The sequence below is a fragment of the Mytilus californianus genome, unplaced genomic scaffold, assembly GCF_021869535.1.
Source record: "Mytilus californianus isolate M0D057914Y unplaced genomic scaffold, xbMytCali1.0.p SCAF_35, whole genome shotgun sequence".
In the NCBI taxonomy this organism is placed as follows: Eukaryota; Metazoa; Mollusca; class Bivalvia; order Mytilida; family Mytilidae; genus Mytilus; species Mytilus californianus.
In genome coordinates, this window is record NW_026262685.1 from 1,897,816 (window position 1) to 2,178,347 (window position 280,532).

General features: G+C 31.8%; 7 protein-coding genes and 4 long non-coding RNA genes across 19 annotated transcripts; 8 read left to right on the plus strand and 3 right to left on the minus strand.

Annotated features, from left to right (window-relative positions):
• Nucleotides 1-7,242: 7,242 nt before the first annotated feature.
• On the plus strand, nt 7,243-22,409 carry LOC127736703 (ubiquitin carboxyl-terminal hydrolase 46-like). 4 transcript variants are annotated; one of them, XM_052247287.1, is made up of 9 exons: nt 7,243-7,316; nt 11,211-11,291; nt 12,675-12,894; nt 14,069-14,149; nt 14,653-14,783; nt 16,392-16,552; nt 17,277-17,409; nt 18,562-18,705; nt 19,261-22,409. In XM_052247287.1, the coding sequence occupies exons 1-9, from the start codon at nt 7,308-7,310 to the stop codon at nt 19,360-19,362; spliced, it is 1,062 nt and encodes a 353-aa protein (XP_052103247.1). In that variant the 5' UTR covers nt 7,243-7,307; the 3' UTR covers nt 19,363-22,409. The 4 variants fall into 4 exon arrangements, with proteins under 4 accessions (XP_052103247.1, XP_052103248.1, XP_052103250.1 ...); XM_052247288.1 differs by having other exon boundaries at nt 14,656-14,783; XM_052247290.1 differs by lacking the exons at nt 7,243-7,316; nt 11,211-11,291 and adding an exon at nt 11,298-11,361.
• An 8,183-nt stretch (nt 22,410-30,592) lies between these two features.
• On the minus strand, nt 30,593-84,963 carry LOC127736698 (ribosomal RNA-processing protein 8-like). Of its 5 annotated transcripts, XM_052247282.1 has the most exons (10): nt 84,851-84,957; nt 84,566-84,696; nt 70,451-70,637; nt 70,058-70,174; nt 66,906-68,128; nt 65,383-65,544; nt 64,640-64,769; nt 60,501-60,607; nt 57,487-57,583; nt 30,593-31,356 (listed from the first exon to the last, which is right to left on the minus strand). In XM_052247282.1, exons 4-10 carry the CDS (start codon nt 70,163-70,165, stop codon nt 31,249-31,251), a joined length of 1,935 nt encoding a protein of 644 aa, XP_052103242.1. In that variant the 5' UTR covers nt 70,166-70,174; nt 70,451-70,637; nt 84,566-84,696; nt 84,851-84,957; the 3' UTR covers nt 30,593-31,248. The 5 variants fall into 5 exon arrangements, with proteins under 5 accessions (XP_052103242.1, XP_052103238.1, XP_052103240.1 ...); XM_052247278.1 differs by lacking the exon at nt 30,593-31,356 and having other exon boundaries at nt 57,086-57,583; XM_052247280.1 differs by lacking the exon at nt 30,593-31,356 and having other exon boundaries at nt 57,086-57,583; nt 70,447-70,637.
• Nucleotides 33,214-54,913, plus strand: LOC127736700 (uncharacterized). The gene is made up of 5 exons (XM_052247283.1): nt 33,214-33,283; nt 35,209-35,839; nt 43,862-44,005; nt 52,385-52,451; nt 53,590-54,913. Exons 2-5 carry the CDS (start codon nt 35,210-35,212, stop codon nt 54,381-54,383), a joined length of 1,635 nt encoding a protein of 544 aa, XP_052103243.1. The 5' UTR covers nt 33,214-33,283; nt 35,209; the 3' UTR covers nt 54,384-54,913.
• A 5,843-nt stretch (nt 84,964-90,806) lies between the features above and the next one.
• LOC127736709 (uncharacterized) lies at nt 90,807-94,326 on the plus strand. Its single transcript, XM_052247295.1, has 4 exons — nt 90,807-90,966; nt 91,869-92,035; nt 92,715-92,929; nt 94,005-94,326. Exons 1-4 carry the CDS (start codon nt 90,837-90,839, stop codon nt 94,153-94,155), a joined length of 663 nt encoding a protein of 220 aa, XP_052103255.1. The 5' UTR covers nt 90,807-90,836; the 3' UTR covers nt 94,156-94,326.
• A 12,899-nt stretch (nt 94,327-107,225) lies between these two features.
• On the plus strand, nt 107,226-140,417 carry LOC127736710 (uncharacterized). The gene is made up of 22 exons (XM_052247296.1): nt 107,226-107,416; nt 112,846-113,841; nt 114,538-114,686; nt 114,907-115,014; nt 116,133-116,269; nt 117,020-117,091; nt 118,783-118,881; nt 119,502-119,592; nt 120,635-120,718; nt 123,008-123,214; nt 124,119-124,289; nt 124,641-124,799; nt 125,195-125,328; nt 126,242-128,330; nt 129,394-129,585; nt 129,990-130,109; nt 130,689-130,776; nt 132,049-132,208; nt 134,297-134,354; nt 135,198-135,281; nt 136,853-136,942; nt 138,623-140,417. Exons 2-22 carry the CDS (start codon nt 113,247-113,249, stop codon nt 138,770-138,772), a joined length of 5,037 nt encoding a protein of 1,678 aa, XP_052103256.1. The 5' UTR covers nt 107,226-107,416; nt 112,846-113,246; the 3' UTR covers nt 138,773-140,417.
• Nucleotides 140,418-147,721: 7,304 nt separating this feature from the next.
• LOC127736711 (uncharacterized) lies at nt 147,722-150,941 on the plus strand. Its single transcript, XR_007999139.1, has 4 exons — nt 147,722-147,900; nt 148,141-148,279; nt 149,360-149,425; nt 150,097-150,941. It is a non-coding gene; the product is annotated as an uncharacterized LOC127736711 (long non-coding RNA).
• Nucleotides 150,942-181,177: 30,236 nt separating this feature from the next.
• Nucleotides 181,178-188,828, minus strand: LOC127736656 (uncharacterized). The gene is made up of 6 exons (XM_052247214.1): nt 188,821-188,828; nt 186,690-186,751; nt 185,979-186,087; nt 184,744-184,802; nt 183,496-183,597; nt 181,178-182,483 (listed from the first exon to the last, which is right to left on the minus strand). The coding sequence occupies exons 1-6, from the start codon at nt 188,826-188,828 to the stop codon at nt 181,918-181,920; spliced, it is 906 nt and encodes a 301-aa protein (XP_052103174.1). The 3' UTR covers nt 181,178-181,917.
• A 7,605-nt stretch (nt 188,829-196,433) lies between these two features.
• On the minus strand, nt 196,434-202,823 carry LOC127736712 (uncharacterized). 2 transcript variants are annotated; one of them, XR_007999141.1, is made up of 3 exons: nt 202,504-202,823; nt 198,067-198,153; nt 196,434-196,592 (listed from the first exon to the last, which is right to left on the minus strand). It is a non-coding gene; the product is annotated as an uncharacterized LOC127736712 (long non-coding RNA). The 2 variants fall into 2 exon arrangements; XR_007999140.1 differs by lacking the exon at nt 202,504-202,823 and having other exon boundaries at nt 198,067-199,940.
• Nucleotides 202,824-206,915: 4,092 nt separating this feature from the next.
• On the plus strand, nt 206,916-214,409 carry LOC127736714 (uncharacterized). Its single transcript, XR_007999142.1, has 3 exons — nt 206,916-208,322; nt 209,447-209,640; nt 214,010-214,409. It is a non-coding gene; the product is annotated as an uncharacterized LOC127736714 (long non-coding RNA).
• Nucleotides 214,410-220,053: 5,644 nt separating this feature from the next.
• LOC127736715 (uncharacterized) lies at nt 220,054-227,981 on the plus strand. The gene is made up of 3 exons (XR_007999143.1): nt 220,054-220,325; nt 226,327-226,520; nt 227,933-227,981. It is a non-coding gene; the product is annotated as an uncharacterized LOC127736715 (long non-coding RNA).
• Nucleotides 227,982-238,366: 10,385 nt separating this feature from the next.
• LOC127736657 (uncharacterized) lies at nt 238,367-274,112 on the plus strand. Its single transcript, XM_052247215.1, has 12 exons — nt 238,367-238,554; nt 239,436-239,738; nt 240,979-241,045; nt 241,319-241,356; nt 242,021-242,098; nt 266,048-266,089; nt 267,198-267,497; nt 268,239-268,520; nt 269,298-269,345; nt 271,071-271,412; nt 273,110-273,415; nt 273,772-274,112. The coding sequence occupies exons 2-12, from the start codon at nt 239,549-239,551 to the stop codon at nt 274,110-274,112; spliced, it is 2,034 nt and encodes a 677-aa protein (XP_052103175.1). The 5' UTR covers nt 238,367-238,554; nt 239,436-239,548.
• The last annotated feature ends 6,420 nt before the right edge of the window (nt 274,113-280,532 follow it).

A 280,532-nucleotide genomic window follows, 5' to 3' on the forward strand; every position in this document is an offset into this window, starting at 1 on the left:
CTCCCGTCTTTTTATGGTTGAAAATAGAAAATTCTTTAATTTGTCATGGAATAGAGAATTTTACACGCTTGGATACGAAGTCATCGGCAAACACTTATACTTTTATGAATCAGTATGATTATATCCTTTAAGACTTTGATAAACAATATAATTGTGAATGTATACATGTTTACTCTACATGTGACATTAAACATGTTAAAGTAGCAATACTTGCAATACACAAGGTATATGGTTTTTTTTTTGTGTTTTCCACTTTTCAATCATGAGAGAGGATAAAGTATACAATGGAATCATTATGTTGAAAAGTGAACTTCCAACAATTAACAATCTTGATATATTTTTCATTATTATGACAAAAATAAATTTGCTAAAAGCTACAAACATTGACAAAGAAAAACTTTGACAAAATACACACGTATTATTATTAGGTTAGACTGGTGTTATTGTAGCGGATGCATGTGGAAATTAAAATCCTTCGGATTTATGACATAAAAGAAGAATCTTCATCGTTATTCCATATATCGTGACCATATAAAACATCAATTGGATTAGGTTCTTTGGTTGCACCAGCTATATTTTTTTAACAGAACAAATGACATGATTTTTTTTAATTATTAAAATTTCAATACTAGTAATTATTATTCCATAATTTTTCCATAACCGTAAGCTAACTAACAATAATATCTTCCCTGAAAAAACACATAAACTTCCCAATACTATGATAAAGTTTAAAATATGTTTTTAACAAAAATATTTACGAATTAACTTTTTACGACTACATGTACTGCATAAACCTACACACCCCGGGATACCAACATTGATTTGTGTGATTCAAGTAGCTAATTAAGATTGTTCTCCACAGGGAGTGATGCGTGTAATGTGACCGTGTGTATATTATTAATTTCTCACACTTTTCTTATCATTTCAAGTTGAAATCTTTCAGAGTTTTATCTTTGACGAGTTTTTGATTTGGCTAAGTTAGCTACATGTATTTGGAAAATACCCCGTGTTTACTTATACTTTGTCATAGTTCACGGAGATCCGTTGCATATATTCCTTTAGAAATAAACATAATTATAAAATGATTAATTAAAACGAATATGAAAATAAATAAAAAATACTCGAAACTGTAACATATTTTGAAAAGTTTTAATTCTAAAAAAATCGCATAATGGATTGTTACTTGATTACACAACGACCGAAATCATTAAGTCTCGCAGCATGCATGGAGGTTTACATCTACTGTGTCAAATAAAAGATACACACACGTATTCCTCATTATTAACTTAAAGACAAAGTAGACTTATAATTCCATCTTTTTTTAAGAGGCCATAGTAAAAACAAATGTCTTGCTTTAGGAACGGACAAATCATATTTTAAAAAAACTCTTTAATTCGACATAAACGTTGAAACTGTGAAACTGACATGATGTTTGATTTTATTTTATTGACCAAATGTTTTTTATTTTTATGTTAGGTTGATGTTTTATTTTCAACTGAGACCATATGCAATCCCATCAGAAATAATTATGGTTCTCTTTTCACCGACATGTCCCTTTTTTTAACCAAGCTAATGTTTAAAGCTATTGATTTAAAGTACATTGGAAAATTCCATTATTGTATGACAAATATTCTACAAATCATGATTTTGCATGAACAAGACTTTTGTGCCAGTGTGTGGCTAGTTAATTTATCATATCCAGTATAAAAGTTTTCCCAAGCAATGGAGTATAACATATATGGCAATCTATTGACTTCTTCCATCTGGCAGTAAATGGGTATTCTTTATAGCTTGCTGTTCGGTGTAAACCAAGGCTCCGTGTTGAAGGCCGTACTTTGACCTATAATTTTTTATTTTACAAATTAAATACAAGAGTTGTCTCATTGGCACTCATACCACATCTTCTTATATCTATTCGCTTCATTGTGCTGGATGTATAAACACGCAGCCACGTCCGATGCCACATCTCCTTTGCGTTAGCATATATATATACCTTTGCAACAACTCTTCCAGGGGTTTGATGGCAAAAAAATCATTTTCGAGTTGCATTCGAAATTTCTGTTCTTCATCGTGTTCTTCCTAGTCATTCCACTTATTGAATTATTGTTGATTTGTTCTCGTTCCGAATATGCATGAACTATTTGTCACTCGACGCCAAGCAAATCCGTCAATCATATCCGCGCATGATATAAAATTAATCTTTTGCACCTTTAGATGCCGAAAACTTTGCAGTAGAATGTAAAAAATTTCTCATTTGTATTTCAAGGTGCATTCACACTAAAATTGTTCATTCTTTTTTATGTCTCAACCCTTCATGGGAAGCTTGTATTAATTCAATGGACAACCGACTGAATAAATCAATAACAACACTAAACTGTTCTATCACGCTTAACATGATCTTTCAAAGAATGTGCGATGGGTGCGCTGAAAGTTAGAAAAAGAGTTGAATTCAAACGGTATTGAATAAAGATCACGAGCTAGTGTTTGTCATACAATATGGACATACTGAGTGTTTTAAATCAAGAAAATAGTTAAAGGACACGGTGGTACTATCTGGATGCACAAACGGAAAAAGTTACCCGAGATGTTGAGATATTGAAATTTAAGCGAAAAAAGGTTAAGTTCCGCTTAACTTCTATAAAGGAATTTAGCCTAACTAAAAAAAGAGTGTTTAAACAATCTCTGCAATTGTTTAGTCATGACACATGCAGTCTTTCGAGTCAACTTGTACTTATTATATCTGCTAAAATGTAAAATGAAATTAGAGAAAAAAAAACTTTTCCAAATGAAAAACTTTGGGATTCATGTCTAACATTGACAATATCACTTAATGATTTAATGCGTCCAAAGCGCTTTTCTGTATTTACCTTTATTTTGATATCCAAAGTTATAACACACCATACAATTAATTGGTTAAAGTAAATGTGTCTTCTTAAAACTAAGGAATATAAGTATGAGTATGATGGCCATAAAATCAGTAGGACATCATCGTTTTTGACGCAATAACATAAAGGTGTTAATTCTGTTTATTTATGTTTACCTTACTACCTTTACACTATATAAAGATCATAAACTTGAAATAGATATTTAACCAAATTTGATTACATAATACTTTTTATTTATTATTAGTGGCTAAAGTTATGTATACCACATGTATTGAAGAAGTGAAATCAATTTTGTTTTAAATCGTTCTCTATTTTAAACTTGCAAAATTTGTTAGATTTCTTAGATGCATTTCGCCATCTTGCAGTTCAAAGATGAAAAAAGAAGCAAACATTTCACTAAGTTCGTTAATAGTTAAATTGAGTTAATATGAGTTTATAATTTTTCTCTGTACAGATGTAATGCATTGTCTGTATGAGAATCAAAATATATATAGTCATTCAACCAGACATGGCAAAATTCAATATTTTAGGTTGGCAGATTTCTTTTTTTTTCTTTTCTCTGTTTTTGTCTTATAAAATCAAATACTTCTATTTTTCTAAACAGAATTTGCATGTTTAGAAAAATGTTCAAAGATTAAGAAAGAATTTTTTACAATAGATACGCATCTCGTATTATAAAAACTATTTATAATATATAAACCGTAATAATTCCAATTTGATTCTAAACTCGGTTTCCTATTAAGATTACAAATTATTATACTATTGGAATTAAGCGTGGATATCGATCATCAAACATTCAAAACCTTTTGTGATCCGATATTTAATTATTTATGTACACAAGTTGGCGTGCAAAAATCAACATGTTCCTCGGAAATACTGATAAACTCGTTTCCCTTATAAGAAAATTGAGTTACCTCCCTTTTTTGAGTACGAGTTGTCTTTCTTGACCGAACTAATAGTTCAGTATGATAGTAACAGCCACCAATATGCACATCTCTGAGTCTGCGCTAAGTATAGAAATATCGAGAATTTTATCACGGTGTTGTTTACAAAGCGAAAGAAGCACGTCATATTAGAATGAATAATTAACAATAGGAAATGAAAAATCATCTCTTTTATCGTAAATTTTGGTATTAATTAAGCTTCCCGTTAAAGATATAGATATCAAGATCCAGGAAAGGGCAGTGTTGATTGTTAGTATTAGCTTTATTTAAAGTCAGTTCAGCAGGATAAATCTTCAGTGTACATACCGAAGTCGTCATTATTGAGAGCCAATATATCATCCGAATATCTAAAAGTGTTATTAAATTTTTGTATCAGATGTTGTTTCGATGGGTCTTTGCTAGTTTTAGTCATACATTGTAACTCATAACAATACATGAAACAGGTCCGCAATAAGTGGTGCACAGTTAGTCCCCATTGGAATTCAGATAACTTGACGATATACGGAATCTCCATAGCGAAGAAAAATGTTATCTAGTAAAAATGCAAGTGCAGTTATCGTATCAAGGCAGGTTCAATTGACATAGTTCTTTTGTTTGTTGTTACTAAAAAATGACCTAAAAGAGTTTGAACATATATATTTGCATTTTGGCTTTTTAAATACTCATTTAATTAGGTGTGTGAATTTTTTCTTAATGAGAATATGAGGCAAAGTGGTATATAGGGTAGAAAAATCAAATCTTTGAACAGATTCGAAATCAACAATATAAGCATGCAATTTATCAAGTACTTCCAACGAATTTTTGACACTCCAAAAGTAATTAATTTCACTATTTTCAAAGGCCTTATTTGAACAATTTATTACCAGGTTTTTGATTGTACCAAGTGTACTAGTAAGAAGAATAGACAGTTTAATAGTGGAAAAACAATGGCTTGATGACGAAATAAATCTATATTTGTAAGGTGTTTTGTGCAGCTTCGGAAGCCAGTACATAGTTAGAACTTTCATTGTATTTGGTTCTGCTTGTAAAAGTTTATGTTTGTTACAGATGTCATTTTCCGAAAATGGAGTCAGTTGCAATGTTGGTGAATTCGTGATTTCCTTTTGCAAAACCTCAATGTAAAATTTACGTCAAACAATAATGATATTCTTGGCAGCCTTAACAGCCGGGAAAAAAACATTTATTTGGAGAGTTCTTTTAGCTTATGTTTGATACGAGAAATAGGGCTATTATGGGTGTTGTTAGGAGTAAAATAGTCTATGTTCATTACTGAATTAAAGAAAGAATCTAAGGATTTTTTGTCATCTTTTTCTCGTTTTATCCATTTTGTGCAGTAAGTACGGAGTGAGTCGTTGATGATGTTACGACACTCATTCCAATTAATGATTGACGGGGGACAACATTTAGGTCCTTTACTGAGGAATGATTCAGATAGTCTAGTAGTTAGTCAGTGTCTATCATTTGCAATAAAAAACAATCCAAAAAGTGAAGAGGGCGTTGGCAAAAACTATAGTTCCTTGTCATCCCCGGTCGGCTCCTATTCCTCTGAAAAAAAGATAACTAATAGTTTGTTCTTATGTTGTGCTGTTACAGATTCACATGGTACCAAATTTCACGAAAGCGAGTCCAATTTTAAGGGGTGTTCAATCAGAGACATCCGTTAGGATTATTCGTCATGTTTAAGGTTCACTGTGATTCAGAGATACTGAAATATATTGATACCGTATATTATTTCTTTTTCATTATTTTGATGAACGAGTGTGAATCTTTATAATGATGTGAAACTCCTGGGAAGAGGATAACGCCAATATAGTAATCGAAACTCTAAGTAGAACGTTATAACATACAGATGTTATTCAACGTGTCGAAACTCACCAAAAAGAGGTACATAAACGTAGAATTAGAACTATAGTAACCTGAAAAATGATTACGAACGCATGCTAAAATATAAACAAACGTTGGATTTCTCGTTTGAATTGTTTTACGTTTTTCATTTCGTGGCCATTTATAGCTGACTATTCGGTATAGGTTTTGCTCATTGTTGAAGGCCGTACGATGACCTATAGTTGTTAATTTCTGTGTTATTTGGTCTCTTGTGGATAGTTGTCTCATTGGCAATCATATACCACATCTTCTTATTTTATAAAAAGGAAAACTGTATAACGGACAATGAAGAGGGACATATATAAGCGAGGGTTGGTTGTTTTTACAACTTAAAGTTAACGCTGTTCCAATTTTAATGGATGTGCAATCAGAGTATTAAGACGGTTATCACAATTAAGTTTAATGGAAGTGGGACGTTAAACTGGTCTAGATATTCTTCTTCTATTTATCATGGTAAAGAATAACATTGTCCTGATGAATTATTGTCTCCCAAGACAATCTCCCAAGACAATATTTCATGATTTTGTATCATGATATTTTGTCTCCACCTATGAAATAATGTCCAGAGAAGAACAAATTTCTATATGAAGTTTTGTCCATGTACAGACAATATTTTATTACAGATGGATAGTATGAAATTTTGTCTCGTTAAAGGGCGATTATTCAAGGTAATATATTATGTAAACTGAGACAATATTTCATAGATCTATGGATTGTCATAAAATTTTGTCCCATAAAAGGGATGATATAACCATTTAATATGCTGTATCATTAAAGTGTTTTATTTGATTGATGATAACAATCATACCTGCATAATTAATGTATGCAGCAATTTATGGTTAAACAAACACTTTTCATGACTTGAAAATTTCAAAAAAATAGTTTAATACCGATATGCCCACAATGTCATGGCAAATGATTTCTCAGGGAAGACATAATTGATCATGATTCAACAGTTTAATTAAAATTAACGATTATTTTAATGGACAGTAATTCACAGTGAAATATTGCAATGGACATTGTCATGGACAGCATTTCCTGGGACTATTAAACTAACAATATATTATGTCCCAGGAATTTCATAGTGAAATATACGGTCCAAAAGGAGGTGACAAAATTTCATGGACAAGGACACTATTTTATAATGAATTATTTTTAATGAAATGTTGTCAGTCCAACGGACAATATTTCATGTGGAACCGTGATTATTTTATGTTACATATACAGACCAAAGACCCACAGGCACTTGTCTCTGAAAAAAAATCATATATATACCGGATATTTTTTTTCAGATGCAAAGACCGGGAAAATTTAATAAAAGGAGAAATAGGTTATACAACACTGAGACAACACACAACACAATTAAACATGATCTTGTGTAACCATAAGGCCATCAATATCAATAATGTTTAATATGCAGCGATGGGCCGACTAGAACCGAAAAACAAATGGCCGAAACTAGTATATGAAATTCCGAAATATATGTTAATTTCCGATCCGACTTTTGGTTTAAAATTAGAATATTTAGATTTCAAAATGGACGTCAGATTTATTGACTTGAGCCTGCAAGTTTAAATTTTATGATTTTTCCCGAATGAAGATGGTAAATTGAAATTATAAAATTTTAAATTCATTAACAGTAATGTATTTTTGACGTAGAAGGATGGTGTTCAGGAAAAATTAAAATAAAAAAGCCGTACAAGACGTCATAACTGTCAACTGATGATCTGTGCAAGTCTTCTGACTTAACAGGTTGGGGAAGATCCTTATAAATTGGTTTTATACCCCAAAATAGGTATCAATGTTCAGTGAGTAAAATATAAACTTTGGATTTCAAGACATTTGCTATCATAGCACAAACATTCATTTCCAAATTATCCTGATCCTAAGGCTAAGCCTAAGGTCAAAATTGGCACAACTTGTATCTCTCAGTCTCTGTACTATTTTGTATTAATCCCTTTTAGGATTCTGAGTCCAGAGTGATTTTCCAAAATTGATCTGGACTCAGAATCCCAATAGGGATAAATTTTGTATATATGTAAATGACAACATTTTGCCAAAAGATTAAATATGTTAAAATTGTAATTTGTATCAGTAAGGCTCTTATATCTTATATGATTCCACATCACTCGTTCCAGTAAAAACATAGATTGAAGCTGTTCATAAACAATATGGTGTAACCAAAAATCTATAACTATATCTATTAATTATACATTTATGTACAAAAAACTAGAATATACACACTGGCTCTTTGCCGATATAAAGCAACAACGAACCATTTCATGTATGTATATACAAATATGATACAACCTTAAGCTTACAGCATGTCCTCTGAGTGGGACAGTCTGTCACTAGCCACTGGACGTTAAGCAACCAACAATCAATCAATAAGTCTGTCACTATAAGACAGTGTGGGCTGGAACAGTCTGTCCTTACGAGTGGGACAGTCTATCACTACTAGACAATGAGGGCTATTACAGCCTGCTCTGTCAAATTTGCTTAAATTAGATCAACTTATAATACATTTACTTTATACCCACTAACCCAGTACAAAGTGTCCTCACAATATTATAGCTCTGCTAGCATTTGATATAACCTTACTCTCTGTTGATCTGCTAGTCTTCTTTACAAGAACATCAACAGCACATTGACAGCCCTGAGTGGCATTTCTCATCTGCTTACATGTATATCATGCATATACCCATGGTCAAATACATTATTTCCTGGATAGGGGTAAACCCTAAATGTTCCCCTTACTGAACCTATAGAATCCCTTACAAACACCCCTATAACTTCAGCATGACCACTCACCTTCCCTCCAAATGTCTGACTCACAGAACGCTTTCTCAAGCATGAAACATGAATTCTTGTAAGGATATTCTTCTAATCTGTAACATAATGAGCAATAAACATTACAGAACAATATTATGATAAAAGTTCAAAGCCTTCAACAAGTAGGATTTTTGGAGGCTGTTATCTTTGTATTCAGTTCTCATTTAAACTATGTTTCTAAAGGGGAAAATGTTGCCATTTATGAATATTTGCGCCATCACAGTCATTATAATAAATACAAATTTCAATTATTTATCACTGTAAATTGATACCCAATTTTGCATAATTGGGGATAGTACCCATTTATGGGGATCTTCCTCAAATGGGTTATAATATCTTGTTTGAGATATAATACCCAAATGGGATATAAATTTCCTGTGCAAAAATTTTTTTTTTTTAAATTTAACATAAGGGAAAATATTAAAAAGTGCAAATGATTACATGAAAGGCAACAACTTTTGGTTAGTATCTTTTCTTAATACTAAGTTGTTTACGAGTTTGATCCCTTGGAAGATTCTGTTTTTCAGAGGGATCAATTTACAGTCAGGGGACTTATTTAAATGAGTGATTTTCTAAATCACTGATTCAAGTAACATTATGTCCATAAAGGTTGGAAGTAAGAGTTGTCTTTCTTTAATAATCACCTATTTAAGTAGTACAAATTAATCACTAAACTAAGTGATTTAATTTTATTGTAGCTTTAGATATAGAATACTAATGACCCAGGGACTAATTATGTTGCTAAAATTATCAGAACCAACATCTGTGTTGATAGGATGACCGGGTCATGTCAGGTGATGACCTTGTACTGAATCTAGGATAATGACATTAAAATCACTTGTTTAAGTATCATACCTCAATTTCCTTCCAAAAAATCACTTCTTTAAGTATCATTATTTTAATAACCCCCACTAATTTCAACACCCCCGAACAGTGAAATTTTGATCGCAAACAGTAGAATTTTATTCCATAATCTGTAAGATGAAACCTTGAATTTTACAGGAAAAATACTCCCACTGCTGGGAAAAATCTGTTAAGAAAGTATCAGTTCATTATGTACAGCCATTATTATAGCATTTTTTCAACTAAAATAGAATTTGCAGCTAAATGATTTCATCAAAGGCATAAACCTTGCTACCTAAAAGAAGCAAAAAGTTCATTTTTTCAATTTTACTAATGAAAAGATATTATCTAAACCTATGTGGTTTAAAATTTTGGTAAAACTACAAAATCACAATTTGTGACAAAACTTCGAATTTGCTACATGTACTTAAATAAGTGATTTAAAAATCACTTATTTCAATAAGTCCTCTGACTGATTTATCAACTTATTTTCTCGAAAAATTTAACCAAAAGTTGCTACTTTTGACCTACATGTACATGTGTACAAATGCACTTTTCAATATTTTTGCTAAATTCAAAAATTAGGATTTTTGCTCTGAAAAATGTTATTATGACCTTTTTGGTGAATGTCCCCAACCTGTTAAAATATTGTACTTTATATAATTTATATGTAACTGCATACTGTTTCCATCAGTCCATGTTTCAAAGTTGAACAAACATAAAATATAAGCATTGATCATGTTGACCTCACTTGCCCTCAATTGCAAACATCAGTTTGTTTTTGACAGTTTTAAAGGTTAATCACAACAATTAAACAAAATATTACTCTTTGAGTGCAGACAAACCTAGACCTACAGTTGTATGCAGCTGGAAAAGGTTTAAGGCCTAGCAGACTTTGAATTAGATATATAAAAGTTACATGCATTTTGCGCAGTTGTAATGGATTACTTTTATCAATCATGCAGGCCAGGAACAATCACTCTAATGAGATATACATGTATAATGTACAGTGAGTTAAAGAAGTAGTGTGTTGCAGACCCTTTTGGGTCAATCTGTGCTCCCTCTGCACTTTCTGTGGTGTCGCCTTGATATTCTAAAGGGAAATCCTATGCTCCTTAAATACAAATTTGCTGGAAATGATCTGCTCCTCAAATACAAATTTGCTGGAAATCAAGGGGCACAGCTCCCCTCTGCCTTTTTGCATTTTTGTTTCTGAAGGAAAATAAATACTTTTCAATCCAAATGAATAATTTTAACACCTTGAAAAAGCTTTTTATAACCCTAAAATACTCTAAATCCATCAAAACACATTAATTTATTCCATTTTGTTAATCTGTTAACATGATCAAGCTAAACATGCTAAATGTGTCTGTTTGCAAATGAGAAACCACTTTTTTTTAGCACATTAATTGTGAATGTCATTTGTTTTCTTTGTGGCCTCTTTATAATTATTTAACATAGCATTATATATCATCAGTGTTCTGTTCTTTGGGTTTTACCAATATTCAATAATCAATCACAATTTTATTTTAATCAATTTCGTGAATTGATCAGCACAAGTAAACATCAATGAAAATGTTGCATAAAAAAACTCTGAAACAATCAACACCTCCTTTTTAGACATCAACATATATAGGAATAATAAGAACATGAAGAAGGTATGGATGCAGGAAAGCTTCAGGATTTGCAATGTATGCAATGTTAGGAAATACAAGACTAAATGTACAAATTTACTATTTTTCATGTAAGGATATTTTAAAATTTCAGTGCAGTAATGCACATGTATTGACTTGTACATGTCCCCATTATTTTCTGTTTGCAGGGGAATAATCCATCACAGCTGGAGAAAGAAATAGGTACAGAGCAGTTACCAGCCAATGAACATTACTTTGGTCTTGTCAATGTAAGTAATAAATATAGAAATAGGTACAGAGCAGTTACCAGCCAATGAACATTACTTTGGTCTTGTCAATGTAAGTAATAAATATAGAAATAGGTACAGAGCAGTTACCAGCCAATGAACATTACTTTGGTCTTGTCAATGTAAGTAATAAACATTTCAGAAATTACCAAGAAATATAGGTAAATGTCAATATATTACAATGTACATGTAACGTGTAATATTTCATGAATTTTAACAATGTATAACTATCACTTAAAAAATATTTTCAATATTTATAAGTTTCATAACAAGTGAGAATTGGATATCGCTTGTTGTTAACTGGAGTTATTTAATTTCAATATAATAATAAACGAGCCTTCAGCGAGTTTATTTTTACTACTAGAATTAAAAACGAGTTGATATCAAGCGATATACAATTCTCAAGAGTTGTTAAACCTATTTCTTTTATGGTCAACGCTCTCATTGTGTTAAATTGAAAATTCTACGAATCAATGATCTAGTATTTTTCAGATTCCAGCATGACGTCATATGTCTTGTTCTGGTGTCAAACTTTAACATCAAACTTTATAAAACTTTTTGTACGCTTTTAATGTAATATAATTTGACTAAAAGAAGAAATTCAGGTGAAAACTGTGAGTGTTTTGTATAACCATGATAACTGTATAATTCAAGAAATCACATTTGTCTGGTGCCATGGAAAAAATGTAGATTGTCGTAACCTTTGAAAGTCATCACTGACCTAATGAATAGCCAATGGAAATGTCTTAATATTGTTTCATGATGCTGGATAAGCCAATCAAATTAACAGAGTTTTCGTATCACACTCCGTGCAGTGTGGGAAGAGAAATATCTCTCCATGTAAGAAATAGATAACAGGTTACAACCATAAGAGAAACACATTTATATGTGTATTACACTTTGTCTTCAAACTTGTGCAGACCCTTGAGAAACCACTCTACCTTGTTGACACATTGTAGACAAAATGCATATTTTATTCATGACTTTATGTTGAAATACACTAAAAAATCAACATAATGCACACTTATTCATAAATCATTTTGGTATTGTTTTCATAAAATTTATTATACATGTACATGTATGAAAAGACCAACTAGAAAAACAGAAGAAGGATAATACAGAACTTCGTAGTCAAGAGGATGAAGGTCATGATAATATTTAAAAACAGCAAATTAAATCAATTGGTATTTCAAGGGAATGTTCCACTTCCAAATATTATTTGTAAATATATATATATATGTCAACAAGCTTAAAATCGTCTAATGTTCAAACATGTACATTTTTAATTCATCCATTAATATTATGACCATACCGAATGTTCCAAGGAAATTTTATTTACCTTCTTGCTTATTTTTTTGTTTGCAGTTTGGTAACACATGTTATGGTAACTCTGTGCTGCAAGCTTTGTTCTTTTGTCGACCATTCCGAGAGAAAGTTTTACAATTTAAACAACACCAGAAGAATAATAAGAAAGAGACATTATTGACTTGCCTGGCTGATCTTTTCTATAGTATAGCTACACAGAAGAAAAAAGTGGGAACTATCGCACCAAAGAAATTTATCACCAGATTGAGAAAAGAGTATGGTATGTGCAAACACATAATATTCATATGGCTAAGGATGTGAGAACTATTATTAAAAAATGTCTTTTTAATTGTGTGTACCTCTTTTTTATTCTATTCTGCAACTATATCAAGCACAACTTTTAGGTTAATTACTTAAAGGGGGAGGAATAGAAACAAATAAAGATAAATGAAATAACATTCACATTTAAAAAATCACAAAAAGAATAAATGAAGGGGCAATCAAATTTAAGTTGAAGAAGAACAGGCAACAGTGAAAGAAAAAAGAAGTAATTACGACTAACATTTCACTAAACACTACGTAAAAAATTTAATTTTATGCAAACTTTAAAAAGGAACCAAACATATCAGCTGCAAGAAGTTTGAATGTATATTAAATCTTGGTTCCTTGATATTTTTACAAGAAATTCTATTTCTTTAGTTTGTCCTGAACATGACTATGTGAGTAATAATTGCCACAAGTCATTAAGCAAGCAACAATCAATCAATCAATCATTTGCTGTCGTCATCTTTCTAGTAAATGATTACAACAAATAAACAAACAAGAATGTGTCCATAGTACATGGATGCCCCACTCGCACTATCATTTTCTATGTTCATTTGACCGTGAAACTGGGGTCAAAACTCTAATTTGGCATTAAAATTAGAAAGATCATATCATAGGGAACATGTGTACTAAGTTTCAAGTTGATTGGACTTCAACTTCATCAAAAACTACCTTGACTAAAAACTTTAATCTGAAGTGGGACAGACGGACGCACAGACCGAAAAACATAATGCCCTAGGTGGGGCATAAAAACATATTTTCATTTGTTAAAAAGCTGTTAATACCAGGTATATCAGAAGTACATGTATATACCTTAAAAATTTGAAAATCAACTCATTCTACCCAGTATTTTTAAGTATTTTTAGAATGATTTTAACCATTATCTTTTAGTGACATATCCACAAATTTTAAAATTAGATAATTTCATTTAAAAAAAATCAATTTATGATGATCCTGGTCATATGGACATCTATTGACTCATTTATGTGTTATTTTTCCTATGCAAAATGAATTATCACCCAGCTTCTAAAATGAATATACAATTAGTTACAATAACGATACTGTTAGTCAGTAGTTTAATTCAATTACTTTGGTTAATTTTATGGTCAATACTCATTCTTTTTTTTCAGAATTATTTGATAATTATATGCAGCAGGATGCACATGAATTCTTGAATTACTTGTTAAACAGAGTATCAGAGCTGCTTCAAGGTAAACTATATTATTGGGGACTACATGATTTATCTTGTATGACTTCTTTCATGAGAAAACTTTGGTTTCATCTTAGAATGAGGCAGATATGAAAGATCATGGTAGGAAATGTGTTTACGCTGGATGTTTAAGTTGTAAAAAAAGTCAATTTTCTATAGATTATTATGTTTATACATGTACACTTTATTACTCTAGTCTATACTATACCAAAATGCACTAGAAGTTTCCTGCTGTTGCAGATAAGTTATACAGCAGAAAAATGAATATTTACAAATTTGTATATAAATCACCTCTGTAACCTAAAACCATACACCATAACACACATTTTTGTAGCATTTGAATTTTTTTTATTGTACCTTCAATGGAAAAGACACAAATATTTGTTCTGCAAATAACTTACAATTGTTTGCTTTAATTGAAAAATCAAGAAACAAATTAAAAAACATTTGTGTAAATTGTGATTTATGTAGAATCAATTTCCTTTTATCTCTTTATGTTATTAGCAGAAAAACAGGGCAACAAACCAAAGTCAGTGAATAACCCAGAGATCCAGAGTAAACCAGAACCTACATGGGTAGAGGAATTATTCCAGGGTACCTTTACAAACGAGACGAGATGTCTTAATTGTGAAACAGTAAGTTAATACTATAGAGGAATTATTCCAGGGTACCTTTACAAACGAGACTAGATGTCTTAACTGTGAAACAGTAAGTTAATACTATAGAGGAATTATTCCAGGACACCTTTACAAACGAGACGAGATGTCTTAATTGTGAAACAGTAAGTTAATACTATAGAGGAATTATTCCAGGGTACCTTTACAAACGAGACGAGATGTCTTAATTGTGAAACAGTAAGTTACTACTATAGAGGAATTATTCCAGGGCACCTTTACAAACGAGATTAGATGTCTTAACTGTGAAACAGTAAGTTATTACTATAGAGGAATTATTCCAGGGCACCTTTACAAACAAAACTAGATGTCTTAATTGTGAAACAGTAAGTTATTACTATAGAGGAATTATTCCAGGACACCTTTACAAACGAAAACTAGATGTCTTAACTGTGAAACAGTAAGTTATTACTATAGAGGAATTATTCCAGGGTACCTTTACAAACGAGACGATATGTCTTAATTGTGAAACAGTAAGTTAATACTATAGAGGAATTATTCCAGGGTACCTTTACAAACGAGACTAGATGTCTTAATTGTGAAACAGTAAGTTACTACTATAGAGGACTTATTCCAGAGCACCTTTACAAACGAGACTAGATGTCTTAACTGTGAAACAGTAAGTTATTACTATAGAGGAATTATTCCAGGGTACCTTTACAAACGAGACGAGATGTCTTAACTGTGAAACAGTAAGTTATTACTATTGAGGAATTATTCCAGGGTACCTTTACAAACGAGACAAGATGTCTTAATTGTGAAACAGTAAGTTACTACTATAGAGGAATTATTCCAGGGCACCTTTACAAACAAGACTAGATGTCTTAATTGTGAAACAGTAAGTTATTACTATAGAGGAATTATTCCAGGGCACCTTTACAAACGAAACTAGATGTCTTAACTGTGAAACAGTAAGTTATTACTATAGAGGAATTATTCCAGGGTACCTTTACAAACGAGACGAGATGTCTTAACTGTGAAACAGTAAGTTAATACTATAGAGGAATTATTCCAGGGTACCTTTACAAACGAGACGATATGTCTTAATTGTGAAACAGTAAGTTAATACTATAGAGGAATTATTCCAGGGTACTGTTACAAACAAGAATAGATGTCTTAATTGTGAAACAGTAAGTTAATACTATAGAGGAATTATTCCAGGGTACCTTTACAAACGAGACTAGATGTCTTAATTGTGAAACAGTAAGTTATTACTATAGAGGAATTATTCCAGGGCACCTTTACAAACGAGACGAGATGTCTTAATTGTGTAACAGTAAGTTACTACTATAGAGGAATTATTCCAGGGCACCTTTATAAACGAAACTAGATGTCTTAATTGTGAAACAGTAAGTTATTTTCTACTAGATTTATAATATTTTGTGACGTAGATTAATTATAAGTATAATTTGTGATAGATTTATTATAAGTATAATAGATTAATTATAAGTATGGTTTGTGATAGATGTACTTTAAGTATAATAGATTAATTATTAGTATAATATGTGATAGATGTATTATAAGTAGAAAAGATTAATTATAAGTATAATTTCTTTGCTTTTTTTACAGGTTAGCAGCAAAGATGAAGACTTTTTAGATCTTTCTGTAGATGTAGAACAAAATACCTCAATTACACATTGTCTTAGAGGATTCAGTAGTACTGAGACACTGTGTGCTGAACAGAAGTATTACTGTGAAGTATGCTGTAGTAAACAGGAAGCCCAGAAAAGGTCAGTAAAAACATTTTCTGAGATATGAAGTAACACATAGATGTGTTAAAGTCAAACAAGCAGACTTAATTGATTTAATGCATCTGTTCTTGCTAAAAAGATTGAATTCATTTGTATCAATAGCATTTTGGCGAGTGTCATTTTTTGTTTCCTCTCTAGTTTCTAGAACTACATGCCAGTAAGTACAACAATTTTATTGATTAATATTCAATTGGATTTAAATTTGCATCTTCAAATGATTCTTGGCATAGATATAATTTCCTTAATTATGCAGATATTGTTAACTATTGGTTTCTAGTCAACACAATTTAATATATAGAGATAAATAATGAATTTTATCACTATTTTGTGCATTTTTCCTTTGCTCTTTTCTTGTAATAATTTTTCATATCATGCTGCTCACTTGAGATAGTAAATCATCGTCAGAAACTAAGACCTCAAGTGCGGTTGTCAATGTAAACATTAATGACGTCATAGTCAAAAAAGCTATAAACAGATTACCAATGGTCTTAGCTATCGCCCTTTGATGAGATTGTAGCTGTGAAACAACCTCTCGTTTGGAAAAAAACCATCGATAATCTATAAATAATGTGTCAATAGTAACGAAACAAACAGTCAAAAGAAACTGAAACATTCCATATTCACAAAACAATTGCTGACATTTTGTTGATAATACACAGCACTTGATACTGAAACCTAAGAAAGTAAACTAATGTATTTTCAGAATGAGGGTAAAAAAACTGCCACAGATATTAGCCTTACATTTAAAACGCTTTAAATACATGGAACAGATGAACAGATTTACAAAACTTTCATACAGAGTTGTCTTTCCTTTAGAATTGCGATTATTTAATACAGTAAGTACAAATGTTTATAAATCATGATGCAACAGTCCTTGTATGAAAAACTACAGAAATTATGTACCAATGATTTCTTTGTTTAATGAAGCTTTTAAGCTGATTTCTAAACATTCAAGTTCATGTTGGTCAATGTATATCAGGAAGAAGACATGATAAACACTGACCTTCACCAAATTTATATTTGTACTCTGAGGTATATATTGTTTTATGTTGAATATATATACGGACCACTAGACCTTCTAGAACCTGTGTGCCTGGGTCCAAGCTCAGTTACTGGGAAACAGGATAGCCCAATAATATAATTATCTCAAATGGAAATCCTGTTAAGTGAGACTAACATTGTCATCCATTACAAATGTCTGCTTCAATCATATTACCTGTAAAAACTGATAACATACTTGTACTAGTATTTCTTTGTTTATTTTAAAGTACTAATGTATGTTCCAGATTTAAACGCATTGGGAAATGGGAGACACTCAAATAAATAAATTGTGGGTGTTTGCATTTTCTTAAAATTTTAAAAGAATTATAACTAAAATGAAAATTTTATATTGTGGGTGGTTGGGGTCTTTAAATAGTGCCTCCCATCCACCCTTGGATTTAAATCTGGAACAGCCCTAAGTTGATACATATGATACATATCCAATCAAAATAACTAAGTTATCTATAGTGTGCCTTTTACGAAATTAATGTATTTGATGGACAAGAAGTATAGCTACAACTAAAAATCTATTCAGTTAACGCACTCCGCTTGAAATAACTGAAGTAAACTAACTCGAAGAACAAAGGAAAATTACCATTCATGTTACAATGATCAGATGTAGCAAGAAATTTTTATTTATAAGTTTTTAGTTAGATACTTACTGTGTGATACATATAAATTGGTCATTATTAAGAGAGTAAGACATTAATGAAATGGATTTACTTCCAACTATCTATTTATGTAAAACAATTGAACTTGATATTAGCCGTCAGTTGGAGATTCTTTTGTTGTTTTGAGGAAACTAAGATACCACTTTTCTATCCCTAAAAATGGTTGTGAAAACTGATCCCTTAAAACAATTTACATATTTAATCTCAATTGATAGGTCTCAAACCAGCATGAACTTATGTATTTCAAATAATAAATTCCTTATTCTGTTCTTTCAGTCAGATGATGCTTTCAACCCTGATAGAATGTATGACCTTGTTGCCGTGGTGATACACATAGGTAGCAGTTTAAACAGAGGTCATTATATCAGTATTGTTAAAAGTGATGGTTTCTGGTTATTGTTTGACGATGATATTGTTGATGTAAGTATTGGTTACCATAGAGACTTCATACAATCAAATATGTATTGAGTTATTCTCTAATATAACTTTATAGAAACAATATGTATTAAAGATGGATTTGTTGATTTAGGATTGTTAACCAACATTTACTGGCCTCTTTTAGTTCAATTACATACATGTACAAGGTATTTTAGCTCTGCATGAGAATTATTTCAATAAATTTTGTATATACTTAACCATTTTCAAAATTGCAAGTAATAAGATAGTAGCAATCAGGATTTCAAAATTCTTAGAAACGAAACATAGTCATTTTTCATTAGAATCAGTATCTTGCTGCAAGCATACTATATGGCATGCAATATTCGAAAACTGTTCAATAATCACAGAAAAATACATATTTGAATTTTGAGCATCTGCTTTTCTTTTTTTTTAAATCACAATTTTGCATTTATTCTGTAGCATATTCACTAAAATTGGTCGAAATGCAGCAATACAACTATATTCTCAATCCACTTAGATGCACAGGTTTCCTGTGTTTAAATAAAATTCTTAATTCAAAATTTGTTTTCATTACAGAAAATTGACCCATCTACAATAGAAGATTTTTATGGACTGCCGTCAGATCTACAGAAAAATTCAGAGACGGGATATATTTTATTTTATCAATCCAGAGAATGAAGTCAACAAATCAATACATTCTTGTACAGATTCTGAGAATTTTTTATAAAGGAAACGATCTGTGTTTAGGAGTCAGCTGTGAATCCTATATTGCAATTAGAAATAATTATTCGGAAAAAAAATACTTTTCAAACACAGTGAAAAATGTGACAGTATTCCTGTTAGTAGGAGCATTCGAGATTTATTTCTTGCAATGATTTTAAAATTGCAATAAATTATTAACAAAACAACAACTATTTATTTCACTTTAACTCTCATTGTCCAATAAATATAATATTATATGAAACACACTCCAATTTCTTTTTCTCTGAGATTTTCCACTTTCTATTTATGTGATGTAAATACAACTATAAAATCTCATTCAATTGAAATTTGTAAAATAGAAAAAAAAATTATCCTTTAAAGATAGAGTTTAATCATGATATAATCTGGACACAATTGTGTTAGCCACTGTGATGTCATAGATATTGGACCAAAATAAACATATTTCATTTTGTTTGTGCATGTGTTAAGGTGAAATATAAAAAAAATGTTTGACTGACATCAGCATCATCTTGTGTCTACAAATCTGTTTTGAGTGTTGTTGTTTCTCATATTCAAATATAAAAAATATCTAAAGAAAATATGACCCTGAAATATGACAGGGATGGCAGTTACTCCTAACATGTAGGAAGTTTATATGTTAGAACAATTCAGCTAGGATATCATGGAGATACTGTACTGTAAATTCAGAAATCATTCCATGTATTTTTTTATTGTGGTTAATGAACAATGAATAAATACCAGAGATTTATTATTGTGATTAATGAACAATGAAGTCAGATTTATTATTGGTTTTCCAGGAAATGCTGCATTCAAAAAATGTCTTCAAAATTTAAAATGCAGATTTTTTTTTTTTTCTAAAGCTATCAGATCTGGAATTCCAAAATAATAAAAAACATCTCATAAATTCTGAATTTACAGTAACTGATATCCTACAGACTTCCATTCTGTCTTGTATATTTCTGAAGGTATTGTTTTATAGATTGCAATTCTTTTGAGACTTGAATTCAAATTGCTATATCATGCCTCCCCTTTTGTTGCAAAAAATATTAAATATGTCAAACCTAATAAACTTTAAATTTCCTGTGCAAAACGTTAAGTTGCAATCCCTAAATATGATTACTACAATATAATTTTAATTCATACTGCATTCCAATAAGAATTTCTGATAGGACCACCAGAAATATACAAGGAAATGTATTTTTTAGACTGTAGCATCCATGTAATAAGGACTATTTCAAAATTAATTGTAAGGGGGGGGGGGGGGGCTGGAAGAGTTGGATATACATAATATTAATAATTTAGCGGTAGTGGGGTTCAAAACAACTTTTCCCACTATAATGCATTACATTTCTAATTTAGTTTGTATGGGTGGGGGTCTTCAGAGAAAATGTCTTTCAACCCATCCCCCATCCATTTAATTTTGAAAAAGCTCCAACCCTAAACCAGAATCTGTACACTCTTAAGTCTTTCATTCCTGTAAGATATTTTGTTAAGAACTTTATTTATTATTATTGTAGATAATTAGCATAAAACCAGAATTCACTTAGATAAACATTAAACAGATTATTTTTACTTAAAAACATGGAAAAAAATATTATGATACCCAGGCATTTTGAAGATCTGGATATTGCAGCAGATATTTCCCCTTTACCACTCATTGATATATTTTGCAATACTTGTGGGTTTTTTTCCCAGTATATTGTCATTTTATTTGTATTTTTGAACTTATATGTTTAAATTGTTACTGCAATAATCATGATGATATATTTAACATCTCCAAATATAATTTTTTAGTGTTTCCTGGACACTGTAGGATCAGCACATTTTCCCATTCAGCCAACTTTTTGTCTGGTAATATAAGACTTAATTATTCAGAACTACCTTCACATAAAACTGAAAATTAAGCATGGTGCCTTCAATTTCTGATATTTTTTTGGATTTTTTATGATTAAATATGTATCAAATATATGTACTAAATATGATATTTTTTTCATTTCTTTGTTTATGTATTGAAGAATGATATATCAAATCCTTGTGGTTCAAGGGAAATGCTCCACAATTATTTATTTAAAGAGTCACTTAAAATATTGTATATGAAATAATGTTATTTGAAAATATCTTTCCATTTTGGGAATTATTTTTTCTTCTATATATTTATATGCTGTTACGGAGAATAATCACATTTGAGATTAAAATACATTAAATTTCTTTTCAAAACAGACTTTAAAATTATTATTTGATGGTTTCCTGCCAAGCCTGCAGCATTTAGAGTGATAGCAAAAACTGATTGGGTCCTGTTAGGTTAACGTTGCTTCCTGTGTAATAACTTCTTTGTAGAAAAATTTGGATTAGCATGATGTCTAATACAAAGCATGGTAAATTCATATTCATTAACTTGTAAGCGTCCTTAATATGCACATGCTTAATAGTTGTCGCTGGGCATAAGACAAGCACCATTCAATCTCCGTTACAGCTAATATTAGACAAGCCGATAAACTGAAATCAAGTAATTTTATTTTTTTTTAAATTTTGAAATAGCAGCCTATTAACAGAGGCCTTCCTTTTTCATGCCATACATTTGATAAGGAATGCTATTAATTTTAAATACAATGTTACTTGAAGTTGATACTTTTCTGTGTTAACTGTTTTGGCATTTTTTTTATCAACGCATTACATAAGCAGCATTTGAATTGCATTACATCTTATAATGTAAACTGCTATGTTTTTTTTTTCAATTGAGACATCATCTCATCATTATGAAATATTTTAATGTAATGTAATTTTTTAACTTAGTACCTTTTGGGATCTGAATATATAAGCAGACTTGTAACATATTTTAGTATTTTACAATCTATTGAAAACATTGTATAAAGGATAAACCTATTTTTGGTAAAAAACATACTTTTATATTGTTATTTTTATTGAACAGTCATGTACAAATTAATGCATAAAAAGGATAACAGGAATTGCCAAAAGATTTGAAGTAAAACAGACCACACCCCCCATCAAAAACAGACCACACCACCCATCAAAAACAGACAGCTCTATAGATATACATGTACAAACAAGACCTACAATACATGAACAACACATAAAGCTTTAGAAATATGTCATGTACCGTAATTGGAAGTAAAACAAACCACACCACCCATCAAAAACAGACAAATCTATAGATATACAAACAAGACCTACAATAATGAACACCACATAAAGCTTCAGAAATATTGTTATGTAAGACACATTTTTAATTGGATCTAACTACAAAATATTTCTTGATGTTGTTGAGCATGTTAGATACAACATGTATTTACATGTGAACTAAAAAGGTATGAAATACCTATTGAGCATTTAAAAAATGGAAATCAAGGTATATCTTAATATTATTCTCACAATATCTAGTTGTTATGGTTTAAGAAAAAAAAATGATATGATGAAAAGAACTTTATATTCACATTTTCACAAGTGTGAAAATTTCTTTAATTTATCTCATTTTCCGAGCAACAATAGTGAATGTATACATGTATTGCCCTATATATATATATGATACTGTCTATTTTCAAATGTAACATTACAATGTTGAGTACCATTTGAAAATATAACTGAAGTGGTTTGTCATATCTGTTGTTTTTGTTATTTGTTTACATTTGTGTAAATATGAAGTCATCATTTTTAAGAATAAAATAAATTTCAGTACAAACAAAGTATACTGTTGTGCTATTTACTTCTTGTGTTATTTTCTCTCACAAGTCAGAACATAGATATGCATTTAACTGTTTTTTCTTGTGTTTTATTTAATTTTTGTAGTTCTCTCCTGTAATTTTTGTTTAATATTCTATGCAATGCGGCATTTACACTACCCATGCAGGTGTGATGAGATTGATATGTGATAAAAGAGTCCTTTTGTGTAAACTTCAACTGCCGGACATAGGGATTACCAGTACTTACACGTTTGTTATAATCTTTATATTTTAGATGCCAGATGTTACTGAGTCCATGATCCTTAACCTCATTTTCATGATTAAAAGAAACTGCCAGAAAAAAATTGCATTTTTTTTTTGTCATGGGAAATGCTCACATATTATGAGTAAAAAGATAACTATATTTGGTATATGGGATCCTTGCAAGGCAGGATTCAACAGACTTCATCTCATGTTATGGATCAGTCATCAAGGTTAATTTTTCCTGGTCAAGTCCGCATCTCAGAAACTATAAGCAACAGGTCAACTATATATAGTGCACAGAATGATTATAAGGTGTACTTGTCTGATTGACAGATTTCATTTGACCATTGCCTTATATACATTGTTCACTGGTCACTTATTTTTTTGTGATTTGGTCTATTTCTCAGATGTATACCCCATCAAACACAGTTCTGTAGGGTATAATGTTGTTGACCCGTCTGTCAGTCCTGTTTTGTCATTGCAACTCCTCTAAAACCACACTACAGAATTTGAACTTTGTAGATAACAAGCATTCTGATAAATATCATGTCAATATCTTCAAGCATGACTAAAAACAGTGTGGAAAACTGATTATATGAGTGAATTTTTCAAGTCCAAGGACCATAACTCTGCACAAAATTATTAGACCGAAACAAAAATTTGAACTTGATCTGTAACTTGTCATGATAAAACTATATACCAATTATCAATCAATATCTTATAAGCATGATGAAAAAAACATTAGATATGATTAATAGTTCTCTAAAACTAGATATGATGTAATACAGTGTATATCTATTTTCAAATTATAATCAAATATAATTAATAGTTCCAAATATTTTTTCTTTCATTTGTCACAAACTAATATAGATTTGTAACTTATCTATAAAATGTCAACAACTTTTATCTACACAATGTAATGTATTGAAATATATACATTAATAAAAAAAAGATTACTATCTAATTAAAATTTTTCTCTTTATAATTTTTTTTTAAATATATAGCATTCAGATAGTTAGTTTATACTAAATAACCAACAAACCTGCCAAAAAATTCTTCACTTAATTTAACAAAGAATGTCTTTTAAAAAATGAGTTATCTCCCTTTGTACAGAAATATGGTTTAACATAGTACTCTTAACATTAGATATGGTCCAGAGTTATGGTCCATAACTCTGGACTAAATCATCAGACCGGAACAAAATTCGAACTTGATCTATAACTTGTCATGATAAAACTATATACCAAATATCAAATCAATATCTTCAAGAACGAAGAAAAAAAGTGTGGAAAACTGATTTGCCGGACTGACGGATGGACAGACCGACAGACGGACGGAGTGCAAACCTAAAGTCCTCTTCGACTTCGTCGGTAGGGGAATAATAAGGACATACTGTTTAGATGTGCATATCGACAAGAAATTATTATTCAATTTTTGTTGAGCCTTCGACTTTTGTCGAAAAAGCGAGACATAGCGATCCTACATTCCGTCGGCGTTGTCGTCGGCGGCGTCCACAAATATTCACTCTGTGGTTAAAGTTTTTGAAATTTTAATAACTTTCTTGAACTATCCGGGATTTCTACCAAACTTGGACAGAAGCTTGTTTATGATCATAAGATAGTATCCAGAAGTAAATTTTGTAAAAAAAAATTCCATTTTTTCCGTATTTTACTTATAAATGGACTTAGTTTTTCCGCCAGTTAACATTACATTCACTCTGGTTAAAGTTTTTAAAATTTTAATAACTTTCTTAAAATATCCTGGATTTCTACCAAACTAGGACAGAAGCTTGTTTATGATCAAAAGCTAGTATCTAGAAGGAAATTTTGTTAAAATTTTATTCCATTTTTTACGTATTTTACTTATAAATGGACTTTAGTTTTTCTTCCAGTCAACATTACATACAGTCTGCAGTTTTAAGTTTTTAAAACATTTATTAGATTCATAAACTATCCTGGATTTTTACCAAACTTGGACAGAAGCTACTTACAATCAAAAGATAGTATAGAGAGGAATATTTTTATTAAATTTTTTTCCTCATTTTTGTTGAGCCTGGGATTAACAGCAAAAGTAGGCGAGACACTGGGTTCCACGGAACCCTTACGAATTTTTTTTCTAGGAGTTATGCCTAATAGAAATTTTGGCTTGAATATACTACTGCAAGTTTGTCATCCCAAATCCTATGAATTCACACAACAGAACTTCGTGAAACTTTGTAGTTAAAATGGACATACTTTTGTTTAGTGGACAATTATCATCACCATTGTATCTGTTACATGTTGTTAACTTGTTGTATTACCGTTAACTTTTTTTAAAGCTTAACATTTTAAAAACCTTTAATATATATAAGGCTGATGATTGTTCCGTGTAACCAATGTTCCATGTAACCAAACTGGTTTGCATTGCTAAAACTAAACACACCCGCGACATCGTGGGTCCGTGACTGAAGTATCTAATTTTGTATTAGCCTTATTTTTAGTCTGGATTTTGAGTGTTGGCATTGTCATATAATAAAGTCATGTTGATTATAATAGGCACGGTTTTCTCTGATTTCAAAATCTTTCTGATTGAACCTGTCGACCTGGAACTTATCAATTTTTTGTTATATTATTTAGAAAACAAAAGAGTCTGGAGTGGTGTAATTTGTAATCAACACTGAGCATTATCCTATATAAGTTATATATAAAGTTGAATGTATTGTTACTTATAAAGTCAAACTGATTAACATACTACAACCGGAAACAATGTGGCAATGATTGAATTTAGTAGTGTCAACCCTATTTAATGATGAACTTCAGGTGTGATTATGACCCGTGTATATAGCAAATCAAATATAAATCCGTTTGGTGGTGCACCTGACAGGGCAGTAAGTCGACTGAGCATATAAGACACGGATCGATAACGGTCTCCCAATTTGGATATTTTCCCAAAAATTGGTATTTTCTGTGGAAAAAAGATTGTTTCAAAGACAAATTTAGGAAGTACAAAACACTACATTTATACGCCATATCACAAATATTTCCGACTTTGTATGGTTTCAGAGGAGTTGGGGTGCAATGAAATCGGTCTCTTCCTTAAGTAGTATAGATAAATCATAGAACATTAGAGGGTAAAAACAGCAAAAAACTTTTTGAAAATCACTGTTTATGTTAAACCCAAACTTCATGGTTTTCAAAGATGCACATAACACAAGGCTTACACATAACTAAACATGATTTTTCATTCACCTATCATAAAATGATCTCACAACCTATTTATTTATCCTTTCATACTTTGTAGGATTGTTTGCCAACATGACTACTTCACCATATTGATATGCAATTTTGATTTACAATTTTTATGGGAGTTATGGGACTTTAACGATTTTGTTTAGTATAGCAAAATTGGTACCTTGTGAACCCAACTTCTCTAAATTTTTGACAGAACTGTCATATTAGTAGGATAGTTTGCCATCATATGTAATTGGCAATATTGTACCACCATTTTGATTTGACCCTTTTTACTGGAAAGTCTCATACTCAGTTCATGATTATTTGCCATCATGTTTAGAGGACCATGTTAAACTGTCATTTTGATTTGACCAATTTTGCTGGAGTTTTGCTTTCATCATACCAATTTATTTATTACTTATACAGTGGTGAGGTACATTTCTCTACAGGGTAGCAATCATGTTTGGCATTGCACAAGGTCGTGTTTTTTCTCAGAACAGCTTTGACATCTTTATACTTTGTCAGATGGAGGTGTATGTAAGGATAGTTTAGTCTTCTTTTGTCTTTTTATTATATCAGGGGTGGATCTGGGATTTTTAAAAGGGACCTTATTTCAAAAATTAAAATTTGTTTAATATTACAAAAAAAAAATGGCAAATCAAAGACAGAGGTGAGCACTCACAGGCATGTCCCCGCCACATTTTCTAAGTTCCTGTCCTAAGCCAGACACCTGTAATCATGTGGTTGTTGTTGGATTTCTGCTGATTTTGTTTGTGCATAGTTGAAATTTATATCAGGCCATTAATTGGAAATCTATTTTGAATTGTTTCCAAGTTTGTCATACTGGGGCTTTGTATAGCTTACTATCAGTATGAGTGTTGCTCGTTGTTTAAAGCCACATGGTGATCAGTGATTGTTCACTCATTGGCAATCAGACTTAAAATTCTATAAAAATATTTTTCCATCACATATTTCTCAAATACTGCTAAACAGAATTATGTCAAGCTTATATCAGTAGCTAGGCAGAAATTGGTTTTTGCAAGTAAGGCATTTCGGATCTGCCAACACACTTGCTTCCTGTTTTCAGCTTCTTTGAATTATGTATGTGGTAATGTTTAACACAATAATGCCTGCTTCTATATTGTTCTGTGCTATGTACATAGCACTTAACAACTGATTTGACAGTTTGTTGTTTTTCTTTGTTGTTACAACACCCTTCCATTGGAGGCAAGGGATTGAGTACTCGACGACATTCTGTACATATTTCTCTAAAGCCAAGAGCCTATTATCCAATGGTTGTTATTTATTCCTGTCTGTCATTATTGTTTTTCATTATTTGTTGAAGAATATATATGTTTTTTTTTTCAAATAAAATGAAAATAAGTATGTTTAGCTTTCTGTAGCCTACATAGAAAGTAGACCTCAGTACTCACGTGACCCACAAGCGTGCCTTGATCTGATAGAAACTGTTCTAGGCTTGGCAGTATATAAAGAAGACCATTTGAACCAAAAATCCAGACTAGCTTTTCTAAATGCTGCAATGAGAGTTAGTCGTTCGTGCATCATACATGTTTAAACCAAAACACACAGTCAGTAGATATATATCCACTGATTTAAAATGTTGATGTGAAGTTCTAGACATTTGTACTCAGTAGGCTAGACCAAGAAGGGAACCATGCCTCTTCAAAATTGTCAGTTTTCCCTTATTAATTTTCAAAATTGAATTCGGGGTCAAACTGCACATCAAGCAGAAGGGACATAACCATAATCTTAGATTGATGGAACATGTATACATTTTGAAATCAATATCAAACATCCAACCTTTAAAAGTATGGAGAGCCATTGGAGTTAAAAACAAGATTTTGAGTAGATGTTGTAATATAACAAGGAATGGGTTACATGGGAAAAGTATGGACACATTAAGTAAATAACTTTATGCAGTACATCAAATTCCTGAAAACTATAATGAAAAAAATAATAAACACAGCCACTATAATTTAGGGCTATTGTAGCTGCAGTAATCTTGTAAAATGTAGATATCTTAAGGAAAAGCGTTAGTAGTGATGATGAAACATGTCGGTTTTCTTTGACAAGGCAAACTAGAAAAATAAATAAAAATAAAGTATTGGACTAATAAAAAATAAAAATCTTCTTAATAATTGAGATGAAAAATTTTGTCTTTTGCATAACTACAGCTGTCATATTTTTACACAAGGAACTAGCATACTTGAAACAAATGATCAGATTAATGAAACAAAAAACATTTTTCTAATGTTAAATATGAATGAAGTGGACAAAAATTTGTAAGGGTTCCGCGGAACCCAGTGTCTCGCCTACTTTTGCTGTTAGTCGCAGGCTCAACAAAAATGGGGAAAAAATTATTAAAAATTTTCCTCTAGATACTATCTTTTGATTGTAAGAAGTTCTGTTCAAGTTTGGTAAAAATCCAGAATGGTTTATGAATCTAATAAATGTTTTAAAAACTTTAACTACAGACTGTATGTAATGTTAACTGGATGAAAAACTAAGTCCATTTATAAGTTATATACAGAAAAACAGGAAATAAATTTTTACAAAATTTCCTTCTAGATACTAGCTTTTGATCATAAACAAGCTTCTGTCCAAGTTTGGTACAAATCCAGGATAGTTTAAGAAAGTTATTAAAATTTTGAAAGCTTTAACCACAGAGTGAATGTAATGTTAGCTGGCAGAAAAACTAAGGCCATTTATAAGTAAAATACGGATAAACAGGATTTTTTTTAACAAAATTTACTTTTGAATACTATCTTATAATCACAAACAAGCTTCTGTCCCAGTGTGGTAAATATCCAGGATAGTTTAAGAAAGTTATTAAAATTTGAAAAACTTTAACCAGAGTGAATGTTATGTTAACTGGCAGAAAAACTAAGTCCATATATGTGTAAAATACGGATAAACAGGATTTTTTTTTTTTACAAAATTTTCTTCTGGATACTATCTCATGATTATAAACAAGCTTCTGTCCAAGTTTGGTACAAATCTAGGATAGTTTAAGAAAGTAAATAAAATTTGAAAAATTTTAACCAGAGTGAATGTAATGTTAACTTGCAGAAAAACTAAGTCCATTTATGAGTAAAATACGGATAAACAGGATTTATTTTTTTACAAAGTTTACTTCTGGACACAATCTTATGATCATAAACAAGCTTCTCTCCAAGTTTGGTTGAAATACAGGATAGTTTAAGAAAGTTATTAAAATTTCAAAAACTTTAACCACAGAGTGAATATTTATGGACGCCGCCGACGGAATGTAGGATCGCTATGTCTCGCTTTTGCAACAACAGTCGCAGGCTCGACAAAAATGATACATGACCCTATCAAATAATAGTCTTTATTGACAATTTATCTTGCTTTTGCACTATAAATTTAAGATTTCGATACCTTATTAGGGACTTCGGTAATTTGGGGTATAAAGTACAGGTATTTAATGTACCCAACTTTACATCAGGCTGGATTATGTTATAAGCTATAGGAAAGTATTTCTAAATATAATTTGTTGTTATTTTGTATCCTTAAAGGAAATATGGATGGAAAATGTAAAAAAACATCATTCCTTCATTTTCATGAAATATGTGCATATTGTGATGTCACAACAATGCAAACCTTGTAAAATCATTTTCTAGGGACAAAAAGGACCTTCTTTCCTCTTCAGAGCTTTATTTCCTACCTTTGTAATTTGAAAAAACAGAAAAATATACCCAAGTGTTTTTATACTCATTTACATAAGACATTATCCACTAGACAGGCTAGACCTGCTTATATCATTACTGAGAATACATTTTTTGATAGGAAAATAACTTAATTAGTGTTCTTGTAATTTGCTAGCTCTTTAAAAAAAACTTACGAGTACCTTTGAAGGTAATGTTCCATAAATATGGGTCGGTCACTTGTGTCATTATCCATGTTCTAACAGTTTGTTTACCATTAAATATGTACACATAAATTCAGCAGCATCAAAATAAAAATATAAAAATAAGGATGACAAAAACACATGGATTAAAACTTTAATTTTATTTCAACAAAAGCACTTATTGTAAATAATAGTATTGCATAAACATTTAGTAAGATTCCATATTTTTAAAATGAAGCATTAATACACAACATTAATACATGCAAATAATTATAGGTTAAAATCTTCTTTCAAATTCCTTTTTTTTTTGGTGGACAGCTGATATGATTACAGCATTCTACAAAATCATGAACATATGCAACTATTAACCTAAGTAAATTACTAACCTTAATAAAACCAATTGCAGCTCATTCAGCACAACATTACCCAATTAGAAATAAGATACATTGCACTGGTAAAGGACTGAAATAAGACCAGTAGGTTCCATACACCATATAACAAAATTATAGTGTTGTTTAGAAAATTGTATACAATACTTATCATACAAATTTGGCAGAAAAATATTTTGAAATAAAACCAAACTAGGTTTCAATTTGAGTGCATAATTTGGAGCAGCTTAAAGAATGACCTTGGTGTTAAGTCTCCAAAATGTAGTGCATCAACATCGTTCATATCAATAACATTATTAACAGGATTCCTTAAAAAATCATAGCCCAGCTGGCTTTTTTTATAAGATCTCTTTAGTCTTATCATCATAACATTTATTTCATATTTATTGTCTTGTTATAACAAATATGTGACATTATCTTTTCTTGTATACACATGGGTCTAACTGTATGTTAGGCGTTAGTTCTCCTGGTGAACCAATCTTCTTAAAGTCAGCCAGTATAAACATTGCATTACTTGTGTCCTAAAACAAACAAAAATATCACATCAATTAATTAATCATTATAGTTTGTCTTTATTAGTCTATCAATTGAGATTTTATGTGTTTTTCTGAAAAGTTTCTTACAAAAATGAGTGCAAAGAAAAAATACTAGGATATTCTGCTGATTACGTTATCTTGTCTTTCTTTAATTTTCATATGAAAATGCTATTGCAACAATATCTTATTTCGTTTTCTTAAGATACACCTTAAGAGGGTTGCTGCTCACAAGAAAGCTAATAAACCAAGAACTCCAAGTGGTGAAGTGGAAATCATCCCTTCGTAAATTTTAAGGATGTTATCACGAGTTGGTTGACCGTTATGGAATATCCGTTTCAAAGATGATACCGGATATGTTCCAAATGTTGTAACTACAATCCCATCCCATTTACCCTGAATGTGACCTACTGAATTAGACTTATTACTAGGTTTGTACTAACATTAACAACACGAAGGGTGCCATATGTGGAGCAGGATCTGCATACCCTCGAGATCACCCCCAATTTTTGATGGGGTTTCCTGTTGCTCAGTTTTCTGTGTTGTGTTTTGCGTACTATTGTTTGTCGTTTTCCTTATTTAGCCATGGCGTTGTCATTTTAGTTTTGACTTATGAGTTTGAATGTCCCTTTGGTATCTTTCACCTCTCTTTTAAAACCACAAGAAAATATTTAGAAGATACCTGTTATGAAAACTGACTTGGGAAAGGTATTATTTCATAATGTTGCTCTGGTTTATATCAAAACTGAAGCACTGGGTATATTGATATTTATCAAAAAAGGAAAAGATTCACTTTAGGCTAAATATTGCCTTGACTTTCAACTTTTTCATGTTAAAATTTTAAAATGGCAATAATTTTGTTCTTAAGATATATTTTAAAGGCTACTAGGTTAAACAAATCTCTTCATTAGAGTACATTCTAGGTTGCGAAGTCAGCACATTTAAATATACATGTATTGTCAAAAAACCATGCTTTTTTTGCTTGCATTTATCTGACTTGAAAGCTTGAGCATGTTGAGGAAACCTTAGGCCTCAGCCCAGGATCTTAAATGTTCTGTAACCAAAATTTGCCAATGATAATATTGAATCCCTAGACACAGGGATCAGTAAATTATGTTAAAAACAAATTATTGAAAATTTTACCAAAACTAAGGTTTCAACAAAAATAATGCCTAATTGAGGGGTCATTTCTTTATAATTTTTAATGTGATAAATTCAAAAAAGAGTTATTTTGTATTAATTAGTTATATCACAACTATTTCTTTTTGAAATTTGTATAATTTTGGCGGGATTAAATAAATCTAAATTTTAAGGCCAATTAAAACCCTCTGTAAGCTAAGTCCTTTGAACATGCAATATATAGCATAAAGATTTATCTCAATTTGACACATTTACAAATTGAAAATTTCAGTTAATAATTATTTTCCATTTGAAATAAATTTGGTAGTTATTTATCAAACACAAATTATCCAGACTGATACATACTGTGAGTTGCCTTTAATATATGAATATATGATAACCCTTAATTGGGTACAATCTCTATTTCTGACTTGTATATTCTGTACTGGTTTGTACTTTTATGAAGTGTAATATCAATAAGAGTTGTCTTTCTTTATATATATATTTGTTAGGTATGTAGAAGAAGAAGAAGATGTTTATTTCCATCAAATGGGCTCACAAGGAGAATAATACAATATCATTATAATATTATTTTTACAAATATAATAAACAATACAGTATATATAGTTACAAACACATATAAGAAACAACAGTTTTCACATATTCGTATACATATAGGAGTATATATAAAACCTTATGTATGTAATGTTACTTTTTATAGAAAAGGGGATTTCCATTAAATTGCATTGTTAAGATTTACTGCTCAAAGAAATAACTGGATAAACTTAATAATCAGGTAAAGGAAACATGATTTCAATATATAAAATTCATCTTTTAAGCCTTAGTGTCTTCATATAGTTAAATGATTACATAACATTCCTTAAAATTTTCAATGAAAGATTTACTTTCACTTTCATACAAATAAGGTAAACACATTTTTTGGCAAATTAACTGTAAAGTAATTCTGAATGACTTAAATCTTCAAATGTGACGATGATGTGTGGTATTAATCTTTAAAAAGTTTATAACTTTTTGTAACCCTGTATTTCTTCTTTTGATTATACACATATATATATATATATATCTATCTTCCAAAATGGTGGTTCACAATAATTTGTCTATTTAAAGAAATCATTTTGATCAAAATCTTTTATCCCTTTTCATGTAATCATATGTTTACTGAGAAGACTACAGAAGATTAAGTATCATTAATAGGTCTGTATCAAATATGCATGGTATTACAATGATCAATGATCATTGATTATGTTTGATAAGGATACAAACATCAATAATACTTGATAAAAATAAAAACAAAACAAAGAGATGCTGAGGGGCCAGTAAAAATCATAGCAAGCAATTTTAAGACCACAAGAAACACAATGTCAAAAGGGATAAATTTATACAAAACACTAATGTTTTAGCAACCAAAATTAAGTATTAGAAATGAAGCTAAAATGCCTTTTCAAAACACGTTAGGGAATACCAGGTATGTCACTGCCCGCTGTATAAATAAATTAATCTAGTTTTTCCACCAATATATATTCCAGAAATAATAATACATGTTATATCATTATTTATTAGAATTGATAAGATGTTTGATCTGGCTGTTTTAAAGCTAGAACCATGTTTACAAATTGTGTTTATAAGATTAAATGTCGACACAATTTTTTATGAACTGTCTTGTTTTATCCCCCTTTGGTACATAAGTGATAATTCCGCTTTTTGTGAGACTGGCATTTCAAACAGATTGTATCCATAGTTGATTGACCATATAAAAAATAACCTTAAACTATACTTCAATTGTATTGGAAATATTTCTAAATATAGGCGAACATTGATGAAAATTTTTAAGGGTTTTCTTTTTCGTATCCATCAATTTTTCTTATTTCATATGATGAGCCTTTCCTTTGCCCTTGCCTAGTTTGTTTCCGATAAGGATTGTGACAAATTTATTTAAACTCGGGTTTACAAATACAACTAATTGGGAAAGATTGGTCTATGTATAGCTGCGCCATGAGCGCATGATACGCCCGTCTTCTTGTGTGTGAATTTCTATGCAATAATCATAAATAGTTTCTGACATACGGCACGACATGCGAAAACCCCCCTTTTTTTTTACAAAAAATTCAATATCTCTAAAATAAAATTTTGAATCAAAACCAAAAAGTATACAGATCTTTAGATTAATATAACTAAGAAGTGTGTAAAATTTTAAGCAATAATCATAAATTGTTTTTGAGATACGGCGCGACATGTGAAAACCCCCCTTTTAAAAAAAAAAAAAATCAATATCTCTAAAATAAGATTTTGAATCAAAACCAAAAAGTATACAGATCTTTAGATAAATATAACTAAGAAGTGTGTAAAATTTTAAGCAATAATCATAAATGGTTTTTGAGATATGGCGCGACATGTGAAAAAAAACACACACCTGTTTTAGTTACTAAGTCCAGTAACTCAAAAAGTTTTAATCTTATTTTCACCAAAAAGTATACAGATCGTTTGACCATCATAAGAAACAACTATGTTAAGTTTCATGAAATTTGGATAAGTCGTTCTCAAGTTACGGTGCGACATGTTTACGCCGGACAGACGACATTTGAATACCATAATACGTCCCGTCAAAATTTTGACGGGCGTATAAAAATACTATTAAAAATCTATTAAAACAAGAAATAACTTATACATGTTATTCTGATGACAATTAAAACACATTTTCAGAATGGATAGAGAAGACCGTAGACGTTACTTTGTGGTGGGATCTGTCATCATAGAAGTAGTCACACCATTACTACAACAACGTATACAGGATGACCAAACATTCCGTGCGTTTGGCACTTTACAAGACTACCTCAATAACCGTCAGATCAAACATATTCTATTTCATCTAAGACATAATAATATTTGGTGTTGTAGCGATTCCAATAACTGTGTACATAGTGGATCCCTTCCACTGAACTACAGGCAGTGGAGTATCCTGTACAGTAAGACAGGGGGGCCATGTCGCCACAACTGTCATTGTAAATACACAGCTAATGCTGTTCAGCTTGTTGATCCTGACATCAGCTTGTCCTGTATAATCTTACTTAACTGTTGTAACCTTACATCAAAAGAATATAACACAATTCACAACTTACGACAGTTAAAAAATAACTTTCTGAGTCACAACACTGAAGGTGCAATTACAGCAGATGAGTACAAATCAGTATGGACAGACCTGACATCTTATGTTCTACAGCTTGATAAAACCAAGGAGGACAACTTAAAAAGGATAAAGAGCAGACCACTGGATGAAGCACTCTGTCATAAATATAATGCTATACTACTAGATATTCACCAAAAACTTGATGAGGTAGGTTTTAAAAACATTTGCTCAATGAAAGTCTAAGGTATCTTTTACGGTCATCATCTTCTATTATTAAATCCTCTTATTTTAAAAATGTGTCTTGTCATAGAAATTAGAATGATACATATATATATACAGATAAAACAACGAATTCATGACCAAATTTTACAGGAACAGAATTCATATATTACGGAATCATCAAAATTATAATTTTTTCGACACTATTGTTTTTCAAATAAACGTGCACACTATGTTGATCATTTGAATATGTTGAAAGATAGGGCACCTTTGGCAAAACTTAGGCTAAGTGCACACAATCTTGAAATTGAAAGAGGCAGGTACCTGCCAGTTAACAGAGAAGAAAGGTTGTGCAAATTATGTCATAAAAATAATATAGAAGACGAAAAACATTTTATCTTGCACTGCACAAAATATGAATCACAAAGAAATGTACTTATATCAAAATTGTCCAATTTTAAAAATTATGACAAACAATCCAAAACTGAGGATGAATATATCAAACTACTACTTTTAAAATAGCAAGTGTAGAAAAACACTTAGATTAATATCATCTTTTATTAATCAATCATTTGAATTATGGAAAAATGTCCTGACAAATGAGTAATATGAACATTATGAAGCTATAACATACAATGTATGTATGTCAGTAGCCTATTCTACATTAACCTATGTATATTAATATATATATAACTGCAAATTTCATTGTTCCAAATGTGCCTATTAATATGTTATGTAGTATTGTTTAATTGCTGCATCATAACCACTTGTATACTAGTTGTATGGGCCGTTGCCAATTATTGTAATTGAGTTTGTGCCAATAAAATATTTGTTCGTTGTTGTTACATAGATATCATACATTTATTATTTTCTAATTTATTCATATAACTCTATGTTTTGTATTTATAGTAAACACTGACAGAGTCTTTAGATATAAATATCACAACTGAATCATCAATTAATCAATCATTTTAAGAGAATTTATATAAATTTTCAGAACATTCTATGGATAAATGACTAACTAAATCATGCCAGAAACTTTTGCAATTATTGTTAAGAAAGTTATATTTACACACACATGACAGGTATCCTGAGTTTTGTTATGGAATTATGATGTGCTACTGACTACTTAGCCCTCCTTTTTAATTCAGGATTTGACAAAACTCTATGAATCAAATGAAAACCAGGAACCACACAACATTCCCCATGACAATGTTCTGTGTATTATGGAGGATGTGATATTGGATTTTTGATAGAGCAGATGGTTACCCCTCGAAAAGACATTGTCAACCTTGGCTTCGCCTCAGTTGACAATGTTTTCTCGGGGTAACAATCTGCTCTATCACCCTCTCAGCTATGTGTTATTTATATAATATTATTACACACATATGCACATTCATGGTACTACAATCTGTAGATACCTATATTTAGCCTTGCACAAGGTCATGTTTTTCTCTAACTATTAATGACATCTTTACACTAAAACCATTGGAAGTTGAATGTGTACTGATTGATATTTTGGTCTTAGACACATGATTTTTTATTAATTGTCATTGGCTTTGAACTAGCTGTCAGTAACTGCAAGTACTCTTTGATCTGTACTTTGTGTTTTTTTGTTGTTGTGGGGGATGTATAAATTCCCTGCCACGTCCATTTTGTCAGTTGTTTTTCTGCTTTGTATTGATCAGATGGCCCTTTACAACTGATTTTTTCATAGTTATGCCCCCGCCGTAAAGTTTTACCCTTTTACCCTTGTCCGTCTGTACGTACGTACGTACGTACGTCCGTCCGTACGACCCGAAATTAGTTTCCGTTCTCTAACTTGAGTTTGAGTTATGAAACTTATACACAATGCTTATAACCACAAAACACAGATCAAGTTTGAATTTTGGTGGCGTCACTTTAACCGATCTAGAGTTATGCCCCTTTATAAAAGGAAATATTGCAAAATTTTTAGTTTCCGTTCTCTAACTTAAGTTTGCCTCATCCAAATGTTATGAATCTTATACACAATGCTTATTACCACAAAACACAGATCAAGTTTGAATTTTGGTGGTGTCACTTTAGCCGATCTAGAGTTATGCCCCTTTATAAAAGGAAAAAATTGCAAAATTTTTATTTTCTTCTAAATATCAAGTTTATATAATATATTTTAAAATTGGAGTTATCTTCCTTTGACCATGATTATAGTTGAATCAACTACAATCAATGCTTTATACAATGCAATGTTTAATTTTGACTTCCACTGATAAAACACAGATCAAGTTGAATTTGGGTAGTGTCACTTTAACCATTATTGAGTTATGCCCCTTTATAAATAGAAAGATTGCAAAATTTTTTAGTTTCCATTCTGTAACTGAAGTTTTCCCCAGCCAAACATTATGAAACCTATACACAATATTCATTACCACAAAACTCAGTAAGGATCAAGTACAATTTTTTTGTTTCAGTTCTCTAACTTGAGTTTGCCTCAACCAAATGTTATGAAACTTATACACAATGCTTATTACTACATAATACAGATTAAGTACCAAATTAAATGGCAACACTTTTACCATTCTAGAGTTATGTCCCTTTATAAACATAAAAATTGCTGAATTTTTTAGTTTGTCTCAACCAAATGTTGTAAAACTTATACACAACAGTTCTAGAGTTATGCGTGTTTACAAATAGAAAAATTGCTGAATTTTTAGTTTCTGTTCTCTACTGAAGTTAGCCTCAACCAAATGTTATGAGACTTACACACAATGCTTATTACCACAAAACTCAGATCAAGTTCAAATTTGGGTAGCGTCACCTTTACCGTTCTTCAGTTATGTCCCTTTATAACTATATGATATGCAAGCGGGGGCATCATCTGTGTCCACATGTGGACACTATCCACATTTATTTGTTCTTATGTTGTAGTATTAATCCATTGTCCCATGTTAGGATGAGGGTTTGGCGTCAGCAAACATGTTTAACCAGGCCACATTCTTTACTTGCCTGTCCCAAGCCAGGAGCTTGTAGCTCAGTGGTTGTCCTTGGTTTATGTCCGTCATATTTGCTTTTCATAAATTGTATTGTTATAAATTAAGCCGTTAGTTTTCTCAATTGAATTGTATCACATTTTTTTGTAGGGGCATTTTATATGGGTTTTCTCATTGTTGAATGCCTTATGGTTGCCTATAATTGATTACATCCACTTCATGTGAACTTTGGTGGATAGTTGTCTCATTGCAATCATACCACATCTCCTTATTTTCATATATACTGTTTAAATTGACCAAGTCACTGAGAGCAATAACTCTTATTAGACTCATTCAATAATGTTGGTACAAATAAAGCGCAGGCAGTTATTTATTTGGTTTTCAAGATATAAGACAATTACCCGCATGTTACCCTTATGTTTGATTATTTAGCCAGGGCAGCCATGTTTGTTGAGGAATAAAATTCAAAATATTTAATGTAAGTTATATGGATATTGGTTCAGTTAATTAACATGAAAGATCCTTTAACAACATGTATGTATGATGGACACCAAGTGATAGCAAACAATCATGCTTTCCTTTTGCCAATTGAACTAATTAACCATTCCTATATTTCATCTGATAGACTAATCAAAGTGCTGGATAGCACCTGTGGAAAGTTTGCAACGGTAGATTTGTATTATTTCAAATAGGTTGTAGATGTGTATAATTTCAAAAAGGTTGTAGATGTGTATTATTTCAAATAGGTTGTAGATGTATATTACTTCAAATAGGTTGTAGATGTATATTACTTCAAATAGGTTGTAGATGTATATTACTTCAAATAGGTTGTAGATATGTATTATTTCAAATAGGTTGTAGATGTGTATTATTTCAAAAAGGTTGTAGATGTGTATTATTTCAAAAAGGTTGTAGATGTGTATTATTTCAAATAGGTTGTAGTCTGTAGATTTGTATTATTTCAAATAGGTTGTAGATGTGTATTATTTCAAATAGGTTGTAGATGTGTATTATTTCAAATAGGTTGTAGATGTGTATTATTTCAAATAGGCTGTAGATGTATATTATTTCAAATAGGTTGTAGATTTGTATTATTTCAAATAGGTTGTAGATGTATATTACTTCAAATAGGTTGTAGATGTATATTATTTCAAATAGGTTGTAGATGTATATTACTTCAAATAGGTTGTAGATGTGTATTATTTCAAATAGGTTGTAGATGTGTATTATTTCAAAAAGGTTGTAGATGTGTATTATTTCAAATAGGTTGTAGATGTATATTACTTCAAATAGGTTGTAGATGTATATTACTTCAAATAGGTTGTAGATTTGTATTATTTCAAATAGGTTGTAGATGTGTATTATTTCAAAAAGGTTGTAGATGTGTATTATTTCAAATAGGTTGTAGATGTATATTATTTCAAATAGGTTGTAGATGTATATTACTTCAAATAGGTTGTAGATGTATATTACTTCAAATAGGTTGTAGATTTGTATTATTTCAAATAGGTTGTAGATGTGTATTATTTCAAAAAGGTTGTAGATGTGTATTATTTCAAAAAGGTTGTAGATGTGTATTATTTCAAATAGGTTGTAGTCTGTAGATTTGTATTATTTCAAATAGGTTGTAGATGTGTATTATTTCAAATAGGTTGTAGATGTGTATTATTTCAAATAGGTTGTAGATGTGTATTATTTCAAATAGGCTGTAGATGTATATTATTTCAAATAGGTTGTAGATTTGTATTATTCCAAATAGGTTGTAGATGTATATTACTTCAAATAGGTTGTAGATGTATATTATTTCAAATAGGTTGTAGATGTATATTACTTCAAATAGGTTGTAGATGTGTATTATTTCAAATAGGTTGTAGATGTGTATTATTTCAAAAAGGTTGTAGATGTGTATTATTTCAAATAGGTTGTAGATGTATATTACTTCAAATAGGTTGTAGATGTATATTACTTCAAATAGGTTGTAGATTTGTATTATTTCAAATAGGTTGTAGATGTGTATTATTTCAAATAGGTTGTAGATGTGTATTATTTCAAATAGGCTGTAGATGTGTATTATTTCAAATAGGTTGTAGATTTGTATTATTTCAAATAGGTTGTAGATGTATATTACTTCAAATAGGTTGTAGATGTATATTATTTCAAATAGGTTGTAGATGTATATTACTTCAAATAGGTTGTAGATGTGTATTATTTCAAATAGGTTGTAGATGTGTATTATTTCAAATAGGTTGTAGATTTGTATTATTTCAAATAGGTTGTAGATGTATATTACTTCAAATAGGTTGTAGATGTATATTATTTCAAATAGGTTGTAGATGTGTATTATTTCAAATAGGTTGTAGATGTGTATTATTTCAAATAGGTTGTAGATGTGTATTATTTCAAATAGGTTGTAGATGTGTATTATTTCAAATAGGTTGTAGATGTATATTATTTCAAACAGGTTGTAGATTTGTATTATTTCAAATAGGTTGTAGATGTATATTACTTCAAATAGGTTGTAGATGTATATTATTTCAAATAGGTTGTAGATGTATATTACTTCAAATAGGTTGTAGATGTGTATTATTTCAAATAGGTTGTAGATGTGTATTATTTCAAATATGTATTTAATCACAGCTTTGGTGTTTTTCCCTAAACCATTGTCTCATCAGCAATTATCAAATATCACTTTTTTCATATGTTTGTCATGTAAAATTTTGATAATTTCTATTGCAACCTTAAACTGTAGATTTAAAATAATCAAATATACAGAAAGCTCTGTTAATTTCTTTCTGTGCCCATCCAATGTAAAGAGCCTGTGATTAAGTATTTTTATTAATTAAGATCCTTCATATTTGTTTGTAGTAAATTGTATTATTACTAATTAAGCAGTTAGTTTTCTTGTTTGAATTGTTATATATTGAACAAACTCAGACTACGGACTACGATTAGTAGATTGTGTGGTTAACGGTTTTTTCCGACTTCTAAAATGTTTTACTTAATACAAGAAATAATTGTAACAGGATGCTGTTACGAAGTCTCCCAAACAATGCTCCCATCATTAGTCATTCCCATGGTCGCCTGACATTGGGCAAAGTCCAGTACAAATTGGTTTGGTCTAGTAAAGTGATATGCATAAGTGACGCCTTTGGATTAACCCTGTATGTTATTCAAATCTTCTTGAAATCATGAACAGGAATATATATGGTTTAGGGGTGGGGATCTTGACCATTTACAAGTTCTCCAAAAAGGAGGGGGGGGGGGGGGTTTGATTCTCAGGAGACTCTTATTTCATTTGATTTGTTTTATTGTCCCGTTCAAGAATGTATATGGTTTTGGGGTGGGGTTCTCAACCGTTTACAAGTTCTCAAACAGGATGGGGTGGGGATGACCCCCACAGACTCCCCCTATATTTCATTTGATTTGTTTTATTGTCCCGTACAAGAATATATATGGTTTTGAGGTGAGGATCTCGACTGTTTACAAGTTTTCAAAAAGAAGGGGGGTGGGGGTGATCCCCGTTAACTTCCCCTATATTTCAATTGATTTGTTTTATTGTTCCATACAAGAATATAATGAGTATATGGTTTAGGGGTGTGGATTTCAACCGTTTACAAGTTCTCAAACAGGATGGGGTGGGGGTGACCCCCTGGGACTCCCCTAAATTTCATTTGATTTGTTTTATTATCCCATACAAGAATATATATGGTTTAGGAGTGGGGATCTCGACCGTTTACAAGTTCTCAAACAGGAGGGGGTGGGGGTGACCCCCAGGGACTCCCCCTATATTTCATTCGATTTGTTTTATTGTCCCATACAAGAATATATATGGTTTCAAGGTGGGGATCTCGACTGTTTACAAGTTCTCAAACAGGAGGGGGTGGGGGTGACCCCCAGGGACTCCCCCTATATTTCATTCGATTTGTTTTATTGTCCCATACAAGAATATATATGGTTTCAAGGTGGGGATCTCGACTGTTTACAAGTTCTCAAACAGGAGGGGGTGGGAGTGACCCAGAGGGACTCCCACTATATTTCATTTGATTTGTTTTATTATCCCATACATGAATATATATGGTTAGGTGTGGGGATCTTGACTGTTTACAAGATAAAAGCCCTTTCTCAAATTGAAGGGGTGACCCCAGCGACTCAACCTATATTTCATTTGATTTGTTTTATTGTTCTGTGATTATTACTGAAGACCGCGTGTGTTTATCACTTACTGTTCTCAAGTTATAGTCATTTGAAAATTAGAAAAAATGAAATCCCATAGGGTTCTTTAGTAAATCCCTCCCTTCTGTAGGCCCCTCAAAATACCCATAAAGACCCCAAGAAGAAAAATAATAAGAACTGAGCAAAAACAATAAGTTTAACTTTGTTTGTGAGACTTAATAACAAATAGTATATACGAACTTTGTTATAGTCCGATTTTGTAATAGGCCGAGTTTGTTATGGGCCGCGATGAGATACCAGGTTACGTTCAATACACTCGGGCTTTTACGTCTTTAATAAACATTTGTAATAATCGTAGTAAAAATAGCGTCGGAAAATGTTCATTCATGAAATATTTTAAACACGGTATTTATTTTCTCTTCAACCGGAGAACGAGAGGAAACCCCTGAAACTGGGATTATTGTACTCCCATTGGGAGGTACTTATATATGGATCTCACGCATGTCTGGGGAATACCGATAAAAGCATAACGTAGAAACTGCTGTCTCGTGTAGATGTGTATTGATTTTAATTTCCGCGAAGTAGTGTTTGTGATAGCCATTTTCAAAATGAAGTTGAATTCATTATTATCGATGAACATTCAGTACATTTTAATTCAAGCTGTAAGCTAATCAAAATAGAAGTAACTCAAAATTTCAAAAGCATCTTCCTAGAATTAGTATTCAAACACTAGTACTACATTATCTAGGAATAGAACACTTGCGATAGTCTGTCCAACTTCCGGTTTGAGGCCGATGCCACAGGAAAGTATATTGCTATAGCAAGCTATAGCAAACTTTCCAAAAATGTCACATTTAACTAATTTCAGATTGGTGCATCAATCCAAGGAGTTGATGAAACCATTCAAAGAATTGACACCACCACCAATGAAATAGATAGAAGAGTTCAGAGAATAGACCAGACAGTCACTGGAACCAATACAGCAGTAATGGGACTACAGGCTACCATGGAGGTAAATTATTAAAGAAAAATCATTTCATCATCTTTGTCATCTGATTACCTACTTCATGACAAACTTTTGTTTTTATATTCTATACTCTGCATATTAATTATCCTTCATAAAATACTCATTGGTGTAAAAAAAAAAAATGGTAACAATGAAGTTCAGTGCTTCTCTTACAACAACTCACATTTTTAAAACTTTATCAATTGCTTTTCACTATCATAGTTTTGTACAATTGAAAAGAAAAAAAAAGATTATTACAGATACTTTTCTTATCTTATTCCTGCCAATATAAAGATGAGAAGAGGTAGTATGAATGCAAATGAGAGAACTTTTGAAAAGAGATATAATGAGGTAGAAGTTGGCAACTTTGGGTCACTGTATGACCTTTAGTAATGACCAATACCCACAAATATGATATACAGCAACAAACTACAATCATTGACCTACAAGATCACGACTTAGCACAGTCACATACAGATTTTTTTTTGGGGGGGGGGGGGGGGGATAAACACAATTGAGGTCAGCACACCCACCCACCCATAACAATGGACAGTGGTGTAACAGCAAAACATAAGAACTATTAAAATCAGTCAACAGTATAACTTTTGCACAAAAAATGTCCAATGATAGATTGAAAATCGAAATTGACCTGTATTTTGTGGTCTATAACCTTGTGTTTATTTTTTAAAATTTACATCCTGTTAATAATAATCAAGTTTAAAAACTTTTAAATTAATAAAACCCAAAACACATATGCTCACTTTTAAAGCTATCTGATCTTGATGACTCTGGTTCATTCAGTATTCAAGATGCGTTTGTTTGTAGAAAAAAATTGATTACTGTAAATGAAGACTACTTTAAAATATAATTTACATAATTGTATTGGAAAACTATACATCAAACTTGATAAACGAAACAGGACTGTTATTCCTATTGTAATGCACAACAAAAGGAAATTAAAGAACCTTAGTGAGTGGACCCCAACTTGGACCAACTTGAAAACTGGGCCCATAATCAAAAATCTAAAGGTGTAATACCACCAAATCATAGTACGTCACATCCGGTTGCATACGAAAATAGGTCGAAAAAAAATATTCCCTTGAATTTGACAGTTGTAGATAATTGATCCTACATTTCATTGCAGTAAAACATTTCTGGGTCATAAACATATATCTTGGGTATTTCAAAGCACCATTTTTTTTTTATTTGGGGTTTCTATAGAATATTTTGGAAACTTGAGGTTACATGGTTACTAAAGCTTGTACACAGGTTAAAAAAGGGGGAAAATTTGATTGGTTAACTTCCAGTGATGGTTATTTTCTTATATGCAATGAAATGTTACGTGAAATTTTTTCTATAGTACTGGACAGGATCAAACTTTACTCATGCCAAGTATTTCTTTATTTGAAACAAAGATAAATTCTGCACAATTTTTTGAAAAGTGCAAATTTAACAAAGACTAATAGGGGAAAATCAATGGTGGTATTACACCTAATATGGGAAGCTGTACATGCACCTTTTGACCTTGTGAGTACTCTCATGTGTTAAAATTTCTTGCTATTTAAGTGAAATATTACTAATAATGAAATATTCTGAGTGGATTGAGTCTCCAAAACACATTTTATGAGAAAATTTCCTTGAAATAGGACTTTACCATGAATATTAGTTGACAGAATAAGCCATACTTAGAGTTTTGGGGAGCTTTTTCTCCTTTTTTCTTATATTCTGCTATACTAGAAAATTTTTCCTAAGAAATACTTTAATAAATATATAGTTTTAAGTAAATGAAATTATTTTTAAAGCAGTAACAACAAATTATTCACCAAAAGAGAAGCTTTTTATGTCCCTCTCTGGAACGCGGCGTAAATTTAAGTTTTACGTAAGGACTTATGGAAACCTCCTTGGAAACAGTAAACTTTTATACGGATAGTTCATTCAGCTTGAATACTTCAATTAATCATTTATTATAACATTTCTATCATAAATGAGTGAAAGTTACCCCAAAATTTTTATTTTTTGGCCTATAAAGTAGAAATTTTGAGGAAATGAGAGGTATAAATGGACCAAAAGAGACCTTATAAAGAAGACAAAGAGGTCCATTAGTAGTATTTATCATCCTAAAGTCATCTTTTGTATCATATTCAACTGTTTGTAGGCAGATGAGATAAATATTTGATCATTTATTGGTCCACACTATATTCTATCATGATGCGGCTTGGTTTGGATTTTTCGAAGAAATTTAGCTCGAATCGCTGTAGATGTCGTCTTACATTATACTAGATTTTTCTCAAACTATTGAACTGATTATGACAAAACTTGACAGGAATGCTTGAAATAACCAGTATTACAAAGGAAAAAAGTCACATTCAGTTTATTTAACAAAAAAGTCTTCTTTAGGTGTAATACCACCAAATCATAGTACGTCACATCCGGTTGCATACGAAAATAGGTCGAAAAAAAATATTCCCTTGAATTTGACAGTTGTAGATAATTGATCCTACATTTCATTGCAGTAAAACATTTCTGGGTCATAAACATATATCTTGGGTATTTCAAAGCACCATTTTTTTTTTATTTGGGGTTTCTATAGAATATTTTGGAAACTTGAGGTTACATGGTTACTAAAGCTTGTACACAGGTTAAAAAAGGGGGAAAATTTGATTGGTTAACTTCCAGTGATGGTTATTTTCTTATATGCAATGAAATGTTACGTGAAATTTTTTCTATAGTACTGGACAGGATCAAACTTTACTCATGCCAAGTATTTCTTTATTTGAAACAAAGATAAATTCTGCACAATTTTTTGAAAAGTGCAAATTTAACAAAGACTAATAGGGGAAAATCAATGGTGGTATTACACCTAAACACATGTTTAGATTCAGCATATCAAAGAACCCCAAGAATTCAATTTTTGTTAAAATCAAACTAAGTTTAATTTTGGACCCTTTGGACCTTAATGTAGACCAATTTAAAAAACAGGACCCAAAATTAAAAATCTAAATACACGGATAGATTTGGCATATCAAAGAACCCCAATAATTCAATTTTTGATGAAATCAAACGAAGTTTAATTTTGGAACCTTTTGACCTCAATATGAACCAATTTGATAGCGGGGTCCACAAATAAAAAATCTAAATACATGGTTAGATTCAACATATCAAAGAACCCCATATATTCAACTTTTGTTGAAATTAAACAAAGTTTAATTTAGGACCCCAATTTGGACCAACTTGAAAACTGGGCCAAAAATCAAAAATCTAAATACATGTTTAGATTCAGCATATCAAAGAACCCCATATATTCAATTTTTGTTGAAATAAAAAAAAGTTTAATTTTGGACCCCAACTTGGACCAACTTGAAAACTGGGCCCATAATCAAAAATCTAAACACATGTTTAGATTCAGCATATCAAAGAACCTCAAGAATTCAATTTTTGTTAAAATCAAACTTAGTTTAATTTTGGACCCTTTGGACCTTAATGTAGACCAATTTAAAAAACAGGACCCAAAATTAAAAATCTAAATACACGGTTAGATTTGGCATATCAAAGAACCCCAATAATACAATTTTTGTTGAAATCAAACAAAGTTTAATTTTGGACCCCAATTTGGACCAACTTAAAAACTGGGCCAAAAATCTAAAATCTCAATACATGTTTAGATTCAGCATATCAAAGAACCCCATATATTCAATTTTTGTTGAAATCAAAAAAAAGTTTAATTTTGGACCCCAATTTGGACCAACTTGAAAACTGGGCCCATAATAAAAAATCTAAACACATGTTTAGATTCAGCATATCAAAGAACCCCAAGAATTCAATTTTTGTTAAAATCAAACTAAGTTTAATTTTGGACCCTTTGGACCTTAATGTAGACCAATTTAAAAAACAGGACCCAAAATTAAAAATCTAAATACACGGTTAGATTTGGCATATCAAAGAACCCCAATAATTCAATTTTTGATGAAATCAAACGAAGTTTAATTTTGGACCCTTTTGACCTCAATATGAACCAATTTGATAGCGGGGTCCACAAATAAAAAATCTAAATACATGGTTAGATTCAGCATATCAAAGAACCCCATATATTCAATTTTTGTTGAAATCAAACAAAGTTTAATTTTGGACCCCAATTTGGTCCAACTTGAAAACTGTTCCCCAAAATCAAAAATCTAAATACACGTTTAGATTCAGCATATCAAAGAACCCCCATATATTCAATTCTTGTTAAAATCAAACTAAGTTTAATTTTGGACCCTTTAGACCAATTTGAAAACTGGACCCAAAATTAAAAATCTAAATACACGGTCAGATTTGGCGTAACAACTAAATAAATGTGGTCAAAGATTTTACAAATCTAATGCGCCATACTGTGCAATTAAAGATTACTTCTTGAAATTTGAAAAAAAAATAATATTTGAAGAAAAATTCTTTTTAATCTCTGAAATCTGAAGTGAGAAAAAATTGACCCCACATAATTTCTTTTTACCCCCCCCCCCCCCCCCCCCCCTTTTTCCCCAAAAAAATTCTTTCCCTCAAGATATGGTCATAATCTCAATTCAAATTTCCAATGGAATTTGCAACCATAATTACCCATTTAAATTTACCATAGTACTAACTTAATATATTTTATAATAGAATTTAAAATATGGTGTCAAAACTTTCATATGGATTTTTTTGTAAAAAAAAAAAAATGCAACATTTGCAGATATTTTTACTGGTATTCCTTTATAGATATGCATTTCTTTAAACATAATTTAAAAGCAGTGTAAGGGAAGTAATCAAAACGTTGTATTTGGATTACCTCCCTTACAGTTTTAAATTGTCTTAATTATTCATTAACCATTACTTTGTGGTTACAAGAGCGCAATTATTCGTAATGCATTTTCCATAGGGTACCAGTGGTGTTCCGTATTTTTTTTCTCGAAGACTACACAAACTAGGGAAAAACGGGTAGCAGTTCCTGTTACTAGAAATGCCAGTGTTGCATTACAACCAAAAAAAATATATATGGTCAAGCGGCAAAATTGACTTAAAATGCAGTTGAAAAAGATCGTCTATTTTTTTTCGCTTAATGAAAAAGGCATATTTTTAATGGCCCCAACGTGCAGAAATGGAAGATATCTTTTTATACTTTGCAAAATGTGAATTCGATTTTCTGGATTTTTTAAACCTAATTGGATAAGCTTTCGATTAAAAGTAATTCCAATTCTGTATCATCCAATCAGAAGCCGTACAGGATTCTATTCTGAGTACCATCTTGGGGTAAAAAACTTGCCAGTAAAATGTAAACAAATAATTGCGCTCTTGTAACCTATACAGTAATGCAAAAAATTTTCAAAAATTAAGCGCCCGCGCCAAATGAAGTGCTAGCGTCTATCTAGCTCATATCACATCTTCAAAACATTATCTGATCACTCTCTGAATTTGGAGAATTATTTATTGCCTGTCGATCAGGCCAAAAATTTGAACAGATTTTTTGACCAAATACGGTAGTTCAAAAAGACATGAAGATAATGTTTATTTACTGCCCTAATTTTTCAAATGTCATCCAGCACTGATCATATTGCCGACAAAACCGTTCTGATACGGAAAAGCTACATAGAATTTTGAAGAATGGCTTTAAATGAAATCATTTCTTGAAAAAATATGTTTTTGAAACAGACTATAGTTTTTCCAAATTTCGAATATATGATAATATTACTTCTTTGGCAAGAAAAACTGTTCTTGAACTACAATATTCAATGCCAAGAATAATTTTTCTACTTTGCAATTTAACTAAATCGTTGGTGTATGCTTAGGGGCACTTTTTGCCAATTTTCACCAAATTTGCTTTTTGCTAGAATAGCAACTGAGTCACGATCATTATGTTTAAAAACCAAAATGTATCTCCAAATTCAAGATATTTACATGTTTTTCCCAATAAAAACAGTAGATATCACAAAAACGTTCTATTCTCTTTATACTGTGTCGACATTCGAGCCCACCCTAGTTTCAAATATGGAAATCTATACAAATAGGAAACAGACTATAGCTTGAATGCACGTTGATAAAAAGTCCATTTGACCCCATTAATTACCGTTTCACATTTTTTCCAAGCAAAATGACTATTTTTAACATTTTTCAAAGCCTTATTAAAAAAAATATGTCATTTTCCTATAGGTTACAAGAGCGCAATTATTCGTAATGCATTTTCCATAGGTCCAGTGATGTTCCGTATTTTTTTTCTCGAAGACTACACAAACTAGGGAAAAATGGGTAGCAGTTCCTGTTACTAGAAATGCCAGTGTTGCATTACAACCAAAAAAATATATATGGTCATGCGGCAAAAAATGACTTAAAATGCAGTTGAAAAAGATCGTCTATTTTTTTCGCTTAATGAAAAAGGCATATTTTTAATGGCCCCGACGTGCAGAAATGGAAGATATTTTCTATACTTTGCAAAATGTGAATTTGATTTTCTGGATTTTTTAAACCTAATTGGATAAGCTTTCGATTAAAAGTAGTTCCAATTCTGTATCATCCAATCAGAAGCCGTACAGGATTCTATTCTGAGTACCATCTTGGGGTAAAAAACTTGCCGGTAAAATGTAAACAAATAATTGCGCTCTTGTAACCTATATACATAATTTAAAAGCAGTGTAAGGGAGGTAATTCAAATGGTATATTTGATTTATCTCCCTTACACTGCTTTAAATTATGTTTTGTACTAAAGAATTTGTCCATTAACCAGGATAACCTTGTTTTTCCCCCTTTTTTTCCCCTAATTCCTAAACGGTTTGAGCCATAACCCCCTAAAGCAAATCCTAACCATCCCTTTGTGGTATGTAAACTTGTGGTATAATTTCAGAGAGATCCATACACCGTTCCACAAGTTATTGTCTGGAAACTAGAAATGCTTATTTTTGGCCCCTTTTCGGCCCCTAATTCCTTAACTGTTGGTACCATAACCCCCAAAATCAATCCAAACCTTCCTTTTGTGGTATTTAACCTTATGGTAAAATTTCATAGAGATCCATTCGCTTAAACTAAAGTTATAGTGCGAAAACCAATGTGTCTTTGGAGGACGACGACGACAAGGCCAGACGACGATGCCAACATCATACCAATATACGACGGTCGTATAAAAATTGAATCGTAATTTCCTGTCGATATGCACATCTACGTAGTATGTCCTTATTATCTGAATAGGTTTCATGAAATTCTGTTGTGTGGTTTGAGAGGAGTTGCGATGACAAAAGGTTGCAGTAGTATATTGGGCAAATAAGTTCAAAGGGGCGTAACTCCTGGAAAAAAAATTGAATCGTAATTTCCTGTCGATATGCACATCTACGTAGTATGTCCTTATTATCTGAAAAGGTTTCATGAAATTCTGTTGTGTGGTTTGAGAGGAGTTGCGATGACAAACTGTTGCAGTAGTACAATAAAGTAAATAAGTTCAAAGGGGCGTAACTCCTAGAAAAAAAATTGAATCGCAATTTCCTGTCGATATGCACAACTACATAGTATGTCCTTATTATCTAAAAAGGTTTCGTGAAATTCTGTTGGGTGGTTTGAGAGGAGTTGCGATGACAAGAAACAGGACAGACGGACTGACGGACGGACGGGTCAAAAACATTATACTCTCCGCAACCAGTTGCGTGGGGTATAATAATGCATTAGGACTCGAAAAAAGTAAAAATAATTCTGTTATATTGCATGGTTGATATTTTCAAATTATCGTCATGACATCATACAAAGGAAAATGCCCAAGTTGAAGATTATTCCATTACTTGTATGTTTGAAATAAGTACAATATCTTTTTAAAAAGGACTATTTTGAGGTAGACGCTTTCAATCTTATTACATCAATCAAACATTTATCAATTTAAGGAAGTCAATATAGTGGCTGACTTCTAAGTAACGATGTGTCAACTGTGGATTTGACAGTAAATAAGAAGGCAATGAAAAAAAATTTGAAATTTGCAAAAGATTGTGCTGAGCATATTATGTTTAGGATTAAACAAATTTTTTAAAGGAATATTAATGGAAACTGATCAGTGACTCACATACTAAATGTCCCATTTCAAACATCAACAAGCATTCTGAGAGTATTGCATGCACAAAATCATCAGACTGGAACAAAAGTTTGCAAAAGAAAAAAGTGTGGAAAACTGATTTGCCGAACAAACAGACGGACGGACGGACAGACAGACAGACAGACTTCAAGTCTTCGACTTCATCAGTAGGGGACTAATAACCTCTAGAAAAAACTGTGTTTAATTCTATAATCACCATAGCCTCCTCTAATGAATTTCTATTTCTTGCAATTATTTCTATGTTAAGTGCAGTGAACTCTTCCTTATTAGTATTTATTCACTCTCTTTTCCATTGTTACTTTTTACAGGAATTCTTATATATTGCAAAGAGAGGAATAACATGTCAATGTTCTACAGACAAGTGCCAACAACAAGGTATTGATTTCTAATAGTTTCTGTGTTCTATGGACAATTATCTCCCATGAATATGAAATATAGATGCGAGAATAAGCTGGATGGAGGGGTCCTTAATTTGTTTTCTTTATCTTTAAAAATAACATTTATTCATTAAAATTCTTGTGAAAATGATTTTACTAATAATTTTTTCTGTACATTGTTCATTTCTGTAATCAGTATTATACCAACTTATTCTTTTTTTTTCCTCAGTTATTTTTATACGTTTAAACCACATTATTCTCTATTTTTTATTTGCTCATTTATCTCTATTCATTATTTTTGGGGCCATTATTTTCTATTCTGTAAACCCCATCTATACCCTCAGATATGGATAAACTTAAATAACATAGCAACCCAACAACAATAATAAAGTATCTTACTATGAAAATATTTTAATTTTTGTTTCAAGTGAGTGGCATAGGTTTGTGTGTATTAATGTGTATTTATTCACATAGTTTGGTTGCCAATTGGATCATGAAATCAAAATTGCATCTGTTTATCGCCTATTGTAAGAGAAAGCTGTTAATACATGTAATAATAACCAGTTAAATCAAGGAATATATACTGTTAAATTGGGATATTTTGGTTGTAATCATAATTTGATGCAAGGGCGCCTAAAATGAACATACCAAAATAATACACACTAAAATAAGAAGTTCATCAAAAAAAGAAATTAAAAAATATTTATATTAATGTTTATACAGTACAAGCAATTGTTATGATCAAGCTACAAAATTGACCCTCATGTAATTTATTTCCATTCAAAAAACAGTTATGCTAGTTTTATTATTAAAAGGGTAAAAGAAAAAATTGTTCTTTCTGTTTATTATAAAAAAAGTGATTCACCTAAAAAAATAACCAAGAAAATATTAACAAAATACACAATCAAAAAGTTTAACTGAAAGTACAAAGCATCTTATTCTTTTCAATTTAAAATCATAATTACATTTAATAAAAATTAATTCATGTTTTGTTTTTAATAATATCAAATTTTATGTAAGGTCCATGCGAATGGTACACAACTGATTCAGGATCTACCATTTGTGTCAAAGTTATTAATTTGTAAAAACGCCTTGAAATTGTTTCTATTACTTATATCATCATACCTATATTACAGTCAAAAAATTCAAAGAGAGCATACAACCCTACAAACTAGGACAGTCTATTTTCACACTACATCATCAGACAGTCCTGACATCGGTAGTTGGTGGTAGTTTTACAGAAGTAACAGATATAGTGATGATGGATGATGGTAGACTAGTGATATGTTTACCTCACCAGAGCAGACTACTGATCTGTAATACAGATGGATCACAGGTAGACAGTATACATGTACAGGGTTTACCATGGTATGTTACAGCAGTCAACAAATCTACAGTAGCTGTTACACTGTGGGATAGTGACTGTATAGAGATGTATGATATAAACAATAAACTCAAACTTAAATCAATATCACCACCTGGAATGTGGTGGTTTGAGAGTGGCATTACAACTATAAACAACAAGTTAGTTGTAGGTGGTGACAACAGACTACTGATCGTAGATCATCAGACAGGAGAGATGGTACAAACAATACAGACTAAATGTCAACCTTACAGGTTACATGGTTCTGGTGACAGAATATTCTACATCAACAACAACAAGCTGTACTGGTATAGTTATACTGATGACAGACATCATACCCTAACATTACCATCACGACCCAGGAGTATGACTACACTACAAGATGGCAGTCTGTATGTGAGGTGTAAGGATGGATCAGAACAACATGTGTCATCTGATGGTAAACAGTATAAACCAGTGAAGACACTTCAATCCAGTCGAGAGTCTGGTGTGATTCATTATAATCTCAAACAAAGAAAACTGGTGATCATACAAAATAATCTTATAAAAGTCTTCAATGAACTGTAATCAAATATATCAATAATTTCATTCTGATATTTGTAGTATTTGTTAAACTATATGATTATTATCATTATATTGATATTGTTAATTTTGTAACATATATTTTTGGAAAGGGAATGTGATGTGGTGATGTGTAGCTTGGTTCTGTTGATAGGTTATGTTTATATGATGTCTTCAGTGACATAGTAATACTGATGACATGACACCTTGACATTACCAATGGACCATCAACACATGTAAAGCTGATTACATAACAAGATGGCAGTATGTATGTTGTATGTAGAAGATCAATCAGTTCTGAGGGAAAGTAATATGAGCAAGAATGTGTCCATAGTACATGGATGCTCATTCACACTATCTTTTTCTATGTTTAGTGGACCCTAATATTGGGGTAAAAACTCTAATTTGGCATTAAACTTAGAAAGATCATATCATAGGAAACATATAGAAAGTCAACTTTTCAATTACATGTTTATACAATTCCAATAAAAATGCTTTTTCCTCAAGCCATCTGTAAAAAAGGCATATTTTGGTAATCATGTAGACAAAATATTTAAAGGGTAAATGAGATTCAACTCATTACAGAAATAATCAACATAAAAACCATACAGTACTTTAACAAGAGTGCACACACTGAAATGTCTCGCCTTTTTTACTAACCATTGATTTTATGTTGATAGTCCTAAATACAAAGCTTTACTACAAGTAACACATAAACTTAACATGATCCAAGAAAATGAGGTCAAGGTCAGATAAACCAAACGAGAAATACATGTACACCTTACAATCATTCAATAAACCAAACATAGTTGACCTATTGCTTATAGTTTCTAAGAAACAGTCTTAACCAAGAAAACTTAACATTGACCAATGAACCATGAAAATGAGGTCAAGGTCAGATGAACCATGCCAGACAGACATGTACACCTTACAATCAATTTAGGTATAAAATATAGTTGACCTATTGCTTATAGTATCTAAGAAACAAACATGACCATTGACCAATGAACCATGAAAATGAGGTCAAGGTCAGATGATACCTGCCAGACAGACATATACACCTTACAATCCTTCCATACATCAAATATAGTTGATCTATTGCTTATAGTTGAAGAAAAACAGACCAAAACACAAAAACTTAACACTGAGAAATGAACCGTGAAAATGAGGTCAAGGTCAAATAAAACCTGTGAGACTGACATGTACATCATAAAATATTTCCATACACCATTTATAGTTGACCTATTGCATATAGTATTAGAAAAAAAGACCAAAACTCAAAAACTTAACTTTGGCCACTGAACCATGAAAATGAGGTCAAGGTCAGATGACACCTACCAGTTGGACATGTACACCTTACAATCATTCCATATACCAAATATAGTAGACCTACTGCTTATAGTATCTGGTATATGGACTTGACCACGAAAACTTAACCTTGTTCACTGATCCATGAAATGAGGTCGAGGTCAAATGAAAATTGTCTGACGGGCATGAGGACCTTGCAAGGTACGCACATACTAAATATAGTTATCCTATTACTCATTATAAGAAAGAAATTAACATTACAAAAAATGTTGACTTTTTTTTCAAGTAGTCACTAAACCATGAAAATGAGGTCAAGGACAATGGACATATGACAGAAGGAAACTTCGTAACATAAGGCATCTATATACACAGTATGAAGCATCCAGGTCTTCTAGCTTCTAAACTATAAAGCTTTTAAGAATTTAGCTAACTCTGCAGCCGCCGGATCACTATTACTATGTCGAGCTTTCTGTGACAAAAGTCGCAGGCTTGACAAAAATGGCATTGACAATTATTCACTTAACAAATGAATCACTTTCATTCAAATTGGGTCAACCAAATTAAAGGGTGTGACTAAAAGGATGATGGATAGGGGCAGACATTTTGGCTTGTAACAGGTTATTTACTGACCCCCCTCAAAAGTTGTTAGAAATATTTTTTTTGTCCCGTGCGCAATGAGTTGCGGGGGACATAGAAATACTGAGTGTGCGTCCGTCAGTCTGTCTTGTCTTGTTAGCCCCCGCTGACGGAATGTAGGATCGCTATGTCTCGCTTTTGCAACAAAAGTCACAGGCTCAACAAAAATCCAAGCATTATCATTTTGTTTATGTATTGTGGCAGCTATTTCAAAATGGTGACAGGCAGATAATTTTTGACACTCAAAACAAATTTTAAACACTATATATAATCATGATAATCAAACTATTTATCATTTTTCATTGAAATCTTTGCCAAAAAATTTCTTTTGTCCTACCAGTTCTTACAGATTTTCTCAAGTTTTGTGAGATCTTTTTACAGAAAACCTAAATTTATATATATATTTTATTCCAACTTTAAAAAAAAAGACATTCTATATATACATGTATGCCAGTCCCAAGTCAGCGGCCTGTAATTCAGAGGTTATCTTTTGTTGTTCTATTTTATATTCTTTTTTTTTTATGATTTTGTACATAAATCAGGCCATATGTTTTCTCGTTTGTATTGTTTGACTCTTTGTCATGTTTTAAAGCTTTTATAGCTTGCAATCGGGTATTGGTTTTTCTCGTTGTTAAAGGTTGAACAATGACCTTAATGATTCTTATATATAGATCTACATATAATGCATAACAACTGTGGAAAATTCATCCCAGTCCTACCTTTATTTCTTTCATTTTTTGCATTTTGTTTGCAAGACAGACAGACAAACATATGGACAGGAGGACAGACAACAGACAGGCTGATGGACAGATTGATTGATTGTTGGTTGCTTAACATTCAGTGGCAAATACTTCATGCATGTTCAGAGTGAGAACAAATTAACACTCTTTTTACACAAAGCATCAGATTTAAACTCCCCATTCTGACAGGCCAGGCTGCATACATTGTACTTGTGCATCCCGCATAGCCAGACGGCTGCCCCTCTCTGGCAAGGGTTTCACTGTAGGTTGGGAAAACACCAAAAAGCCCATATATCTATTCCCCAATCACCTTTGGGTGTAGACAGACAAAGAAAGTAAACACTAGAGTTATTGCATCCTTGAAGTGCAGCTCTATTATGATACGGTAAATAAAATATCCATTTAAAATGCCTTACTGACATTACCTTGCTGCTAAACTGGAAACCCATCTTTTCAATGTTCCTGATAAATTTTCCGGTTTTCTGTATTCTACTTGTTACCTCTGCTATCATCAATGTTCCACTGTAAATAAATAACATACAAATAAACACCACCAAAACCTCATATATAATCAGAATAAACACCACCAAAACCTCATATATAATCAGAATAAACACCACCATAACCTCATATATAATCAGAATAAACACCACCATAACCTCATATATAATCAGAATAAACACCACCATAAACTCATATATAATCAGAATAAACACCACCATAAACTCATATATAATCAGAATAAACACCACCATAACCTCATATATAATCAGAATAAACACCACCATAACCTCATATATAATCAGAATAAACACCACCATAAACTCATATATAATCAGAATAAACACCACCATAACCTCATATATAATCAGAATAAACACCACAATAACCTCATATATCAGAAAATGTAATGCCATAATCAGTTACTTGATTTATGAATTTGTATTTACAATGCCATATGTATATTTGTCTCATGTGTATATTTAAAAAAAAAGAATTATAACAATTTTTTTAATCAAAATTGTGAGGATTGTTTATATCAGTTTAAAACAAAATCATATCACTGCTCTTTCAATGTTAACTTTTTTTCTCCAAAAATATTATGTTTTCTCTTTAAGGAAGTTAAGATAGTGTCATTCATTTGTTCTTTATTTTATGTCTATAAATCATGCAGTGTGGTAAGATGTGCATTTTTTGAAACATTAAAAGCTGTAACACAACTGTCATGTTTAAATAGATTCTGATTAAACAGATGCTAAAGACTAAGTAATTTTGTATTGTTCTTGTATTGTCACATTTTCACAAATATTTTTTTTAGTACTGGTTGCATTCTGATTTTTAAAATAAATCATAACGAGAATATGTGCCCATAGGACACCATACCCTATTCACAAATCACATTTTCATGTTCTGCAAACCAGAAAATCTGGGTCAAAAGCCTAACTTGGCATATATTATTTAAAAAATAATCATTATGTACAATTGTCCGAAGTTTCAATTTGATGGGACCAAAACTTCATAGTTAACAAAAATGTTAGCATTTAAAATAAAATACTAGAAGATAGCACTTATAAAATGCTTTATGAAAATCCAAAGAAAAAAGTTATCTCCCCTTTATATGTAAAAATAAAATGCTTCGCCGAGCGCAGCCTGATACAACCGCAGAGGTCGAACCCTGAAAAGTTGGTGCAAGTTTGGACACAATATTCTAGCTTGATTCTGTCTGAATTTGGATTTTGATCAAATTTTCGACATAATATAGGTTTTTGACACAAAATAAATGTGGTGAAAGATCTTAAAAATTTGAAATAGGTTGAAATATTGGTAATAATTTTCAATTGAAGATTTCTTGCTATTGCGCAATACTGTTCAATTGGATATTTCTTGCTATTGCGCAAAACTATGCAATTGAAGATTTCTGGCTATTGGACACTATTGTGCTATTGCGCAATACTGTGCAATTGGATATTTCTTGCTATTGCGCAATACTGTGTATTGGGCAATACTGTGCAATTGATGATTTCTTGCTATTGCACTATACTGTGCAATTGAAGATTTCTTGCTATTGTGCAATACTGTGCAATTGAAGATTTCTAGCTATTGTGCAATATTGTGCAATTGAAGATTTCTTGCTATTGCGCAATACTATGCAATTGAAGATTTCCTGCTATTGCACAATACTGTGCTATTGCACAATACTTCATATAATAATTTACACGTCATGTTTGGTGTGTATCTCCTGCCATATCAGTATTTTTTGCTTTTATATATAAATCAGAAATAATCAATGCAAAAATGGAAAAAATTATGAAAAAAAAAATCACCCTCCCCCCCCCCCCCCCCAAAAATTTTTTTTTTTTAACATCCGTTTTAGTAATTACCCACAAACTCATTTCAGCTTTCCCTTTGTGGTATGGTACCTTGCAGTACAATTTCAGAGAGATCCATACAGTTAAACACAAGTTATAATCATGAAACTAGAAAAATGCTTGTTTTTTTACCCCTTTTGGCCCCTAATTCCTAAGCGTTTAGAGCAATTACCCCCAAACTCAATCCCAGCCTTCTATTTGTGGTATGGTACCTTGCATTACAATTTCAGAGAGATCCATACACTTAAACACAAGTTATTGTCATGAAACTAGAAAAATGCTTGTTTTTTTACCCTTTTTTGGCCCCTAATTCCTGAAAGTTTGGAGCAATTACCCCCAAACTCAATCCCAGCCTTCTATTTGTGGTATGGTACCTTGCATTACAATTCCATAGAGATCCATTTACTTAAAACACAAGTTATTGTCTGGAAACTAGAAAAATGCTTGTTTTTTTACCCCTTTTTGGCCCCTAATTCCTGAACATTTGATGCAATTACCCCCAACTCAATCACAGCCTTCCTTTAGTGATATGGATCCTTGTGGTACAATTTCAGAAAGATCCATACACTTACACACAAGTTATTATCTGGAAACAACAAAAATGCTTGTTTTTGGCCCCTTTTTGGCCCTTAATTTCTAAACTGTTGGTACCATAACCCCCGATGTATCCCAACCTTCCTTTTGTGGTATTGAACCTTCCAGTAAAATTTCATAGAGATCCAATTACTTAAACTAAAGTTATTGTCTGGAAACCAAATGTGTCTTCGGACGACGACGACGACATCATACCATGACGCAAAAAAATTTTTTTGCTGTTGTATAATAAAACAATTGGAAATCAAGCAAAATATATTCTACTTTTGTAAATATATTAGTAATTTTAAGATAAAATCACATTTATTATAAATTTGTACATTTAAATGAGAGCTCTTATCAGTAAATTGCATTTGTGTATTAAAATATGCAAAAAAATAGACCCATTGTGTTCTGCTAATCTACAATACAGAATGTTACACCATTTAAGATTATTCAGTATTTGGATATTGATGTCTACATTAAATCAAATATACCCTTTCTTCAACACTCTGTTAGCTTCCGTCAAATAGTCTACCAAATTTGTCCCCATTAAAGACAAACAAAACACAGCAATATCTAATGAGCTGCCTGTCAATGGAATCTGGAAAAGATAAAGTAGCTTGGGTTGATATATATGTAGAATCTTAATTCAAATACATAAGGGACCTTTCCCTAGATGCTGGACTAGTGAAGTAAATTGTTAACAGCAGTAGTGCAATATGTTGTTGAATAAAAAAAAAAATAATATCTTTACATATGTTTTTATGTATCTTTCTATTCTTAACAATAAGCATCTAATTATAACAAGTACAATGTATTACATAAAAATGTATAACAGGATAGTAGAATATATGTTTTTAAGTATGTATCTTTGTTTTCTTATTTTTTAACATTTTTAAACAGGTAAAAATATCTTGACTAACTAATGATGGAAATTGTACATTTGTTTAACCCCGCTGCATTTTGCTGCCTGTCGCAGGTCAGACACCTCTGGCCTTTGTAAGTCTAATGGATTTTTGAATTTTAGTTCATTTATTGTTTTGGAGTTAAGTGTGACGTCCATTTTCACTGAACTAGTACACATTTTTGTTTAGGGGCCAGCTGAAGCCCTCCTCCAGGTGCGGGATTTTCTCGCTGTGTTGAAAACCCATTGGTAGCCTAGGGATGTTTTCTACTCTTTTGGTCAGGTTGTTGTCTCTTTGACACATTCCCCATTTACATTTATAAGGTTACTTAATTTGTTTTCAAAATAGCAACAACATATAGGTTTTTATTGAGTTTTTTCTGTAATTCTATTTTTTTTTTTATTTCCTGAGTTTATATGTATATTATCAGAAGTCCATTACTAGACGAAGTGTGCAACCCGCTATATAGTAAGGCGATCAAGTTGTCGCCGTACTTCCAACTGTGATTGAAACGGGATTTGAGCGAGATTGCTATTAATAGTAACAAAAATCAATGGCCAAACTTTTTGTGATGCATTCTGGGTAGAGATAATTTATGCAAAACACCCTGTAACTTAATTAGCACACAGTTGAAAGTAATGTTTGATTATCGACGTGTTAATGAATAGCAGATCCTATCAATGCCATATCATATCAGTGTCATGAGACATTATGATGGTTTTAATGTTAAACGATAAAAATGTTTGTATAATTACTTCCATGGTATAATTTATCAACTTATGTAGAAAAATTGTCAAACGGAATGAAAAAAAAAAGCTCCGTGACTTCTTAGTACATAAACGTTTGGTTTTAGAATTAATTGTGAACAAATTGCCATTAAAAAATTGGCAAGGAAATTTAGGTCGGAAAATTGTGTATCCATATGCAGTACAAGTAACACTGGAGTATTAGGAATGAGTTTAATAGGAATAAACTTTATAATTTATATTTATTTTAAGAATATGTTACGGTTTACAAATTTCAAGAAATAAGATTTTTTTCTAAAGTTACAAGGGATTTCTGTAGATATAACCATTTTTAGCAAAATTAACAAATTGTACCCTCAATTTTGAAAAGAGAAGGGAAAATAATAGTATGCCCTTTCTTCAATTTCGAATATCTTCGATCCTGCGTAACTGAGATCTTGACAGTAATACTACCTCGGTGATGGTGTGGACGAACAAAGGTTATCATTTCAGTCAGATATTGTTACATTAATGACTTATCCGTCAAAATACATGTAAAAATGCTGTTCACAACACGTGCTTTCGACATATAGATTTTATAGGTTAAAATTGTAAGAAAAGTTGCGATCACGATCTTTGTTAACAAATGAGTAATAAATATAGATTCTTTATGTATTACTAAGTATACTTCATACTGAAATATGACGAAGTCCTACTTCAAAAACCTAGCTGTAGGACAATTTGATTTAATTTGTTCAAATACTAAATCAATCTCAAGGGTTAAGTTGTGCCGTAAAGAAATAAAATATTCCCTGGAATTGTCCGGTTCCAGCAGTAAAACCCTTTCTTACAAGTTTGGGATATATACATTAATAACAGCCGCATCAGGTCGGAGAAGGGAATTTAAATCTAGCCTGGCATCCTGACCCAATCTAATACTTCGTCGAGCAGTTAGCCAGGATCCCAGGCTACTTTAAATCCACTACCACGCGTTTTCAGAATGAATGTTACGTTCTCTGATGCTAAATAACACTTGCGACAACTCTTTGATTGGATATGCATAATATATTTGCCACTGAACGCCGAGCTAGCAACACATGATAAAATTTTTTTTTAATTCCGCATGATCTACGGATGTCTTCATTCTTGTGAGTATAAAACAACAAAAAGGACTTTGCAACACTGACTCACGTATACATCTTAATGATGGCGAAACATAATTCGTCAACACAACGTTTATTAAAAAAAAGAGGAAACTATGACTATATTTTGACAAAAACAACTATATCTATTAGATAGACGATACATTTTTAGTCCGACACGGCAGATTTTATAGTTTCTCATTTGCCTTTGCGCGATGAAAAATGGTACCAATGAATTTGTTTATAAAATTTTATATCATTTTCTTAATGTTGACTGAATTAAAATGAAGAAGTTAAATAACACTAAGTCGGCTCACTTTATTTACAACAAACTGATAATTAATCAAACGCTCAAGGAGACTAATTAACAGCTATCTGTTCGATGATAATATTTTTACCCATGATTCCATAGTTATAAAACGAGATTTGGGGGGACCACCAATGGCGCTTTCCACTGATAAAGGGACATCGTGATCGCCTTACTATATAGCACAGGTTGCACACTTCGTCTAGTAATGGACTTCTGATATTATGCATGTATATATTTCTTTATGTTTGTCAATATGAATAAATGAATGAACATGAGACAAACATTCATGAAACAGGAACCAACAAATACTTGTAAGATTAACATTGGTACCAAACATAGATCTTTCATTTCAACTGTTTGTATATGCCATTCAAATCCTTTCTTTAAAATGATATTCTATTATTGTTTGTTTGTTTAAAAAATAGAGTGCAGAACAACAGCATGCATTAAGATCCCAAATTAGATATCAGTTTATTTATTTATTATACCTTGCATTCAATAGCAGAATAAGAATCACAACAGCATCAATAGTCATAGAACTTGTAGTCACATTATTCCCAATAATGTAAAAAAAAGTCTATTTAAACATGATAAATGACAAAAAACCTCCCTCTGTATGAATAATTTCAGACTTGATCTTTATAGGAAAGCATTGATCATAACATGTACAAGAGGCTTGAAATTGGTCAAAAGTCCCCTTACTCAATCAGAATGTTTGTCAAATCAACCTTGTTTATTGATTTTACACTATCAAATCGATTAACATTTTTCATGTCAGGACATATGATTGCTTGCTAAGCAGCACAACTGAAAACTTAATGTGTCTCATTGGCAATTGTACCACATCTTTCTGTTTTTATATGGCAATTTAGAGGAGTCAAACATACACGATGGCAAAGTATCCAACAAGTTAGTTTGTTACAGTTCAAATGGTTTATGCTACATAGGTCCTTAATCCTTGTAAAAAAGTTTCAAAAATTAAATGGAAGTAATGTATGATCAGTCGCACATATTGACAAACATTCTTAAGTATTCCAGCATTATGAGATAAATGGTCTTGGAGGTATAGCAGTATGGTATAGTTTGATTCTAGTTGTGAACCTCAATAAAGCTATTGGTAGTTAATACATTATCTGACAAATATTGAAACAGACCAAGCTCTAGTTTTGGAAGTCTATAATCTGATTAAAATACAGATCCAGAGTTCAAGCTTTGCTTAATACAAGGATCTGACAACACTCTGCTTTACTTTCTGTTCTGGTAATTATTACATCAGCCAATGATGTTTCAGCCTTCAGATTTTTAAAGGTGCAAATTAATCTAATAAAACCAGAGGATCCCGAAAGGTCATTAAAACAGGAAGTAGAATAGAGCATTTTCAGATCCTTGTATTAAGCAAAGCTTGAACAGAGAATCTGTATTTTAATCAGGTTGGGAAGGTTAGAAATGCATAGGAAATATTGCACTAAATAAGGATTGGATTTGGGTCAGGTGTCCAAATCCCCAGTATTATTTTTGACTGGGTTTCTTGACAATTAACTAATCTGGTACCTTTTCAATATTACACACTGTCACATGCTCATTTAAAGCCACAAGATCGAATGAGTGAACTTTGTTAGGGACACTTCTGGCTATCTTAGCATCACCACATCCAAAATCTCCTATAACAGCTGTACTGGCACTGAAAAAGAAGAAAGGATACATGTCTGTTCAATCTTTTCTTACCAAAATATGTGGTCTGTCCTGGATTTCTGGCCATAGGGGAAAATTACTCTTCTTTTACATTTGTAAGGACATATCGATAATTGTTTCAGGTATGGTTAAAAACATACCCATCATTTTGTTACTTGGATATATTGTTTTGTGCCTCATAGTAATGAAAAACTTAGCTATTATTCAAGTCAGGAGCCTGTAATTCAGTGGTTGTCGTTTGGCACTCCAGCTTCCACAAACCAAAAAAAATAATAACCACCACAATATTGCCAATAGGTTTGAAAGTGATGTTAAACACCAACAATCAATCATCAAACAACCATAAAAAATGAGAAAAGTATAGCTTTAATAGAATGATAGAAAGGGGTGTCATCCTGAATTCCTGAAAAAACTTAACACTCTTTCCCGGATCCTAAAAAATTAATCATTAATTCCAGAGTCCTTATTTAGTGTAAATAAAAAATTACCACAAAAAAAAGGCCCAATCCTGAATTTCCCCTCCTAATACAAAACTTATATATATATATATGTGCAATACATGTATTCAGTATTTACAACAAGAAAAAAGAGTAAACACTGACCCTGCTTTGATTTGTTTGATGATGAGATCTACTGGATTAGTTGGCCATTTGTTCACCTGGTTCTGAAAACCTTCATGGTAACAATGGAATGCTTCTGTATCACCCTTGAACAACTGTACTGCTTCAGAACCTGTCTGGGTATACAGCTGCTCATTAATATACCTAAAATAAAGAGTTATCTCCCATTGTAATAAATAATTACATGTGATTGCTTATGGTGTTTAAACCACTGTTCATCTAACATACATCTCCAATTTAATTCTCAAAATATTTTGGTTTTTCAAATTTCTCATAATTTTCTAGAATAAATTTTTGTTTTGTGTGTTGAGCAAAAAAAACTGTTTTGTCCATTGTTCTCCAATTTCTATGATGATAGGATTGTTGAACCAAAAACATAAACATATAGCTAGGTCTGACATAGTCGATTTCCTTTTTTGTTTTTTCAGTGAGTAGTCTTTCCTTTACTTAAAGAGAGCCCCAGTATTTCATCAAGTTTTATTTAAAATTTTAAGGAACTGGGATATATGAACCTATAGACTATTTTCATATTACCTATTTTTGACAGAGTTTATATTTTTCGACAGGTTACCTACTCTTTGGAAGGACATCCTGGTACTTGGTCAAGTGAGAGCAATGTAAAGAAGTGAAATCAAGCGGTACAATTTTGGGGGAAAATTAACTGTTTTATGTTTTCTATACATGTATGCTCTACATGACAAAATAATCGAAAAAACAGTAAACTTTCGCACTAAATTCCACGGATTATATGATTACTTCTACTTCTTTTGTTTGCTCTTACCTGTCTGAGTACCAGGATGTCCTACCTCAGATTAGGCAACCTGTCTAAAAACTATATAATCCGAGACCAAAAGTCGGTAATATAAACATAGTCTATTAACATGATTAACACAGTTGGTTTAAAATACAAGCCTTAAACTATAAATTGTGTAGAAACAATTATACCTAATGATTATCTCTATCATGCCTAAAAATATATTCATGGAGGACTGGGGTTGAGGTAGGAAGGCATTTTGTGATACATGTATATCTCTTTGTTAGGGTCGTAATGTGGGTACCTTCATGACGAATAACGGTAAAAATTCTTGACCAATGATGTTAACGGTAATTTTGGTGCATGACGATCAAATGTACACTCTTTTTTAGACGATACAAAAATCGACTGATTTTGACTAATCCTGGTAATTTTTTTCCAAAAATAACGGTAACGATAATTATATGAGACCTCTGACGAATCACAATAAGGATATTTTGACGAATCACGTAAAATGTTAACCAATTTGATGCTAAGGGTAGACGAAAATGGCCGTTTCACGCCTGACGGTAAAGGGCATTGATACCCTCCTTTATCACTCAAAGATAAGCGATACAAATAAATACACATGAAGTTCAGTTCAAACTTTCAGAATAGCTTTTGAATTCTGCTATTTTATAATCATTTTCGAAAAAGTTCAAATTAATTCAATACTAATCAGACTTATCTAAACATTGCCTACATAACTAACCTAAACCTAGCAGATTTCAGTTGGTCCATCATTCTTTCACGTAATGATATTGGAGGCTTATGTTTGTCTTTTTCTGGCGTATTTGCATCTTTCTCTGGGTTGTGTTCAGCTTTTTCTTTCTTGTCCACCTGGTTAACAGTAGACTTGGAACCAGTCTCTATTTTCCCTGTACTGCTAGAGTTATCCTTTGAACTGCTACTATCACCTAGAACTTTTTGTAGGGTTGATACCTTAAAAGGTAACTTTTTATTTGTTTTTGTTTGCATATCATCTCTGAAGTTATGCTTTTCAGTCTTATGAGCTTTAAACTTTTCAAAGTCACTTAATGATTTTTTTCCTTCTGAAACTATTTTCACAGGCTCCTCTGTCTTGCTTAATTCTTTAGCCTTTTTATTGCTTTGTTGAAGTTTTGACACATCATTTGATTTCTTCTGTGAACTATTTTCCTTATTTATACGTGTATGTGTTTTTACATCTTCAGAAAAAACACCTGTTGTTTGTTCAGATTGAACTATTTCATTATTTGACTTCTTCTTGGGACTTTTTCCCTTACTTTTTTTAATATGTTCAGAATGAACTATTTCATCATTTGACTTCTTCTGTGAACTTTTTCCCTTACAAGTTTTAATAGGTTTAGCAACAGTTGTTTGTTCAGCATGAACTATTCCATCATTTGTACTTAATGTTTTGGCTTTCCTCATTTCATCCAAATGTTTATATTTATTTTTCTTGCTTGAATTCTTTTTCTTTTTTCTTCTTTTCTTTTTTGCTTCTATTTCACAAGTTTCTGAATTTGAAATCTTTCCACCACTAGACTGTTTAACATCATTGTCATTTTCAATATTTTCCTTCTTCATTTTTTTCATCCTTTTCGTTTTACCTTTCTCAATTTTTTCATGACTTACTGCATCAATTTGATTTTCTGGATCATGTTTCCTTTTCAATGTTTTCATTGTTTCTCTTTGTTTCTTTTCTGCAAAAATCTTCTTATCACTTTTTATTTTGTTTTTTCTAATTTTTTCATCACTTTTCAATTGTTTCAGCTTTCCTTGTTTTGTTTCATTTTTCAACTTTTTAGTTATAACATCTGTAATGTCATTATCTGTTTTATGGTTATCCTCAGCAATCTTCCTTTGTTTTTTTGGTATATCTTCATTGACTTGTAATTTGCTTTGTCTTTTTTTCTTTTTTACCTTCACACCAGGTGAGGGAGTAAGTTGATGCTGTAAAATACACATTTGTCAAATGAAATTTACAATTTCATAAATAAAACCATGATATATAATTTTCTTAATGTTTATATACACCACTATGAAAAATTACTGTAAACAGAACAGTATCTATTGACAGTGTTTGAAGACACCATAAGAAGGTCATGCCATTGTTTAATCCCATGTATACAAGTTTTTACTTCCCCATCTCCAGAATAATACTACTTTTTGTAATCACTGAATACATCTATTGTCATCTGGAAAATGGGAAAGGAGCTTAAGATTTTTTCATATAAAAAAAAAATTGCTTAAACAAATCATTTTTCAGCATAAAATAAACATTGTTGTAGTGTGACATTGACTATTCGACAGTATATCAACAATTTTCTGAATTAAACTTTCTTACATAAAGCTTTCATAAAATCATTCTTCTATAATATAAATAATATGAGATAACTTTCAAAATCTAAATTGGATTGAAGACTCGAACTACCAGGTTGTACAGAATGGGCACATTGCATTTGCGCCAATTTTTACAAAATCCAATTTTTCATTTGCACCAAAAATTGAAAACTACATTTGTGCCATTTTACAAGTAACATATAACAGAAAATGTTATTCATTGCTACACTCTTGAATAACTAAGTAATTTCATACTCATTTCTAATACAAAACTGAGAGTCACTTAGGTTTAAATCTAAATGGAGTTCACATGATTGAGGTTTCAAGATTGACATTTTCAATTTTACATCAAACAGACCATTAGATTTTTCATGTCAGGGCTGTTTGTGTTTTTCTAACTTTTGAAGGCCGCACGGTGGCCTATAATTGCTTTCTTCCACTTAATATGAACTTTGGTTAAAGAATTGTGTTTTAACATTATTATGAAAAGTCTCTCATTCAGAACGTATCAGTGTATAGTTTATTCTACATTGGCTAGAGGTATAAGGAGAGGGTTGAGATCTGACAAAAGTGAAAACATAATTTACCACGCCACATTTTTGCGCCTGTCCCAAGTCAGGAGCCTCTTGCCTTTGTTAGTCTTGTATGTTTTTTTAATTTTAGTTCATTTATATGTTTTGGGGTTTAGTATGACGTCCATTTTCATTGAACTAGTACATATTTTTATTTAGGGGCCAGCTGAAGCCCACCGCTGGGTGCGGGATTTTCTCTCTGCGTTGAAGAACCATTGGTGGCCTTCCGCTGTTATCTGCTCTTTGGTCGGGTTGGTGTCTCTTTGACATATTCCTCATTTCCATTCTCAATTTTATAGTGCTTTCATTATGGTTATGATGACTGATTTCGGAGGAATATGTTTTATCATGCAATCAAGAACTGTTTTAAAGTTAGTATTAAAAGTCTCTTTTGTATAAAACTATTTTTTATATTATTCACATGTATTTACCTATATTAATGGCGCAAATGAAATGTTTCATTTTGGCGCAAATGAAATGTTTTATTTTGGCGCAAATGAAATGTTTTATTTTGGCGCAAATGAAATATGGTTTGTGGCGCAAATGAAAGATTATTTTGGCGCAAATGAAATGCCAATTGGCGCAAAAGCAAAGGACCGGTACAGAAGATGTCTTAAACGATTAAGAATGGTCTATAATGAACATTTAAATATATGATCAAACAAAATGTTAAAAGGGGCTTTATCAACTCAATAATGGTAGATGCACAACTTGAATAATTGATCCACATTCTGGGTTTATAACTGAAGATTTATTTACACATAATTGTTACAAAGGTACAAACTTAGAAATCATTCAGGTCATACATTAAACCAAGTCAAAGCAGTTCATCAGCATGATCAGAATTAAAATATTGATTATAATAAGAAAAGAAAGCAAAGCTTTCTCATTGAAGTATACCCATAACCTACTTTTTTCACATAAAATATATAAATGAAAAGACAGCATTTTTTACACTTTTCCCTACCTTTTGAAATAAGTCATTAATTAAGGGACCGCCTGCAGAATCAAATAATTGTTTATTTAACTGTACTGCACTGCTATCCACCGTCCACTCTGATAAGTCAAAGTCCATTCTGTAAATCTACGTTTAAAAAAACAATATATTTGTTAAGTAATACTGAAAATACATGTATCTATCTGGTGTGACATATTTTTTAAAGCTTTTAACTTTTGTCACTGAAGACCATCATAATGGTACTCTCTATTACCATGATTACATGTATTAAGTCTATATCTATATAAAGTTATTTTGATGGTGATTTTTTTTTCATGCAGAAAGTCTCATTTTACCCAGCCATGGACATGCATGACATGATGGAACCTTTTATAATAATATTTACAAAAAAATTCAACATACCTAACTTAAGTATTGATATACTGTAGTTGTACATCAGGTGTATAATTCTCTACCAAAAACTTAATTATGCTGGTAAAACTTCAGTCCTAACCATCTAATAAACATACAAATAACCAAGACAATCAGGGTACTAGGCAACAACATCAAATAATACCAAATATCTGTTTCCATGGTTACATTGTAAAGTCTGAAAATAAATGTACAAATGAAATAAACTGTTGACACAGAGATATGTCATGCCTGTCGGCGAAAAAAAATAACTGATCTATCACAAGTATTTCTTATCAAACTGACTTAAGCAGAAAACTTAAAAATTGAAAATTACTAATTAAGTCACTGGGCCATGTCCTAGGGGCAGGGCCTCAAAATTGTGGTCAAACTGATATGTACTGAAAGTAATGCGACTTCATACAAAATATCATTGATCTATCACAAGTAGATCCTATCAAACTAAATTAAGCAGAAAACTTAACAATTAATTCAGTCACTGAGCTATGATCTAGGGGGCAGGGCTTCAAAATAGTCGTCAAACTGATATATACTGATAGTAATGCAACTTTATATTAAATATCAATAATCTATCACAAAAAGTTCCTATCAAACTAACTTTAGCAGAAAACTTAACAATTGTTGACGCTGTCGTCGCCAAAGCCATCGCAGTCGCCAGAAAAGTAATCCCTCAGCCTGTCTCACATTTCCATGACTTTCATCGCAGGCAAGACAAAAACTATCAGGAGTACAAGGGAATTAGATTAAAAATAAATGGGGAATGTGTCGATGATGCCCCCACTTGCATATCATATAAAGTTATAAAGGGACATAACTGAAGAATGGTAAAAGTGACGCTACCCAAATTTGTACTTGATCTGAGTTTTGTGGTAAAAGGTACTGTCATGATTGTGATTAAAGCAAACTAAAGTTAGAGAACGGAAATAAAAACTCAGCAATTTTTCCATTTGCAAAAGGACATAATTCTAGAACGGTTAAAGTGATGCCACCAAAATTCAAACTTGATCTGTGTTTTGTGGTAATTAGCATTGTGTATAAGTTTCATAACATTTGGTTGAGGCACACTAAAGTTGAGAGAACGGAAACGAAAAATTCAGCAATCTTTCCATTTGTAAAGGGGCATAACACTAGAACAGTAAAAGTGATGCCACCAAAATTCACACTTGATCTGTGTTTTGTGATAATAAGCATTGTGTATAAGTTTCATTACATTTGGTTGAGGCAAACTAAAGTTAGAGAACGGAAACGAAAAATTCAGCAATTTTTCCATTTGTAAAGGGGCATAACTCTAGAACGGTAAAAGTGATGCCAACAAAATTCAAACTTGATCTGTTTTTTGTGGTAATAAGCATTATGTAAAAGTTTCATTTGGTTGAGGCAACTAAAGTTAGAGAACGGAAACCAACTTTGGGACGTACAGACAGACGTACGGACAGACGGATGTATGGACAGACATACGTACAGACCGACAAGGGTAAAACTTAATGCCCCCTCCACAACGGCGGGGGCATAAAAATACATTATAACTACTGTTTCTGTAGTTATATTGCAAGGTCTACAATCCATATTTCATAATAGCAAGGGCCTGAACTCTTTATACAATTAAAACACATTACAAATCCTGCATGACTGGAGCATTCTAAATTTGGGTGTTATTTATATATAAACTATTATATATATATATATATACCCATTTTCAAGAGTAAAGTTTATTTTTACTGTACTGAGTTTTATAGTATGTTCTTTTCTGTTTGTTTGTCCACTGATCAAGTTTTTAAAATGGAGAGAATTGAACTCATAAAAAACAAGTTTATTAACCAAGCCACATATTCATGTGCCTGCATCAAGTCACAAATCTCACCAGTGCTTGTCTGGTGCCATACATCTTAATGTTTTTTTTTTGTTATATAAAGAATGTAATGTTAATGGCAGATCTTTAACATGTTTCATACCTGTCCTAAGTCAGGAATCTGATGTACAGTAGTTGTGGTCTGTATATGTACCGGTAGTTCATACGTGTTTCTCATTTCTCGTTTTTTTATAGATTAGACCTTTGGTTTTCCCGTTTGAATGGTTTTACACTGTAATTTTTGGGGCCCTTTATTGCTTACTGTTTGGTGTGAGCCAATGCTCCGTGTTGAAGGCCGTACCTTGACCTATAATGGTTTACTTTTATAAATTGTTACTTGGATGGAGAGTTGTCTCATTGGCACTCATACCACATCTTCCTATATCATGTATATCTATTAATAGTTTCCATTCATTCACAACTGTGGTTATTGTTTTGTAAGTTTGTCATCTGATTGATTTTAACCAACATCTCTTTTTATTCATACAAAATCAACAAACTACTAGTATCAGGTTACTAGGCAACTGTGTGCAAGGTATTTACCAATTATCTGTTTGCTCCTATAGGTTGCACTTTGTAAATACAGCTGTTTCTCAAACCACACCTCTTTTGGGGAGATATATAATATTCATAGATATGTTAATTTGTTAATGTACTGGTTCCCATTTATGATCTCTTTGTTTCATCTCATAGAGACATCACTTGGGAATGTAACCAGTATAGAAAAACATGGTAGCGCCTAAATTTTAATTCTTAGGAGGTCCAAATATGAAGGTAAGGGTAGTATAGAATTTTAGTATAAGTTTAAACTCTTAGAAGTTCAGGGCATATAAATGTTGAAAATATGCCGCACAGCCCTATATTTTGATCTTTGAATAAAATAGTAGTGCATATAAACTTTCCGTTCTGGGATATTATTTTTCACGAAACTTCATAGTAAAAGTGTCACAGTTTTAGCCGCAAAGGGAGTTCCTATGGGAAATTGCATTGTCTATATTTACAGAATTGCAACCTATATAGGGTTAAAAAATAGAACATACAGAATTTCACAAAATCTGGTTTATCTCAGAGATTTTAAAGAATTTAACTCAAATATGAAGTTTTATAAATATTTCATGAAGATTGAGAAAATCCTGAGCCTTAACTATGATGACTCAGCATAAATTCACAGTTTACAGTATGCATGGTTTACTTAAAGCCCTGAATTCAAAAAAAATTCATAATATATGCCTATTTGTGATTTAAATTGTTCAGAAGTGCTTATATTTACTCTTCGCAGTCATTGCAACTCGTTGGTCCTTCCTAAATAATTTTGTTAGGTTATGTTTGTCCTGTCGATAACCCAAAAGTAAGCCGTAACACCTAAATGTGTTTTTTTGTGACCGCTGCATTAAAAAGTACAAGCTAGAATTACAAAAAGACCCCAATAAAACTTACAATAGTGTGTTCTTTCCTAAATATATACTAAATACTCCACATTGCTAGAAACAGGGAAAATATTTAGGAAATAAGAGGCCCAAGGGGACAAAAACAGAAAAAAATGCCTACCCGGGGTCATAAAACAGATAATTTAACTTGTCAATGCTATGATTTTATTATTTTCAAGGTCTTTTGTAAACAAAACAATAACTGTGCTGGAAAGTTATGCAAAAATAAGATGTAAGCAGTCATTTCTATCAAACTTTTAGTGAATTTATGCACCAGACTGATATCTTTTTAAATACAATTTTGCAAATATGGCTTTGTTTAGACACTTCTAGTTCATACATTAACTAAATTATGTTAGTTATATGGTTAGAGATGATATACTGTTGTGACAAGAATTCTTAACTGACCATTTGAGACATAAATTGTGAACTTTAATTGACAAATAGGCATACAGTAAGATGTGGAATGGAGACACAGGCAGGATTGGATACTTTGTATAATCTTGAATGTTGGAATGATTAACTACTAAACAATACATTTATAGTATTCTAAAATGCTTTCAATTTGTTATCAGAATAGTTTCAAACATGTTTTAGACATTTCATGTCAGAAAACATGCACATAGGGTAAGCTGGCAATGATTAAAGTCTTGTTTTCAAATTCTTTAAAAAACTGAAATAGGGGTAGGGGTATAAAATGTACTGTAAAAGGAAACTTAGAGTATATGCAGTGATTTCCTTAAGGCTATAATTCTGATAAACAAGTATTGTTGTGAGAAAAAGTGTTTTTAGAAGGTTTTCTATTTGAATAAATGTTTGTATAGGTTGCACTTTGTAAATACAGCTGTTTCTCAAACCACGCCTCTTTTGGGGAGATATATAATATTCATAGATATGTTAATTTGTTAATGTACTGGTTCCCATTTATGATCTCTTTGTTTCATCTCATAGAGACATCACTTGGGAATGTAACCAGTATAGAAAAACATGGTAGCGCCTAAATTTTAATTCTTAGGAGGTCCAAATATGAAGGTAAGGGTAGTATAGAATTTTAGTATAAGTTTAAACTCTTAGAAGTTCAGGGCATATAAATGTTGAAAATATGCCGCACAGCCCTATATTTTGACCTTTGAATAAAATAGTAGTGCATATAAACTTTCCGTTCTGGGATATTATTTTTCACGAAACTTCATAGTAAAAGTGTCACAGTTTTAGCCGCAAAGGGAGTTCCTATGGGAAATTGCATTGTCTATATTTACAGAATTGCAACCTTTAGCCTTTTAACATGTTTAATAAATATGAAAAATAAGCAGCTGCGCCAAAAATGCATGATTCTACTTATTGTACATATCAAAATTATTGCAACAATGTCCAAGAATAAAATGGTATATTTAGAAGTCATTTAATCAAAAGCAATACAATAATTCTAAATAAAAAAATGTATGAGGATACCCTTAGGCTATAAGAATTGTGTCAATTATGACAGTTAAAAGTCCAAATAACTGGAATGACAAACCAAAATATTTCAAATCCAAAAGCTAGCCTACATTCATCAATCCCAACAGCAGTATCAATGCATACTAGAGCTGGTGCATGACATTAAAAAATGCCTTTTAAATATATCTGACGGTTGAAGTTTCACAACTCTAGAATTACATATCAGAACTAGTTTTAAATCAAACTGTTAGCTATGTTTATTATCACCAATTCCAACAGTTGTGTAAATTTTCCAGTAAATCAATCCAAGCAAACTCAAGTTATGCTACAGCATAAAAAAAATTTACTTTAAATCGGACAATTAAAGTGCTGGAACTCTGAAACAACAAACCAGAAAAAAGAAAAAGAAAAAAAAATCTTTCTTTTAATGGAGAACTTTATCCTTTGAAGTGTTGAGGGAGGGACGCTGCCTTACTTTGGTATACCATAACATGTCCTGTCTTCAATGGCCTCATAAAACAGATAAAAATAGAAATCAAAAAGACCATAACTTATTCAAAGTAATAAGCAACAAAAAAAAATATTTTTTACTACGATCATTGATTAAAGTAAAAGTCAGCAACAAAAAATGTAAACCACCAATACAAGTAATGGGAAACATCATCAGCATTTGCAAAACATCTTATATCAACAAATTTGTTCAATAGAAATTGTAACATTAAAAAAAAAACATTTTCAAAGAGAGTAATCATAAATCTACAGTTCAGACTCATAAACACATTTGAAAATACATATGAAGCACTAAAGCTTGTTGTTGGGCAGGAATTAAATTTAAAGCAGATTAAAGCACTTTACAGTGAAATTATACTTCTATCATGTCTATTGGTAGACTTTCTTATAACAAATCAATTTTCTGAAGTGTTTTGCATGTAGTTTGACACCAAAATGGTCTATACTATTCATTAATAGTCAAAGGGAAATAACTCTATATTAAATGTCAAACTGCAAAGTTCCCACATAATGGTATAAGAAGGCCATTTAGAAACTTCTAGATACGTATATTAACTATATTGGATAGTCTTCTGTGTTTTTTTTTATGTTTACTGCATATTGCTGTTTAATTCATATGAAATACCCCCTTCATACAAAGATTTCTTATTATTGTTGCACCATTTTTCTTTATCATACTGCAATACCCTGAAAGCATTACTTGTTGGTTGTGTTCTTGGTAAAATAATGGTAAACAGCTGACCATTATAAAGAACACCCTTTTTGTCTGTGTTGCACACTTTATAGTTTTTTGTTTTTTTATTAGTCTGTTTCATCTTTTACTCTATGCCAAGTCTGATCCTCTTCAAAATTGAATGGTTTTGACTGTCCCATTGGTGTCTACTAGTACTACCCTTTTTTTCTTGATGCATATCTAGATCATGGTGCTTAGTACAAAGCCGGTATGGTTCACTTGATATCTATGCCTAAAACTGATTATATCCAAGGTTTTTGTGGAGTACCAGAAATAACAAGCATTCTGTGAGTAGTGCATGGCAATACATAGTCCCCTACAGGTTAAAAAATCATTGTTATGGAATGAAATTCTAACATGATCTATAACTTGTCATGGTGTAAACTACATCAAAATATCAAGTCAAAATCTTCAAGCATGACGAAAAAAACTTGAAAATTGATTATTTAAGTGAATTTTCTATGTCCAAAAACCATAACTCTGCACAAAATCATCAGACCGGAACAAAATTCCAACTTGATCTGTAAATTGTAATGATAAAACTATATACTAATTATCAAATCAATATCTTCAAGAATGACAAACAAACTTCCACTAAATTCTTCAAACAATTTACCAAAGACAAGGAAAACAATTCACAATGTCATTTTTTTAAAAAAAAAATTTTTTAAAATGAGTTATTTCCCTTTGAACAGAAATCTACTAAAAAAGTCTGGAAAACTGACTGACTGACAGACAGACAGCAAACCTGAAGTCCCCTTTGACTTCGTCGGTAGGGGACTAAAAATTAACATCTCAACTGACATTAATAATAATTCATTATACATACAGTAACCATGGTAACACCACAACACAAAAAAAAAAAACACAAAAAAGATACATTTTACATCATAACAAATTTAACACTTAGAACTTAACTTTTTATCCCACTCATTGTGTGACAGTCCATGTGACCACTAAATCTTGTTTTAAATAAGAGAAAGTGGTGTATAGCTTTCTTGGTACTAAATATTTGACAAAAATTAAATAGATAAAGATTGCATGTAGAAATGTACAACTATAAATATTGAACTTTAGATTTGATCATAAAAAAACACTTAACAGGGGGTGTAGTTTCCTTCTGTTGAAATATCTTGATAAGTTGCCAACCTATCAAGATATTTCAACAGAAGGAAACTACACCCCCATAAAAAACTTTGGTCAGAGCCTCAGAGGTTACTATTATGGTATAGAACCACTAATTCAGGCCTGGTCGGAAAAAACATACAAGAAAGTAGTACATATTTTAAACAAAATAGTTCCTACACATAGCTGTATCTTTGTCAATAGGTGAAATATTTGGGTAGTTTTTGGTATCAAATGAAAGCTTGGGGACTTGGGATCACTGTAAAACCCTTGTTGAATGTTTCTTTTGAATAATAATGAGCATATGAAATTTTAATAGGAGGGCACATTTGCCCTGTTGTTCAGATCAGAAGTACCTGTTTTTGTACTATCAAACTTCCAGGAACCAGTACGCTCTAATATGCAATTAAAAGTATGTTGAATTTTTCACCACAAGTCAGGATAAGGCATAGTTTTGACATAAAATAACTGCTATTTTATTGAACATGAGACGAAGTAGCCATTAATGCTTGAAATTGCAGAATTTAACATAGAAAGGAATGGGGCTATGAATTAGTGGTCTTATACCTTATACTGATTTCACCAAAATCATTGCATTTTTACTAACATCTTTATTTTTTGTGACCCTTGATGGTTTGACCTTGTGTCCACTAAAAATATCCTTTAGAAATGAGGAAAACTTACTTGTCATTGAAAACTCTGGGTTAAAACTAAGTCACAGGTAAACTCTTAATTATGATTATTTATTTATGAAAAAACCTTATAAAGTCTACTTCAATATCAACAGATGTTTTTTTATGACATTTGTACATCTGTGGAATCAGAAATCTGACTTCTCCAAGTGTTTCCATTCCAACGTTCCATTTTTGAGCTTTCCTTTGTATAACTGTCCTTCTTGATGTTTTATGAAATGAATAAACTGAATTGTTTGCCATATTAAGTGCTATTTGCACAAATTTCATATCAATTCCTTCATTGCGTTTGGTTCCAAAAGGTGGATTCATTATAACTGTATCAAAACATTTATAAAATTTTCCCGAGATTGAACTGCAATCTTTCCCACTCTCACCAGAATCACTTTCTATGGTAGGACTGCTGTGTTCACTTGTTAAATTAGTAACATCTAACTGAAGTAAATCAATGTTCTCCAGGTCAAATGTCTCAATGTTTTCTCGACATAAGACTAATGCATCTTGATCTATATCTATTCCAAGGACATAACTGGCTCCTAAAAGTGCTGCTCCTATACCTAACACACCAACCCCACATCCTAGGTCAGCTATCATCTTGCCTTCAATGTCTCCATACTGTGATTGTATAAGATAAATTAATTCATGGGTTGTTGGAACATCTGTTGGGTATTGTTCTAATAGAATCTTAGGATTTCTGAATTCATTGTTGATGTGCGATAAAGCTTGGTGAAATTTACTAGGTTTCATACAAGGAATACTCATTCTAGTTAATAGTTTTAAACTCTTCTGTCCCTCTTCACAATTGAGTTTTAAAACCTGGAAAGAAAGATGCAAATATTATGTCTTATTTGTCCTTGTTTAATCTAACATGGTCAATGTTAATCTGTTTAATCTAACATGGTCAATGTTAATCTGATCATTTAAAATACCTTTTAAGAATTGCACCATTTTGATAAAAAAAACACAATATTTTGATTAGAAAAATTTTAAAAACGTCTTTTGGAATAAAAAAAAAATTAAATTGCATGCTATTGTATGGATATAAAATTTGGTATAGGATATTTTATGAAAACATAGTTTATGAATAGTGTATTAATCATTTGTTAATAGAATATTCCTCTAAAAAATATGACAAAAATCAATTGTGTAAATTTCCAGTAGTAGAAATAATACATATTATTTGCATCTTTCCACAAAAAAATGAAGACTAACAAAACATTTCCTCTCACACTGAGAATTTGAGGTTAAAGTGTGACTGTCATTCCTTTAATATATAGATACTTAGTTCTGACTCATCAAGATTCAACTTAATCATTTCTATAATTCTAAAACATCTTTGCTAATATAGCTATGAGTAAGAGCTCTGACATAAACATGTCAGAAACTTGGGAGACTAGCCAGGGGTTAAAAAAAATTGTTACAGCTCACTAACCCAGGACTTATTGGTAGCAGGATTTTACTAGCCCTGTTGGAAGAACTGCTACCCCATCAAAACTGACCTGCTAGCCCGAGTATGCCTTACAAATTCAGAGGTTGCTGCATAATACAATGAGTTCCAAAACTTGTTCATTTTCATCCGTTGTACTATGGGTTGTTAAATATTTATTGGCACAGAAAACATGTTCATTGGTCTTGTCATGTGAAACCAGTGGTTCAATTCATATATTTGTTGTTCCAACATACAAAGCAGACTTTTTATTAGCGTGATCGGGAAAATAACAGCAATATTCACAAAATATCGTCCCCGGTTTATCATCAGCAACAGCCAACCTTGCCCAGGCGAATCTTTCTGTCCATGACACTATAAATGTTCTTTCCTCTTTTCCCGGTCCTATTTGGCATTTTTTGGGATGAATTTTCAGTCTCATTACCCCCTTCATTTACCGTTTTTCGTTTTGAAACTGACCAAGTTCCTGGGGTGCCCGTACTGAAATATTTTGTTGCATGGTTTTGTGCTCAACAGCTGTCCGACAAGACAGGTCAATATTGATCAATGAATCATACCCCAGTACTGTTAAATTGAAAATCTCGGCATAAGCAATGTACAATTCTTCTGTAATAAGAAATACGTGAATTGCGATCAATACCTGATACCAGTCCACCCAGAGTTATTTGTTATATTTTTAAAACATGTACAAAATCAGTTCAAATTCTTGGAATCCCAGATGACGTAATTGAATTTGATTGGCTAAGATAAAATAGTGATGAAGGGATTTTCCACTTTCTATTTTGGAAAGGCCAAAAAAAATTTTGTTTCTAGTCCTTTGGGCATATTGGGTTACAAGTTTTGATTGCCCAAGGCGTAAATGCTCTAGTCCCAGGCGTCGGGCTAGTGGATTTTTTAACCCCTGCTAGCAGTGCTTGTGCAGGTCAGATTATGCATCCTTAAAATGGAAGTTATATCATTTACAGACTTCCTAAACATGCTGTAGTCAGAATTCTAATCTATGTTAGACTAATTCAGGTCAATAATAAGAAGAACTTGAAATGTTTTGAGTATTTTGAAATTTGTTACAAACCATATCAGTTAGAGCTCAGACAAAAATATACATGTGTATTTTTGGTTGGGTTTTTTACTGGAGATATCTGAATCTGTATATTTCATGAGTTGTTTCCCTTTATGTCCTAACAATATATGACTTCAACAATTCATTTAATGTTTAGCAAAATATATTTGGCCTTAATCAAAATGCTAAGAATATTGACTCGTTCAAGTCGATAAGTAACCAAAATTTACTAACTTCAAGACCCAAGAAATTGTGACAATAATGAAAGCAATATCTTGTTGTTTGAAGAAAAATATGAGTGAGATCTCGTCTAAGAAACAAAAAAACAATGTTTATTCACTTTCTAATTCTACCATTCATAACCACTGAAAATGAAAAAGAACTTAGATGAGAAAAAAATGTTTGGACATAGGTTTAAATTAAGGTCAGTTAGGAAACCTGAACCACTCATAAATTTTTATTTGGCTGCTATGTATGTATGTATGTACGAAGATTCCTCCGTGAATGGAGCACCACTCCATTGTTCTGAGGGTTTGGTGGAATCCGTGTACACTCCTTAACAGGATTAATCGACATGTGTCTTTAACTTATATACAACCCACCACCAGGAAAACCCCCACCAAACACAGAGGGAGTGTTAGGAGACACTGGGAAGTCTGTTATTGTGGTGGAGGAAGCCGAAGTACTCGTAGAGAACAACTGGGCTTCTCGGAGGGAACAGACAAACAAATCAGAAGTGATATCTATAGATTGACCTGCAGGTCAAAGTCAGGGGCCACATTGACTAACTGAGGCCCCAAAAATGCCCATTCTAGTTTAATCTCCGGTCGGGGACCAGACATGTGTGTGGGATGGTGAAAATCGCCATACTAACTGTACTGAAATTTCCAGCACCTTGAGTCTCAGTCAGAATTGAACCTGGGACCTTCAGCACTGTAACCATTGGTTTTAACCACTAGGCCTTGAACCAACACAATATATACCAACAGAACCATACTTCGTGAATACACATATAGTGGATTGTGACAACAACAAACTAGAGGCTCTAAAGAGCCTGTGTCGCTCACCTTGGTCTATGTGCATATTCAACAAAGGACACTCTCCAACATTTTAGACGAGAATAGAATTCATGACAAAAATCTCTTTTTTGTTAATCTTGTATTGCTGATCCTTTTGTCTGTTTAGTTTCTCTCTATCTTGTTTAGTTTTTGATCAAAACACATAAGATGGTAAAAAAATTTTAAGGGCAATCACCCCTCTAAAGAGTGACAGTCTACTTACTAATAAGGCCATAAAAAAGAATAGGTTGGTTTGCCCTAACCCGACCGACCCATAAAAAAGCACCCGAGTCAAAATCTTTTATTATTCAAAATTTGTGATGTTTTTTTTGCAGAGTTTTGTCGTATCCATATCCGTCTTGAGTTTGTTGCATAGAATAACCTGATCCCATCTGACTGTGCTTTATCACAGGACAACTGGGGTTATGTATTAAAGCCTCCCAATTGATACGGATGACAAACAACACATTACCGTCTAGTACAAATAAAGGTTGGATTAAAATCAAAATCCATAGTTTCCAACAAATTCTATCGTTTTGAAAACGTAAAAACATGGAAAGAGGTGTTTGATAAAGTGTGTGATGACAATTTCATGCTACGGAAAACTGATGAAATTTGTGTGACTGTCTCTGACCTATTGGGACACTCGTTTGAGCCCGACTTTGAGGAAGTTGTTCAGGAATTTGATTCAGCATAAAATTTGATTAAAATGATATTATTCTGACAGAAGTTCTGTCAACAGTGTTTTGTTCAAGTGCTTTGTATTTGAATTTTGTATTCAAATAAACTTCTTCTTCTTAGCATGAGCCTCCTTTAATTAGGAGTACCTCCAAATATATATGGAGTTTTTCCTCAACTTTGAATTTAAAATTTTAAAGAATAAAACAAAAACGTTTCTTCCAACATATGTACAGCACGTATAAATATAAAACAATAAAAGTATCATGCATGGCATATTTACAGGGACCTTTTTATTAATTCTTTAATTTCATTTTCATAGCTTTAAATATTTGTTCAGAGCTTCTTTACATTTCTTACAATTGTTATATGACAGACTCTGTGTCGGTATATATATGTCACTTATGATAATCACTATTTTCATTTGTTTGTCATTTCCTCCATTTTGAGATATATGTATATATATACGTATATGAAATATATATGTCTTGCTATTTGTTATCCATAATTTTCAATCTTTCTTTTTGCATTTGGAATAACATATTTCTGGTTTTGTTTTCAATATTTTCCTGGAATTTTTCACAGTTATACAACAGCTCCTTATATTTTGAACAGTCTATAAGCAATTGTACTATGGCAGTTTTGTTCGTGAAGGTGCAGTTCCATTTTGTTGGTGTGATTTTATCAGTGATCTCTTTTCTTATTTCAGGGAAATATTTTTCTCTCGTAGTACTGAGTATAAACTCATTTAAAATGTTTGTCTGTATTAACAATGTAAACATTCAGAAAAAAGTGTGAACATTGAGGTGGAATGCTGAAAAAAAACTGTTAATAGAAAAGATCTTTATAGTACATATAGATCCTGGCATATATGTGTCTGACAATTTATACAAAACTCTATAATAGTCTTTCATTTTAAAAGTTGTAATGTTTACAAGGTAAAATAATTTTTCTCTAAAAGTATAAAAAAAAAGAATTTCCCTACCTACCTACCCACACCCGAGACTGGTGGGTAGGGTTTGGACAAACAGAAATATTTTTAAGTCTGGCCTAATACCTGAATACATTATATCTGTAAAATTTGACTTGTTTGTAGATGTTGTCTTGCTGATCATTTTTGTTATTTAAAGATTCTATCTATCTATCTATAATATCAATATTCATTATGTAAGGCAAAAACACAAAAAAAATATAAAAATCGTCATTAAACATGTTAAAGGGCATTTATTCCAATAAGGAGTCGTCGGACATTTTCCTTCATATTGTCTTAATAGTAGTTCTTCTCTTGCTGATCCTGTTTGCCTATATAAGTTTCTATAGATCTATCTATTATAATTTGCAAGATAATAAGCAAAAATGAAAAAAATGGTAAAATTTGTCATTTAAGGGCAATAACTCTAATAATAACTCCTCCAACAAGTTTAACATTAATGGACAATTGGTAGAGCTCAACATTCTGAACATTTGTGCCCTTGTCATATTTTCTGTATTTATAACTGTTTTCAAAATAATAGACATTATTGAACTTGCATTTTACCCATATGTTTTAATTTTAGCCATGTCAGCCATCTTGGTTGGCAGGCGGGGTCATCCGACACATTTTTTTAAACTAGATACCCTAATGATGATTGTGGCCAAGTTCATTTAAATTTGGTCCAGTAGTTTCAGGGAAGATTTTTGTAAAAGTTCAAAGACAAAGACAGACAACTGACGCCAAGTGATGAGAAAAGCTGACTTGGCCCTGTGGACCAGGTGAGCTAAAAAGAAATCCTGACTAAGCTTCTATTAAACAATCATTGTTTAGGTCTTATCATTCTGATCTTTTTAAAAAAAATTGCAAATAGTACATTATCTTCAATGTTATGATTATATAACTGTACACCAGAACTTGGCAGAAGAAGAAGAAATAGAGGAACACCTTACCAATTAGGAAGTACAAAAGTAAGTCGTGAAGTCAGATTAGCTTTATGTATTCATCAAAAATACTGTGGGTAAGAGTTCCATATGACATCCCAACCATACTTAAAGTGATGACTGATGCCGTGATGGGTTGCTGACCTTTTCAAGTTATTAGGAAATTAATACAATACCATATTGCAGCTTATTCCATAGGATTGCCATATGAAATATTAACCCAATCCAAATTATGTGTTAGATTGTCTTAATAAATCCCTATTTGGTTTTGCAGGTGGAAGCTATTTTTCTTTTTATATTGAGTGCCCTAAAAAAGTAAAAGGCTAAAGCTAAAAACTAGTCTGATACTGCGTATAGCTAGACATACAGCTAATCCCAATAGTCATTATTCAGATATTATGACATGTTTACTTTGGATACACATGACATGCTATAAATTTACAAACAAATAGAATTCTTACTCAAATTCAAGTAGATTTTCGCACGTGTGATGTTTACAACTGGATACCAGTATCTAGTTTTAACGGTGAGGGATGTAGGATCAGAAATCACAAAAACCAGTTCATGGTCGGAGTAATTTTAGTTTAGTGACGGACAAAATTTTCCGGATTACACTTTTCAACTTAGAACTTTGAAAAACGACATCGCACATACAGCTGATTATGCTTCATATCGACGTACATTTAAAGATAAACAGTTAGGTTCGGTTGAAAACTGAACTTTACCACAAAAGAGATGATTTCTATTTACCAATGTGCATCAATATGTATCATCAGTGATAATTTTTTTCAGAGACAAGTGCCTTTGATGTGCATTTAACGATTTCTATTTCCAATAAAGGGCCCTACAGGACATAATCATTTGACATGACAATAACATCAATAATTCGAGATTAAAACATAAAGTTAAAACAACATTCAATAAAAAGAGTGATCATTTTTTGTTAAAGTTATTTTGTGATAGTTTAAACACTCAACTGAGATATTATAAAAGAGAGGAGGAATATACCAAAAGATTTTCAAACTCATAAGTCGATGACATAATTAATTACATTTCAAACGGTGTGGCTGTAAGTAGTTTTAATAAATATATATATATATATAAATAAATAATAGTCTATTTGCCAAATAACGATTTGATTCTGTTATTACACATGTTTAACACAAGTTGATTCCCTTTGTCAATTGTAAATTTTTTTTCTAAATTGGCCAAACTTGACCATGCTGACTTCTGCCCATGCAAAGCATACGAAGTTGAACGTGATTATCATGGGGCCAATATGTGTTTTCAAACCGGTCTTCCTCTAATATAGAGAAACAGGGACCCAGGTAGAACAAAAACATTTTATTGATATTTTTAAAATATATTGCAAAATATCACAACAATATCATTCAGAAATATTGTTTTGACGTGAAATGTATGGCTGTACTAATGTGAATAGCATATTTTCAGCTGATATTTGTTCTGAATGTTTAAAGAACATTTTTTTTTAAATATTTTGATTTTATATTTAAATAACATAATTTTGATATCATTCAGTGTCAATTGAAAATATCCAGACAACATATATATCAAACGTTATCCAAAAATATCCTTTTCATATCTAAAATATGTTTTATGGATGTCTACCAAATGTTTTTAAAATATCAGAGGCAAGTTTAGGTAGAAATATCTCTTGAAAATGTAAATTAAATATTTCAACAATGTTTTATGGATGTCTTCCCAATATTCTTAAAACATCTTAGTTAAATGTTTGTAAAAAACATTATATAAATATTAAAAAAACGTTTTATGTTCAGGCCAACTCTCAGCTTGCAAATATATCATGTATATTTAGACTAACATTTATCAGCTCTCCTCCAGGGCACATCTTTCTTGTTCTGTCATTATATGTAGTGTAATGTAGACTGTTTATTTTTTTATTTTGTTTTGCAATGCGATTGTTTTTCTCCGACTTGTGGAAATTTAAATTTTTGTTTGATATTTGTCAAACTCTTTCAAACAATTAAGAGCAGTCAAAGCATGACATTGTATACTGCCAACACAAAAGCATTGATAGAAAAGCTTAATTATATGACAGGACGACTGTCAATGAATATTGAATTTTCCTGAATAGCATTTTAACATTTTATTAATTATTCAGAGTCTGTATCTTCTACTGCGAGCCTCCTCTTCTTGTTAGCCTTCTGAAGAAGAAATAATACATAAATGTTTAAACTGAATTGAGATTTAAGCTTTTAAGCCGATATCAAGTCAAACATTATGAAAAAAAAATTGTATTATAATAATTAGATTACAGGTATGCCGTTATTTTGATTATGATATAGATTCAGGAAACAGAACTATGTAAAAAAACGTTCTAACTAAATCAAGAATTCAAGTGAAAAATACAAAGTCAAATCTAAATCAAAGTGACACTTAGCATTGACAGTAATATTAAACATTTTATGCATATATATCTGCGAATTTCAAATCCGATGTAGCATAAAGTAATTCATTCTGGGCTATCAAATGGTAGAATGCATTTTGTCCCATCTCCATTTCCATTGATTTTGAAGCCAGAATATTTTCAATGATTATTAAAATTCGTTTTGCACTCTGCTTTAATTTGTCTTCTGTAGTTCTTAAATACCAGATCTATAAATTTATATGAGAATGTAAAATTGTATATTAAAAAGAAACTCTACTTCAAGTAATTCATACACGAATCTGTCTGCAAATTTGTATAGACTTTTTTCGTATGATATTTTTTTTCACATTTTACCCCCTTTTTTCACATATACATGCCATTTCATTTTGTTTAAAATATATCTTTTTCACTTTTCCATGATATCCTAATGTTTAATTATAACACTGCATACATATAATTTAAAGAAGTAGCGTCTTCAACTTTTTGTGATATTAACTCCTACAAACTATTCAAATACAGATTTTGTTTTGCCAAAGTTTTGCCGAGGACAAAAAAAAAACAAGATTCAGTCGAGTCCGTATATCAATTGCGATTTTTTAAAATTACAACTTACATGTTTCTTTCTCTTTGAACTGTGATTTTCTCTTTTAGTTTTCTTTGTTTTCACTGCTTTCGGAAGTTACAAATAGACGACAGGAAATAACCTCAAAAATGACCATCCCATTACATTTAGATTTTCTATAATCTTAATTACCATAGCAACTATCTTTGAAATGTGTCCAACATCTGGTTAACCTTACCAGAATGTGTTTGATTAACAGAATGGTTGTATCAAATATCACTCTGTATATATTTGTTTATTATGTTTCATCAATTAAAGTTGAACGAAAAAAGTTATAATAATACGCAATTGAAATGTTCCTCAAAGGTTAAAATTATAAAGGAGATTATCTCATATAACCTCTTTGGAATTATTAAAGCTCTTCTATAAAAATGAGGAGTCATTCATGTTAATGTGATATCTAAAAAATATTTCTTTTTTCATATCTAACACTTGCTTCACTCAAATATTACTAACAAACATTTGACAAACATTTCTGTAATACATCTTACAAATATCTAGAAGAAATATTATGTTAAAATGTTTATAAAAGGGTCTTAACTAATATTTTCTAAATAAAATCGAAAAAATATTTTGTTAAGACGTTATTTAAATATTCATTAGATATTACCAGCTAATATATTTGATTAGGACAAGAAAATTATTTAGATGTTACATCAAAAAGATATTTTATTATACATCAAACCTATGCTTAACGCAGATATTAATCAAAAATGTTTTATAAACATTCCTTTTACACATCTTACAAATATATATTATAATTATAATATAAAAATGTTCATCAGATATTGTTTTAATATTGTAAAGAAATATTTCTTCGACATAAAACTGTTCTCATTTATAAAACTGTCTTTTAAACGTTTAAAAAACATCAGCAAAAAATATTTATTTATTTATTATAAAAAAATATTTACAAAAAATGTTTTTATATTTGCAATCAAACATTGGGATGAAATGTTATTAGTAAAATATCATTCACACCTAATTTCTGATGTAAACAAAATGTCTTTAAAATATTTTTGTGAAAATATTTCTGATAAACATATATACAACCAGTCAATAATATCATGAAAATATTTTGTGTTAGCTGGGGACAGTCTTTACTAACTTACTAGTTAGTATAGACTGTCCCTGAGAGAAGTAACGACATTTTAAGCTTTTTTGACGAGCTATCTGGCCTTATGTAGACTTGTCTGTTCTTAATTATGTAGAGAAGAAATAAGACAATTCTTTCTTACATTTTGATGCATCTAAAAAAGTTGTTTAACTTTAGACTAAAGATGACAAATTGGATCTTGTTATTTTGTGTGAATTTTTACCTGTTTTACATAATTATAATGAATAAAATATGTCAAAAATGACAGAAAACGCGGTATTCATTAAATAAAACTAATTGTAATCAGATTTATTATGTACTTAGTATTAAATACAAGTTAACTGAATGTGTAATACAATCAATGGCTGTATCAGACATCCGTGATGATATAGATATCAGTCACGGTTGCAAAGGCTTTAACATACCCCTAATTTGTATGACGTCACGTTATCGATATTACACCAAATCTCGTGAAAAAACCCCCATCTTAATGAATAGTACTTTGAGGTACCTAAAATATAATAAGATGTAAATGGTATGGCTTTTAACAATATCACACCTTTATCAACCAGAGACACCAATAATGCCAAGACCTTTGATTGCTGACGAGTACGAGGCGAGTCACGATATCGATAGATGTGACATCAATCAGATTTTACGAGTAAGTAAAAAAAAAAGAAAATAGAAATAAGAAGATGGGATATGAGTGCCAATGAGACAACTCTCCATCCAAGTCACAATGTGTAAAAAGTCAAAGGTCAAAGTACGGCCTTCAACACGGAGCTTTGGCTCACACCGAACAGCAAGCTATAAAGGGCCCCCAAAATGGCTAGTGTAAAACCATTCAAACAGGAAAACCAATTAACGGTCTAATCTATATAAAAAAACGAGAAACGAGAAACACGTCAACAAACGACAACCACTGAACAACAGGCTCCTGACTTAGGACAAGTGCAAACAAATGCAGCGGGTTTAAACGTTTTGACAGGCGCCAACCTTCATCCTAATCTGAAACAGTAGCGTAACATTACAACATAGAAAGACACACTATAAAATATTATTTGAAATAGCTTAACTTAATCAAAAAGACATATTAACAAAAACAAGTAAACATACACTGAACGAATATGTTTGATCTATGACACAATATAAATACAACATTAAATAAAAAAGGGGGAGATGTAAAACAATGTCAAAAAGACAACTATAACCTTTGACAAAATGGCGTTAAATAAAATAACGTACACAGGTAAATTTAAATATGATAATTTTGTTGTTAGGAGTACGAACATATTTTTTTCAAAATAAATAAATTTGTTGTTCATAGTACGAGAACAGAAGTGAAAATTTATCGTCATACTAAATACTTATCAAAGGTCTCTTATGAAAACTTGAATGGCAAAACAATTCAAAATAGAAAACCAGCGGTCAGGTTTGCTAAAACAATAAACGTAAAACAAATTTAGCAAACAACAACCAGCTATACAACCACATGAATTAAGAGGCACCTGACTTGGAACAAGCACATAAACAATATGGTTGAATTAAACAGGTTTGTGAGTGCTCAAAGTTCCCTCTTACCTGGAAAAGTGGTGTTAAAGAACTCCAGATGAACAAAACTATAAAGATAATTTGGAAAGGGCTTGAATTATTAGATTGGCACGAAGCACAAAAAAAATCACAAAAACAAAATGCCCACATTAGGATTATTTGGGGGTCATGAAAAATACACAGTCTAAGATCTCTGCAGGCGCTTTGAAATTGTCCAATGATTTTGTGAATTGCAAATATATTACAATTGAAAACCTGTAAATATACTATATATCTTGCAGTGTACCTATGTTTTAAACTTTATTTGTTGTCCCATATTTAAAACCAATCTGTATTGATAACAATATTTTTTTCCCTTTTCCATCTCCATCTTTTTCATTTTATTTAAGCAAAATAGAAATATACCCAACATACAATAAATGTTTCTTTTAAACTGGTGATTTATTTGTTCTATTTTAATCAATAAAATGTACATACATATTTGTGTAATAGTTATGAAACATTCTTTTTACTGCATAATTTACAATTTGCCAGAGGACACAAAGATAACAAACAACAATATGTCGATTGTCAATGTACCCAAATATATATCTGTCATTTGTTGTGATTGTAATTTTTTGTCTTTGTTTTCTATGAGATGACGAAGTAAATGTTAATTAATCACCAGATGCATGACATAAAACTGTCCGAAAAACAAATGATTCATTGACAGGATATAAAACTTTCCTCACATATGTATACTTTGTTCACTTCAAAAGAAATATCATCATGAAAGCTTTACTTTTACTTTGTTCTTGTTTTGCCTTTTCTAATGCTTCTCTTTGGGATTTACTCAACAAAATAACGGGAACCAATGGGCAATGCAGTACTGCTCCAAGCTTCAAAGATCCTCTGATAGGTAAGTATTGATTATTCACATGCACTTGAAATGTCGTAATGCTGAAAGTTTTATCTAAAATATAACTTGTCTCGGTGGGCTCTCGCTTAGAGTGCAGGACGACGTTGATATCTGGCCAGGTCAACCAACAGAAATGATAGAGCTTGCTGGTTAAATCCGTCTCTGTATCTGTGTAGTACAAAGATTGGTATTTCATATCTCATTTACGTGCTATCGTCATGAATATGCATGTAATATTTGTCAATGTAGACTGAACAGTAAAATATCAATCAATATAAAGTTGTACAAATAAAAGCTGTTCTCGGAATTTCCTTATTGTTGCTGAAACTATGTGTAAAATCAAATATTTTTTCGTTACAGACCCATGGCTAATGTTTGGTAATCCAAATATTTGTTCGTTGTACAGTAGCTACATACTCTATGTGTGATAATCGAAATGATTTTTTCATTGTAGCTACGGACCCTATGAGTGATAATCCAAATTGTTCTTGGTTGTAGCTACACATCCTTTGAGTGACCGTCCAAATTTGTCTTCGTTGTATCTACATATACCATATGTGTGATAATCCAAACTGTTCTTTGTTGTATCTACATACCGTATGCGTGATAATCCAAACTGTGCTTCAGGTTATCAACATACTGTATGTGTGATAATCCAAACTGTTCTTCGCTGTATCTACATACCGTATGTGTGATAATCCAAACTGTTCTTCGTTGTACCTACATACTGTATGAGTGATAATCCAAGCTGTTCTTCAGTTTATCAACATACCGTATGTGTGATAATCCAAACTGTTCTTCAGGTTATCAACATACCGTATGTGTGATAATCCAAACTGTTCTTCATTGTATCTACATACCGTATGTGTGATAATACAGTGTGGTTTTTTTTTATGTTGTAGCTACAGATCCTATGTGTGAGGCTAAAGCAGATTCGGGAGACTGTACTTTCTATGATTGTTTTGAAGACAGATATTCCTGTGGACTATGTGGCTTTCCTAAAACATATGACCTATACAACTGTGAAAAAATGCATATGCCTTTGTATATAGACAAATTTACTCCCCAGGTTAGTAATTCTACGTAAATAAGTTACAATATTAAAAATAAGGATACTGGGTGATGTAATATCAAACCAGGCTTAGGAAATGCATTGCATGTTTATTTTTTTTATTGTCGTTAGATTACTTATTTACCGTTATTTGAAATTTCCAGTTTTCTTTTTTTTTCATGGATAAACCTCGGAGTCTTTAAGTTATAGGGACCATTTTTCGCGTAGAAAATGATTATTCAGGGTTTTAAGCAATTTCATCGTCCGTATATCCCTTTTATTGGCAATTAAAAGTCCTTATTTTCAATTTGGTGTCGATTTTTGCCATCATTTTCCGTAAAAGAAATTTGACATCGTTGTTAAATAACTGTCTTTTCTGATTTCGTCCTTGTAAGATTTTTTTAATCATATGCACTCTCTTTGCAAGTAAATGTTTTTCATTGGATAATTGGATAACAGTTTTTTCATATTTATCATCTTTTACGATAGATTTCAAATCAAACTTTATATCGTTACTTTTTTTGGCTAGTATGTATTGTGCGATGGATCACTATGGTTACTGGGGTCTACATGTACTAAATGTATGCCAAAGTTTCCTTATAGTTCGTTTTATTTTTCTAATTTGGTTAAAAACGATAAAATAATATTAATTTGAAATTCTGTTGTAAAATTTGTAACATTAAAAGTTGTATTTTAGGGACAGAAGTTTATATTAGACGCTGGTAAATGTCTGACACTGTTTATGAAATCTTTATACCGATTGGACAGACTAAGTTGTGATGTGGTCAAACATCAAATGGAGGAAAAAGTCTCAGAATGTTTCATCAGCAGTGGCTTCTGTGATATTTTGATGGAAAACAGAAACGCATTGTGGTCTGTCTACAATGTTAAGAAAATCCTCAAAAATCCAAAGTAAGTATGCGTGCACGTGTCTTGTCGCGTGTTTTATGGAATTAATGTTGATTTGCCTACTTGCTGTTTCAACAATTACAAAATATTTCTAGTTATTTATAATTTACTGTATTGGAATTTTGTACAAAAGTTACTTTGGTCATGCACAAGATGTTTTTCTCCGGCACTGTTCGTGACATTAATGTATGAGATATGTTTTGAAGCACAGCGCAGGTGTGGATCTAGGATTTTGAAAAAAAGAGGGACTTGCAAGGCAACGTTAGGTGTGGGACTGGGATAAATTCTATGCATTTACCATATATGGAGCTCCATAAGGGGACGGTTCGACCCCTGCCCCTAAATGCGGCTTTACAGCGATTAACATTTGAGTATTGAAAAGGGACAAATTGCACGTATCGTTATTGAAGTAGTTTTCAGTAAGATGAACATATGTTCTGTTCGCCTCTCGTTTCAATTCTATAGTCGAGCAAGTTTCCATTGCCCGTGAATGATGGAAATATGTTCTGTTCACCTTTCGTTCCCATGCTATATGTAGTTGATGAAGTTCCCATGGTCCGTCAATGATTATCATATGTTCTTTTCGCCTTTCGTTCCAATGCTATAGTCGAGCAAGTTTTCATTGTCTGTGAATGGTGAACATATATTCTGTTCGCCTTTCATGCCAATGCTATAGTCCAGCAAATTTCCATTGTCTGTGAATGAGTTTTTGGTTAAATCTAACAAATTTTGCGTCGATGAATGTCTTTTGAAGTGTCTGTAAAATAAGCTCTCATTTACTTATTACTCGCGATAATTAATGTATATATTGTATAAAAGTTGACTATACTGGAGAAAAAAGGCGATGTAAGATACATCAATCCAATGAAAAAAAATAATGTAGTGTATGATTTTTTATCGTCATTAAAGACCTTTACTATGACTACTGGTGATTAATTAAAAATGGAATGCTTCTTTTTGTAGTTTTACTGGGATTCAAAACAAAACACATCACAACACAACACAACACAAGCTAGCAAATAAAACAATGTATTACTGATTGGATCTTATGATAATGATTTATTTTTTCTTTTACAAGAATTGTTGGAGAAGTCATGGACATTTCAAAGAACTGCAGTGAACAGATTGCCACATGGGCATTTGGACATGCACAAACTGATATTACCAAAACACAGACAAACATTAACTCTGGTTTATCTCAATTGATTAATGCATTTGGCAAGAAGTAATTATATTTTTTTTTAATTTCTCTTAAGGAACAGTTTCTTATTAGTATGATTGTTTTTTTTCATTTTTATTTAATAAAAACATAAAAGTAAAAAAACTTTCTTATCCTTGAAACATGGAATATGTCTACCAAATCACTCAGTTGTCTCAAATAAACTCATCATAGATACCAGGATTGAAGTTTGTGTTTGCGCCAGACGCGCGTTTCGTCTACAAAAGACTAATCAGTGACGCTCGAATCAAAAAAAGTTAAAAAGGCCAAATAAAGTACGAAGTTGAAGAGCATTGAGGACCAAAAAGTCCTAAAAGTTTTGCCAAATACAGCTAAGGTAGACTATTCCTGAGTTAGAAAAGCCTTAGTATTTCAAAAATTCAAAGTTTTGTAAACAGTTAATTTATAATTATGACAAAATTAATATCAATGATAATTCATTATGTCAACACAGAAGTGCTGACTACTAGGCTGGTGATATCCTCGGGGAATACAAACTCCACCAGCAGTGGCATCGACACAGTGGTTGTAAATACCAGGATTGAAGTTTGTATTTGCGCCAGACGCGCGTTTCGTCTACAAAAGACTCATCAGTGACGTTCGAATCAAAAAAACTTTAAAAGGTCAAATAAAGTACGAGAGTTGTTATGATGATGCAGGACTGTAAATACTAGTTTTATATCTTGTACCTAATCTCTAGAAACTTCCACGGAACGTAATCAATGATACGACGTCAACAAAATCATCATGGTTTTGAACAATTTTGCACTATTTCATGGATAACACCATCATATTGTAGCACCTTTGTCCTTAAATGTATAATATGCAATTAAAAAATAAGTTTTATTAAGTTTAAATGATGTCGATCAAGTCCTGTACTTTTATCGTTTCTGCATCTATATATAAATTGAGAATGAAAATGGGGAATGTGTCAAAGAGACAACAACCCGACCAAAGAGCAGAAACAGCTGACGGCCACCAATGGGTCTTCAACACAGCGAGAAAATCCCGCACCCGGAGGCGGCTTCAGCAGGCCCCTAAATAAAAATGTGTACTTGTTCAATGAAAATCAACGTCACACTAAACTCCAAAACATATAAATGAACTAAAATTTTAAAATAAATACAATATTAACAAAGGCCGGAGGCTCCTGACTTGGGACAGGCGCATAAATGCGGCGGGGTTAAACATGTTTTGTGAGATCTCAACCCTTCCCCTATACCTCTAGCCAATGTAGAATAAACAAACACATACGCACAGTAAAACTCAGTTTAAAAGAAGTCCGAGTTCGATGTCAGAATAGGTAACAAAAGAAACTAAATAAAATGACAATGATACATATATAAATTAACAAAGGACTACTAGCAGTTACTGACATGCCAGCTCCAGACCTCAATTAAACTCATTGAAAGATTATGTCTTCATCATATGAAAATCAAGCACAATCCCTCCCGTTAGGGTTTTAGTATCATACCATCATAAAATATATGAGAAGAACATAACCCGTATCATGCCAACAACTGGTTTTAGAATAAATGTGTTTATTTCCGATGCAAAGACCCTATGAGTGAATCAATATTAATACCAAAATATGCCATCTTTAATGACCTGACAACAGTATCGTAACTATATCCCTTCTGAATGAGTCTGTTTAAGGGTTTGGTTAGCTTTTGAGGTGAATGTCGACATTTTTGTGCTTTGTATAGAATATTACCATAAAAGATTGGATGTGAAATACCTGAACGTATAAGATGTCTGCATGTTGATTTATATTTACGAATGATGTTCTTGTACCGATGATAAAATTTAGTAAATGTTTTGACTAGTTTGTGATATCACAAACCCTGGTGTAATAATTTTTCAGTAATACATAGGTTTCTTTCGTTAAAATCAAATACGTTGTTACATACACGAGCTTATCGAACAAGTTGAGATATATAAACACCATAAGATGGTGACAAGGGAACGTCATCATCTAAAAATTGATAATTAACAATAGGTAATGAAACATCATCTCTTTTATCATAAATTTTGGTATTAAGCTTCCCGTTAAAGATATAGATATCAAGATCCAGGAAAGGGCAGTGTTCATTGTTAGAATTAGCTTTATTTAAAGTCAGTTCAGCAGGAAAAATCTCTTTAGTGTACATACTGAAGTCGTCATTATTGAGAGACAATATATCATCCAAATATCTAAAAGTGTTATTCAATTTTTGTATCAGATGTTGTTTCGATGGGTCTTTGCTGATTTTAGTCATAAATTGTTACTCATAACAATACAGAAACAGGTCCGCAATAAGTGGTGCACAGTTAGTCCCCATTGGAATTCCGATAACTTGACGATATACGGAATCTCCATAGCGAACAAAATTGTTATCTAGTAAAATTTCCAGGGCAGTTATCGTATCAAAGCAGGTCCAATTGACATACTTCTTTTGTCTGTTGTTACTAAAAAACGACCTAAAAGAGTTAGAACATAATTATATATTCGCATTCAGACTTTTTAAATGCCCATTTAATTAGGTGTGTGAATTTGTTCTTAATAAGATTATGAGGCAAAGTGGTATATAGGGTAGAAAAATCAAAACTTTGAACAGATTCGAAATCACCAAGATAAGCATGCAATTTATCAAGTATACTACCAACGAATTTTTGACATTCCAAAAGTAATTAATTCCACTATTTTCAAAGGCCTTATTTGAACAATTTATTACCAGGTTTTTGATTGTACCAAGTGTACTAGTAAGTAGAATAGACAGTTTAGTAGTGGAACAATGGCTTGAAGACGAAATAAATCTATATTTGTAAGGTGTTTTGTGCAGCTTCGGAAGCCAGTACATAGTTTGAACTTTCATTGTATTTGGTTCTACTTGTAAAGAGGTAGCTAAAAGTTTATGTTTGTTACAGATGTCATTTTCCGAAAATGGAGTCAGTTGGAATGTTGGTGAATTTGTGATTTCCTTTTGCAGAACCTCAATGTAAAATTTACATCAAACAATAAAGGATCATAAAGATGTTATATTAGCAGCCCTATCAGCCGGGACAAAAACAAATTCCTTGGCAAGTTCTTTTAGCTTATGTTTGATACGAGAAATAGGGCTATTATGGTTGTTGTTAGGAGTAAAATGTTCTTTAAAATGTTTAATGCTAATATCAACTATGTTCATTACTGAATTAAAAAAAGAATCTAAGGATTTTTTGTCAGCTTTTTCTCGTTTTATCCATTTCGAGCAGTAAGTACGGAGAGAGTCGTGGATGATGTTACAACACTCATTCCAATTAATAATTGACGTGGGACGATATTAAGGTCCTGTACTGAGGAATGATTTCAACTCTCGGTCATGAACGATGTTAAGGTCTCCTAGCTGTTATACGATGGGAACTGGGGCCATAAATGTATTCGGAATTACTGCAATTTCATGAAGTAGGTGTATTGTCACTGATATTAATATCTTTACACACTTCGCTATAATTAATCACATATTTCCGGGTAGATTTTTTGTAAACAGAACAAATAAGAGGGAGTTCAGTATTATCAAAATAGCCAGGAATTTGTTCTTTAACAGAATGATCATTAAAAATATCAAAACCTTTATTGACATATTTGATTTTAATAAAATGTTTTTATGATCTTCAAGGCGATCAATTTTGGGAAACAGTTTAGAATAACAAATTGAATATGCAATTATAATTTGGACGATTTCATACTTAGGACTGCAATATGGAATTGTGTTGCAATCCTCTAAAATTTGATGTAATTTGTTAACAGGTAAAGAACAGAGCTTGGTTAATAGATAATGTCTGCCGTTGTTTTTTGAAATAGTAATTAGGTCCGAAATATTTGTATTGTTGGTACGAAATTTTCTCTGATTGCGATTAATTCTACTCCCATGAGAACGGTTTTTACGAACAGTTTTAGAAACTATATCGAAAATGTTAACAGAATCGGTTCTTGATATATTACCTATTCCCATGATATTATCATTAAGACCGAGAGGATAGACTGTCTGTAATTTTTTAATCCAATTTAATTCAATTAATTTCCGTGATCGTACAAACTTTGAATGAGATTCCCTAGGCTGCTTAATTATTTACTACTTCTAAAGGTTTATATTTTATATATAAACAAAGTGTATGAAATTGATTTCAAAACAAACACTTACACAACTATCAGAATCATGTATTACCATCATCGAAACCTGTATTGAGAATGTCCATTCTTTCAAATTACTTGGAATTGACATTGATGAAAATTTAAGCTGTCGTATCTGTAAGATTATCTCATCTAAAATATCACTTAAAGAATATTTGCCTATACACATAATTAGATATAAGAAGATGTGGTAGGAGTGCCAATGAGACAACTCTCCATCCAAGTCACAATTTGTAAAAGTAAACCATTATAGGTCAAAGTACGGCCTTCAACACGGAGCCTTGACTCACACCGAACAGCAAGCTATAAAGGGCCCCAAAAATGACTAGTGTAGCTATAAAATGCCCCAAAAATGACTAGTGTAAAACCGTTCAAACAGGAAAACCAACGGTCTAATTTATATAAAAAACGAGAAACGAGAAACACTTGTGAACCACATCAACAAACGACAACCACTGAACATCGGCAATCATACCACATCTTCTCATTTTTTCCTTTAGAGCCTCTAGATACCAATTTTGGCGTTTTTGTCAAATATATGGAAATTATAATAGATAGATAGAAACTTAGATAAGCAAAAATGTTCTGCAAGACAAGATCTACAAATAATTCAACATAGCCAAAATCGTCAGGTATTTATTATTGGAGATCTTGCTTCATATTAATGACGATTTTTATCAATATTTTTCGTTTTATCCTATTATATTGAAAACTAAAAAAGATAGATAGACACTTTCGATAGAAAAAATGATCACGAAGACCAGATTTACAATATCAAAAGTTACCAGCAAGACAAGATCTAAGAACGAAAAACAAAAACAAAAAACAAGATCTGCAAATATAAGTTTCATTACTGAAATGGTCAGTCGATCTCTTATTGGGGTGATTGCCCTTTAAAGACGATTATTACCAATATTTTGCGTTTTTGCCTAACTTTTAAAAACTGTATAAATAGATAGATAGAAACTTTGAAAAGCAAAAATGATCAGCAAGACAAGATCTAAAAATAAGTCAATATAGTCGAAATCGTCAGGTATTTATCACTGGAGTTCTTGCTCATTAATGACGATTTTTACCAATATTTTTCATTTTGTCTATTATCTTGAAAACTATGAAAGATAGATAGACACTTTCAATAGCACAAATGAACAGCAAGACAAGATCTACAAAAAAGTCGGGGCCTCGGTGGCCGAGTGGTCTGAGTAGTTCAACTACTGTAATCATTAGCCAGTCAACACTGATGTTGTGAGTTCAAACCCCGCTCGTGCGAGTGCACTCGACTCCAATCTTATTTGACTAGGATTGTCAGTTTTCCTACCGAAGGTCGGTGGTTTTCTCCGGGCACTCCAGCTTCCTCCACCAATAAAAACTGACCACCATGAAATAGCACAACAGTGCTGAAAGTGCTGTTAAAAACTAATCAATCAATCAATCCATCTACAAATTAGTCAAATTATGCCGAAATCGTTAGTAGACTTTTTGTAGTAGTGATTGCCCTTAAATAACACTTAAGTCTTTTTTGTGTTTTTGGCAAAGATTAAAGACGATAGAGCGAAACTGTAAACAGGAAAAATGATCAGCAATCATACATGTGTAAAGCAAAATATTGTCCTATGAAATATTGTCCCCCAAGACAATATTTCATGACTTTGTATCTTGAAATTTTATACCTATCTAGGATTCAAGATTGTCCACAGAAGGACAAATTTCCATATAAAATTTTATTCAGACAATCTTTCATAGATGAATAGTATGTTGTCGTGTTAAAGGGAGGTTATCTAAAATATTGAGACAATATTTCATCAAGGGATTAATTGTCAAGAAATTTTGTCTCATGAAAGGGCGGTTATAGACATTTTATATTTTGGATAATGCTATCATTAAAGTGTTTTATTTGATTGATAATAACAAACAAACCTGCTGTATTAATTTATGCAGCAATTTACTGTTATACACATACTTTTCATGAATTTGAAAGAAAAAAAAATAATCCAGAAACGCTCGCAATTTCTTGGCAGATGAATCCTCAGGGAAGACATAATTAGATTAAGAAATATTTTCGTGGACAGTACTTCACAGTGAAATATTGTCATAGATAGAATTTCACAGTGAAATATTGGATAGAAGGAGGTGACAAAATTTCATGGAGAAGGACACTATTGCATAATGAAATATCGTCCTAGACAGTATTTCATTATGAAATAGTTTGCGCGGACAATATTTTATATGAAATTTTGTCGGATGGACAATATTTCATGAATGACATTATTTTATGTTACACAAGATCAACAAAAAAGCGATTGTTGTCATGGATTCTATTCTAGTCCACAATATTGGAGTGTCCATTGTTGATTATGCACATAAGTGAGCGACACAGGCTCTTTATAGGGCCTCTAGTTTTAATTGATGAACATTAGGCTGGAACCTCTCTTTGTCAGCCCTACACCTCTCCTTTCAGCAAATTTCTTTATCCACACATTGGGATAGTTTGGAAAATATCAGATCTCTGTTGTCATTGCTGAGCATTTCGGACAAACTACGTTTGACTGCAACCATACACATATTTTGTCAAAATATGAAAGCCACTAATAAACGTTTTGCACTGCATGCATTATGTTATGTTTGGAATTCTTTAGATTCTGTGAATTCAAGAGAATAAGAAGTTTCACCTTTAGTTACATAGTTTTTACATTGTTGCAAAGGAACGCTATTATTACTCTGGTGCTTGGTGGAAGATGCACCACTTGTAAATAAATCGAATCGTGCTACTAGCTGAATGTTAATGGTATGCAGTTTTTCATGGGAATTGCACCAAAAAAGAAAAATTCTGGTTCTATATACTGATAAGATATATTTTGTTTTTATTTGCAATAAATGTTGGAACAAGTTTAATGCATGATGACTCTAACAGCTACAGCAACGAAATAAGAAATTAACGTTAGACTTCAGTCTCTAACAGAACTGGGTTGAAGAAAACAGACAACCCGTTTCAACTGTTTTATACGTTTTTATAACGTTTTCGCGTTAGAATTGTTTTACAATTAGACGGTATGAGTTTTGCTCATTGTTGAAGACCGTACGTTGACCTATATAGTTGCCTGCATTTATGCACGTCATTGGTCTCTGGTGAGTAGTCGTCTCGTTGGAAATTTAATCATGCACATCTACTTATTTTTATAAAAAAGGCTATCATATCATAAGACAATAAATGTTCAGTATTACGGTTTGGTTTAGAGAAGGAATATCTGAAACAGGTATGACTTCTTATCCGTGTCATAAAAAGTCTAATTAAAATGTGAATATTAAGGAGTCTATGCTAAGTATAATGGTATGATCAAAATGTAAGTTAAGTGCTTTTATTTTTATTTATAAGAATAAAAGGAGGCATGCAGTATATGTCAATAAAGACAGCAACCCGACTTACACAATTTACATATATATATATATAATACAAAAATAAAAGGCAGATTGTTTTTACTAAGGAAAGGTATAATTAACCAGGTACATGTACACGGAATAAAAAATACAAAATCTTGACTATATCATGTACATGGTACTGAAGTAGAAGTTATGCATGACTACTGTAGATTTAACAATTTTCAAATTCTTTCTTACATTTAGATACATAAAAAACCTTACGGACCTCACACCCTATTATGGCCATCGGTATACTAAATGTTTTACTTAAGGGATTCCATACCATACAGAGCTTAACTAAACCCACCCAAATCCTAACCTATACCTTTCCCTAACAATAGCCCTAAATTTACAAAACGACTATAACCTACCATAAGTTACTACATCTGATGACTGATATCTAACCGTCTAAAACAAATATGACAGACATGAACCAACCATATGATAATACCGTGTGCATGCTGGATGAGAATTGCGAGGACAGGGAACGATCATAGCCGAAATGGGGGTTTGCTAATCAAAAAGCAGCATTGGAATTCAAATGACAAAAAATCAAGAGTAAACAGTACCTGATTTCGACACAGGTAGTACAGTATTCGACAATCGATGGAATAGACATTTGACAGAGGATCAACAATAATAATAATAATAATAAATTCTTTATTTAACGAAGGTAACTCATTTAGCATACAATTATTAATCTCACACGAGGCCTTCACACATTAAAATGAACAATTAAATACATATACTGACAATCAATGCATATAACACAGTAATCAAGATTGTCCTAAGAAAAAAAAAAGTTTGTCTACTCATTTTGTTTTGTTAACTCTAAAGCTTTCTATATGACTTGAATCCTTTATATCATTTGGCAAACTATTCTAAATAATTAGACCAGAATATTAAAAAGTCTTTTTGAAGTATTCAGACTTTGGCCTTGGTAAATGAAGATGTCCAGATGTTGTTGACCTAAGAGAATAACTATATATATATAGATCACTGCACGCAGTAAATTTACTAGTAAGATTATCTGGCGCTAGTCCATTCATACATTTAAACATTAAAATGGCTTGAAAATATTTTATCCGTGTAAAAATGGTCATCCAATTAAGTTCTTTAAACATTGATATTGATGGATAATCAAAAAGTTTATTCAAAATTAATCTTGCTGTGCGCTTTTGCAGCTTATGGATCTGTTCAATGTTGCAGTTTGCGGTAAAACTCCATATGGTGCAACAATAATCAATTATTGATAATATATAACTATTGTAAAAAAGGATAACACCTTTGCGAGGCAAGTATCGTTTTAATTTATTTAGCAGGTATAATCTGCTTGAAAAAATCTCACATACTTTATCTATGTGAATTGACCATGAAAGATTTTTATCAATATGGATACCAAGAAGTTTTTCTACTTCCACATTGTCAAATGAAGTCTGATTTTGCGATAATACACACAAGACATCATTACAATTCTCAAGTTTTCTCTCAGATCCCATAAGCATACATTTGGACTTCTTGTTATTTATTCATGTTATTATCATATTGTTTTCAGCACACCATTCAATTACGTTTTCAAAGTCTTTATTTAAACAAGAGTTTAAGTTTGAAATAGATTTGGACGATATATGCAAAGTTGTGTCATCAGCATATAATTCAGACTCTGTGTGTTTTAATGTAAACGGGAGTATTTATATAGATTAAGACTAATAAAGGTCCTATTATGTAACATTGTGTGACCCCGAATGTTACATTATTGTATCCTGATTCAGTTGTTCTAATTTTAACCTTTTGCAATCTGTTTGAAAGGTAGGACGAAAACCACTTAACAGAGTGATCATCACATTTATATAAATTAAGTTTCGATAATAAGATGTTATGGTTAACAGTATCAAATGCTTTTTTTAAATCTAGAAAGAAAACAGCAGTGAAATTGCCTTTGTCAAATTCTTCTAACCATTTGTCAATTATTTTGATAAGTGCTGTGTGGCATGAGTGTTTTTCTCTAAATCCAGATTGTTGTTGTACCAGTAGTTTGTATTTAGTTAAAAATGAATATAATTGTTTAAACACAGTCCTCTCAAAAATCTTGGACACTGTAGGTAAAATTGAGATAGGACGATAATTGTTAGGATCATCCTTATCAGCGGCTTTGAAAATTGGAGTTACGTTTGCATACTTTAGAATATTGTTGTGAAGGTTTTTATGGTCCTTTTTGTTGAATACTAGTACTTCACAGGGGGAACACTTGTTAAGGTGGGACTATGAATGTGCTTTAGGACTTCTATATTGATAAACATGATGGTGATTTCCCTTCTCTCGTATGTTAAGTTCTCCTATGGTTCTTGTAGGTAGAAAGATGTCTGGGCATCTGGGGACTACATGTCGTTGTTATGGACTGGCTTGGCAGCGAGAGTGGGACTCGCGCCTTCCGACCTTTTTAATGAAATAAATAAGACAACTCAATTTGCTGGTAGGAACAAGGATAGTACGGGCAGTAGACTTATATTTGCTTTTATAGTCACTATTGAATACCCAACATTCTTGTTCCCCAGCCGAAATTGAGCTTCTTTTTTGCAAACGATGGAATTTGCTGCCAAAACATTTATTACTTCATAGTATGCAAAATGCATTTATTTGTTTTTGAAAAGCATCAGAATTATGTTTTCTAAAATTAAAAAGAATAATATTTTTGGAAGAATTTTAATTTCTGATCTTAATAATAAAAGATAATTAAAAATTTGTAAAATTTTAATTATTATCTTGTATTCATCAATCTTCGTATCTCAGCTGTTTGATTGGTTATTAAAAACATTCTCGTGTGCCTTAATGTATTACTGAATATTCATGATTCTGAGAATATGGTTATAACCTTGGATGTAATAGCAATTCGACATACATCTGTCCGGCAACCTAATAACCTTCTTTACGCGTGTCAAATAACTTATTTAATGAGGTTCTTGACTTTGTACTATTACTGATTATCTTGCATCTAAAATAAAGTTCGTTATTCTTACGAATCTTGATCTATTTTACTCATGTATTTTCTTCTTATATATATCAACGAATTATTTGAAATTTATATTCCATTTTACTTTTCACTATCTTAATAAACTAGAAATATATTTGTTTGTTTAACTAATATCTCCTTGATCTTAATTTCTAATTATTTCGAATAACGTCCTAAATCCTTTCATAACAATATCAGGAAATATACATGTACATAAACTAAGGTTTATAATATGAGTAAGAGAATCTACAGTTATTGATTTTGATACTTTTGATATTCTTGGGCCAACTCCATTGGTCCCGGTTGATTTATTAATATCTAGATTTGTGAGATATTTAAAGACATCACCATTTGTGACAGTATACAGTGAAAACAACGTGTTATCATTAATTTTGGATTTCACATAATTGTTTATTTTCACTGATTCAAAGTAAGAATGGGGATATGGAATAAGTTTTTCTCCCACTGAACTAAAGTGATAATTTTACTCTTAAACGATCATTTTACTCTTAAACGATCATACCGATTGAATACGATTGATACGATCGCAGCTCTTGACAACCCTATGAGACAGTTGATTGAATACAATCGATACGCTCGTGAGTTTTGTAAACGAGTAGAGACAGCTAGTTGATTGAAGTTTAAACTCTTAAACAATCGTAACGACTGATACGATCATGACGCTTGAGACAGTTGATTTTTTATTAACTCTTGATCGTTCGTAACGATGAAATACGATCGATTCGATCGCGAGTCTATAAAACAAGAAGATACAGTTGATTATAATATAATTGTTTAAACACAGTCCTCTCAAAAATCTTGGACACTGTAGGTAAAATTGTGTGAAATCCAAAATTATTGATAACACGTTGTTTTCACAGTATACTGTCACAACCGTATTCAATCGGTATGATCGTTTAAGAGTAAAATTATCACTTTAGTTCAGTGGGAGAAAAACTTATTCCACATCCCCATTCTAACTTTGAATCAGAGAAAATAAACAATTATGTGAAATCCAAAATTAATGATAACACGTTGTTTTCACTGTATACTGTCACAAATGGTGATGTCTTTAAATATCTCACAAATCTAGATATTAATAAATCAACCGGGACCAATGGAGTTGGCCCAAGAATATTAAAAGTATCAAAATCAATAAACAACCCATTGTTGTAGAAAGTTTACTATTCCATATGTAATCAATTCTCTTAATCTTTTCAATCAACCCTTTATCCATAGAGTTGAATGAATTGCGATCGTTTAAATGATCAATTCAATCAACTGTATCTTCTTGTTTTATAGACTCGCGATCGAATCGATCGTATTCCATCGTTACGGACGATCAAGAGTTAATAAAACATCAACTGTCTCAAGCGTGTCATGATCGTATCAGTCGTTACGATCGTTTAAGAGTTTAAACTTCAATCAACTAGCTGTCTCTACTCGTTTACAAAACTCACGATCGTATCGATTGTATTCAATCAACTGTCTCATAGGGTTGTCAAGAGCTGCGATCGTATCAATCGTATTCAATCGGTATGATCGTTTAAGAGTAAAACTGTTGATCAATTAAATCATTTGTCTCATGTGGTTTTCATGGGTCGTATCAACCGTATTCAATTATTACGATCGTTTAAGAGGTGACCAATTCATTATCGTATCTATCGTATTCAATCTGTCTAATGTGGCTTTCAATGGTCACGATCGTATCAATCGTTGATATCGTTTAAAAAGTGACCAATTCAATCAAATGTCTCTGCTTGTGTTTAAGACTCACGTACGATCGTATCGATCGTATTCAATCGTTACAATCATTTAAGAGTTGATCAATTGAACGATAAATACTCTTGGTCAATTATATATATCGTAATGCTCTAGTGTGTGCAATCATTATTGGGTTGACTGAGTTGATATTTGGTTATCAATCGTGATTAATCGTATCTATCGAAACTATGGAGGGTTTGCACTTTTTACTGCCTTGATTGAGTTGATATTTGTTAATCAATCGCGATCAATCATATCTACCGTAACGATCGTGGGTTTGCAATTTAAATTGAGTTGATTTTGAGTAATATATCGTGACGATCATTTGTAATTTTTGATGAGCTGATCATTTAGTTGTGAGCAATCGTTACAATAGATGTATAACATGTATACTAACGTTTTATGGGGTTGATTGAGCTGAAATTTGTTGTGCAATCAATGTCAATGTAATCAGTCGTTACAATAGAGTATTTATAATTTTAAATGCAGTTGACAATTGATGTTCAATCATTATCAATCGATTCTATTGTTACGATCATTTTTTCAATCGATTGTCGAAGACCATACCTCAATGAATATTGCAAAGACATAATTTTACAGATATGATAATAACAATTGGCGCAAATGGACTATGAGATTTTCGGGTCGCCACTTAAAAAACGATTGACCAATTACAAATCTTGAATCTTCAATAAAACAATTGGTCCGAGTTGTCGTTGGTCCGAGTTGTCCTAATTCCACAAGTAACGACCTTGCAAAGATGGCAGCCTCCACAAAAGCATGAAAATAATAAAATTGATGCATTGATATGGACGGACAAGAAATAAAGCGATCAAATTATATGCGGGGAACAGCAGCTTATAGATTGCGAAACAGATTCGTATTCGGAGTTGTTGCTTTTGGCCTGGGATTAGGAGCTGTATTGAAGTAAGAAAATCGACCATAATTGGCATAAAAAATCGTCGGATCATGTTTTCGTACGTCATATGAATTCGTACTATGCTTGCTTTTATGCTTTTTCAGTTGTTTTTTCATTCGTTTGATGTGTTTGAGCTTTTGATTTTGCCATTTGATAAGGGACTTTCTTTTTGAATTTTCCTTGGAGTTCGGTATTTTTGTTATTACGTCACAGTGTATTCTAAATAGCAGGAAAACCCATAATACGCAGATATGTCCGTCCATACAATAATGCATTTTACACAACGGGGCCGTAGTAGTAATCCGAAGGTTCAACAGTCCAAAGATCCAATGATCCGACGTTTCGATAGTCCGATGGTTCAGACTTCAGTGGTTTTATAATGATCATACACCTTATCCTGGTATCGGGTCCGTTCGCCCTAATTACATGTTTGCCCTGGGTCCGTTCGCCCTGAGTCCGTTTGCCCATAGAGTCCGTTCGCCCTAATTTTTATAAAAAAAATAATATTAATGGTTTAATTTAAAGTTTTGTAATCTTATTCAGATATTTAAATGGTAAATATTAAAAATGTATATCTCCAAATTCATGAATAAACATTGAAATTAAAAAAAAAAGGTTTTTGTTTTGGAGCATTAATCAGGCTTATTGGCTTCATTGTTACATTTGTTTTTACTCAGAATTACTTGTAATGACTGTTGATTGTAAATAAACTCATCATAGATACCAAGATTGAAATTTTGTTCGCAAGACACACGTTTCGTCTACAAAAGACTCATCAGTGACACTCGAATCAAACAAGTTACATGCCAAATAAAGTGTACGAAGTTGAAGAGCATTGAGGACCCAAAATTCCTAAAAGTTTTGCCAAATACAGCTAAGGTAATATGTGGAAATGCCCTAGTATTCCGAAAATTCAAAGTTTTGTAATTTAGAATGCTGATTAGATATGATTACGATGTCTTTGATCTCACTGATTGTTGTAGTTATTGTTTTTGATGGATTAATAATGAAATTGTTTTTTTAAATAAACAAGTCAGCTTGGAATGAGTTAAAACAATGATGTAAGAATTGTAAGACATTAAAGTGAAATTGTTTTCGCCGCTTGGCTTCTTTGATCTCAAGGTGTTGAGTGAGTTGGATCTTGCTATACCTGTTTGGATTGTTTTGAAATTGTTACAAGGTTTCAAAAAAGACATAAATTCATACAGATAACTTGGTCTCCAGTTCCTGAACACTTCTTCTTTAAGTTTCTAGCGATCCTTCAATTATTGAAATTTTATAATTTACATTGTAGCAAGAAAAAATAAAAAGAAACAAAATCAAAAAATCAAAATAATGTATGCACATTTGAAAAATTTCATTTAGATAAAACTATATACATTTGATAACAAAATAGTTAGGGATAAAAAATGGGGATGAGAGCAGATTCTGAGATCATACTCTTGAATCCCTGTACTGTACTGCATGATACTATTTGTTGTGTCAGATGATTCCAATTTATAACTGCAGCTGTTCGTTGATAAAATGAGTATTTATAACTGTCTTTAGATGTTTGTATTTGCCTAAATGAGTGTGGATTGCTATGTCTAGTTCTATTGTCTAGTGGGATCAAAAGGTTATATGTAGGGACTGCAACAATTTCGTGTATAATTTTGTAAAAGAAGACAAGTCTGTATCGTAAACGCCTAATTTATTTTCTTCTTCTTCTTCTTCTTCTTCTTCTTCTTCTTCAAAATACTGTCCTCATTCAACATGATGAATATTCTGGCAAGAAAATTCAATGCAAATCAAAAGAAAAATAATTATCTGGTAGCAGCAATACAACATAAATATTTCGGCGGAATTTTCAACAAACTTCAACATAATTAATTCAAATAATTCATATTATACAAGACAACAAAATAAAATAAAAATCAGGGCGAACAGACTCAGTGCGAACAGGAATGAGGGCGAACGGACCCAGGGTGAACAGGTATTAGGGCGAACGCGAATCAGTGTGAACGGACCTGGATTCCCTTATCCTTACCTCTGTATCTTTAACCCCTTTTGAAGAGGAACCATACATTTGTATGTAGAACTTGTGATCTGCATTAATCTATGTACAGTGATGCCTCCACCAGTTATGAATATGTTGTAGTGCTCTATATCATGTATATATATATATATATATATATGCAGTCTTGTAAGCAACATACACTAGCCATTTGTTAATGAAGCCTGTGTATGGTGTTATTATTTAGTCATGTATAAATTGAATGATCATTTCGAAAAAGTTATAATTAAAAAATAGGAAGTTGCTCTGTTGTTTTACAAAGAAACTACCTTGGTGTTTATTTGGCGCTCATCTACATTTGTGAAGGACATCATGGACATTATTACAAAGAAACTCCCTTGGTGTTTATTTGGCGCTCATCTACATTTGTGAAGGACATCATGGACATTATTACAAAGAAACTCCCTTGGTGTTTATTTGGCGCTCATATACATTTGTGAAGGACATCATGGACATTATTACTAAGTACAAAATAAGTGACAATACCAACATTTAAACGCTACACATATTTTGCATTTTGTTTAAATATACCAGGGATATAAAAATCATTTTATGTCTCTGAATACACAGAATTGACTATGGCCGAAACGACATTGTTTGCCGATCTGGTTGTATGGCTGAAATGTCTCGAAAGCACAAATATACATAACTATATAGATGGTGTAAAAATCATATCAGTGTTACTCTTGCATGTCTTGCATTGTGTCACTTTGCTTAGCTCTTCATAAAATTGTATATCAGAGTTTTATTATGAATATGAATATGAATATACTGGGAGTTTATACTCGAGGCTTGAAAGTGATGCGAAGATCTTGTGATGTTTGTTTACATTCCGCCATGTTTGTTGTTGAAATTGTAGAGGAAGCCCTGTAAGACTTCTTGAATCACCTGAACTTGGTGACCACAATATTCGTATAATAGAATACATGTACTCCTTACCACTATTTATTCCAATCCAGATAATTTCTGAAGTTATACAACTTTTTCTTGACATCACAAACCAGTTGAAGCTATCTGGGGCCCTGTTTTAACAATGTATTGTGCATAAAACTTTAATTTGTGTTTCAAAAAATTATCATAATGTAACAAAATTTCAAAACTTTTTAAGTTTTACGCTTGTCCGTCTACATGTGTCCGTACATCCCTAAATTGGTTTTCTGTTCTCTAACTTTAGTTTGCCTCAACCAAATGTTATGAAACTTTCAACCAAATGTTATAAAACTTATACACAATGCTTATTACCTCAAAACACAGATCAAGATTAAATTTGGATGGCATCACTTTTACCTTTCTAGAGTTATGCCCGTTTACAAATGGAAAAATTGCTGAATTTTTCGTTCCGTTCTCTAAGTTTAACTTGAGTTTGCCTCAACCAAATTTTATGAAACTTATACACAATGCTTATTACCACAAAACTCAGACCAAGTAAGAATTTGGGTAGTGTCACTTTTACAGTTCTTGAGTTATGTCCCTTTATAATATTATATGAAAGCTGGGGCATCATCTGTGTCCCATGGACAAATTCCCCATTTATTTCCTCCCTCAGCTCTTTACTGAGGACTTCATTTTTGCAGAGGAAAGTTGTCTCTATAGTGACTTTTTTTTTGCAATTGAACGGAATAGCGATACAGTGTATTGAAAACAAAACACATAATATAAGGACAATACACACATGTAAAAAACATAAGATACTACACATGCATGGCTAAAATAAAATAGCATATTAATGCTGAAAGCAGATAAGGATAGCAAGCAACATACTTTCACAGAATTGAATGATAAGATCTGCACTAAACTTGATGTAATTATCAAGACAGCATATCATGAAAAATGATATTACAAAATTAAACATAAACTACATATTTACTATTAAGCATTGCATTGGTATGACATGTATGAGTTGTCATTCCATTTAGAAAATAATTTTGTAAACTGCTGGTTTGCATTTAATTTGGCAGCTCATCTATAAAAACTTAGAAGCCTATTATCTAAAATTGTTCTTTTCATTTTGTTTACATGTGTACATCAAAATTTGTAAGATCTGACAGTGGAACTACAATTGAAATATTTGCCTTTTTGCTTGACCTTTTAAAATATTGCAACAAAAATGTCAATTTTGAAAATCTGTGTCATCAAAACAAAAATTGTTTTTCAAACATTTTAATAAGAGGGTGGTAAGGGGGGGGGGGGGGGGGGGACCTGAACACGGAAACACGTGAAATAAAAATCGAAAAAACGTTGTATGGAAAATAAAAATCAGGAAAAACAAAACACAAGAAATTAAATCGTAAATATTAAGGAAAAACGTACTAGAAGTTATTACTCAGCCGTTCTTGGAGATCATGCAGTCATTATTAATAGACATGAAGACCCTGCGGTCACCTTTTAGCGTCCGCTAGTTGCATCTGATTTGAAAAAAAATATTATTCATAGTAATTTGATGGACTTTATTACATACCATACATATAATATAGAATTGTAAATATCCGAGGTGACTTGAAATTAGTCCCGGTTTCCTTTTTAATCAAACGCGGGACAAGCACGAGAAATTTAGAGTACCGACATGTAACACGGAAAATAAATAAGGGGAAACACGAAGCACGCACATCAAACCAAACACGAGAAAACGAGAAATAAAACGTCAAAACACGTGAAATAAAAAAGCCGAAAACGTTGCACAAAAATAACCCTTTACCACCCTCTTATAAGATTCACAAAAGGTTGACATACATAGTACAACAAACATGACCGAGGTAAAAATCCCCTAGTATGAAATGAATGTTTTATATATATCAAGTAAAAGTATAAAATATAGTTCCACTTAATGTTTTGAAGCTTATATAAAAATAGGGGATGTGGTAGGATTGCCAATGAGACAATTCTCCATTCAAACAGAAAGACAGAGATGTTAATGTAAATAATTACAGGTCACCATACTCGAGTGAGTGAAACCCATATCATACATGTCGTATATTTAGTTCTAACACAATAAAAGACTCTGGGATGACCAAATGTGAAACAATTTGAAGGGGTTAAATTAAACATGTTTATGATGTCATAGTGACATCACTAATGACCTTTCTGCACTAAAATATGTTCAGATTATATTAACCTGTTCATTTATGAATGAAATTAACTTTAAAGGCTTGAATAAGTTAACAATTTTTGATATACGATATATATTGGATAAAAAAACACTGAAGACATTCATTGTTTTTTTTTATACTTGAAATATCATATGGAGACTGAGAGATATTTAAAGGTATTCAAATATAACACACTTGGTGGGAAAACTACACACTACATTTTTCACAGGGTTATTGTCATATATCATTTCCTTTCTCGTCTCATAGAGAATGGTAATTATTTTTTTATCCATTTCAGTTATTTTGTTGATGTAGAAAAATCTAGGCTGTTCATTCAGATAAAGAAAAATCAGGAATGGAGAGATGAAACAATAAGAAGACAAAGAGAAATTAGTCAGCTAAAAACTATTGAGAAAGCTAGTATTAAACCAGTGAAATCTGTCTAAAATTATATCTATATTGTGTATAAAGGGAGATTGATCTGTAAACAAATTTGTTACTTACATTTGACTTTTATACTCATAGAGATTGTAATGGTTGATTTTATGAATTCTTTTTGTTTGTTTATATTTTGGAGTAGATGTGGGTGATGAGAAAAAAACATTGAAAATTGGTGTATCTTATTTTTCTTGATATGTGACATTTTGTTATTGTGTTATTTAAAAAAATAAAAATTAACACACCATCAATCTTTGAACAATGACTTCCTCTGGTGAAATTTCAAAAACCCAGAAAACAAAACTTTCTCTTCAGAGGAAGGTTATAAAACCGTGCACAGATCATGTAGATATTATAAAACATGCCTCTTTGAATGAAACCTGTGAATTCAGATCTGTAGAAAAGATGCAAAAATTCTTTAGCAGCAGTGAATCTCAAAGTAAGGAAGATGAAATGAAAAAAGGGAAGTCAACCAGGAGAAATTTAATCAATAAAAATTCTGCCAAAGCCCCCAAAAATGAAAAATCTAAAAAGAAAGTTCAGATCAAAACTGAAATGTTAAAGGATACTGAAAGCACAAATGCAGTGCTTTTAAATCAACCATCTTGTTCAACGATAAATAAAGTTACAGAGGATACAACAAAAATTGAAAATACTACTGATAAAACTAAAAACCAAAATGATACTGAGGCTGATCAGCACAATGTAATTGAGATAGATTGTGAAGATGATGACAAACCAGGAAGTAAAGGAAGATGTTTGGCATGTGGTAAAGACGACTTAGATTCACAAGACATGGCTACACATCTACGGACTTGTCTTAAATCAAGGTTTCAAAGAGGAAAAACTCAAGCAGGTACTTCATTTAAACTGAAGGTTCAACTTTGACCAATCATGCATGTGTATATATACATATAGTTTGACCAGTCACACAGGTACATATGTTATGTAAACACTGGGTTGGTGAGGTAGGGGAGGTCACTCACTAACATACACTAATACTAATAGTACTAGTAGTTTTGGTGTGTTTGGAAAGTTACTTGAACAGGAACAAATCTTCTTTTAAAGCAGTTTAAATGAGGCCACTTGTACACAAAAACACATTTATTTAGGAACTCATAAAGGAACTCAAGCATTTGAAAGAATGTAGAAGCACTGTATAAATAAATGACTAAACCAGCTGAGACTCAAAAATTTACACACACACTGAAGGGACTGGTTTTATTGCTGTTCTTCATCTACTCTGTTACTTATAGTATTCATCAATCCATTAAGGAGACCATATACTAGTAATGAGAAGATGTGTTTTTATGTGAAATGTGATTATTTATTGCAAAATAGAAAGTGAATCGAGTCACATTCACAACCCACTTTATAGAAACTATCTAGGATTTTAAACAATAGCTGTTACAGATTGTTTTGACATATATATAAATATTTTCAATTGAAAATATTTATTTACAGCAGAATTTATAGTTTTGTTATGTTGGTAATTCAGTGTTATTGGAAGGGCTATATAAAAGATATTAATTTATCTTATTTGTGTTTTAAGAATCAGAAGAGGTTGTTGGACAAGGAGTAAAATCAGCTTATCCAAAAGTAGAAAAAGTGGAATGTTTCTTTTGTCAGATATGTCAAAAAGACTTGTCAAAAATGAACTCTCAAAGACGCACACAACATCTAAATAGGTGTATTGACAAGGTAAGGTTTAACTACAGTCAGGGGCAGGTTTTTAACTTGTTAAAGGAGATCAATTGTAGGTCATAGAATATTTGACAGACAGCACAAATATATTAATAGTTAAAACAAAATTACAGTTAAACAGTTGAAGAAAATAATAATTGTAAAAAAAAGGTAAATTACTATTTCTACAGAAATACAGTCTTAATATTTGGGAAATTGTATTTATTTAATATTGTAGGATGAAGAGGAACAGAATATAAAAGATTTAGAGAAAAAAGCTTTAGAAAATGCTAAAACTGCAGTTCTGGATTGTCCCATGTGTGGTAAACCTTGTAAAACTGAAAATGTAAGTCTTCTGTAAGAATGAGTTAAGGAGATGTGGGGTTTACATATATAATGATGATGATGATGGATCTATGATTTCCAGTGACAAATATTACAAGCATATCAGGACAAGAACATGTATATGTGATTTCAATATGAACCATGCTTTGTTCTAGACCTGTTTGCTGAGAAAAATTTCAATATGCTAGTTCACAAGGTAATCTTCCCCAGCAACACATGTTACCCTACCCAGACGCATTTCTTCAAGCTGACCAGTATTTGCTCTTAATCCTAAATACTGCATGCATAGCAGAAAAGTAGCAAATGCAAATGTTCAAGTCTTTGGTTTGACCTGTCTCTCTTATTCGAAACCCCAACTTCCAACACTCAAGGCAAGGAGACAGCAACCACCAAATAAAATAATGAAATAAAATCTAAAGGGCAACAATGCACAGGTGTCTATATATAAATATGTCAAGCTCTAAATTGTCCTTAGTCTTTAAATTTTTTAAGTAAATTTGATTGATAACAGTTGTCAAATGCCATCAAAAATGTCATACATGTTAAATGCAAAATCCAGAAGAGGGTCAAAGTCAAAGATCTACCTTTTACCACCTATTTTCCAAATAATGAAAATGAAGATTGTCATATATCTACAACAACCACTGCAATTTTGGGGTTTCCAATTTTACCTTGTGTGAATACTCCAAATTCAAAGATTAGCAGATTTTTAATAGTATATAATTGAAAAAAACAATAGATGTGTTTCACACAATAGAAGTGACTTACAGAAACTATAAAACACTTCATGGACTGTCAAGACACTCAATACCAACAAGATTAAACAACTTCACAAACAAAACTTTGTCTTGATCATTTCTTTTGGAATGATTTAATTATCCATTTTGGATGTAGTAGTACACAAATCAACATGATCTGAAGATTCACCTCTGGTTTTAAATTTTCAATATTGGAGTGACAATTTCTGCATATGATGTCTGAAAAGACAATTTCATTTCTATAAAAAAAGTATCAAGGTGAACTGTAAGATACTTTTAAAAAAATACTATTTAAAGGGTTTTGCAGGATGTCATGATTAATTCTGTACATTTATCTCATGGTGAAGATATTTTTAATCAGGCCAGGAAAGTACATGTAAAGAAATGTGGCCAGCAACTGAAAGTAACAACAGATCAGATGTTAAAACTAATGAAGAAACAAGAAGAGGAACACCAGATGTTAATAGCAGCTGGTATACTGCCCAAATCTTCTCTGAGGTAACTGCTCTATGAGGTAGCTATTAATATGGACACCAGATGTTAATGGCAACTGGTATCCTGCCCAAATCTCATCAGAGGTAATTCTACTATGAGATAGTTATTAATGTGGACACCATGTGATAATATTAGCTGGCCATGGTGTACTACCTAATGTAAAAATATCAAGATTATGTATAATTGTGAATGAGACAATTATCTTATAGAGAACAAATGATTTAGATATAAGCAACTATAAGCCTTCAACATGAGCAGAACCCATACTCAATAGTTAGCTATAAAAGACCTGACATAACAAATTGTAAAACAAGTTAAAAACAAGAAAATCAATGGCCTAATGTATGTACAAAACAATAAACAAAAAATCAGATATGATAGACAGTGAACTATGACAACCAATGAATTTCAGACTCCTGACTTGAAGTTTACTCTGAAATAAATATTAAGATGAGTACCAGGCTGCACTGGATTTTTTTTCTCATGGAAACCCAACTGTTTGTGGATTGACCAAAAAATGTATTTTCATGAATTGTTGATTCCATGGTTGCAAACAAATTCTGCATACAATGAAAATTAAAGAAATAGACTTTTTTCACCACAAATTGTCAAATAATAATTAACTAGTACACGTGCTTAAATAAAAAAAACCATGTTCTATTAACTGATGTGGAATAACCATAAACTGTTTAAATGATGGCAAACTAGTATTTTAAGATATATTAGTAACACATTGAGTGTTGTGTATTCCAGTAAGCTGAAAGGTAAAGAAAGATCAAGTTCAGTTTCAACTAAAACTAAAAAAACTCCAAAAGAGCCTAAAAGGTAAGATTATCATATGATAAGCTTCATGAGGAAAATATTTAGTATTAGAAAGGGTTGTTACAGCATTGATTTATAGGGGTTGGTGGTCAGAATGCGCTTATATTGAAATTTGGTTGATGGTTGTAATTAAAGAAAGATAGCCTGAGCAGTTGTAAGGAACTATCAATCAAATGTTTTTGCATGACAAGGTAAAAAAATTTGTAAGGGTTCCACGGAACCCAGTGTCTCGCCTACTTTTGCTGTTAATCGCAGGCTCAACAAAAAAGAGGAAAAAAATTAATAAAAATATTCCTCTCTATACTATCTTTTGATTGTAAGTAGCTTCTGTCCAAGTTTGGTAAAAATCCAGGATAGTTTATGAATCTAATAAATGTTTTAAAAACTTAAACTGCAGACTGTATGTAATGTTAACTGGAAGAAAAACTAAGTCCATTTATAAGTAAAATACAGAAAAAATGGAATAAAATTTTAACAAAATTTCCTTCTGGATACTAGCTTTTAATCATAAACAAGCTTCTGTCCAAGTTTGGTACAAATCCAGGATAGTTTAAGAAAGTTGTTAAAATTTTAAAAACTTTAATCACAGAGTGAATGTAATGTTAACTGGCAGAAAAACTAAGTCCATTTATAAGTAAAATACGGAAAAAATGGATTTTTTTTTTTACAAAATTTACTTCTGGATACTATCTTATGATCATAAACAAGTTTCTTTCCAAGTTTGGTAGAAATCCAGGATAGTTTAAGAAAGTTATTAAAATTTCAAAAACTTTAACCACAGAGTGAATATTTGTGGACGCTGCCGCCGCCGACGACGCCGACGGAATGTAGGATCGCTATGTCTCGCTTTTTCGACCCCCATACATTTATTTCTGGAACAACACTTAGTGTCTGGAGCTGAATCCAAATGTAGTATTTTTTATATTGCCTAAGGTAGTGAAAAAAAATTGAGTTGTGATGTGTGCTTGTTTTTACATCCTATTGAGCAGATTTGACTATTTTAATGCAGATTTGGCATTGCACTTACAATTTTAAATTTGCATGAGGAAAACTAAATTTACATGCATATGGTATGTACTTTCTATTAGTTTATACATTTGCCCCTCTCCTGGATTTTGCATTTAACATTTATGACATTTTTAATGGCAATGGACAACTATTATCAATCAAATTTATATGTTTGATCTAGAACAAGTTATACCATACATATTTCTTAAAATGAAAATGCTTAACAAATCAGATGATTGAAAATTCAGAAATTAATGCATACATTTATTATTTCGAATCACTGATTACTGGTAAAAATGCTAGATCTACTGTAAATTCAGAAATTATTGCGTGCATTTATTTTTGCGATTTTTGAAGGATGGACTAAAATGCGAGATTAATTATTGCGATTTCAGGAAAATCTGCATACAGATATAAGTATAAGATATCAGAATGCGAGTTCTTATTATTGCGATCGTCATCCACTCGCATTATTCGCATTAATAAAAACCTCGCAATAATTTCTGAATTTACAGTATCTAATTCATGCGATTGCAACAATTTTGTGAAGGAGAACCACTACTTGATTTATGACTGCTAGTTTTTATTATTGGGAACCTGATACTGTCCCATTTTTGGCATTTATAAAAACATCACAATAATTTTTGAATTTACTGTATTTAAATTTTAACATTTTCTATTTTTAGCCAGTTTGATGCAGACTTACAAATGGCCATGGCTATATCAATATCAGAGAGTAAATCTGTTGACAAACCTGAAGCAAAGAAAGGCAAGAAAAAGAAAGGGTTGGTACATATATATTGTAAGGTACAAAGCTATAAGTACTTATGTGTTTAGAAATTTTGTAGACGTAAAGAACTGCAAGACTAGGAAATGTATCATTAAAAAAACTGTAAAATGAAATTCTGTAAATTATGAAATTTAGGCAATGTTCTTATTATTGTAAAAAATTAAGTATCACAGGAATGAAAACATGCATTTTAATAACCTAAATCATTTCCAGAAATTGTATCAATGCTATGTTGAGGGGTTGTAGGGTGGGGTCTTTGAAACATATTTCACATAATAGTGCAACAAATTTCTAATTAAAATTGTATGTGTATGGGATCTTGGGAAAAAGAGTGCTTTCAAACTCCCCCATTCATTTAATTAATACGGAATATGCCTTAATTTCACATCTTGCCTTTGACATTCAAAAGCCATAAAAAAATGCAGTCAATAATTTCTGAATATGAAATATGTATCAATATTAAAAAAAAATATGTGTAAATAGATATTACTATTCATATTTTATAATTGTAATAGTGTTCAAATTTGATTTGATATACTACTATAGGTAGAATATTTTGTAATTTCATTGGAATATATGTACAATTTACTTACATTTTTCAATGACCTTTTACAGACCAGGTGATCCACCCTTGTTAGTAGCTATGACCAACGAGGAGAAGAAAAGAAGATTGTCAATGAGAGTTACTAATATGTTAGTTCCTCAGGTACTTAAGTTAAAAACTTTTATAGTATACTGTATATTCAGATATTAATGAAAGCAATTATTACTGCGAATCCTTTTTCGCATTTATAAAAACATCACAATAATTTATGAATTTTCAGTATATATAGCAGTGTAAATGGGCTGTATCCAAACATATGGATTGGGGATCTAGCCTAGAAGTTATATTTATACTTATAAAAAGTGGGGGTATACTGTTTTACCTCTGTCTGTCCGTCCATCCGTCAGTCCATCCATCCATCCGTCAGTCCGTCCGTCCGTCCCATGAATATTTTTCATCGCATCTTTCTCAGGAACTACATTACAAGGATTTCTGAAATTTGGTTTCAGGGTTTATATGAGTCAGCTATACCGTGTGATGCTTTTGCAGACTCATCACTCAACAACTTCCTGTTTACCTTATACATTTAACGGGGCGGGGGCATCATTAGTGAGCAGTAGCTCACAGATTCACTTGTTTAGTTCTGATTTTTGTATTGTTATTTAAAATAGTCAGACACTGAGAAATTTTAATTATGCAGAGTTAATTTAATTTTATTTTGATCTATAGCACTTAGAGGCTAAAATCAGAAGAAAATGTTACAATTTTCAGTTTGATGAAGATGAATATTATGCATTAAATAAGTTTGCACTATCTATTAGAATGATTAGAAAGTGAAACTAGTGGAAGTTTAGAGTATTTATCAAATTCAGATTTTATGATGAAGATGTCTTGATAAATGTCTTCTGACCACATTCTAGTCAGTTATATTATCAGGAATGCCAAGTAAATGGGTTTGGTCACTCATGGCATACCTAAATAAATAGTAAATAATAAACCTTGAATAACTCTGGTACTCAAATAACCAGTTGGTTAAATAGCATGTCAGTGTAGTTTGGTTCTCCGGTATAGTCTAACCATTTGGGAGTTACAAGTGTTACGTCATATTTTTGGATATTCTCTGGTTGTTTGATGACTATTACACTAATGCTGTCACAATAATATATTTGTTTATGTCTTACACTGCATGTTTATCTGTATATAGGAAGAAGAGGAGAATGATACTGGTCTGACACCAGAGTTTGCCAGGAGTGGTATAGAAGATAAATATGTGTCACAGACATCACAGGTAGAAATACATTGTAGTATTCTTTTACTTAGAGGGGTCCCAAGTCATCTATATTAATCTAACCCTTACCATGCGCAACCTCACCTAAACCCAAAAGTAAACTGAACTCTTAAGACTAAGTTACAGGAACTCCCAAAGTAAAAGAGGGCAATACTAATAGCATTCCCTGTTTAGTCTTTGATTTAAAGAAATAGGCCACTAGTAATTTTTGGGGCCCTTTATAGCTTATACTGTTCGGTGTGAGCCGAGGCTCCGTGTTGAAGACCGTACTGTGACCTATAATGGTTTACTTTTATAAATTTTGACTTGTATGGAGATTTGTCTCATTGGCACTCATACCACATCTTCTTATATCTACAAACAATGTATACACTATTTAAGTTCAGTTTATAGTGATAAGTTTAAATTGAGTTGTAACTTATTGATCTTATTACCTGCATTGCCGAAGGCAGAAGCATGTCTAGTAAATGCTGGACTTTGGCCTCTCTATGAAAGGGATTGATTTAATATTTGGTCTGCAGCGATCTCCCGCACTCCAGGCGAACACGCTATCAAGAGACCACCAAGGAAAATTTTCGTCAAACTTTTCCTGGCTTCTTTTGAAGTGAATGATTTTTTAATATTTGGTCTGTGAATGATCAGTTATTGAACATGTTACCTCAATCAATTGAATGCAGTGATGCAGGTCCAGACCTGGTATTGGTCTTGTTTTCATTCAATCTTCTATTAATTTTGAATTGTGAATCAAATATGTGTTATCAGCTGTGTTTATAACAACAAACAATAAGATAGAATGAAGTATGTAGTCTTTGGATCTAAAAAAAATGGTTAACATAGAATATTCAATTGTCGCCCAAGTCCAATTGACATTGTATTTATAGCGCCTTGATTTGAATTTATCGAGATATAGATAATTAAGAAATGAGACAGCAACCCAAAAGACATCTTGTGGTCAACATACAGTATACAGCTTAGCAAGCTTTATATTGCCACAGTCTACAGAACTTATAAAAATATTTTACAGAGACTGTAAAAGATATGACAAACATAGAGATATGACCAAAGCATTTGATCAGGTTCTTTATTTTGGACAGACACAAGAATCAGGGCTTCCAAAAAATATTTGAGCCAGCCAGACATTTTATGTCTGATCCCGATTTTAATCCCTTAAGACTTAGTAACAAAAGGCAATTATAGTAATCAGTTGGCCATCATATAACCAATGATTGACATTAAAAAAAACGATATTAAACTTTACTTTGATATAAATTCGATGTTCTGACGTAAACTGTTAAATTGATAGTGCATCATTCAAAGTGTGCAACATCAGCGTACTAATATCTGCCTTAGACTCTTTATTTGTGCAAAATAACGTTGTCAAAAACTTTACTTTCGTTTTTAAAAAGCACATTTTCCTAATACCGGATGTTGACTTGACAATGGTAAAACATGGACCAGAGACGGATATGTAAAACCCATGTACATTTACAAAGCACGATTGAGTTTAAGTAGCTCTTTCTACGTTATTTCTTCAAGAAAATACTCGAAATGAACGTTTTATAAAGATATCAATGATAATTTTAACATTTTTGAAGAATTAGGATGCATAATTAAATTTCCCGCCTGCGCACATGCGCACACGTGTACTAGGCCTAGTTCAAACAATGTGGTTCTGACGATTTTTCGTTTAAAACCTTTTTAAATTTTTCATCAAATCATATTTTTAAACGTATTTCTGATAATTTCAATCTTTTTGACTAAATTAATTAGATGCAGACCGCTGAAATGTAAGAAAATAACTTTGAATAGACCGATTAATGTCCGGTATAAAATAGTTAACCTGTCGCCTGAACAAGTGAATTTCAGCTGTCTGACAACTAATCAACCTTGATTAAAATGAGAAGGTATTAAAGTAGGGTTTGTTTTGATAGTACTTATTCATCATGTCACTTTTATGATCGGAAATGTGTGGCTGTTTAAAGGCAAAAGGTCAGGTCAAAAAGATCGCATAAACTTTTAAAATTATGTTAAAATGTATTGACCGTCTCTTTAGAAAGCCTTAAAAACTAAAAGTAGATGTCTGTTTCATGCTTTTCCCAGACGGACAATGTCCGGTAAATTTATAAATGTCCTGAATATATGACCGTTTTGGAAGCCATGACAAGAATATATTGTTTTTTTCTAGGCTTAAATCCTCCTTAATAGTTTATAAAGCTAAAAGAAGTAAGCTGGCATCAATACTAAAGTAAGGCAACTTTGAGCTATATAATACCATTTTATTGATTCCAGATACCAAGCTTATGGAACAGATGTAGTTTACAATCAGAAAATAAAGAAAATTGGAAAAAAGAAACCTATTATGTTGATTGTTTAGTACCTCCTATAGAGGTCACCAATGTCAAAGCAGGATCAAAGATCAAAAGGATGTCTGAAATTCCAGGCAGGGATACTTCATTTATAAGACCAAAGACTCCAATAAAGACACCAGTCGCAAGGGTAAGTTAGTGAATGAATTTTATCAGTTGGGAAGATAATGAAATTAGCTATTTTCTGCATGAAAAAAACTTGCATTACTGTTAGTATACATAATACTAGTTTTCTCATTGGCAATCATACCACATCTCCTTATTTTTATATAAAAAAGGAAATATCGAAATGGAAGAAAACCTCCAAAAAACAGAGCCATCAAAGTTGAAAGCATTTATGGAGTAAAATGAAAATAAGACTTTATCATTTTGTGTATCCAGAAGGGCTTTACCTGATTTACCTTCATCTTTACCTGATTTACCTTCATCAGGAATGCTCTAACCCAAAAATTTGAAAGCCGTGGAAGTACCTATATGTTCAAGGGTTATGAGCTAGCTATATGGCCAAAATAGACCTGAAAAGAATAGCCAAATTGATCTAATAACAAATTTGCCTGAAGGAGTTGAAACCTAAGTTTCTTTGTAATTCCTATGTTATAAATCATGTTAGTACTTATGCACTGTCTACTGAAATGATAATACCATAAAGGACTAAGAGAAAAAAGAGTGTATTCATTAAATTGATGTCTTTTTGCTGAAGAAGCTACTTGGGACTATTTTGAACCTCCAGCATCTGTTTGTGTGTTCACATAGATTTCTCAGAAACCAATAACCATATAGTCATATAATTGGGTGTGCAGATGTATATTGCAGAGACTGAACATTTCCTGTAAAAACCATATTTCATGGTTCAGTAGCTTTTAAAATGTTTTTATCTTTATAAAACTTTACATCCATGTTCAGTTCTCAAATAAGAAAATTTGAATTATTTGTTGGAATGAAAGTCTGGTGTTGGAAGATATGTACTGATTAAATTTTTTTTGGTTACGTTTTTTGTACATATTGCCTTTAAATGCTGAATTTATCTTATTTAGATATCAAGAAACAACACTATATCAGAATCTGGGGATACCCAAGAGGAAATCTTAGTGGCATCTACACAAACAGCTGTAATTCTGGCAGAGCTAGCAGCTGATTCTTCTCAGTTATCTGTCCCTGATTTTGATTGTAGTGGGTTCTGTCCAGAACAGCCAATCAATATACAGGTAAATCAAGGACATTTTATTACTGCACCGTTGAATAACTATCAATATACTGACAATATCACTGATTTTACATGCATTCTATACAAATGTACATCGTTTTTTTTAGGATATCATAATTTCAGAAAATAAAAGTAATTGCAGATCATGCAAAATTTTTTCTAGATTTTTACTTTGAGGTAAATATATCCATGATATCAAAAAAGTTTTATGCCAAAAAATTGAAAATATGTGATTTATCCTGTGTATTTAAAATGCCGGTTTTGTTTTACCTAAATTACATTTTTATGTTCAGCCAATGAACAAACATTTAAGATAATATTAAATCAACACAATTACCTGTCTTGTTTCCAGCCTTTACAGAATACAGACTTGTTAGGAGGTTTACAGAAATCTATGTTGTCCTTAGTAAACAAATCTAGCCATGCTGATGTACAGATCCATACAATAGGTGGTGATATAGTATTTTGTCATAAAGTCATACTAAGCTGTAGATGTCACAGCATTCTACAGGTTTGTACTGTAAAAGTGGGATTACCAAATTTCCCTATTGACAATACATGACAGTTTTAACTTCAGCATTTATGAAAACATTTCATAGGTTATAAATATTTCAAGAAAACGTTCTCTGCAAAAATGTAAGATTTTGCTATATTTTATTTTTTTTAAAGCAGCATTTTAGAGGAATATTTGGTAACATTATGTTATAAAGGACAACTAGATAAATATTGAATGTTTGAGAACTCTAAAGAGAACCAATATATTCTGAGAGAATGAAAACTTGAATTATGTCAAATCTCTAACTATTTCTTGAAACACAACTTGAACCATTACTGCAATGACTGGATGAGTAGGCAATGTTTTAGTTATAAGTCTTGATTTATATTTACTTCTACATATAATTTCAGTATGAAGAAGGTGGTCATATTTACATGGAGGATATGGCAAGTGATGCTATGATCAGTATAATGAAATATATCTATGGTGGACTTGTATCAGTGACACAGAGCTGTTTGTCTGATGTTGTTAAACTAGCTGATAGGTAGGTCATCAATTTCACAAACATGATGACATACATTTATGTAGACTTTTGTTTCAGCTATACAAAATTCTATTGGTGAAGTCTCAGAAATAGGAGTTTTCTTACTAATGTAATGCAGTATATCTACAGGGAGATAGAGGTTTTCTCATGTAATACACAGTATATCTGTGGTGTTATGACTCCTTTGATTGAATAGAATTGTTTTGCTTATCTGTGGGGTACAAAAGGGGGAAATAGTCTTAATTTCTGAGTAGGAGCAAACGTTTCATTCAAACAGATAGCTTATATATAAAATATAGCTTATGCATGCAATATATAGCTTTAGTCTTAGTCTACTTGGATTTTTAGCATGAAATATTACATAAGACACTTTTCTATTGTTGAAGATTGTATGTTGACTTCTAACCCACATCTCCTTTAATCTAGGAAATAATATAGACATTGTATTGGGTCATATATATATGCTTCTTTGCTATAAATAAGATTTTATTTTGAAATATCTTGGATGAGCTGTTTCAAACATAAAAGGTATGCTATTGTCATAGACAAAGACCCATGGAGACGAACATGATAGTTATAAAGTAAAGTTCGAGTAGGTGACCAAACAATTGGAGAGTTTCTGTATCAAAGGTTGTAGGAAAATTGTTATGCTTTGGATATTGTGGGTCTAGAGGACCAAGTGATTTAAGAAGTTAATGTACAGTAATTACTGGCCTTTCAGTGCTTAGTTTGTCATAAGTTTGAACTTTACTCGTGACAAGGTGTATTTGTCTCCGATTTTAGCTGACAAAGATTGCTAGTTTAGACTTGCCCCAACTTTTCACTTTTAAAACTTTATTGAAATAACAAATTGGAAAAAAAAAGCCTTATCAAAACAGAAATAATGATAAAAATTATTTTATATAATTTACAGATTTAAGATTACAGAATTACAAGAAATCCTGAAAGAGTTACATTCCAGTCAACGGTCAACTGAGGCTAATAGTCCAATAAAATCAGAGACTGCATCACCAAATAAAACATCTGTGGAGAGTTTGCTTAAACAGCTGTGGAGTGATTCTGAAGAGGAGGAAGATGATGGTCAAGGTCAAAGGAAGTCAGGAGAGGATTCTGGGATGGAACAAGAACTTTTCTGCTCCCAGAGTTCTTATAGTGAAAATCAGAAATCCCCTGTAATGTCAGGTCAAATGTCAGATGGAATTAAAAATTCTCATTTGAATCAGAATTCTAGATATGAGAATAAAACAAATATTGAAAATCTGGATACTGAATCAGCACTAAATTCACCTTTGAAATATGTGCAGGAAAATTGTGATTATAGTCACAGTAAATCAGGAACTAAAACTGTAAAAAATACATCGTTGATATTTGAGAATGATGAATTAGAAGTTTATAGTAATGTCAGTTCTTCATTTGAGAAATCACCAGAGAAAAATCATCCAATAAAAAATTTGGAATTGGAAAGCGGAAATTCTAAAAATATCAGGCTCGAAAAAAGATCAATTAGTCCTCCAGTAATTGCAGACATTGATCATGCATATTCACCAGAAATCCCTATTATTCAGAGTTCTCAGATTATCACAGAAAAGTCAGATCAGGAGAAATCTCTTTCTGCAGTCCCTGATAATTGTCTTGTGACTAAACATATACAAAAGAATGATAAGGATTGTGCGAACTCTGAAGATTTACTAGATGATTTACCTCTATTAAAAAGTCCACGAAAATCAAGACTTTTAAGACAAACAAGAGAAAATACTTTTAAAAATATTGATTTAAATTTTCAAGGGAAAGATAGCAGGCAAGAATGGAAACATCAGAGTCAGACAATAGCTACAGAAGAAGAAAATGAAAATGAAATTTTAATGAATAAAAAACCAAGAAAAAATTGCAAGAAAAACGATGATGGTAATAATGGGATGGAAACTTTAAAAAAAAATAATAATGCTGTAACTGGAAAAGAAATTGACCTAAAATATGGAAACAAAATCCTTTTGCCTGATAAAAGTACAAATGTTAATAAAACTATGCATGATAGTTTTGATAACAGTAATGATAGTTTAATTGTTGTTGATCCAGAGGATAATAACCATAGTAACAATGATTTGAAAGTTGACCTGACCAATGAGGATATCAGGGATGTCACTCATGATCAAAGATACAAAGACAATGACACGGGTTTAAATTCTAGTTTAAATATGTCTGGTGGTGATTTGTTTGCAAGTCCTTCTCCGACTATCCAGAGAACAAAAACATGCCATAGTAGACTGACATTATCTCAGGATGTGATCGATGTTCGGGGTGAGACTAGTTCTGCAATTACAAATTCCAATTTGGAAACACTGAAGTCTCCTGCTTTTAGAAAATGCAAAAGAAAAACATCAGAAATGGAAACACCAACAAAGAAATCCCCATTAACCAAAAAGATAAGGACCAACATGGAGGCTAATGATATTTCAATTATTGGAGATAATTTTGATCAATTATCTTCTCAGGAATCAGAATCGCCAAAGTTTAAAGCAAGAGAGAAGAAATGGAAATTCAGTTCTAGGTCTAATTTTATGAAAAGTCAAGATATAACTTTTTCTGGTCCAGTCAAACTTAATGAAATCTCGGAACATTATGAGGAATTATCAGATAACCACGACTTGAATAGCAGTTCTTCAAAACAACATTCCAAAACAGTAGAAGTAACTAATGCTACCGATAATTTGAATGATAGTGGATTTGAAATGAATTTAACCCAATCTAATTTCCAAGGGGATATAGATGAAAAGCATAAATCCTCTGATGAGAATGAAGATGAAGTTAGTCTCATCACAGGTGGAGAATCAGACATTGAGAGGAAAGATACTAATGTAACCTTGGAATATGATATGAATGTTGCCATAGAAACAGATGATGTGTCATGTGACGATGTTTGGGAAGATTTTGATGACTGTGGTGGGGATGATTTTGATGGTATCATAGCTTGTAAAACTCCATGTAGACCTGTCACTGATCAGGTAAGGAGGGGAAAGGTCTTTGTTGGTATCATAGCATGTAAAACTCCATGTAGACCTGTCACTGATCAGGTAAGGAGGGGAAAGGTTTTTGTTGGTATCATAGCATGTAAAACTCCATGTAGACCTGTCACTGATCAGGTAAGGAGGGGAAAATTCTTTTTCATTAGTTATCTTATAAACATTCAATATTTTATAGTAAAAGGTTTTTATATATATATAAAAAAATCCCTGTATCTAACAACAGGATCGTTCTACCATAAATTGTTGTTTTCAAAACAGTAAGAGAGAATTTTTCAATCCAAAAATATACTGTAAAAGTAGAAATTTTTAAGATGTTTTTATTGTTGCTGAAATTGCGATGGGATAGGTTTTGTAAAAAAGAGTCGCATTTAAAGGTATTTTTTATGCCACTTTACATTTATTGAAATCACAATAATTAATCATGCATTTTAGTATATTGTAACAAAAAATTGGAATAATAAATGCACACAAACATTTCTGAATTTACAGTATATGGATTGTGGAATCAAATTAAAATAAGGTGATATGGTATTATTGCCAAACACAACTATCCATTAAAGACCAAACAATCATAACAAACAGAAACTAACAACTGGATAATAGACTTCTGGTTTAGGATAGGCACATAAAACATGTGGAAGGGTTAAACAGTGAGCAGTGAGCAATTTTAACTTTGTTATACATTGATCTTGCTGATTTTTCTGCAAAGTCAAAGTTTTTTATTACCTAAAATATCTGGATTAATGGCAATATGATATACCAAATCTAAAATGAAAAAAAAAACTTGGCCCTATGCCTTTCATTTTTCCACTTGGGTAAGAAATGTTCTGTCTTTTGATCTCATTCTTTTACATTTTACTTAGGAAAATAAATATTTCATAGCTCATGGAATTGCGAAAAGACCTTATTATTCTAGAAGTGTGTATGTGGGTTGTAGTTTAAAATTGCAACACAGTAGTCCCTTTTATTTCTTGTATCTGTATAACTACATTTATATTTGCTGACATAAAAATCCTAATGAAATCTTTTAATACAACGAAAGGAAATTCTGACAAGTGAGGATGCAAAAGGAAATGAAAGTTCTGCAAAGTCTGACAGAAACAAACATCAGGAAAACCATGATCAGAATAAACATTTTGAAGAGCCAGCTGATCAGATTGAAGAGTCAGAAAACCTGACTTTTTGTGATGAAAGTTTTGCAATTGATGAAAAACCATCCACATCTACAGATCAGGTACACAGTTATTGTTATTGGTATGCTACCTGTTAAATGTTATTTCTTCTTAACATGAGTATGCTGGATTGAAGGGTACCTGAAAACTATTTAGATTGTTGATGCTAAAGACATCACACAAAAAATAATTGTGTATGTATATTTGAAATAGATTATGTACATTATGTAATTGATGCGGAACTTCCAGATTAAAAACAAACAATGAATGAACTCAAGAACACTTTCCTTTCTATAAAGGGATATAATGTCTATGTAATTAATTGATTTGATTATACCCATATTTTTAATTTTTGATTATCAAGTTTAATATACATGATATATTAATGGTAATATAGATATGGTTATATTTAATTTCTGAAATTATGTGATTTTGATTTCTGAAAAATCCTAAGGTTAAATTTCAGTATTCTTTCAAGACCCCAGTTATGAGTAAAGAAAGACAGAAAACAAAACAAACATGGAAGGAGCCTTCACCATTTACTCCTATGCCAAATTATGATTCCATGGCAACTCCACAAATTAAGGTAAGCTATTTTTACTCCTATTTCTAGTTTTGTTTGGACTTTTATTGCTTTTACATTTCCTCAATTCAGTTTTCTTAAATGGTTATATAGATAAATATTATATTGAAAATTTGAAAACTACTTCTGTTGCTCTTTTAGTGTAAATTTAGTTTTTATATTGTAACAAATTGATTTAGCTTGTAAATCTCTAGCCAAACTTTATGCTAGGCTTCACAGATTGCCTCAATGATTGAGATTTAGATGCAATATTTCCAATATAACAATAATTTTAGTTGTAAGTATATAGAGTCAAAAACTTAAAAGAATTTGCTTCAAGATAAAACAGATGACAAATATCTGACTTGTAAAGCACTAGGTCAGCAACTTGAAAAAGCATTCTGTAATGACAGCATGTAATCTTTATATAGTTGAAATGGTAATGAACTGTTGTACAAAGCTACATTATTGTCAGATTTGTAAATAGCTTAGTACAAGATGTTGGGGATTAAAATCCTTATTTATGTATTGCTTATGAAAGTTAAGGTCTGGTTCTATGGAAAATAAAGCTATTAGTATATCAATGTTGTTTTGTTGGTATAGAGAAAAGTACAAAACTATGGAGTAAAACCTGTTGGCAAGAAGAGAATGATCAAGTTACTGAAGGATATCTACAACAAAACTCATCAATGTAAGTATACTGTTAAAATAAAAGATATCTACCACAAAACCCATCAATGTAAGTAAACTGGTTACAATAAAGGATATCTACCACAAAACACATCAATGTAAGTTTACTGTTAAAATAAAGGATATCTACCACAAAACCCATCAATGTAAGTATACTGTTAAAATAAAGGATATCTACCATTAAACACACCAATGAAGGTGTACTGTTAAAATAAAGGATATCTACCACAAAACACACCAATGTAGATATACTGTTAAAATTAAGGATATCTACCACTAAAACACATCAATGTAGATATACTGTTAAAATTAAGGATATCTACCACAAAACACACCAATGTAGATATACTGTTAAAATAAAGGATATCTACCACAAAACACACCAATGTAGATATACTGTTAAAATTAAGGATATCTACCACAAAACACACCAATGTAGTTATTCTGTTAAGATAAAAGATATCTACCACAAAACGCCAATGTAAGTGTACTTATAAAATAAAGGATATCTACCACAAAACACATCAATGTAGCTATACTGCTAAAATAAAGGATATCTACCACAAAACACACCAATGTAGATATACTGTTAAGATAAGGATATCTACCACAAAACACACCAATATAGATATACTGTTAAGATAAGGATATCTACCACTAAAACACACCAATGTAGATATACTGTTAAGATAAGGATATCTACCACAAAACACACAAATATAGATATACTGTTAGAATAAAGGATATATACCACTAAAACACATCAATGTAGATATACTGTTAAAATAAAGGATATCTACCACTAAAACACACCAATGTAGATATACTGTTAAGATAAGGATATCTACCACTAAAACACACCAATGTAGATATACTGTTAAGATAAGGATATCTACCACAAAACACACCAATATAGATATACTGTTAGAATAAAGGATATATACCACTAAAACACATCAATGTAGATATACTGTTAAAATAAAGGATATCTACCACAAAACACCAATGTTAGTATACTTCTAAAATAAAGGATATCTACCACAAAACACATCAATATAGATATAATGCTAAAAAAGGATATCTACCACAATTGTATACATCATATATATATATTGAGAATTTACATTTATATGACACAATTTTTATCTAAAAATCAAATCATTCAAAGTTCTCCTTGCACATTATATAGGGACAGCACAATAGCGTGATTAGAAATATCAAAACTATTTTAATTTAGCTAGCTCTCAATTTATAAAGTTTTGTTATAAATTAGATGAAACAGACAGTGAATTTGAAGATGAGGTTGATGAAAAATGCAATGAAAATACAGATGTTAGAAAGGATGACACTGATAATAATGTAGATGATAATGATGATGACGAGGAGGATGAATTAGAGGACAGTTTGAATGACAGCCAGGAATCACAAAACAGGTACTGTAAATTCAGAAATTATTGCGATGTTTTTATTATTGCGAAAAATGCGACAGGGTTATAATCGCAATAATTTGAACTCGCATTTTGAAATTTTTCATATGAATTAAACAGGATTTTTCTCAATATCGCAAAAATTAAAATCGTATTTTAGTCTAAAATGACAAAATCGCAATAATAAATGCACGCAATAATTTCTGTTTTAATCTATATTGATATTAATTTCTGATATACTCTGGTCTTTATGACTATATTTATGCCCCCCGTCGTAGAGGAAGAGGCATTAAGTTTTACCCTTGTTCGTCTGTCCATCCGTACGTACGTCCCAAAATTGGTTTCCATTCTCTAACTTGCTAAATTGCTGAGTTTTTCCTTTCCGTTCACTTACTTTAGTTTGCCTCTACCAAATGTTATGAATCTTATACACAACGCTAATTACCACAAAACACAGATCAAGTCTGAATTTTGGTGGCGTCACTTTTAGCGTTCTAGAGTTATGCCCATTTACAAATGGAAAAATTGCTGAATTTTTTGTTTCCGTTCTCTAACTTTAGTTTGCCTCAATCAAATGTTATGAAACTTATGCACAATCACAATGCTTATTACCACAAAACACAGATCAAGTTTAAATTTTGGTGGCGTCACTTTTACCATTCTATGGTTATGCCCCTTTACAAATGGGTCTGTCCATTAAGCCATGACATAAAATGGGACATCATAGTTATATTTTAGAATGTGACACAGGTTGAAAAAGAAATTGATTCAGAAAGAGGATATACCAAAGCATCCAGAAAAATACAACAGAAGACAGTTTGACCATTATAAAATTAATTCTTTTACCAATCCACATTTGTAACACATGTGACATGTCAAATATCCATTTCAAAAAAAATTAGTTATGAAATCTTCTTCACTTTGAAAGCAGTCTCAACAATGCTAAAAAACAAAAGTAAATGTCATTTGAATTAAAACAATTAACCAAATGAAGATTGGGCAATGTTTTTTAAAAAAAAAATTTTTATAGCATATGTGACCGATATTTTGACAATTGATTTATTATTTGTAAAAAAATCCTCCAAAAAGTATTGCCATAAAGTGACAATTTATGTTTTACAAATGTAATGGAAATTATATTTGTAACACAGGTTTAATGAAATTATGAAGGAAAAAGGGAAAAAAAAAGCATTTTTTTTCCAACATACATGACATATGTGACTTGATATTTTGACATCTGGTATAACATATGTGACTTTTTACAACATTTATATTTATCATATGATTTTCTAGATTCAATTTAATTGTAAATGCTAATTAATTAAGTGTGGATATTTATCCTAGGATTTATAGTTTCTTCAATTCAATACTAAATGCATATTTATTTTAATCTAGTATTTAATATCACAGTGAGACAATATTTATGATGTTTCACTTCCATTCTGCAGTATTATAAGAGGCCCAATTCTGAAATTTGATAAATTATACACAAACAGGACAAATCAATGCAAATGAAACACAATGAACATGATATAAGAATGTGGTAATCGGAGGAGCATTTTCCTGCTATGAACTAATGCACTTTCAATACTGTCAACAGTGTAAGAGTCTAATTGAGAAACCTAATCTTGTAGCAAATGTTTTGATCAGTATATAAGAGAGGCGGAAGATACCAAAGGAAGAGTCAAACTCATAAGCCGAAAACAAACTGACAATGACATGACAAAAAACGAAAGAAGTTTAAAGAACAAAACAACAGTCTACAAAACACAAAAAAAGGGTCAGGATTGTGGTAACGACAATTAGAACATAACCGTCGTCATCTGTGAAACAGATATTCCATAACGGTCAACAATTCATGAAGGTGACTTTACAATTTTCCAAGGGATGATTTCAACTTCACTTTTTGGAACTCTTGCTTAAATAGCTTCCTTGTAAGCAGCAACCCTCTATCAAGGAAATCATGATAGGAAATACAAGCTCTGGAATATCGTAACAACTGGGAAATATGGTCTTCAAATGCAGGCGCTGCAAACTTACTCAGATTTGAATGGTAAAAAGCAATAGTATCAAATCTTTCATGAATATTTTCAGTGATTTAGTAGAGGAGAGTGTCATGGTGTGTACAGAAGAAGAAACTCAGCCTCTTAAGGTATTTATGTAGATAAAAACATAGCTAGCTACAAAAACAACATAAAAGGATTTATTTCATATTTAATTTCTTCATGTACTATTTTACATAAAAGATGATTACTAATTAATCTGTATACTGTTGATTCATTTATTATCATGGGTACCAATTTTCTTGGATTGAGGGAAAGTTGTATCTTCATGGAGACTTATTTTGTGGTTTAGGAAAATTCTGCTTACACTCCTAGTGAGAATTTAAATTTCTTTGAACGTTTAAATTTGTAGTTCATCTCACTCAACAAATCCACAAAAATAAGTACCCCACAAATGATAACGAATTCAAAATATTAAAAGAAACACATTTATAGAAATTCAAAAAATAATAATCTTCTTTTGAAGCAGCAGCAGCAGTATGGTCAATTTTGATATTATTATTGCATTTAATAGACACCAGATACCATTAGAGAGACTCTGATCATGTGCAGGACAGTGTTAACATGTTATTATATGTTATTTGAAAATGGAATTTGAGCTCATATTCCCTTTTAGTGTTTTTAATCCCCTGAGCCAACAAGCAAAAGGGATATAGGGCACTGACAGGGAATATGAGCTCTTATCCCTTGTAAAGCCAGAATAACAATTATATAATACAGGAGTGTCCAGATTTCAACATAAATTACCATTCTGACCTTCATTTTCATTCAAAGGGTAAATGGGGCCATATTTCTGTCAAGGTAACTAATCCTATTGTAGGATTAGCCCAGATATTTTACTCCTGTATAATACTTGTATTTATATTTGTAGATTTGAAAGTTCATGAAAACATACTTTTTATGTATATTACATTATATACTATGTGTTTCAGCCTGGGGAGAAGAGTTTGAATGAAAAACTGATGGAATTTATCAGAAAACAACCAGACATACAAGTCAGAATTCTTATGTATGAGGTAATGTTTATATTTATACCAACACTTACTGCAGCGAAATGATTGTCGCCCTTGTAATGGATGCGCCCATGATATTTTTATTAGAGTTAGTTTTTGAGGCATTTATACTGTTGAGAGGGGCAGAGTATGTATGTGTTAGATTACATTGTGTGCAGTTAAGGCAGTTCGTGTTAAAACAATATAGTACAACAAACGACATAATTTACGATTTTCAATGATATTCCCAATCGCTACGATGTCAATATTTACATGTACACAATCATGACTATTGAAAGTGTTTTTGTTTTTTACCCTTGACTTTCGTGACGACTTGATATGAATTATAAATAGTATACATAACTTTGAGTAACTTTGAGTAACGAGCCATATCTAAGACTAAACTCCTGTGTCATACATAGATGAACAATATAGCTTCAAATACATGTAGCAGCAACTGTTTACATGTATTTTCAAGTGTGTGCAACTATTTTGTTTCACAAAATATAAAAAAAACACTTACTGCAGCAAAGTATCAAATGAGCATTATAAACTTTTGTTTGTGTATCCACACATTCGCTTCAATCTACACTGAATTTTAATGAAACTTTCTCAGAATCTTTTAATAGTACTAGTGTAGAATTGTATTTTAGGGTTTCTCATAGCAAATAGGTTAGGCATCTTGTATCCCTAACTTTAAAACGGCTGACTTAATTTAGTGAAAGTATCACAGAAAATGTCCTACATTATGGCATTTTGCATCTCATACTTTTATTTTTCTTATCCGTATAATTTTTGTGATCCATAAAAGCAAAACAGTATGATTGCCAATGAGACAACTATCCACCAGAGACCAAAAGCTGTAGATGTTAGCAACCATAGGTCACTGTGTAGCCTTCAACAAAATCCATAACGCATAGCAAGCTATAAAAGACCCGAACAGGACAAATATAAACAAGAAAACTAATGGCCTGATTTATGAAACTAAAAACAAATATGATATACAGTAACAAAAGACATCATCTGCATTGGCCTCTGACTTGGGTTAGGCACATTCAGAATATGGCAGGGTTGGAGATGTTTGCAGAAGCCCAACCATCCCCTAAAATGGGACAACAACACAACATATAAAGAACAAATTAAAAAAAAGTTAAAAAGGTTGACTCATCAGATGGATCCAAAGCATTAATAAGAATTTTTGTTGCATGATTTGGAGTTTCTGTCTTTTTCAATATTAAAATCCATTAATTTGCTCTTTATAGTAAAAAGATTAGGAAACCTTTTACAACATATATCAATCTGATAAGTAACTGTAGTCAGGCATGATGTCTGTATCTGCCTTTTTGTCCAAAATCAACCCTAAAAAAGAACAACACAAATTTTTCTCTTTTCATAAAAAAAATTCAAATAAAATTGATTGTAAGTTATACTTACCAGTATTTTTTCTTGTAAGATTTTTTGTGAAATTGACTATTGTATTTGTAGGTAGATTTGTACTAAGATTCAATATTCTTCATTGACATTTGTTGATGTGATTCTGTATGTTAAATATTTTAAGTAAAATGATGTACAATGTGTAGTCTACTTTGTTTTAGCCCTTAGAGTTGGATATATTGAAACAGAAGATTACTGAGGCAGAGATAAAGTGTTCTATGGAAAAACTGAAAGAGTTCTTAGATGATAAGGTTAGAAGAATCTTTATATTTATAATTAATATATAATACATGTCTTAAACAACTTTTTTAGATTTAAGTTATTATTGTATAAAATGTTGTAAGAATGGGAGCTGATGATAAAGTTAGAAGAATCATAAAATTTAGAATTCATATATAATATTTTGGTGGTGTTCGTGTTGCTCGGTCTTTAGTTTTCTATGTTGTATTTTGTATACTGTTTTCTTTTTTTTTTTTGCCATGGCGTTGTCAGTTTATTTTCGACTTATGAGTTTGAATGTCCCTTTGGTATCTTTCGCCTCTCTTTTACATGTCTTAAACTAATCTTTCATATTTTAGTCATTTTTTTACAAAATGATTTATGAAAGAATGGGAGCAACCGCTACATTGAGATTTGATGTTATTTGGAAATATAATCCATAGCCCCATGTGCTGACACAGCATTCAAAGCTCTTCAAACATTTGAATACATCAGGATATCCTTGTCCAATCCCTACTTTGTGCTGATAATGGTAGGTATGGAAGAATTCTTTCAGCCCTGATAATATCTGAAGTTATTGGACTCGTGCTAATTATGTAAAAAAAGAGTAAATTCAATTGTTAGCTAACAGTTGATAATCTATGAAAGTCTAAAAAGTTTGGTCCTTATATTAAGATTATGAACTTGTATTAGGTTTCGCCTGAGTGATTTTGAATTTATTTTGAACTTGTTTGTGGCAAACAAATTTTCCTGTCATATGTAAAAAATAACTGCTTAACTATAATGTACCTTTCTAGACTAGTTTTCTAATAGGTTCCCACTTACAAGTTTCTCCTTCTATCATTCAAGAATGTAGTCTCTAAAATAAATGTTGTTTTATTATTTTTTGGCCTATTTAAATAATTAGATAGAAGCCAATAGTCTTTTACAATTACTTCCTATAAAACATGCATCTGGGATGAGAAATACAACACTTTGGGGTTTGGGGAGAGATAAGCAGAAGTAAATTTAAAAAGTTAACATGTTAGCATCTTTGTGGAGATTTTGGTCATAATGACCTCATTTGCAACTGAGGGGTTTGACATGTACAAGATTTTAAGATATCTTGTGAACCTTAATATTTCCAATTAAGAGAAAGTATAAACTAAAAAAATTGCCAGATTTTGTGCAGGATTTAGAAAAGAACTCCCATTTTGATTTCTTATATTTCAATATTACTTTCATATTTTCATGTAGGATAGTTTAGGTTACATGAGAATAAAATATTTTATTTATTTGACCTCCATGAAAGTATTTTATGATAGGATGAATTTGGCTTGATTCTGTTAGACTTTCTTCTTTTAGCAAATTCAAAGTTTAGCTTCCTTGCAAACATAAAGTGTAGAGTTAACTATTTAGTTGTCAAGATTCATCAATAGACAATGCAGTTGGTTCTTGGAATAGATCAGTAATGTGAACATATACTGATTACAGTGTTTGAATTAATCATGGTCCCTCCTGTGGAAATAAATCTAGTATTGGTTCAATGGATTTTAGAGATTGCAGGAATATGAAAGTTGGACTGAGTGGTAAATGCAAAATTGAAGATTACTATCAGATGGTAGACTTGAAGTTTTCTGTTGTTCACAAATAGTTTAAGACATAGTTAATTACCTGAAAAATTGAAATGTAAAATAACTAATGTATAATAAGTGTTGTTTTATCCATTTCAGTGTATTACCTTCACAATGAAGAACATGAGAAAAAGTCCAAGGAAGAAAAAGCGAAGTCCAAAGAAAAGAAAGGCCACTGAAAACAGTCCAACTAAAAGTAGTCCTGTCAAAGGTCAAGGAAGAGGGAGAAAGAAACTGAATCCTTCCTAACACTCTGTTGTAATCTTGGATAGATAATTATTTATATAAATGTATAGATATGGCAGTGTGAACAGTTACCTTACATTTTTGTTATTCACTTTCATCACATACTCAATTGTAAATATATGATGTTAATTTATCAGAATTTTTAACTACAATGTAGATGAAGTTAGAGATTTTACATATATTGACTTGAAAAGCACTGTTGTATATAATGTACTGCAGTTATTTAACAATGTAATATTAAATCCTAATACCACTGGAATTTAAGTAACCAAGAATCAATTAATCAATCAAATCTTAGTGAATTGTGTACTACTTTAGTTGTAAAGATTACATTTAAGAATGAATTTCCAAGTAAGTGGTTGTTAATGAATAAACATTTTCTGGTAAAGACTTTATGCTGTATATTTTTTGTTTCTACTCATTAACAGCTATCCAAATCAACTTATATTTATATATATATATTTATATTGCTTTTTAAAAGTATAAGGTATTTGTACATGTATATTTGAATGCAGAAAATGCAATGAAAAATAAACACCAATTTAAACAAAATTTAGTTACTTAATATTTTTTTCTTGCTAATAATATGCATTTTCAATGGAATATGTTAAACTTAAATAAAAGATATGCTACACCTTCCTTTGAAGATTCCTCTTTCAAACCATATCAAAATCATTCAATTGAAAATTGTTTATAGTTTATAAAAAAAAACAAATGTACAATATCTGTACACCTTTTAAAATTGAAATATTTAAAGAATGGTTCCAACTAGCTAAAAAATTGGATGCCTTTGGTTTCTTATTCAGTGCTGAATTAATGGAAACAATATTAACTTATACACATGCATTTAAATTTATCTTGGATGTTTACAGTGATTAACATCATGAAAGTTTACAAACAGGGAACATAAAAACAAATGTTATTGTTGCTTATGTTCCAAGATAAAACACCAAATCTACAGAGATGTTAGACCCCATAGTTGTCCTTATCATTGTATCTCATTATGGACCTTTACAGATACTAAAAATACTCACAATAAGCTAAGTCAACTTCCATATGATTATATTATAGTCAAAACTTAGATAACTTTGTACTTAAACAACATTTAACAAAGTTTTATTATTTTATAGTTATTCCACTTTAAACAGTAAGTAAATCTTATTCAGGACTTAATCACTGGCTTATTGGCAGACGACTTTACATAGTGTATAGATATGTTAAAGATTCATGTCAAGGACCAGACCTATATCATTGAATATAAAAATAAAAAGATGAGGTATCATTGGCAATGAGACAACTCTCCACAAGAGACCAAATGACACAGAAATTAACAACTATAGGTCACCGTACGGCCTTCATAATTGAGTAATACCCATCCCGCATAGTCAGCTATAAAAGGCCCCGAAATAACAAATGTAAAACAATTCAAACGAGAAAACTAACAGCCTGATTTATGTACAAAATAATGAACGAAAAATCAAATATGATATACAACTACAAACGACAACCACTGAATTACAGGCTCCTGACTTGGGACAGGCACATACAGAATGTAGCGGGGTTAAACTAGTTTGAAGGCGCGCCAACCCTCCCCTTAACCTGGGAAAGTGGTGTAACAGTACAACATGTATAAGAACAAACTATAAAAATCAGTCAAAAAGGGCTTAACTCATCAGATCGATACAGAGCAGAAATACATCTAACAAAAACACAGAGTGGACGTGGCAGGGTACTTATAAATCTCCCACAACAAAAAGACACTAAGTACAGATCTGAGAGTACTCGCAGGTACTGACAGCTAGTTCAAAGCCAATCACAACGGATATTAAAAAAAAATCATGCATCTAAGACTAAAATATCAAACCGTGCACATCCAACATCCAATGGATGTAGTGTAAAGACGTCATTAACAGTCAGAGAAAAACATGACCTATTGCAATGCTAAGATACAGGTATCGACAGATTGTATAGCCATGAATGTGCATATGTATATAAAAATAATATATAGTTGATTTTAATTTACTGATAACAAAATCAATATTGATACTTATAAAAACAATATTCAAAGATCTAATTATAGTGTTGAATTGCTAACCTTTTAGAATAAGTTTACTTAAAGGATCGATAAGTTTACCCAAATGGTATCTAAATTTCCGGGCTCGGTAAACAACATCTAGTAGGCTATATTCTGATGTAAATCTTAATTTTTGAAGCCATTTTTGTAGGGTTGCTGCTGTTTTGACATATGCATTGAACCTTATTTAATTTATTGATGATTATATTATATGGTTGAGTGGTATATAAGAACAGCACATAATGACAGATAAGGGTATTTATTTCATGGACAGAAAAAAAAAATGTATCCTAAAATTCATTTGTTTTATTCTAAGATCAGATATTTATTTCTAGTGCCTCGATAGACATTTAGCTTTATTCTGAACTTTTTAATCCATCTCTTTTAATGTTTTCATCTTCTCCCAAAGTAGTGGACAATCTGCAACTAAATTATGTGAAATAATACACGAAAGGTTTATAAAATGTCCTTTTGGGATTTCAGTGAATGACAATTATGATCACCAATGGCATATTTTTATTTGTTGATTTTCATTTTTGATAAATAATTTTATATATTCTAGAAAAACAGTTATTCAGACTATGCAGGAAAAGTTTTTGAATGTCCTTAATGCATTTTTCTAATTTTGTTCAATTGAAATTAAAATCTCATGGTTTCAAAGTCATTGATTGATTTTAGTTTAAATTACCCTGTCTAGTGTAAAGAACCATGTGATCTGTTGTCAGTTATCCTTCAATCATACAGACAATTCAAATTCACATTATCATGATCTCTTCTAAAACAACAAGGCCATATTGAACCAAACTTGGTAAGAACAGTGTATCAGTGGTTCCAATTGGAGGAAAAACATGGCTGCTTGGTACACTAGTTGATTGTAATTGGTCAGATTTAAAAAAATCTGATTCAACACAGTGAAATTATCTGGAAGTATAGGAGATTGATGATTGGAAGCACCAGTACGAAATATCCTATAAATTTATTTTGATTTGGATAGAAACATGACATTATTGCTGGCACATAGATCTCATTGATGCTTTATAGAAAGTATTTTTCTTTTCCTTTTTGAAAAATCATTGTCAATTTTGACCACATTAAGCAGGAATGATATATAAAAGGTCGATATATAAAAGGTCATCTACAAATGATCATCCTTTGGTTCCAATCAGATGAAAACCATGGCTGCCAGATGCATTATATAAATTTGATTGGTCATTTCAAAAATCATATGCTTTGAAACTATGAAGCAAAATATTGTTGAAAATCCCTCTGTGAATGATCCTCATTTGATATTATTGTATGGCAAAAGAAATTTCCCATGGAAAATCACATTTCCTTCTCTGAAAATGCTTTTCAAATTTTAACCAAATTTGGGGGGAATGATTTATGAAAGGTAGTCTACAATTGATGCACATTTCTTTCTTATCAGATGCAAAATATTAGTGCTAGAGGTAATCTTTTCTTTAATGTGGACTTTCTTTCCAATATTTAGAAATGGCAAAGTCCATGTTCTGTTATGAAAAACTCAAACATCAATCTCATCCAAAATTAAAAATAGATAAACAAACTATATTTTGTTCAATTCATATTGTAAATTTTGCATTGACAAACAATCACATATGTAGAATTGGTAAATTTTATAAAATCCACACAATCAATCTGATCTGATGCAAACATGGAGATGTATAAAGTAAAATAATAAAAATTCCTAACCACTAGGGAAAATTCAAAACGGAAAGTCCTTATCAAATGGCAAAATCAAAAGCTCAAACACATCAAACGAATGGAAAACGACTGTCATATTCCTGACTTGGTACAGGCATTTTCTTATGTAGAAAATGGTGGATTAAACCTGGTTTTATAGCTAGCTAAACCTCTCACTTGTATGTCAGTCGCATAAAATTCCATTATATTGACAATGTACGAAGAAAACAAACCGACATTAATAGGTGAAAATGTCCAAAATAGGGGTACAGCAGTCAACATTGTGTTATAGTCTAAATCACTGTTAAAAATTAAAATCGTCTCGTTTGTCATAAATTCTGGTATTGGGATGACCGCTTATGTCAAATTCGAGGTACAAGTCTCAAAATGAGGCGTGTGATGTATGGTGCAAAGTAAAAGATCTGAGACACTTAATTTTTTTAGCTCACCTGGCACGAAGGGCCAAGTGAGCTTTTCTCATCACCTGGCATCCGTCGTCCGACGTCGTCGTCGTTAACTTTTTACATTTTGAACTTCTAGAGAACCACTGAATGGAATGAAACCAAACATGGCATGAATGTTCCTTATGAGGTGCTGACCAAGTGTTGTTACTTTGTAGCCAATCAATCATCCAAGATGGCTGCCAGCGGGGAACTTAGTTTAACAAAGGACCCTATGTGAAATACATATAAAAGTCTTCTTTTGAAGAACCACTGAATGGAATGAAACCAAACATGGCATGCATGTTCCTCATGAGGTGCTGACCAAGTGTTGTTACTTTGTAGCAAATCCATCAACCAAAATGACTGCCAACGGGGGACTTAGTTTAACAAAGGACCCTATGGGAAATATATACAAATGTCTTCTTCTAGAAAACCGCTTAATGGATTGAAACCAAACATGGTATGAATGTTTCTTTTGAGGTGATGACCAAGTGTTGTTACTTTGTAGCTGATTTGTCATCCAAGATGGCTGCCAGCAGGGGGAGTAAGTTTAACATAGGCCCCTATGGGAAATACATACAAATGTTTTCTTCTAGAGAACCACTGAATAGAATGAAACAAAACATTGCATGAATGTTTCTAATGAGGTGCTGACCAAGTGTTGTTACTTTGTAGCCGAACCATCATCCAAGATGGCCGCCAGCAGGGGAATTAGTTTAACATAAGACCCTATGGGAAATACATACAAATGCTTCTTCTAGAGGAGCACTGAATGAAATGAAACCAAACATGGCATAAATGTTCCTTATGAGGTACTGATGAAGACCTTAATACATATATCTTTATAGTTTGAGGTATACTGTAAACTGCAAAAATATCAAGAAAAGAAGATCTACACATAAGTCCACATGAGCAAAATTGTCAATTGACATCTTGTTGGAATTATTGTCCTTTAAAAGTCATATTCTACAATTTCAATGAATTTATTGGTAATTTCTGTAAACTTTACAAAAGTCTTCTGCTTTTGATTACATAACGAGATCAATATTAAACCAAATTTGGCCTCAATCATTATTAGGGTATCAGTTATGATTGTAATCTATTTTTACATGATTTCCAAAACCAAAGTAGAATCAAGTGATCGACACAGGCTCTTGAGAGCCTCTAGTTTTAAATTCTTATGAAAACTGTAGGAGGTTTTGCATAGAGGAAATTTATCATATATAGATATAGACACTATATATCTCTTGATATGTTGATGAAAACAATGTTCACCATAAGGTATAGAACCACTAATTCGGCACGGACAGAAAAAACATACAAGAAAGTAGAACACATTGTAAACAAAATAGTTCCTAAACATAGTTGTGACTTTGTCAATAAGTAAAATATTTGCGTAATTTTGGTATCAAATGAAAGCTTAAGGACTGGGATCACTGTAGAACCCCTGTTAAAACTTCTCTTGAATAATAAAAAAGTATATGCAATTAATATAGGAGGGCATATTGGGCATATTTGCCTTGTTGTTCAGGCAAGAAGTTCCTGTTTTTGTACTACGTAACCTCCAGGAACCAGTGTGCTCTAATATGCAATTAAATATATGTTGAATTTGTCAGCACAAGTGAGGATAAGGTATAGTTTGCATTGAAATGTCTCTTTTAATTTGAACTTAAGACAAGATAGATATGAATGTTTAAAGTTGCAGACTTAATTTAAACATTAGAAAGCAGAGGGGCTATGAATTAGTGGTGTTATTACTTAAGCAATATAATGGTTTCCAATCCATCATTAGGGTAAAGTTGAACATGTAGGAATTGAAGTCATATTGACCAAAAGTCAGCAAGCCTGTAAATTCACCTATATCAATGATTAGATACTATCACACAAAATATATTCTGTATCATTCAGTTTCTAATAAAACATTCACAAGATTTATTTGAATTGTATGTCCGAATTTTTTTGATAGTGGTATCTATGTTTGATGGTGGCTGAGGGTGAATGGATGGATTGGTGTTAATACCAATGGTTCAAATATAAATGAATCAAGACGAGAACATGTAGATGCGATACAAGTATCAATATGACCCTTATTTGTGCATTTCGTTTCGATGGAGCTAATTTATTTCAGCCTCCTTAGTCATGGTTCATTGACTGACATTTTCTAATAGTTTTGTGTCAAATCTTTTGATTTAGTTTGTTTAACAGGAACCATCTTTGATAAATTATATTTATCATTTGTCTTAAATCTATTTTGTAATTATCATAAATTTATTTTGTAATTATCATAAATTTATTATTAAATTATCATAAATTTATCAAATTATTAAATTTAATAATATTTTGCTATGAAAAATTCATTTACACCAAACAATTGGTCAATTTCATATAGAGCACTGATGTAGCCGTTATCTTTTTCAGGTCCAATAATAATAATAATATATATACATACACATATAAATATACATTTAAATAAAAGAAAAATGTGTCTGAGAACACGAATGTCCCAGAATTGTACGGACGGAAGGACGGACCGACGGAAGGATGGAAAGACGAAGGGACGGAAAGACAGAATGACGGACTGTCAAGGAAAACACTTAATGCCCCCGTCGCCTACGGCAGGGGCATGAAAATACATTCTTTACTTACAATTTGTGATAAGGTCAATTGCTTTTAAACGAAACGTCTCATTTCCGTTAACTAGACGTAGTCCTGCTCAAAACCCCGGTAATAGTCCATTATAGACTTAAATTCATGACCATTTTACGTGCTAAAGAATGTGAGGTATTTATGTTTGGTCTATGGTGGTAGAGATATCAAGCCCAAAAGCACCACCTTAAATGTACCTGCTTAATCATACAATCCGACATACTGCATGCCTTATCCAATAAGTTTAATAGTTTTAGAATAAAATTGCAAATGTTGTGACAACGACCCTGTTGTTTAATTGGTGCGGCAAATAGACAAATTGTTTAGAAGAACCCACTTATGATTAGTTCAAAAACACGTAGAAAAGAATACCATTGTCGTTATTTCAATTTACTGTCATGGAAACAACGGTTTAGTCGTTATAACGGACAAGTTAGGTTCAGCGGATATTGTCCGTGATTAAACTGAAAATTATTTCACTCCTTACAATATAGTAAATATTTTCTTCATTATTTAGACATCATGAAGACCATTTAGTATCCATATTTTCTTTCTTTTGTAGGTTGCCCTTCAAACATAATTTGTATGTTGCCCTTCAAAGATATTATTGACATACATTGATCTATCTTTTAAATAACAAGGTTACATGTTTCGAAACAGAAAATAAAATTCTCAGTTTTAAAAAAATCGTGTTGATGAACAACATGTCATTTTTACACAAATCTATAAAGAAAAACTTAAAAAAATATAATTGGTCATTTCGTTATACATGTATTTCTTTTTATTTTGTTCTTGTATTATTTTGTGGCCCTTGATCTTATTTTTCACTTGAAAACCACCAATATGAGTTATTTATTTGAAAACAGTTTTTTCCTGGCTTTTAATTTATTAATCGTCCTGTACAGAAGGGAACTTTTGGTTGAAAAATAAATATTAAAAACCGCATTGACCACTCTTTTCTTCCTAAGTTTCAAGTTACAAACCATAATTTCTCACTGTTGAATTTGACCCTTTTCTAGTGGTACCTGTCGACTGTACTACATTATTTACTGAATAGATGAATGGTTGATTCTTAATCGGCCAAAATATGTTTTGGGTTGTTCAACGGTGAAATGCAAATCTCTATCTTTAATTCGTTAACCATCAGATTTTGGGATTATCCGAATTATAACGGTATTTTGTTGAATTGGGTTTCATTTTAAAATACCGAGTAATTGTTATCCTTCAATCAAAATGATGGAGTTATGAACATCTATGTAATGCAACTACATTGTATTAATCAATAATTGTAAATGTGCATGCATGCACTTCTCAAATAGCGATACCTTTTTTGCTAAAGGTTTAGTATTTGGAATGAACATTGATAAATTTTTTCTGCTTTGAAATATATTGATGAGCAGCCCTACGACAGTATGGGGTATAAAATTTTCGGGTCTTTTTGTTTAAGTGTAAGTCCGTTCGACCGTCCGTTTGTCCGTCCCTAATCAGGCTATAACATGGGTTTGCGTTAGTTTAAATTTATGGGATAATGAAGTCTATGCAGTCATGTTCACATCAACGCGATAAACTAAGTACACATGTTCATTATGATTCGAACGTTTTAAAAAAATATACGTTAAAAGTAAGGTTTTTACGCAGATTGTGTTATTCGCTGAACACAGAAATGCATTTGAAATATATGATAAATCATGGTTGTTATCCTATGGATATATAACAAACAGAAAGGATTCACGATTTTGTACCTTGGCGAGTTTCCAAAATCGACTAGAAACTTTGTATTGTACTTTTTACGTATGCCTTTGTATTTTCGTTTTGAAGATTTCCCGAAATCTGTGTTTGTTCTATACTTTTCAGAAAATCTTGTTATCATATAATCAGAAACAGCATCTTTGATAACCGATGTCTATTTTAAATAACCGGGTTACTATACTTGAATTAATTATCACGATCAATCTTGAAGCTGTAAATTACTAGCTATATTTTAAAATAACCGGGTTACAATTGAATTATCACAATCAAACCTGAAACTGAAAATAAAAATACATTTTTGAGAAATTGCGTTAATAGAACACTATATATTTTATTACACTGTCAATAAATCATTTAAGTAATTATTACGTTTAGTGAGAACTATATGTACGTTTTTCCATTCTGAGTAGATTGATGAATTTGATTGAAATTTGCATTTATAACTAACAAATAAAACCGCATAGATGGATTCCAATCGTCCTGATGGTGACAAATCGACAAGTAAAAAAGCCCACAAGGTAAATATTATCATGTATGAGTAACTATTCATATTTTTTGCCGTAACTGTTTGTCATTCGTTTTTGTATATTAAGGTATTTCGTATTTCTAATTACTTATTCGGAATATGATACATTCCTCTGAAAATATTGCATAAAAAATCATATACTTATTGAAGACAGCATAATTTGGCTATCCAAACTTGCCTGAGCGTACATGATGAATGTTATTGGAGATTTTGATACAGGTTTTGTTTATAGAGAAAACATAAAAATGTTTCACCTGAACCAAGTACATCTAAACGCAGTAAGCAGGACATTCACAGCGGGAACAAGAAAACAGACAGCAAGATTATTTATAAACGGGAGACAGACGTTCCAGTAGTGCCCAAATCAAAAAGTAAGTGGTACTTTGTGGAAGTATAAACAATATCTTATCTGAAATTCAAGTGAAGTTTCTCTATTGTCGTACACTTGAACATGTGGTTTCCAAATGAATGATTTTGTTTGTTCATCATTGAACGTGAGGTTGGTTGATTGCAAATCTTTGATTCTCTAGGTTAAATTCCTTGACTATTCTAAAGTCTGGGTGAATTAGATGTTGACATATTGTAAACAGTTTGTCTATTGATCAAGACTGTAAATTTACCAGTAGATGTCTTTTTGATTGAACTATTCCAGGTACGGAAGTTTTTATGAAGTTGGAACGTTTTTTAAAATTTATTTGGACTTTGAACAGATGAGAAAAGAATCAAACACTTTTGAAAACTGTAAAATACATCCTCTAGTAGAATATGAAAACAACACGTTATAAATTTTATGCGTCCGAACTTTTTCTGGATTTAGCTTCATCAGGAACGCTCAAAGCCGAATGTTTGAAAGCCAAGAAAGTGTAATAACCTAACAGTTTCAATTGACCCTGACTAGGGCAAGCCTCATCCATTGTGTTTAAAATTGACCAGTCTTTGATTTTTGTCGATGTAAGTTTGTGTCCTTTTCCTAAATGTGACATTTTGACTGAATGTGGGTTCGAATGGCGGGTAATGCATAACTTACAGGAGACTGTACCCCTGTCGACGCACCCGGTCTTCTTCAGTTTCTATTGCAGAAACTTGAATATATGCTTTTGAGATTGCGGTAATATTCACAGCAACAAAAGGTAAACACATTTTAAAAAAGTTTATTTTTGTTGATTATGAAATTATTAATGATATCTTAACTATAATGTTATGCATTCGTTTTTATATAATTTTGAAAAACAAAATGCTTGCTAAATATTCCCTTTCAAACATTTAGAAATTGCATATGTTTTTCGTTATTGTCTGACTTCAATGTTTTTCAAGTAAAATGATTATAACGAATACAGTTCATTCGTCTATTATCTCGTTTGGTTATGATTGTATGATAAAGGATAATATAATTTAAATACCAGTGTCATGTTTAATAGCCGTTTTGTAATTCAATATAATTTTTCATCAAGAAAAGAAAACCAAGACAGACGAAACACCCATCGTTGTGTACTTTGACCTTGAAACAACAGGTTTAGGTGTGTATTTTTTAGAATAAAAAAAGATTTTAAGATGCATTCTGATTAACAATGCAATATGATATTTGCAAAACGGAAATGATAAAAAGATAAAAAAAAGTTGGTAAATACAAATAAAAAATACCAACATCATGAGAATAAAATAAAGAAAAAAGAAGATAGGTCTACAGAATGAACAAACAAAAGATCCAATAAGCTCAAGAATGATAATGATGATGAACGTTCTTGAGGAAGTCTAAACATAAGACAAGTCAATTCAATGGAATTGACACTGAATATATACACCAATAATAACGAAGATGATAAATAGACAGACATAACGATATGAAATTATTAAGCGCACCTTCGAAAACATAGAAAATCTACCAAACGAAATTGTGTATAATCGAGCAAATGAAGTTAATCACATTATATTTTATAATTAAAACAATATACACCACTTCAAAAGGACTACGTCTTGTCCTATCTACTTCACACATTGAAAAATGACACCATTATAAGTTGACATTTTGTTAAAAAAAATATTCATATAAGATGCAAACACGTTAACTTTTTGTGTCTAATTTGGTTAAGTTTATTGTAAAACTCGTATTTCATTGGATTATACCCATATCTCGCATTATCTATACTTACAGTGTAAATTTTTCCAATTGTTGTATTTTCTATTATAGACGTCCAAAAAGAATCGTTGACCCAGATTGCAGCTCAATTCGAAGACCAAACTTTTAGTGTCTATATAAAGCCTAAAGGTCCAATTGGACGTTGGGCTTTGGAAAACACACATCTAAGTTATGACAGTAAATCATTTACCTTATACTATAAAGGTAAAAAGGTTACCAGCAAGGAACCGCAGGACGCATTGGAAGATTTCGTGGACTTTTTGAAGTCGTTCAGCAGACCAATAGTTTTAGCTGCACACTTCTGTCACCAATTTGATGCGCAGATTTTGTACAAGCAGTTAGTTGATCACCAACTATGGGAAGACTTCTCGTCTATTGTAAATGGTTTTGCGGACACTTGTCTGATGTTTCAAAAACTCAAACCATCCCTAAAATATCACAAGCTAGACGCACTCGCTTCAAAATTTTTACCAGCCGAAAGATATTCACTCCACAATGCCGTTGATGATACTAGAATTTTGAAGTCACTTGTAGAAAAACAAGGAAAGGAAAATATGTTGCGGAATGATTTTTTTCAAACGTGTCTTCAAACTAAACAATACTTTCCAAAAGGAAGAGCCATATTAAGGTGCAGGTGATTTTTTTTTACAGTTTATATATTATTCAATACGCATAAGTGTAAATATGATTAAAATAATATTATATATATTATTGAACACAAACCGTCAAACAGATTTTCTTTACTTTATACAATGCATATTTAATTGATAAACATAAGAGATGAAAATGATATGGAATCAATGAGTCAAATGGGTCAAAATATTATTAGTTCGATTCAGAGGAGTGACAACATTCTGCACACGACAGCTCTGGGTTGTATTTGTTAAAGATAAAAATAAACAAAAACACAACGATGGATAAACTTCAGTTTGCTTGTCTAAATCTACAAGTATATTCAATTATGTTTTAAAATAATGTTGTTTTTTTTACAAAAGTGTATTTATACTCATGAATAAAAGCAACACACGACACTGAATCTTTCCTAAATTTGGAATTTGAACAATTTTGTCATTAAAGATACTTTTGTAGAATTTTATGACATTGATGTGCATTGAGAGCGATTAATTTTCACTTTGTCGATTCTGATTTTTCCTAATTAGTCGTTTTCTTTTGTCATATTCACTATTAAAGTATAACCTTTCTTTAGCTTTGTACAAAAACAAAAATAAAAAGAATCCTAAACATATGCATGTAGATTAGATGAGTCTGGTGATGTGTTAATGCTTGTAAATTGGAGAATAAGTAATTTACTGAGAGTAGAGATAATTTATTTGTAACCTTAAAGATAAGATGTCAATAGCCCTTTCCTTGTTCTAGTTACAATAGAATGTCCTAATCATGGACAAAGGGAGTTATAGAGGAATAAAATTAAATAAAATAATATTTTAATTGTCAAGTCATGAAGTATTCTTAGAAATGTAATTTCTGTGACTACAACGTTTTCTAACTTTCATAACTGTCTTATTTAGACGTTGTATATTGTTTTGTCCATAGATAAACTTTTGTCTATAGGGTTTCTGTGTTTCCCTTTTTATGATTTTGTGTTAGGTTATACAATTTATATTTGTAACTGCATTTCTATTCTACAGCCCCTTTTTCATAAAAAAAGAATGAAACTATACAGTATGGAATTAGATGTTCAAACATTACGAACATTGATATACTCTTTTTCACCAACAGTATATTATTAGGCGATTTTTATTTGTGGATTTTGTGCTTTTTGTTTTACACGAAATTTGATTTTCAATTGTTATACACCATTATGTATTCAATAATACCGTTAACAAATGTTTTTCAATTTTAAGAAACCTTCAAAGGCCACTGTGATTCAATCAGTTATCATTTTACAATTGTAAACAACTATTAACGACTCAATATCAATCCAGGAAAAAAAAACAAGAACTAGGGAACTCAGTAATTTAAAGAAGGACCTACACCACCGTTCAACAACATGTTCAAAAGAAAACAAAACCGAAAAGAGAAATAAAATCTACAAAGCATAACATAGAAAAACCAATAATTTAACTATATGAAACCCCCAAAAAGTACAACTCAGATGCTCCAGAATGAAGTCTGCTAGAGGCATCCCTTATTATTCCTAATGAAACCGAAATGCCTAGGGTAATGCGTATAAGTTAAAATGTAATGCAAATGGAGATTAATGGTTAATGAAACTTGTTCGCGTTCATATGTGACACAGGTATTATGAAAGGGACATAACAACCTAAGAGTGTTTTATTTATTTAATTGGAACGAATAACCAATCATCTACAATACAATATTTCATTCTTTTATCCTCTATGATGTGATATAATAAGCTAAGGAGCGATCGATAGCTGTTGACCGATGTTCTAATTTTGCAAATCGTATTTAAATATGCAAACCAAAAGAAAAAAAAACATTAGGGAAAATACCAGCTCACATCAGAGCGAGACTAGAGGGGTTGACAGGATAAGCATCGTTGTTGTAAAAATGTGTATGCCAGTCGGAATCTTAGTGTTAAAAACATATTGCTTACCTATTGGTAGGCGTTTTTGTTGGATACATTGTAAAATAAAATTGCATGTAAGTTCATTGTCATAATTTCAATAAACATCTTAGACTTATTGAGTTTTGAGAGAGGCATAATATTTTTATATCCAGTAATTACTGTGTTTATAATGCCATGTCTATTTCTCATTCTTCTTAAAAGTATTTTATAATTACAACAGTTCTTTTATATTGTATTATTTAGTATTTCTTTTACCTGCGCCGACGTTTCTGACGTATACATATATAAGGTTCAATGTCAAACATTGTCAAACATTGAACCTTATAATCCTTGTATATATACGTGTGGTCTAGCGCGTCGGATACAGTGCAGGCGATTTGGTGTCACGATATCTCAGTAGCATGAGTTCGAATCCCGGCGAGGGAAGAACAAAAAATTTGCGAAAGCAAATTTACAGATCTAACATTGTTGGGCTGATGTTTAGACGAGTTGTATATACAGAAGGTACACAGCCATGTATCACCATCACTGCTGGTGATCCGATGGATAAATCTGTTGTAGAGATGTCACTGGTTCAGACGTACTTATAAATATAATTATTTCTGTGACTGTATCTTGCATTAATTTGTAGGATCCTTTACAATAGATATTTCAGCTGATCTGTAACAATTCAATCTTCATGCCTTATATATCATGTACTGTATTACGACGCTAGATTAAAACTGACGAGGAAAGGTAACACCCGGCCACCGAAAGCTTTATTATGTGAAGCCTAGGTGGTCGTGTGGTCTAGCGCGTCGGATACAGTGCAGTCGATTTGGTGTCACGATATCTCAGTAGCATGAGTTCGAATCCCGGCGAGGGAAGAACAAAAAATTTGCGAAAGCAAATTTACAGATCTAACATTGTTGGGCTGATGTTTAGACGAGTTGTATATACAGAATGTACACAGCCATGTATCACCATCACTGCTGGTGATCCGACGGATAAATCTGTTGTAGAGATGTCACTGGTTCAGACGTACTTATAAATATAATTATTTCTGTGACTGTATCTTGCATTAATTTGTAGGATCCATTTTGTATTGGTATGTCCAGCATATAGGGCAATTAAATTTTTTTTTCTGCCTCGCTATTATTGTTCATGGCCTAATATTTTTAAACTATCTTGTTTGTTGAAAGCTAATTCTAGATCGCTTACAATTAAGCTCTGTAACTATTTAAAGAATGCATGGAAAGCTAGATCTGATATTATTGGTTAGTTATGTTATTATTGTATTGTTCTCTGTTATCAGTCTTTTGTCACATTGTGTATATATTATGTATTGCCATAGCATGTTCTGTATGCTTTTGCAAATAAATAAATATTCAATAGATATTTCAGCTGATCTGTAACAATTCCATCTTCATGCCTTACATATCATGTTCTGTATTACGACGCTAGATTAAAACTGACGAGGAAAGGTAACACCCGGCCACCGAAAGCTTTATTATGTGAAGCCTAGGTGGTCGTGTGGTCTAGCGCGTCAGATACAGTGCAGGCGATTTGGTGTCACGATATCTTATTAGCATGAGTTCGAATCCCGGCGAGGGAAGAACAAAAAATTTGCGAAAGCAAATTTACAGATCTAACATTGTTGGGCTGATGTTAAGACGAGTTATATATATATATATAAACAAGTCTAAATTGAAAACAACGTTCAAACCTATGATTGCGTTTGATAAAAACCGCAATTTTTATACGTGTGCATGCAAAACAAATTTCTTGGTAGTGGGGTCTAAATACAGCACAAACAATATATATCTATATACAAGGATTAGAAATGATAGAATAACTATAAAATTAGTATACGCATTATAAACGTGATCATTGATGACTGTTGAAAAAACATTTCCTGTTAACATCCTTAGGTATTTCATATATTCATCTACATATTCATTCTTTTTTGGTCGAAAGTATTCTGCAAGTGTATACAGATCAGTTATATGGAATTTGACTTTGGCTGATCTGATGTTTTGTTTGTTTGGAATAACATTTGATATAGCTCGTATTTTTAATTATTATACATTTAAAAGACAGTGGATATGTTCCATGTGTGTTAGTCTACTGGTATTGGGTATATTTTATTCATCACATTTGCTAATATTGCTGTCAGTGCATCGCTTTAGACAAGTTTGTATGTCTTTAGAGTCAAAGGTCAATATTCTTTAACTTTACGTTCCGCTATATAGGTGATGTTCTCTCACTAAATAATACAACATTTGGTGACTATGTTGAACGAATCTATCCCATCGAACTAGAGATAAAGGATACTACAGATACAGTTAAGTCTGCCTCATATCTTGACTTACATCTAGAAATTGACAATGAGGGTTGGTTGAAAACAAAACTTTACGACAAGACAAAAGAGATGATTTCAGCTTCCCAATTGTGAACTTTCCATATCTATGTAGCAATATTCCAGCAGCGCCTGCATACGGAGTATATATCTCCCAATTGATACGATATTCCCGGGCTTGTATTTCCTGATTGAGGATTGCTGCTCACAAGGAAGCTATTAAACCAAGAGTTCCAAATGGTGAAGTTGAAATCATCCCTTCGTAAATTTTACGGAAGCCATCACGAGTTGGTTGACCGTTATGGAATAACCGTTTCACAGATGATATCGGATATGTTTCTTATGTCGTAACTACAATACCCTTCCCTTTTCACGAATGTGACCTACCGAATTAAACTATTTACCGGATTTGTAATAACATAAGCAACACGACGAGTGCCACATGTGGAGCAGGATCTGCTTACCCTTCCGGCGCAAATGAGATCACCCCCAGTTTTTGTCGGGGTTCGTGTTGCTTAGTCTTTAGTATTCTATGTTGTGTCATCTGTACTATTGTTTGTCTGTTTGTCTTTTTATTTTTGGCTATGGCGTTGTCAGCTTGTTTTCGATCTGTGAGTTTGACTGTCCCTCTGGTATCTTTCGTCCCTCTTTCACACAATAAACAGTCAAATTCTGGATCATTGGATGCTTCGTGGCTGCAATAATTGTAACATCTCCAAAGCCTGCATTTCAGATCTATGAAGCAGTAAACTTTAGAAAAAATATAACATGACACACGTGTCCGATTTCACCATCAAATCCTTCCACCAATGCCGTCATCTGTAGCTTTTTTTCACTTTTTTGTTTGCATTATACACTGTTATTCTATTCCTTATCTATTTGGCCATTGGCAGAAGAATATGTAAGCAGCTTAAAGATAAACAGAGAAAAAGTGAAAGTGCTATTGAGGAAAAAATTTTCAGTAAAATGACAAATATTTGCGCTGAATTATTTTCCAGTTTTTCTAATGCAGATAACTTTACAATCGATACAAGAAGACCAGGTAAGTTCTGTTGAGATAGCGTGTTTGCGTATGATTGAACGGTGTTATGTTATCAATCACGTAGCAAATCCTTTGATATACAGCGTTTACGATAACCGTTTTAAAGGACACTTCAAGCAGCTCTTGTCATTGAAGTTCATGAAACCCGCAAAGACGAAGACCTATGTTTCTGCTACTTGCGACACATCAACATCTGTAGTTTTAGAATAAATATTTTGAACGTAAACAAAAAGCCCCACAATTCTTCTTGTTTATATCAAAACTTGCAGGATAACTAGTAATTCCAAAACATTCAAGAATTTTAAAATCAATTCAAAGCATGGTAACTTTATATGTATTGAAAGAGTTTTGAAATACTTAATCATTTTACCTCGCACTTTGTAAATAACATATCCATGAAAAATACTGAGAAAAATAGTTTCTTTTGTTACCTATTTGACAACGGACTCGGACTTCTTTTGAACTGGGTTTTACTGTGCGTATTGCTGTGTATTTGCTTTTTCTACATTGGCTAGAGGTATAGGGGGAGGGTTGAAATCTCACTAAACATGTTTAACTCCGCCGCATTTTTGCACCTGTCCTAAGTCAGGAGCCTCTGTTCTTTGTAAGTCTTGTATGTTTTTTAATTGTAGTTCATTTGTATGTTTAGGAGTTTAGTGTGACCTCCATTTTCACTGAACACTAGTACACATTTTTTAGGGGCCAGCTGGAGCCCGCCTCCGGGTGCGGGATTTTCTTGCTGTGTTGCAGACCCTTCGGCTGTTTTCTGCTCTTTGGTCGGGTTGTTGTCTCTTTGACACATTCCCCATTTCCACTCTCAATTTTATGAGAATCAATTTTAAGTCTTTTTTATATTTTATATTTTATATGTATTTATATTTTGAAAGAGTTACTCTATAAAAATCATCAATTAAAGTTGAAAAATAACAGCGAACGTCTTTCAAATCATTGAATCAGAATTTTTGTTTTTATGAAAACTAACTTGATTGACTTCACTTCGGTTACATCTATTTTTTTTTGCGATTTTAATCATGATATTTTCACTTGTTCACGCCGGTCATATATGCTAATGCATCATATACATGTGCTAACTCTGCAGCCCCGTTAGTGGTTGTCTTCGATTATTTAGGGGGAATTAATTTGTTCCTATGTGAATTTGATGATGATGACAATATTTTCACTGTCTTGGAAATTTAAAAGTTACCTCCAAAATATAAACACACACACTTTAATCTTTGTTGCTGAAATCCGTATGTTGTCCTGCAGATTCCGTTTTGTTTTGTTGGAGTGAGGTTGCTGTCGCATTGATATTAACTAAACAATGTATTTTATTGTTTATGAAGTTCATAACTACAGTAAAATTAATCTGACAATGTATATTAACTTATTTATAAATTCAAAATGACTTTTTTCAAAATGACTTTTTCAGAATGACTTATTTCAAAATGACTTTTTCAGAATGACTTATTTCAAAATGACTTTTTCAGAAAATATTGATGAATAATTGATATTGAAAAAAAACCACAATTGCTTTTTCACCAAAGCCTTTTGTTTCAAATCTACATTTTAATTGTCAGATTTTCTCACACAACAGTTTTGGCTACTGACATTTATGAGAATATTTGCTTCTCTTTTTATACATATTTGACTTGGGCTCTGTCTCCTAACTATCATGATAACGGTTTATAAAAACGCGAATTATACACACACAGTTTATCTTCTATTTGAATTATCTTTACAAGGTATATTACTACAGATGGTGGATTGAAAAAACAAAATTGAAACATATATTTTGCTTTAATCTTTTTCACAAACACCCCATAAAAAGATAACCTTAAGGTGGCCTAGATTCAAAATTTACAGACACTGGTCTTTTTAATGATAAGTCCTCGTTGATATTTGGTTCTTTAACTGAGCCAATTCTTGATTATTGAAGCTCCCATAGATTATGGATTTGAGAAATCACAAACAAAAACCTAACGCCATAATCACCCCTCCCCCCAATTTAAAAACAATAAAAAAAAACTACATGACAAAAAACAGAAATAAAAGACAAACAAAAAATCACTACGGAATAAAATATGCATATATCCTGTACCTTGACATAAAAGATTAACATGAAGATGGTCTTGCTCCAATTGAATGGAATGATTATTCTAAAAATGTTAAGTAAAAAGAAAAAAAAACGATGAAAGGACGAACACTTCACGATAAAATAATCAATGTATATGTAAATGTTAATACTTATTTTAAGAATTCGTTTTAATGGCAGATGAATGATTGTTTCTGTTACTTATATTTTCAGTTTTTATAGAAATGGGACGATTTAGAGCTTAACGTCGGCGTATTGTGTATATACCTGTCTATTATTAAAACATGTGAACCCAACACCTTCTTTCGTTCATTCAATACAGAAAACTAAACGTTGAGCATCACGATCCCCAACAAAAACCATCATTGCAAGTGAAACTATCATAATTAATCGCATTAAGTGATGTCGCAATAGAGATTAAAGAGGACAGGATTGTGGCTACGACATGTGGAACGTATTCATGGCAAAAATATTCCACATTGGTCAACCACTATATATGATGACGTAATTAAAATTTGCGAGAAGATGACCTCAAGTTAACCATTTTCAATCCTTGTTTTTTTGTGATTTTATTTTGTCGGTCGAAGGTTTCTAAAATCTTCAATGAATAAAACATGAGACATAAATGAGATACCCTGAATTTACAAAACTTCACACACTCAGAATATTAGTCGATGTCGCGAACATTAGTTTATGGAATCGACCTTTTACTACTTGGGTCAAGTAATGTAGTAAATGCCTTTGTTGAGGTTGCTATTGTTAACAAATGTTCTAAAAAGTAATTAGGAAGAATATTCAGACAGAAATTTCATAATGAAACGTTCATACCAAATATATTTCTTTAATGTAATGAATATAAAGCAAGAACGAGATTTGTTTTCCTGCTTTCTAAATTTGTTTTAATGATATTTCCAATAAATGATTTATAGGTTGACCTCTGGTGTCATTTGTGTTAATCTGTTTATTGGCTACTGATTCACTGATATGTATCACAACCTTATTCATACTTGCATTTTTACCTTTGATGTTTAGATTTTTTTGATGAATTATTATAGAAAACTACGACTGATTCTGTTCCTATGACGATTTTCATACTATAATTTCTTTTTTTTTTGAAATTTTGTAGCCAGTGGACTATGGAGAAATTCATCAATCTTATTGTTGAAACTCATTTACATTTGATTGTGATTTAATGGTGAATAATTCACGAGGAAATTTTTTAAATGAAAATATCCTTGGAAATAAAGAGAAAAATATGATAAGGCCAATTTAAAAATTAAAAAAAAAGCATCATAAGTCGAAAAAATAACACCCTTCACATGTTCATAAGGCATTTGTTGGTTATTCAGCAATCAGTATATATACATTTGAACTACGTCTATAAATTTTCATTGGTGGTGCTAACAAAAAAAAATAATGCGAAAAAAAACTGTTAATAGTTAGTGAACATTTAAAACTATTTTAGTATTTGTTTCAAAAAATAAAGGAAATGAGCTAATCTTTGTATTATCATTTTGTTCATTAGTATACACTGTGTCAACAAATTGATATAAATTATATGATTCAAACTGTAGTTTTAATTAAAAGACACGAGTCAGCAACCGATCAATACGAAGCATAAGAAGGGAGATTTGAGTTGAACATACGATCTTCAACATTCAGCGAATGTATTAAAAAAAACTATTAAAGACCTGCCATCAATGTAAAATTTCACGACCTTCCCAGAATTTAATCTCGATCACATGAATTATTACGGGAAAATTGCAGGATGTTCAATAAAATCAGTTCAGGAAAAAGCTCTCAACTCAACAAAAGCACAAGTGAGAGCAAAGCAATAATGAAAAATAATTAACTTGGAACATTCATACTTATGGCACCAGACATTTCCTGTGCAATATCCTCCCTATATTAGTTATTCGTTCATAAACTTAATCTTTTTTACATTATGTTATTTGGAGTTTGCAATTTATCAAGATGTCCAACGCAACTTTTGATGACAAAACTTTGCAAGACATTAGTGACGACTTCATTCAGAAAATGATTGGACCAGTCGTGTTTCTTGTAATTTGTTTATTGCTTGGAGTACCTGGGAATATAACTGTTCTTGTTATCTATGGTCGAAGATATTCCACGAATGTATACAGATCAATAATATGGAACTTAGCTTTGGCTGATCTGATGTTTTGTTCGTTTGGAATAACATTTGACATAGCTCGTATTTTCAAGTACTATTCATTTAAAAAACGCTGGATATGTTCCATGGGTGTCAGTCTGTTGGTATTTGGAATGCTTTATTCATCGCACCTGCTAATTTTGCTTTCAGTACATCGATTCAGACAAGTGTGTATGTCATTAAGGCCACAGATGACACAACAATCGATGAAATACTGGATTATTGGTTGCTTTTTGGCTGCAATAATTTTTACATCTCCAAAGCCCGAATTACAGTTCCACGAACGGTTCAACATAACAAATAACATAACTGGCCATATTTGTTCTATTACATCCTCCAGGCCGTCCATCTATGCCGTCATCTATAGTTATTTTTCACTTCTATTGTTTGCATCTTATGCTGTTATCCTGGTCATAATCTACCTGGCCATTGGCATACGAATGTATATACAGTACCAAGATAGACGGAGGAAAAGTCTAAATACTATTGAAGAAAATATTTCCTGTAAAATGACCAAAATAACATTAACCGTGTCCATAATATTTACGCTGAGTTATCTACCGGTGTTTCTATTTCAGATCACGGAACAGTCGATACAAGAGGACAAGTTTAGCTCTGTTCAGATAGCGCTTTTGCGCATAATTGAACAGTGTTATGTCATCAATCACGTAGCTAATCCTTTTATTTACAGCATTTTCGATGAACGCTTTCGGAAAAACTTCATTCAGCTAGTATCAATGAAGTTTGTGAAACCAGAAAAGATGAAAACCAATGTTTCAGCATCAGCCGTAACAGCATCATCTGTAGTGTTAGATTCAATGATATAGCACAACGTTTCCCTTTTTGTATTATAATGCAAGAACAACTCAAAAAGCTTTTGATATTTAAAAAACTTATTTAAAGTTTTGCACAAACGTTGTTTGTTCTGTATTAGCAAATTTCATTATGTTGTTTTGAAAATGTTGAATTTTACTTTATGTAATAGGATCACAATCGTTATAAATTTGAACTTTAAATGTCTGATTTTGTTTAATATGTATTTGTATTATTAAAATAAATATTAAATGAAAAATATATGTGATAATTTAAGAATTGATAAATTAGGAATAATCTTTGATTTCACTACAGTAAAATTCGATGCACTTTGATTTACTATGTTCAACGTATTCTGGTTACAAAAATATCTGTAAACCGAGTTTAACTTAGTCACATGTTCATAATTCATGTACACAACCAAGTCATTAACCATTTCAGTTGCTGTCTTTACATTGTATCTATATCATGTTTTGATTTATCCTTACAAAATTGTGGAGCAGATGACCCCACTCTTATATAGATGAAGAGCCAGTTTTCCATTGTATTTATTTCAATCAAAGGTAAACAACAAAAAAATACGATGAAGCCTAATTTGAAGATGAAAGATTGGAAAAAATAGCAAAAATACCATTCTACAAGGAAAATGCAAAAAGAAAAGTCCCTTTTCAAATGGCAAAATAAAAAGCTCAAACACATCAAACGAACGGAAGTCTACTGTCACATTCCTGACTTGGTACAGGGATTTCCTTATGTATAAAATGGTGACTTTAACCTGGTTTTATAGCTCACTAAACCTCTCACTTAGACAGTTGCATAAACTTTCATTATATGGACAACAAGATATGCATGAAGGATACTTCAAAAAATATTTTATGAAATCAAAATGTTATTCAGGTGCACAAAGCAAATTGTCTTTATTAAAATGTTAAAATGCAGATAGAAAAATTGGATAAATCTAGACTAATGAAAATGACACTTTATAAATTTGATGCGTCTGAGAACGCTCAAACCCAACAATTTGAAAGCCAAGATGTATAAGTAATCGAATACTAGGATACGTGAGAATCTATAGGATCAAATGAGACCTAATACGAAAAGCCTAAACTCTAAAACAGGAATCAGGAATCATGAAGATTATTAAACCATTCATCGTAGTCAATTACCAAAATCTGCCTAGTCTGAAAGTTCTAATTACAAAGCACGAATTATATCAACTCCATGGACATATTTGATAAACATGTTCATCTGAAATAGGCAATTTGGGGCCCTTTATAGCTTGCTGTTCGGTATGAGCCAATTCTCCGTATTGAAGGCCGTACTTTGCTCCAACAAAGTTATGAGGAGGAAAGATTAAAAATGACACTCCGTAAATGTTATGGACACCATCACGAATTGGTTGATCCATACGATGTGTCTTTGTCCAAACTAACTAAGGACATTTTTAACACGTCTTAGATTGTGGTTTGCCATTACGTCGTCTGATCTTTTAAGTACCGAACGTGACCTATTCCCGATTGTGACTGTTTTGCTAAGTGTGAATTCGCATTGCTATAAAAGACGTGTCACGGTATTTTTCTATCCAAAATTCATGTATTTAGTTTCATTGTTATATTTGTTATTGTCAAATGTCTTATCGTTTGTAGTTGTAATTCCTACTTTTTTCTGTTCTATTCGTGCGTGTGGGTAAAGATATTTTATCGCCCACTTCATTTATAGATTTCAGTTTATGTCAACTAAACTTACACTATGTATTTGGTTTTCAGTTTGATTTAGAAGAAATACCGACATAGCTAGATAATACAATTAATTATCTAATTACTAACACAATTTTATATTAATAAGTATTGATATTTTCATTGTTATTAAATATATGTAATATCAGTATTACAAACCTAATCTTGAATTCTTTCCTATTTTTTGGAATTGTTTAGAAATTTATATGTGACGTCATGTTTGTGCGTCGATCAATTCTGCTAACATACCATGCGTTGTTCGGCTTTACTGTTTTTATGTGCTGATCTAGGTTGTTTTACGTATTCGTTTTTATTTAGTTAGTCACCACTTCGGTGTTAACATGTATATCTATTATATGGTCATTTTTATAAATTTACTGTTTGCAAAAATATGAATTATTCTAAATACTAAGGATTTTCTTATCCCAGGCAGATAACCTTAGCCATATTTGGCACAACTTTTTGGAATTTTGGGTCATCAATGCTCTTCATCTTTGTTTGGCTTTCTTTGCTATTTTGACCTGAGCGTCACTGATGAGTTTTGTGTAGACGAAACACGCGTCTGACGTATTAAATTATAAGCCTGGTACCTTTAATAATTATTAGCTTGTCGTAATGTTCTATCGTATTGTTTATTTGTGTGTTTCTCTGTCCTGTCTGTTCTTCCATTTATTTGTATTGTAGTCCTGTCATGTAATGTTGCCATTTTAGTGTTATATTTAACATTGCCATTAAAGCGGGAGGTTTGGCTAGCCACAAAACCAGGCTCAAACCACCATTTTTTCTTAAAATGTCCTGTACCAAGTCAGAAAAATGGCTATTGTTATCTTATAGTTCGTTTCTGTGTGTGTTGCATTATAGTGTTTCTGTTGTGTCGTTGTTCTCCTCTTATAGTTGATGTGTTTCCCTCAGTTTTAGTTTGTAACCCGGATTTGTTTTTTTCTCAATCGATTTATGAATTTAGAACAGCGGTATACTACTGTTGCCTTTATTTGACCTATAATTATTTTCTTTCTACACAGTATAACTTGGAAGAAGAGCAATAATGTCAGTTTCAGAAAATTTGTTATTAGAATCAGATTTATTTTTTACAAAGTACGATTTTTTCCTCCCTAAGACAAGATACTTGTATCTATGTTGGCCATTTTTTTTATGAAACAAAGAAGGAAGAACTCTTTCAATTCGTCTTTTAGTTTGGAATGGAAAATACATGTGTAAAGTTTAGGAAAGTCAAATGTTTTAATACTATTGCAAGATGAAAGATACTTAGATTGTGTGTACTCTAAACGACTCTTTGAAATGTTTAGTATCCACATCTGATTCACGCGTCACCTCTGGAATAGGTAGTTTCACAATAACTTTGAAGCCCGGCTTTGATTGTTGATAAAATTGATGTTAATAATGTAGAAAGAGGCTTCATCTAGCACTTGGATGACCAAGCAATATACTGTTGTTTTGTATGAACACTTATGTAGTTAAGGTATCTGCTGTGGACGATCTCGACGTATACTCGTATTTACCAAGTCACGAGTATGACATTTTGTTTTGTTTGATGTGTTTGAGATTTTGATTTTGCCATTTGAAAGAGGACTTCAATCTTCCTTGGAGCTCAGTATTTTTTTTTTATTTTACTTTTTGGTATAGTGAAAACACTAGAAGTCATTGCTTAAGACCTTACAGCACACTCAGACGTACTTACTTCCTTATCTCAGAAACCTTTGCTATATATAGACTTTCAGCGGTACCATACAAAATATGTTTAACTATGTAATATTAGTTACACAGTGTGCTAGTGACCTAATACGATATATATGGGGTCAGTAAATTCCATATGGGATGAGATCAAAACTCGAATCCCCATATGGAATTAACTGACCCCAAACATATCGTATTAGGTCATTAGCACACTGTGTAACGAATTTATCTTACCGACTTTCTTAACATGTAGTATATAGACTAGTGGCCTACCAAAATGCTTCTATACTTAGTATTAAGAACCTACTTCCATTTGTCTATATAAAAACAAATGCCAACAATAACAACTTGTTAGCTTTAAATGTGTTTTATGAATTTATTTCAATCGTTCATTATCAATTTCTTCGTCTGTTGAAACATTTCAGATTTCCCTCAACTCCGTGTTGTTTTTATAAAGGGACATACCATCACTACTAACCGTGTATTGAAATAAGCCCCGACTACTAACCTAATATGAAATATACACGGTCTCCGCGCGGTTGCCTTTAACCAATCATATTCCTAGAATTGTATAGGAGGTAAGATAATTAGTGTAATCTACAGCTTACTAAATTTGGGTTATTGGTACATTAATATAAACGTCTGTTATTCACAAACACATTATTAGATAATTTCATTAGACTGGAAAACACTTCATGATAACAACAGTTTACAACACTTTACATAGAGCACATATGAATCAGTTTTTAATTTGACTACCCGTTTGAACAGACACCAATATGGCTTCCTTGTAACCCGCAACCTTATATCGAGGCAGTCATGATAGAAAACAAAAGCCCTCAAATGCCGGGTATAGAAAATCAGCAAATTAGCTGTAGAGTTTGTACGTACACCAATCCTATGTTCATTTATGTTCATGTTAAATTCTTTTTTAATGAATGTGTTATTTCTGTACATATATATATATATATATATAACGAATCAAAGAAGTTGACGTAACGCTTTTTAGTTCCATATATTTAAGTGACTGTTCCTCTGGGGTTTTCTGTAAAGAATTATAAGGATTGAGATAAACAGATTTGTCCGCGACACATGAAGACGTGGATCATTCAGAGCTACGTTTAGATCCTTTTTCTGTGTTGTAGTCTTCAAACAATTCCAGGAACGAATTTTTATTATTTGAAATTGAATCTTTTTCCTCTGAAGAAGTATTAAGAAATTCCTCTGATGGCTTGTATGTAGAAATATAGACATGTGGATCGGTATCAGATACAATAGGTTGATATGGATTAAGATAGCTATTGTTTCCAATGGACGTTATATCATTGCTGTCTGACGATTTGCTACTTGTGCTAAGACTGTTTGTTTGGTCAGATTCAGACCCACCTGAAAGATTGTGTTCACTTTGGTTAACAGTTGAATTTAGTTCCAGCTCCATAGTTAATTCATCAATCGTTTCATATAGGTTCTCAATTCTGTCCACAAAAACCTAACGCCATAACCACCGCCTCTCCCTAATTAAAAAACAATAAAAAAACTACAAGACAAAAAACAGAAATAAAAGACAAACAAAAAATCACTACGAAATTAAAATATGCATATATCCTGTACCTCTGAACTTGACATAAAAGCTTAACAGGGAGATGGTCTTGCTCCAATTGAATGATTATTCTAAAAATGTTAAGTAAACCAGAAAAAGAAAAAAAAAACACGATGAAAGGACGAACACTACACGACAAAATAATCAATGTTTATGTAAATGTTAATTTTAATACTTATCTTAAGAATTTGTTTTAATGGCAGATCAGTGATTGCTTCTGTTATATTTATGTGCAAATTTTATAGAAATTGTAAGAGTTAAGGCTTCACGTCGGCGTGTTGTGTATACATCTGTCTATTATTAAAACATGTGAACGCAACATCTTCTTTGGTGGATTCAAAACAGAAAACTAAACGTTGAGCATCACGATCCTCACAAAATACCATCATTGCAAGTGAACCTATCATGATTAATTACATTAATTGATGTCGCAATAGAGATTAAAGAGGACTGGATTGTGGCTACAACATGTAGAACGTATCCATGGTAGAGATATTCCACAGTGGACAACTAATACATGATGGCGTTATTAAAACTGACGAGAAGATGACTTCAAGTCTATCATTTGGAATCCTTGTTTTTGTGGTTTTAGTTTGGTGGTCGAAGGTTTCTAAAATCTTAATTGGATAAAAGATGAATTAAGCAAAAATCATTTAATTATTTTATTTATCCTCATAAATGAGATACACTGAATTTACAAAACCTCACGCACTCAGAATACTAGTCGATGTCGCGAACATCAGTTCATGGAATCGACCTATTAATGCCTGGGCCAAGTAATGTAGTAAATGGCTTTGTTGAGGTTGCTATTATTAACACATTTTCTAAAAAGTAATTAGGAAGAATATTTACAAACAGAAATTTCATAATGAAACGTTCATACCAAATATGTTTCTTTAATATAATCAATATAAAGCAAGCGCAAGATTTGTTCTCCTGCTTTCTAAATTTGTGATTTAATCGTTTCAATAAATGATTTGTAGGTTGACCTCTGGTGTCATTTGTGTTAATCTGGTTAATCGTTTACTGATTCACTGATATTTATTTCAACATTATTTTTTTGTCCTTTGATGTTTAGATTTCTTTGATGAATTATTATAGAGAACTACGACTGATTTCGTACAGTGACTATTTTCAAGCTATTATTTCTCTGATGTGTCAGTCAAAGCTCGTTAATTATTCTTTGGATTGATCACGGAAATTAGTTTTTATGATATTTTTAGTCAGTGGACTATGGACAAATTCTTCAATCTTATTGTTGAAACGCATGATTGTGATTTAATGGTCAATAGTACACGAGGAAATTTGTGAATGAAAATATCCTTGGAAATAAAAGAGGAAAATATGATAAGGCCAATTTAAAAAATAAAAAAAAAACCCATCGTAAGTCGAAAAAATAACACCTTCACATGTTCATAAGAAATTTGTTGGTTAGACATCAGTATATATATGCATTTGATCTACGTCTATATATCTTCATTGGTGGTGCTTACAAAAAAAATAGTTCGAAAAAAAACTGTATATAGTTGGTGAACATTTAAAACTATTCTAGTATTTGTTTCTTGAAATAACCGAAATGAGCTAATATGATGTGCCATCTTTGTATTGTCATTTTGTTCATTAGTATACTCTGTGTCAATAAACTGATATAAATTATATGATTCAAATTGTAATTTGAATAAAAAGACACGAGTAAGCAACCGATCAACACGAAGCACCAGAAGGGGAATTTGAGACCAACATACGATATACAACATTAAACACGCGTTTAAAAAGATGTCAAACTTTAAATTACCCATAATATAGACAAAGAGCGAATGCATTAAAAATAGACTATTAAAGACCTGCCATCGATGTAAAGTTTCACGACCTTCTAGAATTTTATCTCGATCACATGAATATTTTGGGGAAAATTACAGGATGTTCAATAAAAGCAGTTCAGGAAAAAGCTCTCAACTCAATAAAAACACAAGTGAGAGCCAAACAATAATAATTAATAATGTACTTAGAACATTCATACAAATTGCACCGGACATTTCATGTGCTATATCCTTCGTATATTATTATTTATCTATTCATAAAATTAATCTTTTTTACATTATTTTATTTGGAGTTTGCAATTTATCAAGATGTCCAACGCAACTTTTGATGACAAAACTTTGCAAGACTTTAGTGACGACTTCATTCAGAAAATGATAGGAACAATCGTGTTTCTTGTAATTTGTTTATTTCTTGGAGTACCTGGGAATATAACTGTTCTTGTTATCTATGGTCGACGGTATGCCACGAATGTATACAGATCAATAATATGGAACTTAGCTTTGGCTGATCTGATTTTTTGTTCCCTTGGAATAACCTTTGACATAGCTCGTATTTTCAAGTACTATTCATTTAAAAAACGCTGGATATGTTCAATGGGTGTCAGTCTGTTGGTATTTGGAATGATTTATTCATCGCACCTGCTAATTTTGCTATCAGTACATCGATTCAGACAAGTGTGTATGTCACTAAGGCCACAGATGACACAACAATCGATAAAATACTGGATTATTGGTTGCTTTTTGGCTGCAATAATTTTTACATCTCCAAAGCCCGAATTACAGTTCCACGAACGGATCAACATTACAAATAACATAACTGGACATGTTTGTCCTATTACATCCTCCAGGCCGTCTATCTATGCCGTCATCTATAGTTATTTTTCACTTCTATTGTTTGCATCTTATGCTGTTATCCTGTTCATAATCTACCTGGCCATTGGCATACGATTGTATATACAGTACCACGATAGACGGAGGAAAAGTCTAAATACTATTGAAGAGAATATTTCCAGTAAAATGACCAAAATAACATTAACCGTGTCCATAATATTTACGCTGAGTTATCTACCGGTGTTTCTATTTCAGATCACGCAACAGTCGATACAAGAGGACAAGTTTAGCTCTGTTCAGATAGCGCTTTTGCACATAATTGAACAGTGTTATGTCATCAATCACGTAGCTAATCCTTTTATTTACAGCATTTTCGATGAACGCTTTCGGAAAAACTTCATTCAGCTAGTATCAATGAAGTTTGTGAAACCAGAAAAGATGAAAACCAAGGTTTCAGCATCAGCCGTAACAGCATCATCTGTAGTGTTAGATTCAATGATATAGCATAACGTTTCCCCTTTTTGTATTATACTGCAAGAACAACTCCTAAAGCTTTTGGTGTTTAAAAAACTTATTTAAAGTTTTGCACAACCGTTGTTTATTCTGTATTAGAAGATTTCATTATTTTGTTTTGAAAATGTTGCATTTTAGTTTATGTTATAGAAACACAATCGTTATAAATTTGAACTTTAAATGTCTGATTTTGTTTAATATGTATTTATATTATTAAAATAAATATTACATGAAAAAGATATGTGATAATTTTTAGAATTGATAAATTAGAAATAATCTTTGATTTCACTACAGTAAAATTTGATGCACTTTGATATACTATGTTCAACGTATTCTGGTTATAAAAATATCTGTAAACCGAGTTTAACTTAGTCATATGTTCATAATTCATGTACACAACCAAGTCATTAACCATTTCAGTTGCTGTCTTTACATTGTATCTATATCATGTTTTGATTTATCCTCACAAAATTGTGGAGCAGATGACCCCACTCTTATATAGATGGAGAGCCAATTTTCCATTGTATTTATTTCAATCAAAGGTAAACAACAAAAATATACGATGAAGCCTAATTTGAAGATGAAAGATTGGAAAAAATAACAAAAATACCATTCTACAAGGAAAATGCAAAAAGAAAAGTCCCTTTTCAAATGGCAAAATAAAAAGCTCAAACACATCAAACGAACGGAAGTCTACTGTCACATTCCTGACTTGGTACAGGGATTTCCTTATGTATAAAATGGTGACTTTAACCTGGTTTTATAGCTCACTAAACCTCTCACTTAGACAGTTGCATAAACTTTCATTATATGGACAACAAGATATGCATGAAGGATACTACAAAAAATATTTTATGAAATCAAAATGTTATTCAGGTGCACAAAACAAATTGTCTTTATTAAAATGTTAAAATGCAGATAGAAAAATTGGATAAATCTAGACTAATGAAAATGACACTTTATAAATTTGATGCGTCTGAGAACGCTCAAACCCAACAATTTGAAAGCCAAGATGTATAAGTAATCGAATACTAGGATACGTGAGAATCTATAGGATCAAATGAGACCTAATACGAAAAGCCTAAACTCTAAAACAGGAATCAGGAATCATGAAGATCATTAAACCATTCATCGTAGTCAATTACCAATATCTGCCTAGTCTGAAAGTTCTAATTACAAAGCACGAATTATATCAACTCCATGGACATATTTGATAAACATGTTCATCTGAAATAGGCAATTTGGGGCCCTTTATAGCTTGCTGTTCGGTATGAGCCAATTCTCCGTATTGAAGGCCGTACTTTGCTCCAACAAAGTTATGAGGAGGAAAGATTAAAAATGACACTCCGTAAATGTTATGGACACCATCACGAATTGGTTGATCCATACGATGTGTCTTTGTCCAAACTAACTAAGGACATTTTTAACACGTCTTAGATTGTGGTTTGCCATTACGTCGTCTGATCTTTTAAGTACCGAACGTGACCTATTCCCGATTGTGACTGTTTTGCTAAGTGTGAATTCGCATTGCTATAAAAGACGTGTCACGGTATTTTTCTATCCAAAATTCATGTATTTAGTTTCATTGTTATATTTGTTATTGTCAAATGTCTTATCGTTTGTAGTTGTAATTCCTACTTTTTTCTGTTCTATTCGTGCGTGAGGGTAAAGATATTTTATCGCCCACTTCATTTATAGATTTCAGTTTATGTCAACTAAACTTACACTATGTATTTGGTTTTCAGTTTGATTTAGAAGAAATACCGACATAGCTAGATAATACAATTAATTATCTAATTACTAACAAAATTTTATATTAATAAGTATTGTTATTTTCATTGTTATTAAATATATGTAATATCAGTATTACAAACCTAATCTTGAATTCTTTCCTATTTTTTGGAATTGTTTAGAAATTTATATGTGACGTCATGTTTGTGCGTCGATCAATTCGGCTAACATACCATGCGTTGTTCGGCTTTACTGTTTTTATGTGCTGATCTAGGTTGTTTTACGTATTCGTTTTTATTTAGTTAGTCACCACTTCGGTGTTAACATGTATATCTATTATATGGTCATATTTATAAATTTACTGTTTGCAAAAATATGAATTATTCTAAATACTAAGGATTTTCTTATCCCAGGCAGATAACCTTAGCCATATTTGGCACAACTTTTTGGAATTTTGGGTCATCAATGCTCTTCATCTTTGTTTGGCTTTCTTTGCTATTTTGACCTGAGCGTCACTGGTGAGTTTTGTGTAGACGAAACACGCGTCTGACGTATTAAATTATAAGCCTGGTACCTTTAATAACTATTAGCTTGTCGTAATGTTCTATCGTATTGTTTATTTGTGTGTTTCTCTGTCCTGTATGTTCTTCCATTTATTTGTATTGTAGTCCTGTCATGTAATGTTCCCATTTTAGTGTTATATTTAACATTGCCATTAAAGCGGGAGGTTTGGCTAGCCACAAAACCAGGCTCAACCCACCATTTTTTCTTAAAATGTCCTGTACCAAGTCAGAAAAATGGCTATTGTTATCTTATAGTTCGTTTCTGTGTGTGTTGCATTATAGTGTTTCTGTTGTGTCGTTGTTCTCCTCTTATAGTTGATGTGTTTCCCTCAGTTTTAGTTTGTAACCCGGATTTGTTTTTTTCTCAATCGATTTATGAATTTAGAACAGCGGTATACTACTGTTGCCTTTATTTGACCTATAATTATTTTCTTTCTACACAGTATAACTTGGAAGAAGAGCAATAATGTCAGTTTCAGAAAATTTGTTATTAGAATCAGATTTATTTTTTACAAAGTACGATTTTTTCCTCCCTAAGACAAGATACTTGTATCTATGTTGGCCATTTTTTTTATGAAACAAAGAAGGAAGAACTCTTTCAATTCGTCTTTTAGTTTGGAATGGAAAATACATGACTTTGTGTAAAGTTTAGGAAAGTCAAATGTTTTAATACTATTGCAAGATGAAAGATACTTAGATTGTGTGTACTCTAAACGACTCTTTGAAATGTTTAGTATCCACATCTGATTCACGCGCCACCTCTGGAATAGGTAGTTTCACAATAACTTTGAAGCCCGGCTTTGATTGTTGATAAAATTGATGTTAATAATTTAGAAAGAGGCTTCATCTAGCACTTGGATGACCAAGCAATATACTGTTGTTTTGTATGAACACTTATGTAGTTAAGGTATCTGCTGTGGACGATCTCGACGTATACTCGTATTTACCAAGTCACGAATATGACATTTTGTTTTGTTTGATGTGTTTGAGATTTTGATTTTGCCATTTGAAAGAGGACTTCAATCTTCCTTGGAGCTCAGTATTTTTTTTTTTATTTTACTTTTTGGTATAGTGAAAACACTAGAAGTCATTGCTTAAGACCTTACAGCACACTCAGACGTACTTACTTCCTTATCTCAGAAACCTTTGCCATATATAGACTATCAGCGGTACCATACAAAATATGTTTAACTATGTAATATTAGTTACACAGTGTGCTAGTGACCTAATACGATATATATGGGGTCAGTAAATTCCATATGGGATGAGATCAAAACTCGAATCCCCATATGGAATTAACTGACCCCAAACATATCGTATTAGGTCATTAGCACACTGTGTAACGAATTTATCTTACCGACTTTCTTAACATGTAGTATATAGACTAGTGGCCTACCAAAATGCTTCTATACTTAGTATCAAGAACCTACTTCCATTTGTCTATATAAAAACAAATGCCAACAATAACAACTTGTTAGCTTTAAATGTGTTTTATGAATTTATTTCAATCGTTCATTATCAATTTCTTCGTCTGTTGAAACATTTCAGATTTCCCTCAACTCCGTGTTGTTTTTATAAAGGGACATACCATCACTACTAACCGTGTATTGAAATAAGCCCCGACTACTAACCTAATATGAAATATACACGGTCTCCGCGCGGTTGCCTTTAACCAATCATATTCCTAGAATTGTATAGGAGGTAAGATAATTAGTGTAATCTACAGCTTACTAAATTTGGGTTATTGGTACATTAATATAAACGTCTGTTATTCACAAACACATTATTAGATAATTTCATTAGACTGGAAAACACTTCATGATAACAACAGTTTACAACACTTTACATAGAGCACATATGAAACAGTTTTTAATTTGACTACCCGTTTGAACAGACACCAATATGGCTTCCTTGTAACCCGCAACCTTATATCGAGGCAGTCATGATAGAAAACAAAAGCCCTCAAATGCCGGGTATAGAAAATCAGCAAATTAGCTGTAGAGTTTGTACGTACACCAATCCTATGTTCATTTATGTTCATGTTAAATTCTTTTTTAATGAATGTGTTATTTCTGTACATATATATATATATATATATAACGAATCAAAGAAGTTGACGTAACGCTTTTTAGTTCCATATATTTAAGTGACTGTTCCTCTGGGGTTTTCTGTAAAGAATTATAAGGATTGAGATAAACAGATTTGTCCGCGACACATGAAGACGTGGATCATTCAGAGCTACGTTTAGATCCTTTTTCTGTGTTGCAGTCTTCAAACAATTCCTGGAACGAATTTTTATGATTTGAAATTGAATCTTTTTCCTCTGAAGAAGTATTAAGAAATTCCTCTGATGGCTTGTATGTAGAAATATAGACATGTGGATCGGTATCAGATACAATAGGTTGATATGGATTAAGATAGCTATTGTTTCCAATGGACGTTATATCATTGCTGTCTGACGATTTGCTACTTGTGCTAAGACTGTTTGTTTGGTCAGATTCAGACCCACCTGAAAGATTGTGTTCACTTTGGTTAACAGTTGAATTTAGTTCCAGCTCCATAGTTAATTCATCAATCGTTTCATATAGGTTCTCAATTCTGTCCACAAAAACCTAACGCCATAACCACCGCCTCTCCCTAATTAAAAAACAATAAAAAAACTACAAGACAAAAAACAGAAATAAAAGACAAACAAAAAATCACTACGAAATTAAAATATGCATATATCCTGTACCTCTGAACTTGACATAAAAGCTTAACAGGGAGATGGTCTTGCTCCAATTGAATGATTATTCTAAAAATGTTAAGTAAACCAGAAAAAGAAAAAAAAACACGATGAAAGGACGAACACTACACGACAAAATAATCAATGTTTATGTAAATGTTAATTTTAATACTTATCTTAAGAATTTGTTTTAATGGCAGATCAGTGATTGCTTCTGTTATATTTATGTGCAAATTTTATAGAAATTGTAAGAGTTAAGGCTTCACGTCGGCGTGTTGTGTATACATCTGTCTATTATTAAAACATGTGAACGCAACATCTTCTTTGGTGGATTCAAAACAGAAAACTAAACGTTGAGCATCACGATCCTCACAAAATACCATCATTGCAAGTGAACCTATCATGATTAATTACATTAATTGATGTCGCAATAGAGATTAAAGAGGACTGGATTGTGGCTACAACATGTAGAACGTATCCATGGTAGAGATATTCCACAGTGGACAACTAATACATGATGGCGTTATTAAAACTGACGAGAAGATGACTTCAAGTCTATCATTTGGAATCCTTGTTTTTGTGGTTTTAGTTTGGTGGTCGAAGGTTTCTAAAATCTTAATTGGATAAAAGATGAATTAAGCAAAAATCATTTAATTATTTTATTTATCCTCATAAATGAGATACACTGAATTTACAAAACCTCACGCACTCAGAATACTAGTCGATGTCGCGAACATCAGTTCATGGAATCGACCTATTAATGCCTGGGCCAAGTAATGTAGTAAATGGCTTTGTTGAGGTTGCTATTATTAACACATTTTCTAAAAAGTAATTAGGAAGAATATTTACAAACAGAAATTTCATAATGAAACGTTCATACCAAATATGTTTCTTTAATATAATCAATATAAAGCAAGCGCAAGATTTGTTCTCCTGCTTTCTAAATTTGTGATTTGTAGGTTGACCTCTGGTGTCATTTGTGTTAATCTGGTTAATCGTTTACTGATTCACTGATATTTATTTCAACATTATTTTTTTGTCCTTTGATGTTTAGATTTCTTTGATGAATTATTATAGAGAACTACGACTGATTTCGTACAGTGACTATTTTCAAGCTATTATTTCTCTGATGTGTCAGTCAAAGCTCGTTAATTATTCTTTGGATTGATCACGGAAATTAGTTTTTATGATATTTTTAGTCAGTGGACTATGGACAAATTCTTCAATCTTATTGTTGAAACGCATGATTGTGATTTAATGGTCAATAGTACACGAGGAAATTTGTGAATGAAAATATCCTTGGAAATAAAAGAGGAAAATATGATAAGGCCAATTTAAAAAATAAAAAAAAAACCCATCGTAAGTCGAAAAAATAACACCTTCACATGTTCATAAGAAATTTGTTGGTTAGACATCAGTATATATATGCATTTGATCTACGTCTATATATCTTCATTGGTGGTGCTTACAAAAAAAATAGTTCGAAAAAAAACTGTATATAGTTGGTGAACATTTAAAACTATTCTAGTATTTGTTTCTTGAAATAACCGAAATGAGCTAATATGATGTGCCATCTTTGTATTGTCATTTTGTTCATTAGTATACTCTGTGTCAATAAACTGATATAAATTATATGATTCAAATTGTAATTTGAATAAAAAGACACGAGTAAGCAACCGATCAACACGAAGCACCAGAAGGGGAATTTGAGACCAACATACGATATACAACATTAAACACGCGTTTAAAAAGATGTCAAACTTTAAATTACCCATAATATAGACAAAGAGCGAATGCATTAAAAATAGACTATTAAAGACCTGCCATCGATGTAAAGTTTCACGACCTTCTAGAATTTTATCTCGATCACATGAATATTTTGGGGAAAATTACAGGATGTTCAATAAAAGCAGTTCAGGAAAAAGCTCTCAACTCAATAAAAACACAAGTGAGAGCCAAACAATAATAATTAATAATGTACTTAGAACATTCATACAAATTGCACCGGACATTTCATGTGCTATATCCTTCGTATATTATTATTTATCTATTCATAAAATTAATCTTTTTTACATTATTTTATTTGGAGTTTGCAATTTATCAAGATGTCCAACGCAACTTTTGATGACAAAACTTTGCAAGACTTTAGTGACGACTTCATTCAGAAAATGATAGGAACAATCGTGTTTCTTGTAATTTGTTTATTTCTTGGAGTACCTGGGAATATAACTGTTCTTGTTATCTATGGTCGACGGTATGCCACGAATGTATACAGATCAATAATATGGAACTTAGCTTTGGCTGATCTGATTTTTTGTTCCCTTGGAATAACCTTTGACATAGCTCGTATTTTCAAGTACTATTCATTTAAAAAACGCTGGATATGTTCAATGGGTGTCAGTCTGTTGGTATTTGGAATGATTTATTCATCGCACCTGCTAATTTTGCTATCAGTACATCGATTCAGACAAGTGTGTATGTCACTAAGGCCACAGATGACACAACAATCGATAAAATACTGGATTATTGGTTGCTTTTTGGCTGCAATAATTTTTACATCTCCAAAGCCCGAATTACAGTTCCACGAACGGATCAACATTACAAATAACATAACTGGACATGTTTGTCCTATTACATCCTCCAGGCCGTCTATCTATGCCGTCATCTATAGTTATTTTTCACTTCTATTGTTTGCATCTTATGCTGTTATCCTGTTCATAATCTACCTGGCCATTGGCATACGATTGTATATACAGTACCACGATAGACGGAGGAAAAGTCTAAATACTATTGAAGAGAATATTTCCAGTAAAATGACCAAAATAACATTAACCGTGTCCATAATATTTACGCTGAGTTATCTACCGGTGTTTCTATTTCAGATCACGCAACAGTCGATACAAGAGGACAAGTTTAGCTCTGTTCAGATAGCGCTTTTGCACATAATTGAACAGTGTTATGTCATCAATCACGTAGCTAATCCTTTTATTTACAGCATTTTCGATGAACGCTTTCGGAAAAACTTCATTCAGCTAGTATCAATGAAGTTTGTGAAACCAGAAAAGATGAAAACCAAGGTTTCAGCATCAGCCGTAACAGCATCATCTGTAGTGTTAGATTCAATGATATAGCATAACGTTTCCCCTTTTTGTATTATACTGCAAGAACAACTCCTAAAGCTTTTGGTGTTTAAAAAACTTATTTAAAGTTTTGCACAACCGTTGTTTATTCTGTATTAGAAGATTTCATTATTTTGTTTTGAAAATGTTGCATTTTAGTTTATGTTATAGAAACACAATCGTTATAAATTTGAACTTTAAATGTCTGATTTTGTTTAATATGTATTTATATTATTAAAATAAATATTACATGAAAAAGATATGTGATAATTTTTAGAATTGATAAATTAGAAATAATCTTTGATTTCACTACAGTAAAATTTGATGCACTTTGATATACTATGTTCAACGTATTCTGGTTATAAAAATATCTGTAAACCGAGTTTAACTTAGTCATATGTTCATAATTCATGTACACAACCAAGTCATTAACCATTTCAGTTGCTGTCTTTACATTGTATCTATATCATGTTTTGATTTATCCTCACAAAATTGTGGAGCAGATGACCCCACTCTTATATAGATGGAGAGCCAATTTTCCATTGTATTTATTTCAATCAAAGGTAAACAACAAAAAAATACGATGAAGCCTAATTTGAAGATGAAAGATTGGAAAAAATAACAAAAATACCATTCTACAAGGAAAATGCAAAAAGAAAAGTCCCTTTTCAAATGGCAAAATAAAAAGCTCAAACACATCAAACGAACGGAAGTCTACTGTCACATTCCTGACTTGGTACAGGGATTTCCTTATGTATAAAATGGTGACTTTAACCTGGTTTTATAGCTCACTAAACCTCTCACTTAGACAGTTGCATAAACTTTCATTATATGGACAACAAGATATGCATGAAGGATACTACAAAAAATATTTTATGAAATCAAAATGTTATTCAGGTGCACAAAACAAATTGTCTTTATTAAAATGTTAAAATGCAGATAGAAAAATTGGATAAATCTAGACTAATGAAAATGACACTTTATAAATTTGATGCGTCTGAGAACGCTCAAACCCAACAATTTGAAAGCCAAGATGTATAAGTAATCGAATACTAGGATACGTGAGAATCTATAGGATCAAATGAGACCTAATACGAAAAGCCTAAACTCTAAAACAGGAATCAGGAATCATGAAGATCATTAAACCATTCATCGTAGTCAATTACCAATATCTGCCTAGTCTGAAAGTTTTAATTACAAAGCACGAATTATATCAACTCCATGGACATATTTGATAAACATGTTCATCTGAAATAGGCAATTTGGGGCCCTTTATAGCTTGCTGTTCGGTATGAGCCAATTCTCCGTATTGAAGGCCGTACTTTGCTCCAACAAAGTTATGAGGAGGAAAGATTAAAAATGACACTCCGTAAATGTTATGGACACCATCACGAATTGGTTGATCCATACGATGTGTCTTTGTCCAAACTAACTAAGGACATTTTTAACACGTCTTAGATTGTGGTTTGCCATTACGTCGTCTGATCTTTTAAGTACCGAACGTGACCTATTCCCGATTGTGACTGTTTTGCTAAGTGTGAATTCGCATTGCTATAAAAGACGTGTCACGGTATTTTTCTATCCAAAATTCATGTATTTAGTTTCATTGTTATATTTGTTATTGTCAAATGTCTTATCGTTTGTAGTTGTAATTCCTACTTTTTTCTGTTCTATTCGTGCGTGAGGGTAAAGATATTTTATCGCCCACTTCATTTATAGATTTCAGTTTATGTCAACTAAACTTACACTATGTATTTGGTTTTCAGTTTGATTTAGAAGAAATACCGACATAGCTAGATAATACAATTAATTATCTAATTACTAACAAAATTTTATATTAATAAGTATTGTTATTTTCATTGTTATTAAATATATGTAATATCAGTATTACAAACCTAATCTTGAATTCTTTCCTATTTTTTGGAATTGTTTAGAAATTTATATGTGACGTCATGTTTGTGCGTCGATCAATTCGGCTAACATACCATGCGTTGTTCGGCTTTACTGTTTTTATGTGCTGATCTAGGTTGTTTTACGTATTCGTTTTTATTTAGTTAGTCACCACTTCGGTGTTAACATGTATATCTATTATATGGTCATTTTTATAAATTTACTGTTTGCAAAAATATGAATTATTCTAAATACTAAGGATTTTCTTATCCCAGGCAGATAACCTTAGCCATATTAGGCACAACTTTTTGGAATTTTGGGTCATCAATGCTCTTCATCTTTGTTTGGCTTTCTTTGTTATTTTGACCTGAGCGTCACTGGTGAGTTTTGTGTAGACGAAACACGCGTCTGACGTATTAAATTATAAGCCTGGTACCTTTAATAACTATTAGCTTGTCGTAATGTTCTATCGTATTGTTTATTTGTGTGTTTCTCTGTCCTGTATGTTCTTCCATTTATTTGTATTGTAGTCCTGTCATGTAATGTTCCCATTTTAGTGTTATATTTAACATTGCCATTAAAGCGGGAGGTTTGGCTAGCCACAAAACCAGGCTCAACCCACCATTTTTTCTTAAAATGTCCTGTACCAAGTCAGAAAAATGGCTATTGTTATCTTATAGTTCGTTTCTGTGTGTGTTGCATTATAGTGTTTCTGTTGTGTCGTTGTTCTCCTCTTATAGTTGATGTGTTTCCCTCAGTTTTAGTTTGTAACCCGGATTTGTTTTTTCTCAATCGATTCATGAATTTAGAACAGCGGTATACTACTGTTGCCTTTATTTGACCTATAATTATTTTCTTTCTACACATTATAACTTGGATGAAGAGCAATAATGTCAGTTTCAGAAAATTTGTTATTAGAATCAGATTTATTTTTTACAAAGTACGATTTTTTCCTCCCTAAGACAAGATACTTGTATCTATGTTGGCCATTTTTTTTATGAAACAAAGAAGGAAGAACTCTTTCAATTCGTCTTTTAGTTTGGAATGGAAAATACATGTGTAAAGTGTAGGAAAGTCAAATGTTTTAATACTATTGCAAGATGAAAGATACTTAGATTGTGTGTACTCTAAACGACTCTTTGAAATGTTTAGTATCCACATCTGATTCACGCGCCACCTCTGGAATAGGTAGTTTCACAATAACTTTGAAGCCCGGCTTTGATTGTTGATAAAATTGATGTTAATAATTTAGAAAGAGGCTTCATCTAGCACTTGGATGACCAAGCAATATACTGTTGTTTTGTATGAACACTTATGTAGTTAAGGTATCTGCTGTGGACGATCTCGACGTATACTCGTATTTACCAAGTCACGAATATGACATTTTGTTTTGTTTGATGTGTTTGAGATTTTGATTTTGCCATTTGAAAGAGGACTTCAATCTTCCTTGGAGCTCAGTATTTTTTTTTTATTTTACTTTTTGGTATAGTGAAAACACTAGAAGTCATTGCTTAAGACCTTACAGCACACTCAGACGTACTTACTTCCTTATCTCAGAAACCTTTGCCATATATAGACTATCAGCGGTACCAAACAAAATATGTTTAACTATGTAATATTAGTTACACAGTGTGCTTGTGACCTAATACGATATACATGGGGTCAGTAAATTCCATATGGGATGAGATCAAAGCTCGAATCCCCATATGGAATTAACTGACCCCAAACATATTGTATTAGGTCATTAGCACACTGTGTAACGAATTTATCTTACCGACTTTCTTAACATGTAGTATATAGACTAGTGGCCTACCAAAATGCATCTATACTGGTATTAAGAACCTACTTCCATTTGTCTATATAAAAACAAATGCCAACAATAACAACTTGTTAGCTTTAAATGTGTTTTATGAATTTATTTCAATCGTTCATTATCAATTTCTTCGTCTGTTGAAACATTTCAGATTTCCCTCAACTCCGTGTTGTTTTTATAAAGGGAAATACCATCACTACTAACCGTGTATTGAAATAAGCCCCGACTACTAACCTAATATGAAATATACACGGTCTCCGCGCGGTTGCCTTTAACCAATCATATTCCTAGAATTGTATAGGAGGTAAGATAATTAGTGTAATCTACAGCTTACTAAATTTGGGTTATTGGTACATTAATATAAACGTCTGTTATTCACAAACACATTATTAGATAATTTCATTAGACTGGAAAACACTTCATGATAACAACAGTTTACAACACTTTACATAGAGCACATATGAAACAGTTTTTAATTTGACTACCCGTTTGAACAGACACCAATATGGCTTCCTTGTAACCCGCAACCTTATATCGAGGCAGTCATGATAGAAAACAAAAGCCCTCAAATGCCGGGTATAGAAAATCAGCAAATTAGCTGTAGAGTTTGTACGTACACCAATCCTATGTTCATTTATGTTCATGTTAAATTCTTTTTTAATGAATGTGTTATTTCTGTACATATATAAATATATATAACGAATCAAAGAAGTTGACGTAACGCTTTTTAGTTCCATATATTTAAGTGACTGTTCCTCTGGGGTTTTCTGTAAAGAATTATAAGGATTGAGATAAGCAGATTTGTCCGCGACACATGAAGACGTGGATCATTCAGAGCTACGTTTAGATCCTTTTTCTGTGTTGCAGTCTTCTTTTTGTTCGGAATCTTCAAACAATTCCTGGAACGAATTTTTATGATTTGAAATTGAATCTTTTTCCTCTGATGAAGTATTAAGAAATTCCTCTGATGGCTTGTATGTAGAAATATAGACATGTGGATCGGTATCAGATACAATAGGTTGATATGGATTAAGATAGCTATTGTTTCCAATGGACGTTATATCATTGCTGTCTGACGATTTGCTACTTGTGCTAAGACTGTTTGTTTGGTCAGATTCAGACCCACCTGAAAGATTGTGTTCACTTTGGTTAACAGTTGAATTTAGTTCCAGCTCCATAGTTGATTCATCAATCGTTTCATATAGGTTCTCAATTCTGTCCACGGGAAGTTCATTCATGATCATACTATTATTTTGGAAAGGTTCGATGGTTTCTACAGTTTGTCTAACAGATCTACTTTTATGCCGACGAAAGAATGCAATGCATATCAGTACACCGATGGAGCATCCACCTATACCAATTGAGTATACTATCACTTCTCTTTTCGAGAGTCCTAAGGAAAATAACAGAAATTGTATTGTCTTTACAGGAAACGAGGGAATGGACTGAATAAAATTAGAAGGCGAAATATTCATGATGGGCTTTATCACCATAAGAGTGTCAAAACTGTTCATAGTCAACTTTGCATCGGAGAGTTTTCATCTTAATTTGTTTACAAAACAAGATATTATTGATAAGAATTCATTTGTGGTTAATATTTAAACACAGTGTTGGCTGCTGTGTCACTGTGTTTGACATTTTTGCATATTGTGTCTATTTGTTTTGTTCAAACGTTCCCGCGTCGTTGTCAATATGGTGGAGTTTTATGCGACTGTCATACAAGTGAGAGGTTTAGTTCGCTATAAAAACAGGTTTGATCTTCCATTTTATACATACAAAAATGCATATACCAAGTCTGGAATATGACAGTTGTTATCCATTCTTTTGATGTGTTTGAGGTTTTGGTTTTGCCGTTTGCTTAAAGATTTCCGTTTGGAATTTTCCTCGGAGTTCGGTATTTTTGTTATTTAACTTTTTGATATGTTTAACGGCAAACTCCAGTTGCCACATGTGAGGCAGGATCTCTTTACCCTTCCGAAGCACCTGAAATCACCCCCAGTGTTTGGTGGGGTACGTGTTCCTTAGTTTTCTTTGTTGTGTCTTGTGTACTATTGTTTTCTGTTTGTCTTTTTCTTTTTTAGCCAAGTCGTTGTCAGTTTATTTTTTATCTATGAGTTTGAATGTCTCTTCTGTATGTTTCGCCCACTTCCCTCCTAAACACTGACTATATTGTGGCTGATAATCTCAGTGATGAGAATAATGCTAATACTTTATCATTCTTGTAAAACTTAGAATTTAATAGTATAGTCTCTATAGTAGTAGTAAAAGAATGAATTACTCAGAATTGTGTTTCCTAAACCACATGAAATAAATGATAATAAGACGTTTCAAACTTGATTTGAAAACATAATTATCCAATAACAAAATATGTGCGGATAATGTTTAGAATACAACTAATATCTTACCGAAAGGAAATAAACCAATAGTAGATGACCCGACGTGTATGTTTCTAGTTGATCTTATAGTTTCAGTTGTATGGTACTTATACTTAGCTTGTGTTTTTGAATCTGAAAAATAAAACGAATCATACATTAGATTCACGTGTGCATTTTTATCACGAGAAAAATAGACTAATAAACCCACTGAGCTTCAAGGTACAATAAATCAAATCAATGCTCATATGCGAGTCATTTTTTAAGATTTTTTTCTAATGAGATCAAATGAATTATTGTTATGTTCTCTATTTTTCACATAAACTGATGGGGATTTCCACTAAATTTATTATCGATCTGATAAGTTTAGCCCTTTTCAACAGATTTTCATAGTTTGTTCATAGGTTGTAGTGTTACACCATTGTGCTTGGTGAGGGGGAAGATTGGGTGCCTTATAAAATGTGCAAGCCCACCACATTCTGTATGTGCCTGTCCAAGTCAGGAACCTGTAATTCAGTGGTTGTCGTTTGTTGTTGTATATCATCTTTGTATTATGTTCATTTTTTTATTTTACATAAATCATTTCGGGTCATTTTATAGCTAACCATTGGGTTTGGTCATTGTTGAAGGCCGTACGATAACCCATAGTATAGTTGTTTCTTCTATAAAATTATGTCTCAGGTGCAGAGTTGTCTCATTGGTAATTATACTTATTCTTATAACACTAATACATTGTTAAAATTCATGTCGACAGTTGATTTCTAGTTGCATGAGTTTGGTCACAATTTTTCTTACTTGTAAATGAAATAAACACTTTAACTTTCATCAGAAAAACTAAAATCTAAACATTTGAAAGCAACGGATGCGCAATAAATTTTGTCAAGAGGCCAGCTGAAGCACGCCTCTTGTTGCGGGATGTTCTCGCTGTGTTGAAGACCCATTTGTTGTTGCTCTTTGTTCGGGTTGTTGTCTCTTTGACACATTCCCCATTTCCATTCTCAATTTTATGTGTAGCAAATACATGTACGTTGAAATGACAACGGCCCTTTACAAAATAGCCACTTTCGTCTAATGTTTCATAAGGGACTTAAAACCTTAGTTTATTATATTTATAATATTGTGATATTTACACCATATAAAATACTACATCATCAGCCCATTACTTATGTTTCTAGTCAAAACTTACTTCTGATAATACAAACAAAATGTTATATTTGGTCCATTACAAGTTTAACCTATTATATTTATTAGTTAATAATGGCAGTATTCACATTTACAAACCTGATCTAGCAGTAGTTGTATCGTCTATAATTTCAACACATCCATGTATATGATCACATCTGAGAAAACAAAACAATCATCTTTATGATAGCTTATTATTAAATTATTTATGAATTGTGTAAATTATGAGTATTTTGGACGAATATAGAGATTTTTCAAGCTAATATTAATTGATTGCATAAAGTATTGTAGAATTCTCGTTGCATTGAGGATAAACAATAAATACTAGTATATTACTGTTCTACTGATTAACGTTAAAGACATGTCAATTAATTTTAACTACTGTTAATAGTTTAAATCCTAAATAGTAGTAAGTGTTTCTTAATGCAATTTCCACGCGTCGGGTTAAAGCAATATACAAGACATTTGCATATAACGAATTTAGACCGAATTTCACTTTCAGGCGCAATAGGACAACGGTAAAATTAAAAAAAACTAATCTTTCTATTGATTTATAGATGTTTGGGATATACTTAAATGAGACAGCAAACCACAAATACAACCCATTAAAAACATCTAGAGGAAAACGTATTAACGTTTACAACAGACAGGTATGTCAATATTATAGCCACCTAAACCTTTCACATGAATTTGGGGTTCATGGTAGAAGTTTTTTTTTAATTTAATTTTGATCTCCGTTTAAATTAATTTACAACTAAAGAATATAAGATTCAGGGATTAAACGGCTTGAGGTTCATTAGGTATTAGTCTATTGTGGAACATCATATGTGGACACCTTAAATAATTTGTTTGATATTTTGTTTTATATCGTTGAGTTACTTTATTATTGAAGTATAACCCAGATCTCTATTTCAGATTTGAATAATAGTTCTCGAAGGTATCATTCTTCCATTGCTTCGATTTTGACATTATATAAATGATAAATTTTGTCTATGAATATCCAGGTTTTACTGGCCCCATGTGCAAGTGCGCACGAAGAGGATTAATTAAGTAAGTAAGTGTTTTTATATTCGGATTGCAGTCCCATGTGCCAGTTAGCCTTTAAAAGAGGGACGAAAGATACCAGAGGGACAGTTTTGTTTCCTTATCTATCTTTGTATTTTGTATTGGTACGTTTTATATCTTTCGTATTATAAACATTAGGCCTCTACCGTGCATGGTGAGGGATACATGAATTACCGAAAAAAAACGTGTTGTTCGAACGAAATACATATCATGCATTTATGTTTCAAATTCAGTTTTGTATTAACAAATCTTATTATAGAATAACAAACCTTTTATTTACTGAACAAGTACATAGGTATACACATTTTCTTCCATATGATCTACTTTTACATTGCTGACAAACCTCTCCAGATTCTGATATGTATCCGTCTCTGCATTCTAAAAAGAAGAAAAGGCATGTGCACGCTGTTTAACTCAGATTATAATGTTTTGTTCTATCTATTGAATCATATGTATGTCGATAACTTTCAATAAAAATCAAAATATTTGTTTGCTTTTATAGTGATTAAGATTATAACACAATCAGCTGACTGCTGAACCCATTTTTTTTAAATGTTTACCTATTATGTCTGTTTGTTTTGTTTACACATCGTTGTCAATAAAATGAAATTTTATGCGACTGTCATACAAGTTAGAGGTTTAGCTAGTTATAAAACCAGGTTTAATCCACCATTTTCTACATGAGAAAAAGCCGGTACAAAGTCAGGAATATAACAGTTGTTATCCATTCGCTTGATTTTTTTTAAGCTTTTGATTTTGCCATTTGATTACGAGCTTTCCGTTTAGAATTTTCATCAGAGTATTTTTGTTATTTTACTTTTTGAAATGAAATATGTGAAAACTTCTAAAGAAATGATTCAATAGATGTTTAATTTGTTTTTGAAAGTTAATAGTAATGGGTATTACTTTTATAAATTGTGACTTGAATGGAGAGTTGTCCTATTGGCACTCATACCTCGTCGTCTTATATTTATTCTTACCAACACATGTTCCATTTATTTCTTCATGGTTATCACAACAGTAAAACTCTATATGCCCTCTGCTAAAAAAGTAAATGTAAAATATTGACGAAATAAGGGAATAACATTGAAAATCAAAATATGACGAGTTTCATTGAATTGTATCTTTATAATCAAATATCTTTATTTTTTTTAGTTTTAAAAGAAAAAAGTTAAGCAAAAAATTCCAAGGAAAACCAAAAACGGAAAGTCCCTAATCAAATGGCAAAATCAAAATCTCAAACACATGAAACGAATGGATAACGACTGTCATATTTCTTACTTTGTACAGGTATGTTCTTATGTAGAAAATGTGAACTAAAACTGGTTTTATAGCTAGCTCAACCTCTTACTTGTATGACAGTCGCATCAAATTCCATTATATTGACAACGATGTGTGAATAAAACAAACAGATATCATAGGTAAACATGTCAAAAATATTAATCGCTAATCTTAATCGCTTTAAATATAAACAAATATTTCAACAAACATTAACAAAAAGGCATATAGATAGAGCACATTAGCAAAAGATAATTGAGAATACAAAAATTAACTATAGCACAAATACGGGATGTATAAGTACCAAATGGGCTCTCTCTCTCTCTCTCTCTCTCTCTCTCTCTGTTTTAGTATAGAAGTATATCTTCCTTCATCAATCAGACAATATATATATATATATATATATATATATATATATATATATATAAGTCTAAATTGAAAACAACGTTCAAACCTATGATTGCGTTGGATAAAAACCGCAATTTTTATACATGTGCATGTAAAACAAATTTCTTGGTAGAGGGGTCTAAATACAGCACAAACAACAATTTCCAAAAGACCAAAAAAAAGTGAAAAAGTCTATTTTAACAAAACGCATTTGACTAACAGGTCGAACAACTGATGTTCTTAAACCCTGCTGACTGCCATTGGCGATTGCCAAATAAATTGATCACCAGATCTAACAAAATGGATCTTAATATTAATTTAATACCAAACAGAAAACAATAAACTTGTGGAAAAGATGGTATACCACAAACATGAGGTGCAAAAATTTGTACACCATATCCGGATTTCGACAATTAATGTCTCTTCAGTGATGTTAGGGATCGAAACGGTATTTGGAAGGCCATATAATTTACCTCAATTTAGGAAAGACTCTTGAATTTTAAAGAGTCGAAATAGGATGAACGGATCATATAAACCCGAAGGAAAATATAATACAAGCCCAAACGAAAAAATATATAAAAGACTAAATTGAAAACAACGTTCAAACCTATGATTGCGTTGGATAAAAACCGCAATTTTTATACGTGTGCATGTAAAACAAATTTCTTGGTAGAGGGGTCTAAATACAGCACAAACAACAATTTCCAAAAGACCAAAAAAAGTGAAAAAGTCTATTTTAACAAAACGCATTTGACTAACAGGTCGAACAACTGATGTTCTTAAACCCTGCTGACTGCCATTGGCGATTGCCAAATAAATTGATCACCAGATCTAACAATATATATATATATATATATATATTAGGAATTAAATACCTTAGTGTTCTCTCACATCTTCGTCCATTAATTGTCTTTTGTAAGAGAATAATCATCAATATCAATACAGCATATGTAAATTTTGGGCACATATTCTATTTTATGTCGATACGGAAACAATTCTAAGAGCAACGTATCTATTCTCATTTCCGGGAATGGATGAAATTTTCATTTCCGATTGTCTTATATATAAATAGGTATACTCTGTCTGTATGATAACAAAACACAATTGGGCGTATACTATAAATTCAGAAATATTTGCATGCATTGATTATTGCAATTTTTGTAGAATGGGCAAACATGCGAGATTAAATATTGCAATTTCAGGAACATCTGCATGCAGATACGTGTATGAGTATCATATATTAGAATGAGAGCTGTTAATATTGCGTTACTCCAAGTCACATTATTCGAATTAATTAGTACCTCGCAAAAAAACACTAAATATATTCTAACACTTTTTGATTTTCGATTTCAAAGAATCATGAAAAAATAACAAAATTACCGAACGCCGAGGAAAATTCTTTAGTACTTTGTTTATTCAACAACTGTTCTTATCTTTATTTTATACATGTGCATTCCTTTAGTTGTTTTACATGTAGCAGCCTTCTAAGTTCTAAATGCAGCGGTATTTCGAATAATTTTAATATTTTTTTTTAATTTTTCATTTATGCTTTTCGTGTTTTGAAAGATTAGGTTGATACATTATATGTAATCCGTTTGAACAATTTAAGTATTAAAATGTAATGTAAAATTCGTTTTGTTTGTGTAAAATGGAGCGAATATTTTTATCTTAATTTAAAGTAAATCCCAATCTATTTATATTAGAATAATACTTCCTTGTTAATGCAATATGGTATGTTACCTTTAGTTAAACACTTGACTATATATATAACTATTGTTTTTTATATGAATATCATAATCTATAAAATATAGTGTTACATACTACTATTTTGCATTAAGTTTGAAATATATGATTATAGTATATGGTACATAGATCCATTGTTCCAATATCGATCAAAAGATTAATTCCTTTGTGTTTCGATTAAAAGTTCAAATGTTTTAGACCTCTTGATAAATTATGAAATGGAGCACAGCGACATAATTATATTTTCATTTTAAGCAACTAGAGAATGAACCTGAGACTTCCATGCCGAACTCGCGATTTGAGTTGGAAGACCTTATATATTGATCTATGGGTGAATGCAATACTCTTGAGATGCAAGAATGTGGACTGTTAACCACTATTCCCCATTCTAAATCGCCAGTCTTCACCTTCACAGTTTTCTTTTGTTTATTCATACGTTATTTCCTTGACTTATGTCGATAAGATTTCATTCGTTGGAAACAAAACTGATTCCAATGACAATATAAACTGCAGCGACAAACTATGTTCTGTATTTGGATGTACCATGCCAGGACACTTAGTGGTGACTTTCTCCATAGGTCTTTTAGTTTAATATGTCATTATAAGATCTTTCCACTTTTCTGTGGAAAGACCTATTGTATTTGTTCTGATTATTATGCCTTTCCACTTTTCTGTGAAAAGACCTATTGTATTTGTTCTGATTATTATTATTAGGTGTTTCCACTTTTCTGTGGAAGACCTATTGTATTTGTTCTGATTATTAGGTCTTTCCACTTTTCTGTGGAAAGACCTATTGTATTTGTTCTGATTATTAGGTCTTTCCACTTTTCGGTGGAAAGACCTATTGTATTTGTTCTGATTATTATTAGGTCTTTCCTCTTTTCTGTGGAAAGACCTTTTGTATTTGTTCTGATTATTATCATTAGGTCTTTCCGTATTTGTTCTGATTATTATCATTAGGTCCTTCCACTTTTCTGTGGAAAGACCTATTGGTTTTCTTCTGATTATTAGGTCTTTCCACTTTTCTGTGGAAAGACCTATTGGTTTTCTTCTGATAATTTTTTTTTTCTTCCGCCAACTTTTGTTCTTGCGATAAATTTTTGTTTTCGTATATGATATCGAACAGCTTATGCGCCTCTGACCCTGCTTAACCGAATACTTTTCTTTGTAGGAGTTATCTCACCGAACACTGTTTTCCCTGTGCGTGCATCTCCTCTTTAACCGTAAAAGAAAGCGACAAATTTTTTTTACCAAATTGCTCGTTATATCCTCAGGATGTTTTGTCCAATTTTGACCGAAGCGATACATAAACTCCATATGAGAGTTATTTCCCCTTCTGTATTTGACATAAGGGATATATAAATGTATAGCATGAATGATAAGTGATAGAGACCTAAGGTATATTGATTTGAGTTCCTTGGTTCATTTAAATGAAATTGAGGCCGAGGTCAAAGGTCAAGGTCATATTCAAAATTTTGACTTTTCCTTGTTATTTGATCTCCTCTGTCACTTAAAATTACAAATGAAAGAACTACTGCAAAATGTTTGCTTAATTGTGATTAAGATATGATACATTTGGTCTGAAACAATCCAATAATATCTTATAGGAGTTATTGTCCCTGAAATGATTCAATTTAAGGTTAATTGATTATTACTCCAACTTGGTACATGATAAAGCCATAGGGTCTTTTGCAAACTGCTGGTTGACATATGACTTTGAAAAAAGTAAACCGAAAGTGACCTTGAGTGAACCGGAAGTAGTATGTTTTGCACTTATTTCATGGAAAAGTACCTAGAAACCATATATTTTTTGAATGATCATAGGTTAACCTATCATTTGAGACCGGAAGTGACATTTTATAAACCTGAAGTAGCATCTTATCTTCCTTATTACAGGCATAAGTATATACAAACTATATATTTTTGGAATCAGTGTGAATAAAGCTATCATATGAGACCGGAAGTGACATTTTCTAAACCAAAAGTTGGCAATTATCTCCCTTATTTCAGGCAAAAGTATATAGAAACCATTTATTTCTTGAATCAGTATGAAGAAATCTATACTTTGATGCTATTAATAACTTTGAGTAAACCAGAAGTAGCTTCCTATCAATTATTTAGAAAATTGATGTGGAAAGACCTTCATTTGTTCTTTGAACAGTTGGTTTTTAATTTTTTTTTTCTTCCGCCAAATTTTGCTCATGCGATAAATTTTTGTTTCGCAAGATGTCGCTTAGATGTTTCGTATATGATATCGAACAATTAATGCGCCTTTGAAATTGACCCTGCTTAACCGAATACTTTTCTTTGTAGGAGTTATCTCCCCGAACACTGTTTTCCTTGTGTGTGCATCCCCTCCGTAACCGCTTTTCTGTGGAAAGACCTATTCGTTTTCTTCTGATTATTAGGTCTTTCCACTTTTCTGTGGAAAGACCTATTGGTTTTCTTCTGATTATTAGGTCTTTCCACTTTTCTGTGGAAAGACCTATTGGTTTTCTTCTTCTGATTATTTTTTTTTCTTCCGCCTAATTTTGTTCTTGCGATAAATATTTGTTTCGCAATATGTCGCTTAGATATTTGGTATATGATATCGAACAGTTTATGCGCCTTTGAAAATTACCCTGCGAAACCAAATAATTTTCTTTGTAGGAGTTATCTCCCTGAACACGGTTTTCCTTGTGCAAGCATCTCCTCCGTAACTAAAAGATAGCGACAAATTTATTTTACCAAATTGCTCGTTATATCCTCAGGATGTTTTGTCCAATTTTGACCAAAGCAATACGTAAACTCCATATGAGAGTTATTTCCCCTTCCGTATTTGACATAAGGGATATATAAAGTATAGCATGGATGGTAAGTGATAGAGACCTAAGGTATATTGATTTGAGTTTCATTGGTTCGTTTAAATGAAATTGAGGCCAAGGTCATATGTCAAGGTCATATTCTAAATTTTGACTTTTCCTTGTTATTTGATCTCCTCTGTCACTTTTAAAATTACAAATTAAAGAACTAGTGCAAAATGTTTGCTTAATTGTGTTGAAGATATGATACATTTGGTCTGAAACAATCCATTGATATCTTATAGGAGTTATTGTCCCTGAAATGATTCAATTTAAGGTTAGTTGATTATTACTCCAACTTGGTACATGATAAAGCCATAGGGTATTTTGTAAACTGTTGGTTGACATATGACCTTGAAAAAAGTAAACCGGAAGTGACCTTGAGTGAACCAGAAGAAGTATTTTTTGCACTTATTTCATGGAAACGTACCTAGAAACCATATATTTTTTGAATGATCATAGGTTAACCTATCATTTGAGACCGGAAGTGACATTTTATAAACCGGAAGTAGCATATTATCTTCCTTATTACAGGCATAAGTATATACAAACTATATATTTTTGGAATAAGTGTGAATAAAGCTATCATATGAGACCGGAAGTGACATTTTCTAAACCGGAAGTTGGCAATCATCTCACTTATTTCAGGCAAAAGTATATAGAAACCATTTATTTCTTGAATCAGTATGAAGAAATCTATACTTTGACGCTATTTATAACTTTGAGTAAACCAGAAGTAGCTTCCTATCAATTATTTAGAAAATTGATGTGGAAAGACCTTCAATTGTTCCTTGAACAATTGGTTTTTAATTTTTTTTTCTTCTGCCTAATTTTGTTCTTGCAATAAATATTTGTTTCGCAATATGTCGCTTAGATATTTAGTATATGATATCGAACTGTTTATGCGCCTTTGAAATTTACCCTGCGAAACCAAATAATTTTCTTTGTAGGAGTTATCTCCCCAAACACTGTTTTCCTTGTGCACGAATCTCCTCCGTAACCGTAAAAGAAAGCGACAAATTTATTTTACCGAATTGCTCGTTATATCCTCAGGATGTTTTGTCCTAATTTGACCGAAGCGATACGTAAACTCCATATGAGAGTTATTTCCCCTTCTGTATTTGACATAAGGGATATATAAATGTATAGCATGAATGGTAAGTGATAGAGACCTAAGGTATATTGATTTGAGTTCCTTGGTTCATTCAAATGAAATTGAGGCCAAGGTCAAAGGTCAAGGTCATATTCTAAATTTTGACTTTTCCTTGTTATTTGATCTCCTCTGTCACTTTAAAAATAACAAATTAAAGAACTAGTGCAAAATGTTTGCTTAATTGTGATTAACATATGATACATTTGGTCTGAAATAATCCAATGATATCTTATATGAGTTATTGTCCCTGAAATGATTCAATTTAAGGTTAATTGATTATTACTCCAACTTGGTACATGATAAAGCCATAAGATCTTTTGCAAAATGTTGAGTGACATATGACCTTGAAAAATGTCAACCGGAAGTGACCTTGAGTGAACCGGAAGTAGTCATTTTTGCACTTATTTCATGTAGAACTACATAGAAACCATATATTTTTTGAATGGTCATACATTAATCTATCATTTGAGACTGAAAGTGATATTTTATAAACCGGAAGTAGTATATTATCTCCCTTATTACAGGCATAAGTATATATAAACCATATATTTTTGGAATCAGTGTAAATAAAGCTAACATATAAGACTGAAAGTGACATTTTCTAAACCGGAAGTAGCCAATTATCTCCCTTTTACAGGAAAAAGTATATATAAACCATGTATTTTTGGAATCAGTGTAAATAAATCTATCATATGAGACCGGAAATGACATTTTGTAAACCGGAAGTAGCCAATTATCTCCTTTTTTACAGGCAAAAGTATATATAAACCATATATTTTTGGAATCAGTGTAAATAAAGCTATCATTTGAGACCGGAAGTGATATTTTCTAAACCGGATGTTGACAATTATCTCCCTTATTTCAGGCAAAAGTCTATAGAAACCATATGTTTATTGAATCAGTATGAAGAAACCTATGATTGGACGCCAATAGTAGCTTTGAGTAAACCAGAATTAGCTTCTCATCAATTATTTAGAAAATTGATGTGGAAAGACCTTCAATTGTTCTTTGAACAATTGGTTTTTAATTATTATTATTTTTTTTTCCGCCAAATTTTGTTCTTGCGATAAATGTTTGTTTCTTAATATGTTGCTTAGATATTTCTCATATTGTATCATATAGTAAATGCGCTTTTAAATTTCACCCTGCTAAGCCGAACCATTTTCTTTGTAAGAGTTATCTCCCTATTCACTGTTTATCATCTGTGTGCATCTCCTTCGTAACAAAAAAAGATATCGACAAAATTCTTTTTACAAATTGTTGGTTACATCCTCAGAAAATTTTGGCTAATTTGGATCGAAGCGATTCGATGAAATTTATAGGAGTTATCTACCTTTACAAAATAAATTTGTCGGTATGTGTTAATAACTCATCAACCGTTAACCGTATAACCCTGGAATCTTTTTATTTGAGGCTCCTAGGTCCTAACTTAGAAAATGAGGTCAAGGTCAAAGGTCAAGGTCAAGTTCTCAATGTTGACTTTTGCTTGTTTTTGCATTTTCTCCTACACTTTGAAAGATACATATCAAAGAACAAGTGCAAAATGTTTGCTTTTATGTAATGAAGATATGTTACATTAGGTCTGATACAATTTAATGGCATCTTATAGGAGTTAGTGCCCCTGAAATGTCTTAATATAAGGTTATTTGATTATTACTTCAACTAAGTTCATTATAAAGCCATATGACCTTGTACAAAAGGTTAGGTGACATATGACCTTGAAAAATGACAACCGGAAGTGACCTTGAGAAAACCAGAAGGAGCCATTTTTGCACTTTTTTCATATAAAAGTACTCAGAATCCATATATTTTGTAATTTAAATACATTTACTTATCACTCAAGACTAGAAGTGACTTTCTGTAAACCGGAAGTGGTCAATTATATCCGGATTTACAGGCAAAAGTATATAGAAACTATATAATTTTGGAATCAGTGTGAAAGAAGCTATCATGTGAGATCAGAAGTAACATCAACTTAACCGAAAGTAGCACATTATCTTCTTTAGTTCACTTTAAAGCAGATCAAAACCATTTATTTATCGCATCAGTCTGAGGAAACTAGCTTCTTTTCAAAATTTCTTTGATGTGGAAAGACCTTCAATTGTTCTCTGAACAATTGGTTTTTAATTATTATTAGGTCTTTCCACTTTTCGGTGGAAAGACCTATTAACACTGGACACTTTTAATTTGCAAAACACTCATTTGCAAATCCGCCGCCGCCTCTCCTTAGACCTACAGTGTCGTGTAAATAACCAAAATGTGCGGAATTACATGGGATTCAATAATTTCATTGCTTTTCTGCTGTTATTATTATATGTATTTTGTAACTTGATTTAGAAAAACATGGGATTTTCAATATCCCATGGGATAAGGCAAATCCCATGGGATTGACCAATATCCCATGGGATTTTGGTTAAATCCCATGGGATTTTTTTGGGTCCCATGGGATAATTGTAGTCCCATGGGATATTTGTTGTCCCATGGGACAAAAAAAATCCCATGGGACTATAATTATCCCATGGGATTTTTAATATCCCCTGGGACAAAATAAAATCCTATGGAATTCAAATTATAAATATACAGTAATGTGTTTGTTACAATGAATTCTGTTTGGTAGTAAAAAGTTTATAATATATATATGAGTGTATTTTGGTTTTTTTCATTTTGTCACAAACATGTTTTTAATTTGTTTATATGACAATAAAGATTATTATTATTTTGGAAATATAATAATATTTAAAGTCAAAAAATAAAATCCTTTAACTGAAATAAAATGATGAGGTCTTAATAAAAGAAAAAAATATTTCATATTCTGACTGAATAAATTGACAAAGCACAGTTAATAGTTTACTCTTTTCATGAGGTAAAGTTTTCTTTGTTATAGTTCCATTGCAATACATGAATATGCAAATGATTTGAATCTTATTCCTTTGTGGTGTTCATATTATTACATTTATATTTGTAAATTTATAAAATAAACACTTTTCCTGTTAAGTTTTAGTTTTCTTGTTTCAGCTTGCTATGAACAATTATTCAGTCCACTATATAAGAGTCAAGTAAATAAATTATTTCATCCACTAGAATATTCCTACAATTTTAAGACAAAACATTTATGCAATCTGTTCTTCAAAAATCTTCCTCCGTACATCTTTATTGGATGGAGCGATTTAAATGAGTGGACAAAGCAAGTTCATTTGGACAACAAAATACTAATATATTTTTTCATTCCTCCCTTCTTTCAATTGATAATTACGTTGTTGCATTTACATGATTAAGTTCTTGAGCATCTATGATCATGATGATATGACTCCTTTTTGTTTATAGTCATTATGTTGAAATTTCCTCTTTCTTATGTAGGAAAAAAAAACACATTCCATTTCAAATTAATAAAAAAGTCACACTATGTAGAAAAATATCAACTTTAAGTTTGCTGTTCAGTATTGACCTGTTGAATGATGATCATGAAAACCAAGATGTCTGACCTACAAATACACAAGACTCAAAAATTATAAATGAAGAGAAATACAGCAATAAAATAGCTATTTTATCATGTTTATGTACATTTTGATAAAAATTTCATTTGAATATTTAAAATTGTAAGAACTCTTATTTCAGTGCTTTGTGTCTATGGTTTTCATATTAGTTGTTTTTTGTGCCTTGTTGCAGTCTTTTAAGTTAAGCCAATTGCAACAAATGTTTACAGTTTGTTCAAATGTTGTGCTGTTATTAAAACCACTGTCCCAGGTTAGGGGTGGGTTGGGTGCTCACTAAATGTTTATTTTATTAGTTGATATTTGCTTTGAATTAGCTGTCAGTAACTGTGAGTACTAATAGATCTGTATGTTGAGTCTTTTTTGTTAAAGGGAAAGAATAAATTTCCAGCCACATCCGGTCTGTGTTAGCTGTTTTTCTGCTTTGTTGCATTCTAATGAGTTAATAAAATTGAGAATGAAAACGGGAATGTATCAAAATAATTTAATTTTGGATGTAACGCGTCTTCTGATTGGCTGACGTTGTTTTGTTTATCAGCTCATAGACATAATTTTGTCATGTGACCGTGACGTCATCAACGTTTTTTCATGGTTTTGCTCCGGTTTAAAATGGAATTTAGAATTAAATTATAAGAAATGTGACTGTAATATTTTTTCTGTCTATTCGAAATAACATAAAAAATGTGGTGCACACTTTAAAATAACCCGCTACGCGGGTTATTCAGTATGCACCACATTTTTTATGTTATTTATTCATAGACAGAAAAAATATTATAGTCATTCCTTAAATAACCTGACCAAAGAGCAGAAAAAAACCCTTTTCAACTGATTTTATAGTTTTTATATTGAACTGACACTTACACCACTGTCCTTAATTAGAGGAGGATTTGGTGCCAGCAAACATGTTAAACCATGCCACATTTTGTAAGTGTCTGTCCCAAGTCAGGGGTCTATTATTCAGTGGTTGTCAATTGTTGCTATATATCATATTTGTTTTTTGTTTATTGTTTTGTGCAAAAATCAGGCACTTAGCTTTCACCTTTATGGTGTTTCCCCCAAGCATGTTTAGCATGGATAGACACCATGCCCTTTTTAAATGACGCCATGCCCTTATTGAATTGTTTAACATTTGTTATTTCATGGCCTTTTATGGATTACTATGCAGTATAGGGTTTGCTCATTGTCGAAGGCTGTACATTGAACTAATTTTGTTAAATTTAATGTCATTTGATCTCTATTGGAGAAAAGTCTCATTGGCAACCGTACCGCTTCTTATTTTTATATCAACCCTGCCATATTTTGCCTGTCATTATTTACAGGTCATCATTGGCCTCTAATAAGTAATTGCATTGCTTACATCCACTTAATTGAACTCTGGTGGATAGTTTTCTCATTTATCATACCACATCTTATTTTCATAATAATCATTATTCAAGGGCAATAACTTTTATAGAAGTGGACTTACCATTTAGGCTTTGTTGACATCTGTAAATCTATTTTTGTTGATAATTTCTTTTGTTTATAGTTTCCCTTTATCTTTAATGTTCTTGCCCTACACATAAAAGGGTAAACATTATCATTTAATGACAATAACTACTATTACATAATGAGTAGGCAACTGACAATTTTGGATCATTTGTATCTTGTCTTGCTCATCATTTTTGCTTGATATTATCAATATTCTATGAAAATGAGGTCACAGTAATATTAAACTTGGCAGACAGACATCTTCTTATTTTTATATGACACCTTGTAGTCATTCCATACACCAACAAGTAAACATATGCTTATAATATCTGATAAAATGAATAAAATGCTCCGCTGGGCACAGCTTGATACGACCGCAGAGGTCGAACCCTGAACAGTTGGGGCAAGTATGGACACAACATTCAAGCTTGATACAGCACTGAATTTGGATTTTGATTAAATATTTGACACAGCATAGGTTTCTGACACAGAATGAATGTGGTCTAAGAACTTAAAAATTTTTAATTTACCTATTCAAACCATATCATTATTATTTGCTTTTATATATAAATCAGAAATAACCAATTTAAAATGGAAAATTTTAAAGAAAAAAAAAGGAAAAAAAGGGGGAAAAAAATCCCCCCCCCCAATTTTTTGAACCCCCTTATGATTCATCACCCCAAACTTAATCCCAGCCTTCCCTTTGTGGTATGGTACCTTGCAGTACAATTTCAGAGAGATCCATACACTTATACACAAGTTATTGTCTGGAAACTAGAAAAATGCTTGTTTTTTTGGCCCCTTTTTGGCCCCAAATTCCTAAAAGTTTAGGGCAATTACCCCCAAACTCAAACCCAGCTTTCCCTTTGTGATATGGAACCTTGTAGTACAATTTCATAAAGATCCATACACTTACACACAAGTTATTGTCCTGAAACTAGAAAAATGCGTGTTTTTTTCCCCTTTTTGGCCCCTTATTCCTAAATTTTTTAGGCAATTACCCCCAAAATCAATCCCAGCCTTCCCTTTGTGGTATGGTACCTTGCAGTACAATTTCAGAGAGATCCATACACTTGAACACAAGTTATTGTCTGGAAACTAGAAAAATGCTTATTTTTGGCCCCTTTTTGCTATACATTTTGGGCAATTACCCCCAAACTCAATTCCAGCTTTCCCTTTGTGATATGGAACCTTGTAGTACAATTTCAGAAAGATCCATACACTTACACACAAGTTATTGTCATGAAACTAGAAAAATTCTTGTTTTTTGCCCCTTTTTTGGCCCCTAATTCCTAAAATTTTAAAGCAATTGCCCCCAAAATCAATCCCAGCCTTCCCTTTGTGGTATGGTACCTTGCAGTACAATTTCAGAGAGATCCTTAAACTTGAACACAAGTTATTGTCTGGAAACTAGAAAAATGCTTATTTTTGGCGCCTTATTCCTTAACGTTTTGGGCAATTACCCCCAAACTCAATTCCAGCTTTCCCTTTATGATATGGAACCTTGTAGTACAATTTCAGAAAGATCCATACACTTACACACAAGTTATTGTCATGAAACTAGAAAAATGCTTGTTTTTTGCCCCTTTTTTGGCCCCTAATTCCTAATATTTTGAGGAAATTACCCCCAAAATCAATCCCAGCATTCCCTGTGTGATATGGAACCTTGTGGTACAATCTCAGAGAGATCCATACACTAACACACAAGTTATGTCTGGAAGTTACAAAAATGCTTATTTTTGGCCCCTTTTTGGCCCCTAATTCCTTAAGTTGGTACCATAACCCCCAAAATCAATCCTTATGGTAAAATTTCATAGAGATCCATTCACTTAAACTAAAGTTAGAGTGTGAAAACCAATGTGTCTTCGGACGTCGACAACGCCAACGTCATACCAATATATGACTGTATAAAAAACTAAGAAAACTTAGCACCGACCAAAGAACCATAAAATGCGATCATGGTTATATGAATCTTCCAGACAGACATGCACACCTTACAATCGTTACATCCGCCAAATATAATTTACCTGTTGCTTAAAGCATATGATAAACTGACAAAACAATGCAAACTTTTCATTGACCAATGAACCATGAAAATGAGGTCAAGGTCATATAAAACATGCCAGACAGACTGTGCATCTCACAATCATTCCATTCACCAAATATAGGGGCCTTATTCATGTTATTACCTAGGAATAGTGATGTCATGGACTAGGAAAATTAGTCTGGGGACATAAATTACTGACATCGGACTAAATATACTAGTAAATTCTGTATCCATGGACTTTTTATACTTGTTATATTAGTCTGACAATACCAACTTTAAAGTCTTTGGTTTTACCCGGTTGGGTTCAAAATAAACAACCTTCTGCAAGTGAGGTGAACACGCTACCACGAGACCAGGCAGTATAATATAAGGAGTTTACCCAAGATTTAAAGTTTCCAAGTTTTTGCAAAAACTGGATCAAAATCATCATTGAAAAGCAACAACTTTTTAATAAGATTTAAGTTTCTCTTTAATTATTACAGTTTTCGAGATAAAAAGGCAAATTCAAGAAATATGAAGAAAAAAAAACCGGTTAAAATCTGTATTTAAGGCAACAACTCCTATGAGTCAGCTGCTAGTTTTGATGCAAATGGACAGTAGATTTTTTTTTCAACATTCTGAAGATTTCTACCCTTGTCAGATATTGTCTATCTATTTTAGCCTTTTGTAGCTTATTATGCAGTTTGGCTTTTTAGCCCATTGTTGAAATCTGTACGGTGACCTATATAGTTGTTAACTTCTACGTTTTTAGTTTCTGTTGAAGAGCCGTCACATTGGCAATGATACCATATTTGTATATGTTTTTGTCATGTAGGTGTAAGGAGACAACCTTTTGATTTTCTGGTGGGATAAAAAGGGGAGACAGACTTTTTATCACCTGACCTGGTGAGTTTTTCAGGGTTCGTAAGGATAGAAAACCCGGCAAATTGTAACAAACCCCTGTGGTACGACCATATTTGCCAAAAGATTAGTCCAAATAATTATGACGTCTTGCAAGGCTATTTTAACTTTTTTCTGGGCACGTAATAGTCAATGTTGTGACTGAGTGCGGAAATATTAAGATAGATAGATAGAAAAATTATAAAGGGACATAACTGAAGAACGGTAAAAGTGACGCTACCCAAATTTGAACTTGATCTGAGTTTTGTGGTAATAAGCATTGTGTGTAAGTCTCATAACATTTGGTTGAGGCTAACTTAAGTAGAGAACAGAAACTAAAAATTCAGCAATTTTTCTATTTGTAAACACGCATAACTCTAGAACGGTTGTGTATAAGTTTTATAACATTTGGTTGAGACAAACTAAAGTTAGAGAACGGAAACGAAAAATTCAGCAATTTTTATGTTTATAAAGGGACATTACTCAAGAATGGTAATTTGTCGCCACCTAATATCGTACTTAATCTGTATCATGTAGTAATAAGCATTGTGTATAAGTTTCATAACATTTGGTTGAGGCAAACTAAAGTTAGAAAACGGAAACAAAAAATTTGTACTTGATCTTAGTTTTGTGGTAATGAATATTGGGTATAGGTTTCATAATGATTGGTTGAGGCAAACTTAAGTTACAGAATGGAAACTAAAAATTTGCAATCGTTCAATTTATAAAGGGGCATAACTCAATAATGGTTAAAGTGACACTACCCAAATTCAACTTGATCTGTGTTTTATCAGTGGAAGTCAAAATTAAACATTGCATTGTATAAAGCATTGATTGTAGTTGATTCAACTATAATAATGGACAATTTTAAAAATTACTTGATATTTAGAAGAAAATAAAAATTTTGCAATTTTTCCATTTATAAAGGGGCATGACTCTAGAACGGGTTAAAGTGACGCCACCAAAATTCAAACTTGATCTGTGTTTTGTGGTAATAAGCATTGTGTATAAGTTTTATAACATTTGGTTGAGGCAAACTTAAGTTAGAGAACGAAACTAAAAATTTTGCTATTTTTCCATTTATAAAGGGGCATAACTCTAGAACGGTTAAAGTGACGCCACCAAAATTCAAACTTGATCTGTGTTTTGTGGTTATAAGCATTGTGTATAAGTTTTTACTTTAACATTTGTGGTTGAGGCAAACTCAAGTTAGAGAACGGAAACCAATTTTGGGACGTACGGACGTATGTACGTACAGACGGACAAGGGTAAAACTTAATGCCCCCACCCCTACGGCGGGGGCATAAAAAAAAAAAATAGCCTTGCTAGACGTCATAATTATTTGGACTACCAAAAGATGTAACCTAATTCTTACTTGTTTGGGGAAGAGGGGATTAACCGAACCACTATTCAATCTAAATCAGTGAACTGAATTATTGTCTTCTGCAGTAGTCCGAGTCGACATCTGTAACTAATCATGCAAATTGATAGTCAACCAAAACAGTATACCTTTTTCAGAATGTCAGTTCACAAAGAATCACTGGTGATAGGGGAGTGTAACCGATAAATTGATCCTGAATCAGATAAGATTTTCCAAGGACGTATAACTAACACAATACGTCCTTGGATTTTCCCAGTAACGGAGAACCCCTTTCTTTGAGTGAATATAAATAGTGACGGGGGTCTCACAAATAAATTTAAATATGAATTACAGGAACATCGATTAGCAAAGTAAACTTACATATTAATCTCGAAGTTATTTACGGTAAAGACAGACTGTGCTCCTGAATTAAGGTATTATACATTTGTGTATTTTACTCGGGGAGGGGGGGGGGGGGGCACTTCCTATATACAAGGTGATATGACGTGCCGCTGGAATAGGTCACTTTTTCCAGCTTGAAAATATGGGAATAGGTGTGGAAAACTATCAGAAATATATGATAAGGTCGATAAAGTTCCACTGAATTACTTGTATATGAAAAGCCCTGTCATTTTTTCACAGCCGAAAGTCTCGCCGTAAGTAAACATTACATACAGAATCTTAGCCTTAAATATTCCACTTTTCCAACACACCCCACAAAAACCAACCAATATGGGAAAAGGTTACAATTTTACCCTCGCAATATATGAAAAGGTATAATACATTTTTAAGATCTAAATTATATGAATAGGGTGGGGTAACAGAACCCCAGAGACACCCCTATCAATTAAGTATTGAAGTGCCCCTCCCCCCCCCCCGGAGGTATTTTACTGCTACAAGATATTTAAATTGCTAATCACGCACCCGTTGATGAGCAGAGAACCATACTTTCAAGCCAGGGGCAGTCTATACTAACAGTTAGTATAGAAAGACCCTGTAAAAAGGCAGGCAAATCCTAACAGTACTGTAACTTAATGATCCATGTATATCATGTTACTGCACCTCACCCAGCACAGTTAGCACACTGGTGTGTGTCAGTCTTATAATATAAAACTGCGTAGGTTCATATCGTTTGATTCAACGTTTTTTCGGATATTTTTTAGGACCGTTGTCAACTTGACATTGTCAAATCCGATCGCGACCTGCCACTTTGCAACCTGACCTGCAAAAACATAATTCGACTAAAAACAATGCCAGTCAAAATTGCTTTTTGAGACTGGGCGACTGAAAAAGTTTTAAAATGTGACCTTGTGACCCTACTTGGAAGACTTCATTCATCGGCGTGTGTCGGTTTGGCTAAAAAGGGGGCATTGTTTTTTTTTTTCTTGGGACAAAAAGTTTTTTCTATCTTTATTAAAAAAAAAAAAAAGACCAATCATAAACTTTTTTTTCAAAACTCAGTGTCGTATTTTATTGTTTTCCCAACAATTTTTAATAAAAGCTTAAAATGTTTGTTTCACTTCCCTTTGACTTCCCTCCTGATTTTTTTTCTCAAGAAATTATAGAATTAGTAAATGGATATATATATATATATATATATGTCTGTGGTCACCGTCATGCAGTTAGATAAGAAATTCCAGCATGCATCATCAAATAATTCATGTGTATTTGTGACATCAACATAACTGAAACATTATATTATTTCCCAGTAATTATGTAAATCATTTTGATTTACAATTATATATGTCTGGGACTTATGCATGTATATATCTCACAGGCACTTTTCTCAGAAAAAAAAATCCTATATTCTTTAATAAAAGTATATAGGAAAAAATTCTGATACAAGTGCCTGTGATATATCTGTCAGTCCCAGAATAATAAATATAATTGTATCTTAATCTTTGGGAAAATCCGATTATTAAATTGTTAAATTCTTTAACGTCATAATTATATCAAAGTTTACTTTTTAAAGTTTTAAATTTTAAAGTTAAAATGAATATTCCGTTTATATCTGAGGAAAAACTTTTTAAACTGTAATGACATGGTCAGTCAACTGATTTGTTGCATGGCTGATTACAGGTAATTAAAGCATGCAGTAATTTTCCATTACGACAGTGCGTGTACCCTGGGGTGTGTATAACGTATTAGAAATATCATAGTTTTCTAGAGAACATCCTGTCTATGTGTAATACAGATTGATGACATTACACAAATTTTTTTTCGTTAAATGTAGTTAAGTATCTGTGTCCATTCCCTATTGCAACACTACAATTCTTTCGAAGAAAAAAATGTTAAAATGTAAAGAAAAAAAATCATTTATATAAAATAAAGAAGAAAAAAGTAGCAAATAAACTTATGTAACTACGCATTGAGTAAACATAATTTCACTTTACATGTACAAACCCTTGAGAAAACGTATATATAGATGTGTTTAAAAAGGCCAATTCCCAGTGGATTTATTTCACACTAGGACCACAGGCACTTGTCTCAGAATTTTGTTTCCTATATACCTTAATACAGGGACTTTCTATACTAACTTGGTATAGAAAGTCCCTGCTTAATATAACATTAAAAGTATATAGGACATTTTTTTTCTGAGACAAGTGCCTGTGACTAGGAACTAAGATAACTAGAACTAAGTTCATTGGAAAGTCTTTTTGTCTGATACATGTATACCTATAGATAATGTACATAATTAAGAACAGGTTCAAATATATGCCTGTAAATTAACGGTACGTCTAAAAACCGCTCAGGACCTCCTGAGTGCAGACAGGACATAAAAAGTCACTCAGGACATGTATATATGTTTTAGTGAGCGTTGAGGGTATACATTCGATAGATAATTTAATATTTGATCTTATAATTTTGGTTTTGATAAAATCAAACCAACATTAAAGAAGTTATTTGGGATACGTCATGCATGACCGATGATCATATTCAATACCAATCATCATTTTGATTACAACGTTTGATCTTTAATAATTAGGACTGATTGGTGATGGTTATAAACACATACAAGTAAACTTTGCAAACAAACAAAAAAAACAACGTTTCCTTGGAAAAAATATAAAAATACATGAATATTGTTTTTACAAAAAAAGTTAAATATTTTTTTCGTTTTGTATGTAATAATTGAAGCCATTTAGAAATATAAGAAATCTCCACATAGTCAGGAAATTTTCAATTCAAGTTATTTCATTTGAAAGCGTTAACAAATATAGATCTTATTCGATGTAAAATGTGGCGTCCTTGGAGATCAAAACCCCGTTTAAATAGGGTTTGTCTACTTTCGTCTATTGCCGAACATTCTATAATCAAGGATTTTTACAAATCCTTGCTATAATATAATGAATCGCGTCGCCAATATCACCACAATTACATAAAGTACAAATACAATCTTCTCCTAAATATTTGGCATCTAACAATTACAATAGGAAATTTTGAGTCGAAACTGAAGTACCAAATCTACAAAAAGAATCACTATTTTTTGTAGTAGTAGGCGTTGAAAACTAAACTGTTTATAATCTTTTTTTTCTCCTAAATTAATTGAAACTCCTGAAATAATTTAACATTATCTATATACAGCTTACATATGCAAATCTTTTTAGAAGTATGTGAGTGTATAGTAATAATTTGTTCATTAACCCCCCTTTTTCCTTCTATAAAATTACATTGTAATCGATTTTATTTCCAAATTTTTGTTTGCTAGGATTGACACTTAGAACGTACAACAAAAAGTAACAAGTAAAAAGTCACGATTCAGTTTTGGGATATTTTTTTCTTTGAATAAACTTAATTTTAAAAACGTTTCAGTATTTTTCTGAAACATTTTTAAAAGGAAACGGACTTGTAAACAAAATTTATTTTTGAATATTAATATGAACAATGATTGTTAAGAAAACAATCTGCCAAAGTGGTTTTGTAATTAACTGAAGTCATGCTGTCAAAAATGTCTCCTTTTTATAAGTTATTGATAAAAAAAAACTATTTGAAGGCGAATTAATCATTTCCTCAACTAAATACATTTATCTATAAATAAAGTCAATTCGTCAAGAACTTTCTCTCATATATTTAAACAATTGTAAAATAATTAATCTAAACCTTTGTCCTGCGACTTTCTGTCCGTTTACCAATACTTATTCCTTGTTAGGTTTTTTCATATCCATTTACGAATACTTATAACGTGATAATTAATTTTTCCGGATGCTTTTTATCCTATTTTCATATCAAACAACCATGTTACCCGTAGAACGGAGTTAAGTACAAATTTAAGAATTTAGTACTTAAAATTTTCAACAACACAATTTTACACTTTCATTTACCTGGATTTTTTTCTACGCTTCGAAGCCGCCACCCTGTATCAAACTTATCCAACACCTCGCATGGCGTATTCACGATGTGGAGGGATTGACAATATACAATCAAAGTTAGCAATATACAGCAAATAAGTAATTGGGTGTTGAATGCCAGTAGATCTGAATTTGTAAATTTTTAAATTGAATTTAACCTGTTTAGAACGTGTATTGTTGAATTGTTCAATAAAATTACATACATAATCTGGGCTGATATGCATAAAACCACTTTAAGTTCAAGGTATCAATAAAACTGGGTCTGCATGAAAAAATGACTTATCACATAATACCAGAACCTATGTTTAGCCTACTGTTACACGATAAGAAAATATAGCTGTAGGCCTGGTTGAAAATCTTTACAAATTATTTATTCTTTTAATTTCTGTTTGACTGTCTGGGTGCTTCTTATGTGTTTTAAATGCTATAGTCAAGTTTTATATACTGTTGTACGTCATTTGGTCGTTTTTAAGTTTTTGCCATGGCGTTTGTCAGTATGTCTTCGACTTATAAGTTTTATCAAGGATTTGTATAGTGAGATTGGTTTTATATAATCTGCATCTCTTGTGCTGTATTTTAAAATGTATTACAATTGCTGCATCTTTACACATTCATCAATACACCAAAAAATATGAATAAAGCTTTCGTATATATATAAAAAAGGAGATGTGGTACGATTGGTAATGAAACAACTATCCGCCAGTTCAATTTAAAAACCTGATATAAGCAAATGTGACTTACTTACTTACTTTAGTCAGAGAGATCTTGAATCTGAATTCAAGGATACGAAGTGGGAAGGGTTTAGAGGTGGATTAAGGTGGGGGCATGGGGGGCCGCCCCTTTTTTGGAAAAAAATTGGTTGATTATTTAGAGAATCAATGAAGCGGGCCCCCTCTTTATGCATGACAGTTAGTGCCTCCTTATGACATTTTTTTGGATCCGCAACTGGTGAGGACTTCATAAAAAAATATTTAGTAAGTTTTTGTTTTGTGATAAATAATGTATTTAGACAGAAATAGGATAAAATAAACTACCGAAAGCTTAAGTATGGATGGGGGTTAACAGAATAGAGAATAACGGGCAAACAATAAAGATTAAAGAATAATGAAATGCTAAAATATGAGGAAAGAGAGTAATGAGCAAAAAGTGTAAGTTTGAAGAAATATAGCAAAAAAAAATAAAAAACACAGAAAAAGAAGACCCCCCCCCCAAGATCCTGACTTCAACTTTGACGCTGCCGGGATATTTTTTAGACAAAGTGCACGTATTAGTAGTCAGCCGAAACCACTAAGCGTTTTGCATCCATACGGTTTTTTTTCGGGATACTGACTGCATAGTAAACTATCAATGTACTAGTTAATGTTCTCGAGGGATGACCCTATTACAGAGACATATATACACATATGTGTAAATATGTCTCTGCCCTATTACGTGGCAGTAACCTCCTCGACACGGTTCATTTTTACGGCGGCTCAGTTTTGTCTTAAGAATAAACATAATTGATAAGTTTCTTTCCCCTGCATTTCTCGATCGCACTTGTAAATAGCACATTGGTCTCAAGACATTGGTTACAACACTTGCCGTCAGTACTCAAAATTGGAAAAATATTAAATAAGAAGGTATAGAAAATTAAATTAATGCACACACACTATTATCAACCACAGACATGATGTTTTTCTCAATTTGCCTAAATCGTTACTCCGCAATACAACGAGGGTGAAAACCCACCACTTTGAACACAGTCACAGGCACCGGCATGCTGTGAACTTGTAAGTTTCCCAAATGAGTAACTATCCATTACTTTTCTAGTGTAAAGTTTTATTTAATACACATTTGATTTGAAATGGCACATCAGAGAGATATATAAACATATATCATAGGCTGATCCGGGGGGGGGGGGGGCTTTCTTGGGAAAAATTTGGTTGATTATATAGGGATCACTGAAGCATGACTGGAGCCGGCCCTCCCTTATGAAAAGTTCTGGATCTGCCACTGTATATTCATAAAATTAACCAACAAATTATCCAAAAGATGAATAATACTTAATACTTACGACTAAGATTGATTATAAGTATACTTGAGTCGGTTTTACAAAAAAAAAACTTACAATTTATCGTAAGTATACTGTATTGTACATGACTTAATAACTATCAATATTATTTGTAATTTTTTTTGTGAAACTGACTGCTGAATTGTTTTTCCATGCTTATGGTACATCTAAGTCGTATCCTTTTTTTAAAACCACCTCCAGGGTATAATGTCTGCTCGCCCATAGAATCTGTTTGTAGATATAGGAAGATGTGGTATGAGTGCCAATGAGACAACTCTCCATCCAAGTCACACAATTTATAAAAGTAAACCATTATAGGTCAAGGTATGGTCTTCAACACAGAGCCTAGTTTTTATCAAAAATGAAATATATTGATATTAATAGTATACAGGTTAAATAATTTATTCATACATTATTAATTGACTGACTAGAATTATCATGATTATTGAGGAATTTGAACCATTCCTATTTTTAAAAAGGGACAAAAATAAAATTTATATATAATAACAGGGTGATACTTATGAGAAAAACTCAAGAAATTGTTTTCAATTAAGATAAATACATGGTTTTCAGTTGTTTTTTAAAGCAGAGGCAGATTTAGTTTTAAAGTTGGAAAAAATTGTTTGTACCAACAAAAATAAATACAGAAAGTTAATCCAGAATTATGTGTTTATCATTTTTTTTTATGTTTAGGTTGCCAGCAAGATGAAAAGAACAATGCAGTTCAAAAGTCAAAATGTGGATAAGCTGCGGTACAAGGTCCTACTTTTGCAGATTTTCATATTTTGCATGAATGAATTTGAAGTTTATATCATGGAGGGCAGAGAAAGAAAAGAAACACTTCAGTTTTCCTGCTTCTGAAGGATAAATGTAAAACATCTTGTTTGGTAAGTTTTATGCTCTGTTATGATAGTGTTTGTGCATCCATCTGTCTTTCTCTAAATTGTATTCATTTTAAGTTTTTGGTTACAGTTCACCATGAACTTCAGTTAGTAACTTGCGGTTTTACATGTATATACTCAAAATTTAGTACTTTAAAATGTTCATGTATTTTTGTCGAGCCTGCAACTTTTGTCGCAGAAAGCTCGACATAGGGATAGTGATCTGGTGGCGGCTACGGCGGTGGCGTTAGCAGTGGGCGTTAGCTAACTTCCTAAAAGCTTTATATTTTAGAAGGTGTAAGACCTGGATGCTTCATACTTTGTATATAGATGCCTCATGATACAAATTCTGTCTGAAACATGTCCATTGTCCTTGACCTCATTTTCATGGTTCAGTGACTACTTGAAAAAAAAGTTCAGATTTTTTGTAATGTTAATTTCTCTCATATTATGAGTAATAGGATAACTATATTTGGTATGTGCTTACCTTGCAAGGTCCTCATGCTCGTCAGAGAGTTTTCACTTGACCTAGACCTCATTTCATGGATCAGTGAACAAGAACTTAGTCTTAGATGCATGATTTTTTTTATTAGTTGTTAGTGGCTTTGTACTAGATGTCAGTAACTGCGAGTACTCTCAGATCTGTACTTAGTGTCTTTTTGTTGTTTGGATGTACAAGTACCCGGCCACGTCAACTTGTATTTGTAGTATTTGTATTTTTATCCATCTGATGAGTTAAGCCTCTTTCAACTGATTTTTTTTGCGGTCGTATATTGGTATGATGTTGGCGTCGTCGTCGGTGTCGTCATCGTCCGAAGACACATTGGTTTTCGCACTCTAACTTTAGTTTAAGTGAATGGATCTCTATGAAATTTTACCATAAGGTTCAATACCACAAAAGAAAGGTTGGGATTGATTTTGGGGGTTATGGTACCAACAGTTAAGGAATTAGGGGCCAAAAAGGGGCCAAAAATAAGCATTTTTGTAACTTCCAGACATAACTTGTGTGTTAGTGTATGGATCTCTGACATTGTACCACAAGGTTCCATATCACAAAGGGAATGCTGGGATTGATTTTGGGGGGTAATTGCCTCAAAATATTAGGAATTAGGGGCAAAAAAAGGGGCAAAAAACAAGCATTTTTCTAGTTTCATGACAATAACTTGTGTGTAAGTGTATGGATCTTTCTGAATTTGTACTACAAGGTTCCATATCACAAAGAGAAAGCTGGAATTGAGTTTGGGGGTAATTGCCCAAAACGTTAAGAAAAAGGGGCCAAAAATAAGCATTTTTCTAGTTTCCAGACAATAACTTGTGTTCAAGTGTATAAATCTCTCTGAAATTGTACTGCAAGGTACCATACCACTAAGGGAAGGCTGGGATTGATTTTGGGGGTAATTGCCTCAAAATTTTAGGAATTAGGGGCCAAAAAGGGGCAAAAAACAAGCATTTTTCTAGTTTCAGGACAATAACTTGTGTGTAAGTGTATGGATCTTTATGAAATTGTACTACAAAGTTCCATATCACAAAGGGAAAGCTGGGTTTGAGTTTGGGGGCTATTGCCCTCAACGTTTAGGAATTTGGGGCCAAAAAGGGACAAAAAAACAAGCATTTTTCTAGTTTCCAGACAATAACTTGTGTTCAAGTGTCTGAATCTCTCTGAAATTGTACTACAAGGTACCATACCACAAAGGGAAGGCTGTTATTGAGTTTTGGGGTGATGAATCATAAGGGGGTTCAAAAAATTTGGGGGGGGGGGATTTTTTTTTCTTTTTTTTTCTTTAAAATTTTCCATTTTAAATTGGTTATTTCTGATTTATATATAAAAGCAAATAATTATGATATGGTTTGAATAGGTAAATTAAAATTTTTTAAGTTCTTAGACCACATTCATTCTGTGTCAGAAACCTATGCTGTGTCAAATATTTAATCACAATCCAAATTCAGAGCTGTATCAAGCTTGAATGTTGTGTCCATACTTGCCCCAACTGTTCAGGGTTTGACCTCTGCGGTCGTATCAAGCTGCGCCCCAGCGGAACATTTTATTATTGTTCGTTCTTATGTTGTACTGTTACACCACTGTCCCAGGTTAGGGGGAGGGTTTGGATCCCGCTAACATGTTTAACCCCGCCACATTCTGTATGTATGTGCCTGTCCCAAGTCAGGAGCCTGTAATTCAGTGGTTGTCGTTTGTTTATGTGTTACATATTTGTTTTTCGTTCATTTTTTGTACATAAATTAGGCCGTTAGTTTTTCGTTTGAATTGTTTTACATTGTCATTTCGGGGCCTTTTATAGCTGACTGTGCGGTATGGGCTTTGCTCATTGTTGAAGGCCGTACGGTGACCTGTAGTTGTTAATTTCTGTGTCATTTGGTCTCTTGTGTAGAGTTGTTGTCTCATTGGCAATCATACCACATTTTCTTTTTTATATTTAAGGTTAAGTTTTGGTGGTCAAGTCCATATCTCAGATACTATAAGCAATAGGTATAGTATATTCGGTGTATGGAAGGACTGTAAGGTGTACATGACCAACTGGCAGGTGTCATCTGACCTTGACCTCAATTTCATGGTTCAGTAGTTATAGTTAAGTTTTTGTGTTTTGGTCTGTTTTTCTTATACTGTATGCAATAGGTCTACTATATTTGGTGTATGGAATGATTGTAAGGTGTACATGTCTAGCTGGCAGGTGTCATCTGACCATGACCTCATTTTCATGGTTCAGTAGTCAAAGTTAAATTTTTGAGTTTTGGTCTTTTTTTCTAACACTAAATGCAATAGGTCAACTATATTTGGTGAATGGAAACATTTTATGATGTACATGTCAGTCCCGCAGGTTTAATTTGACCTTGACCTTATTTTCATGGTTCATTGCTCAGTGTTAAGTTTTTGTGTTTTGGTCTGTTTTTCTTAATCTATAAGCAATAGGTCAACTATATGTGTTGTATGGAAGGATTGTAAGCTGTACATGTCTGCCTGGCATGGTTCATCTGATCTTAACCTCATTTCCATGGTTCATTGGTCAATTTTTAGTTTTCTTGGTTAAGTCTGCTTCTTAGAAACTATAAGCAATACCGGTAGGTCAACTGTATTTAGTAATTTGAATGATTGTAAGGTGTACATATATTTCTTGTCAGGTTTATATGACCTTGAATTCATTTTCTTGGATCATGTTGAGTTTATGTGATAGTTGTAGTAAAGCTTTGTATTTAGGACTATCAACATGATATCAATGATTAGTAAAGAAGGCGCAACATTTCAGCGTGTGCACTCTTGTGTATACATTAAACACCACATTTACTGTTTTTACCCTGATTTTATGGATCACTGAACATAGAAATGTCATAATGTGAAATTATAGTACATTCTTAGGTTAAGGTACATAGCTTATCATGAAGTTGAATTTCATGCACATGTTCATTATGTGGTGAACTTTTAAATTCAGTGCCAAACTAAGATTTTGAGCCTGATTACATGATTGACTAGACATTGACACATGCTAGTGTTTGCCAGGCATTGTGTCCTGTACTAGGAATTTGTCCTGTACTAAGAACTTTTATAGTACTCGCTGAGTATGGAGTTTTTGTGAAAGTTTAATATTAGTGAGATTTTTGCATGACATCCTGTCAACTGCTTGTTGATCATGTTTATACATGTCTTAAAATTAATATCTGACACATTAGTGTTTTGTGAACTTGGAAATAAGTTATTTGATAGAATAATAATGTTTTGAGATTATCAAAATATAAAATATCCCATTTTTACTACATTGTGTATTAATGATTAAGTATATAAAAAAGAAGATTTAGGATATATGTATAACCATATATAAAAATGAGACAGCAACCGAACAACACAAAAATAAGAAAAAAAAAACCAATATAATTTTTTGTATCAATGTTATAATTTCCAACATGTCCAAAGAGTTCAATGTATTTTCTAATTGAAATAAAACACAAGTGGAACTCTTTCAGAACTTCAGAAGCTTGAAGAAGTGCTGTTTCTATTGTTGGCTTTCTGTATAATATATTGCAAATTCTTGTGAAAAATGGAATTTTATTGTAATTGCCTAAAGTTTTAATATTGATCTATATATATATAACTGGGGAAAATACCCAAATGTTATAAAGAAGAATACATAAATTGATTGTTATAAAATATTAGAATAGGAAGATGTGGTATATTGCTAATTTGACAACTCTCCATCATAGACCAAAGGATGTAGGAGGTTAGCAACTGATGACACTGGACAACCTTCAACAATCAGTAAAATCATTACCGCATAGCTATTTTTATTGAAAATCATATGTTCTTGCTACATGTATGTATACAATTTTTTATTATCCATAACTTCGGATTTTATTGGTTCTTTTTCAGAAGGATTGGAATTCATCACTGAGAATAGAAGGAGAAAACACAGAAACAAGACCAAAATAAATTCAAAGACAAAAGTCAGATCAGTTATTATTTTCATCACTCAGCCAATGAATTGCAGTTCTATTAAATATCTAAAGATATTAAAACCACAATAATGACAATGCTCTGTGCTGAATGGCAAAAAAGTGGACTATACATTATGATCACACAATGCTGGATGATAAGAAACTATTATTTTTTTGGTTGGAGGGATATCCTGAAAAAAAATTAGATTTATGTAAAAAGCTACTAGTATGTTAAGCCTATTAATAGAGTTTTCATTGATTTCAAATGGGAAAAAATTGTGTTTCAAAAAAGTGTTCTAGAATTCATAAATAAACATATATTGATACTTACATAATCTGCTTTGTTGTTTAAAAGTTTAGTTTTGAACAGTTATAGAACAATATAATTGCATTAACATTTCCAAGGAAAAAAAAGATATTCAACTAAAAAGATTCATCTTAAAACAATTTACTACCAAACAGAATTCATTGTAACATACACATTTATTTACTGTATATTTATAATTTGAATCATAGGATTTTATTTTGTCCCATGGGATATTAAAAATCCCATGGGATAATTATAGTCCCATGGGATTTTTTTTGTCCCATGGGACAACAAATATCCCATGGGACTACAATTATCCCATGGGACCCAAAAAAATCCCATGGGATTTAACCAAAATCCCATGGGATAATGGTCAATCCCATGGGATTTGCCTTATCCCATGGGATATTGAAAATCCCATGTTTTTCTAAATCAAATTACAAAATATATATAATAATAACAGCAGAAAAGCAATGAAATTATTGAATCCCATGTAATTCCGCACATTTTGGTTATTTACACGACACTGTAGGTCTAAGGAGAGGCGGCGGCGGATTTGCAAATGAGTGTTTTGCAAATTAAAAGTGTCCAGTGTTTATTGTATTTGTTCTGATTATTAGGTCTTTCCACTTTTCTGTGGAAAGACCCATTGGTTTTCTTCTGATTATTAGGTCTTTCCACTTTTCTGTGGAAAGGCCTGTTGTATTTGTTCTGATTATTATTATTATTATTTTTTTTCCCGCCAACTTTTGAAATTTTTGTTTTGCAATATGTCTCTTAGATATTTCTCATATTGTATCGTACAGTTTATGCACTTTTAAATTTCACCCTGCTAAGACGAACACTTTTCCTTGTAAGAGTTATCTCCTTATTCACTGTTTATCAAGTGTGTGCATCTCCATTTGTCGGTATGATTTTTTAACTTATAAACCTTTAACCATATAACCCTGGAACTTTTTTGATTGAGGTCTCTAGGTCCTAACTTAGAAAATGAGGTCAAGGTCAAAGGTCAAAGGTCAAGTTCTAAATTTTGACTTTTGCTTATTTTTGCATTTTCTCATACACTTCTAAAGGTATATATAAAAGAACAAGTGCAAAATGTTTGCTTTATTGTAATGAAGATATGTTACATTTGGTCTGAAACAATCTAATGTCATCTTATAGGAGTTACTGTCCCTGAAATGTTTAATTATAAGGTTAATTGATTATTACTTCAACTTGTTTCATTATAAAGCCATATGACCTTTTACAAAAGGTTGGGTGACATATGACCTTGGAAATATCTTATGTTAAAAATTAGGCGTAAAGTGATATAACTCATTAACCATATATAATTAAGACCTATGGTCTTTTGATTTGAAGCCCTCGGTTTATGACCTTGAAATTGAGCTAAAGGTCATAGGTAAATTTGACGTTCTAGATTTTAACCTTTGCTTTTACCTCGTAAGTATACGTGATAAAGCCATAGGACTTTTTGCATTACGTTGCAAGCCACTTGACCATGGATAAGCCAACCGGAAGTGACCTTGTGTAAACCGGAAGTAACTATTTTTTGTACTTATTTAATGTAAAAGTATATTAAACCATGTGTATTTGGAATCAGTATCAAGTAAATTATCAAATAAAACCGGAAGTGACATCTTTCAAACCGGAAGTAACAATTTATCTCCCTTATTTTGAAAAAAATGTATAGAAACCATGAATTTTTGGAATCAGTGTACAATAAATTATCATTAGACGCTGAATATGATATATTAAACCAAATTTTAATAGTTCTAATTCAAAATAGATCTTTATGAGTGGAAAGACCTTCAATTGTTCTCTGAACAATTGGTTTTTAATTATCATTATTATTTTTTTTAGGTCTTCTTTCCACTTTTCTGTGGAAAGACCTATTGGTTTTCTTCTGATTATTTTTAGGTCTTTCCACTTTTCTGTGGAAAGACCTATTGGTTTTCTTCTGATTATTATAAGGTCTTTCCACTTTTCTGTGGAAAGACCTATTGGTTTTCTTCTGATTATTTTTTTTTTCTTCCGCAAAATTTTGTTCTTGCGATAAATTTTTGTTTCGCAAGATGTCGCTTAGATGTTTCGTATATGATATCGAACAGTTTATGCGCCTTTGAAATTGACCCTGCTTAACCGAATACTTTTCTTTGTAGGAGTTATCTCCCCGAACACTGTTTTCCTTGTGTGTGCATCTCCTCCATAACCGTAAAAGAAAGCGACAAATTTATTTTACCAAATTGCTTGTTATATCCTCAGGATGTTTTGTCCAGTTTTGACAGAAGCGATACGTAAACTCCATATGAGAGTTATTTCCCCTTCTGAATTTGACATAACGGATATATAAATGTATAGCATGAATGGTAAGTGATAGAGACCTATATATAGGTATATTGATTTGAGTTCCTTGGTTCATTTAAATGAAATTGAGGCCAAGGTCAAATGTCAAGGTCATATTCTAAATTTTGACTTTTCCTTGTTATTTGATCTCCTCTGTCACTTTTTAAATTACAAATTAAAGAACTAGTGCAAAATGTTTGCTTAATTGTGATTAAGATATGATACATTTGGTCTGAAACAATCCAATGATATCTTATAGGAGTTATTGTCCCTGAAATGATTCAATTTAAGGTTAATTGATTATTTCTCCAACTTGGTACATGATAAAGCCATAGGGTCTTTTGCAAACTGCTGGTTGATACATGACCTTGAAAAAAATAAACCGGAAGTGACCTTGAGTGAACCGGAAGTAGTATTTTTTGCACTTATTTCATGGAAAAGTACATAGAAACCATATATTTTTTGAATGATCATAGGTTAACCTATCATTTGAGACCAGAAGTGACATTTTATGAACCGGAAGTAGCATATTATCTTCCTTATTACAGGCATAAGTATATACAAACTATATATTTTTGGAATCAGTGTGAATAAAGCTATCATATGAGACTGGACGTGACATTTTTTAAACCGGAAGTTGGCAATTATCTCCCTTATTTCAGGCAAAAGTATATAGAAACCATTTATTTATTGAATCAGTATGAAGAAATCTATACTTTGACGCTATTAATAACTTTGAGTAAACCAGAAGTAGCTTCCTATCAATTATTTAGAAAATTGATGTGGAAAGACCGTCAATTGTTCTTTGAACAATTGGTTTTTAATTATTAATATTTTTTGTTTTTTTCTTCCGCCGCTTTTTTTTGACGATGCTTTTCTGTTTCGCAATATGTCGCTTAGATTTTTTGTGTATGATATCGAACAGTTATTGCGATTTTGAAACTGACCCTGTTTAGCCGAATACTTTTTATTGTAAGAGTTATCTCCTCAAACACTGTTTTTTTTGTGTACGCATCTCCTTCCCAACCGAAAAAGATTATGACAAATTTATGTCTCCAATTTGTTCGTTATATCCTCAGGATCTTAAGAATAATTTTGACCGAAGCGGTCCAGAAACTCCATATGAGACTTATTTCCCCTTCTGTATTTAAAATAAGTAAAATGTAATTGTAATTGGTAAACCATAAGTGATAGGGACCTAGGGTCTTTTGAATTGAGGTCCTTGGTCCAAAAAAAAAAAAAAAAAAATAGGGTCAAGGTCAAAGGTGAAGGTCATTTTTAAATTTGGATTTTGGCTTATTTTCACCTCTTTTCAAACACGATATAAGATATCGACAACATATTTTTACTTAATTGTTAGTTGCGACATGTCGTAACACATACATATCGGTTTAAAGGGTACGCTTACATCAAATTAGAGTTTTCTCCCCTCTATTATTTAAAAATATGCATATGGTGATATAACTCATGAACCAAATATAATTAAGTTCTAGGGTCTTTTGATTTTAGGTCCTTGGTTGATGACCTTGAAATTGAGCTCAAGGTCATAGGTTAAATTGACGTTCTAGATTTTGACCTTTATTTTACCTCATATGTATACATGATAAATCCATGGGACTTTTTGCATTAGATTTCAAGCCATTTAACCTTAGAAAAGCCAACCGGAAGTGACCTTGTGTAAACCGGAAGTAGCTTTTTTGTACTTAATTAATGTAAAAGTTTATAGAACCAGATATTTTTGGTATCAGTGTCAATTAAACGTTTGAATAATACCGGAAGTAACATTTTTCAAACCGGAAGTAACAAATTATCTCCCTTATTTAAAAAATATTGAATAAAACCATATATTTTTGGAATCAGCGTACTATAAACTATCATTTGAAGCTGGAAATTACATTTGAAAACGAATTTAACTATTTTCATATTAAAATACATGTTTTTTTTGTGGAAAGACCTACAATTGTTCTCTGAACAATTGGTTTTTATTTTTTTTTTCTTCCGCCAAATTTTGTTCTTGCGATAAATATTTGTTTCGCATTATGTCACTTAGATATTTCTCATATTGTATCGTATAGTTTATGCGCTTTTAAATTTCACCCTGCTAAGCCGAACAATTATCTTTGTAAGAGTTATCTCCCTATTCACTGTTTATCAAGTGTTTGCATCTCCTTCGTAACAAAAAAAGATATCGACAAAATTCTTTTTCTAAATTGTTCGTTACATCCTCAGGAATTTTTGGCTATTTTGGCTCGAAGCGATTAAATGAAATTTTATAGGAGTTATCTACCTTTATCAAATAAATTTGTTGTTATGTTTTTGTTACTCATAAACTGTAAACCGTATAAACCTATAGTCTTTTTATTTTAGGTCCTTGGATCCTAACTTCGAAAATGAGGTCAAGGTCAAAGGTCAAAGTCATGTTCTGAATTTTGTCTTTTGCTTGTTTTTGCATTTTCTCCAATATTTTTAATGTTATATATCAAAGAACAAGTGCAAAATGTTTTTTATATTGTGATGAAGATATGATACATTTGGTCTGAGACAATCCAGTGACATCTTATTGGAGTTATTGCCCCTGATGTTTTATTTTAAGGTAAATTGATTATTACTTTATATTGGTACATGATAAAGCCATAAGATCTTTTGCAAATTGTTGGGTGACATATGACCTTGAAAAATTTCAACCGGAAGTGACCTTGAGTGAACCGGAAGTAGTCATTTTTGCACTTATTTCATGTAGAAGTACATAGAAACCATATATTTTTGAATGGTCATACATTAATCTATGATTTGAGACAGGAAGTGATATTTTATAAACCGGAAGTAGCATATTATCTCCCTTTTTACAGGCAAAAGTATATATAAACCATATATTTTTGGAATCAGTGTAAATAAAGCTATCATATGAGACCGAATGTGACATTTTCTAAACCGGATAGTGACAATTATCTCCCTTATTTCAGGCAAAAGTCTATAGAAACCATTTTTATTGAATCAGTATGAAGAAACCTATGATTGGACGCCAATAGTAGCTTTGAGTAAACCAGAATTATCTTCTCATCAATTATTTAGAAAATTGATGTAGAAAGACCTTAAATTGTTCTTTGAACAATTGGTTTTTATTTATTATTAGGTCTTTCCACTTTTCTGTAGAAAGACCTATTGGTTTTCTTCTGATTATTTTTTTTTTCTTCCGCCTAATTTTGTTCTTGCGATAAATATTTGATTCGCAATATGTCGCTTAGATATTGGGTATATGATATCGAACAGTTTATGCGCTTTTGAAATTTACCCTGCGAAACCAAATAATTTTTCTCTGTAGGAGTTATCTCCCCGAACACTGTTTTCCTTGTGCACGCATCTCCTCCGTAACCGTAAAAGAAAGCGACAAATTTATTTTACCAAATTGCTCGTTATATCCTCAGGATGTTTTGTCCAATTTTGACTGAAACGATACGTAAACTCCATATGAGAGTTTTTTCCCCTTCTGTATTTGACATAAGGGATATATAAATGTATAGCATGAATGGTAAGTGATAGAGACCTAAGGTATATTGATTTGAGTTCCTTGGTTCATTTAAATGAAATTGAGGCCAAGGTCAAAGGTCAAGGTCATATTCTAAATTTTGACTTTTCCTTGTTATTTGATCTCCTCTGTCACTTTTAGAATTACAAATTAAAGAACTAGTGCAAAATGTTTGCTTAATTGTGATTAAAATATGATACATTTGGTCTGATATAATCGAATGATATCTTATATGAGTTATTGTCCCTGAAATGGTTCAATTTAAGGTTAAATGATTATTACTCCAACTTGGTACATGATAAAGCCATAAGATATTTTGCAAAATGTTGGGTGACATATGACCTAGAAAAATGTCAACCGGAAGTGACCTTGAGTGAACCAGAAGTAGTCATTTTTGCACTTATTTCATGTAGAAGTACATAGAAACCATATATTTTTGAATGGTCATAAATTAATCTATCATTTGAGACCGGAAGTGATATTTTATGAACCGGAAGTAGCATATTATCTCCCTTATTACAGGCATAAGTATACATAAACCATATATTTTTGGAATCAGTGTAAATAAATCTATCATATGAGACCGGAAGTGACATTGTCTAAACCGGAAGTTGACAATCATCTCCCTTATTTCAGGCAAAAGTCTATAGAAACCATGTTTATTGAATCAGTATGAAGAAACCTATGATTGGACGCCAATAGTAGCTTTGAGTAAACCAGAATTAGCTTCTCATCAATTATTTAGAAAATTGATGTGATAAGACCTTCAATTGTTCTTTGAACAATTGGTTTTTTATTAGGTCTTTCCACTTTTCTGTGGAAAGACCTATTGGTTTTCTTCTGATTATTTTTTTTTTCTTCCGCCTAATTTTGTTCTTGCGATAAATTTTTGTTTCGCAAGATGTCGCTTAGATGTTTCGTATATGATATCGAACAGTTTATGCGCCTTTGAAATTTACCCTGCTTAACCGAATACTTTTCTTTGTAGGAGTTATCTCCCCGAACACTGTTTTCCTTGTGCATGCATCTCTTCCGTAACCGTAAAAGAAAGCGACAAATTCATTTTACCAAATTGCTTTTTATATCCTCAGGATGTTTTGTCCAATTTTGACCGAAGCAATACGTAAACTCCATATGAGAGTTTTTTCCCCTTCTGTATTTGACATAAGGGATATATAAATGTTTAGCAATTATGGTAAGTGATAGAGACCTAAGGTATATTGATTTGAGTTCCTTGGTTCATTTAAATAAAATTGAGGCCAAGGTCAAAGGTCAAGGTCATATTCTAAATTTTGACTTTTCCTTGTTATTTGATCTCCTCTGTCACTTTTAAAATTACAAATTAAAGAACTAGTGCAAAATGTTTGCTTAATTGTGATTAAGATATGATACATTTGGTCTGATATAATCCAATGATATCTTATATGAGTTATTGTCCCTGAAATGATTCAATTTAAGGTTAATTGATTATTACTCCAACTTGGTACATGATAAAGCCATAGGGTCTTTTGCAAACTGTTGGTTGACATATGAACTTGAAAAAAGTAAACCGGAAGTGACTTTGAGTGAACCGGAAGTAGTATTTTTTGCACTTATTTCATGGAAAAGTACTTAAAAACCATATATTTTTTGAATGATCATAGTTTAACCTATCATTTTAGACCGGAAGTGACATTTCATATACCGGAAGTAGCATATTATCTTCGTTATTACAGTCATAAGTATATACAAACTTTATATTTTTGAAATCAGTGTGAATAAAGCTATCATATGAGACCGGAAGTGACATTTTCTAAACCGGAAGTTGGCAATTATCTCCCTTATTTCAGGCTAAAGTATATAGAAACCTGTATTTATTCAAACAGTATGAAGAAATCTATACTTTGACGCTATTAATAACTTTGAGTAAACCAGAAGTAGCTTCCTATCAATTATTTAGAAAATTGATGTGGAAAGACCTTCAATTGTTCTTTGAACAATTGGTTTTTAATTATTATTTTTTTTTCCCGCCAACTTTTGAAATTTTTGTTTCGCAATATGTCGCTTAGATATTTCTCATATTGTATCGTACAGTTTATGCGCTTTTACATTTCACCCTGCTAAGACGAACACTTTTCTTTGTAAGAGTTATCTCCCTATTCACTGTTTATCAAGTGTGTGCATCTCCTTCGTAACAAAAAAAGATATCGACAAAATTCTTTTTCTAAATTATTCGTTACATCCTCAGGAATGTTTGGCTAATTTGAATCCAAGCGATTCGATGAAATTTTATAGGAGTTATTTACCTTTACCAAATAAATTTGTCGGTATGTATTTTTAACTCATAAACCATTAACTCTATAACCATGGAATGTTTTTATTTGAGGCCCCTAGGTCCTAAATTAGAAAATGAAGTCAATGTCAAAGGGCAAGGTCAAGTTCTCAATTTTGACTTTTCCTTGTTTTGGCATTTTCTCCAACACTTTTAAAGATATATATAAAAGAACAAGTGCAAAATGTTTGCTTTATTTTAATGAACATATGTTACATTTGGTATGAAACAATCTAAGGGCATCTTTAGAAGTTAGTGCCCCTGAAATGTCTATTTATAAGGTTAATTGATTATTACTTCAACCTGGTTCATTATAAAGCCATATGACCTTTTACAAAAGGTTGGGTGACATATGACTTTGAAAAATGACAACCGGAAGTGACCTTGAGAAAACCGGAAGTAGCCATTTTTGCACTTTTTTCATTGAAAAGTTCTCGGAATCCATATATTTTGTAATTGAAATACATTAACTTATCACCAAAGATTAGGTATGACTTTCGATAAACCGGAAGTGGCCAATTATATCCTTGTTTACAGGCAAAAGTATTTAGAAACTATATATTTTCGGAATCAGTGTGAAAGAAGCTATCATATGAGACCGGGAGTGACACTATTTTTTCCGCCTAATTTTTTTTCTTTCGCTGTTTGGTTGTTTCGCAAGATGTCGATTTGATATTTGGTATATGATATCGAACAGTTTATGCGCTTTCAAAACTGACTCTGCTTAACCGAATACTTTTCTTTGTAAGAGTTATCTCCCTGAACACTGTTTTCTTGTGTTTGCTACTTCTTCGCAGCCGTAAAAGATTTCGACAAACTTATTTTACCAAATTGCTCGCTATATCTTCAGGATGTTGAGTTTGGTTTTCACCGAAGCGGTCCGGAGACTCCATATGAGAGTTATTTCCCCTTATGCATTTGATATAAGTGATATACATTTCAAACTGGTAAACCATAAGTAATAGAGACCTAGGGTCTTTTGATTTGAGGTCCTTGGTCCAAAAAATGGAAAATTAGGTCAAGGTCAAAGGTCAAGGTCATATTCTAAAATTTGATTTCGGCTTATTTTCACTTTTTTCAAAAATTGTATTAGAAATAGACAAATTTATTTTTACTAAATTGTTAGTTGTGACATGTCGTAACACATACATTTTGGTTGAAAGGGTACGCTAACATTAAATTGAAGTTTTCTCCCCCCTTGTATTTAAAATAGCGCATATGGTGATATAACTCATTAACCATATATAATTAAGACGTAGGGTCTTTTGATTTGAGGTCCTTGGTTTATGACCTTGAAATTGAGCTGAAGGTCATTGGTAAATTTGACGTTCTAGATTTTGATCTTTTGTTTTACCTCATATGTATACATGATAAAGTCATGGGACTTTTTGCATTATCATTTGAGGTTGGAAAACCAACCGGAAGTGACCTTGTGTAAACTGGAAGTAGCTAATTTTTGTATATTTTTAATGTAAAAGTACATAGAAACCATATATTTTTGGAATCAGTGTCAAGTGAACTATTAAATTATACCGGAAGTATCATTTTTCAAACCGGAAGTCTCAAATTATCTTCCTTATTTAATTTTTGTTTGTATAGAAACAATATATTTTTGGAATAAGCGTACAATAAGCCATCATTTGACACTTGAAATGACATTTTAAACCGAATGTTAATATTTTTATTTCAAAATAGATCTTTACTGGTGGAAAGACCTTCAATTGTTCTCTGAACAATTGGTTTTTAAAATTGTTCTTACATCTGTTCTGAAAAAACAAATCCACATGCTTGTTATCAGATGTTCTCTGAAACTACTTGTCCAATTGACCCCAAAATTTGCAGTCAGCAGGGTATACATGTATTACATCTTCATAAAACAACGTGGTGCAGATATCTTTCAAGAATTTTCCTAGAAAAAAGAAATTGCAATGCCGTAAAAATCGCTTGCTAGTTCCGTAAATCTCAGTGAAATCCTACAATGAAACGTCCGCTCCTAGATTGAAATACAAATCTGTGTTACAAACTGCTACTGGAAAATGTACATTATATGAAAATAATCAACAAACGTGTTTTAAAATTACACAGGATCAATTAAATCCAAAGCATGCACTGCTCGTAAACTGTGATCAAAATGTCAATTACCTACAATGACAAAAGAAATACATTGTGTAAATTCCGTCGCTATACATGTTGTCTGTTTAACGTCCCAACCTAAAAAAGAATAAAAATACTAAGTTTTCGCTAATATAAAGCCTCGTCACGTGACGCCACAACCTGGCGCGAGACAAAGACGCGCGCGGACCCTGAAATAGAATAAAAACTTTCCAAACTAAATATAGAAACTTAACCAACACACTAATATGGACCCTTTAAAGAAAGAAAAAAAAAGAAACAAACAAACAAACAAACAAACAAACAAACAAACAAACATACACATATATCAATCAATCATGTTTTGGTGGAAAGACCCATTGTATTTGTTCTGATTATTATTTTTTTTTCTTCTTCCGCCACTTTTATTTCTTGCGTATAAATTTTGTTTCGCAAGATGTCGCTTAGATGCTTCGTATATGATATCGAACAGTTTATGGGCCTTTGAAATTCACCCTGCATAAGTGATATGCATTTCTATCTTGTAAACCATAAGTGATAGAGACCTAGGATCTTTTGATCTAAGGTCCTTGGTCCAAAACAAAAAAAAGGTCAAGGTCAGAGGTCAAGGTCATATTTTAAATTTTGATTTTGGCTTATTTTCAATTCTTTTCAAAAACCGTATAAGATATCGACAACATATTTTTACTAAATTGTAAGTTGCAACATGTCGTAACACATAAATTTTGGTTGAAAGGGTACACTAACATTAAATTGGAGTTTTCTCCCCTCTTATATTAAAAATTAGGCATATAGTGATATAACTCATTAACCATATATAATTAAGACCTATGGTCTTTTGATTTGAAGCCCTTGGTTTATGACCTTGAAATTGAGATGAAGGTCAAAGGTAAATTTGACGTTTTAGATATTGACCTTTGCTTTTTTTACCTCATATGTATACATGATAAAGCCATGGGACTTTTGTACTTAATAAATGTAAAAGTATATTAAACCATATATTTTTGGAATCAGTATCAAGTAAACTATAAAAAAACCCGGAAGTGACATTTTTCAAACCGGAAGTAACAATTTATCTCCCATATTTAGAAAAAAAATGTATAGAAACCATATATTTTTGGAATCAGTGTACAATAAGCTATCATTTGACGCTGGATATGATATTTTAAACCGAATTTCAATAGTTCTATATCAAAATAGATCTTTATGGGTGGAAAGACCTTCAATTTGGTTTTTAATAATTTTTTTTTCTTCTTCCGCCACTTTTTTTTCTTGCGGGGTATTGTGGTTTTGCGAGATGTCGCTTAGATTTTTTGCATATAATATCGAACAGTTATTGCGCTTTTGAAATTGACCCTGCTTAACCGAATACTTTTCTTTGTAGGAGTTTTTTCCACCGAACTCTGTTTTCCTTGTGAGTGCATCTCCTCTGTAACCGTAAAAGAAAGCGACAAATTTATTTTACCAAATTGCTCATTATATACTCAGGATGTGTTGTCCAACTTTGACCGAAGCGATACGAAAACTCCATATGACAGTTATTTCCCCTTCTGTATTTGACATAAATATATAGCATGAATAGTAAGTGATAGAGACCTAAGGTATATTGATTTGAGGTCCTTGGTTCATTTAAATGAAATTGAGGCTAAGGTCAAAGGTCAAGGTCATATTCAAAATTTTGACTTTTCCTTGTTATTTGATCTCCTCTGTCACTTTTAAAATTACAAATTAAAGAACTAGTGCAAAATGTTTGCTTAATTGTGATTAAGATATGATACATTTGGTCTGAAACAATCCAATGATATCTTATAGGAGTTATTGTCCCTGAAATGATTCAATTTAAGGTTAATTCATTATTACTCCAACTTGGTACATGATAAAGCCATAGGGTCTTTTGCAAACTGTTGGTTGACATATGACCTTGAAAAAAGTAAACTGGAAGTGACCTTGAGTGAACCGGAAGTAGTATTTTTTGCACTTATTTCATGGAAAAGTACCTAGAAACCATATATTTTTTGAATGATCATAGGTTAACCTATCATTTGAGATCGAAAGTGACATTTTATATACCGGAAGTAGCATATTATCTTCCTTATTACAGGCATAAGTATATACAAACTATATATTTTTGGAATCAGTGTGAATAAAGCTATCATATGAGACTGGAAGTGACATTTTCTAAACCGGAAGTTGGCAATTATCTCCCTTATTTCAGGCAAAAGTATATACAAACCATTATTTATTGAATCAGTATGAAGAAATCTATACTTTGACGCTATTAATAACTTTGAGTAAACCAGAAGTAGCTTCCTATCAATTATTTAGAAAATTGATGTGGAAAGACCTTCAATTGTTCTTTGAACAATTGGTTTTTAATTAGGTTTTTCCACTTTTCTGTGGGAAGACCTATTGTATTTGTTCTGATTATTAGGTCTTTCCACTTTTCGGTGGAAAGACCTATTGTATTTGTTCTGATTATTATTATTAGGTCTTTCCACTTTTCGGTGGAAAGACCTATTGTATTTGTTCTGATCGTTATTATTATTAGGTCTTTCCACTTTTCTGTGGAAAGACCTGTTGTATTTGTTCTGATTATAATTAGGTCTTTCCACTTTTCTGTGGAAAGACCTATTGGTTTTCTTCTGATTATTTTTTTTTCCGCCAAATTTTGTTCTTGCGATAAATTTTTGTTTCGCAAGATGTCGCTTAGATATTTCGTATATGATATCGAACAGTTTATGCGCCTTTGAAATTGACCCTGCTTAACCGAATACTTTTCTTTGTAGGATTTATCTCCCCGAACACTGTTTTCCTTGTGCGTGCATCTCCTCCGTAACCGTAAAAGAAAGCGACAAATTTATTTTACCAAATTGCTCGTTATATCATAAGGATGTTTTGTCCAATTTTGACTGAAGCGATATGTAAACTCCATATGAGAGTTATTTCCCCTTCTGTATTTGACATAAGGGATATATAAATGTATAGCATGAATGGTAAGTGATAGAGACCTAAGGTATATTGATTTGAGTTCCTTGGTTCATTTAAATGAAATTGAGGCAAAGGTCAAAGGTCAAGGTCATATTCAAAATTTTGACTTTTCCTTGTTATTTGATCTCCACTGTCACTTTTTAAATTACAAATTAAAGAACTAGTGCAAAATGTTTGCTGAATTGTGATTAAGATATGATACATTTGATCTGAAACAATCCAATGATATCTTATAGGAGTTATTGTCCCTGAAATGATTCAATTTAAGGTTAATTGATTATTACTCCAACTTGGTACATGATAAAGCCATAGGGTTTTTTGCAAACTGTTAGTTGACATATGACCTTGAAAAAAATCAACCGGAAGTGACCTTGAGTGAACCGGAAGTAGTATTTTTTGCACTTATTTCATGGAAAAGTACCTAGAAACCATATATTTTTTGAATGATCATAGGTTAACCTATCATTTGAGACCGGAAGTGACATTTTATATACCGGAAGTGACATTTTATATACCGGAAGTAGCATATTATCTTCCTTATTACAGGCATAAGTATATACAAACTATATATTTTTGGAATCAGTGTGAATAAAGCTATCATATGAGACCGGAAGTGACATTTTCTAAACCGGAAGTTGGCAATTATCTCCCTTATTTCAAAAGTATATAGAACCCATTTATTTATTGAATCGGTATGAAGAAATCTATACTTTGACGCTATTAATAACTTTGAGTAAACCAGAAGTAGCTTCCTATCAATTATTTAGAAAATTGATGTGGAAAGACCTTCAATTGTTCTGTGAACAATTGGTTTTTAATTATTATTATTAGTATTATTATTTTTTTTTCTTCTGCCTAATTTTGTTCCTGCGATAAATATTTGTTACGCATTATGTCACTTAGATATTTCTCATATTGTATCGTATAGTTTATGCGCTTTTAAATTTCACCCTGCTCAGACGAACAATTTTCTTTGTAAGAGTTATCTCCCTATTCATTGTTTATCAAGTGTGTGCATCTCCTTCGTCACAAAAAAAGATATCGACATAATTCTTTTTCTAAATTGTTCGTTACATCCTCAGAAATTTTTGGCTAATTTGGACGTATGTTTTTTTAACACATAAACCTTTCACCGTATAACCCTGGAATGTTTTTATTTGAGGCCTCTAGGTCCTAACTTAATAATGAAGTCAAGGTCAAAGGTCAAGGTCAAGTTCTAAATTTTGACTTTTCCTTGTTTTTGCATTTACTCAAACACTTTTAAAGATATATATAAAAGAACAAGTGCAAAATGTTTGCTTTATTGTAATGAAGATATGTTACATTTGGTTTGAAACAATCTAATGGCATCTTATAGGAGTTAGTGCCCCTGAAATGTCTTATTATAAGTTTAATTGATTATTACTTCATCTTGGTTCATTATAAAGCCATATGACCTTTTACAAAAGGTTTGGTGACATATGACCTTGAAAAATGTCAACCGGAGGTGACCTTGAGAAAACCGGAAGTAGCCTTTTTGCATTTTTTTCATGGAAAAGTACTCAGAATCCATATATTTTGTAATATAAATACATAAACTTATCACTAAAGACCAGAAGTGACTTTAGATAAACCGGAAGTGGCCAATTATCTCCTGTTTTACATGCAAAGGTATATAGAAACTATATATTTTTGGAATCAGTGTAAAAGAAGCTATCAAATGAGACCGGAAGTGACGCTTACATCACCGGAAGTAGCACATTATCTCCTTTATTTCACTCAAAAGTATATATAAACCATTCAATTATCGCATCAGTTTGAAGAAACTTATGATTGGATTCCAATTTTAACTTTGAGTAAACCGGAACTAGCTTCTTTTCAATAACTTTGAAAATTGATGTGGAAAGACCTTCAATTGTTCTCTGAACAATTGGTTTTTAATTATTATTATTAGGTCTTTCCACTTTTCTGTGGAAAGACCTATTGGTTTTCTTCTGATTATTTTTTTTTTTTTTTTTTCTTCCGCCAAATTTTGTTCTTGCGATAAATTTTTGTTTCGCAAGATGTCGCTTAGATGTTTCGTATTTGATATCGAACAGTTTATTTGCCTTTAAAGTTGACCCTGCTTAACCGAATACTTTTCTTTGTAGGAGTTATCTCCCCGAACACTGTTTTCCTTGTGCGTGCATCTCCTCCATAACCATAAAAGAAAGCAACAAATTTATTTTACCAAATTACTCGTTATATCCTCAGGATGTTTTGTCCCATTTCACCGAAACAATACGTAAACTCCATATGAGAGTTATTTCCCCTTCTGTATTTGACATAAGGGATATATAAATGTATAGCATGAATAGTAAGTGATAGAGACCTAAGGTATATTGATTTGAGTTCCTTGGTTCATTTAAATGAAATTGAGGCAAAGGTCAAAGGTCAAGGTCATATTCCAAATTTTGACTTTTCCTTGTTATTTGATCTCCTCTGTCACTTTTAAAATTACAAATTAAAGAACTAGTGCAAAATGTTTGCTTAATTGTGATTAAGATATGATACATTTGGTCTGAAACAATCCAATGATATCTTATAGGAGTTATTGTCCCTGAAATGATTCAATTTAAGGTTAATTGATTATTACTCCAACTTGGTACATGATAAAGCCATAGGGTCTTTTGCCAACTGTTGGTTGGCATATGACCTTGAAAAAAGTAAACCGAGAGTGACCTTGAGTGAACCGGAAGTAGTATTTTTTGCACTTATTTCATGGAAAAGTACCTAGAAACCATATATTTTTTAAATGGTCATACATTAATCTATCATTTGAGACCGGAAGTGATATTTTATAACCGGAAGTAGCATATTATCTCCCTTATTACAGACATTAGTATATATAAACCATATATTTTTGGAATCAGTGTAAATAAAGCTATCATATGAGACCGAAATTGACATTTTCTAAACCGGAAGTAGTCAATTATCTCCCTTTTTACAGGCAAAAGTATATATAAACCATAAATATTTGGAATCAGTGTAAATAAATCTATCATTTGAGACCGAAAGTGATATTTTCTAAACCGGAAGTAGCCAATAATCTCCCTTTTTACAGGCAAAAGTATATATAAACCATATATTTTTGGAATCAGTGTAAATAAAGCTATCATATGAGACCGGAAGTGACATTTCCTAAACCGGAAATTTACAATTATCTCCCTTCTTTCAGGCAAAAGTCTATAGAAACCATATGTTTATTGAATCAGTATGAAGAAACCTATGATTGGACGCCAATAGTAGCTTTGAGTAAACCAGAATTAGCTTCTCATCAGTTATTTAGAAAATTGATGGGGAAAAACCTTCAATTGTTCTTTGAACAATTGGTTTTTAATTTTTTTTGTTTTTCTTCCGCCAAATTTTGTTCTTGCGATAAGTATTTGTTTCGCAATATGTTGCTTAGATATTTCTCATATTGTATCGTACAGTTTAAGCGCTTTTAAATTACACCCTGCTTAGCCGAACAATTTTCTTTGTAAGAGTTATCTCCCTATTCACTGTTTATAAAGTGTGTGCATCTCCTTTGTAATAAAAAAAGATATCGACAAAATTCTTTTTCTAAATTGTTCGTTACATCCTCAGGAATTTTTGGCTAATTTGGATTGAAGCGATTCGATGAAATTTTATAGGAGTTATCTACCTTTACCAAAAAAATTTGTCGGTATGTATTTTTAACTCATAAACCGTTAAACTTATAACCCTAGAATGTTTTTATTTGAGACCCCTAGGTCCTTAATTAGAAAATGAAGTCAAGGTCAAAGGTCAAGGTCAGGTTCTCAATTTTGATTTTTCCTTGTTTTTGCATTTTCTCCAACATTTTTAAAGATATATATAAAAGAACAAGTGCAAAATGTTTGCTTAATTGTAATGAAGATATGTTAAATTTGGTCTGAAACAATCTAATAACATCAAATAGGAGTTAGTGCCCCTGAAATGTCCAATTATAAGGTTAATTGATTATCACTTCAATATGGTTCATTATAAAGCCATATGACCTTTTACAAAAGGTTGGGTGACATATGACCTTGAAAAATGACAACCGGAAGTGACCTTGAAAAAACCGGAAGTAGCCATTTTTGCAGTTTTTTCATGGAAAAGAACTAGAAATCCATATATTTTTTGAATGGGCATACATTAACCTATCATATGAGACCGGAAGTGACATTTTATAAACCAGAAGTAGCATATTATCTCCCTTTTTACAGGCATAAGTATATACAAACTATATATTTTTGGAATAAGTGTGAATGAAGCTATCAGATGAGACCGGAAGTGACATTTTAAATTTTTTTCTTGCGATAAAAGTTTGTTTTGCAATATGTCGCTCAGATATTTCTCATATTGTATCATATAGTTTATGCGCTTTTAAATTTCACCCTGCTAAGACGAATAATTTACTTTGTAAGAGTTATCTCCCTATTCACTGTTTATCAAGAGTGTTTATCTCCTTCGTAACAAAAAAAGATATCGACAAAATTCTTTTTCTAAATTGTTCGTTACATCCTAAGGAGTTTTTGGCTAATTTGGATCAAAGCGATTCGATGAAATTTTATAGAAGTTATCTACCTTTACCAAAAAAAATTGTCTGTATGTTTTTTTAACACATAAACTTTTAACCGTATAACCCTGGAATCTTTTTATTTGAGACCCGTAGATCCTAACTAAGAAAATGAAGTCAAGGTCAAAAGTCAAGGTCAAGTTCTCAATTTTGACTTTTCCTTGTTTTTGCATTTTCAAAAGGTTTGATGACATATGACCTTGAAAAATGTCGACCGGAAGTGACCTTGAGAAAACCGGAAGAAGCCTTTTTTGCACTTTTTTCATGGAAAAGTACTCAGAATTCATATATTTTGTAATATAAATACATAAACTTATCACTAAAGACCAGAAGTGACTTTCGATAAACCGGAAGTGGCCAATTATCTCCTGTTTTACATGCAAAAGTATATAGAAACTATATAATTTTGGAATCAGTGTAAAAGAAGCTATCAAATGAGACCGGAAGTGACGTTTACTTCACCGGAAGTAGCACATTATCTCCCTTATTTCACTCAAAAGTATATAGAAACCATTCATTTATCGCATCAGTTTGAAGAAACTTATGATTGGATACCAATTTTAACTTTAAGTAAACCGGAACTAGCTTCTTTTCAATAAATTTGAAAATTGATTTGGAAAGACCTTCAATTGTTCTCTGAACAATTGGTTTTTATTTATTTTTTTTTCTTCCGCCAAATTTTGTATTTGCGATAAATATTTGATTCGAAATATGTCGCTTAGATATTTCTTACATTGTAACTTACATTGTATGCGCTTTTAAATTTCACCCTGCTAAACCGAACAATTATCTTTGTAAGAGTTATCTCCCTATTCACTGTTTATCAAGTGTGTGCATCTCCTTCGTAACAAAAAACGATATTGCCGAAATTCTTTTTCTAAATTGTTCGTTACATCCTCAGAAATTTTTGGCTGATTTGGATTGAAGCGATTCGATGAAATTTTATAGGAGTTATCTACCTTCACCAAAAAAATTTGTCGTATGTTTTTTTAACTCATAAACCTTTAACCGTATAACCCTGGAATCTTTTTATTTGAGTCCCTTACGTCCTAACTTAGAAATGAAGTCAAGGTCAAAGGTCAATGTCAAATTCTCAATTTTGACTTTTCTTTGTTTTTGCATTTTCTCCAACACTTTTAAATATATCTATAAAAGAACAAGCGCAAAATGTTTGCTTAATTGTAATGAAGATATGTTACATTTGGTCTGAAACAATCTAATGGCATCTCATTAGAGTTAGTGCCCCTGAAATGTCCAATTATAAGGTTAATTGATTATTACTTCAACATGGTTCATTATAAAGCCATATGACCTTTTACAAAAGGTTGGATGACATATGACCTTGAAAAATGACAACCGGAAGTGACCTTGAGAAAACCGGAAGTAGCCATTTTTGCACTTTTTTCATGGAAAAGAACTATAAATCCATATATTTTTTGAATGGACATACATTAACCTATCATTTGAGACCGGAAGTGACATTTTATAAACCGGAAGTAGCAAATTATCTCCCTTAATACAGGCATAAGTATATACAAACTATATATTTTTGGAATAAGTGTGAATGAAGCTATCATATGAGACTGGAAGTGACATTTTCTTAACCGGAAGTAGCCAATTATCTCCCTTTTTACAGGCAAAAGTATATATAAACCATATATTTTTGGAATCAGTGTAAATAAAGCTGTCATATGAGACCAGAAGTGACATTTTCTAAACCGGATGTTGGCAATTATCTCCCTTATTTCAGGCAAAAGTATATAGAAACCATATATTTATTGAATCAGTATGAAGAAACCTATGATTGGACGCCAATAATAACTTTGAGTAAACCAGAAGTAGCTTCTTATCAATTATTTAGAAAATTGATGTGGAAAGACCTTCAATTGTTCTTTGAACAATCGGTTTTTAACTATTATATTTTTCTTCCGCCAAATTTTGTTCTCGTGTAAAATTTTTGTTTCGCAATATGTCGCTAAGATATTTCTTAAATAGTATCATACAGTTTATGCGCTTTTTATTTTCACCCATCCTAAGCCGAACACTTTTCTTTGTAAGAGTTATCTCCCTATTTACTGTTAATTAAGTGTGTGCATCTCCTTCGTAACAAAAAAAGATATCGAGAAAAAAAAATGTTCTAAATTGTTTGTTACATCCTCAGGAATATTTGGCTAATTTGGATCGTAGCGATTCGATGAAATTTTATAGGAGTTATCTACCTTTACAAAATAAATTTGTCGGTATGTTTTTTAACTCATAAACCGTTAATGGTATAACCCTGGAATCTTTTTATTTGAGGCCCCTAGTTCTAAACTTAGAAAATGAGGTCAAGGTCAAAGGTCAAGGTCAAGTTCTTAACTTGAATTTTCCTTGTTTTTGCATTTTCTCAAACACTTTTAAACACATATATAAAAGAATAAGTGCAAAATGATTGCTTCATTGTAATGAAAATTTTGTACATTTGGTCTGAAACAATCTAATGGCATCTTATAGGAGTTAGTGCCCCTGAAATGTCTTAATATTAGGTTGATTGATTATTACTTCAACTTGGTTCATTATAAAGACAAATGACCTTTTACCAAATGTTGGGTGACATATGACCTTGAAAAATGACAACCAGAAGTGACCTTTAGAAAACCGGAGTTAGCCATTTTTGCACTTTTTTGATGGAAAAGAACTCGGAATCCATATATTTTGTAATTTAAATAGATAAACTTATCACTAAAGACAAGAAGTGACTTTCGATAAACCGGAAGTGGCCAATTATCTCCTGATTTACAGGCAAAAGTATATAAAAACTATATATTTTTGGAATCAGTGTGAAAGAAGCTATCATATGAGACCGGAAGTGACATTTACTTCACCGGAAGTAGCACATTATCTCCCTTATTTCACTCAAAAGTATATAGAAACCACCTATGTATCGCATCAGTATTAAGAAACTGATGATTGGATGCCAACTTTAACTTTGAGTTAACTGGAACTAGCTTCTTTTTAATAAATTTGAAAATTGATGTGGAAAGACCTTCAATTGTTCTCTGAACAATTGGTTTTCAATTATTATTTTTTTTTCTTCCGCCAAATTTTTAAATTTTTGTTTCGCAATATGTCGCTTAGATATTTCTGATATTGTATCGTACAGTTTATGCGCTTTTAAATTTCAACCTGCTAAGCCGAACCAGTTTCTTTGTTAGAGTTATCTCCCTATTCACTGTTTATCATGTGTTTGCATCTCCTTCGTAACAAAAAAAGATATCGACAGAATTCTTTTTACAAATTGTTCGTTACATTCTCAGGAATTTTTGGCTAATTTGGAACGAAGCGATCCAGTGAGATCTTATAGGAGTTATCTGCCTTTACCAAATAAATTTGTCGTTATGATTTTGTAACACATGAACCGTAAGCCGTATAAAAAAATTGACCAAAATGTTAGTCGTGACATGATATAAGTGGAAAGTTTTTGTCGAAATGGTACGCGTCCTTGTTTTAGGGGTTCCATGCCACTGAAACGGTAAAATGAACAGAATGAACTAATTATAGCCTCAAACTTTGCAGTTATCATGATGTATACATGCATCTTATTGTTATTTATCAACCAAGGTCCACCATCCTCCATCCCCCCTTTTTCTTTGTTTCTTTCTTTTTGGAGGAATCCCATTTCGCCTTGAAGTTCAGTCCTGTACATTTTACTGTAAAAATGCAATCCTTCTTATAAACAAACTTCTTAAAGGGGCACTAGCTGTCAAATTCATGTTCACCGATTTGACTCAAATTCTCATATTTGATTTATAACAATGTAAAACATTTATCCAAATTATAAAAAGTGTAAAATAAACAATATACCGGACATAGGCTCGAAAATATTAAGCTTCGTTTCGTATATATTTTAGTCTAGATGCCATCTAATTAACTGTCGAGTTGACCTCCGAATACCTCCGATTGCCATATAAGGGATATAAACATAAATATAGATATAAATAGATATCAGACTCGTGCATTTGGATTTTTATAGGTCCGTTTAATTTCATATTATAGATTAAAAATATATGTTAATCATCGTTTTTACCTGTATAAGAAAGATATTTTTTTTGTGGATCGAATTAGTCAATCAAATGATTTACCTTTGTTTCACTTTCAATGTTGACATTCTTTTCCTTTAAATAATTGAACACGAACAATGCATGCGGTATCAATCTCTAACTAAGAGGTTAAATTAAAGTTCACATGAATACGGATTCAATGTGGTCGAATTATTCACTCGCAATTGAATAATTCATCATCAATGTTTCTTAGCTTATTTTGACAAAATTGAACCATATTGGCTGCTAAAAGCGATATATTATTTTACTTTTTCACTTTCATTAATGATTGAAAAAAAAAAAAAAAATATTTTAGATTTTTTATATATCTCGTAGCTAGCTAGTGCCCCTTTAAATAGAAATTCATCCCTGCAAAAATCTGCTCCAATTCATGTGTTTTCTGAAATTAATCGATGAACGATTTGTTATAATACTAAAATAACAGCATTATGTTTGTGTGAATGCATTGAACGACAATAGTTAACCTGTAAATATAAAATGAATCAAGAAAAAAAGTTCCCGTTAGGTGCGGTTAAAATTCAATGACATAGAAATTGCTCCTAAATTCGGAAATATTGCTGAATTCCTACAATCAAATTTCTAAACATGCATTAAAATACAATTCTGTGCTCCCGTAAACATGTGTACGTAAGATGCATGCATGATCCGTCATCAATGACCTGTAAATCATAAAACCAATAGTGATCGTGTTTCTCCGACATATATATTTGAGCGTCACGTGACTTCAAAACACCCTCGCGCGCGCGGACCTAAAATTAGAATAAAACATTCCATATCCAAATATAGAAAGTGAAACTTCCAAGACAAACTGTTACTCAGTTTTTTCCTACAAGTTCAAACAAAATGAACACACAACACGTAAAAGAAACCATGAAGTACGAGTTCCAATAGAAAATAGAGTAAATTAAAAAAAAAAAAAGAAGATGTAAGGAATTTTATTCATTAGGATATCCTGAGTCTGTCCGTTTGGGAGTGCAGGATGTATAAGTACGCAGCCACGTCGTCGGTCAGAATATCGACTTAAAGTCCTAGGCCTCGCTAAGAGAGAGAGAGTGCCATGCAGACTTTCAATCAATCAATCAATCATTCAACCAACCAACCAACCAACCAACCAACCCATCAATCAATCAATCAATCAACCAAACCAACCAACCAATCAATCAATAAATCTGTTTAATACGGGGTCCAAGATCACAATTGTTTCTTTTTCGCTCGTTCCAAGAGACCCTATCCCATGTGTTTAATTAATATGTCAGTCAGTCAGTCAGTCAGTCAACCAACCAACCAATCAATCAATCAATCAATCAATCAATCAATCAATCAATCAATCAATCAATCAATCAATCAACAAAATCAATTTATCATGTTTCGGAGGGGAAATACCGTTTAACAATTGTTTTAAAAACAATTGATTTATATTTTTAAATCTGAACTTCTAGTTTCTGATGAATTTTGTTTTCAATGGTCTTTAAATGTTTGCTAAGCAGAATTCTTATTGTCGAAGCCCGTCTGGTGAACCGTTATACAAAATTGATCAAATCGATTTTATTATCTGTTTCTAGGTCTTTCAAAGAAATTGAACATTACTTTTATCTGTAGTAAACTCGTTAGATTGATTCTTTTTTCTCCCTTGGACTATATGCATGTTTAATTTTTATTCATTGTATACTGGGAATCCTTATTATAGTAGATATTTCCTAAATGCATGTCTCAAAAATTTTATTTTATGACACAATAAAAACTTGATGGTCTTCTTCACACCTACGTGTGAACATTAAATTTCAAGTCTTTAGTTTATTGTGGCGTGTTTTGTGTACAATTGTTGGTCTGTTGGTCTATTAGCCATGGCGTTGTCAGTTTATTTTCAACTTATGAGTATGAATGTCCCTTTGGTAACACTTTGCAGTTTTAAATTTAGTAACTGTTTGATCTGATGTTATAAAAGATATGTCTACCTAACTTGCTAAATAACTCTTTATCACGAAAGCATGTACTCTGAAATGAATGTTTTACAGCTCTTCTTTCTATTCCTGTTGCCTAACCTTTATATTGCCTATGAGTTATCATGCCCACATTCGTCACATTGGAGATCAAGAGCTGAAGGATTATGTACAATTAGACTGGCATTTCAGTATTATTGCTTATGGGATACCAATAACAAATCGTACACAGAATCATGTTCAGAAAAACCAGACGTTGCGCCTAAAGGTAAGATGTAACAACTAAGTATACATATACAAACATTGATAAAATGTATTACTCATTAATTAAACGCCAAAGATTACAGAATATCAACTGCTATAAAAGTTAATTCAGCAAAAGCATGTTTTGAAATGTTAATTTCTCAATCATATAAAAAAGTTTAAACTGGTGCTTTTTTCCATTCCATGCAATAAAAGTAATATAATCAATAGTTTAATTTTGTATATATAAAATATATCCTGCACTGAGGTTTCGAATGTAGTGTAGCTTCAAGAATTTTAGGAATGGTAACGTGTGATCATTCCTCAAATATTGCTTTCTTTCAATATTAATTATGAATTAATGGAGATAGTAAGTACAAGTCAAAAAGACAGTTACCCAACGTCACACATAACAAATAAAAACCATTTAGAGGTCAAGATGAAGACTTTTTTTATAGACAATTGTTTGCACAACACGTCGAGCACTAAAACTTGCAAGGTGAAAAAAGGTTGTCTTTTTATAGTCTTTTTAATAACTTTTACGGCATGATTTTGGTAGGTACGGTGTATCTTTTAATACATTTGAAAATAAGAAGAGGTGTTATGATTGCCAATTAGACAACTATCCACAAGACACCAATTAACATAACATTAAACAACTGAGGGTCATCGTACGGCCTTCGATAATGAGCACAGCCAATACCGCATTGGGACAATCTCTAAAATCAGGTATGTACATATGCCAATATATAGATATTATTTTTAGTTAGAGGTAGATACAGAAATAAACACACTAACTTGTTTTAATCTAGTGTTGTTCGCAAAATTGATTAGAATTACTACCTGCATTGTTGGACAGCGAATGAAAGTACCCAGTTTAAGTTTAATACTTTTGCATGCATTTAGGAAGAAAATACATTGTCGAAGGATCACCAACATTTGTTCAATGCTCACTTGATCGATATCAACCCATAATATTTTACCGGAATGCTAACAGTCATTGCATCTTACTCAAATCAATGTGCGCTGAAAAGGGGCAGACACTTTCAGGTCAGGGTTCGACAGAAGATGACGTCAGATGTCGATGTGATTACAGACAAGGATATGATTACGTAACCAGACCAAAAGATATTTGTTATTGTAATCCTACACAAGAAGACTGTTCATGTTTTCAGAAACAATGTGATGACACCAAATATCTCTCACCTGGTACGTATTTACTATATACAAACACCAATTACTGCTGAAGGCATAGTCTTAGAAAAAGGGCAGTGTTTTGGATTTGTGAATTTTGTAACAGTTTGTTAAATTACACTTATTGATATTAATATTCTTTGGAATAAGAGTACCAAAATATTAAGCAAACACATATGCAAAAATGTTTTACATCATCACCTATGTATTGTATACAACTATTAAAAATTTATTTGATAAGGCCATTAATCGCATGTTCCTTATTGAATTATATATTAACGGTGCATCACAACAGCTTCTTTACATCGATACAATACCTGTCACACACACGAAATTTTCTACATTCGTCCTCAAAAACGTTCAAAGTCTAATGTTTTAGAAATCCCCAGGAATTGTAAGTCTGGATTAACATGAAGTATAGTTTAAACATATTTTATTGTACAAAACAAATAGATTAGGCACACGTTTTCAACTTAGTTCCGTCTTCTCCATGCAAGTATAGTTTTTATGCCTACTGTTTTTATACCAGTTGTTTTGTTTTGCATCATTCAGATATGAAGAGTCAAGCTATTTCAAACTGCTTAGTGTTTTCTTATGTTGCTTTGTTACACCGCTGTGCCAGGGAAAGGCCTGCGGGGAACGGTTAAACCCTAAGGGCAATCATAGCCCATCTTTTTTTTACTCAGATACACAAGAATCAAAATACAATGTAATACAAAATATACCTTACTGAATAGCTACATAACGGCTCAACACTAATAAAAGGGGTACGGGATAAACGTCTATAAGACAGTTACCAAACAAAGTTATTCAATGTGGATAGAGTATGGTGTCATTACGTAGACTACGGCCAAGTACCCCACACGTATGACAGCACCTAAATCGCCTATATCTAGAAATAACAACCACTAAAACTCATTTACCGAAAGGAAATACCAGCAAGACACAGCGATTTAAAGCCCGATTGAGTTGGATCTATAACAAATGGAGTACTTCAAAGTTGATATATATATATATATATATATACATATATATATATATATATATTCATATGGACAGTGCTACTTACTTACTATTGTGATTATATGAAGAAGAAGAATTGTTGACAACACAACAAAATTGTTTAAAGAATGTACAGGTAAACATGAATAAAATTTACTCACGGTAACTGTCAAAATTGAACAATAAGTTCAGTTCCCTATTTACTACATCAACATTTGGATTATTTGCTATGATATGCATTCTAATTTTACAGATTATCAGTGTGTGATGAAGGATGCATCCCTAGTCAAGTTTCAATGTGGACCGATAAATATTTTACAGTGAGGCATATTTTATAATGTAAAATGACGTTTATTTTATAATAGTTTTAGTCTTTTTATGTATAATTAAAAATTGCACATCTACTTTCAAAGAACAAATTTTCCATTAGCTGTCATAGTTTACTTGTATGAGAGTTTGTTAATCATTTCTATATCTTATAACATATATATGTATTTTCTGTATAAAAAGAGCAATTACCGTTTTAAAGTTAAAAACACAAATGAATTATTTTTTACCGTTTTCAAATATTACTATATATTTATATGTTTTAGAGAGAAAGACACTACTACTTCAAAGAACATATTGAGAGGTATCTATAAGCATATCTCTACTTATATACAATCGTCTGTTTCAACAAATATAAAGATTATATTATAAGGTCGGAAAATGTAGCAGGGAAGCTTAATAGTTCGCTAATGTACGTTATCATATTAACCTGGTGACTTTAAATAAACACAATGGTAGAGGATAATTCTTCGTTCATATCGAATTATCATTAGTTAATAAAAGAAAAAGAACCTAGAACTGTAGTATTTCAGGCTGTTCTTAGAGTGTTTAATGTATCAAACAGGAAGTTTAAAAACTGGATAAAAACAGACAGGTTTTGCCACACCACGAGACAGTCAGTAACGGTCAATAGAAAATAAAATAAATACCATATGATCAAAACGGATGGAAACAAAAACAGTGGTCGATAACCTTTAGATTGAACACCATGATTTCGAATAAGAATCTGTCATGAACTTAGCTATTCTGGATAAAAGTAGTTACTGTATTATACACGGTACCTTTCAAGTATCTCTGACCATGCAAGTTTTTATATTAGTGTTGTTGGTTTTATCAACAAACTTTTCCTATTCTTTGACATCGCCAAAAGATTGTACAACTGGAGCATAACAAATGTCTAACATAAGAAAACACCATTGCACATAAAAATTCTCTAAACGAAAAGCTGAATATCAAATTAATTTCAGATTCTACAGTAAAGGCAACAACCAATGGGCAGATTGGTGGAATTGTTTTGCTAGTAATTATTATTGCACTATGTATCGGTAACTATCATTTATTTAATTTGTTAAGAGTTATTCTAAGACACCGTGGTTTCAGTTTTGATGCATGATGTAAACAATTGCAGTATGCGAGTACACATGAGGACTATATGAATACTCCGCATTATTACAAAAGTGCACATATTGATTTAAAAAAAAGAAAAGAAACAGATCGTTGTAATCTGTAATTGTATTTTGTGATAAATTTAAATGCTGTAGACTGGAAGTTTTGCCACTCTGACTATATGAAAAAAATATATTCTTATTACAAACTTTTTACAAATTAATAAGATAAATATATTTAGGTTGTGTACAAGTTATCATTTGTACAAAAAATATTATATAAATATTGTACAAAAAAATTGTACAAATTGTGTAAAAAAAATTATCATGTGTATTTTAGCTTCGTACAAATTGTAATTTGTACAAAAAGTGCTTGTACAAGTTACAATTTATACAAAATTTGACTTAAATTCACTTATAACTTATACAATAATTTCTAGTATGGATTTTGTTATAAAAAAGCACTGATACACGCTATGGAATTTTATTTCAATGACCCGACAATAAACCTTACAAAAAAAAAAAAAATACATGAGAGTTAATTCAGATAAATAAAAGAAATTAACCCCAGTGACAACTCTGATAAAATAATTAAAGCTGCCCTCCTGACTATTTTGATAGAATAATAAAAGTGACCCTCGTGACAATTCTAATAGTATACTAAAAATTGGAACCAGTGATAAAACTGATAGTAAATAAGAAATTGGCCTCAGTGAAAATCTGGATTACACTGAAGTTATTTAATGTGTGTGTGTGTGATGTATTGTTTAATACATATTAAACAGTATTAAACTTTGGTATTTCAAATCCATAAATGTACCTTGGGCTAGAGGTCTGTTTTTGTACTATAAACTTGTTGTGATTTGATTTGATATTTTAGTTTTTTTGATAATAGTATTTGTAGCTAACGGTAATAAAACGACAATAAACTAGACGCTTTAAAGATCATATATTGCCCACATAGGTCTATGTGCATCTTTAACAATCGACACTCCCAAACATTGTCGACTATCATAAACAATATCCTTTTTAATAACCATGTATTGCTAATAATCGTTTCTAATAACAATTTCTCTCTACTATATCTTTTATACTTTTTGTCCAATGCATGGGAAGGGTAAAACATTGTCATAGAAGGGCAATCACTCATATAAAGTGTCTACTCGCGATTTCAGCAATTTTGTTTAATATATTGCTGCTCATTAAAAATAATTCTTCTGACTTTGTAATGTTGATCACTTGTTTATATTCTAAAAGGAAAAAAGGTGCTACTGAGTGTGCATTTTACACAAATGTATAAATAGATATATGTGATGATAAGATTGCTACAGTCCTTGGATGGTGTAAACTTCCCACTTACAGCATACACCATTACACCATTCACCATACACCATTACACCATATACCTTGTGCCATTACACCATACACGTTACACCTTTGCACCATACTTCTTCTTCTTCTTCTTTCTGTAACTTCCTCCTGTGGTTAGGAGCACACCAATTTCTTGATTATTCACAATGGGCTTATATTACACGGTCGAAAATAGCTAAAATCACTTTGTTATTTTACAATATAAAACGCAATTGCATATTTAAAAGACGATGGGCTTATATTACACGGAAGATATTAAAAGTTATTCACTTTGTTACTTCGTTACTAATAGTCTAAAATCTAAAATGTCACTGATTCACTTTATGACGATAGTAAAACCGTGGTCTGACACTACTTAATATCTGTATGTCTCTATATTCAATATATCAGCTACCACTTTGATATAACGATTTTCTGTATATCTATGAATTTCCCTATATCAACGTATTCCTAAGTACATCTATATCTCAACTGTCCTCTATGTACTTCTCACTTCTAACTGATCTTTACACACACCCCTATTTTGTACTCTGAAAAGTATTGAAAAGAAGTTTAACTCCATGTGATGAATGATAAATTTTATAATGATAGAGCATTAATCTGTGTTAACCTCTGTTGATGTAATTTATCACACAAATTCCTAAAAATTGATTCAACCTTAATCAAGAAATTACTGTCATTTGGAAGTGTAGAACCTACTAGTTTTCTGCAGTCAACAATTAATTGGCTTAGTGTTTCCCTATTTTAAAAATTAGTTTTCCATTGATGAATCCCAATTTTATTGATTACAGCCTGTTTTAATTGGGCATAAAAAGTCCTTCGGACCCCTTCCAGAGATGGACATCTAGTTAGAAAATGTTGAAGGTTTTCTTCCTCAAGTTTGCATAGCGGGCAAATTGGGTCTGTACTTCCTATATTAAATTCAGCTTTAGTTGCTTGTAAGAGGTAGGTCCCAGTTAGTATTCTAGCTATTGTTATGGCTTTCTTTGTATCCCCTGGAATTTCTATTGCAGTTTTCCAGACTGGATGTATTTCCCCTATATTGATAGTGTCAGTACAGAGTCGGATCAGAGTTGATTTTTCTTTACTTAAAGATCTAAATCTAAAATACACCTTACACATATTCCCAATTCCCAATTCTATCTACACGTTCCGAAATTACCCATAATGCAATTAAATTTCAAAGAAAGCGTGCGACTACAAAATTATTTATTTGTTTTAAAAAACGAATTTTGATCACAATATTGTAAATTACTGTATAAAATTAAAACCTCCGTGTTCATGCCTATGATGGTTTTATAAACAATACAAATTAAATATATATATCAACTGACCATATTTTCACTTTATTATGTAAATCTATATAGCCGCATAGTAAATCAGCAATATTTTGATGTCAGAATGGATTGCATTATACCAATGACAGCAACATTGCAACACAATGACAACAAAAAATTGTCCCCATCAATCTAGATTGCCAGCATGTCCTCTTTTTATTCAAAATATTGTCTCACAACAAAATTTCAGTAATTTTGATACCTCAGGATGACTCATAAAGCAAAACTATTTTAACGCATCAACCAAAACTGACCATATTTGCACTTTATTATGTATATCTATGCCACATAGTGAATCAGCTATATTTTATAGTCAGAATGAATTGTAAAATAGAAATGACAGCAACATTGCAACACAATGACAACAAAAAATTGTCCACATCAATCTAGATAGCGAGCATATACTCTTTTTATACAAAATATTGTCTCGCAACAAAATTTCAGTAGTTTTGATACCTCAGGCTAACTCGTATAACAAAATTATTTTAACGCATCAACCAAAACTGACCATATTTGCACTTTATTATGTAAATCTATATAGCCGCATAGTAAATCAGCTATATTTTTGATGTCAAGATGGATTGTATAATACAAATGACAGCAACATTGCAACACAGTGACAACAAGAATTATCCTTATCAATCCAGATAGCCAGCATGTCCTCTTTTTATTCAAAATATTGTCTTTGCAACAAAATTTCAGTAATTTTGATACCTGTGATCAGGCTGACTAGTATGACAGAATTATTTTAACGCATCAACAAAAACTGACCATTTTTGGACTTTATTATGTATATCTATATAGCCACATAGTAAATCAGCAATATCTTGATGTCAGGATGGATTGTATAATACAAATGACAGCAACATTGCAATACAATGACAACAAAAATTTGTCCCGATCAATCTAGATAGCTAGCATGTCCTCTTTTTATTCAAAATATTGTCTCACAAGAAAATTTCAGTAGTTTTGATACCCCAGGCTGACTTGTATAACAAAATTATTTTAAAGCATCAACCAAAACTGACCATATTTGCACTTTTAATATTATGTTTATCTATATAGCCACATAGTAAATCAGCTATATTTTATTGTAAGAATGGATTGTATAATACAAATGACAGCAAAATTGCAACACAATGACAACAAAAAATATCCCCATCAATCTAGATTGCCAGCATGTCCTCTTTTTATTCAAAATATTGTCTCGCAACAAAATTTCAGTAATTTTGATACCTAAGGCTGACTAGTATAACAAAAGTATTTATACGCATCAACAAAAACTGACCATATTTGCACTTTACTATGTAAATCTATATAGCCGCATAGTAAATCAACAATATTTTGATGTCAGAATGGATTGCATTATACTAATGACAGCAACATTGCAACACAATGACAACAAAAATTTGTCCCCATCAATCTAGATTGCCAGCATGTCCTCTTTTTATTCAAAATATTGTGTCGCAACAAAATTTCAGTAATTTTGATACCTCAGGATGACTCTTAAAACAAAATTATTTTAACGCATCAACCAAAACTGACCATATTTGCACTTTATTATGTATATCTATGCCACATAGTAAATCAGCTATATTTTATTGTCAGAATGGATTGTAAAATAGAAATGACAGCAATATTGCAACACAGTGACAACAAAAAATTGTCCCCATCAATCTAGATAGCCAGCATGTCCTCTTTTTATACAAAATATTGTCTCGCAACAAAATTTCAGTAGTTTCCCTTGCAGAAATAAATCCTGACATCTTTTATAATCAGGATATCTCAAGATTATCCTGGGAAATCCTGAAAATATCCTGTTAGGCATTAAGCCCTGTTTTTAGGAAAAAACTTAATGGGAGAATTCCAGGAAATGTCAGGACTTTCGAAAACAAGCAGCTTAAAACAAGGGGAATTCTCAGGATATCTCAAGACTTTCAAAAATCATATTATATAAACCAGGATATGTCAGGACTTTTCCATCAACATTCATCCTACTTTCAGGACCTTTACAAATTCTATCTGAATGAAAAAAAAAACAAATAAAGTCCTTGATGATTCCTGGTATTGGGACTTAAGAAAAAATATAATCTGTATTACAAATTCAACTAAAGAAAAAAGAAAATCTTTGGGACTGAAGTTAACTATTGTTTATTAAAATATATATTCATATGAAGATAGTGTGTTCTAGCCAGGATTTGAAAAGGGCAGGGTGCTAGTCAGAACAAGGGCAATTATTTAAGCCTCATGATTAATTAGCATATAACTGAGGCTCTAAGTCTAAGGATTAATCAAGTTTCAGTTAAAGAGGAGTAATAAAGTTCAATACTTTTGGCCAAATTTATTTATGTTTGACTTTAAATTCTCAGGTCATTAGTAACAGTTAAAATGGTGAGGTTTTTCTTCCAATTAAGAGAAATTTGAATTATTACTTCAATGCACTTGATAGATCAATTAATGGAAGTAAAGATGAAAAAAATAATTTTCATAATATAATTGTTTTCAGGTTTAAGATAAAAGTAAATTCTGATATGCATTTGCATTCAATTTGTTTTATATTCATCTTTTTTATGAAAAAGAACATAAATTTAAGGCATATATTGTGAAAGGTGATAAAAAAGGGGGAAGTAACTCAAATTATTTTGTCAAACATTTTTGAAATACACAAATTATTTATGACATAAAGCACAGGTGATTGGTGTTGATTAAAAATGTGTTTGACACCAAAACAGTGAGGTGAAGCTATGCACGTAATGGGTCGCTTAATTTGACAGTTTACACAGCAAGCTGAACTTCCTGTTCATGGAAGAATTACGAGTTTCAGTTTGACAGTATTTCAAAGTCAGAAAAATGCAGAGATTTTTGCGATAAAAACGGCAGGGTGCCCGAGAAACGCCCCAGCTTGTCTGGCATAACAGCCGTTGGACGTCAGAGTAATCTCGGACTTAGCCTAAGCAGGCTAAGGTCATAAATGACTTAAATTTCACATCAACAATAAATCGCATTCCGAACTATTTTGGAAGTCTTGAAACACATATATTTTTATCATTGCCAGATATGTTTAACAATTTCTCATTAACAGACTGCTTGCAGAGTTGTTTGGTTTTATTTACAGTGCCGTGGTACACTAGTGGTACGCTGCAAGAAGTCTCTCTTGACTCTTCCTTTCCCCAAAGAATTAAAGATGTAAATTCTGATTTTCTCCAAGTTCACATATGTGCCTTCCTATTAATTGTCGTCCGGCATATAATTAACTTAGAAAATTATCAGATCAATGATGGGCCAACGACAGACATCGTAAAACGTTGGTTTCTCAACGTAAGTAAAATGTAAACAATTCATGACCACGTGGTTTTTTGTAATTGTACTGAACAGTTCGACCCTAAAAAAAAAACCGTCCTAGATAATGCGGCTTCTCGTTCATCCGCATGAAGTTGAACCCTATGCCGATTAAATTAAAGATTGTTTTTTTTTATATATTTAAAAACTGCCCAATAATAAATATTTGTATGCGACACCCTTGATTTATTTTTATAATACCGTTACGGGGACGGATCCACTTCTGGCCGATATGATATGGGGCGAAATTGTCACCTCGACGTGAGCGTACGTGTACTTGATAAATACGTCATCAAAATGTGATTACGCTGATGGAAACCCGATGAAGATGTTTTCAGAAAAGTGCATTACAAATTTAATTTAACAATAAACATGTGTATATAATGATTATAAAATATAATTTATTGAGGAACTATGATTTTTTTATGGTTTTTATTTGAGCAAATCAACATCAGAAAGTCTGAAAGCATAAACTGAAAATATATTTATTTTTAACATAACAATGAATAATTGTTGTCACATAAGAGGTATAACTGGTAGATATGTAAAAATTTAATTGAATTGTGTGAATGGTTCTTTAGCTAAAATAATAAGTCGCTAGTTTTTTTTTATCTTCAGGGGATACACAAAAGGGGGAGGGTAATTAATTTGATTCCAAATGGCTACCAATGTTCTGTATAAACATGCAATAATATTTTTATACACCTAATCGCTATATATTCCATTTCGGATTAGTTCTAAAATTACACAACTTTTTCATCCAGTTGAAGCTATCTGGGGCCCTGTTTAAACAATGCATCATGCATGATACTTTTTAATGAGACCTGTTTAAAACATCGTAAATACTTCAAACAAAATATTTTTTTGACTATAATTTGAGTTTCGAAAAAGTGGATCATAATCTATCAAAGTTTGATATTGATCGCTTTCTAAATTTTTCCCTCCCTCAGCTATGATGGTTATATAAACAATACAGATTAAATATATATATAGATTATAACATGGCATTTTTCATATCAGACCCCTTATAAGCCCTAGGTCATGATATCAGCCCGAGAGCCGACAGGCTCGAGGGATGATTTTGGCCATGTGCTGATAAGATGTCTGATATGAAAAATGACATGTTATGTTATTTTTATCATATACTTCAGCAGATGATGGACATACAGACAAGAACTTTTTTAAAACTTTATAAAATTCATTTATTGTATTATTTGTTCTGCATATTTTAATAGTATATTTTTCCTATTTCCTAATATTTTTTTTTTATCTAAAATGTTCCACTGAGGTTTATTTTCCGGAATTTGCAGAATGACGTCGCAATGCTTTGCGATAACGTAAAAGAAAGGCATGCGATAATAACCGGAAGCAGTTGATATTAACTGGAAGCAGTTGATATATACCGAAAGCAGTTGATAAAAAAAGTCATATCACACGGCTTAGACAATTCTTCAAATTTAATGAATAAATATATGTACAAATTTGTTTTATCAAGGGGTACAATAATACCATTATTTTCTACAAGTATATGATAAATACATGTATTTGTAACTAAAGTACGCATAGAATTTTGCTTGGAATGCAAATTTATCCGCGATCTGCCTTTCTATAAATTAAAAACGATATTGGTTACAATGCTATTATTATCGGGTTTAAAATGTAGCGTAAATCTTATAAACTTGGTTTTCAGATAAAATCGACAAACAAAGCCAAAAACGAATAGTACTTAGATCATATAAAATAATCATGATAATTGAAAGCAATATTGGTGTACAGTTAATCATGTTTATGGCCAGCGTAATATTAATAATATTTTTTTTTCTGCACCAATCAACAGTGCAAGTATGCATGTCCTTTTTTATTCAAATAATTGAATCATCACAAAAAATCAGTAGTTTTCACATCTCAGACTGGCTCCAATATAACATTTTTTTTACTGTCTCAGGAACATATATATATTATCTGTAGTTTTGATACTTCAGGCTGACTGGTACATGTACAACAAAATTATTCTAACGCATCGACCAAAACTGACCATATTTGCACTTAATTATAAAATTGAGAATGGAAATGGGGAATGTGTCAATCTGTTAATTTATATATATTGTCTCGCAACAAAATTTCAGTAATTTTGATACCTCAGGATGACTCATATAACAAAATTATTTTAACGCATCAACCAAAATTGACCATATTTTCACTTTATTATGTAAATCTATATAGCCGCATAGTAAATCAGCAATATTTTGATGTCAGGATGGATTGTATAATACAAATGACAGCAACATTGCAATACAACATGTACAATGACAACAAAAATTTGTCCCCATCAATCTAGATTGCCAGCATGTCCTCCTCATATTCAAAATATTGTCTCGCAACAAAATTTCAGTAGTTTTGATACTTCAGGCTGACTCGTATAACAAAATTATTTTAACGAATCAACCAAAACTGACCATATTTGCACTTTATTATGTATATCTATATAGCCGCATAGTAAATCAACAATATTTTGATGTCAGAATGGATTGCATTATACTAATGACAGCAACATTGCAACACAATGACAACAAAAAATTGTCCCCATCAATCTAGATTGCCAGCATGTCCTCTTTTTATTCAAAATATTGTCGCACAACAAAATTTCAGTAATTTTGATACCTCAGCATGACTCATAAAGCAAAACTATTTTAACGCATCAACCAAAACTGACCATATTTGCACTTTATTATGTATATCTATGCCACATAGTAAATCAGCTATATTTTATTGTCAGAATGGATTGTAAAATAGAAATGACAGCAACATTGCAACACAATGACAACAAAAAATTGTCCCCATCAATCTAGATAGCCAGCATATCCTCTTTTAATACATAATATAGTCTCGCAACAAAATTTCAGTAGTTTTGATACCTCAGGCTGACTCGTATAACAAAATTATTTTAACGCATCAACCAAAACTGACCATATTTGCACTTTATTATGTAAATCTATATAGCCGCATAGTAAATCAGCTATATTTTTTTTATGTCAAGATGGATTGTATAATACAAATGACACCAACATTGCAACACAATGACAACAAAAATTATCCCCATCAATCCAGATAGCCAGCATGTCCTCTTTTTATTTAAAATATTGTCTTTGCAACAAAATTTCAGTAATTTTGATACCTGATCAGGCTGACTAATATGACAAAATTATTTTAACGCATCAACAAAAACTGACCATTTTTGGACTTTATTATGTATATCTATATAGCCACATAGTAAATCAGCAATATCTTGATGTCAGGATGGATTGTATAATACAAAAGACTGCAACATTGCAATACAATGACAACAAAAATTTGTCCCGATCAATCTAGATAGCTAGCATGTCCTCTTTTTAAAGTCATGTCTTAAACTGTCCTGTACCAAGTCAGGAAAAAGTTTCCCTTGCAGAAATAAATCCTGACATCATTTATAATCAGGATATCTCAAGAGTATCCTGGGAAATCCTGAAAATATCCTGTTAGGCATTAAGCCCTGTTTTTAGGGAAAAACTTAATCGGAGAATTCCAGGAAATGTCAGGACTTTCGAAAACAAGCAGCTTAAAACAAGGGGAATTCTCAGGATATCTCAAGACTTTCAAAAATCATATTATATAAACCAGGATATGTCAGGACTTTTCCATCAACATTCATCCTACTTTCAGGACCTTTACAAATTCTATCTGAATGGAAACAAAAAAACAAATAAAGTCCTTGATGATTCCTGGTATTGGGACTTAAGAAAAAATATAATCTGTATTACAAATTCAACTAAATAAAAAAGAAAATCTTTGGGACTGAAATTAACTATTGTTTATAAAAATATATATTCACATGAAGATAGTGTGTTCTAGCCAGGATTTGAAAAGGGCAGGGTGCTAGTCAGAACAAGGGCAATTATTTAAGCCTCATGATTAATTAGCATATAACTGAGGCTCTAAGTCTAAGGATTAATCAAGTTTCAGTTAAAGAGGAGTAACAAAGTTCAATACTTTTGGCCAAATTTATTTATGTTTGACTTTAAATTCTCAGGTCATTAGTAACAGTTAAAATGGTGAGGTTTTTCTTCCAATTAAGAGAAATTTGAATTATTACTTCAATGCACTTGATAGATCAGTTAATTGAAGTAAAGATGAAAAAAATAATTTTCATAATATATTTTTTAAGTGTTTTCAGGTTTAAAATAAAAGTAAATTCTGATATGCATTTGCATTCAATTTGTTTTATATTTATCTTTTTTATGAAAAAGAACATACATTTAAGGAATATATTGTGAAAGGTGATAAAAAAGGGGGAAGTAACTCAAATTATTTTGTCAAACATTTTTGAAATACACAAATTATTTATGACATAAAGCAAAGGTGATTGGTGTTGATTAAACATGTGTTTGACACCAAAACAGTCAGGTGAAGCTATGCACTTAATGGGTCGCTTAATTTGACAGTTTACACAGCTAGCTGAACTTCCTGTTCAAGGAAGAATTACGAGTTTCAGTTTGACAGTATTTCAAAGTCAGAAAAATGCAGAGATTTTTGCGATAAAAACGGCAGGGTGCCCGAGAAATGACCCAGCTTGTCTGGCATAACAGCCGTTGGACGTCAGAGTAATCGCGGACTAAACCTAAGCAGGCTAAGGTCATAAATGACTTAAATTTCACATTAACAATAAATCGCATTCCGAACTATTTTGGAAGTCTTGAAACACATATATTTTTATCATTGCCAGATATGTTTAACAATTTCTCATTAACAGACTGCTTGCAGAGTTGTTTGGTTTTATTTACAGTGCCGTGGTACACTAGTGGTACGCTACAAGAAGTCTCTCTTGACTCTTCCTTTCCCCAAAGAATTAAAGATGTAAATTCTGATTTTCTCCAAGTTCACATATGTGCCTTCCTATTAATTGTCGTCCGGCATATAATTAACTTAGAAAATTATCAGATCAATGATGGGCCAACGACAGACATCGTAAAACGTTGGTTTCTCAACGTATGTAAAATGTAAACAATTCATGACCACGTGGTTTTTTGTAATTGTACTGAACAGTTCGACCCTAAAAAAAAACGTCCTAGATAATGCGGCTTCTAGTTCATCCGCATGAAGTTGAACCCTATGCCGATTAAATTAAAGATTGTTTTTTTTTTATATATTTATTAACGAAGTTCATCTCTGTATTCGTAATGTAAAACTGTCACTACGGTCAGTATCAGTATCTGTATTTCCCACTTCTGAATATTGATGGGTACGTCACAGATTCCTTTTGGGCTATTGTGTGATGAGTTGGTCTTATTATTCCACCACATCATCCAACACTGTGATTGACATGACAGATTTCATTTGTACTTTATAATGAAAAGTATGAGAAGTTCTCTTCTAGAAAAAGTATACTGTTAGTATATTATGTCGGTTGATTGATTTTGTTGCAGGCTAAATATCAAGTGGCAAATATTTCATTCCTGTTCACATATTAAAAAATTGAAAACAACACGTTTAATAATATCATGCGTCCGAAGCGCTTTTCTGGATTTACCTTCATCAGTAACGCTCAAAGCCAAACATTTGAAATCCGAGGGATGTATAAGTACCGAAACGGTTGAAGAGCGATATGACAAAAATACCTAAAGCAAATAGCCAAATCCATCTAAGGTCAACTTTGCCATAGGGAGTTGAAACCTTAGTTTCATTATAATTTCAAAATTTATAAACGGACAATTTTAGAAAAGTTTGTTATAAATCATGTCAGTACCGAAGTACTGACTACTGAGCTAATGATACCCTCGGGGACTGATAGTCCACCAGCAGTGGTATCGACCCAGTGATGTAAAAAATTGAAAACAACACGTTTAATAATTTCATGCGTCCGAAGCGCTTTTCTAGATTTACCTTCATCAGGAACGCTCAAAGCCAAACATTTGAAATCCGAGGGATGTATAAGTACCGAAACGGTTGATCATGACTATTTTTACATTACATTAAAAAAAAATGAAAAAAATATGTTTTCACTGCATAAAATATAGTTTCTATATACCGTTGTAATAGACTAGTTTCATATTACCGACTTTTGACTCCGGATTATATAATTTGTCGACTGGTTACCTTGGACATTATGGTACCAAGTCAGGTAAGAGCAAGCTAAAGAAGTAAAACCAAGCTTTCAATCGGTACAATTTTGGGGGAAAATAACCTGGTTAATATTTTTTTTTCACTACAAAATCATCGGAAAACAGTAAACTTTCCCCTCAAATTACACCGATTATTTGTTTGATTTTACTTATTTTGGTTGCTCTTACTTGACCGAGTACCATGATGTCCAAGGTAACCAGTCGACAAATTATATAATCCGGAGACAAAAGTCGGTAATATGAAAATAGTCTATTGGCATAGTCTATAGTATCAAAATATCATCATCAATGAAATAAATATCTATCTGTTTCCAAGAATGAAGACCGTTTATGTACGCCACATCAAAGAAAATGTCTTTAAAAAATGCAATCTTCAAAATCTGAAAAATATATGTAAAAATGTTCATTAAGTTCATAGCTAGATGCTGCCAGGCTTCTTTTCTTACTTTTTTTTCTAATAAAAGCATTTAATAAGAATATTCATTTCATTTATTTTTTTTCAAAATTCACCTGGCTCCAGACCACATCAATGATCCCGCTTTTCGTTGTCCCGAATATAGTTCCCTTTAATTAAAGTGTATTCTGTCTTCATTTTTTTTCTTTCCTTTTCTCATACATTTCTTAGTTTTTATAAGGTGGAAAAGAAAGAAGAGAGCTGAAATAAATTTTTGGATGTTTTATTTTAACTGATTTTGATATGGAAAGAGTGATTAGGCCAGGTGCAAAAAGGTAATATTTACAGTTTTCGGAACATCTCTTGACTTGTCCATAGGTGTATGGATGTGTATTGGCTAAATTTGTAAGATGTAAGAGTTCAATTTTTCTGAAACTTGGATATATTTGTGGACTTGTACTGTACATTACACATACAAAAGATTTGACAAACAAAACAGGTAATTTTTTTTTAATGCGACAAAACGTTATAAAGAACTAATAGGGGGAATTAATTGTAGTCTGTGGCCACCTTTACAGGAACTACTTTTTCAAAATGTATGGTGTGCATTACAACACAATATTTGAATTGTCTCCCTTTTACTGTAAATCAATTCATATAATCAACATAGGAAAAACAGTGACAGAATAGAGAAAATTGTCTATAATTTTTAAACATTACTGATTTAATCCTTACTTGGAAGCATTTTAAAAATTCTCATGTCTAACAAATAAGCAATTTTTAATAAAACATCCAAATTTATGTAGAAAAAAATAACTATAACAAAAATACACTGATTAAGTGGTCAGATGAAATATGTGTCTTGACTAAAACTTGCTTTATTATACTCTGAAGACTAAAGTGACAATAAAGTCACATGGAAAATGCATTCGGAAAGCATTCCTTGAAAAGTTGCAAGATGTAACAGCCATAGGAGCAAAGTATTTATTTCAACATATTTTAATTAAAAAAAACTATTCAAAATTTAACCATTTTCATCCAATTAATGTTTTTGTGATAACCTTTTCCAGTAAAATGGTTTTATATAGAGAGAAAATCAGAATTTGGTAATAATTGTATAAATAATAATAGTTACATTTAAATGTCAATGAATTTCAGGGAAGAATTCCTGAAATCCTCAGCAAGGTGGTCTATTTCATATGAATCGTCACATCCTTCATATAAAACGTCGTAAACTGCATCTTCATCACCATCCAACATTTTCAAGACGGCAATTACAACACCTTTATACCATTTGTTGCTATTTGTCTCCTCATCAAACCATTCATGCATAATGTGTCTGCCAACAAACTTTTGCTTTGAACTTCTCCTACAACTGAAATATATAACAACTTAAAATTTCAATATCTACGTCAAAATTAAATAAATTTAACAAAAAATCATAATTAAGGATTTCATCAACCATAATCAGTTCAATACAAAAATACAGCTTAACTGTATCTATTATTTAAACAACATTTTCAGATTTTTATAATTTTATATAACATTTTTTACATGACATGTTAAAACTGATGACTGCGGTACACAAAAACATAATTATTCTTATTCTGTGTTCTAAAATTTCTCTCTGATTAACATATCATGTGGTGATAGCCTGGTTGTGTATGGTTACGACATATATGAAGTTTATTACAAATGAATGATCAAATCAACACTGATGTAAATATACATGATCAATTATTTTAAATAATTTGTAACCTCTAGCTCTACTTAAGGATGTTCGCTACTCTTGTTCTTGACTTTTTGTCAGTTATTCGAAAGCCTCTAGTTTTATCAATGTTAGTGCCAATAACAATTTTGCCCGCTAACCCTTACTTTTCTTTAAATAATTTTATTACATATTGTTTAAACAGCCATTTTTGAAAATCTTGTATAATCCTTGTTATTTTTTCATAGTTCTTGAAAGAAAAAAGGTGCCAATGTTAAATATATGAAAAATCTAGAGAGAAACAGTTCCCGCCAAATTTTCAATGGCTTATATCTTAAAAAGCACACGGACCCTTCATTTTTTCTGCTTATTTTGTTCCTTTATTTATATACTATCAATTTATAACAGTCTTTTAAAAAGCTTGTTATTTTGAAACAGAGTAGCGAACATCCTTAACAGGTCTATTTGTTTACACTCCACCTTCAGTTTTTGATTTAAAAGTCTAAATATTGTGTTTGTTTGGATGATGATACATTGATTAAATACAAAATAAAATAATTTTCTTTTATTGCTATATTTCATACACGTTCTTTCGTTAACTGTTTTACATTCTTTTGTATATACAAGTAAATCATGTTAGTATTTTTAGGCCTTTATAGCTTTCCTTGTGGTTAGGGTTTTTGTCCTGTGTTGAAGGCTGTATGATTTCATTTCATTGCTTACACTTTGTGTGTTGGATGAAGATTTGTGTCATTGAATTATTTTTTTTTATTTATGATAATATAAAAATATGATTCTTGAACAATATTCATGTATAGAATAAATAAATACGAACACTTCATAACATTTATGCTTGGGAAGAAGTTTTCTAGATTTACCTTTTTCAGTAACGCTTACAATAAAATATTTGAAAGCCAAGGATGTATAAGGACCAAAAATGTTGAAGAGCTATAAACAAAAAAGGATAAAATAGAAATAATCCATATAGATGTTCTTTTTTGTTTCTTCAATTTACAGGTATTTTATAATACAATGTATAAGCAGTAAACATATAGTTAAACATACCTCCTTTTTTATACTTGAACACGCTGATTCTCCCCTCACACTGGTATTCAATTTGTGGTCTTTCTGTTTTCTTTTTCTACTCTGTATTAAACTGCTAGTTGAGGGCCCTTCAGTCAAATCTGACTGAAACTGAAATATAAAAAAATAAACCATACAGTTGATACAACTTTGATTTTATTGAAAATTTCTAAACCTAAACTTATATCTCAATTATCCTGTAATGGATTTCAGTGGGTTTTTTTTGTGCATTTATACATTTTTACAGAATGTGCACAATACATGGATAACAACATCATGTAGATCATTTAAGAAGACAATATGAACAGAATCAGATGACATGTTTAAATTTCATTGCAATTTATCTTTGTTTTTGTTAAGAAAGTCATCTATGCTGTCAAGAATTGCAAATACACCATTTACAGCGTATGAATATCAATGCAAAATAGAACATTACATTCTTATATCCATTCTTTTTGACTGAAATTTCATTTATGCGTAAACCTTTTTTCATATAGTGAATGTATACCATGTATACTGTAGGTACTACTCCAAACTTGATATTATTCAAATAATCTTAACTACCTATTAATTTACTGGTATTATATCAATGTATATCAGGGTGTTATTTTCATTATTGCAAATTGTAAACACTAAAATTAGGATTTGGTCAATGATAAGTACACATTGAAAAATAAAAATATTTTCACCAAAATATAACTTATTAAATATCAACTGGAAAGAAAGTATACATGTATTATGCATACCCAATTGTCAGGTTCTCTGATTCCTGGATACTTGTTATGTCTCGGGGACGCTAATTCTGGAAGAATTGCTTTCATATAGAATGCTTTCAGCTTAGGTAGCATAATGGATTCCCAAAATGATGACTCCTTTGTTATCCTTTGAATATGAATTTCATAAGGGTTGATGGTTCGAACAATGAAATCTAACCATGGTAAACTTGTAATATTTAATAAACCCTGAGATTGGTAGTAAAAGTTGTGGTTTTTCTTCAGTCGCAGTTCTATGTCATGATTAAGTTCTAAACAAAATTAGAAACGGATTTTATTGCTTCAGCCAAAGATATAGGTTTGTTGTAGAGAACATTCTTTATTTCAATAATTCCGGTTCTATAATTATTTTCTAAGACGATGCCATCAGGACTTGCAGCCAAACATTTGTGAATAGGATACATGTATAATAAGTCCACACTGTTCAATTTTGATAGATATATTTTTCTTTAACATGTACTGAATATATTCCAAAATAGTAATTCTTTCCTGACTCAGTCCAAAACGTGTTGATTTATTTCCAGAAAATGTACAGTAAAGAAGAGAAGATAATAGTTTAGCAACGGGTAATTTTGAATTTCTTTTAACAATGCGGCCAAAATTTGATGAGGTTAAACGTTTTTTGCGCTGTTCTGACCAATATGTGGATATACTTTGAGATGTTGTTTCTAACTCAATTTTCTTAATTTCAGATGGTGTAGTATCTATTTCTGTAGTACAAAATTTCTCCTTGATGGTTTCTAGTTGTTGAGTTGATATGTCATTCTCTGTCTGAATGCATTCATTCCCATACTGTCTTTTGGCTTTGCGCGATGTTGCCTCTTTGGACGCTTTCATTTTTCTTTTCCATCTATTTTGCTTGATTTCAGGTTTTGATTTGGAGGTGTTGTTGATGTTGATATTTTTCTCTCTGGTGTTATATAATCTCTGAAAATAGTGACCACTGATAGACTGGGTACTTGACTCCCACACTTTCATTGTTTCTTAGAGCTGCTCCATAGCATCTAGTGCGCCATGAACCTCTGTTGCAGTGATTATACATCTTACCCTCACAAATTTGGTCCGCATGTGCATCCACGACTCTGCTAAGTTGCTTGTAAAATTTCCAATGAGGTTTGATGATTTCTTTGCAATGTTGTTCAAGAGGATTGCTATGTCTCGGCGCATTTCGCTATCTATGTAAGAAGGTATCAAGTTGGATGAGAGTCTTGCCTCTTCCTGCTCCTCAACATTTGACCCCGCTGTCCACATGTCAGTTTGTTCCTGAAAAATACATTCGGATCCAAAATTGCTGTTTTTTTCTTCATTATTATTTAAAGTTGGGGTATTTTCATTGGCAGTTATTTTCGCCTTGCAAAAATCAGAACAGTTGGAATGTTCTCCATATATGTGGTTGAGTGAATTTCTAATATCATGTTCTAATTTTTTGATAGCCTCTTTTCTGTCTTCTTCTAGCGATCTCATACGGATAGCACATCGTACAGCACTAGTCAATCTAATTCTTGTACTTTTGCAGAGTCTTCCTTTTCCTTTATAAGATGGGTTATCATCCACTAGTTTTTCCAGGTTTGATCTTAAACATTTGCATGCATGGTTTGAACATTCTATCTTTTTCACGTGGCAAACCCAAACAGGAACCTTTTCCATAATTTTTGCCATAACAGACGAATCTCCATCACCAATAATTTCCATATAGCGGACACCATGATCATTAGCTTTAAGGAAGCCTTCAACAATGATGTCTGACTCCATTGCCTGACTTGACTCTTTCCAATTTTTAAAGCAGATATGATATAACGGTTCAATGTCTAATGTGGCTGCTCGGTTACAAATATAACATTACTAGTATTTGTTTCTTATACCAATATGTAGAATTTTTTTGGTTTCTGCTCCGATGATGACAGCAACACCTAACGCATTGTAGGTGTGCTTATGAGAACGCTTACTCCACCCACCATCACAAATGACCCTTATACTGGGCAAACCTGTAAACCAAAATATTTGATTACTTACCATTTTAATGTAAAGATAAAATACTTTGCTGATCGCAGCCTGATACGACCGACGAGGTTGAACCCTGAAAAGTTTGCGCAAATTGGTACACAATATTCAAGCTTGATACTGTATGAATTTGGATTGTGATAAATTTTTGACATAATATAGGTTTCTGACACAAATTAAATGTGGTCAAAGATCTTACAAATGTATTGCGCAATACTGTGAAATTGAAGATTTCTTCTGGAAACTTTTAAAAAATTTAAAATTTGAGAATTTTTGAAAAAATTATGAACCCCTTAAAAAAGTTGGGGAAAAAATCCACCCAAACTTTTGGAAACCCCCTTGGAACAATTACCCCCAAACTCAATCCCAGCCTTTTCTTTGTAGTATTGAACCTTGAAGTAAAATTTCAGAGAGATCCATACACTTAAACACAAATTATTGTCTTGAACATTTGTAGAAACTAGAAAAATGATTGGTTTTTGCCCCTAATTCCTACATGTTTTTGGCAATTACCCCAAACTTAATCCCAGCCTTCCCTTTGTGATATGGAAACTTCTGGTACAATTTCAGAGAGATCCATATACTTACACACAAGTTATTGTCTGGAAACTACAAAAATGCTTGTTTTTGGCCCTTAATTCTTAACTGTTGGCACCATAACCCCCAAAATGAATCCTAACTTTCTACTTATGGTATTAAACATTGTGGTACAATTTCAGAGCAATCAAAATATTTTTACACAAGTTATTATCCTGAAACTATAAAAATGCTTCTTTTGGGTCCCTTTAGGGCCCCTAATTCCTAAACAAATGGGCCCATCATTTTTCAAAATCAATCTCATCCTTTCTTTTGTGGTAATTGAACCTAAATAAAAAATTTCATAGACATCCATTCACTTAAACTTAAGTTATTGTCCGGAAAACAAATGTGTCTTCTGACAACGACAACAACGACGACGCAGACGACATCATAGCATTATATGATCTAAAAAGGAATTTTGCAGTCCTATAAAAACTTATAGCTATGAACAAACCATAGGAATATGATTTATAGTTTAAAATATTATCCAGCCCTGAATTTTTTTGGCAAAAATTTAGCGTTCTCACTAAGGCAAGTCAATGAGCCTGGGACAATTGAAATTATGTGTAAACTCATAATTTTAAAACTGGCGAGTCTATCAAATATGCACCAACATTGAAAAATGTTGAATCAACTGAGCACATGTACCATAACTTTTTAACAAGGATTTTTAAATAATGTAAATATAATTTCATTTCCTTGAACATGTTGAACTGTTCTATTTTGTCATGGAGACTGAAATAGTGATTTATATCGAAATAAATTTGCATCTTCACACTGTTGGAGTAACCAGGGCCAAAAATGTCCCCTAGACTTGCCATCAGAATTCCTTAGTGAAAACCCTTAGTTACTTATTTATAAAAATTACTTTTATGAGTTTGCGTTTGTGACATTTATTTTATTTCTTCAATTTCTGGTTCATACATGTTTTTTCGCAGTCATATCGGATCACAATGGTGATATGCATAGTGTTGTTAGAGTGACACACACACTCCTAGTGGTTAATTTTCTTTACTATTTATAAGCTGTGTTAACTGTTGTTAGCCTCACATGACAATTGCAAGGTAAAATATATGCCACTATCCATCATAATATTGTTTTGCAGCAAATTCAAGCCAAATTTAAGATCCTTTATACATGTCAATCTGTATTACAGGAAATACATGTACTATTGTACCAATTTTGTACATAATCTTCTACAGAAATAATGCAGGAAATATTTGATACTGGACATTGGATGTGTTCTGGTTGATATTTTAGTCGTACATATCTTAGATAAAAGATTTTTTTTTATTATAGTTGTTATTGGCTTTGAACTAGCGGCCAGCAACTGTGAGTACTTTAAGACTTGTAGCCAGTGAACCTTTTGTTGTGCTCATGTATAAAATCCTGGTAACATCTGCTCTGTTTTTTTTATATTGTTTTCTGGTTTGGGTCGATCTGATGAGCCCTTTTCAACTGATGTTTATAATTTGTTCTTATGTTGTAACGTTACACTACTAGGTTGACTCTTCAGAACATGTTTAACCATGCAAAATTCTATTAAGTTCCTGTCACAATCCTGTAGTTCGGCTGTTGATTGCTCATGTTCGCCATATTTGTTTTACATAAATTGTTATGATATAAATTAGGCCATTAGTTTTATCAATGGAATAGTTTCTTTTTTTATGTAAGTGCCTTATATCATGTATATAGCTGACTATATGGTATGGGTTTGTCTCATTGTTGAAGGTCATACAGTTGCTTATAATTGCACCTGCCTAAAGTATGATGTCCTTGGTGAGAAAGTGTTCTAAGTAGCCATACTATTATAATCATTTGCCAGTCGACACTAAGCTCAGGAGTTCAAATCTTCATTAAATAGGATTTATATATATATATAAACAAGTCTAAAGTGAAAACAACGTTCAAACCTAGGATTGCGTTGGATAAAAACCGCAATCTTTATACGTGTGCATGCAAAACAAATTTCTTGGTAGAGGGGTCTAAATACAGCACAAACAACATTTTCCAAAAGACCTAAAAAGTGAAAACGTATATTTTAACAAAACGCATTTGACTAGCAGGTCGAACAACGGATGTTCTTAAACCCTGCTGACTGCCATTGGCGATTGCCAAATAAACGGATCCCCAGATGTAACAAAATGGATCTTAACTTTTAATTTAATACCAAACAGAAAACAATAAACTTGCGGAAAAGATGGTATACCGCAAACAAAAGGTGCAAAATTAGTACACCATATCCGGATTTCGACAATTAATGTCTCTTCAGTGATGTTAGGAATCGACACGGTATTTGGAAGGCCATATAATTTACCTCAATTTAGGATAGACTCTTGAATTTTGAAGAGTCGAAATAGGATGAACGGATCATATAAACCCGAAGGAAAATATAATACAAGTCCAAACGAAAAATATAAACAAGTCTAAATTGAAAACAACGTTCAAACCTATGATTGCGTTGGATAAAAATCTTTATACGTGTGCATGCAAAACAAATTTCTTGGTAGAGGGTCTAAATACAGCACAAACAACATTTTCCAAAAGACCTAAAAAGTGAAAAAGTATATTTTAACAAAACGCATTTGACTAGCAGGTCGAACAACGGATGTTCTTAAACCCTGCTGACTGTCAAATTCATTAATCTATAACCTGTTGAAGCAACGTTGTGTACAGTTTTCTTCAAACCTTCACGGTCATGATAAACACGATACCTTTCTTTCAATCTCAATAAATTTAGGGTTGTTTTTTTGTTGTAATATGAGTGAATGAAAGTTCTGGTAAGTGTCACTTTATTTCCTTCTGATGATGAGCATTTATACACATTTGTTTGTCTGCCACTGGTGTATTTCCCATCTATTCCTTGTTTTCTGTAGCGTCCAGATGCCATTCCAAACTTTGTAGATGATTTCCTACCTCCTCTCCTTGTGACAGCCATAATAAACAGCGAATAATCAACAATTTGTATATAATATAAATAACTATATAGAAATGACCTTGGCTTTTTTCCTCCAGTGTTCAATAAAATGGTAACACAATATAAGACGAATAAACAAACATCTTTTTTCATGTTTGTATTGATATAAATTGCCAAAAGGCATAATCTGTACATTAAAACAACAAAGAAAGTGTTTTTTTTATCAATTGCAATAATGAAAACAACACCAGTGATCAACGATCACGAAACAGAAAGTAGGGTTTAATAGGGGATCGGTATAAAATATGGGTGATCAAACACAATGGGGACATAAAAGGGTATCAACCTACCAACTCGATAGCGTAACATCTAAGTATTTACTCCGTAAATTAGTATACTACTCATTTCCATTTTTCTTGTTCAAAGATCAGCCTAACAGCATCTTCCTGTGCATAACCGGAAGTACCTACAAAGAAAATAGTCCCTGTTGGTTTGATAGAATAATTAAATATTGTATGATCGTTTAACCATAAATTGATTTTAAAAACTTTATTTTAATTGTTGTTGACAAATTTCAGAAAATTTAAAAAATTTTTTTTACTTACTAAAAATGCGTATGAATGGACTTTATTTGGTGAGATGAAGAACGATGTCGAACAGAAACAAAGTGTAAACAATGATATTATGAGAGCAATGGTTAACTTAGGATGAAACCGATCGTGAAATTATTAAACGTATGGAAAATTTTCGACATAAACAATTGCAAAGTAAACTTATATAGCCGGATGATGGAAAATATATCGAGTAAAAACAGTGTAAAATTGTAGTGGCGAGTTACAACATGGCGGCGCCCATATTCTAAAACATTGCTGGAAAAGTTTCCAATTTAGGCATAAACGATTACAGTAGGTACAATTTAATTGCTGGCAGCAACTACCTATGAACACAAAAACACGTTTTTGTTATTTTCTTTCTGTCTACTGTGTCCCTTATTTCTACACATTTTCTTTCCCGAATCGTGTATTTTTGTGGCAAGGAACATATTTTTACAAAGTTTACATGAAATCGGAAAAGAATTTAAATAAATAAATTTTTGTTATGTTTTATTTCAAGCTGGGACAGTTAAGAAATGCTAAATTATATCTTTATGTTATGCCCATTACAAAGTAAATATTGCATCAAAATGTATTGAATTGTGGTAGCCATTTTGGAATCAAAGTATAAATATGAACCTTAAAGTATATTTTTTCGGACGTTCAAGATATCATTTATAATCCGTAAAACAAATCTAACGAAATTGACGAGATTGTTCATAACTATACAACACCTTATGTGCAATAACACTACAATTTTCCTTTAGACATTTTTTGGAAAACAGAATCGTAAATCCAACGCAAACAAAGGTGAATTACGATGAAATATTTATAAAGAGACTGTCAAAAATGGGGAATGAAGCAACGTTAAAAATGATGTTGATAACCCATGATATAAAAATGTTGTTCCGTGGATAACCTTTCTATCCGCTTTTTAGTTTAAAAAAATCCTTTTTTTATGATAACTGCATGTGATCACAAGTGTGTAATTTTATAGCCATTGTTTAATGTAAATAAGAATATGAAAAAAAAAGATTTTATAATATGTGTATAATATCTGCAACATAGAGTCTAACGAGTAAAGTAATTGAATTGCTATACTGGGAAAAAAGAACAATAAGATTGTTATTATTGTTTATGTTTACAATCCGAAAAATTAAAATAAAATGAACTTCGGTTTCAACCAATGAAATGTCGTACACCATTCATTCACACCATTCCCGACCGCACGTAACACAATCACACCATTCCTCATACACCATTACATCATTCCCCTTACACCATACACCATAGGACCATACACCTTCTACCATTGCACCATATGCCATACACCATTACACCATACACGTTTTTTTGGGAAGTTTACACCATCCAAGGGCTGTAACAAGGTAACTATTCACCTTAGTCAAATGATGTGAATGTAAATAACTATAGGTTACTTAACGACCTTCAACAATGAGTAAACCAAAATGTATTTGGCTATACAGACGCCGACATGACAATTATTAGACAATACAAACGAGTAAACTAAAGGCTTGATTTATAACAAATCAATTAACGAAAACGAATATGACAGACAACAACCAATGACACCGACTGACTTCGGAAAGGATTTCTTTATACATGTTCTCTTTTTCAGTTGCTGTGAAAATAGTCCGCACGGTAAACGTTCGAAAAAGAGGTGAGTTTCAAAGTATGTTATGACCTATTGCAAACATTACCTTAGTTGGAATCGATCACTTGACTGCTGATACGTTAAAACATATATGAAATATCTTAAGGATGATCGCTTCTCTGTTTCAAAATAAAAAGCTTTTTAAAAGACTATTATGAATTGAAAGTATATAAATAAAGGAACTAAAAAGGCAGAAAAAAATTAAGGATCTGTGTGTTTGTTTTCAAGATATAATTAAAAACAACAGTAGTATACCGCTGTTCGAAAGTCATAAATCGATTAAGAGAAAACAAATCCGGGTTACAAACTAAAACTGAGGGAAACACATCAACTATAAGAGGAAGACAACGAAACAACAGAAACACTGAATGCAACAAAAAACAAAAGACAGTGCAACACACACAGAAACGAACTATAAGATAAAAACTGCCATTTTCTTGACTTGGTACAGGACATTTATGAAAAAATGGTGGGTTGAACTTGGTTTTGTGTTTTGCCATTGAAAAGTTGGCGGGAAATAATTCTCTATAGACTTTTCCTACATTAAACATTGGCATATTTTTCTTTCAAAAGTATGAAAAAATAACAAGGATGTTAAAGGATTTTCGAATACGGCTTTTTAACACTATATGTAATAGAATTATGTAAAGAAAAGTATTGGTTAGCACTACATGGATAAAACCAGATGATTCCGAATATCTGTCAAAAATCCAAAAACAAGAAGAACTACCATACTTAATATTATGACAATACAATTTGCAGTAAGTCATTTCACAGCTATATTAATTGTGAAAAGAACATGTATACACAGTTTGATTAGGGGCCAGCTGAGGACCATTTCCGGGTGCGGGATTTTCTCGCTGCGTTGAAGACCCATTGGTGGCCTTCGGCTGTTGTTTGCTCTTTGGTCGGTTTGTTGTCTCTTTGACATTTTCCCCGTTTCCATTCATAATTTTATCGAAGTACAGGAATAAACTTGAATTGCGAGATTAAATGAGGAAACAATATTTATTTTATATGGTATCTTAACCTATTTATCTTACATGAAATACCAGATAACTATAAACAGAAACTATGCATGACTAAAAGACTAATTTCATAATTTGTTTTACAGAACATGAAATAAATACTAAAAATTCTTTAGAGAGACAGGTTATTGGTAATTGGAAAAAACTGAAGCAAACAATTAACCCTGATTTAATGCTGCGCTCAATTGTTAAGGAAGGAATTATCGAAACAGGTATTGAACAAAATTTACAGAAGAAATCACCGAATCTTCAAAAGAATCACTACTTGATATGTCTAATTCGAAAAGGAAGTGTTAAAACATGTTTAAGTATTTTACGAAGGCAAGGGAAATCTACTATGAAAGTACTTAAGGAACCAGTTGTTAATCCAAAATGGGGTAAAAGAAGTAAGTAGCCTATTATTTGATATGAATGTGTTGAGGTATCTTGTTTTGACAAATTCTTAACGTGAATGTTTACTATTAAATGATTTTCATCACAATATAAGATAAAAAGTAAAAATACCGAACTCCGAGGAAAATTATGCGCTAAATATGCCAAATTAGCTATTGTTTATGGTTAAATTTCATGCATCAAACCGCAGTTTTGAAATACTACATTGAATGATAATTCTATTATTCTTATTTTTATAGTTATTATTAAATATATTCAATGAAAAAAAAAAAATCTTTACACATGTACATAAACCAGGTTCTTAATTGTAAGACGTTATGAATGATAAATTAGATATTTAAAGAAATGTTTCTCAAACAGTCTCTTAAATTTGGTACATGCTTTTGAGACTTTATATAGTTGTAAACATTATGTTTTAAAAAATAACTTTTCCTCTGTTTATTAGAAATTACTTCATAATAAACCTTAGAATTATACTTACAACAATACATATGGACTTACTAATTGGCATTCCGTACGGTAACTTTTAGTTGTTTCTTTCTGTGTCATTTGGTCTCTTGTGAAGATCTAGAGTAGTTTCATTCACAATAATACCACAACTTTTTTTTATATCTGAAGAAAGAAACAAAAACACTGCCATCAAATACCAAATATATTAACGTAATGTATGTTTTGATTACCCTCGATCGAAATGACTCTTTTAGTTTGTTTATTCCACATATTGTATGAAATAGGTTTAGAACACTGTCGTCAACAGCTGGATAAATCTAAAGCATCGTTACTCGAATTCTTCAATCCAGACCAAGTTGTGGACAATTTCCTTGAGAGTTTTATTTTTGACATTAATGATTATGAAGAAATACTGAACTGTGAAGACTCAATGACTATGAAACAATGTTTTATAGAGAAATTAGAAAATTCATTATACAAAGGCTCATTTGAATGCTTATTAAAAGTGTTACAAGATGACGATGTTGGTTTTTTGTCAGAAGAATTAAAAACAGGTTTAATTCCAGGTAAGCTATTTTCATATTATTATACTCATAATTGGTATCGTTAATAGATTGGCTCTTGAATGTTGATGGCAGCACATTAACTTTGCATACACAACACAAATTTGTGTTGAGCTAAACATGAGATTTCGCAATTTTGCATTATCCAATCATGAGTTAAAATATTTTGGTTGAAAATGTGATATTAACCATAGCAGGATGTTGCTTTTAAAGCATATTAAGTTCTATTGAGACTACAACACAAAAATAGTCCTAGATTATATATATTTCAAAAACTGTTATGATCTTAATTTGAACCAGGTAGGATATAGAATTGCTTATAATTTGTTATATAGCCTCATGACAAAGGAATAGATTAGTTAGCTTGTTGAAATAAACGCATTTCCATCATGAGATAACTTGACATTTTATAAAGAAACCTCATTGACTTAAGGTATATCATAATGTGTAGGTTATTTGTGGAAGTTGTTTTTGGGAGATCTTTTTAATTGTCTCTTTTAAAATAATGCACAACTTGGGAACACGAATTTGGTAAATCATATGTTCATTTATGTATTAATGGCAAATATTGGTAAATTATACAAACAACTGTCTATTCGTGATAACAAAATGTTGGCCTCAATTTCCCTTTAAGTATTTATGTGTTTGGTTATTGTCGTTTGTTATCTATGATACGTTTTCATGTTTAACCTAATATACATACTTCGTTATTTCAATAAATGTAAGAAATATAAAATTAGATGTAAAAAGTGGATGTGATAACTGTTTCTTTAATTTCAGCGATAGGTTGCAACTGTGAAGATGGAATAATCTATTCAAATTGTAAAGGTAATGTTTAAGGTTAATACTTTTATTTTCTGTCTAGACATCTGTGGTTGCAAATTGAGTATTGATCAATCACAATACATATTCATTATTAAGTAGATAAAAAGAAGAAAAAAATATTCATCCTGTTTGAAAGATATTTTTTTAAAGTCCTCTCAAAGTACAGAATAGATTAATACCAAATTAATGATATTTCTTATGAGGGTGGTGAAATTATGCACCATGTGTTTTTTTTAATATCCATTGAGGGTTTATGGGAAAAACCTATGATACAAAAAAAGAGATAATAGTAGTGGTATATTGCAAGTAACTGCGGTTTGCAACTCCTTCATAACCACCTAATGGTTTGATGTGAAAGTTGTATTAGATACTTAATAAATATTCAGTTCTGCATCATATATTTATTTCTACAAGATAATTACCAGAGAGGGATTGTCCAAAAAAGAGAAATATCACTAATAAAGAAGAGCGCCTGCTAAACCACAATTTCTCCCAAACTAATTATATTACATTGCGTACAATTATTATTTGTCTAAATTGGATCTTTTATACTTTGTTGATATATTATTTGGGCTAAACAAAAAGAAATGGCATTAAGATATTTTGCAAATTGAGAAAATTTAGAATTTGAAAAATTATCAAATTTTACCATCATAGTAGTTTCGTTAAAGTTTGGATATTTAGACCATAATAAGCAAATATAGGCAAAATTCTAACCTGAGGTATTAAAAAGTAAAACAACAAAATACCGAACTCCCATGAGAACTCAAATCGGAACATCCCTTATCAAATGGCAAAACTCAAACGCTCAAACACATCAAATGAATTGAAAACAACTGTCCTGAATTGATACAGACATTTCCTTATGTAGAAAATAGTGGATTAAACCTAGTTTTATAGGTAGCAAAAACTCAAACTTGTATGACAGTCGCATACAATTCCATTATATTGAAAACAATGTGTGAACAAAACAAACAGACATAATAGGCAAACATGCAAAAAAATTTGGGTACATAACCCTGTTTCATAAAAGATCTGCCTAGACACTGATGACGTTTTATAAAGTCTGAGTATCATCAGCAAGCTCTTGGATACCTAATGAGATGGGAAATATATATCACATATACAGGTGAAATTGGTATATTGCTACAATGTTTGGGGAAATCGATAATTTCAAAATTAAAATCGTCTCGTTTGTCGTAGAATCTTATTTGCCAGATACATGTTGATAAACACTGGTATTTGTCAGTCTAAAACTGCTGAAAATGTCTAAATTGTAGCTTTATTTTTCCAATAAATGGCCATATAGAGTATGCGTTTCATAAAGAGACTGCCATTTAACATTTAATATTAAAAGAATATTTTGCACAGGGAGTAATTGCCATAAAGGTATCATGTATTCACAATTTCAGGTTAATGTTATAATATTTCATTTGGAGAGTATTGCATGGTTTTCTGTTAGGCTGGCTTCGGTTTTAATTTATGAATAAACTAATTCGCATACCATATACGCATCTACTTTACTACAATCAGTACCGTATACGTATGTAAAGATTAATCAAGATGCTCTGAAACGTCATGGTTATTTACATAAAATGTGGTTGTGTTTATGTACAATGTGTACGGTTTACATTATATGATCAAACACTTAAGTCTTAATATATTACTCTTGTTTAATAAAATATTTGTTTTAAGAAAGATTTAATAAAATGTATTTTATTGTTTCAGTTCCAGAGGACAACTATGAAGTCAATTTAACATTATCGTCCGGAAACTTAAATGAAAAAATTCAATTCGAATTTTGGGATTCATCTTGTGGTTGTCTTATTTGGTTGGCTAAAACATTTGCAGTGTACCCGGTCACATCTTTTGTCACCGGAAGTGCCACTTTCGACCCTTTATCCAATACCACTCTTAAACAACTCAAAGAAGGATCACAGTGCGGAAACTGGTCACATTTTATTGAAACTGTTTTTGATAATGAATATTTACGAAATTCGTTAAAGAATGGAAATGTCCTCATTGAAATGAATGTTTCAATAAATAGCGTTAGAACTGAAGGTAAACAAGGTAAGATATAGAAATTTACGAGTGTCCTTAAAATAAAATAAAATAAAACTCAAAAACAAACATCAAGAAAAAATATATGAAAAAAAGATTTTGACATACTCAATAGATACATGCATAGATATAAGAAGATGTGGTATGAGTGCCAATGAGACAACTCTCCATACAATTTGTAAAAGTAAACCATTATAGGTCGAAGTACGGTCTTCAACACGGAGCCTTGGCCCAAACCGAACAGCAAACTATAAAGGGCCCCAAAATGACTAGTGTAAAACCATTGAAACGAGAAAACCAACGGTCTAATCTATTTAAAAAAACGAGAAACAAGAAACACTTATGAACCACATCAACAAACGACAGCCACTCAACATCAGATTCATGAGTTAGGACAGGTGCAAACAAATGCAGCGGGTTTAAACGTTTTAATAGGTACCAACCTTCACCCTTACCAGGAACAATAGTGTAACATCACAACATAGAAAGACTCACTAAAAAATATCAAGTGAAATGGCTTAACTCAATCAAAAGACATATTAACACTAATGAACATACACTGAACGAGTAAATTTGATCTATGATACAATGTAAATACAAAATCATTAAAATAAGGGGTGAATAATTAAGGCAACAGTAGTATACCGCTGTATGCTGTAAATCAATAAAAAAAAACAACAATAAACTTGAACAAAAAGCTGCCATATACAATATTATACACAGGTAAATGAAAATAATTCTGTGAAAAGGTATACAGTTTAAAAGAGAATGGAAATATTTTTTACTAAATAAATAATTTTGTTGTTCATAGCACGAAGAAGTGAAAATTTATATTATCAATTTTAATGTATATTTGTTTTTTGTTATTGATCTTAGAACAACAAAGCTGTACATGCATGTGAATTTATCTTTATAGTGTGTTTTTGTATTTAAGTCTAAGATAAAACTTTTGTTATTAGTGGTTATTGGCTTTGAACTAGCTGTCAGTAACTACGAGTACTATCTGTACTTTGTGTAATTTTTTTTGTTAGGACTGTATTAGTACACTACTACCTCATGTCTGTGTTTTTTTTAACATAAACATATGTATGAGAAGGAGGAAAACCATACATAATGACTGAAAGAGAGATTTGTAAAATTCTTTGTCGGCGTTTCAATTTTCAAACCTGACCAGTACTGACATTACCGTAATAAAATTAGAATAACAAACAATGAATAAAAATAAACTTTCTTAACTTCTGTATTATTGTTTTATGAATACCTCCGTTGCCACATTTGTTTTTTTTAACCTGCAATTAGCTAGCTATTGTACAAATTACAGGTACATAAATAAATGTTTCCTGTCACCCGTTTCTATGTTGAGCAAGCGGTTATATTGATATTTCTTTTGCATAACAGTTCATTTTGGGTTCATCTTTGCGGTCCCCATCTAAACTATGTCGATTTCTCTGAAATATTAGAGACAATGATTTGGATTTTAACAACTAAAGTTTCAAGTGTCGGGTGTAAATTGCAGGATAAAAACAATATATGTACATTACCGGAAAATAAAACAAAATTTTACATTTTCCGACAATGTACATATATTGTTTTTATCCTGCAATTTACACCCGACACTTGAATTTTTTAGTTGTTAAAATATTGTATATGTATCATTCACCTGTTTGTATACTAGTTTTTACACTCAAATGTTTTTCTTTTTTTAGACAAACTATCACTACCATACTCAACGGAAGACAATTTATTTAATATCATTACAGCAAACAAAACTTTTCTTCAGTCAAATATTGACGTGGAGGAGCTAATAAGAGATTTTTCAGAAAAAAGGCAAACTATATTTCAAGAATGTGATGGTATACCAGGAATAGATCAAAAGTCACAAACGTTCGTCAACTTGCTAGGAAAAAACACAGACCTTATAGAGCAATTCATTCGGATATTAAAGAAAAAGCGAGAAAAAAACAAGAAAATATTGGATAGATTACATACTTTTCAGAAAGTATTTCATTCAAGTAAGACTTTAGATATGTATGGTTAACCTACAAATATATGTTGGTTTAAAAAGATAAGGAGACAATATCAGAATATGACAGAAATAATTCCCAATTACAAAGCAGAACATAAAAGGTAAAATGGAAAACAAGTATTCAATTAAATCTCTTCGGATTGCATTACTTGTGGTACAAATGATACCTTCTAGTTATTCTATTTTCAAAAGAAATTGAATCTTGGTCCAAGATGTTGATGGTATACATGAGGCATACATAAGGCACTTGTAGATTAACCTGCATGACATTATGGAACTTTTTTTTCAGTTATTAAAACACGTTAGATTAGTACGTTTATTACACACCATTATTGTTTTCAGATGCTGATATGTTACCTGATAATATCACGTATTATTTTCCGGAGCTAATTTCCATAGCAGATGATTTCGAAAATTTAAGAAATATTTTTGAAGAAAGGAATATCTTCTGTAGGGAACTAGACATTATTCAAGAAAAATGTAATAAAAATAATAATCGACACAAAATGATAGTTTTTGTAATTGCAATTTTGAAATCTGGAAGTACACGTACAATGCGTTCGTTAGTTGATGCTTTGTTTATGTATGAACACGATTCATTAGCAGAAAGATTACTTCAAAGAAAAGAAAACAACATAGAAGAGCCGGGTTTGAATTTTAAAGGCAAGTTTATAATTTTGTAAAATTATTTTAATTAACAACATTCTTTTATATAGTTTTGAGTTGATATTGAATTTCAATTTCTGAGAATTTTTAGGTCATTATAACAATTTTATCATCACAAACAACAATAACATTTTTTATTTATTTTGAGTCCGATGCAGTTTTCTGGATTAACCGTTATCAGGAATGCTCAAACCAAAACACACGAAAGCTTATGATGAACAATTCTATAAATACTTAAATACTTGTATCGCTATATGATCATAAGACACAAAAAAAGTCAACTTTGCATGAGGGAGTTGAAATTTCAGTTTCTAATGATTTTATGAATTTGTTTCCGGAAATCCAAGAAAAGTATGTTATAAGTCCTATAAGCACTGAAGCACTGACACTCATTATTCATTTGATTTTGCATACAATTAAAACATTTGAAATTAATGTCTTGAACTTATAAAGTATTTGAATGAATATAATATCAAATTTAAAAATGTATATGTAAATAAAAATAACAAAATAGTTAACTCCAAGGAAAATTCAAAACGGTAAGCGTGTTAATCCGTTATCAAATAATCATTGGCATTTTTGTAACTTAGTATAAACAAACTTGCTTTGTTTGTTTTTATTGATAAAGGAGGTTGTATAAATAAAGGCAACAGTAGTATACCGCTGTTCGAAATTCATAAATCGATTGAGAAAAAACAAATCCGGGTTACAAACTAAAACTGACAGAAACATATCAAAGGAGAACAACGACACAACAGAAACACTAAAATGCAACACACACAGAAAGGAACTAGAAGATAACAACTGCCATTTTCCTGACTTGGTACAGGACATTTTGAGAAAAATTGTGGGTTGAACCTGGTTTTGCGCTAGCCAAACCTCGCGCTTTAATGGCAATGGTAAATATAACACTAAAATAACAACTTTTTGACTTTTAGAGTAGTGTTTTTTTCTTAAAATGTCCTGTACAAAGTCAGGAAAATGGCCATTGTTATATTATAGTTCGTTTCTGTGTGTGTTACATTTTAATGTTGTGTTTCTGTTGTGTCGTAGTTCTCCTCTTATATTTGATGTGTTTCCCTCAGTTTTAGTTTGTAACCCGGATTTGTTTTTTTCTCAATCGATTTATGAATTTCGAACAGCGGTATACTACTGTTGCCTTGAATTATGTACTAATATATAAATATAATTCAAATTTCTAGATTCAAAAATTATCACAAAGTCTGGTGGTAGTACCGGTGGTATGTTATTTTCCGGAAAGTTCAAAGTATCTTTTCTTGATGTGAGTATTTTTTATTTCACATTATATGACACCAAGTTAATTTGATATATTTGAATGGACATTTTACATAATAAAAGCATGACTAAAATTCAAATAAAGAAAAATATTCAAAGGGTGACCGAACAACACATTAAATTGGGGAATACATATCTTTTTTTGTTTGTTTGCGTTTTTCATAATATATTTTCCTGTCCTGTTTTCTAACATTTATTTTAAAGGACATGTGATAGTAATTGGAAGCAGTGTTTAAATTTTGCGTATCACCCCACTATGCATTATTTTCAAAAATATACAATTTACGCAAATTTATTGCTATTATCATAATGTAAAAACATTAGTTTTTTTTAATTATATGATAATAAAAGATATACACCTTATCGCTATTTGGCCGCCATTACTGGACATCACAAAAGTTCCCGTAAAACTTTGACGTCATAATAGAAAATATCTGACGCCACAATGGAAAAGTGATTGTTGTATGACGTCAAAAGTTCAAGCGGGACAGATTCTCGGGTCAAGCGGGAATAGCGATAAGGTGTATTATAAGAGCATTTATATTTTCTCTAAGACATCATCCAGACTACTTCTTATGTGACGATATTTGAATAGCAATTAAAAACGTACAATTTGTAAAATAAATACTGATGCACCTTTTGTAATTTTAGTAATAATGTAGTTTATAATATAAATGTATATTTTATGTCTTGATTTTAAATTATCTTACTCTCATTTCAGTGAGACATATTTAGTTTATACATTCCCGTAATGGACGATGAGACAAGAAACGACGTATTGGAACGATCATCAATCTTGTGAAACCTGCTTTTAAACCAATTAGGCATTCATAATATTTGATAAAACATAATGTTCGTTTTTCATCAGTGTTTTTTTCTGTCTGTTTTTATATTCATATTCGAGCATGTCGAGCAAGAAGGGCTGATATATTTAACTTTAAACCATTGTTAAAATTTATGCATAAGTAATTAAAATTTTATTTTATAAATTCTTACCAAAATTACAACATAGAGAAACTAAACATTTGAATACGAATTCACAATTTGTGTCATATTGTGTGGCTATTTTGCACATCATCTGAAAGATAAGTTGAGGAAATCTTTCAATATACATATCACACCCATATAGGTTGCAATTCTGTAAATATAGACAATGCAATTTACCATAGGAATTCCCCTTGCGGCTAAAACTGTGACACTTTTACTATGAAGTTTCGTGAAAAATAATATCCCAGAACGGAAAATTTATATGCACTACTATTTTATTCAAAGGTCAAAATATAGGGCTGTGCGGCATATTTTCAACATTTATATGCCCTGAACTTCTATGAGTTTAAACTTATACTAAAATGCTATACAACCCTTACCTTCATATTTGGACCTCCTAAGAATTAAAATGTAGGCGCTACCATGTTTTTCTGTACTGGTTACATTCCCAAGTGATGTCTCTGTGAGATGAAACACAGAGATCATAAATGGGAACCAGTACATTATCAAATTAACATATCTATGAATATTATATATCTCCCCAAAAGAGGTGTGGTTTGAGAAACAGCTGTATTTACAAAGTGCAACCTATACAAACATTTATTCAAATAGATAACCTTCTAAAAACACTTTTTCTCACAACAATACTTATTTATCAGAATTATAGCCTTAAGGAAATCACTGCATATACTCTAAGTTTCCTTTTACAGTACATTTTATACCCCTACCCCTGTTTCAGTTTTTTAAAGAATTTGAAAACAAGATTTTAATTATTGCCAGCTTACCCTATGTGCATGTTTTCTGACATGAAATGTCTAAAACATGTTTGAAACTATTCTGATAACAAATTGAAAGCATTTTAGAATACTATAAATGTATTGTTTAGTAGTTAATCATTCCAACATTCAAGATTATACAAAGTATCCAATCCTGCCTCTGTCTCCAGTCCACATCTTACTGTATGCCTATTTGTCAATGAAAGTTCACAATTTCTGTCTCAAATGGTCAAGAATTCTTGTCACAACAGTATCATCTCTAACCATATAACTAACATATGTTAGTTAATGTATGACCTAGAAGTGTTTAAAAAAAGCCATATTTGCAAAATTGTATTGAAGAAGATATCAGTCTGGTGCATAAACTCAATAAAAGCTTGATAGAAATGACTGCTTACATCTTATTTTTGCATAACTTTCCAGCACAGTTATTGTTTCGTTTACAAAAGACCTTGAAAATAATAAAAGCATAGCATTTACAAGTTAAATTATCTGTTTTATGACCCAGGGTAGGCATTTTTTTCTGTTTTTTGCCCCCTGGGGCCTCACATTTCCTAAATATTTTCCCTGTTTTTAGCAAGTTGGAATATTTAGTATATATTTAGGATAGAACACACTATTGTAAGTTTTGTTGAGGTCTTTTTGTAATTCTAGCTTGTCCTTTTTAATGCCGCGGTCACAAAAAAACACATTTAGGTGTTACGGCTTACTTTTGGGTATTCGACAGGACAAAAATAACCCAACAAAATTATTTAGAAAGGATCAATGAGTTGCAATGACTGCGAAGAGTAAATATAAGCACTTCTAAACAATTTAAATCACAAATAGGCGTATATTATGAATTTATTTTGAATTCAGGGCCTTAAGTAAACCATGCATACTGTAAACTGTGAATTTATGCTGAGTCATCATAGTTAAGGCTCAGGATTTTTTCAATCTTCATGAAATATTTATAAAACTTCATATTTGAGTTAAATTCTTTAAAATCTCTGCGATAAACCAGATTTTGTGAAATTCTGTATGTTCTATTTTTTAACCCTATATAGGTTGCAATTCTGTAAATATTGACAATGCAATTTCCCATAGGAACTCCCCTTGCGGCTAAAACTGTGACACTTTTACTATGAAGTTTCGTGAAAAATAATATCCCAGAACGGAAAGTTTATATGCACTACTAGTTTATTCAAAGGTCAAAATATAGGGCTGTGCGGCATATTTTCAACATTTATATGCCCTGAACTTCTATGAGTTTAAACTTATACTAAAATGCTATACAACCCTTACCTTCATATTTGGACCTTCTAAGAATTAAAATGTAGGCGCTACCATGTTTTTCTGTACTGGTTACATTCCCAAGTGATGTCTCTATGAGATGAAACACAGAGATCATAAATAGGAACCAGTACATTATCAAATTAACATATCTATGAATATTATATATCTCCCCAAAAGAGGTGTGGTTTGAGAAACAGCTGTATTTACAAAGTGCAACCTGAAAGAGGAAATAAAGAAAGGTTGACGGCCTTTTTGCTGACTTATAAAATTCCTAACCAAAAAAAGGTACACCAAAAAAATAAATGGCTAAAATATTGTGCTCTGTAGTTTAAATGCGCTATCAATATTGTTAGGAACAATCAGGACTAAATTGGAAGGAAGTATCCAATGCTAGATATCATACGTATATACCAAGTAGGTACTCAAAAACCATTATTCAAAGAAAGAGAGACACCAATGTTAAACAAACAGAAAATCTCGAACAGACAATCAACGATCAACAAAATACCACACAAACATATTACAATTGCGCAACAAGAATCGGGAAGGTGTGAAAAGGATATTAATCCTTGCCCTATTGGTAGCATCTAGCATGTTACTCTTAATAAGCTTTAAAACATGATCGTTCCCTTTCTGTGTTTTTCATTCATTTTTAACTAAGCAAATGTTTACTTTCATTTAGCTTATCAAACAAAACTACCGTCAAAGGAATTTATTATATAAGTGTGAACATGGTCAGTCAGAATTTAGAAAAGCAGAAATTAAGAAGATACAAAAAATATTGTTCTTCTGATGTTGCTGTAATTGTGAGAAAAAATATAGCACGTTATTGTACTATTCCGCTGATCTCTTGTAACAGGTAGAAATTCCGTATTGAAATTGCAAATTATTCTTAAGATTTATGTACAGTGTAACCTGTGTTATCCGACACATTGTGGGACCAGAACAAAATGTCGGATTAAGCAGGGTGTCGGAATACTCAGGTTTATCTGCAAGGATAGGCATATTTTGGGATCATGAAAATATGTCGGTTAAAGCAGGATGTTGGAATACTCAGGTGTCGGATTAGGTAGGTTACGCTGTATCTTCAATCTTTTATGTTATAAATTTCACACGATTGTCAACATACATAGTCATCCAAATAATAAGAAAACAGTTATAACATTTCGAATCAAAATAAAGCTTAATCGTGCATCGAATAACGTACAACAGCATGTCATAAGAAAAAGACAAAAGACGGGACCTCCATACGAAGCTAAAAATTAGTAACCACCACCTTTCCCAACTGAGTTTTTTTCTCAGTGTTTTGGACAGATTTAGCAGTTTCTATTTAATTTAAAGCAACATTAGTTTACGATATTCACATGTAATAAGATAGAAAAAGTGTTAAAAAAGAAACAAAACGCGAACACGTCCACTTTCCCCCTATAAATTAATAAGGCAAATAAAACCAAAACTGAAGAAATTGAATAAACTCGAAAAGGGGCGCGGGTTCGTTAACAGATTAGTTAACCCTTATGTTGCTTGCATCACCCGACAGGATCTTAGGCAGTAATAACATAAGTGTTCTGAATTAAGATATAGAAATTTCGAATCCATCAATCAACGTCTTAATGGTGTCTGGGATTACAGCTGATCAAAGAAGGAAGGCTTACAATTGTGTAACAGACAAGCTATCCGTTTACAACATACTCATCGGTGACGGTGAAATTTAAAAGTGAATAGGCCAAATAAAGTACAAAATTAAAGGTCATTGTGGACTTAAAACACAGCTAAGGTAATTTATAGTGTAAATTATCACATATTTGTTACGAATACGTTGGGTTTTGCATATGTAATAACCTCAAAATTGCCCGGGGCAAAAAAGAGGTTATTGGTTATTGTGCCCTGATTCCAAATGACGTGACGTCATTGCGTCCTTAACGACAATGGCGAACAATAACGTTGCTCGTTTCATCGCAGTGGAGGAAAGCGATACGGCAGACTTTGTTGAGCAAATGTGCCCTGATTCCGAAATAAGTGGAAATGTGACAATAAATTTCTATAGTGTAAATGATAAAAACTAAATTTAAAAATGTGATAAAACTTTTGTGATAAAATTTT

Bases quoted from the DNA above. Each gene is read 5' to 3' on its own strand.
- LOC127736657 (XM_052247215.1), top strand. From the start codon at position 239,549: ATGTGCGCTGAAAAGGGGCAGACACTTTCAGGTCAGGGTTCGACAGAA. The intron at 241,046-241,318 runs GTGAGGCATATT...TATATGTTTTAG, and splicing joins GGACCGATAAATATTTTACA to AGAGAAAGACACTACTACTT. The intron at 267,498-268,238 runs GTAAGTAGCCTA...TGTATGAAATAG, and splicing joins TCCAAAATGGGGTAAAAGAA to GTTTAGAACACTGTCGTCAA.
- LOC127736656 (XM_052247214.1), bottom strand. The intron at 183,598-184,743 runs GTTTGTAAATGT...TTTATTTTTCAG, and splicing joins TACAACTACTGCTAGATCAG to ATTCAAAAACACAAGCTAAG. The intron at 182,484-183,495 runs GTAAGATATTAG...TATTTTCCTTAG, and splicing joins TATTGGTTTATTTCCTTTCG to GACTCTCGAAAAGAGAAGTG.
- LOC127736709 (XM_052247295.1), top strand. From the start codon at position 90,837: ATGAAAGCTTTACTTTTACTTTGTTCTTGTTTTGCCTTTTCTAATGCT. The intron at 92,036-92,714 runs GTTAGTAATTCT...GTTGTATTTTAG, and splicing joins TAGACAAATTTACTCCCCAG to GGACAGAAGTTTATATTAGA. The intron at 92,930-94,004 runs GTAAGTATGCGT...TTCTTTTACAAG, and splicing joins AAAATCCTCAAAAATCCAAA to AATTGTTGGAGAAGTCATGG.
- LOC127736700 (XM_052247283.1), top strand. From the start codon at position 35,210: ATGGATAGAGAAGACCGTAGACGTTACTTTGTGGTGGGATCTGTCATC. The intron at 44,006-52,384 runs GTAAATTATTAA...TACTTTTTACAG, and splicing joins GACTACAGGCTACCATGGAG to GAATTCTTATATATTGCAAA. The intron at 52,452-53,589 runs GTATTGATTTCT...CCTATATTACAG, and splicing joins AGACAAGTGCCAACAACAAG to TCAAAAAATTCAAAGAGAGC.
- LOC127736703 (XM_052247287.1), top strand. The intron at 14,150-14,652 runs GTAAACTATATT...TTATGTTATTAG, and splicing joins AGTATCAGAGCTGCTTCAAG to CAGAAAAACAGGGCAACAAA. The intron at 17,410-18,561 runs GTAAGTACAAAT...CTGTTCTTTCAG, and splicing joins AATTGCGATTATTTAATACA to TCAGATGATGCTTTCAACCC.
- LOC127736710 (XM_052247296.1), top strand. From the start codon at position 113,247: ATGACTTCCTCTGGTGAAATTTCAAAAACCCAGAAAACAAAACTTTCT. The intron at 113,842-114,537 runs GTACTTCATTTA...TTGTGTTTTAAG, and splicing joins AAGAGGAAAAACTCAAGCAG to AATCAGAAGAGGTTGTTGGA. The intron at 130,110-130,688 runs GTAAGCTATTTT...TTGTTGGTATAG, and splicing joins TGGCAACTCCACAAATTAAG to AGAAAAGTACAAAACTATGG.
- LOC127736698 (XM_052247281.1), bottom strand. From the start codon at position 70,165: ATGGACTTTGACTTATCAGAGTGGACGGTGGATAGCAGTGCAGTACAG. The intron at 68,129-70,057 runs GTAGGGAAAAGT...TGTATTTTACAG, and splicing joins TTAATGACTTATTTCAAAAG to CATCAACTTACTCCCTCACC. The intron at 65,545-66,905 runs GTTAGTTATGTA...TCTTTATTTTAG, and splicing joins CTGAAATCTGCTAGGTTTAG to GTATATTAATGAGCAGCTGT.